Consider the following 266,974-nt stretch of genomic DNA (forward strand, 5'->3'; position numbering starts at 1 on the left):
AGTGCTCTTGCCACTTCTATTCAACATAGTCTGGAAGTACTAGCCAGAGCAATTAGGCAAGAAAAAACAACAAAAATCATTCAAATTGGAAGGAAAGAAGTAAAATTTTCTCTGTTCACAAATACTATGATCTTATATGTAGAAAGCCCTAAAGATTTCACACACAAAAAAATCTGTTAAAACTAAGAATCAGATTCAGCCAAGTCCCAGAATACAAACTCAACACACCAAAATCAGCTTGGTTTCTGTGCACTAATAATGAACAATCCAAAAAGGAAATGAAAACAATCCCATTTACAATAGCATCAAAAGGAACACAGTAATTAGGAATAAACTTAACCAAGGAGGAGAAAGACTTGTATACTGAAAACTACAAAACATCACTGAAAGAAGTTAAAGACAGGATGCCTGAGTGGCTCAGTCAATTAAGTATCTGCCTTCAGCTCAGGTCATGATCCTGGAATCCTGAATCAAGCCCCACATTGGGCTCCTTGCTCAGCGGGGAGCCTGCTTCTCCCTTTGCCTCTACCTGCTACTCCCCCTGCTTGTGCTCTCTCTCTCTATTGGACTAATAAATAAACAAAATCTTATTAAAAAAAGTTAAAGACATAAATAAATTGAAAGATGTCCTGTGTTCATGGTTTGGAAGACTTAATATTGTTAAACTGTTTATACTAGCCAAAGCAATCTATAAGTTCATGCAATTCCTACCAAAACATCAATGGTATTTTTTTTTCAGAACTAGGAAAAACACCCTAAAATTAATACAGAATCTCCAAAGAACAAAAATAGTCAAAACAATGAAAAATAAAGCTGAAGAACTTAAACTTCTTGGTTTCAAAACATATTGAAAAGGTATAGTAATTAAAACAGTATGGTACTGGCATAGAGAGAGACATATAAACTGATTGAACAGAATAGAGAGCCTAGAAACAAACCCTCATGTATATGGTAGAATGATCTTTGACAAGGATTCCAAGACCATACATTAGGGAAAGAATAGTCTCTTCAACAAATGGTGTTGAGAAACTGGATATCCACATGCAAATGAATGAAGCTCAGCCTTTACCTTACACCATATACAAAAAGCAACTCAAAAGAGATTAAAGATCTAAACATAAGACCTGAAACTATAAAACTCCTAGTAGAAAACGCAGATGAAAATCTTCATGACATTGGATTTGGCAATGCTTTCTTGGATATGAAACCAAAGGCACAGGAAACAAAAGCAAAAATAGACAAATGGGACTAAGCAAAGGAAACAATCAACAGAAGGAAAATGCAACCTATGGAATAGGAGAAGATATTTGTGAACCATATATCTGATAAAGGACTACTATTCATAATATATTTAAAAAATTCCCACAACTCAACAACAAAACTCTAAATAATCCGATTTAAAAATGGGCAGAGGAACTGATTAGACATATCTTCAAAGAAGATATACAAGTGTCCAAGCATATGAATAGATGTTCCACATCATTAGTTATCAGAAAAATACAAATCAAAAATGAGACACATGCAACACTTGCTATGATAGCCATCATCAGCAAAACGAAACAAACCCCAGAAAATGATAGGTATTGGTGAAGATGTGGAGACATCCTAACCCTTGTGTACTGTTGGTGGAAATCTGAAATGGTATAGCCACTATGAAAAACTGTGTGGAAATTCCTCAAACAACTCAATTACCATACGAAATAGTAGTCCAACTTCTGTGTATTTATCCAAAATAATTGAAAACAAGATCTCAAAGAGATACTTGCACACTGATTTTTTAAAAGATTTATTTATTTTATTTTAGAGAGAGAGTGAGTGCATGAGTGTGGGGAGGGGCAGAGGCAGAGGGAGACAGTCTTCAAGCAGACTCCTCGCTGAGCATGGAGCCAGACAGGGGGCTCAATCCCATGACCCATGAGATCATGACCTGAGCCAAAACCAAGAGCCAGATGCTTAACTGACTGAGCCACCCAGGCGCCCCTGCACACTGATGTATATTGCAGCATTATTCATAATAAACAAGAGACTGAAGTAACCTAAATGTCCACCAATAGATGAATGGAATGAACAAAAATTCTTGTATGTATTTTGAATGTTTTTGGCACATACATGTATGTTCATATACTTTATACAGTCTCTCTCTCTCTCTCAATATCTAGATTTATATACTGATCTATTTAAGTGTATATCTTCTCTCCTATTTCATTTATCTATCATCTATCTATCCATCATCTATCATCTATCTTAAAAAAATCTTAATGGAATAAATTCATACAGTGGCTTTGTTGAAACCACTCCCACTCCCTAAATAATCTTCTATCAAAAGACTGGACATTTGAATGCAGCAACTCTTTCTGCTTCTCTAGAGAAGCAAATGTTTGTTTTACAAGAATCTGTTAACAGACTAATATTATTGTTAGTAAGAGTGGATCACTTTGGCATCAATAATTTAGCCATTTATGCTTTCAGCATTGCTTGTAGAAAAATGGACTTGACCTTTGTCTGAGGGCTGCTGAATCAGACCTTTTAATGACTTCTCATTTATCCACTCCCAGTGCAGTTCCATATCATGCAGTAACTTCATTATTTTAAGAAAGGGAATCAGCACTCTTACATACAGAGCATTTGAATAAAGGGAATGAAGAGAGCAGCTGAAGCCCTATCCTGGTGGAACATCTGGAAGGCATGGAGATCTTTAATATGCAAACATTTAACCTCCACCAGCCTCACTGTGGGACCTGACCAGAGGCAACTTTGGATGATAGGTGATCTGTGTACTTGTGAAAACTACCTACCTGTCCTAATTTGTTTCTCATATATTTATTTATTTGAAAGTTTCTAATAAAATTGCTGTCTTAAAATGGAATAAAAATGGAAGTATCTTAGACTTACAAAGCCAACAAAGGAAACCGATAAACTGAGCTGTCTTGAGTGTGGAGAAGTGAGCTTAGATAATCCATTTGGATGTCATGAAAAAGAAGGCAAAATGAGAAAAATAAAAATCAGAACTTTGGTTGTATCCATGTGGCTCTCTTTAAAATATTTTTAAAAATCAGTAGTATTTAAATGTATTTAAATGTTGATTGTACACATTAAAGCACTCAATGCTGGGCTCTCCTGGTATCCCAGGGTACTCTCCTCTGCTTTGAACTACAGAGGTGATTAAGAATGAAAATCTAAAGTCAATTTGCTTTAACAAGATAAGAATGTCAGTTTTTCACTTTGCTCACAATATATTAAGATCATAATTACTTTTAACATTTTCTTACTTGTATTTAAAGTAAGTATCATACTTACCCTTTTTGTACCTTTTCTCCCATAATTCTTTCACTCTTAATTTTGAAAAGAAAACTGAGAAAAGCCTTTTTTCCTAAATACTATTTATTTGTTAAAGAGCAGTGAATGAAGTTCTTCAATTACTATAAATCAAGCAGTTTTAGGATGTGAGGGTGGACTGATGTCTAGATAAAAGTTATTAAACTTCAGTCAAAGAAAGAATATAAAACAATGGATTCCAATGAACTTTAATCACTGTTTGAAGCCTAGCTTTGGGTAAGTCAACATACTGATGGTGAGAAATGACAGTGTCACTGATGGATGAAGTACCTAGAAATATGCAAAATCATTATCTATTTCCTTTACTTAGAAAGTAATGTAAGCAGGGCGCCTGGGTGGCTCAGTTGGTTAAGCGACTGCCTTCGGCTCAGGTCATGATCCTGGAGTCCCGGGATCGAGTCCCGGGATCGAGTCCCACGCCGGGCTCCCTGCTTGGCAGGCAATCTGCTTCTCCCTCTCCCACTCCCCCTGCTTGTGTTCCCTCTCTCACTGTGTCTTTCTCTGTCAAATAAATAAATAAAAATCTTAAAAAAAGAAAGAAAGTAATGTAAGCAGAATTATTCCTGGGCCAGGGCAGATTAGGGGAACTAACCTTTACTGGACATCTGCTTTGTGCCAGATATACTACACCTGCCATTTCATTTGATTCTCAAAAGAAATCTTTAAGGTAGGTATATTACACCTTCCCTTTACATATAAGGAAACAAACTCTAAAACTAGTGAAAAGCTTTCGTAGATGAGAAGAATTAAGTCAGGGGAGGAAGAGAGTTTTATTACTACAGAATTAATTATCTTTATAGAATGCTGTCATTTAAAAATCAGAGAAGGGGCACCTGTCTGGCTCAGTCAATAGAGCATGCAACTCTTGATCTCAGGGTTGTGAATTCAAGCCCCATGTTGGGTGTAGAAATTATTTAAGTAAACAAATCTTTAAAACAAATCAGAGAGGAGTGCCTGGGTGGCTCAGTTGATTAAGTGTCTGCCTTCGGCTCAGGTCATGATCTCAGGGTCCTGGGATGGAGCCCTGCATCAGGATCCTCGCTTAGCAGGGAGTTTGCTTCTCCCTCTGCCCCTCCCCCCGCTCATACTCTCAATTTCTCTCTTTCTCTCTCCCTCTCTCAAATAAATAAATAAAACCTTTTAAAAAATCAGAGAAAATATGGGAGTTAAAAAGTATTTGTGAGCACTGTGTATAAACATTTATAATGTATGCTTTGGTCAAGTTTTTTTTTTTAATTTAAAATCAAGTTAGTTAACATGTAGTGTAGCATTGGTTTCAGAAGTAGATTTAGTGATTCATCACTTACATATACCCCCAGTGCTCATCCCAACAAGTGCCCTCCTTGATGCCCATTACCCATTTAGCCCATCCCTCCACCCACCTCCCCTCCAGCAGCCCTCATTTTGTTCTCTATATTTAAGAGTCTCTTATGGTTTGTCTCCATTTTTCCTTCCCTTCCCTTATGTTCATCTGTTTTGTTCCTTAAATCCACATATGAGTGAAATCTTATGATATTTATCTTTCTCTAACTGACTTACTTTACTTAGCATAATACACTCTAGTTCCATCCACATTGTTGCAGATGGCAAGAGTTCATTTTTTTTGATCACCTAGTAATATTCTGTTGTATATATATACCACATCTTCTTTACCCATTCATCAGCCAATGGACATTTGGGCTCTTTCCATAATTTGGCTATTGTTGATAGTATTGCTATAAACTCTGGGGTGCATGTGCCCCTTTGAATCACCATTTTTGTATCCTTTAGATAAATATCTGTAGTACAATTACTGGGTCATAAGGTAGTTCTATTTTTTTTTAAAAGATTTTATTTGTTTATTTGACAGAGAAAGACAAAGCAAGAGAAGGAACACAAGCAGGGCGAGTGAGAGTCGGAGAGGGAGAAGCAGGCTTCCCACCAGGCAGGGAACCTGATATGGGGCTCGATCCCAGGACCCTGGGATCATGACCTGAGCCGAAGGCAGACGCTTAACGACTGAGCCACCCAGGTGCCCCTCCATTTTTAACTTTTTAAGGAACCTCTGTACTGTTTTTCAGAGTGGCTCAGTTTGCATTCCTACCAACAATGAAAAATTGTTCCTCTTTCTCCTCATCCTTGCCCACATCTATTGTTTCATGAGTTGTTAATTTTAGCCATTCTGGCAGGTGTGAGGTGGTATCTCATTATGTTTTTGATTTGTATTTCCCTGATGCCGAGTGATGTTGAGCATCTTTTCAAGTGTCTGTTAGCCATCTGGATGTCTTCTTTGGAAAAGTGTCTATTCATGTCTTCTGCCCATTTCTCAACTGGATTATTTATTTTTTGGATGGTTTAGTCAAATTTTATTGAAATACTAGAATTCTTGACTATTAAATTTTCACTTTCAAACCTTCAAATTTGTGGCTTTTGAAATTGCAGCAAGAGGTTTTTAAAGAACTGCAGAGAACTAAAATGAAGTCTTCTGACTGCACTTCAGGAGAAGCATTTGGTGTGAACTACAAACTGGACAGATTGGTTTTCAGGCGTAGCAGGATGAACTAAAGACTGAGGGTTTAATGACTTGGAAGGGGTTTGTTGTAACTGAGGGAGAAGGAAAGTTTGCCTGAAGTAAACATACAGAGTTGGGGAGGCAGAGATAAAAGTAACCTAGAGACCTAGACCCAGCCTCTCAGAAGTTGTCAACATCAATACTGGGGTAGAGATGGCGCAGCTGTCCTCAAGGGAGTATGAATACCCACCCACCTTCCCACCTGCCATACAGTGCTGTTGACCATCTTCTTAAGTTTCCTACCAATGCCCAGTGCCCTTCCCCACATGGGGAAATCTTGGGGTGGCCAGGTACAGATGCAGGAGCATGCTCAGTGGCAAAGCAGGAACCCATGCCTTCTCTGAGTTGGGCACACATTTTCTGGTCCATGACAGTCATCCAGAGAATTCCTGCAGCCACATATGAAAAGCAGGGAGATGAGAATCATAACACACCCCATAGCTCAATCTCCCAATACCTCAAAACATAGAATGATAGAAGGGTGAGGACACAGAAGAGTTCTTGTTTTTCTCGACCACTCTACCTCCATGCCTAGGGAAATACAATGTGTACCCTGGTAGGGTTGGACCAGAGCTTTTCATCCTTCTCCTCAGAAAGGAGGATGGCTTTGCTTACCCCTTCCTTTCTCAGGGAAAGGAAGAAGGCTGTCACACAGATTTTACATTTCAAATGTGTCACCTTTGTTAATGTGTTTATAAATCACAGGGGAGGATGTAGTCCTCCCACCACCTGGAATTTCAAGTAGAACAAAAGCAGCTGAATGTGGAAAGTACAAAATCAATTTTTAAGGTAAAGTGAATAGATGTGTAGCTAATTTTTTAAATAGTTCTTTAGGGAGACTTTTTTTTCTCCCTACAAAATAATATATACTCATTGCAAAATATTCAGACAATACAAAATATAAAGGGTAAAAAGTAAGAATCCCTTTTGCTAGTGTTCCCAAATGCCACCCCTCTCACCAGAGGAAGCCACTATGAGTAATTGATTGTTTATTTCTAAATTTTCTTCTAAGAAATTATACCCACAGATATCTATATACATGCCTTTAGATACTATTCTTAAGTAAGCTTTTAAATGAAAGTATAACACACACTTATAAAGGTAGGCATATCATAATTTTATAGCATAATGAATTGCTACAAACTGAGCATCCCAATATAACCACCATCCAAATCAAGAAATAAAACATCAGCAGCACCTTAGAGGTCCCCCAAATGTCTCTTCTCAATAATTTTTGTACATAAGTGCAATCATTAGATACACATTTTTTGCTGTTTACTTTTTCCAATTAACAATAATTTTTATGCCAAGAACATACACACTTATTATACCACTGTATAATATTCCTTTGTATGGGCTTAATATAAGTTATTTAACATTACCTTATTAATAGACATTTAGTTTATTTAAATGACCTTGTATAAAATTTTAAGCTCAGAGTTTTTAATTATTTTACTGAAATAAAAACCATTCTTTCTGATCTTTATTTAAAAAAAAAGCTAACTAACAATTTTTCAAACATAAGATTGCAAAAATCCAAGCATTGAAAAGGACCTTCCAGGGGGCATCCAAATCTTCTTCTAAGTAATCTTTTCAAATATTATTTAATGACAGTGCAAGAAAATTATTTTAGTTCCTTGTCCCCTGATCTCTCCCAGGGACAGGTGTGACTGCAGGGCACGGGGAAGACGTTATAGTTTGAATCCTAGAGCCAGCACTTTCTGGGAAAAGACTGATTTCTAGCATTTGCCAGTTTCTGTCAATACTCTCACCTTGACTAATTTCAAGTGACTAAGTTGACCTCACTAAACATAGTGTTGGGAAAAGAGGCAAACATTTAGCTCTTATGAGCTGCTGCAAGGGGGTTCCAACACACCACTACCTGTGATCTGAGGTAAGATAGTACCTACATCACTGCATGAAAAGGAGTCAAAAGAACCATGAATGAATTGTAGTTAAAAAAAAAAAAAGTAGTATGAAAATTTGAAATAACAGCCAAAAGTAAAGAGAAGTAAAGAACTGTCTTGGGTATTGCTTTGAACAGGATTGGAGTGTTCAAGAAAGGCCTTTTTGCTTTAATCAGTCACATAATGCATGGCATATAAGTAGTTGAGCTGTCCACCCAACACATAAATATTAACATTCTATCATTTAACAATCGTTAGTTAACAATCATTAGTAAATATTAACATTCTATCAACATAACAATCATTAGTTAATGTCCACCCAACATGTAAATATTAACATTCTATCAACACAATAATCATTAGTTAATTAGTTAATATGTATATGGTGGAATTTTCCTTCTTGCCTGCAATAGTCAGTGGGGAGAAAAAACATCTCACAAAAGAACCAACAGAAATCGAGACAAGGCAACTAGATAAAGCATCGCTCAAAAGTAACTGCATTTAGTCAAGACAATTTATTTTGTGCCTATCACATACCATGGGCTTTTCTTGGTATTCAGGGAAACTGGTAAACAGGAAAGAGAAAGTTAATAGAGGAGAGCTTTAAAAACAAAACAAGGTTGGGTAGGGGACGAACACCCATTATGCATCCTAACACTGAAAAGCAAATTCTAGAGACAGTAAGGAATGGTGGGTGGAGAGATCCGATGGCCTTTCGAAGACATAAAATCCAGAGCCATAAAAGACTGATACATTTGATCACCTAGATAAGATTTTGAAATTACAAAAATATATTGTCGACTAACTAAATAAACTGACAAACCCAGATATCTCACACTGTAAGGGTCAGTCCCCTCTGGGACCCTCTCGCTAACCACATTAGTTTTCTATTACTTGCCTGCAGGAACGCGCTAGGGCTGCCACAACGGAATACCACAACTGAATCGGGGGCTTAACCACAGAAATGTCTTTTCTCACAGTTCTTGAGGCTAGAAGTCCAAGATCAAGGTGTCTGTTGAGACCTCTCTCCTTGGTTTGCAGATGGCTATTTTCTCTCCTGTCCTCACAAGACCTTTACTCAACGGCAGGGGTGGGATGAGGATCTGGTGTCTCTTCTTCTTCCTATAAAGATTAGGATCCCCCTCTTATGCACACAAATTAACCTTAGTTACTTCCTTAAAGACCCTATTTCCAAACACAGTCACCTTGGGGGTTAGGCCTTCAACATAGGACTTTTGGGGAATACAATTCAGTCCGTAACATTGAAGGAGCAAATTAAACAAATTTAGCAGCTTCAAACAGCACAAATGTATTATCTCACAGTTCTGTGGGTCAGAGGTTTGGGTTGGTTTCTCCTCTATGGGTCTCATGAAGATGGTATCATGGTGTTGTCCTGCTGGGTTCTTATGGAAAGGTCTAGGGAATGTCTGCTTCCCGGCTCATTGTCAGTAGAATCTAGTTCCTTGAAGTTGCAATTCCCTGTCTCCTTGCTGGCTGTTATTTGGGAGCCACTCTTAGCACCTAGAAATCTCTCTCAGGCCCTTGCATATGGGCCCCTCCATCTTAGAACCAGCAGCAGTGTGTCAAATCCTGCTTGCACTTGAAATCTCTGACTTTTTGTTCTGTGTTTTTTAAGAGCTCGTGTGATTAGACTGAGCCCATCTATAATCCAGGATAATCATCCCATTTAAGTTCTGTTACCTTAATCACATCTGTATATTCCCTTTTGCCAATATAACGTCTCCACAGCTTCAAAGAATATCTTTAGGGACCCATTGTCCAATTTGCCACACTCACATATATATTAGAGCTTTAAATCTCTCCAAGAGAGATTTATGGAAATGACATTAAACAATAAGGGTGATAGGAGATCTTGATTTGTTCCTGGTTTATGAGAATAGCTTTAGTATTTCATCATTCAGCATGGTGCTGACTTTCAACCTGAGATTTGTGTGTGTGTGTCTGACTGCCTGATTTTCCTGTTAATATAGGAATATCAAAAAGTATCCTTTTATCTTTATTTTCTAATTTTTAAACATCAACAATGGATGTTCAACATTCTCCAGTGTCTGTTTGGCATCTACTATAATGCTTGTGTGTTTTTCCCCTTTGACCTATTAATATGGTACATGAGGGGCGCCTGGGTGGCTCAGTCGGTTAAGCGACTGCCTTCGGCTCAGGTCATGATCCTGGAGTCCCGGGATCGAGTCCCGCATCGGGCTCCCTGCTTGGCAGGGAGTCTGCTTCTCCCTCTGACCCTCCTCCCTCTCATGCTCTATCTCATTCTCTGTCTCAAATAAATAAATAAAATCTTAAAAAAAAAATTAAAAAAAATATGGTACATGAATATTATTATTGAAATTAATAGTTTTTCTATTATTGAATGATCCTTACATTCTGAAATTGTTTTAATATGTGCCTACAATCATATCATGTGAGATTTCTTGTATACTTTTTAAAATATAATTTTCTATTTTGTCTTCTTTGTTTTCGCATCAGCATTATTGTGATCTCATAATAAAGAATGGGGTGATTCCTGGGCGCCTGGGTGGCTCAGTTGGTTAAGAATGGGGTGATTCCTTTCTCTCTATGCTCTGGAACTATTTAAATATTATGCCAATCATTGCTTCTTTACAAGTTTAAAAGAACTCATCTGAAAACCACTTGGACCTAACACATTTAGAGAAAAAGTCTCTTTAATAACTTTCTTATTTTTTTCCTCTTTTTAGATCAGTGCTTTATTTAAAAAAAAATTAGTCCTGCACCATAGTTTATTTCTCACATCAGATACCTATGCACATACCTTGAATGACCATATATACAAATATTTAAGGTTTTGAATGTGACCAACAGAATTTTTTTTTTGCATATATGTTCTCTAGGTTGGATTGACAATAACCCTACTCACAGAGGGACAAATATATCTAAACTGCTTTATTATTTTTGGCTCTATTTATTTAAGATTGGGTTTTTTTTTTATTATGTTATGTTAGTCACCATACAGTACATCATTGGTTTTTGATGTAGTGTTCCATGATTCATTGTATCTAAACTGTTTTAATAACATTCATAGTAGAGAAACTCATCTCTCAGAAGTATGCTCAAGGGAGTGGCAATGAGAAGTTAAAGAAATGTCATCAAGTTCTCAATATTCATTTATTACTTTTTCTCAAAGTGAAGCTGTATTTTCAAAAACCATCTTCAATTTTCATCTGTATTCAGTTCCAACAGCTTATCCTTAAAGATTATAAATTTGCAGTATCTTCTGTTAAAGAAGTGTATTCAAAACTAGTAAATTTCCTAGAATGGATCTTTTGAAAGAAAATAAAATTCAAAGCATCTTATCAAATCTGGAAAGTTTTCAGTGGTTGCTTTTTGCAAGTGTGCAATATTGAGATGATCACTTACTTCATGGTTAATTATAGTTAAATGATGAAAAAGTTCAGAATGATCTGTAGAAACCAGTTTTGGAAGCTTTTTACTTTCTTTTTTGCTCTTTTAACTGTCATTGCAAAACTTGTTGCATCCTTTTCCTGCATAAAAGTATTACAGTTATTAAAATACAGAAGATATTAGGGAAAAGTAAGTCTGGATGTCCATTCTGCATCATTAAAATGTTGGGACCAAAAGCAAAAAGAGATTTTTCTATAGCTCAAGTATTCTCAATAGAATTTTTCCCCTTGAGAACCCACCCTTGTATGTCACCATGCAATGACACTTATTTATGATCAACTCATATGGTAAATAGAATAAAGAGAATATTCTCAAAACTAATGCATTAGCCTTTATGTAATTCACAATTTTTACAGCATCAGTAAGCACACTGTTTAAGTCAGCTGATTTTTTAAAAAATTTTTTTATTCTTATATTATCCCCATACATTACATCGTTAGTTTTAGATGTAGTGCTCCATGATTCATTGTTTGTGCATAACACTCAGTGCTCCATGCAGAATGTGTCCTCCTCAATACCCATCACCAGGCTAACCCATACTCTTACCCCCCTCCCCTCTAGAACCCTCAGTTTGTTTTTCAGAGTCCATCGTCTCTCATGGTTCGTCTATCCCTCCAATTTCCCCCCCTTCATTCTTCCCCTCCTGCTACCTTCTTCTTCTTCTTTTTTTTTTTCTTAACATATATTGCATTATTTGTTTCAGAGGTACAGATCTGAGATTCAACAGTCTTGCACAATTCACAGCGCTTACCAGAGCACATACCCTCCCCAGTGTCTATCACCCAGTCACCCCATCCCTCCCACCCCACCCCCACTCCAGCAACCCTCAGTTTGTTTCCTGCGATTAAGAATTCCTCATATCAGTGAGGTCATATGATACATGTCTTTCTCTGTTTGACTTATTTCACTCAACATAATACCCTCCAGTTCCATCCATGTCGTTGCAAATGGCAAGATCTCATTCCTTTTGATGGCTGCATAATATTCCATTGTATATATATACCACATCTTCTTTATCCATTCATCTGTCGATGGACATCTTGGCTCTTTCCACAGTTTGGCTATTGTGGACATTGCTGCCATAAACATTGGGGTGCATGTACCCTTTCGGATCCCTACTTTTGTATCTTTGGGATAAATACCCAGTAGTGCAATTGCTGGATCATATGGTAGCTCTATTTTCAACTTTTTGAGGAACCTCCATACTGTTTTCCAGAGTGGCTGCAACAGCTTGCATTTCCACCAACAATGTAGGAGGGTTCCCCTTTCTCCGCATCCCCGCCAACATCTGTCATTTCCTGTAAGTCAGCTGATATTTTTCATAGCAGACTTTGTCAGGGAAGGAGGCAATATGTTGATTTACAAGACAGCACAGCTTCTTAATCTGGGTAACTACTTGAGAATGTTGTCCTCTGCATCATCAGAGCATATTCTTGCAGAAAACTTAATTCCAAACCACATTTGTTGACAAAAAAAATAGATTTGATTAAAAATTAAAATAATTGCAAAAGGTAACAAGCTATAAACAAAATAAATACTTGTATTTTCTCATTATTTATACACATTTGGTTTGCCGTTGACACCTTAAAATATCATAAGCTGTAATGAACATTACCTTTTTGTGTTTTTAGTACACTTCCTTTTTCTGTTATACATTATAATTAATCAATAGTGTTCCAAATGGCTTCCTTGGTTTGACTAGTGCATCATCACATCTTCTACAAAAAAAAAAAAAAAAAAAAGTGTCTTCTTTCCAATATTTATACTTCTTATTTCTTTTTCCTTTGTAATTGTATTTTGAGGACATCCAGAATTATATTAAACTAGTTTTTCAGTTTCAGCACTACTGGCATTTTGGGTTGGATAGTTTTTACTGTTGGGGGAGGAGTGGACTCTCATGTGCATTGCAAAATATTTAGCACATCTCCGGCCTCAAGCTCCTAGATGCCTGTGGAGACATGATGTGTCTCAAAACGTGAGTTAGGAGTATGTAAGTAAGAGAGCAAAGAGAATAGCAGTAGCAATTAGGAACCTGGATATTGAAGGGTGGGATTGAAGGGTGGAGGAGTGTAATCGGTTACTGAGGCCCTCTCAGATGCTTTCTAATTTGTAATTTGTGAATATTTATTTGCATAGAAATCAGTTATACAGTATAATTTCATCTATGAAAAATACAGAGATAAAAGGTATCTAGGAAAAATATTCAAAATTATCAGGGTTGCTATTTCTGAGTGGAGGATTCACTGGAATTTTTTTCAACTTTAAAAATGTATATTTTTATGGGGTGCCTTGGTGGCTCAGTCAGTTAAGCTTCTGACTCTTGGTTTCTGCTGAGGTCATAATCTCAGGGTGCAGAGTCTGCTTGAGATTCTCTCTCCCTCTCCCTCTGCCCCTCTCACTTGTGCTCTCTTTCTCTCAAATAAATAAATAAATCTTTAAATAAAATAAAATAAATTTTGCCATCTTCTGGATTCATTTTTTAAAAATCAAGAATATGTATTTTTATAATAAAATAATACCATTTAAAATATTAATTTACAAAACTTGATAGATGCTGACTAATCATAATTATGTTAAGATCCAGATCATTAAAAAGTCTAGTAAAATATGAAAGCCATTTGTTTATGAATTGTAGAAATGTCTTATTCATACTTTCCAATTTTCTTGCAATAAATATGTGTTATTCTTTTGTTGGAAGCAATTTTGATTTTTTTTTAAAGATTTTTAATTTATTTTTATTTATTTGCTAGAGAGAGCACACATGAGAGAGAGAGAGAGAACATGCGTGAGAGTGCAAGCAGGGGGAGCTGCAAACAGAGGGAGAAGCAGGCTCCCTGCTGAGCAAGAAGCCCGATGTGGGGCTCGATCCCAGCACCCCAGGATCATGACCTAAGCCAAAGGCAGATGCTTAGCCGACTGAGCCCCCCAGGCATCCCACAATTTTGATTTTTTTAAAGGAAATATTTTGCAGATAAATTTTGATGAAAAGCTCTGAAGCATGATTATAGGAATAAGTTGCTAAACATAGTAAACATCTCCGCAAGTATTGTTAAACAAAAAAACCCTGAAAATGTCCTAACTTGTTTTGTAATCCACTTTATCTCCTAGGAAATGACAGCAAATGGGTGATTTTCTATTATGAAAGCAGGAAGAGCTACATAATTTTCAGAACTCCATGCAAAGTGAAAATGTAGGCCTTTTGTTTAAAACTTATTAAGAATTTCAAGATGGTGACAGCAGAGCACTCGAAAAATGTGGGACCTTTCTGAGCATAGGACTCGGTGTAACGACACATAAAGCAGGGCCTACCAATAGGAATAATTTCTTCACTTACCAAAGGAGAAATGGCAGGCCTGGGAGAAAACATTCATTTCATAGTTCATGGTAGCCAATGAAAGGTATGCGCTCGATTTTAGAAAGATGGGCATAAAAAAGAATCAGAGAAAAAGTAGGCATGACTTCATGACATGAATCTATGAAACCATGGAACCTCAATTTCAGAGAGTTGGGAAGTTCTTGACAATTTAATTCTGATGTCATAATTGCAGGTGAGAAAATGAGGAGCGGGTATATGAAAAAGAAAACATGCTGATTCTTCAAGATGGGGTCAAATTTCAAACACTTGTGTACAAGATAAAAACAGGGGCAAATAACCAAAGGAGAATGTCGAGGGTTCTATAGTCCTACAGAAAAGCCTCAGGGTGGCCAAAATTCAGAATGATCTGAATCTTGGGTGGGAGAGTTTACATACACACAAAAAGTGGGTCCTTATACCTTATATTATAAGCAGAAGGAAAGGCTAGCAGTTGAAAGTTAGTGAATATAGGCTGACTGTGAAAACTTCTGGATAATAAAATAACAGGGATGCTTTTGCAACCGATTAATTAGCCAAACTATGAGAGTCCTGAGAAGCAGCTGGGAGTTAACCTGAGGGAAATTTTTTGGTACAGTTTCCAAGATTGTGCCCTGTTCTCAATGTATCAGTGACTTACACTGAGAGACTAATGAATTAGGTGAAACTTGCTAGAAGCTGAGAGATGGCTAATATTTTTGGTGACAGAAAAATTATCTTCAATAATCTTGATAAGTAGAACCATAAGTCAAATTTACTAAGATGAAGAAAAGTAAGTATAAAGTATTGAAGCTCTATTAAAAATCAGCTGCAAAAATACACAATGAGAGAGACATGACTTACCAATAAAAGACTTCAGGGTTTAGAAAAGTCCAAAATTGATGTGATTAGGTTAATCATAGAGGGATACTATTTAATAACAAGTGAGTTAACAGTGCTCTGGTTAGATCACACCTGAAGTATTGGGTACAATTCCAAGGGCCACGATTTAAGATGGGAACATTTGTAAAATACAACCACAAAGAAGAGGTTGAAAACGTGAGCATAACTAAATCATAGTGAATATGTGGAGCAAGAGGAACTCTTACATCCTACCAGGGGTTGATGATGTAAACTGGGGTAACCTCTTTAGAAGGCATTTTGATCTTATCTAGTAAAACTAAGGACATGCATAGCCTACGACATAGCATTGCAGCTCCTTGGTATACACCCTAGAGAAACACATACTGTTCTGTACCAGGGTACATGATCCGGAAGGTTCACAGCACCACTGTGCATAATACTACCCTACTGGGGAGATTTCCAATGTGCCTCAGCATTACCATGACTTTAAGCCTGGTGATGGGTATTAAAGAGGGCACATATTGAATGGAGCACTGGGTGTTATATGCAAACAATGAATCATGGAACACTACATCACAAACTAATGATGTAATGTATGGTGATTAACATAACATAATAAAAAAAAAAGAAGAAAAGTGCCCTATTCTTTCACTGGCACACAATATAAAAAAAAATTATAGTTACACACAACAGTAGCATCAATTTTGTAAATAGCATGTTGAGCAAAGGAATCAAGGCACAAATGGATCTGTATACTGTATAAATCCATTATACAAAGCTCAAAAAAAAAAAAACCAGACAAAAGTAAGCTGTAATGTTTTATATATATAAAATTCACAAATTTAAAAAGATGAGGGCTTCAGAATCATAAGAAGATGTTTTTAAAAATCTCATGGTTTAGGGGCACCTGGGTGACTCATTCGGTTAAGGAGCCAACTCTTGATTTCGGCTCCGGTCACGATCTCAGGGTCCTGGGATGGAGCTCCATGTCGGTCTCCACGCTCAGCAGGGAGTCTGCTTGAGGATTCTTTCTCTCCCTCTCCCTCTGCCCCTATCCCTGCACTCTCGTTCTCACTCTCTCTTCCTCTCTAAAATAAATAAATATGTAAATCTTTAAAAAAAATCTCATGGTATAAAAATTAGGAAGGGGAAGACTCATAGGAAGGCTGATAATTATCTTCAGATATTTTAAAGGTATTATGCTATACTGGAAATTTTGGTTTTATTTATTTCATATTACTTTTGTTCTGGGTTCTGAGACTCTTTTTCCTAGAAATCAACCCTTTCAATTCAACTTCCTCTCCTCACTTCATTTATACGGTTGATGGTGCCCATTTTAAATGTGGTGTGACAGTCCCCCCTCTCCCCACACATAGCCACAGAGGATTAGCCAAAGAATACCTGATTCAAATTAGGTCATAGGAGTCCATTCCCTAGAAAGGTATATTTACAACCCAATAAGGCAACAAGAACTTACTGACTGAAGTTACAGGGTAAACTGATTCTATAGAAGCCATGTATTATTACAGAGTCACTTTCTCCTAAAGAACATACTGCCATGTGCCTGCAGGGGTTTAAGGATGGCCTGAATGATTCAAGAAGTGATGTAAATAGCAGACACAATATAAGAACAGACCAAACATTTCAATTAAAAAAAAAAACCTGCAAAGTTTCTTAAACACATAATATAGATGCATGATCTCTTTTCCCCATACCCTCTCTCTTAACAAGTTGAAATGCCCCTATTTAAGTAGCTTTTCCTTAAATTTAAAACATTTCATTCTTCTCTTCAAACCTCTAACCAACACAGCTAGTATAAAATTCATTTTACTCACATTTAGATTTAAGAATGGTTATAATCTTTATGTTGTCTTTTATTCTTTAACCTCTCCATATTTCACACCTTGACTTTAACTGGGGTGAGCATGTTTATCATTTTGTGCCTTCTATCTTCAAACTTCCAACTCCTTTTTTTTTTTTTTGCTATTGTACCTTTTGTTCCCTTAATAATTGTGATGTAACAACAGGTAGCTAATACAGTTTTACCAACAGTGAGATTTGGGGAAAGGGTATATTTGAAAATATTCTATGCATAATTTTACCTAGAAAATTAAGGCAAAGGGGTTGAAGTAGATAGAAAAGTGTCCCCACCAGGATGTCCATGTTCTAATTCATGGAACCTGTGAATAGGTTTTTTTACTTGGCCAAAGGGATTCTGCAGGTGTAATTAAATTAAGATTCTCAACATGGGGAGATATCCTGGATTATCCAAGTGGGCCCAATGTAATTGTGAGGGTCATTAGGAAGTGGAGGTAAGGGAATCAGAGTCAGAAAAGGAGATGTGACATTGGAAGGAAAGGTTGGAGTGACATGCTTTAAAGATGAAGAGTCAGGAATCAAGAAATGCAGGTGGCCTCCAGAAACTGGAAAAGGTGCCAGAATGGATGCTTCCCTAGAGCCTCCAAAAGGAAATGGTATGTACAGTTTTCCCTCTTGAAATATAGGTAACCCAGGATAAAAATGTTTTTAACATCTCTCACTGTGTGCCCTTAGATTCGGGTCACCAGACACTGTTTTAACCAGATGACTGGGATAGGGTTGTTTTCTCTTCCTTGAAGATTTTGCCTTTTAAAAGATAGAGAGAATTGTGTTTTTCCTCCACCCTCTTCCTTTCTAGGTACATTTAAATGCAAATCAATGCAAATTTAAATATGGTCTCCAGGTGTAAAAGCTCCTGCATTAGGTTAAAGACAGGAAGAACATCCAGTAACTATGCATAGTGTTTCATCTATTTCAATTGTTCAGTGTATCAAATAATCATTTATGGAAAAAGAAAGAGAATAGGACAAAATTTGGGGGAAAAAGTGGTTATCTGCCAAAACTTGGTAGTCGGACTGGAACTTGTCTTGGCATCTTGGCCTCCAGATACGAATCTGAGGATGGATTTTGATCAGCACAAAAGCTGAAAGAAACTACAGAAGAAAAGTCCATACCCTTGGTCTAATGGAGGAGAAAAAGAAAAACAAAAAGTTTTCTAAAGACTGAGAAGCAAAGCACATTTGTGGAAAATCACGAATTAATAATCTGAGAACATTTTTAGAAGATGCTGGCACTTTAATCAAATAGAAGTTGAGATGACTTCTTTGAACCAGAAATAGACAGACATATGAAAAAAACCTACCAAAATAAAAAGGAACAGTTCAAGATGAAGAAAGAGAAGAATAGGGAGTGAAAATTTTTCAAAAAACTAGACACGTCATAAAGGAATTAAAACCCACATGATAGGGAATGAAAAACATGATGTGAAAAGCTGAAATCGACAGCTAGGATGTTCTCCTGAAATGCAAAGAAAGTAAGGAGGACAGACATGGAATGGAGAGAAAGAAAATCTCAGAGAAAGAAAATGACTAATTCATAAGGAAGAACAAAAACTCTGAAACAATGATCAGAAACTTTCCCAGAGCTAAACATATCTACAGGTGCATTTTTAATTTATCCATCCTACAGGCAGAATGCATGAAAAGAAATCTACATCAAAATACATCTAATAAGACTTTTATTTGCAAAGATTAGAAAAATAGTCTGCAGAACCTCTAGACGAAAACATATAGTTATGATTATATCGAAAACTACACGTATCTTGTCTATGTCTGTATCTGTATCTACATCTATATCCATAACCTGTAAGTAGCCAAAATTCAGGTTAAGTCAAGCTTTTTCTTCTGCAGAACCATAGGCAAGAAAATTCTAAGGCAATTTGGGAAACGTGACCAAACATGTTGTCCCAGGCCCAACTGAATATCAATTATAAGGGCAATTAGAACCCACACTCACATTTGGAAGGGCTCATAAAGTATGTCACCCATGTATTCACCATTCTTTAATGGCTAGAAGACATTCATCCAATAATCAACAAATAAAATGAGAGGCACCTGGGTGGCTCAGTCCGTTAAGCGTCTGCCTTCGGCTCAGGTCATGATCCTGGAGTCCTGGGATGGAGACCTGCATCAGGCTCCCTGCTCGGCGGGGAGTCTGCTTCTCCCTCTCCCTCTGCCACTCCCTGTGCTTGTGCTCTCTGTCTCTCTCTCTCAAATAAATAAATAAAGTCTTAAAAAAAAAAAAAGAAAAAGAAATAAAATTAAGTTCATGAAGAATGCCTTTAGAGGAAAGGCATAGAACATGAAAACTAATGTTTAAAACATATTTGAATTATTTTAACGTGAATGCACAGCTCAATGGAAATTACAAAAGTTATTAATGAAGAAGACAGTAATTGCTCCATAAGTAATATGTTCCAAAGACATGAGTATGCACTTGTGCAGATCTATAGCTAAGAGAATGTTAAAGATCTATATATTACATTAAAAAATAAAAATACCTTTATAAATCCACACAGAAAAATAATTAAATCCAATGATCCATATGGCATTATGACGAAATATAGTAAAGATCTTAGGGCAGCATGCTAGAAGACTATCCAATAATATGGGGAAATGGACGTAATATATTATAGTGAAAAAATGCAAGATATAAAACAGTATGTACAAAAGAACCAGTTTTTGTGAAAATAATGCATATGTGTGCGTGGAAGGATACTGGAAGTTTTCATACTAAATCATTAGCAGTGATTTTCTCTGGGTAATTCTCCTCTTTTAAGATTTATGCATTTTCTAAACTTTCTGCCATGAAATATAGATCACTTTTGAACAAACATCATGCACATTCTCTGCTTCAGCAGTAAAACAGAAGATACAGACCTTTCTTTGTTTCATCAGTTGAAACTTCACCCCAGTCACTGTCAGAAAGAGCAGTACAATATCCAATATCTAAAACCCAAACCATTCTTTTGAGGCAGGCAGACATTCTCTAGCATTTAGGTGGACAGTGTTAAATAGCTAAGGTCACTAAGTCATTCAGCCATCCTGGATACATTCTCTGGTTAATGCAGACCGTCGTGCATATTGTGTTAACAGACCATTCAGAATCCAACCTGCTCCAGGCATCAAATTAAAATTCTTTTAAGATTCAATTTGGTCATTGTTAAGACCTAACCTCAAAATCCTCTGGGCTAGGCTGTTTTGTATTCTGTATAGACATGACTAATTGATCGGAGTTGGCATTCAAGGCATTACCTATTTGCCCTCCTAGGGTCATCACACTGAAGCAACATTCATTTATTCATTCAACCACTTGGGTATCAGCTGTTTAGTCCGTCCATCAAAAGCTATTTATTAAGTGCCAGACATTGCTGTACCCATTATATCAAAGCACAGTAATAAATGAGACAGCCAAGAGACCCACTCTCGTGGAGCTTACATCCTATTGTGGAAAGATGATCAGTAAATAAGTAAACAACTAAGTAAGCCATATCACTTTAGTTAGTGCTGAGTGTTCTGAGAAAATTAAAGAGAAAAATCTGATAAAGTGAGACCAGGTAATTTACTTTAGACAGGATGATTAGATAAGCTCTCTGAGGAAGTGACATTTCTACCAAGACTGGAATAGCATGTGAGAGTAAGCCATGAGACCAGTTGAGAGAAGGGCTTTTTATAGAGGGAACAATAGCACAAACCTCCTGGGACAGAAACTCACTGTGTCTAAGGAGAAGAAAGACATCCAGGTGGCTGGTACAGATGAATGAGGATGTACCAGTCACAGTCTAATGAGGAAAGTAATAAACACTTAATGCATTTAAAATAGAGGAAATTAATGTGTAGAACTGGTTGCATGGGTGGTAGGAGAGCTGAGAATCCAGATGGGATGGTGAGGCAACCTGAAGATTAGAAATGGCAAGAAGCCTTTAGCAGCTGCAAGCTGTGAGCACTAAGGGAGTCTGCAGGGGTACCAGGGCCCAGGAAGTACCATGCCGCAGAAGTTGGACTTCCTGACAAGGGCAGGAGCCATGGAGGAGACAGGTCAGAGAAATCAGGGGTGAATATTCCAACACCCCCTTTCCTTCTCTCCCCCCAGTGCCATCCACTGGCAAGATTCAGGTAGAAGCCAGCCAAGGCAAGAGCAGAGCAGGGAATGTGGAAAGAGGGGGTCTGCAGGCAAACAGAATGGACAGGTGCAGGGTGGGGATGAGTGGGGTTGAGGGGAAGTCAGATCAGGTTGAGGGAGGGTTGGGATCATGGTCTAAGTGTGAAGGGAAGCCTTGGAAGATTTCTAGTCCCAGGAGAGAGTGGTGTACAATTCTAAACGTGGGAAGTTTGCTCTTGCCTACAAGCCTTCTGGGTCACATCTCTCTGTGGGGGTTGGTGTACCAGTTGGTTTAATTCCCATCCCAAATGCTGTAGTAATTTATCATAGCAAGAGGCCAACTTCCCAACTACATACTCTTTATCTAAAGTACTCAGAGAAAATACTTGCAGTTCCAGGACTGGTTAGGGACTTCAGTGGCTGGCAGTGTATCATAGTTACAAGAAACAAAGAGAAAATCTGGCCTCAAATCCTAGTTCTGTCATCTGACGACTATTACCGTGGGCAAGTCACTTAACCTCTCTGTGCCTCTGCTCCCCAGTCGGCAAAATGAGGCTAATAATACTACCCTACTTGATGGGATAGTTGTAAGGATTAAGCGCATAACCTAGGCCACTGCTTAACCCCGAGAAAATACTTATGTGTGTTTGCTTAACCCCAGCCTTTGTGAAGTGTCCGTTCAAAGTGAGGCCATCAGCATTTGTGACAAATCTTAAGGGATATGCTAAAAATTCAAGTTCTTAAGTTCCCCAAGTCAATGCTTCTCGAAGTGTGGTCCCAGACCAGCAGAAGCAACAGCATCTGGGAACTTGTCAGAAATGTATATTATTGGGCCCCACCCCAGACCTACTGAATTTGGAGGTGGGGCCTGGCAAGCTGGTTTTACAAGCCTCCCAGGAGATTCTAATGCACAATTGCTGCCCTAGGTGGTAACTTCTCATTAAGCTGGGTAGCCCGAAAAAACATATCTGAACTGCTCTGATTTAATTTATCATACAAAGGCCTCCAGTGAACTACAGTTCAAAATAGGGAATCAGAAACTATTTATTGAAATGTGTTTCTGCATCCTTTAAAAAATTTCTATTACACTATCCATACCCCATGTGAAAGTGATTTTTTAAATGAAAAATGAAATATGAAAGGATATATTTCTTATGGCAATATTCAATGTCTTCTAAAAAAAAATCACTCTGTGTGTGTGTGTGTGTGTGTGTTGAAGCACTAAGCTCCTCCTATGTCAGTGATAGTGTAGGATTGGTTTCCCTTTCATTTTTGTGCTGGGGCTTTTTATCCCACACCATTCCCACCCCCTCGAAAGATCAAGGAGTCTGCCTCGTGTCCCAGGTTGTTGGCAAAGTTGTTGCTCTCACGGGACTAGTTTCCAGCAACACAGGCAGGGGACCTTCTGCTGGATGTACCATAGAAGACATGCAGGCAGCCCAAATCAGAAGGTGGACATGGTTCCTTTGTATAGGAGCAGAGGGAAGTCCCCAGGTTTCACGTGGCTGCATCAGGCAGGACCTTCTCTCTGAGACCCATGACCTCCTCTGTGTTCGTGATGCCCATCCCCCAAAGGCCATTGTGCAGCCACCCAGAGATGCGACCCGATTCTCTTCTCTTTCTGATCATTCCCATAGCGAAATTTCGAAAAAAAGAAGCATTTCCAAGATTAATATCTCAAGAAATCTTCTCACTACATTCAGAAAACAAAAAACAAAAACCCAAAAAAAAAAGGAAAAAAGAAAGTTAATCTGCAAACTCATGTTGATCACTCTTGTGTCTCAGTGGTCAAGACTTAGTTTTGAATCACAGTGGTTTCATTTCAAGTAGGTCTTCTGGCGGGAACTATTCATTCTCCCTTCTGTTAAAGATTCTCATTCTTAGATTGTTTTCCTTTAGCATATATGTGTCTGTTCTTGTAAACCAGCCCAAATTCCTTTGGGAAGCAGACATAGTATAAATAATGTATGCCATAACAAAAATCTGGTCTCATGGCATTATGTCCTTAGGCAAAACTTTGCCAAGTTGCAAATAAACCTGGGCTCTAAAATGCCATTTCTTTTTTTTTTATAAGATTTTTTTTTTATTTGAGCGAGAGAGCGAGCGTGTGTTTGAGGGAGAGGGAGCAGAGGCAGAGGGAGAATGAGGGAGAGAATCCTCAAGCAGACTCCCCACTGAGCCCGGAGCCTGATGAGGGGCTTGATCGCACAACCCTGAGATCAGGACCTGAGCCGAAATCAAGAGTCGGTTGCTCGACTGACTGAGCCACACAGATGCCCCTAAAAGGCCATTTCTTTAAATATAAATGATTTTATTCATTTAATAGAAGCAGTAAAAGTTGAAATCAGATTTCAAGGGATTGACCCAGACCAACCACTTTTCAGTTGCATGACTTAACTTTTGAGAAGCTCCATACTCAGTTTCCTCTTCAGTAAAATGGGAAGAGTAATGATATCCTTCTGATAAGGTAGTTGTGACTTTAGATATATTATATGTAAAGTGCTTGCCATAATGTCTGGAACTTAACAGACGTTCAATTTAACAGATGATGTCAACTGTTGCTAGTATCATTACTAATCTTATCATTGTTAGTTACTGGCAACTCTGCTCTAAAAAAGAATTGAGAGCTTCAAAAATATATGGAATCCATAAAATAGCATGCATAGAAGGAAGTGAAAAAGATTAAGAACATGGGTGGTTATGATATTCTAGACAGATTCATCCTTTGTTATTTTTTCTGTGTCTCTAACAATCTATCTTTGTCACTGGAATCAATTCTCAAATAATTTTAAAGCTCTTGAGTTTTTAGGGGGCTTACTTTTTGCTTCCTTATTTTCACTAACAGTCTAAATCAAGATTTTTCCAACTATCTAGAAATAAATAGGCATTATTACACACACTCTAAAATACGTAGATGTGCTCACACACACACACGCACACACACACAAGGTATAAATATTACCACGTCCAGGCACTAGAAGTCACAAGGTGCAGAATCAAAGTGCCTTTCACTCTTCTAGGGAAAAGGTTCTTATACAACCTGCACGTTGATTTACGTAAATGACTAGAAAACATCATATAAATCAAGTTACTAGAGAGATTTTAAGAAATCCAGATTCCTGAGCCTTATAGCAAAGCTGCTGAATCAAACTCTCCGAACACGGGAAATTGTTGTTACAAGGTTTTTTTCACAATCTGGCCTCCTCTGTTAGGACAAATAATAATGTTGACTCTAATAAAAAGGCGTGCTGATGGTTACAACAGGAGGTTTTTCAATAACTCAGTTACAGGGAAGCAACAAGAAGAATCCCATTAGAAGCTGGCGTCAGGGAAGTGATTGTGGTTGACAAGGAAATTAACAAGGAAATTGAGAAGAGCTGCTAAAGGTAAGGCTGGAATGGGAGTGGGATTGCTGATTCTTACATCAGCAAGGGGCAAATAAAGCTTCCCACAGAGATCCTGTTCTGCAAAACACTGCCATTCACACATAATTTCAGGGGAAAAAACCAGACTTCATGTTGAATGCAACCCCTTTGTATGTAAAGTTGATAAGGAGAGATATTTAGCTGATTTGGTCATTCTGAGTAACTGTTGTGTGCTTCTGGTGAATTCTTCCCCTAAAACTGACTTCCTATATATTCACCAAACTTCACCCACACTCTTCTCCAAAAGCAAATTTACAGTTGATTTGAAATAGATTTGAACCCCTGTCTTTCTCTCAAAATTTTCTTCAACTCTAAATGAAAAATAAAAGAATGGGTAAGAAATCGATTTCACCAGCATGAAATCACCATACACTTCTGCCTGCTGATGAGAACATGCTCCATCCTGGGTTGCTTCACAAATTGATGCCTTAAAGAAGTGACAGAATTCTACAGGATCTTTCTCTACAGTGATAGTATTTCTTATTATCTTAAAAAATGTAATGACTGTGGGCACTAAAAGGGCTGCTTAGACTAACAATCATATCATTTTTTTCCATTTTAATCTAAAATTATGGCTTTTCCTTTAGTCATCCTTTAAGCAATTAAAGTCTACTGGTTTAAAAGCATTTCTGTGATTTGCTTTTGTACTTTTTCTTGGAAACTGATTCTGTATTTGTGTTGCTGTGAGGCAAACGATTGAGGCTGAAGTCCCCATGTGTTCATATTCAGTATCTCTGTCCGTGGCACCTCTTACTTCTGGTGTATTGATCCTATTATTTTATAAAGGTTATTCTGATGTCTTTTCTTCAGACTAAAAGTACTCTACCTTTTTTTTCTGTAATTCAAGAGGAAGTAATTTTAAATATAAAAGAACATAACTGGTGATAATATTGGAAATTTCACAGAGCTTTTCCACCGCTGTTCTTACTAATTTTATCAATAGGTGATATTGAAAGCTTGCTAATTGCAAATCACTTGCTAAATATTTTAAGTGCATTATTTCACTTATTCCTCCCTGAAACCCCTCCATGGAGGTGGTAATATTGGCCCCATCTTACCGATGAGGACAGTGAGGTACAGATCTATGAAATCACCTGCTCAAAGTCACATAGGTGATATCTAGAGAGCAGGACCTTGAACCCAAGTCTGATGATTCTAGACCTAACTTTATGTAACACCACACAATACTACCTTGAGTATTTACCATCATTGTGTAATATTTTTAGTTTTGCAAACTGTAAATATGTAATAGCTGGAATTATGTCCCCCAAGCACCTACTCCCTGGGACTTGTAAATGTGACCTGATTTGGAGAAAGGGTCTTTGCAGATGTAGTTAAGTAAAGGATTTTGAGATCAGATCAGCCAAAGGGCCTTAAATGCAGTTATGTGTATTCTTGTAAGACGGAGGCAGCAGGGAAACAGACAGAAGAGGAGAAAGGATGGTGAACACAGAGGCAGATAATGGAGTGATGTGGCCACAAGCCAAGAAATGCCAGCAGTCATAGCAAACTAATAAATATTCAAGGAACTATGTGTTACTTCACTGATAATTACAGTCTACTGTGAACAGAAGAAAGGAGGTGTCTTGGTGATATCCTTATCTTTTCAATTGACTTATTTTTTCAAGTTGACTCCCTGTTTTCATAGTTCTGTTCATTATTTTGAAACAAAATGAAGGCATACACATTGAAGAGTAAAAATAAAGGACTCTAGAAAGCAGATTGGAGGAAGAATATTAAAGCTTAAGTGTCTCTGTTATTCATTCACAGCTATGTTTCTCTTATTTTAACTCCTGTCTAAAGCACATCTGATCAGCATATGCCTGGAGCTTGTTTTGTTGGATGTACTTAGAGTTGCTGTTCCTTTCCTGGCCACGCCCTGGTGCTTCGGGCTGGCCCCGTGCTTGAGAAGCAGCCCAGCTTTATTGTTCCCCAGGAACTCCCTCCAGCTGTGATGATTTCCCACAGAGTGTCATCCTAGCAGCCTCTAAAAATGTCCTGCTGAGAAATGCATTCCTCAAAGGTTAGCTTCCCACTCTTCTGAATTCTTGCTCTTTCCTTCCCCTTTCCTGCGGGAGAGCCTAGGATAAGACAAGAAGCAGGGTATCCCAATGTTATTGATCCTCTCTTTTTCCTTTTACAGCCTTCTAACCTCACCATCAACTTTTATGCTTCCTTATGTGAGAACAATTCTGCTTCCATTAGCTATTTTTATCTAATTTCAGATTCAGATTACTTTATGAAATAACTTGTATTTATAAAAATCTTGATTTTTTTCCCCAAGTGTTTGTTGTCTATTTCTTCTTAAATACCCCACAGATACCATAAACTCTGGATCTCCCAATTTGAACTTATCAACTCTGCTTGTCCCTTCCATCTCCTGTTGGCCGTTGGTCCATCAGTGGCTACAGCAGTCAACAGGCTAGACACCTTGGGATATTATTTATTTCCTCCTTTTCACTTAACCCCACTTTCATCAATGACCATGTTTTGCTGATTTCATTTCCTAACTGTTCCTTAAATCTCTCTCTCCTTCTTTACTCTTTATGCTATGTTCCCATTTATTCTCCCATTGGTTCAAATCCTCACTGGACAAGTCCTCATTCTGGTCACCTCCCCTTAAATCCATTCTTCTATCTGCAACAGAAGATTTATTTATTAAAATTTAATATAATATTTAATTAAATTTATTTATTTGGACTTCTGACCTCTAGAAGTATACAGTGACCAGGAGCGGTGGGCTTAAACAAGGACTGCTATAAAGGTTATGGAGAAATAGGACTGTTATAAACCTTAACAACAGGAAAATGGTAGAACAGAGCAAACTTTTGATCTAGAGCAAGGAGAAGGGTCAAGGAAGAGGTGCAGACACACACCTTGCCACATATTATATCTGGGGAATCAGAAACCATCTGAAGTTAATGAATCCATTGAAGAGCAATAAATTTATTTTTTAAGTCCCAACATAAGAAAATAAAGACATAAGAAATACACATAACTGATAAACATTAGGCAGATGAGCAGGAAAGTAGAGGTAATATCAATGAGCTAAATTTCTCATGTTGAATGGCAAGAGGTCAATAGATACTATAAAGAAATAGAAATATAATAAGCATAATCCTTTGTGTTATGGAGAAAAGATGAGAAGAATCGAAATAGTCAACTTATCTGAGGAGATGGCTATGGGTGGGGGACAGGGAGAAGACATATTTTGATTTATATCTGTCTGCCCTTTGAATGTTTTATTTCCAAGTACACCTATTACAATAGTAATATGTGAAACATCACCTCTTTATATGTATTAAGCCAGAATATTTTGATGACAAGGAACAGAAGATAAGCCTAGGTGGCTTCTGCAATTTATCTCATATAAAAGGAAGTCTGGAGTATGTTGAGTCTGCCAAAGGTCTGTCCCATTTCCATGTGGTGAATTGGACCTGCCCTCTCCTATGTGTGGGTATCCTCAGACCCACAGCAGGTTTGCCTGTCATATCAGTAGGTAATGCTGCTGATGTCTTGCTCAGATCCCCTTCACACTTGTCCCCAAGCTGCTGTGGGAATTGCATTTGGCCAAATAGAAGGCACCCTGTCTAGGAGGTAATGCCCCTTCATTCCAGGGCAGGGTAAGAGAAAGTGGCAACCAGCAGCTAATGACTGACTCACAAGGGAGAACAAAAGGTCAGCCCTTTGCCTCAAGGTAGAACCAACTTCAGGTGCAATTTTTGTTCCAGGTTTTCCTGTAGGACAATGCTGAAGCCATTCACCCACTGAGAACACATTCTTGCTTAGCTTTTCTTCTACACTTTTTTCTGCTTCTCTCATTACCACTCTCCAGAGAGCTCCCTCTCAGTAAATATCTTTCATAAAGGTCCACATCGAATTCTTTGTCAATTCTTTAGGGAACTCAGACTAAGATAAAATGTCTGGAGCTCATCCCAGAATCACCCCCATCTTCCCCCAGCTTCCCCTCCTGCCTCATTTGCTTCACATACCCATGACTAGACCAACCACTGGTGAGGGAAATACTACCTTAGACTATGTATCTGAGATGGAATGATTTGGGGGAATCAATCATTCAAACCATTACAGATATGAGTGGATGTAATCAGCTTTGTAGGAGGATTTAATTTTTCCCATGGTTTACTTGGCATGGGGCACTGGTAGGTGAATTTCTGTGTCCTACCACCCTGAATCTGAAATTGCAGGGAACTGTGATGAGGACACATTAGCTTATTTAACTGAATAAGCTCTTGATAATTTTAGAGAAACAGTTTTCCAGCTCGTCTAATTCTCAGGCAACTCCAAAGTCCTAAGTCTCTAAAGCAATTTTTTAAAATTTTAATGAAAGAACACTACTTCTTTGGGAGATGACTCTACAAAAGAATAATGCCACATTTCATGATTTCCACTGCACAGTGACACATAGTTAAGTTGACAGAGAAAGCTTCGTTTCTTTGCAAAGCACAAATATACTAGGAAATTCTGTGAGATTTAACAACCAGGCTTGTCCTGAAACCATAAGGTCAAGACAAAACATAAAAATCAAAGAAACTCAAACTATTATAAACAAAACTCATGTGAAATGAATTTTTCCAGACATCTAGGACATCATCAGGAACACTAAAACTTAGCAGCTGCTTCAATTTGTGGAAAAGTTAGAAAATTGGAGCAAATGAAGTGACAACATGGGGTAGTTTCTTTCCTAATGTTCTTTCACCTACCTCTCCCCATAGTCGAAGCTCTACCCTTGGGATATAGTGCCACAATTTCTGGCTCTCTTCTCATTGTACAAAAATACACATAGTGAAATGGAAAAGAAATGAGTTGACCTGAAGACTTAGCATTTATTATGTGAAACAACAAAATATGTAGCCTTTACTTTTTTGCTTTGATTTCCCAGCTCTTAAAATGGAGTGTTTTGTTTTACTACTTCCTCAGGAGAAAACATGAAGATGAATGTAAGCATGTGAAAAGTAAAACAAACTTCTTACAAGGAGAGAGAAATTAAATCAAAAGACTATCTAGTGTTCCATTATTTTAGAAAGTGAGAAAGTAACTCTGTATAAAATTTAGGGCCCATGAAGGTGATGGTGATGAGTAGAGATACTTTCTAACATAGGAGACCTACACAATGAGGCAAAAAAGCATATTGTCTTGCAGGAGTCTAAAAATTTGAGACTCTTTGTTGCTTTACTACTTGCTCACTATGTGACCTTGGGCAAATCACTTAACTTGTCTAGTTTGAACTTTCCTACTCTGAAATATTAGAAGATAATAACAACTCTGTCAGTTATGACAATGGTAAAATTTACCAAGCACATGCAATATGACCAGCACCATGTGAAATACTTATACATACTCCTATTCTTTTCCCCAAATCTCTGATATAGGTGTTCAAATTCCAATTTTATAGAATTGGTCCATCTGGTAAGAGGCTTTGGTATCAAGTTTCATAGGAAAACTAATCCAACTGACTTATACAATAAGAATTTATTATTTCCCATAATAAGAAGTCTCAAGCTCTGTTAATGCACTAACTCAAGGATATCTCCACGGGCTCTTCCTTCTGTTCTTGCCATGTGGACTTTGGTTGTTCTAGCTTGACCCTTTCTGCCCACAAGAGGGTTTAGTGCATTTCTAAAAATCATACCCTTCTACAGTGGTGGGCACTGGCAGGAGTAGCTGTTTCAAGGCCAAGGAAAATGTCCTCCTCGTTCTAGGCTGAACTCCTTTATGTCTTTTTGGCTAGAAATGGGGTAACATGTGCATCTCCAAAACAATCTCCAGCAGAGCCATGCAATTACCAGGATCTCTTTAGACCAAGCCAGAAGCTCAGCTGCTCCTAAAGAACATAGCTTGAAAACAGTTGAACAAAAATAGGAGTAGGGACATGGTTATGTGTGAACATTCCAATTCATGGGAAAACAGGGCTAAATACACAAGTGCTTTGCCCAAATTCAGAGCTAGTGAAGGCAAAGCCAGGACAAAACACGTGGTTTTTGAAATCTTCCCTTGTACACTGTTGTGTCTTGTTGGCAGATAAGAAATTCTACAGAAAGCCTAAATCATTTGCAAGGTACATCCTGGAAGTCTCTCCACACCAGCAATGTAGATGAAGTGAATTGTGTTTGTCCCATCTTCTGAGGCTCTTGGCCTTCTCCCACCCCAAACCCCAGCTTGGCCCTGGAAAGAATGGGCAGCATTATTGTCCATACTTCCCTTCCCCTCAGCCTTTTTGTGGTTGGGGGTACAGGAAACTTCAATGAGCATGATGTTACCACCTCTAATTTGTGACAGGAAACCAGGAGATGTTTAAATCACCTTCACAGCACGCTTTATGTGAATCAAGGCACAGCTGAACAACTTTAGGAACCTAAGAGACAGCCAGCCACATCCACAAATGTGAATGATGCAATTATTGAAAACAAATCCTCCCTGGCTTCAGATTAAGATATTCATTCTTTGAACATGCTAAAGGGAAGATCAAGTCATGGATATACTGAAAAATAGAGAGGTTTGATGAGTAAGCATTGAAAAACAAAAGCCCAAAAAAGACTATTTACAAGGAATTGTTTACAAGTTGACAAGATCAAATGGACAGTTTCATCCTATAAACAGAAGTGGGCCTGTGGACCTGAGAAGATGGGGCAAATATATTGTTTACCCAAAAGTGGAAGAGAATGTGTTATTCTGATTCTGTAGACAGTCTAAGTTATCAACTACTTTGCCCATTTAATGTTTCACATGACACTATTACTTCATCAAATGTCAATGAAGTCCGAGTTGGATATCTCCATAGACAATATAAAATATAATGTTTAGAGATTATTATTTATATTAAGAATATCAGGGAACAAAACAGATTTTGAAAATTGAATCATTTTATTATTCTCTTATATTACCTCTTGCATTTTTCTTCATTTTTGTTTTATGGGCCATTATATTCAAAAACAAGTGAGTTAGCATCTGAACTTAAGGCAAGTGTAAATGGAAAGTTCTTTGCATGTTCAATATACCTGTCACCTATATATTTGAGTTCACTCTTTGTGACTCTGTCTCTGACTCACTGATATGAAGGCAGTGTCTTAATTGAGTAAATCCCTTTTCCCATTTTCAAAAGTGTTACAATTTCCTGGTCATTAGTAATTTGGGAGCATTGCTTTAAGTTATGCTTCTGAGAGTCCCTTCCCCTTCTACCTAGTTCATATCCCTACAGGGAAATAAATACCTTCACCCTTCTCCTACAGGATATGTCTTTTTTATCATAGATGACTGATCATATAAACATGGCTGGTGTCCCTAATGGGATATGATGTTCCATTATTGCCTGATTTGTTCTGTTTTCACTTGTCCTTTCATAATTTTGACTCTTGCAACTGAGAATTATTTAATGTTCGGTTTTGTCACTTTTGCTAATCTGTTACTTTTCCCTTAAATAACTTGCATACTAGTATATAAGATCACGGTAGGATGGGAGACAAAGAGGATTTAGCCTCTTATGACTTTGACAGATGTCTTTGATTTGTTTCAAAATTCTTTCCCCTGTTTTATATATTATAAAACACAGAGCCGGCTTCTTGGCTATCCCTTGTCTGTGTTGCTCTTCATCAAAATAAGAAGTAAAATGCTTATCATTCTAAAATGTTTGTTTAAGAAACATTGTAGTATTTTAAGTAGACCCTTTGTGATAGGTCCAGTGTCAGGATATTGAAAAGATGGCTAAATTTGTCTTTGGTTCTATGTCGTTAGCTCTGACCTACAAATAGGACTACACTGGTCTCAAATTCCACTCAGGGAAATATGATGGAATGCAAAACTTCTTCCCTGATAGTTTAATAATAATCTTATGGTAAAGAATAGCTAGAATATTTTGCAATTAGTGTGCATTTATTTTATTTACTTGTTCATCCATTATACATCTGTTTATTTACTTATCAATTCTGCATCTGCAAAGAATTTGAAGTTGTTTGCGGGGAGAAATCGGAGGGGGAGACGAACCATGAGAGACTATGGACTCTGAGAAACAAACTGAGGGTTCTAGAGGGGAGGGGGGTGGGGGGATGGGTTAGCCTGGTGGTGGGTATTAAAGAGGGCATGGAGCACTGGGTGTTATACACAAACAATGAATCATGGAACACTACATCAAAAACTAATGATGTAATATATGGTGATTAACATAACATAATTTAAAAAAAGAATAAATATTCATAAAAAAAATTAAAAATATAACCAGAAAGACCAGACTCCATACAGGGGTAAGAGGCTTCAGGTTTAGTTAGATGTTGAAGAGATCACATGGCCACTGGGTGAAACTGAATTATTATTAGATGGAATCAACAAACCTAGATCCAAATATTTACATTTTGGTCCATATTTTAATAACAGATGATCCTGTTTTTCCATCTCACTGAGAAAATGGAAGCAATCAGAAGAGAATTTCCCTGTCCTCCCACATGGTTGATTATATCTGAACCCATAATCTCTGTTTTCCTTCCTATTACCATGGGCATTTAGCCCCTGCTCTCCTCTGAGGGTGGCCACTCCACCTGTGCACAAGCTTCCATGTGCTCCTTTTGTCTAATGGAAGGGCTTTGCCCCTGCAATTATCATCTGTTCCCTGTATCTTCTATTATTTGTCCCTTACTATTGGATAATCTTATTACCTACAAATACTCTATAATAATTCCTATTAAACACTCATGCACATACACACACACACACACACACACACTGACCCCATATTTCCCTTCATTCTATTGTCATATTGCTTGTTGCCTGTATAACAAAAGTATTGAGAGTGCCATCTAGCATCTCTATTGGGATTTGAAAAGACTAGTAAACTAGTAAACTTCCTGCTCCAGTTGAGATCCAGTTAAGAAAAAAACAGAGGACTTAGGGAAATTGAGATTGCTGACCAAAAGGATATGGGAGAACATAGCTTAGGTCTTGTGGCCCACAAGTTGGCTAATATTCTCTACCTAATTGGACAGGCTGACATTCCGTCATTGGCACAACAAGTAGGCAAATACACTCCCCCCCAACCCCCCACAGAGACAGGCCCTATTTACCTCAAGAGAGAAGAGCAAAATGTGTGCTCTGCAGGTAGAAAGATCCAGAGAGGGAGGGAGGAAAGGCACTACATTTTCTCAATTCTCTCTCCCCAATTCAGCATTGTTATCAGTTCCTTCTCCTTTCCTGGTGAAAAGTGATGAGGTGGAGAGGGGCCAGGAAAGTGATTCTAGGGGAGGTCTGCTCATGGAGACATGAAGCAGGAAAAGAAGGCCATTTCCCCCTACTGCCTGCACTTCTTTCCTACCTCCCTTGAACCTCAAAGACTCAGCTGCACTAGCCCTTGGCCTGTCCATTCCACAGCCCTACTATAGGGTTCCCTCACCTATACCACTCCAACTATGCTGACTCTTAATTCTGAGTTATTTTCCATATCCTGCCTTACCTCCTTCTCTCTGCCCCACAGAAGGACTTTTTGGATCTGTTTTCTGCCTTGCAGGAACAAGGGGAACCAAGCTCGGGGTTACCTTAGGTCCTCCCCATGCTAAATGCTACCCATTTATTGCTTTACTGCAGTGGCCCCACATTGGCACAGAACTTCCACTGGACCTGGGTTTGACAAACTGGCATTCACTGGTGACCTCGACAAGAGAAGCATCCATGGACAAGCATGGCAAAAACCTGACTGGATTAGATTCAAGACTGATGGGAGGAGGTGGACAAGTGAAAACGTTAGCAGACTGAGGGACTGTGCGGAACATCATATCCCCTTAGCAACACCAGCCATTAATGCTTATGTGGTCAGGATAATTAACCATCTATGAAAAAAATACTCATTTCCTTAAATGTGTACTTTTAAGAACTTTCTTGTTACAATCAAATCGATATTTTAATCAAAGAAACTCCCTCTGAAGCTTAAGTTGTCACAGACGTGAACTCCTCTAACAAAGCGGATTTTCACAGCTGTGCTATCTAGATTTTCTTACCTTCATTTATCAGGTGAAGAGGAGGATCAATATACCAGTTCTGGCTTCACCAGTTTAGGAGGAGGAAAACCTTATCTAATAGGAAGACAACTGGGAAAGCTTCTCTTTCCCCATCTTCTTCTTGTTACTCTGCCATATCTTGCGGGAGGTATGGGGGATAACATGACTGGAGTTACTTACACAGTTGAGCCAAGTTTCCCAGGTGGCCTGGCCACTGTGAATGAACATATGGTGGTAGCTTGTGGCCTTTGGGTTCCAGCTTCTGTGTGCTTAATGAACGTGAGTTGGCATGAACCCAAATCTTACTCTCATTCCTGTTCTACTGTCTTGCATATATGCAGTAAGATTGATAAATTAACGTAAGGGCCTAGTCACCATGCTTCCTCTTTCCTTTTTTTAAACATCATTCAGGTCCTGGGGAGATTGCATTACTCTAGGATTGGCAGCACATTTAGGGGTCCTGTGGGAAAAAAAGAGGGCTGCTTGGGTCTGAAGCCCAAGTTGCACCTTATGGGGGGATTCTTATATTCTGGTAGCAGGCTGTAATCCAGCTAAGAATAAAATGAGGGGGTGCCTGGGTGGCTCAGTCGTTAAGCGTCTGCCTTCGGCTCAGGTCATGATCCCAGGGTCCTGGGATTGAGTCCCACATCGGGCTCCCTCCTCGAGGGGAAGCCTGCTTCTCCCTCTCCCACTCCCGCTGCTTGTGTTCCTGCTCTCGCTATCTCTGTCTCTGTCAAATAAATAAATAAAATCTTTAAAAAAAAAAAAAAGAATAAAATGAGGATCTGATTTCCCTTTTGTCCTTGTCCCACTGAGTATATATCACAGGATCCTCATTGGAGAAAACAAGGCAACAGACCACACAATAGAAATCAGCTATTCTGGATCTTGTGAGCATCATAACGTTTTGAAAGCCCTTCACCTCTCAGCCCTAAAAAGGACACATATCCAGTCCCAGTAGCTGGGATTCCTGTGCCCTATTTGAATGTGCCAAAACATGGCTTGGGTGGGTACCCAAAGAAGAAACAGTTTTAGATTGTAAACTTCTACTATATCTTGTATTTAGAGAGTAGAGGACCCAAATAAAGCCAACTTGCAGGGGTAGGAAAGATACATATAACTCTGGTTAAAAATGGCATAAAGTGATTGAGATCCTTTCTTCTGATAAGTTATGGTTTAAGTCGAGAACTCCAAAAGTAGCCAACAATGTTTTTGCTCTCTCATTCATCAGGTTGTGCTTGCTTCTTAGATACTGCTCTTAGATCGTACCTAGCTTTTTCATGGGCTCAAGTGCCCAGAGCTATTGTCTTCATGTTACAAATCCAGTCCTAGCAACAGCACTCTCTAAATTTATTTTTTGTTATCATGCCACTTAACTGGGTTATTAAGCTTTGAAAAACAAAATGAAATTAGGCGAAGGACATTTTAGTAATCCAAGATCGTCAAGTTATTGATGACCAGACAAAGCTATGGTAAATGTTAGTGCTGAAGAAATAGTCATTGCTATGGGATTTAGAGGGCAAAGGATAGGAAAACACAGTCTCTGTGTTCAGGGATTGTGGGTGTTTCTTGGCGTTTTATCTATTGCTGTAGAAGAAATTACCTAAAAACTTAGCATCTTAAAGCACCCATTTTATTTTGTGGTCAGGAATTTTGTGGTCAGGAATTCAGGAAGCATTCAGGTGGCGATTCTCACTTGTGGCCTCCTACGTTGTGGCAGTCAGACGTTGTCTGGGGCCCCCAAGCATCTGAAGACTTAGCAGCAGTGGATGTCACAGTGACTCTCACAGGGCTGTCTCCAGAGGCGGTCACCCAAGCATTTGCACTTGGCCTGGGCTCCTTGCAGCATGGCTGCGGGGTCCTGAGAGGAGTGTCAAATGTGAAACATCCGAATAGGCTGCATCCCAAGATGCAAGGCAAGGGCTGCCTCCTGACCTTCCGATCTAGCCCTGGACATCACACTGTGTCACTTTCCCTGCATTCTGTCCCTTATGAGGCCACCCCTGGTGCAAAGAGAGGGCCATTAGACCCAACCTCTTGAAAGGAGGAATGTCAAAGAACTTAGGGCCATCTCTATTGACTAAAAGTTGGCTGACTAGCTACCTAAACTTCAGCCTCTTAGAATGCTCAGGAGAATCTCTCTGAGGAAAGATATAACAATAAGTGGAAATATTTGTTTTAGAGACTTTCACCTATCTATTCCTCACAGGTTAAATGAGGAGAGTGATTATTTCGCCCGGGCTCATAGAAAAAACAATAATCCTTTTTTCCCCCTGTTACTCTGTTTACAGGTGTACACATTGTGCAATTCTTGCAAGGATTGAAGAGATGGTCTTATTAACAGTGGTTTTTCAGAAGAAAATTTTCCATCTGCTCTTTTAAACCAGTGATATTATTTTCTACCAGATGTATTGAGTGTAAGTGTCATGTTATTTTTCTGAATTGTTCTAAGACAAATATTCATTTTTTAAAGTGCAATTCTGAAAGAACCCACTTTCATCGAAAATAATCTGTCAGTAGAAAATGTCATTCATAAAACTCTGACGCAGTAACTGTTTATATAAAGGAGTCTATGTTTTTGTTTGATATGACCTGTGGACAAAAAGAAGGAATCTTACCGCTCGAACAATATGTCTAGTTGGGACAATACACTACGCAATTGTTTATGATTTTTTTTTCTCCCTTTGAATTTTCCAGGAAAACTTTATTCTGATTTGTTTGGTTTGAAATCATGCAGTGGCATTTGCCCCCAAAGGAAAAAAAAAAAAATTCACTTCAGGCTGGGCAGAAGAGTGCTATATATAACAGCTGTTTTCACCTTCAAGGTGATGTTTAAATAAAGTTCAACAAATCAAAACCAACAAAAGGGGAAGGTAATTGAAAGTGTTTATTGTCATCACTCCTGGCCCAGTGCCTCCCAAACATTAACGTGTGTAGAAATTAAACGGAGAAATGAATCTGTGGTTTCTAGATCAAGTAAGTCTTGAAAGGGGCTGGAGATTTTTGCATTTGCAAAAACTCCCAGAAGATGTCAATGCCCGCATTTTGAGCAGCAAAGGAGTTCACTAACTTAGCAATGATTAGAACAGGTGGGACACGTTGGGAAAGAGAGCTAGCCTAACTGCCTATCTGTGCAGCTGGGCTTCCAAGAGTAACACATTTAACACATCTTAAAATTGGTGATTTTTAAAACTTTGGCCAATCTTTATCAATGGTGAAATATATGAAAATACATATGGAAACAGTGTCATGTTTTGTTTTATTATGAGTTTTAATGAAAAATTATGGGAAATACAAAGCCTTCACTCATAGTTACAGTTAAGTGCATGACAAAAAATATTCAACACATTAGGATAGCTGAGGAAGGACTTCAATTTTTCCAGAGAATAAAAACAAAGCTGATTCCGATAAATGGTTCTGACTGATACTGCAAAAATCATTTAAAATGCTAATGTTCATTATAGTGGATTTTGCCAAATTTCTGGACCAATGATTATAGTTTTAGAGACATAAAGATTTTATATGCTCTTTTTTTAAAGTATATATTTTACAATATGAAATATAAAATAAAGCATATTGAGAAAAACAAACCAAACAATCTAAAAGTACCCAGAAATCTACCGTTAATATTTTGGTATTTTTCCATAATTTTTTTTAAATCAATGTCTAGTTTTTAAAAATTCAAAAATGTTTTTTTACTTATGTTAGTTGATTTTTTACTTAAAATCTCATTACCATTCCATAGTAAATATTTTACTACAACATTTTTAGGTGATTATAATGCTTCTTTATGCAAGTATTTCATAATTTATTCAATAAATTTATTTTTTAAGTTACTTCTATTTTTTATTATTTTGCAACACCATAATAAACATCCAAAAATGCTTATTTTTGTACGTTTTCCATTTTTTTAACTTTTTAAAATTTTATTTTATTATGTTATGTTAGTCACCATACAATACATCATTAGTTTTTGATGTAGTGATCCACGATTCATTGTTTTCGTATAACACCCAGTGCTCCATGCAGTACGTGTCCTCCTTAATAGCCATCACCAGACTAACCCTTCCCCCCTTCCCCCTCCCCTCTAAAACCCTCAGTTTGTTTCTCGGAGTCCATAGTCTCTCATGGTTCGTATCCCCCTCCGATTTCCTCCCCTTCATTTTTCCCTTCCTTCTCCTAATGTCCTTCATGCTATTCCTTATGTTCCACAAATAAGTGAAACCATATGATAATTGACTTTCTCTGCTTGACTTATTTCACCTCGCATAATCTCTTCCAGTCCCATCCATGTTGATGTAAAAGTTGGGTTTTCATCCTTTCTGATGGCTGAGTAATATTCCATTGTATATATGGACCCCATCATCTTTATCCATTCATCTGTTAAAGGGCATCTCGGCTCTTTCTACAGTTTGGCTATTGTGGACATTACTGCTATGAACGTTGGGGTGCATATGGTCCTTCTTTTCACTACATCTGTGTCTTTGGGGTAAATACCGAGTAGTGCAATTGCTGGGTCATAGGGTAGCTCTATTTTTAATTTTTTGAGACGCCTCCATGCTGTTTTCCAAAGTGGCTGTACCAACTTGCATTCCCACCAACAGTGTAAGAGGGTTCCCCTTTCTCCACAATCTCTCCAACATGTGTTGTTTCTTGCCTTGTCAATTTTTGCCATTCTAACTGGTGTAAGGTGGTATCTCAATGTGGTTTATTTTATTTATTTATTTTTTTAAAGATTTTATTTATTTATTTGAGAGAGAGAGCGAGCACATGAGAGGGGGGGAGGGTCAGAGGGAGAAGCAGACTCCCCGCTGAGCAGGGAGCCCGATGCGGGACTCAATCCCAGGACTCCAGGATCATGACCTGAGCCGAAGGCAGCCGCTTAACCGACTGAGCCACCCAGGCGCCCCTCAATGTGGTTTTGATTTGAATGTCCCTGATGGCTAATGATGATGAACATTTTTTCACGTGTCTGTTAGCCATTTGTATGTCTTCTTTGGAGAAGTGTCTGTTCATGTCTTCTGCCCATTTTTTGACTTGATTATTTGTTTTTTGGGTATTGAGTTTGAGAAGTTCTTTATAGATCTTGGATACCAGCCCTTTATCTGTAGTGTCACTTTCAAATATCTTCTCCCTTTCTGTGCGTTGCCTCTTTGTTTTGTTGACTGTTTCCTTGGCTGTGCAGAAGCTTTTTATCTTGATGAAGTCCCAAAAGTTCATTTTTGCTTTTGTTTCACTAGCCTTTGGAGATGAATCTTGAAAGAAGTTGCTGTGGGCGATGTCAAAGAGGTTACTGCCTATGTTGTCCTCTAGGATTTTGATGGATTCCTGTCTCACATTGAGGTCTTTCATCCATTTTGAGTTTTATCTTTGTATATGGTGTTAGAGAATGGTCGAGTTTCATTCTTCTGTATAGAGCTGTCCAGTTTTCTCAGCATCATTTATTGAAGAGACTGTCTTTTTTCCATTGCGTATTTTTTCCTGCTTTGTCGAAGATTAGTTGACCATAGAGTTGAGGGTCCATATCTGGGCTCTCTATTCTGTTCCATTGGTCTATATGTCTGTTTTTGTGCCAGTACCATGCTGTCTTGGTGATCACTGCTTTGTAATATAGCTTGAAATCAGGCAACGTGATGCCCCCAGCTTTGTTTTTCTTTTTCAACATTTCCTTGGTGATTCGGGGTCTTTTCTGATTCCATACAAATTTTAGGATTGTTTGTTCCAGCACTTTGAAAAATGTCATTGGAATTTTGATTGGGATGGCATTGAAGGTATAGATTGCACTGGGTAGCATAGACATTTTAACAATGTTTAGTCTTCCCATCCATGAGCATGGAAAGTTTTTCCATCTTTTTGCGTCTTCTTCAATTTCTTTCATGAATGTTCTGTAGTTCCTAGAGTATAGATCCTTTACCTCTTTGGTTAGATTTATTCCGAGGTATCTTATGGTTTTTGGTGCTATTGTAAATGGAATCGTTTCTCTAATTTCTCTTTCTACAGTTGCATTGTTAGTGTATAAGAAAGCAACTGATTTCTGTGCATTGATTTTGTATCCTGCCACATTACTGAATTGCTGTATGAGTTCTAGTAATTTGGGGGTGGAGTCTTTTGGATTTTTCACATAAAGTATCATGTCATCTGCAAAGAGAGAGTTTGATTTCTTCTTTGCCAATTTGAATACCTTTCTTTTCTTTTTGTTGTCTGATTGCTGTTGCTAGGGCTTCTAGTACTATGTTGAACGATAGTGGTGAGAGTGGGCATCCTTGTCATGTTCCTGATCTTAAGGGAAATGTTCTCAGCTTTTCCCCATTGAGGATGATATTTGCTGTGGGATTTTCATAGATGGATTTTATGAACTTGAGGAATGTTCCCTCTATCCCTATACTCTGAAGAGTTTTAATCAGGAAAGGATGCTGTATTTTGTCAAATGCTTTTTCTGCATCAATTGAGAGGACCATATGGTTCTTCTCTCTCCTCATATTAATCTATTCTATCACATTGATTGATTTGCAAATGTTGAACCACTCTTGCATCCCAGGCATAAATCCCACTTGGTCGTGGTGGATGGTCCTTTTGATGTATTGTTGGATCCTATTACCTAGGATTTTATTGATGATATTGGAATCCATATTCATCAGGGATATTGGTCTGAAATTCTCTTTTTTGATGGGGTCTTTGCCTGGTTTGGGGATCAAGGTAATGCTGGCCTCATACAATGAGTCTGGAAGCTTTCCTTCTGTTTTTATTTTTGAAACAGCTTCAGGAGAATAGCTATTATTTCTTCTTTGAATGTTTGGTAGAATTCCCCAGGGAATCCATCAGGCCCAGGACTCTTGCTTTTTGGGAGGTTTTTAATCACTGCTTCAATCTCATTACTAGTTATTGGCCTATTCAGGTTGTCAGTTTCTTCCTGTTTCAGTCTTGGGAGTTTATAGGTTTCCAGGAAGGCATCCATTTCATCCAGGTTACTCAGCTTGTTGGCATATAGTTGTTGATAATAATTTCTAATAATTGTTTCTATTTCCTTGGTGTTAAACATGATCTCTCCCCTTTCATTCATAATTTTATTAATTTCGGTCCTTTCTCTTTTCTTTTGGATAAGTCTGGCCAGTGGTTTATTGACTTATTAATTCTTTCAAAGAACCAACTTCTAGTTTTGTTGATCAGATCTACTGTGTTTCTGGTTTCTAATTCATTGATCTCTGCTCTAATCTTAATTATTTCTCTTCTAATGCATGGCTCAGGCATCGTTTGTTGTTTTTTCTCTAGTTCTTTAAGGTGTAAAATTGGTGAATTCAGGATTTTTCTGTTTTTTTGAGTGAGGCTTGGATGGCTATATATTTCCCCCTTAGGACTGCCTTTGCAGTATCCCATAGGTTTTGGACCGATGTGTTTTTGTTCTCATTGGTTTCCGTGAATTGTTTAAGTTCTTCTTTGATTTCCTGGTTGACCCAAACATTCTTGAGCAGAGTGGTCTTTCGTTTCCAAGTGTTTGAATTTCTGCCAAATTTTTTCTTGTGATTGAGTTTCCGTTTTAAAGCATTGTGGTCTGAGAATATGCAGGGAATAATCTCAGTCTTTTGGTATCAGTTGAGACCTGATTTGTGACCCAGTATGTGGTCTATTCTGGAGAAAGTTCCATGTGCGCTCGAGAAGAATGTGTATTTTGTTGTTTTAGGGTGGACTGTTCTGTATATATCTATGAGGTCCATCTGGTCCAGTGTGTCATTCAAAGCTCTTGTTTCTTTGTTAATTTTCTGCTTAGATAATCTGTCCATTGCTGAGAGTGGAGTATTGAGGTCTCCTACAATTAACGTATTGTTATCAATATAACTTTATTTTGGTTAACAGTTGGCTTATGTAGATGGCTGCTCCCATGTTGGGGGTGTAGATGTTTACAATTGTTAGATCTTCTTGTTGGATAGACCTTTTAAGAATGATATAGTGTCCTCCTGTGTCTTTAACTACAGTCTTTAGTTTAAAATCTAATTAGTCTGATATAAGAATTGCTACCCCAGCTTTCTTTTGAGGTCCGTTGGCATGGAAGATGGATCTCCATACCTTCACTTTCAGTCTGGATGTATCTTTAGGTTCAAAATGAGTCTTTTGTAGACAGCATATGGATGGGTCCTGTCTTTTTATCCAATCTGCAACCCTGTACCGTTTTATGGGAGCATTTAGGCCATTTACATTGAGAGTGATTATTGAAAGATATGGATTTATTGTCATCATGTTGCCTGTGAAGACCTTGTTTTTATAGATTGTCCCTGTAAATTTCTGTTCTATATCATTCTTGGGGTCTTTCTCCTTTTATAGAACCCCCCATAATATTTCTTGCAGGGCTGGCTTAATGGTCACATATTCTTTCAGTTTCTGCCAGTCTTGGAAGCTCTGCATCTCTCCATCCATTCTAAATGATGGCCTTGCTGGATAAAGTATTCTTGGCTGCATGTTCTTCTCATTTAGTACCCTGAATATGTCTTGCCAGGCCTTTCTGGCTTGCCAGGTCTCTGTGGATAGGTCTGACGTTATTCTGATGTTCCTCCCTCTGTACATAAGGAATCTCTTCCCCCCAACTGCCCTCAGGATGGTTTCCTTGGTTCTAAGATTTGCGAGTTTTACTATTACATGCCGGGGCGTTGGCCTGTTTTCCTTGATCTTGGGAGGGGTCCTCTTTGCCTCTAGGACTCGAATGTTTGTTTCATTTCCCAGATTAGGGAAGTTCTCAGCTACGATTTGCTCAAATATATCTTCTAGTCCTCTCTCTCTCCACCTCCTCAAGGATCCCAATAATTCTGACATTGAAATGTTTCATGGTGTCTCTTATTTCTCTGATTCTATTTTTGTGGATTCTGAGTTGTTTTTCCCTGACCTCCTCTTTTCCCTTCTTGCCTATTAATTGGTCTTCTAAATCCCCAATTCGTTCTTCTGCCTCACTTACCATAGCTGTTAGATTATCTAGATTGGATTGGATCTCACTGACAGCATTTTTAAGTTCTGCCAATTCAGCTTTCATTTCTGCCCTTAGAGACTCTGTGTTGCCATTAATCGATTTCTCCATTCTAGCTATTGTCTTCACAATTGCTACACTGAATTCCATCTCCAACATCTTGGTTATATCTGAATCCATTTGTAAATCTGTGGCGTAAATCATAGTCTCTAAGTCTTTCCTATTTTGGGGGTTCGTCCTCCTAGTCATTCTGTTGAGGGGTGGTTGAAGGAATGTATAGAGTCCAAATTATTGACCACAACCCAAGCAAGATGCACCTGTTTTCTAGGGACCTTAGGGTTGCTGGCCTCTTTTTCTCCCAGCCTGTCTTCTGGGGAAGAGGCCTGCAATGCTGTTATTCAGGCAACCCTGTTTGGGCAGAGTTGCCCTGCCCCCTGTGGCGGGGGATGGGCTCAGTGAAAACCGATTTTTGGGGGGTTTTGTTCTCTGGCTGCTTTCCATGGTGGCTTTCCGCATCTCTTCTAAGAGTCAGAGCAGAAGAGACCGTTTCCAACCCTCTGTCTCAGAGCAGAGAGATTGCAGTCTGTTCTTCAGTGAGCTCTCCAGGCCACACTATCTCCATTTCTGTCTGTGCTGCTATGAACTGCAGCGTCCTGGGTTGTGCACCCCTCAGCAGCACTCCCAGTCCTTGCCTCCAGGTCAGGCATGTCTGCCCTTTGTGCTTCTGAAACTACCAGCCGCCCCTAGTTCGTAGGTGTGACCTCGCTGCTCCGGGTATCCACCTGGGGGGCTGCTCTAAAGTCCTTTCCCCACCACTACTGGTCTGCACATCGGTGCCCCGTCCCCAGTGCAGGAGGCTATTGCTCACTGGCAGTGTAGAATCCCCATGGCCAGCCTCCCTCCCGCTGCCATTTATCCTTGGATATCTGCCTGCGGAATCATGGCTCCCTGCTTCATACCTCGAAACCAACTGCCTGCAATATTCTGTTTGTAGAGATCCAGATCTATCTTCTTACATCTCAGGCTGATTTCGTGGGTGTTCAGGGTTGTCTGGTAGGTTTTCAGCTCAATTCTGGGGACCGGTTCGAATAGGGTCCCCTACTCCTCTGTCATCTTTTCCCCCTTCACCATTTTTTCTTATGAAAAACTTTTGTTTACTAGTTCAAATGGTGAGTATGTTTCTAATGTCCTTGCATACATTAATGTCAATGAGGAATTGTCTTTCCAAAATGCACAAAACTTGACTCCCTCCAGCTCACTCACTACCTTAATCTCTGCTAGTTTACCATTTGATAAACTGGCAAAGTTACTTGGAAAAATCCACTCTCATGTACAGTGAATGGGAGAGTAAATCAGAGCAAAATTCCCGGAAAACAATTTTTAGCTGAGTAGAATGAGCCTCAATAATGTCTGTACCCTTTGACCTATTTCTGAGAATTTATCCTAAAGCAACAACTCAAAATGTGAATAATTGTACATGAGAGTTTATCCATTTATATTTTTAATAGCAAGATCTTGCAAACATACTAATTGTCTAAAAATTTAAAGAAAGTATGTAAATTATGGCAGATGTATTAAAATTATTGAGCAAGGACTAAAACTATGTTTTCAGAGAGTATAAGACAGGCAAACAGAAATGCTGGGTGGAAGAAAATATACCCAGATCATTGAAGAGGGGCAGCCTGTGGGGTGAAATTTGCATTGCACAACTCAAGGAATTGCTGTTTCCATGTCAACTACAAGCTAACTATCTTCCCCCCAGAGTTGTGCAATAACACTGGTGAGATTATTGAATTTTTCATTCTCCTTCACTAAAAGGCATATGTTCCCTTCTGGCTGGCTAAGGTGAGGGGATACCCCAAAAGGAAATTTCATGAGGAAGACACAAGAAAACTAATAGCCAAACAAGAGATGTGTACTGAATACCCCAAATTGAAGAGCTGACCAGAGGCGTTCTGCCAGATTCTGGGAAAAACATCTGGAATCAGAGAAACAGAGCAATGCTATGGGATGGCTTCCCTGTTTATTAATACTAAAAAAAATTAATACTGTAAAATAAACAAGTTTGATATTTCAGACCACTGTGATGAGCGAGTGAAATCTTAACCTCTATTTAAGATCACATTTCACCTGATAGTGGAAAAACTAGTTTGATCAATTCAGGGTAAGTGGATTTTGTCTCAGTTGTGTCTGGCATGAATTTAGTGAAATCAGGTCTGCTTTGATCCCTCCACCCCTCTTCTCCCTGGGATACCCCTAAGCTCCAGGCCCTGCATTGTCCTACCATCCCTGGGGAGAGGTTTCTGGTGCCAGACTTTTGGCATCCATCCCTGCCCACTTCCTCCACTGGGTCTCAATGCACATACAGGTCTAGCTGCAGCCCTCACTGTTTTCCAGGCTGAGTAAAGTTTGGCTTTGTCGGCTAGTGCCTAAAACAGTACCTGCCATACCATAGGCCCCCTGTAAATACTTGTTAAATAAATGAATTAACACCACTTAAGCAAGGAAGTAGGTGGAAAGGTAGTTAGGGGATAGGAAGGAATGGGAAAGAGGTTCAGGTACTTCCTCAGACTTTACCTTCTAAAAGAATAATTAATCACATATATTGGCTCACTATGTGCCAAGCACTGTGGGAAGATTTATGTGATAATCTGGCTTCATTTCTAACTGAGCTGTGATCTGGGATCACCAGGCTGTTCGATCTTGCCTGTTTGAAATGGGCTGATTGACATGGAAAGTGAAAGACTTACTATGTTCTCAGAGATCTCCTTTTTCAAAGCATCCTTTACAAAAAAATTAACTTTTTCCTCAGGTTTATGTATGCATTAGTAAGCTCTCTATAAACATTTTCCTTTGAAAGAATCAAGGAGCATGTCTATAACCTTTATAATCCTGTTTCATTCCACAGGCTGCCTGAAAATTTATATATACGAAATACTTCACAAGCTCTCCACCTCAGATGTCACATGAAAAGTACGAGTAATCACTTCCAGTTAATCTCTCAACAAAAGCTAATATGTTTATTTAACTTTTACCCATTGTTCTTGAAAAAGAACAGGAGAAAGCAAAGCCACTCGCTAGCTTGGCACCAGTGTTCCCTTATATAATACCACAGAGAAGAGATTTGTTTGGAATTTTTGAAAGGCTATGCTCTCTTACTTTGCTTCCAGAAGAAGAGCACCCATTATAATCATTATCTATACATTTCTAGCATGACTAGCAAGCTAATCATTCCCCAAAAGTTTACTCCTGCAATTCTGAAGTTATATAACAAGTTTAAAGAGGGTGACTTCATCTTGGATTTGGATGGAAAAGCCAATAGGGTACTTTGCATTCAGAGAATCATTCCTCCTCCCTCAATTATCTAAAGCTTCACAGAAACAAAGGAATTTCCACTGCAACTCTGAAGTTTAGCTATTGTAACATATTTAATTATAGATTAAATTGTTTCCAACTTTAAAATATTAAACCTATTCTTTACTTCAGAATACATGACAGTTAAAAGTCCTTGTTATTTAAAATGAATTATACAACCATATGTGCCATAATGTGGATTATACATTTAATATACACAAGGCCTTATTTTTGAACAAGATTAGTAAATAAATAATACATTTAATTAACATTTAACTATTATAAAGTACTTAACAAGGGTGCTTTCAAAAGCATTTGGATTACTTAATGGTATTAGAACAGATTAATAGAAATGCCAGAGTAAGTGAAATTTCCTTTTTTGCAAATCTAATTAAATTAAAAATGTGGTATGACCCTTTTTTTTTTTTTTAATTCTCTGCCTTCCTTGAGTCTCAAATTTCAATTTCAAATACTTTTTTAAGTGCATTAGGATAGCATTTGGAAATGATCCAGCAATGTAAAGTGGCTACATGTTTGTATGTGTGATTTGAATGTACTGCCATCAAGTGGTGGTGATGGAGAGCCAGGGGAGTAGATGCTTGGGTTAGGAGGGTTGTGTCTCCATACCTGAGGAAGTCAGATTTTATGGATAAAGCCTCCATCAAACCTTCAAGACGTTCAGTCTCTGTGAAACATTTCTCCTGAGAGCTTATCTTGACCAACCCCTTCCCCTCTCAGCTTAAAGTCTCTTCTTCTCATCGAGCTTTGATGACTTGATGCAGGGTCTGTCTGTGGATTCAGTCTAATCCCAAAGCTTGGTGTCTGATTTTCCTACCCCACTGTAGACACAAGAAAGAATGGCAGTGAAAAAGGCAAATAATGTTTTCATGTTACTAGGAAAATAATTTGGATGGTACAGACCCCCTGGAAGGGTCTCTGACAACATTTTGGGGACCACTGGTTTAGAGAGAGCAGATAAAGGGAGGAACAGTGGTTCCTCTGGTCCTGTTCCTAGCTATCAGTCATCTTTTTTGCAACGCACCAGAAGGGAAATATCAAGAGTAAGCTAAGAAAGACTTCCCTGTACTGTGGGAAAAAATGCACCATGACCTTTTTCTCCCAACTTTGAAAAAGAAAGGATTTTCTATTTCATTTCTACTTGTAAGTGAAATGAAAGTGCCTGCCTTACTTTTCTTTCAGACCAGAATCTCCTTGAGTAAATGAACATGATATTGATTTAACAAGCTAGGAACTCTTAGCAGCAGCTTGCAACCTCTGTAACATGCCTTAGAAGAGAGTTACAAAATTTCCTGAGAAAAATTATTCTCAAGAGAGAAAAGGGTTTTGGTTTTTGTGTTGGGAATTTAGTCACGACTTAACTGTGACCACCCTAAAAGGAAATAATAGTAGCAAGGGGGTCAACTTTGCTATAAGTTTCGTATTACTAATACTAATCCTACTACTACTAATCATAATAGTTATGCACAATTTAGATGTAACTCACTGTTTCATCTCTTCTAGAATCCCACCCAGGCACTAGTGGTTCATATGGTAACAGCAGTCTACAAGTTGAATTTTATATAAGGCAAATTTTTGCCTCCACTAGGGTCCTGTAAAAGTAGAATCCCAGAGACACGGAACTGGGCATAACTTTTCATCCAAACTTCTCATTTTGCATATTAAGTAACCAAGGTCCGGGGGGGTGATGTGACTCACCACAGGTAACACAATATCTAGTCTTTCAAAGAGAAAAAAAAAGGACTAGAAAACAGATTTCCAGACCCTTAGTAGATGAATGTTTTTATTACCTCCCTGCACTTAATTAACTATAATAATAGCTCACAGTTACAGAGCCCTTCCTCGATGCCATGCACTCTTCTAATTTGGTCTGCTCCATTTTGAAAAATAATTTCTATTCTAACACACTATTTTCTTTTTTGTTTGTTAAAACTCTGCTGCTTATTTCTAATTTCTTGAGAAAGAACTTAGCTCACTGATTTTCAAATTTCTTATTTGCTGACATGTTCATTTTCTGATATATATTTTTTTACTTACACCCCACAAATTATTATATATAGTACTTTAATTGCTGCTTAGTTCCAAATATTTCATAATTTTTGCTGTGATTTTGTCTCCAATGCATTGATTATATAGAAGTACAACGTGTGTGTGTGTGTGTGTGTGTGCGCGTGCGTGCGCACATACTCACCTCTGGTTAATTTTCACATGTTTGTGGGGAAAGGGCTTGTTTATTTTGTTTTTGTTTTTGTTTGTTTCTCAGCTAAAGTCCATATTTTACATGAGAGTTTACTTTTGGTGCTGTACATTCTATGAGTTTGAATAAACATGTAATAATATATATCCTCCATTATGAAGTCACACAGAGCATTTTCACTGCCCCTCAATCCTCTGTGTTTCATCTTCCTTCCCCGCTAATGCCTGGCAACCACTGATCTCTTTACTGTCTCCATAGTTTTGCCTTTTCTAGAATGTCATATATTTAGATCACATCGTATTTAGCCTTTTCAGATTGGCTTTTTTCACTTAGCAATATTCATTTAAGTTTTCTCCATATCTTTTCTGGCTTGACAGCTCATTTCTTTTTAGTACTAAAATAATATTACATTGTTTGGATGTACCACAGTTTATTTATCCATTTACCTACTGAATGACATCTTGGTTGCTTTCAAGGTTTGGTAATAATGAATAAAGTTGCAATAAACATTTGTATGCAGGTTTTTGTTTGGACATAATATCTCAGCTCCTTTGGGTAAATAACAAGGAGCATGATGGTTGGATCATATGGTAAAAGTATATTTAGTTTTGTAAGAAACCACCAAACTATCTTCCAAAGTGACTCTATCATTTTGCATTCTTCCTAGCAATGAATGATAGTTTCTGTAGCTTCACATCTTTGCTAGTGTTTAGTGTTGTCTGTGTTTTGGATTTTGGATGTGTAATGGTACCTCATTGTTTTAAATTAAAATTCCCTAAAGACATATTAATATGGACTGAATGTGTATGACCTACTAACTAGCCCCTACATACCATTAGTTTCCCATATATATGTCTTCTTACAATTTGTCACTCCTGGAAACTCAAAGTCCCTTTTTTTTTGTTTTGTCACTTCCCTATATATTTATCCTCCTCTGTCAAAATGATTTAAAAGCCTCCAAGCTGGGGCACCTGGATGGCTCAGTCGGTTAAGTGGCCGACTCTTGATTTTTTTTTTTTTAAAGATTTTATTTATTTATTTGAGAGAGAGGATGAGAGGAGAGAGAGAGCACACGAGGGGGGGGGAGGGGCAGAGGGAGAAGCAGACTCCCTGCCAAGCAGGGAGCCCGATGCGGGACTTGATCCCGGGACTCCAGGATCATGACCTGAGCCGAAGGCAGTCGCTTAACCGACTGAGCCACCCAGGCGCCCCCGACTCTTGATTTTGGCTCAGGTCATGATCTCAGGGTCCTGGGATAGAGCCCTGCATGGGCTCCATGCTTAGCAAGGAATCCCCTTGAGGATTCTCTCTCTCTCTTCCCCCGCTTATGATTGTAAGCTCTCTCTCTCTCTTTCAAACAAATAAATAAATCTTCAAAAAAAAAAAAAAAAAAGACTCCACACCTAGCAGTTTCTTTGCGGGATTTCTCTTCTCTTTGTAAAGCTCCTCTGTGCCATGTAAAACAACATCAAATAAATTTGTATGATTTTTGCCTTGTTAATCTGTCCATTGTCAGTTTATTTCTCAGAACCACTGGGAGAACCCAAGAAGATAGAGGAGAATTTTCCTTTTCCACATGGTTTCCCTCAAAAACATCGCATTTTAATATTGGGCAACAGCACAACTGCCAAGGTGCTGAAACGCCAATCAATTCTCCATTACTTTCTAATTCCTTCTATTATCAAGCAAGACATTGTCCGCCCTGACCCTGCTCACCTGTGCTAAGTGAGGAGATGCTCCAGTTTCCATCTTTTCTGCCCTTTCTTGAGATTTGTGTTGCTGTTGGTACGATGACCAGCCCTCTGCTTATCTCTGATACCTTCCCCATAACAATCTTCATGAGACCAAAACATTCTCAAGTGGAATCTTGAATTCAATAAAAACTAATGGATTCACAAAGGGATAGAGTTGAAAAAGAGCTTTGAAGTCATCCAGACCAACACAGTCCACATACAGAAAAGGGAATTGAGGTATAGCAAGGTGAGGTCGGCAGTAATAAGGATGGTAACATTTTTAGGAACAGTGGCTAGGTGAGCAAATATGAACTCTGGGATTAGATACCAGGTCTATTTTTATGCAGTTACTGAATTCCTTATTTTTTTTAAATATTCATTAATGCAACCATCTGCATGATCACATTTGACCTGTATCTCTTCAGAATCTGCTTTCCTAGGAAGTCTGTGTCAATCTAGCTTTCAATGCCTCAGCTCTTGGTCCAGATTGTACTGAAATCTTCAACATATTTGGAAAGCCTGTTATTTCTGCTCTCTTATTCCCCTTGAGCTCAAAAGAATTTTCATTTTTCTATAGTGTTTCTATCTTTTGTACACCCATTAACAAATGACCCTCAGCCACAAATCTAGGTACTTACTAGTCATATCAAATCATAATTTTGGAAACAATAAAGTAAAGAGAAATTCAGGCACTTGGCATTTTCTATTGATGATGATTATTGACCGATATTTTAACCAAAGGAAATCACCTGTATTAAATTTCCATCTATGGTCTTTTCCCCCACTCGCTATTTCTATAATATGAGTAAGGCATCTAAGAAAAACACCAAGTCAACATCACATTGTAATTAGGTGATGTTTTAAAAAACAGTTTTTTTTCTCCACCTGGTTCTTGGCTATTAGCTCTTTAGCCGTATTTGTCACTCTTGTATTTGTGGCTATCATGGAGAATGAGGTATATAATATCACTTATTATTAAGGTTTTTTGCCCATTCCTTTTCAGAAAGTTCTTTGGCTTCCTTCCCACTCCATACTCAATAAGTATCAATTCTACAAGTCCTGATATTTTTTTATTCAGAATTTCTTTGATTTTTCCCTTATGTAATGCCTCTTATCCCCAGATGTCATCCTAAAGGTCATGCTTAACTTCATGTAAATTTTGGAAGAAATAAAAGTTTATCCATCCTCTCCCACCTTCCCTTCATCAGTCCGCCTTCCATTTCCAGAATAGTTATTCCTTTTGCTCTGTTCAGATCATCTACAAGTTCCTGCATCCCATTCCTGCTGATCTCTTTCAAGATGTAACAGATGATTATGCTGTAGAATAAGATGCAAGATGTGATCCCTTAAGTCTCCAATGGCCTTTCTGTTAATAGAGGGCTCCTGCCTTCCAAAAAACTTCATGTTAATAAAGAACGTACAATTTCCAAAAGAAGATTCAAAGAATAGCAGCTTTTGGAGTTAAATGATACACACTGGGTTCTTAAAATAAGCTTCTTATGTAATGGTGACCTATTCTGTTTATAAACAACAGTGCTTCCAAATGCTCATGCATTTTCAACCTGTAATAGAAGTAAAGCCAAAGATTTCCTCTTCCTTTTTTGTGCAATTTTTATACACACACATGTAAATGCATATATATGTATATATCTCTATATATGTACATACATATACATGCATATCAGAGAATGTGGTATATAAATTTGTATATAAATAAAGTACATAGGTATATAATAAATATAGGCCTTTCTTTGTATATTCCTTTCTGATACAGAATATTTCTATTATTTGACTGACAAATTATTTAAATTCCCATCCAATAGACTTGTCCTCATGAAACTTCTGTCAGAATAAAAATTCCATTTTGACTGATAAAGGTACTTTCAACATAATAGAGCTTAATATAATTATTGGTCATCATTTCATCACTATTTTAGTATACATTACAATCATTAATTTCCTGGTAGTTGTTAAACTTGCCTTGTCTTTGGAAATGACCTAAGTATCTTTAGTAAGGATTATTTGGTGAGCTTAACAGGAATTTCATATAAAAAGAGATCCACCTAGTAGATATATGAAATTAGTAATATTTGAACATTGAGTTCCACTTTCCAAAAACGTATTAGACATAAGAAATCAAATTTCTTAATAAGTATAGGTGCATTTCTATTATATTTCATCACAGGTTGCCTTGTCACATTTGAGTGGTTTAGAATAAATAAAACTTTGAAGACCTAGTATCAGTGAGGTGAAATACAGTAGGTAATAACTAAGTAAAGACAAACCATAAGAGACTGTTAATCATAGGAAACAAGCTGAGGGTTGTTTGAAGGGAGGTGGGTGGGCAGATGGGGTAACTGGGTGATGGACATTAAGGAGGGCATGTGATGTAATGAGCACTGGGTATTATATAAGACTGATGAATCATAGGCCTGTCCCTCTGAAACCAATAATACATTATATGTTAATTAATTGAATTTAAATTACAAAATGTTTAAAAGTTCAAAAAAAAAGAAAAAGAAAAAAAAGAAACTGACATTGACTTCATGCTTATTGAAGTGTCTCTGGATCTCTTTTTGGTACAGTTTGATCCAGTCTTCTCAAACTTCTTTTTTTTAAAGATTTATTTATTTGAGAGAGAGAGAGTGAGAGAGAGAGAGCACAAGTGGGAGGAGGGGCAGAGGGAGAGGAAGAAGCATACTCCTCATTGAGCAAGGAGCCAGATGTAGGGCTCGATCCCAGGACCCTGAGATCAAGACCTGAGCCAAATGCAGACACTTAACTGACTGAGCCACCCATGTGCCCCAGTCTTCTCAAACTTTTAAAGAATCTGATAACTTAATCACATGCTCAGATCGGGTATATAAGAATGTGGTATGGAAATTGCTAGTAGTTAGAACAAATATAAGCCTTACTTTGGATTTGACTTCCTGATAAAATTGAAAATAGCATGATTTAAAGCATCCAGGATCCAGGTTATTACCTTGAGAATTCAGCCATCTCCTAGGGGTCATGTAATCTGAAGGAAATTTTTTTTTCTTCTAGGGAATTTGACTTATTAAAGACAATTCCCTCCTATACTGTGGAACTCTAGGATGAAAACTGTGCATGTGGATTCCATAGATTCTATAGAAGAAGACCTTCAAATTCTATTAAAGTTTGTAATCTCCATCGAGGCCTTAAAACTATTTCCCCCCAAATATGACTCTATATTCTTTCAGAGGCATAAAAAGATAGATGATACCCTAAAAAATGGCTTAGGCTGAAAATAAGACATCCATAGATACTTTACCCTCAACACACGCACACACACACACACACACACACCTTCAGCTTTCTGACATTCCAGTGTGGAAGGGTTGCAAATACCATGGAAACAGGATTCATAATCAAGTGGGCCTGCCTAGGTGTCAGGTTCTGGGACAGAGCTTGGCAAAATAGGTCCAATCTATAAGGACATTCACAGGCCTATTTAGATACTGTGGGCTTTTCATAAACCCTCTTCTTCAGCTTAAACTATTGTTCTTCATAAATTTTATGCTTCCTATTTCTTTCAGTGTAAGGTGTTCCTTCTTATGTGAAATGATCTCCAGAGAAGATGCAGTATTTGTTTTTATGTTCTTACTTGGAAAAAAAAAAAGAAAATTGGCAACCTTACACTAGCTATCAAATTTGCTTTTGGAAAATTACCACCTGGTAGAATGCGAAAGTCTGGAAATCAGTACCCAGAATGAAGTACACACACTCCCTTCATTCCTGCTGAATGAAAGGGAGTTATCAGTCTGATTTTACCAGCCACTCCATAGACAATTTTACGTTATTGTTCTGGCCATTCAGAGAGGCTCGTTCTCTACTTTATCTACAAAAATAAGCAAACAAACAAGCAAACAAGAGGGAATGTACCTATAGTATAATTATATCTTATTTCATGGAGTACTTAAATGGCTAACATGCTACTAAGATACCATATTTCTTTGTCTAATCCCATGTTCCCTATAAAATTAGTGATTTTCCTTGATATAAAAATATCATATAATTATATAAACTTCTTTAGTAATCTTGGAAAATGGTTATAAAATACAATTTTTATGTAATATATTTGAAAATGTACCAATAAAAAACTTACAATGTGAACAGATAAGTTCAAAAATCAATGAGAGCTTAGCTGAATAGGACCTAATATATCATGATGACAATACAGATTCACGGTAGGAAGAAAAATAAAAAGTAACTTTCTCCATAGGATTTTCGAAGTAACCAAAGAGCCAACTTAATCTTCCACAGTATCTCTAGCTCTTAGCGGTACCACTGCGTAGTTAAATAATCAGGCTTCAGTGCCTGCTTCCTTTTAAAGTGGGCAGTGCATGTATATTTTAGGTATTGTTTTATAAATACCAATTATGCTAATTTGGTTGGCACAGTGTTTTTTAAGTTTTCTATATCCTTAATGAATATCTTATCGACTTTATCAGTTGAGATAAAGTTACTGAGAGTGAGGTGTTAAAATCTCCAATTAAAATTTATGTACTATGTATTTTAATTTTATATCATTATAATGTTTCTTAGTTCTGCCAGGTTCTGTTGTTAGGCATATGAAAAATAAATTTAAGATACTAAAGTAGGACTTGTCTTCTCTGAAAACATCAGGATGGGAAAATAAGAAATTAAAGCAAAGAATTCTGATAAAGGAAATCTGGCTTATCTGTCTCAGAGAACGTATGACTCCCTTTTTCTCATATGGTACCAAGTTCTTTGTTTTATTTTGTTTTGTTTTTAACTTGATTTTGTTTCAAATCTGATTGCTCTCTAAGATCAGAAATTTAAATGTTTGCCTGAGAAAGATGCAATTCATACATAACACAAATCATGTGGGCCTGGAATACAAGACACCATAAAAGAAGAAGTCAGATCTGCTTCAACAGAAAAGACTTCAGATATTTTGCAGTAGAACCAACCTTTTACGGTTGTATTGTTATTTGCCATAAATAACAAGAGCTGAAAAAGCCTAAATCAACACTCATTTGGAAATGTGTTGAGGAAGACATTGGAAGTTCGCAAAATTGAGTTTCTGGCCAAGCTGGGGGTGGCTGGTAAGAGTCCGGAGTCTTGAACAAGAGTTAAAAGGAAACTAGCAATTTCGATCTCTCAGAAGGGAGAAGAGGGTGGAAAGATGGAGGGAGTACGAGGTTTGGGGAAGGTGGTGACTGATGCCCTGGACCGCGAAGGACAGGTAGGATTGGCTGAGACAGGAAGCAGCACCCCCCTTATTTTTTTATTTTTTGCAAAGGAAGGATGTAGAGGTAGGAAAGTTGGGACCTGGTAAAGAAATGTGGGCAAGTTGAGCAAAGGGAATTTGTGGCTTACGGTTAAGGTTGGATTGAGGCTAGACTGTAAAGGACCTTCTATGGGCTCTTCATCCTCTAAGATAGTGGCTCCAGAAATGTTTCCCCAAAGAACCCCACATACTTACCCTTCTTATTAATGCTCCCTGGCGTTTTCTTTTTTGTTTTTTTAAGATTTATTTATTTATTTTAGAGAGAGGGTATGAGCAAGGGGAGGGGCAGAGGGAGAGAATCTCCAAGCCAACTCGCCACTGAGCATGGAGCCTGAGGAGGGGCTCCATCCCAGGACCCCAAGATCATGACCTGAGCCGAAATCAGGAGTGGGACGCTTACCGGACTGAGCCACCCAGCCGCCCCTCTGAGATTTTCTATCCCATTTTAACCTTCATATTTCATTTATAAAGAATTCTGTCATGGCCCACCAATGGAATTACATACATATCCTGTTAAGAGATCAAGACCCACAGTCGGTACACACTGTTTTGGTGAAATTCATGAACGTGTGTAAGCCAAGGAATAGAAGAGGACTTTGGGAAAATGGACTAGACTGTTCGCACAGGGTGACTAGAGGGGAAGAGACAGGAAAATGTAGCTTGAGTAGTTGTTGTGGACACTGGGAAAAACGTTTGTTGAATTAATGAATGTAGAGAGAGTAGGGCCATTGCAAAACGTGCTGAGAGGGAATTAGAGAATGATTTAAGAGTGATGAGAGGGGAAATGAAGAAATGCATGCAAGATGTACATGGAGGACCAAATAAGATTTTTTAAAAATCCATCAGTGTATATGTATTTATGTATAGACATTGAACTAGTCATACATAAAATCAAAGAAGCTATATGAAATAATTGCCTCAAAAATTGTTTGAAGTGTTATAAGCAAATCTAAGCTACTCAAAACTAAGCTCACCGGTAATGCAATGGAAAAATTCATACTACCTCAGGAGAAAAGGAAAGAAACATTTGTTTAGGCATCTACTGAGAGTCAGGTATGCAATTTCTTGTTTGGTCCTCACAACCCTGTCAAACAAATATTGATGTGCTTATCCTACAAATAAGGAAACTGAGGCTCAGAGAAGTTTGTTTTTTAAGAGCTAGTCAGAGCAAAAGCGGACATCTGGACCCAGGTGTTCTGATTCTAAAGCTTGGGTCAATTATGAAAAATGTTACAATTATTTTCTAAAAGAATAAGGTGTATTCCATTTCAATACGCAGCACAACTTTTCAAACCAACTTGTGGGCTCAAAAGAACTCTTAATAATCTGCCCTTGACTATTTACAGAGGAGAAATAAAGAATTATAATTAAATGACAGGTAATGCCTTAAAAATAATTTTTTATTTAGTTTTAAAATTGCTGTAGTAGTTACAATTGGATGCAGGAGCCAAATATTCTAAAAACTTTAATTAAAAAACAATAGGGAAGCCATTTCAGAAACAGATGGGAAACTATTCATGCCTTTAATTATTCCCTCCCCCAACTGATTCCACGTGGGGAACAAACAAGTTATTTATCATATTAACACAAAATACCAACATGGGAGGTGCTAGAAATTTTACCCAGAGCTTGGATTTCAATAGAAAAGAAACAGATTAAATGTTAAACTTGGACTAATAACTAAAGTAGCAATTTCAAGAAAAAAAATGAATAAGTAAAAGGCAAACATTTAAGTAACAGCTCAAATTTTCACTAATATTTTAATGTCAGATCATTTTCAAGTTTGATGCCTTAGGAACTGAGGAAAATATCATGCCCTTTTTGTGAAATGAAGAACTTCACCTTTTATTTTGTAAAGTGTCTATCCCATGTAACTAACTCCTGTATATAAACTTGTTTTCCTAAATATCACGTGGGCAGTTTGTGCTGTTTGTTCTGGGTTCCAAAGACAAACACTACCAATAACCCTTGGAAACAAACAAACAACTGAACAGTTCCTATGGACAGGCACAGAGATATTTTGCCTTGATGTGGGGGTAAACCCCTATCTGTAGGTGGAGCACGAGCTCAGGCATTCTCTTCTGGTGCACCTGTGGAGTTTGATGAACACTCAAAAGCAATTTTCTCAGCAATCCAGAAGACATTGTTTTCTATCTTTTGGGTCCCACAGACTGAAATTAAAGCTTGGAACCTGTTATTAACTGTAGCACTAGTCATCAATTTAAATGGGGTCCCTGGGTGGCTCAGTTGGTTAAGTGTCTGACTCTTGATTTTGGCTCTGGTCATGATCTCAGGGTCGTGAGATGGAGCCCTGCATCATGCTCCATGTTGGGCCTGGAGCCTGCATAAGATTCTCTCCCTTCCTCTACCCCTAGCGACACCCTCCCCCTTGCGTGCTCTCTCTCTCTCTCAAATAAATAAATATACTACCAGGATGACAAAAAACACAAGTGCCTCAGCAGTGATTTCTAGGCACATATGCACCATTAGAAATCTTTATTTTATTTTATTATGTTATGTTAGTCACCATACAATACATCGTTAGTTTTTGATGTAGTGATCCATGATTCATTGTTTTCGTATAACACCCAGTGCTCCATGTAGTACGTGCCCTCCATAATACCCATCACTGGGCTAACCCATCCCCCCACCCCCTCCCCTCTAGAACCCTCGGTTGGTTTCTCAGAGTCCATAGTCTCTGATTCATCTCCCCCTCTGATTTCCCCCCCTTCATTTTTCCCTTCCTTCTCCTAATGTCCTCCATGCTATTCCTTATGTTCCACAAATAAGTGAAACCATATGATAATTGACTTTCTCTGCTTGACTTATTTCACTTAGCATAATCTCCTCCCGTCTCATCCATGTTAATGTAAAAGTTGGATATTCATCCTTTCTGGTGGCCAAGTAATATTCCATTGTATATATGGACAACATCCTCTTTATCCATTCGTCTGTTGAAGGGCATCTAGGCTCTTTCCACAGTTTGGCTATTGCGGACATTACTAGAAATCTTTTCAGAGATGACATGTTTCCAACAGATAAAGCCTTATTAGATATATTCCTCTTGCTATAGAGACTTTTCCAATCATTTGATCTTCCAAATTTGGACAACTCTGAGGTGAGACATATCAAGTGTATCAGGCCCCAGTTCTGTTAGTAATAAATCTCCCTCAGAATTTCCATTGTTCCATCGCAGTCATGTCTGCTGCATTGGGTGTGAGGAAGTTCATGGGATGGGAGATTTAAAAGTTAAGTGAAATGGTATTAAACTTTTAGCCAATCAGGACACATGGATCAATTTCAGATCAATCTTAAGAGTCGTTTATTCTAGTAGGTTATCACTGTTATTGTGCATACAGTTTAAAAGAATCATAATTTGGGGCGCCGGGGTGGCTCAGTTGTTAAGCATCTGCCTTGGCTCAGGTCATGATCCCAGGGTTCTGGGATCGAGCCCAGCATCGGGCTCCCTGCTTGGTGGGGAGCGCACTTCTCCCTCTCCCATTCCCCTTGCTTGTGTTCCCTCTCTCGCTGTGTCTCTGTCAAATAAATAAATAAAATCTTAAAAAAAAAAAAAAAAGAATCATAATTTGATGTATCCAGGCCTTTGAGGGGAAATTCTTTGTGACATACATAAATGCACTACTATGTATTATTTATCATACATATAAGATTAAGTATACATAATACAAATGCATATAATTTTTTCTATAACTCCATCTAAACTTTAGAAATTGCTAAAGGAAAATTTTTCTGACCTTTGTTAAAGACAGTAAGGAAGACTTTATTCAAGGGACCATTGCAAGTGGGTTTTACAACAGGGGCGTGAGTTGGGGCTCCATTCTGAACACAACAAAGAAAAGTGGGGATTTATAGCCAAGGAGCAGGGCTGGGGTCAGTGGATGGAAAATTTCTAAGAGGAAACATCAGGGCCAAGGGGATTCTGGCTAAACTGACTTGAAGGATTCTTGCTGAAGGCAGGCCGGGGGAGCAGATATCAAAGGTGAGGGATGCAGAATTTGATCAATATGGAAGGGGGGGGTCCTTAAACAGACACCGCAGAGCAGGATTCTTGCTAAAATTGAATAAGGGGGCTAAGGACAGAGCTCAAGATTTGAGCCTCCAGAAGATTCCAACAAGCCTGACTCGGGTTCGCTCAAGGTAAGAGTGTTTGTCCAAATACATTTAAAAATAATTATCTGGAAGGAAAAATTGATTAGAAAATCACCTCATTAAGTCTTCACCTCTCAAAACACCGCGGAGATAGGAATTACCCTAATTGTTAGTGCTGCCACTAAGAACAAAAATTATTGAATGCTTCTGGGTGTCAGGCCCTATACCAGGTCTGGGACTAAAACATACTTAAGACACAATCTGTTCTTGCCAGGTTAGCCACACAATACAGCAATTAGAACAGGCAATTTGTAAATCAATTACAAAACGGCTGCCATTAAAGAAGATTTTCTGTAGATTTCCTTAAAGGACAAGCAGGAAGAAAAAGAATCCCCCTTCAATCAAGACTCCTGCCTTCTTTTTCTGCTCGTCCGAGAAGCCCCGCTCAGGCCGTGGCCTCCCGGCCTCGCTCCCTCGGCCCACCCACCATTGCTCGCCCACCTCTCAGCCCCTCTTCCCGCTCCCCGCCGGCACCACCACCGCGGAGGCCCCGGCGCCTGCGCACGTCCCCGGCTCCCCCGCCGGCAGGGGGCAGGCCACGGTTTTCTGTCCTCCGCGCCTGGACTCTGGCGCCCCTCTTGCCCCAGCCTTTCCCCCCAGGCTCCCGCCTGGATACGCTTCCTTAGCAACGGGTTGCCTTTGGCAACAGGAGGACGCGGGGCCCTTGGCTGGGTTTCCCGCGCCTTCCTACACCTGCTTACCGTAGAAGGCGCAGGCCGAACCATGTCGGAGATTCTGTGCCAGTGGCTCAACCAGGAGGTGAAGGTGTCCCAGACCGTGAGTGAGTGACACAGCCCGGGGAGAGCGGCCTAGGGGCGAGCGGGGCGCAGAGCCCCGGAGCGCGGCGTGCGGATGGAAGGTGGCGGGGGAGGCGCGAGCTGTGCAGTCCAGGTGCCCGCGGGGCCCGGCAGCGCCCCAGGCCCGTCTGGTGGCCCCAGTCACCTCAGCCTCTCCCATCCCCATCCTGCCGCTCCCGAGTTATCCATCATCACGGTGGGCCCAAGCCCGCAGTTTCTGATCTACGGTGCGCTTCTAAGCCATCAGAGGGTTTAGGGAGGTATTCTTCGTTCCTATGGAGAGAAGAATTTGCTGGACTCAATAATATGGCCCTGACATTATTCCCTTCACATCCTTAGAAGCATGGTAGGCTGGCAAGCCCATGAAATATGAAGCCCTAAAGCCAACTACTAGGGCGCCTGGGTGGCTCAGTTGGTTAGGCGACTGCCTTCGGCTCAGGTCATGATCCTGGAGTCCCGGGATCGAGTCCCGCATCGGGCTCCCTGCTCGGCGGGGGGTCTGCTTCTCCCTCTGACCCTACTCCCTCTCATGCTCTCTGTCTCAAATAAATAAATAAAATCTAAAAAAAAAAAAAAAAAAAGAAAGCCAACTACTAGATGTGTGCCCCCGGACAAGTTACAATACCTTCTCTGAGTGTGTTTCCTCCAGTATAAAATAGATCCGATCACACTCTCCGTACCTACCGACCTAGCGGGAGAGGGGGCGTGTGTGAAACGGGTTAATGCAGCAGTTTTAGCTCAAAATTTACAAACATTAGCTATTTCCGACCACTCTTCACTCTTGGCTAAAGCTGACCTTATTCACTAATCTGATTATCGCAGCCGTCCAAAGTTTCTAACTCCCACAACCACACAGGCAGTTGTACATGCTGGCGATTTCTGTGACAGCCGAGTAATTCCAGCAGAGCACTATCCTCCCGCTCAGCTTCTTTCTCTTGTTTCTTCAGCACTTCGTTTTCCAGCTGGTCTGGTTTTTGCTCAAGGCAAGAGATTTTCAGCCCCAATCATTTCAGCCTGTTTTCGCAAAAGCACCCTTGCATAACGCCCAGCTGGTACCAGAGGGGCAATAGTGCCTACCCGACCTTAGGTCAACCGTGGAATTTGCTAGACTAGTAGTGTTTCTGAAGCAGCAAGATATTCGTCGTCAGCATTAGGCTCCTTAATGTTGGAGCACCTCCAGTTGCATTTCTTGAGGCATAAACCCTAGTCTTTTTCTTTGCCAAACCACACCGCACGCACTCCCTGGGAACTGCAATATATTCTTTCACAGGATTCTATGATCATCCCATTTTGTCACTGTTTCTCACTTAAAATATGATGCTGATCACAGCACAATGTTTAGCACTTTTTTTAATTCCCTTTTTACCAGTGGAGCCAAAGTGCAATATAATTCCCTTAAGTTACACTCTTCCAAAGAAAAGCAGTTACGGGTTGCTGAGTTTAATTTGGTTCATTTACTTGGTTAGTAAAAAAAAACACACCCTTTGGTCAAGTCCCCAAGACTCTATTGCATATTGAAACACTTTTGAGAAAAGTAAATAAAATTAATAAGAAACATAACAGCAGTACGCCATTGTAATTGTATTAGTTGTAATTATAATTGTAATCAGTTTTGGGGATTTTGGTTTTGAGAGGAAGAGGAAGAATTACTTCTTTCTGTGAAGATTAAAAGACTGGGGACATTTTAAGTAAGAATTTTAACAACATAAGCTATGAATGGAAAATTCCTGATGTCTGCTTCCCTTAGGTTGTTAGCAGAGATGGCTGCGATACTCTGCATCCCATTCATTAGGAATACATACTTATTTCTTGATCCTAACTGCTAACCGGAGTCTAAAGAGACAGTCCCTGATGTAACTAGATTCCATATTGTAAAAGGCATTTCAGATTATAGGAAACACACTCAAATGCGTTTGGAAACAAACAAGATAGAATTTGTGCACCTGAGGAAGCACACTGCCAGTTGTTGATTCTGGTCATTAGATAAGACATTTTATGGTGTACTGTGGAAAGCTCAGAACTGTTCAGAGGAACTATCAGGGAAGGACTATACGTGGCAACAACCTCTGGAGAAAGTAATATAGCAACTTTCTCTATAAGGGCCCTGTTAAGAGGAAGGATTTGGAAACCAGACTGCCTGGGTTGGAATCACTTATCCACCACTTACTCGCTGGTGACCTTGGGCAATTTATTTACCTAAATGTCATGATACTCAAAATAGGAGTAATAATAATAGCTCATCGAGTTGTGTCAAGATTAAATGAGATAATAAATGTAAAGCATTTAGAATGATGCTTGGGACATAATAAATGCTAAATCTCACTTTTCAGAAGCTATCATACTACAATAAAATCACCAGTATGTCAGGATATTTGAACAAGGATGTTTATTGCTACATGGATTGTAGGGATAAAATCAAAAAATGGAAACCAATCTGAATATGCTTCAGTAGTAGCATACTTGGATAAATGATGCTGTACTCATGCTATGGATTGTTATACAATTATTAGAAAGAATGAGTTAGTGCTATAACTTTTGACCTACAGGATAGTCACGTATTTCTGTCAAGTAAAAAATAAAAGTTATAGCTTATTGTGATGAGTATAATTCCATTTTTGTACCAACTAGGAAATACAGATACACAGACACACACACACACACAGACACACACACAAACACACATCTATCTGTTTATATTAGCACAGAGAGATATATGGAGAGACTATATACATGAATCTTCATATTGTCTGTTTTTGTAAGCATGGAGAAAAGTGTGGGAGGATATAAACTAGTGTTTTGATACTGGTTACCCTGGGAAAGGAGAAGATTGCTGGCTTTTCTTTATACATCAGTGTTACTTGGCTTGTTGCTTGCATTGCCTTCATATTTTGAAAGGAAAATTCAACATAGCATTACCAATAGAAAATCAAAAAAGATCAAACTTCATATGACAAATTAGGAGAAAAAGGTGTTTACCATCTTTTAACTGAAATTAGTAACATCTTCTAATAAGGTATTAGGGAGGATTACATAAGAATTATTTTCTTAAATGAATTTTATAAATGCAAAAATAATAAAAAATAATAAACAAAAATATTATTAGACACTTAGGCACTTACACCAGACCCTATGCTAAGCCCTTTACATAGGTTTTTGTTTGTTTGTTTTTGAATTCTAAACGAAGGCCCTAAGAGGCATTGTCCCAGCTGTAAAGATGAGTAAAAGAAGCTAAGATGCTTGGTTATTTGTTCAGGGTCACAAATCTAGTGGATCCTATAGCTGGAATTTGAAGCTAGATCTTTGACTTGTGCTCTTACGCAGTATATTGTATATTGCAATTTACAGTGAGGGAATATATTTTTTTAAAACCTCAACTTTCTCAAGTGTATTCATTTGAGCTCCTTTTAATAAGGATTGCTGTTCAGTTTGAAGTTCTAAGAAGTACACAAATTCAACCACCCAGGCATGTTGTAACTTCACAAGGTATAACCTAATTCCTAGATGGGTAAATGGCTAAGGTGGATTTATTAGTGTTGGTTTAGAAGCGGTTCAGTCCATATGTTGCTTGCTAGGACAAAGAAAACAATGAGAATGGCAAGTGAGTGCATTTACACTGTCTTGGTGAGGCTGGGTAATGGTTCAGTCATTGGCAAGGCAGCTAAGGCTGATTGATTTCTGCATTATTCTGAAAGGTAGAAGTCAGTTTGAATAAAGCATACTATACTGAATTTCCTGTTGCCTGGACTACCCTGAGTGTCAGCAGTAAAGAAAACAAATTCCAATGATCCTCAATTGAGAATCGTCTCCCTCCACTTAATGAGGTTTCTGGGAGTCACCAGAGACTTGATTAGTCTCAACATATGAAGATTCAAAGCTTTGTTACTAAAGCTCAGGATCTCCAGTGAATTTAATTTAACTAGACCATTTCTCCTAGAGAATGGTGCTTAGATGTATATGGTAATAAAATGTCTTGGAATACAAAAAGTTGCTCAACCCAAAATTACATCTGAAATTCAAGCAGTTGTTTTCAAGCAGTTGTTTCTATAATGAAAAAAAAAAAAAAAAGTAATGTAGAGTAATGTTACTAAGAGATTTGCTGTAAAATTCTTTAGGAGCTCCTAATTATTTTCAAGAATAAGCATTGCCTCTGTTTTACAAAACTCTTATGAATTCACTATATGAGGAAACTAGCAATGGAGTGTCGTAACTGAACATTCTCCCAAAATGAGTAGAAACATTTGAATTCTATGTATTGTACAGATCAGGTCTTTTGTAAACATGGGTATATACAAGATAATCCATATTCTTTTGAATTCTGGGTGTGGTTATATTGAAAATTGTAAATACCTTATTATGCATATTTTAATTGTTTCAATAATCTTAAACATTGTTGTCAATAATAACAGGTGTAATAAAGAGAAAATTGGATTTGGGACAGTTAAGTTTCTCTATCAATTTTGTAGCATCTGAAATATAAATAATTGTCTTTAGGTCCCACTTTTATGCCCCGAGAAGTAAGAATAATAGTTGTTCTAGTTCCAATTATGGAATGAATGAGTCATGGGGATGAAAGGTACAACACAGGGAAAATAGTCAATGGTATTTAACAGTGATGTGTGGTGACAGATGGTAGCTACACTTGGGGTGAGTCCGGCATAAGGCATAAAGTAGTCAGATCATTATGTTGTGTGCCTGAAACTAATGTAACATTGTGTGTCAACTATACTTCAATTGAAAAATGGAAAAAATTATCCATGTTTGGAAGGATATGAAATGAGATTGGAAATGGAAAACACCTACCACAGTGCCTAACATCTAAACTAGATCTAGATACTCAATGAATATTATTTCAACTTTTCTTCTGTCTCTTACTTTAGGATAATGCCTACTATCATGCCTGTCCTATAATAGGTATTTAGTAACTAATTGTTTATTACATGAGAGTGTGCCAGTGAGGCAAAGTAAAGTATTATTTTAGGCTGAACTTTATGGATTTGTTCCTCTTGAGAACGTCACCCTGAGTACTTTGATCCCCATCTTTGTGATTTCAGAAGCTCTGTTTTATTACTTTAAGCAATTTTTTAGGAATTGTTTCATACTAACTGAGATTACATTTTGATTTTATAAATCAGGATACCCATTTATCCTGAGGAAAAAAATAGCAAAATAACTTATACTGGCAATTGTACTTGATGTATCATTTTGATGGGCTGATACACCCAGAAGAAGATCATATTTATGTCAGATTTCTCATTGATAATCAGAAATTAGATATTACCAAAAGAACCTTCAAATCAACTAATATTGGATGTGTTTTACTTCTCTGCTCTAGAGATATTTTTATCTATGTAGCTGTGATAGGTTCATAGTTCATAGTTCATAGCTTAAAGCTCACAATAGGTAAATTGTGAGCTTTAAGAAACAATCTATGCTTCATTCTTGCATAGATTATTTCTTAAAGCTCACAATTTACCTATTTAAATTTTTCACACATCAGGTAGCTAATAATCTCGGGATATATTAATTAACCTTATTCAGAATAGAGATTTGCTAACATAATAATAATAATAAAAAGAAATAATCTATGCTCCTTGTTAATTTTGTTTTACAAGTGGGTTTCCATAGGTGGCTAATTTTATCCTTTTATATTAAATCTTAGTAGTTTTTTAGAGAGTCATATTTTCTATTTGTACCAAATTTTAGGGACATCCTTTATTTGGGCCCTCTTGTGCACTAATTATACTTTGTTGATTAGGTCTTATGTCCAGACCTTTCAAAAGCATCAAATTTTATTTTGAGAAACACAACAGAGATGTTAAAGTATCCTACTGAATATTTATTTATATATAATATTTCATAATGTATTATGGTGACCTGTTATTGGCCTGTGACCTTACCATATCCTAGACTCATAACTTTAGATAGGGAAAAGAATCTTAGACATCATTTAATTCTTCTTTGGCATATGAGGTAATTAAATCAGATGTGTTCAGAGATTTGTTTAGGGTTTTACAGCTAGGTAGTGGCAAGTTACCAATAGATTCTGGGCCTGCTCACTTTTACTTCATTCCTCATTTAACCTGGTGTCATTAAACCACACATTTTCCTCCCTCAGAGTCCTTAGGAAATATATTGTTTCTCATAATACAACAGATTTTGGTATTTCCTGGCCAGCTCAGCAGCATTTTCCTTGATGAAAATTTGGCTTCCATTGCCTAAAAATTGAGACACCAAATCTGATACCTGAAGGCTGTTGTGTAAATCAATGTCAAAATTTTTAAAATATCAAGTCCCAAGAAAAGAATGCCACCCAATGTTTTAACCATCAAAGAAAATTAGAATGATATAGAGTTTTTGTTTCACGTAGTACATCTTGAGAATTATGCTAATGTCTTCAAAGGAGAGGATTGATCATCCTGTTGTTATACTGGAGGAAAATAAATTGTCAATGTTGTCCTCCAGCCAGAGACCACAGGACACACACACCCATCGTTGAACAAAGTTGGGTTTATTGACTTGTGGCCAACAAGAGAAAACACATACCATGGAGAGCTGTCGGTCATTCAGTAAGCGGGTGTTAGAAAGGACTTAAAGCACCTTGGCTTGTGTTAGGTGTTTTTTGAGGAGGGTTCAAGGAAGAGTGCTTTGCTCTGAATTGGACCATGCCAAGAAGCATAGGCAACTCTACGACTGTGTATTTCAGTAAGTCTTATCTAGGAAGTGGAGAGAATAGAGCAAGACAAAGCCATGATTAGTAAAAGAGCAGCAAACACTCATATTGGCGACATTTCTGAGTTTTGGACAATACTGTTTTGGTCTGAATACAGACATGATTACAAAGGAACTTTGTTTTTGTCTTGATCTATCAGGGTCACAGAGTGGCCTTGTCTGGTGTTGGTGTGCTATGAAATTGATTATGTTCAGCATGAGAATGCCAAGGCCTAGCTGTGAATGCGGGCCAACTCCTAGGAACACCAAGGCCTGATGGGGCCAGGTCAGTGCCAAGCTATCAGCAGCTGCTTTTCTCTCTCTCAAATGGAAGTAAATTTGTTTGGCTTTTCAAATGTGGTGGATAATGCAGACTAGATCTTTGCTTTTCTAGTAAAGGAAGAGTGAAGACCACTAAGCATAGAATGTATAGGTCTATAGACCTTTATTTACAATTCCATAATTCAAGTATCTCTTTATTCATTTGGTGGCAAAACTTAACCAGAAATGCTGTCATGCTGTTTACTCATTATTTCTCCCATTGAAATGTTTTGCTGTAGGAATCAACTATGTTTGATTACACGTACTTCTGATGGGAGTGATATACCTGGTCTGGACCTAAGGGGGGTGGAGCTTGTACTTGACTTTAAAGACAATGTCAAATATTTGCCCTCTGAGTATTGAATTACTTTTTAAATAAGGATGTTTGTACTGTAGTCATTGAGCTTAGAGATTGTGTAATTAATATGACATGTTATCTTAAATTGGGAAGCATTGATAATAACAATAAAAATTTGTCACTGAGCACTTAACTATATGCCAGGAATTATGCTAAGCATTTACATGCAATATCTCCTTTAATTCTCAAACCAACTCTTATGAGGTAGAACACATCACTCTCCCTCTTTTCAAGACAAGAAACCGAGGCTTTTATAATTGCCCAAAATCCAGCGGCTTGTAAATGAACAAGGAGTCAAACCCAGAGAATCTTTCTCCAGAGACTTTGATTTCCTTCTTACCATAATTTTGGAATACAGAAGGCTCATCTCCTTTATGTGCTTTCTCCAACTGGCTCAGGGTCATTTTGGTGGGAAGCACACGGGCCATTTCATTTGTTGTATCCTTCCTCATACAGACCTTCCAGAAAGGCCCACATCAAAGATTTCAGCAAAAGAAAACCATTGTGATAGGGATCAGGCGTGCAGTGTGGAAAATCGGAGGCAGGGTTGAGTTGTTGCTGAATGACCTGGTCCCAGATGTAAATGACTTTAGAGCTCAGGATGAAGGATATCACTGGGCTCCCATGGTTTATTTATTTCTCAGATTATTCATTGATCTTGTCCTAGAGTCAACCTGCCTCTTCTTTCCCACAGGAAATTCCAGTTGTTAGTGCAAATGAACATATAGAGGTGGCCATCGTGGAATTAATCATGGTAGCCAGGAACATTTACTGGGAAGAAAAAATATAACAAAAATAAACTGTCCTTTGCTTTTTTCTTTTTTTCCTTGTTTCTTTCCCACACCCCTCCCCCTTTCTCTTTTTCTTTCTCTCTCTCTAGCTTCCTCTCTGTCTTCTCGTACTTTTTAATCTGTATATTCCTAGCTAATATATGTTCATCATCTTCTTTCCTGTCTAATTTCTTTCAGGTAGTCATCTTTTCCTCTACTTTTATTTTTTTCTACAGGTTTTCCCATTTGCTCTTATGGGAGAACTCACTGTTCTGTTTTCTGCTTATGCAGCAACAGTAATTCTGAAGTGTCCTATGCATATAAAGCTGCAGACAGACAGATGTTTTTGTACTTGTTTATTGGTAGTAAACTATTTGACAATGAAATAAGAAGTGTTTACTGTTCTTTATTCTTTATACCCACAAATGCCTCTATTTTACTCATATCAGAATTGCCTTATTAATAGGTCATGCATTTCAAAGGCAATGGATTATGATTTTATTTTTCTGTGACCTTTGTCTAGCAAACAGTTTACTAAAGGCCATTTGCCTACTACATTGAGGGTGACAGAACAGGATACAGATATTCCCCGGTTCTTCATGGGCTAGACTTCAGGCATTCAGTCTACGGAACAGCGGACATAGTGCAAAATCCAGAGGGAGGAAGAGAAGGAATGAAAACTACCTGAAGGTGATGGAGCAACAGCTTCTGAATGCAAAGCAAGAGTCTTTGGACTATAAATAGATACCCATAGTCTGACAATGGCTGTATTTCCAATGGCTCCTCAGAAAGCTGAGAGGAAAATAAGGGTGGACTAGGGAAGAGAGAAAGGGGGAAATAAACAACCCAGAAAGAAGGAAGCAATGACGGAAGAGGTGCAGGATGCAGCGAGAGCATCCCAGATGGCACAGTAAGGACAGTGATGGCAGCCAAGACCAGGTGACAGCATTGGTGGCCAACAGCATCAGGTCTTTGAGGAAAGGAGGAAGCAGCAATGACTCAGGAGGAGGAGATAGCACACCTCTGCCCTTTGGACATGGAAGGAGCCATTTGGATTTCATTTGCTTCAAATACTACTACTTTCTGATGCCAGAAGACACAGTCAGTAGATTCTGATGCTGGATGATTCTGGAGTTCACCCTAAGTAGACAGAATCCATGGTCATAGTTGACATCATTTTTAACTACTTTATTATATATTGATTCAACCTGAGAATTGGGGTATTATTAAGAGTATAAAATACTTTGAGAACAAATATTAGGAGAGCTTTGGGCAAAATTGTGGGCTGGTGTCGGATATGCAAGAGTTTTGTTCTTATGAGAACATGTAGTATGCTGAGTAAGGCCTCTGGGCAGTGGCCTTGTGGAGTGACTCATGTCACCACCCCCAGAACCACACACCAAGTTCCATTTCTACAAATCAGGAAAAGATGTTATTTCTTCATAATCAATTGGCCACCTTATTACTGGTCAAAGAGATAAAAGAGAACAATCTGGTATAAATGAGCTTGCCATACCTCAGTGATATTTAGTGCTTGGACTGCTGTTGCCTAAAAGACCCTGATAGAAACAAGTTGAAGGTTTTGGGAGGATTTTGAAATCATTTGAGAAATGATAGCATAATTTATTTTGTGTATCAACTTTGCATATCATCCTTGAATAACATGTAACCTGATATTCTTCACTTTATAAGAAAAATAGAAGTGACCCACCACTAAGGACATTTTGTAAAAAGCAAATTTTATTAACACATTTTTTTCTGCACTGTCATTATGTGCTTCCTCTGTGGCAGGCGTGGTACCAAGCAATTCCCATACATTACCTCTAATCTTGAAAATAGCTCTTCAGGAGAGGTAGAGATATGGTTATCTCGTAGAGATGAGGAGATAGGAACTGAGGGAGGTTAGCAGCTTGCCAGAGGTTGCACAACTAGTAAGGGGCAGAGTCAAGATTCCAATGCAGATGTCCCTGGCTCCAAACTCTATTTTCCTCTGGGCTATCGCTGTCATTGCGCGGGACAACTAGATCAGAGTAACCTCTGGAACTACCAAGGGAAAGCCTGATTATGCTCAGTAGGTTTTTTTTGTTTGTTTGTTTGTTTGTTTTTGAGAAGGTGCAGATAGATGGTTTTTGTAAAATTTCCACTGTAAAAAGGTTAAAATAAAGTCTTAAAGTTTACTAAAGTTAGATTGCACCTCGCTTGGCTAGAATATGCTATCATCATCCATAGATTGTATTGATAACTAAGGTATTAGAGTGTAATTTTGTAAAATAAATTGAAGGCTTGACTTTAGATCTAAGGTTGTTTAGATAAATTTTATTGGTTGTATTTTGTTCAATTTGGTCAAAGTTGTGTTTCTTTCAAAATTTCTTGTATCTTCACGTATCGATTTATATTTATTTAAGGATCTTTATAAGACATCATCTATTAAACTTCAGTCTTTTTGTTTGATTATTAAAGGATGTTTCTAGAAGTATTTTCATGGCATTTTGAGTTCAAGTTATGGTATGGTGTTTTACTCTATGCATATAAAATGAAAATAATTGTGCTCTATATGGAACATTATAATTTACTTCTTCATTTTTATGTTTCAAAATTCAGGTCCCAAGTCATTTGCAAAGTCATTTTCCAGTGGTTATCTAATTGGAGAAATTCTGCACAAGTTTGAACTTCAGGGTGATTTTTCAGAATTTTCAGAAAGCAGGTTAGTGCTTTCCTAAATTCTTTCCTAAATTCTTTCCTAAAAAGGGTCAATTCCTTTGGCATTTGGATGGCTTTAGTTCCCAAAGTTAAAGGATAGTGAGCTATAACTTTGTTAATTGGTTCTTCTTTCTTTTAAGAGAAATGAAGCAACTTACTGTATCCTGGCCAAAAACAAAAACAAAAACAAAAAAAAACAAAAACAAAAACCCTGTAATATTTTTTGTTTATAGCAGCTATGTTGAGATCTAATTCACAGACCATGATTTACCAGTTTAAAGCATACAGTTCAGTGGTTTTAAACATATTTACATATTTAGTATATTCACAACCATCACCACTAACCATCTGGCCCCTGGTACCCACTTATCTATTTTCTGTCTCTATGGATTTGCCTATTTTACACATTTCATATCAGTGGGATTGTACAATATGTGTTATTTTGTGATTAGTTCCTTCCACTTAGGATAATGTTTTCAAGGCTTATCCATATTATAGCATGTATTAGTACTTCTTAATTCCTATTTAGTTGCTGAATACTTTCAATTGGATATATCACATTTCATTTATCAATTCATTAATTGGTGGATACGAGTTATTGGTTATTATGAACAGCACTGCTATGAACATTGTGTTTTTACATGGAAATGTTTTCATTCATCTTGGGTGTACACCTAGGAGTTAAATTGTTGGGTTACATGATCTATGTTTACAATTTTGAGGAACACCCAAATTGCTTTCCAAAGTGCCCATTATCATTTACATTCACGCTAGTAATGTAAGGTTTCATTTTTCCACATCCTCATCAATACTTGTTATGGTCTTTTTGATTATAGTTGTCTAGTCAGCATGAGGCAGTATCTCTTGTGATTTTGATTTGCATGTCCCGAATGAGTAATGATGGTAAGCATCTTTTCGTGTGCTTATTAGTCATTTGTATAGCTTCACTGGGGAAATGTTATGCAATCCTTGCCTATTTTCTTTTAAATTTTATTTTTTAAAGCAGTTTCAGATTGACAGAAAAATTGAGAAGAAAGCACAGAGATTCCCTATTAACCTCCTGCCCTGACACATTCATAGCCTCCTCCAGTATCCACTCCCCAACCAGAGTGGTGCATTTGTTACAGCTGATGAACCTATAATGATACATGTTTACTCAAAGTAAATAGTTTACATTAGGGTTCATTCTTAGGGTTGTACATTCTATGGGTTTGGACAAATGGAGAATGACTTGTATCTACCATTACAGTATCATATATAGTATTTTCACTGTCCTAAATCCTCTATGCTCCATCAGTCATCCTCCCTTACCTCAACCCTGGCAACCACTGATTTTTTTTTTTTTTTTTTTTTTTTACTATCTTCATAGTTTTGCCTCTTCTAGAATGTCATATAGTTGGAACTGCTGGCTTCTTTCACTTAGAAATATGCATTTAAATTTCCTCCATGGCTTCTCATGGCTTGGTAGCTCATTTCTTTTTAGCACTGAGAAGTATTTCATTGTCTGGATGTACCACAGTTTATTTATCCATTCACATGCTGAAGGACATCTTGGTTGCTTCCAAGTTCTGGCAATCATAAATAAAGCTGCTGTAAACATCCATGTGCAGGTTTTGTATGAACATAAAATTTCAGGTCCTTTGGGTAAATAACAGGGGGCACAATTGTTGGATCATATGGTAAAAGTATATTTAGTTTTGTAGGGAAACCACCAAACTGTCTTCCAAAGTGGCTGTGCCATTTTGCATTCCTCCCAGCAATGAATGAGAGTTCTTGTTGCTTCACGTCCTCGCCAGCTTTTAGTGTTGTCAGTATTTTGGATTTTGGCCATTCTAATAGGAGTATAGTGGTATCTCGTTGTTTTAAATTACCGTTCTTGAAAGTTGCGGAGTATGTTTGTGTGTGGATTCCTTGTGCTCCCAGCATTGTCCCTGGCCTATAGCTGACACACAGTTATGTTTCTTTATTGAATAAATGAATGATGTCAGAAAGTATACCTGTTTAGGAAACTTAAAGCACCATTCTGACCAGATGATGTATGTAGAATTTCAGGTATACTAAATTAACTTTTGTCAGCAGGGCCATAGAGACCCTTTGTGTTAAATGGAAAAAGGGACCTCATCTGGATGGACACAGCTGTGAAGACACAGGGCTCAGTAAACAGAGAGGCCTTTGTGCTAAGGAGAGGAACCCCTTTTTGTATGAAACGGCCTCGTATCAGGCATAAGGCGTGGCAAGCTGAGCACAAGGCAGCTTCACACTCTTGCCCCACCTTTGCACAGGGGTGTGCCCTGACTAACATCATGTGCAACAGCCTTGCTTTTCACCCAGTGCAAAGAACTAACTTTCTATCCCACTGAGAGTCACTGCATTCCTTAATGTGAGAAGAGGGACCTACTTGTTCTGACAACCAAATTCCATTCATCTTGAATTCTTGGAACAACACACTATTTTTCCAGGGGCACATGGTCTTTTAAAGAAGGATCAGTAAATCCACGGATATCACCTTTGTAGTAGTGTACTTTGTGGGGAAAAGGATCCTTCTTTGTCAAAGCTATTTTTTAGGCAGATGTCTAATGCTAGGGCTCATGATTTGGGGATTTTGTCTAATAGTTTTAGTTTTTTTAGTCTAAAATATAAACGTTGCTTGTAACTGAAGTTATTTGCCTTAGAGAATAATAGGATAAAAGAATAAAAAGTAAAGGAGCATGGATATTCCTGGGGGGACAGCTTCTACTTACCTTGTAAGATGTGTTCCCTCAGCAGGTGGCAAGGAGGAGAGAAGATAGGTAATCTCTGGGCAAATAAAAACTACAAGTATCAGATACTTAAAATAATTTAAGTACTCCTAAGAATGGGAGCGCCTGGGTGACTCAGTCAGTTAAGTGTCCAACTCTTGATTTTGGCTCAGGTTTTGATCTCGTGATCATGGGATACAGCCCCACACTGTGCTCGGTGGGGAGTCTGCTTGGGATTCTCCCTCTCCCTTTGCCCCTCCCCCCTGTGCACTGCACACGCTCTCTCTCTTTCTCAAATCAATAAATAAATCTTAAAAAAATAAAATAATCCTAAGAATGTTTTATGTCTTAGAAAAATCACAAGAAAATATGATTTTTCCTCTAAGTCCTAGAATAGGAATAAACAAAAAATAAAAACTAATGAGTTAAGAATTGTGGCAACCAAAATGTGAGACACAATGAATACAATGCTAAAAATCATCATGAACAAACATGTCACATCAGTTACCATGAACTTATTAATTTGTTTTTTTATGTTATATACTACAAATAGCATTGCTTGCCCGTGAGAAAAATAATACAGTGGATGGGATTTGCCTCAAATGAGATTTTTTGTTCTTGATTATTTTCCTTCCACCTTTTATGAAAGGGAAAACCTTTCCACGCTCAAATTACCAGTGGCATGTTTTTGGCCAGTCAACAAAGAAAGAAAAAAAAAAAAGACAACCCCCTTCCTCTCCCCTTGCCCACTCACTACCCTCTGTGCAACATACACACAAAATCTGGGAATTTGCTCTAAGAAAAATGAGTCATCAAATGCTAAAAAACAAACAAACACTGCACATAAAGAAGGAGAAGACTTCTCCCAGAATGTATTCCTTATTCCCGCAGAGGTTATTATTTACATCCCGTACTCTGTCTCCAGAGCAAAGATGTCTTCATGGTTTCTCCAGATACAAAAACAACTGTTGATTATCATGCTATACTGATGGGGCACCTGCTATGACAAGAGTGGACTTCCACCAATTTACACACCAGTTACATTCTTACAATTTTGATAGCTTAGAAATCTGGAATATATATTAAAAACCTGCAGAGAGAAGTACTGTTATACCTGGTACGTCAGCCAGTTTGTAACAGCCATTTTAAACCCTAATGTGTGGCTGATCCCTCATACTAACAGGCTCACACTGCATTCTTGGGGCTGTGTAAAAACAAGTAAGAGGAGAGGAAGTGTTCTCCATTTTTATTGGGTGCAGGGCTAGGTTCTGATAACATCTGGAAACGGATAGTGTTTGCTTTTGGATTTTCCCTCCAGCATTTTGACGCCCCTCATCTCTGTAGCCCAAGGTTATGACCCAGGCCAAAGGTCTGACAAGCGGCTCTCTGGCCGTCTGTCCAAATATGTGTAGTGGGCAAGACACGGGACTTTGAGGATAGGGAAGGCGTGAAAGAATACCTGTGATGGAAGAGCAAGACGGGGTGTCAGGTGCCTGTCCAGGGAAGGCAAGCACAAGTCATGGATCTCACTGGTCTTTCAGAGCTGTACTTTTCAAACATGGTCTGCTTTATCCCCCACATTTTAGGCAGATGTGTGTTATGTCAAACTGCAAGGTCACTTGTGGGGGAACAAACTGCAAACCTGGACATAAGAAAACCTAAAAAAATGTTTACTCTTGTTGTGAGATTTTCTGTAGCATTTATTATTTCTTCTCATTCCCCTCTGAGACCTGCTTCTTTTTTTAATTAATTTAAAATATTTTATTCAGAGTTTACTGATGTAGTTTGATATGCCAGGTACACTTTACCAAATATTTCTGTTAAAACAATAACAGTAAACAGAGGAAATAGGAAGTAAATTAAACCACATACCTGGAAGAGGAATTCAAGTTGTTGCATCACTATTTTTGTTGACATTGGCCTTCCCATGATATTGACTCCTCATTCATGTTTAGAAATCATTCATATAGTCCCACAGGCCCACCTCTTTTTGCACCATGGGTTTTAGTTTGTGGTGAATGGGCACTTTTAGGCTAGATTTTAGGAGGTTCACAAACATCTGAAAATGACCTACATATTTTGTGTCTCTGCCCGGGTGTGTGTTTTCTTTCCTGTGGACCAGGTTCCATGGCTCTCATCAGATTTTCAGTGGTATCTGTGGTAACAAAACAAAAAACAAAAACAGCAGCCTCTTGAGAAACAGTATACTAGCAACAGTATATAAAGTTTAAGTGTGAAACAATCTCTATAAACATCTAAAAACTTAACTGAGGTCATGAAGATCATCATGTCTTCCCCAAATAATTTTACAGTTCAAAATGAAGTTACCAAATGAATAACCCTATTATCAGAAATTCTGCCCAATATGGGCCAAACCCCTCTTTTCTAAAGTATGGTTTTTTGGGGGAGGGGCATGTAGTGGGACTTTCACTTATATTCGAGTATATTCAGTATAGTTTTTCCGTGAAAGAATGACACTGAATGTTAGGAAGTTAAAGTAAGGAGGAAATAGGCCAGTGGTTAAAATTGATATTTGCTTCTAGTTGGAACACGGAAAGGCACAAGAATTGAAAATGCATCCAACATTTTCCTTCTGTCACTGGATTCATAAACTTATTAACAGCCCTAGATCATTTGAGACCTGTATTCCAACACTTAACCTCAGTTTACCACTTCTTGTTTACTCATCTGTTTTTCCTGCTGTGAACCCTGCAAGGGCAGGGACTGCATCCTATTCATCTTTGTAAGACTTTAATAAACTTATTAAAATTTCATAGGTGACTCAAAAATAACTTAAAATTAGAAAGTCTTTACTGATTCTTAAAGTAGTAATATCAACTTTAAACTGAAGATTACGGAATTCGTGTGATTGCCTAGCTAATATTATTTAATTAAATATTTCTGACGGTGCCTGAGAGGATCATTGTTAAAGTCGTCAGTGCAACATTTAGGGCTATTTTCAGACTCCAGTAATAATGTCATTTAAAGAAATGGAAATTTAAATTACAGTTTTGCCTTCTGAGTAAAATATTTTTCAAAACCATAGTTGTTTTTCCGTTTAGAAGAAGGCACTTAGTTATCTGTTTTTGTATTGACCTCTTATAAAAATTCTAGCATGTATTTAAGCAGAAAAATGTATAAAATGAGTTTTAGTTTCACCATTCAAGAGAAATAAATGGGTGGAGTTCAGGATAGTAGAAAATCTCAATGTATTTACATGCCTGAGTGGTTTTAGAGAGGAATGGTGTATTGAAAAGAACATGGAATAATTCATAATAGTAAATCATGATAATGCCTCTGATATTTGTTGTTTGTTTTTAATTCAGTGGCGGTGTCTAATTATGGAAACTGTTTTAATGCCTAGAGTTTCAAATGCCAAACTTAATAATTTTTCTCGCCTGGAGCCAACACTTCACCTTCTGGGTGTGCAGTTTGATCAGAATGTGGCCCACAACATCATCACGGAAAAGCCTGGGGCGGCAACAAAACTTTTGTATCAGTTGTACATTGTTCTTCAGAAAAAGAAGAAAAGTGGACTGACTGGAGTGGAAATACAATCCATGCAACCCCCGGCAAACATCAGACAGCAAAGCATGAAAAGTGAGGCTTTTCAAGATGTAAGTACACAAAGAGACAGAAGCGTATCATAGTGTTAAGAAAAATGACAGTGACTTTGCCTTCTCAAAGAAGCCCCATTGGGTAGCTATGGCATCCCTTATGGATGTTCTTGGCCATACTTAGATTTTGTTTTGTATTAATATTTTCAATTCATTTACCCATTTTTGATGTCTCCCTCCATCCTATCCACATTACCAATAGTTTCTCAAATTCTGTTTGTTCCTAATCTGCAGTGTTTTTATGCCTTGCTCCTCTCTTTCCATTTCTGGCCCTGTCCTGTCTGCTGAGATCCCTGCATGAACTACTGCAGCAACCTCCTAACATGTCTCTCGGGCTTCCGGCTTCCTGCCAGAGCTCAATCGACTGCTAGATGAATCTTTCCTAAATTCCACTTGCATGGGGCTCTTTTGCTCAGAAACCTTCCATTTTGCCTATATCCTCTCTCCAACCTGGACTGACATTCAAGATCTTTCACTAAACGGGCTCAATCTGTCTTTCTGTGTTTCTTCATAGTCCTCAGGATAAAGTCTGTTTTTTCTTTCTTTTTTTTTTTTTTAAGATATTATTTATTTATTTGTCAGAGAGAGAGCACAAACAGAGGGAGATGCAGGACTCAATCCCAGGACCCTGAGGATCATGACCTGAGCTGAAGGCAGACACTTAACCGACTGAGCCACCCAGGCGCCCGAGTCTTTGTTTTTTCTACACTGATCCTCAGCCTGTCCTTGAATAGCTCTTGTATATTTCCGCTCTTCCCTCCCTTTCACCCAAGCTCACACTTCTCATCTCTCCTCTTCCCACAAACTTCTCTCCATCCGCTGCTGTGCAACCTTCCCAGCACACATGGATTCTTCCTGTGGAACTCCTAGGGCACAGGTAGTTCTCGCTCTCTGGTGATAGCCTTCTGCTGCTCAGAGTGGCTAACTCTCATGATTTATCTGTCATGTGGCCTCACAAGATTTTTAGTCCCTCCAGTTCAAGGAATATGCCTGGTACAATGCTTTGAACGTTGCAAATACTCATCAAGTGTGTTTTGACTGATTGGTACAACTTTTTAGTTGACAGTTCTCTCCAATTCCTGTTGTTATTTCCTTATGACAAATGAAGTGCATTAACTTTTCCAGGCCTCTAGGATAAAGGGGAGTGCTGCACTGATCCAATGCATTAAATAGAAATGGAAATAATTAAATGTTTAAATTGAACTTCTGAAGACACAATGACATAATAGATGTGAGGGCCATCTCCACTTTCAGATTTGTCTATTCTTAGTGGATGTCCTTACGAGCCTGGTGGCAGAAGGAGCTCAGCACCCACAGAGAGCTGGAAATCAGATTAGGTTTACAGCCAAAGAACTTGGTCTTGCCTTCTGCCTCCTTCACTTGCAAAGCTGAGTAACTTTGGGCCAATCCCTGGAACACTCTCAGCCTCCATTTTCCCAGATGCTGAAACAAGATTGATTATCTCTACCTGCCCCGGGGTTAGGCTTTTTTTTTTAATATATAGTTTTAAGGAAACAATATACGAGAAAATTCTTTGTAAAATGTAAAACAGTCAACAGGAGCAAGTGCAGTAAAGAGCTATGTAGTTGAGGCCAACAAGAAACCGTTGTGTTTAATGTTGGCCATGGTGACCTTCCAGAGTCAATCATTCATTTGTTGAACAAATATTTATTGGGCTCCTATTGTATGTCAGGCATTTGCACAACAATCAACACAAGAAAAGTCTCCATCCCCTTAGAGCTTCCATACTCAGGAGAGAAAAATATTTCAGTGGAGTAGTGTGGAACGTGGTGAGGTGAAGACTAAATTGAGATGAGGCAGCCAGGAGCATAGACTGTTTATTCAAGGAATGTGGAGGTAAGAACGGTGGCTACAAGAGAGAAGTTCATGAGAAATGTGCAGTTATTTGTTTCCTTTATGGACATAGAGACTGGGACAACTGGCTGGTTGAGAAAAAGAACCAGTGGCGGGAGATGACTGGTGTGAGAGCCAAGTGGAACAAGGTCCTTGGGAGAAGAAAGGAGGATGCAGCTGATGGTCCAGGTGGAGGAGGAGGTATCTTAGGAAAGAACTAGGCGTGCCTTTTTCTTTGATACCAGATGGAGGAAAATGCAGGTGTCTTACATAATAATAGTTATGACTCAAATTTATTGGTTGTACGTAGTGAGGTGCAAAGCCCTGTTCCAGGTAGTGTATATATATTATCTCCTTTGATCTTCACAATAGCCTTATAAGCTACCTATCTTTTATTATTCCCATTTTACAGATAATGAAACTGAGGTGCAGAAGAGTTCTGTAACTTGCTCAACTTAATGCAGCTAATAGGTGGTAAAGTTGCAACAAACCTAGGCAGAGTGACTCTGGAGCCACACGCTTAACCGTAGGCTACACCATATCTCAGTGGGTATTTCCTGGGTTGGGGGAGGATAATAATTAAGCCGAAGATATAGATATGTGTTGAAGTAGAGGAGTAGGATGTTCAAAGACCTTACATCTTTTGTTGCCTCTGTGAAGATGGCGGCCAGGCCATTTTTAATGATGAGAAGAGCAGGAAGGTGAGTAAGGGCTCAAAGTCATCTGAAAGGTCCTTAAATGATCTTCTGAGTAAGTGCCTGTATCTGCTGAGGTGGCTTTAGAAGACAAGAACCAAAAATGGTTTGAGCAACAGTTCCATTTGAACAAAAAATTTAGTAAGTCTTTCAGCTTTTAAGGAGATTACTTTTAGATATACAAGTTTTTGTTAAATCCATTAGCCATGTTGCTCTGTGCCCCATTTTATAATCATCTTTGAAGTTCATTTTCTTATACCGTTAGACTCTCATTTCCAGTGGCCTGGAAGTTTTAATGTTTCTTCACTTTTTACTAGGATGTAGCTTAAGTTATAGAAGGAATCTGGCTCTTATATTATCTCTTATATGTTGGATTGGTTTTATAAAATTATTTTTGTGAAAATGTACTTCTCTAAGAATTCAAATACCATTCATTAAAAATTAAACCCAGGAAAAAAATAAAAATTAAACTCAGGGCAAAAAAATGTAAAAGTATATACGAAACTATTTTATAAGAAAGGATTCAGATCATGTTTTTATTGTTTTCATGTAAATTAAAGATATGAGTGACTAGTATGGGGCTTGAATTTATTTTAACCATCAACAACAGTAATTCATAGAAATTTTATTTTGAAGACAAATTTTATGTGTGCTTTTAATGACAATATACATTTTATTTTCTAATAATGAAATATTTTGAACTGCTTTCTCCATTTAGAGACTTACAAACCTGATACCACTGATTTCAAACTGATTTCAATCTGATGCGGGTTACACACAGGTTTCGAGAAAAATATAAACACATGAAAGAAGATCTTGTCCGCATGCATTTTAGAAACTTGAAAAATTTCAAAAACTCAAGGAAGAACAAAGATGTTTTAATATTGAAAAGGTTTTATAGTACGATTTTTCCAGAAACTCATTAGTGCATAGTGTATACAGTTTGCGATTTATGCCTATAGTACACATTACATAAGCATTAATATAGTGCAAGTTGCATGTTCCTTTGCTCAGGCTCCACCCTGCTCTCACCTTTCTCTCCCTCACTCTCCCTCCATTCCCACTCGTGCCATCAGCACTCCTTGTGACCAAGAACAAGAACTGCCATTCTCTGGAGTGGCAGGACGACTTGATTTCTTTTCAAGTTGTCCAGTAGAAATTAATGCTTCAGAGGCATCAGCGATGGGGGGTTGCTACTAACCACTCCAGTGAAGGCTTAGGACGGTTGTCCCCACTAAGGGGTGTACAGTGGGCATTCCCCCTCTGTGTTCCCTCTTTTGCAATCCCTTGGTTTTCCTGTCCTGCCTCATTTTTCTCATCCTGGCAATGTGGGGTCATACCCTGCTTGCTTCCTTTTCCAAACCCCTTAAACATCTCTTGCCTTCTTTCTGGCCCTTCTTGCTTTGACTAACTCCCCACTGCTTCTTAAATTTCTCTGAAAATCTTTAATGATCTCCTATGCCTTTAAGTACATGAGAACGTGATGGTGTGTGGAATCATTAAAGATTTTCAAGAGAATTTCAGGTGACTACATATATGGAATGTGTAAACTCAGGCAAAAGAATTATAGTTCTTCTCCTTGCACTATAAATCACTTTTTAAATTCATATATTTAGAATTATAAGAAATGAACATATCCTGAATGTAGTCAGCCCCCTGTGCAGAGGGAGGGAAAGATGAGAGACAAACTCTGGAAAGATCTCATTACTTGCCAGAGAGTAGATAAAGCACCGGGCTTCCCCTTGCATTGCATGGTAAGGAGACAAGGCACTCTTAAAGTAGTGTTTAAGTCAAGACCAAATGCTGGGACTCTAATTTTGAAGGAACCAGCCTGTCTGACTTTGATGTCCTAAGTGTAATGCAGAAAGTGTCCGAAGAAAGTTGGGAAAAAGGAAATATGAAACCATTAAATCTGAAATAAATTATGTTAAAAATGATAAGAAGCAGGGGCGCCTGGGTGGCTTGGTTAGTTAAACATCCGACTCTTAATTTCAGCCCAGGTCATGATCTCAGGGTGGTGAGATCAAGCCCCATGGCGGGTTCCATGCTGGGTGTGCAACCTGCTTAAGATTCTCTCCCTCTCTCTCTCTGCTCCTTCCCCCACCCCCCCAAACCCCTGCTTGTGCTCTCTCTCTCTCTCACTTAAAAAAAATGGTAGGGGGGCGCCTGGGTGGCTCAGTTGGTTAAGTGACTGCCTTCAGCTCAGGTCATGATCCTGGAGTCCCTGGATCAAGTCCCGCATCAGGCTCCCTGCTCGGCAGGGAGTCTGCTTCTCCCTCTGACCCTAACCCCTCTCATGTGCTCTCTCTCATTCTCTCTTTCAAATAAATAAATAAAATCTTTAAAAAAAAAATGGTAGGGAGCAAATAAGACAAAAGAGAGAGCCTATGTCTTCCTGGTTTTCTTAAGAAAAGATCAACATATTGCAACTACAAAAAAATTCATATTTTAGAAAGTAAAATGAAGAAAAAAATTAAGTTATTTATAATTTTTGACTTTTTAGTGGTTAAAGTTTCTTTGGATATAGGAAGAAATGATCTTATTAGTTCTAATATAATATTTTAGTAGTAAAATCATGATTAGTTTTACATGTTACTTCTTAAATCATCTATTCTTTAAAATATTTTGTCTGATTTTCACTATTTTTTCTTTCACTTCTGCTTATGTTCTACTTAAAATAATTACTCCCGGGTAGAGAAGAGATGGTCTGATAATGGGATCACATAATTCAGCATTTAATTCAATATTTGAAGCAGTCTCTGAGCTCATTGTTTAAGTGTGACTAAATTTTGGGGAAGTTTGTCATGTCTCCTGGGTTCCCCAGAAGTCCTCCTAGAAACCATCTCCTAAATGGAATTTTCTCTTCAGACCATCTTTAGAGACAGCATTTTCTCTTTACATTATGGGGTAGGTCAGAAGGTAGAATTGGGAAAGAATTATATTCTTTGTATCTGAGGCACCTTTATTATTCTTTTAGTGTCATCACCTAGAATGAAGATACACGCATCTGATAGGCATAATTTGAGGATTCCAAAATTGTGGGTTGTTTTTTTTAAAGATTTATTTATTTGTTTATTTGACAGAGAGAGAGTGAGAGAGAGAGCACAAGCAGGGGGGAGTGGCAGGCAGAGGGAGAGGGAGAAGCAGGCTCCCCGCTGAGCAGAGAGCCCCATGTGGGGCTCGATCCCAGGACCCTGAGATCATGACCTGAGCTGAAGGCAGATGCTTAACCGAGTGAGCCACCCAGGTGCCTCCCAAAATTGTGTTTTAATACATACTTTTCAAAATGAGTCATATTGATACCTGCTTTCTAACATTACACAGTTGTGACACCTAGTCCATTGGTAAATTGCTGAGTTCTAAAAAATGTATATATGTGTACCTGTGAGTGTGTAACATGGCCTGTTATTCTGATGAGTGGAATAACTAAACTAACTATGGGATATTCAGCAACGCTTGAGCAGAAGACGACAAAATGAAATAATGGCCAAAATCCAAGCAGCTATCATACAGATTCCTAAACCTGCATCAAATCGTACTTTGAGAGCACTTGAGGCCCAAAAAATGATGAAAAAGAAAAAAGAGGCAGAGGTAAGTGATAATCCTTTAATTTGGTGTTATGTTAGTCTTAATGAAAGAATGATCTTTCTCTAAAACATATAGAGAGAATGCCCCCAACTTCTTAGTTCCTTTTCAGATTATTGGTGGCATTGTTCCTTCTCATTCAAAACCCCTCCACTGTGTGCATATCTAATCCATATCATACTGTTATTTGTTCAGAATGAGAGAATGTAGCTGTAGGTCAGGGATAAGAAACTCCTATTAAATGACAGTACCAGTCTGGACTCCTGTGTTGAGACGGATTCTGTGGTCACCACAAAAATATTCTAGAATGGTGCTGCCGTGATGGGTCATAATCCCCATGGGTACAGAGGTGTCAGTCAAGGTACACATACCATATATATGCCATTCCTACTATATGTTTTACTCAATTCCTTCTCACCATGCTGCTCTATTTTTCTATGAGTACCAGAAATGTTAAGTGGTTTGCTTGCTATCAGTGTATTTAAATTTAAGATACCTACACTAGTGATACTTTATTACACCATACCAGCTGTCAGTCATTCCAGCAGGATACCATCTGCTTATGTTTCATAGGGGTGCAATACTACATTTTGACACTAATTCCTGCAGTCTACATTGCATATTGCTACAGTGATTATTAATGGTATTCTCTCCTGGGACCTAAGGAAAAGAATAATAGCTACCGTTTATTGAGCGTCTGCTATATGTCAGCTGTATTATTTCCCCCAATTTCTTTTTTTTTTTTTTAAGATTTTATTTATTTATTTAAGAGAGAGAATGAGACAGAGAGAGAAAACACGAGATGGGGGAGGATCAGAGGGAGAAGCAGACTCCCTGCTGAGTAGGGAGCCCGATGCGGGACTCGATCCCGGGACTCCAGGATCATGACCTGAGCCGAAGGCAGTCGCTTAACTAACTGAGCCACCCAGGCGCCCTCCCCCAATTTCTAAATAAGGAAACTGAGACCTAGAAAGCCACCATGTTTCACTCTGGTCCACAGGATAGTAAAGTAGAGATTGACAGGTCTCTCTGATATCTAAATCCAATACATTTTATGTTAATCCACATTTCTTTATTTTTTAGTATTTAAAAAATATCCTGTACTTGGATCCTAAAGAATATTACCCATAGAGGTTTTTTCAGATCCAAATTTTAGAGAAGTATTTAATTCTTATATTTCTCTGAGGTGATTAAAGTTTATTAATAAGGATTTGCAGTAGACAAAGGATGAGCTAAACTAATCTTCAGAGAGCAAATTAATAGCATAAATAAGGTTGCACAAGAAATATTTAAAACATGCAAGACAACAGTTTTTGAAGAAGTATTTATACCCCGAAAAAATGCTTATTCTTCTTTAAAAGAATTGCAAATAAAAATCCATGGCCTGAGACTCTTTGAATATCTTCATTCTCATTAAATGTCCTTTGTTAAATACTGTCAGAGCTAGAATTGTGAATGGAATGATTCAGGTAAGGCAGCTTCACACTCTTTTAGGTATATTTAACCTAGTCTCAAAGTAATGAATCAGAATTATAAAAATATTCTAGAATGCAGCTTTTCATATCTTGCCCCCTAATTAGCCTGAATTAGTAGTGCATAACACCTTGGAAACTTGTAAAGTGAATATGGTAAATGAAGATTTTCAATGGCTTTTAGAGGTGGAAAACTGATAATGAATTTTCTTTAAAGGATGTGGCTAATGAGATTAAGAAGTTTGAAGCCTTAATAAAAAAGAATCTCCAAGCCAAAGAAAGGTGAGATGTGAATTACTTCAACAATCACAGAACTACATTCTATTCTACCTGTAACTTTTAAATACTTAGAAAGAGTTTATGGGGAATAGTTGCTCCAAAGATCTTTTTACTTTGTAGAAGCTTCATTAAGAGAGTATATGAAAGAAGGTAAAAGAACTAAAATTCAGATTAATTGTTCATGAACAACTTTTGTAAAGATCAGGAGGGAAAGTGGCTACTATGAGATGGGAAGTTACTTTATTTTTCTATGCTATGCTTGCTATCCTAAGTTCACACACTTTTTATGCATTTATGAAAATTGCTTCAAGTTACCACTAATTTAAATTTGTCATAAAGCCTTTATTAGATGCTTGTTGGTTTCTTTCATGTTGTGTGCTCAGCATTTTACATAGGGAGCAGCAATAAAAAGTTGTCGAATGAGTTTAACTGTCACTGAAATGGTCAGTTCGGTGAGTTTATTGCAAAAAGTGCCTGGTTAATGGGCTTCATTTGCCTAAAGATAAAGATACTCTCCCCTTTTCTTTCCTATTAGGGGTCACTGACTCACAGGAGATAATTGAGTAAGGTCTGCATAGGTGGGAGAAACTTGAGTTCTTCCACATTTTTAAATGGGAACTTTCCAAATTCTACTCACTTACGTTTTGTGGAATATGAACTAAATCTCTGTTAAAGAAGAAAAACGGACACAAACTATATAAATCAGTTCCATATTAATATTTCTGAGGGAAAGAAACAGTCAAATGAGGAGAAATAAGAAAAAGAAGAAGAGGTGGTGAGGAAATCAGGCGTGGAAGGAAAATAAAGCAAAATGAAGAATACATACATTACATTTTCTTCTACCCTCTGCAAAAACTTTTGATGCCCTACTCTGATTCCCACTGCCATTTATCGTTCTGCCCCAGACTAAAGAAAACACAATCCAAGCCTACCCACCCAGTAGCCACCACCCAAACCCCACCACACCCACCCCGGACTGGCCCATGAAACCACTGGATTTCTTCCAGCTCTTTCACTCATCTCACCTGCCATGCACTCTGGAGTGTTAAGCAGATGGTATCCACCAGAGCAACCAACTTAAAATACCAAAATACTTCTGTTACTTGTAGGTGAATGGTATTCCCTGTAGCCCTTTCCTGGGACCCCTCAATTTCCACACAATTTAGCAACCAGAATTCACACCCAACACAGCAGTGGCCTCTAATTCCTGCACCAGCACCCATTTTGATTGATTAGTGTCCTTGCCATGTCAGTTGTTAAATATTTAAAGATCATCCTGTACAATACAGCTGCAAACATGCACTCTGCTTACCGTTACTGCCTTTGCCCCCCATCTTGAACCTAGGTCTTTCTATCAATTAGCTTTAGAAACCCCAAACAAGAGCAGGTTAAAGTTGACCTCTCTCTCATGTAATAGAAATGAGAATGTAAGCAGCTCAGGGCATGTGTTGGAGCTCCAAAGTCATCAAGGACCGAGGGTTTCCTTTAGCTCCACTGTCCTGTTGTGTGGTTTTTGTCCTCAAATTCACATTCATAATACAAGATGGCTCCTGGGGCTCTGGCCATTTGGCCCATGTTCTAGATATAAGGAAGGAAGATAGGCAAAAAGTAGTTATCTGAAATAGCTGAAATAGCTCCTTTTAAGAACCTTCCCTGAAGTCCCAGGTAACATTTGTGCTTACATTTTATTGGCCAGAGTTCAGTCACATGGCCACACTTAGCAGAATGGGAGGCTGGGAAATGTAGTCTTTAGCTGGATACTTTGTTTTCCTGAATAAACCTGGGGCTCTGAGGTTTTTTTGAGGAAAAAGGGAAGGAAATGATGGTGTCTATCACAGGTTCTTTCTCTGCAGAAGCCTCCACTTGGTCTTACCAGAGACTTAGCACTGGGAGGCCATGAAATAGAGACATCCTCATTTTGATTCTCAGAACAGCAGGATAGGGCCTGGGGCAGCCAGACTCCCTGGACCAGTCACCGGTGACTGTGAAGCTTCATCTGGGACTCCAAATCCCTCTCAGTATGCTGCACAAAAGGCATTTTCTCTGGTGGCCCCAAATAAAGGATGTTGGGAAGCATAGGTCTGGAGCAAACTTCTAAGGAAAACAAAAGTTATGGTACAGTATGGCCTTTGTTAAGTCCCTTTATTAATCACTGCATTAGTGCATTCTGAATTTTTAGCTTAGAATCAAGCATCTTCTGGGCTCTTTCAAAAACTTCACACTATTTGATTCCAGAAAGCACTAAAATCTCATAAGTTGAACACAAGGAGCAATTTCTGCAGCTGCCGCTTTCACAGCCTGCTCCGGAAACGGTTCCTCAGGGACGTCACCTCCAAGTCCCATCTTCTTTCTTTTGTGGAAGAACGAAACATTGTCTCGGGGAGAGCAATGCAGGAGCTCCCATGGCTGCTTTCCCCCCACGTGTACAATACAGCTCCTGTATACTTACTGTCTTTATTTTCTAACACAAATAATAAATGCTATCTGCTACTTTTTTTTTTTTTTAGCTGAGGTTGTCCCCTGCTCTAATGTGACACTGGAATCCATAGATTTACTTTAGACTCTTCCTAGCCATTGCTCTTTATACACAAATTTGGCCAAGGTTCCAATTACTAGTAATTCATACACACCCAATTACTAACCCTGTGGAGGCCTGACAAGCAGATATAGAGAAAACATAATAATTGCCCTCAAGAAACCCACATCTAGGAAAACGAATATTTATTCAGGTAAATATCGTGTAGCTTTCTTGAGCCCTTAATTGGAATGAGACAGCAGATGGATGGGTGGGGGACAGAATGATTGATAAAGGAGAAGCAACATGTTAAGTATATTAAGCCATGTACAATCCAAAGCAAATTCTTTTAAACAGCACAGTTGAGGGACGCCTGGGTGGCTCAGTTGGTTAAGTGCTTGCCTTCAGCTCAGGTCATGATCCCAGGGTCCTGGGATCGAGTCCTGCATCAGGCTCCCTGCTCAGCGGGGAGCCTGCTTCTCCCTCTGCTGCTGCCTGCCTCTCCCCCCTGCTTGTGCTTGCTCTCTTTCTGACAAATAAATAAATAAGATCTTTAAAAAATGTTTGAGTAAAAACATAATACAAATTTTAAAGGATGATCTAAGAAGTTATGCCCCCTAATTTTCATAAGTACTTAATTGTACTAATAAATAGGGTTAAATTCTGTATTTTAGCTTACTGAGGCTTTGGTAACTACACAATTTCTGCTCAAAGACTCTTTAGTGACAGAATACAACTGAAGGTTGAGCCCTGGTTGATAAAATAAACAGAATTTCAGGGTGTGATTTTTTTTTAAGAATTACTCTGTATCATACTTCTTAGCATATCATTTGAAGTTGAGCAGACATCAGCTACATGTCAGGAGTATGAGGCACCAGGACAGAGCGGAGTATAATAGGATACTTTTCTTATGAGCTCAGAGTTCATCTGGGAGTAGCAAATGCACAAAAAATGAACTATAACACAATATGATCTATACTATAGACATGCAATTGTTACTTCATTAAACATGAATTAACTGTGCTTTATAAAAATACTTCGCTCTGTATAGGAATTGATGACAATTTAGTTCCTACATACCATATTAATGTGTTCTTGACTTTTGAATAAGATAGTAAGTTGTATTTTAAACTGAATACATTAATAACTTACAACATGAAAAAAATATTTATAATATTAAAACATTTATTGGCAGGTAACAAGATACATCTTGTACCATTGTACTATTGTATTCTGTTTATTTTGTAAGGAGGTATGCAGATGAGAATTGATTATTTGATCCTTATATACATAAAAATGTATCTTTTACTTCTAAAGATAACTTTTTTTTTTAAAGATTTTATTTATTTATTTGACAGAGAGAGACACAGCAAGAGAGGGAACATAAGCAGGGGGAGTGGGAGAGGGAGAAGCAGGCTTCCCGCCTAGCGGGAGCCCAATGCGGGGCTTGATCCCAGGACCCTGGGATCATGACCTGAGCCGAAGGCAGACGCTTAATGACTGAGCCACCCAGGTGCCCCCTAAAGATAACGTTTGAATGAACCTATAAATTCTTGTACTGAGCTACCATTGTCCCACTAAATTGAGTGTATTTGCTTTCTGTTGGTAACACCACCAGGCTCTTCCTGATCCTTTAATTTTGGACATGAGGTAGGACAGGCACCGAACTAGGTCTTCTTGGATTTCCAGGACTTGGGCAAGAGGCTAGGTCAGTCTTGTGTTTGCCAGTGTGGCATGACGAGCAAGTCATTTTTCAGCTGCCGCCCTTCCAGTACGAGCTGGGCCATTGGTCTAAGCATTCAGAAGGTTACTGGGAGTTCATAACGCAGCTTGCATTTGCATGGGGGAGAGGAGGGTTGTAATGGATGGAAGTACTCTCAGTGTCCTGACGTTAGGACTAGAGGTATGCCTTCCCTGACACTTTGGTTATCAATAATGTGTTTACTCTTGACTCAAAACACGGGAGGCAAGAGGCCTAGAGACAGCAGGCAGAAGAGGGAGAGAAACCCAGATCATGAGAAGTGAAAGAACAAGTAGGCAGTAGGCTTAGAAAGAAGGCTAAGCTAATGACCTCCCAAAGTAGAGTCTAGAAATGCGACAAATGGAATCTAATGATAAGCTATGGATGTCACAATGAAGTTCTAATATTTGCTTTAATGCTTGAATTAATAAATTAACAGGGCATTCAAGGGATTTCCCGAGGTCTTCATAGATACAAGTAGTGGCATGTGATTGCATTGTTTTTTTAAAATCTAAATAAAAACTATTATCCTTAGTGCCTCCAAGACTTCTTTAGATACAGCCGGCCAGAAAACTACTGATTTGTTAAACACTTATTCGGATGATGACTATATTAAAAAAATCCAAAAGCGCCTTGAGGAGGATGCTTTTGCACGAGAGCAAAGGGAGAAAAGACGGCGGAGACTGTTAATGGACCAGTTAATAGCCCATGAAGCACAAGAGGTAAAATATTTAGATATTGCTTGAATAATTTAGTACTGGACAGTTTGCAAAATTTAGTCTTTTATACATACATATATGTATCTTCCTTATTTATTATCTGTTACTCTTAATCAAATATCAACAGAACACGTCCGCATCATCACAGCAAATAGACTCAGAAAAATAAATCTACATAAAACATTTACTAAATAATCTAAAATCTGATGATGGTTATACAACATTGTGAATGTACTTAATACCATTGAATTGTACCCTTAAAAATGGTTGAGATGGTAAATTTTACGTCAGGTATATTTTCCCACAATTAAAAAAGAAAATACTGACCAAAAAGGACATACTTTGGATATTAACCAAATGTACATTTGCAAATATTTTCTCCCATTCTATAGGTTGCCCCTTCACTCTGTTGATGGTCTCCTTTACTGTGTAGAAGCTTATTAGTCAGATGCAATCTTACTTGTGTATGTTTGCTTTTGTTGCCTGTGTGGTGGGGGTCATATTAAAAAGAAAAAAATCATTGCTTAGACCAATGTCAAGAAGTTTTTTCTCCCTGTACTTTCTTCTAGTAGTTTTATAGTTTTGGGTCTTATGTGTAAGTCTTTAATACATTTTGAGTTGATTTTTGTATACAGTGTGAGTTAAGGGTACATTTTCATTCTTCTGCCTGTGGACATCTAATTTTTCCAGCACCACTTGTTGAAGAGATTGTCCTTTCCCCATTATGTAGCTTTAGCACTCTTGTTGAAGATCAGTCGACTGTACAAGCATGGATTTATTTCTGGGCTCTCTTTTCTATTCCATTGGTCTATATGTCTGTTTTTATGCCATTACCCTACTGTTTTGAATACTGTGACTTTGTAGTATATATTGAAATTAGGAATGCCTACAGTTCTGTTCCTCTTGCTCAAGATTGCTTTAGCTATTCGGAGTTTTTTGTTGTTCCATATGAATTTTAGTATTTTTTTTTATTTTTGTGAAAAATGCTATTGGAAATTTGATAGTGATTTTATTAAATCTGTAGATTACTTTAGATATTATGGACATTTTAGCATTATTAATTCTTCTAATCCATGAACATGGGATATCTTTCCATCTATTTGTGTATTCTTCAATTCCTTTCATCAATGTTTTATAGTTTTAGTTCACAGATCTTTTACCTCCTTAGTTGAATTTATTCCTAAATATTTTATTATTTTTGATGCTATAATGCAATTATGCTGGATTGTTTTCTCAATTTTTTTCAGATTATTCATTGCATATAGGAACACATTTTTATATGTGTGATTTTTTGTATATTGATTTTGTATCCTGCAACTTTACTGAAATTGTTTCAGTTCGAACAGATTTTTTATGTTGCTGTTGTTGAAGTCTTTAGAGTTTTCTGTATATAAATCATATCATATGCAAACAGAGACTATTTTACTTCATCCTTTCTAATCTGGATGCCTTTTATTCTTTTTCTTGTTAATGGTGCTGGCTAAGACTTCCAGTACTATGCTAAAAAGAAACGGTGAGAATAAGCATCTTGGTCTTATTCCAGATCTTAAAGGAATGCTGGCAAGCTGATAGGTTTTAGCATCATACCATTGATTATGATGTTATCTGTGGGCTTGTCATACATGGCCTTCATTATATTGAGTTACATTCCTTCCCTACCTAATTTGTTAAGAGTTTTGATCTTGAAAGGATACTGAATTTTTTCAGATGCTTTTTCCGCATCTATTGACATTATCAAAAAGGTTAATGAAAACAACATGGAGAAGTTGTTAGTCCTCTCAGTTTGTTTATTGGTTTACTCTAGTGGTTCTTATTGTGATTCCTGGACCAGCAGCATCAGAATCACCTGGAAATTTTCAGTAATGTAAATAATTGGACCTCACCTCAGACCTACTGAATCAAACTCAAATCACAGCTCTGGGGTGAGGCCTGTGCTTATATATGTTACTAAAAAATTCATATTTATTTTCCGTTGAGAAATTTTATTTAATCTACATTTTTATATAATTCCCAGGTTCAAGTTTTGGAGTTTACTATAGAGTGTTGTTATTATTATTTGCCTCCAGATTCTGGAAATATATAGGATATTTTTCCTGTAATCTCATAGTGGCAGAGATCATTTGAAACAATATCATTAATAATGCTAGATTTTCTTCCTAAATAGTTGGATTGTTGAGTGTTAAATGGACAACTCCAATGTTTAAGCATTCTTTTATGTCTTCCCCCTTGAGAACTTTAATTACCTCCTCCTTCCACATGATGTCTCTGTTTAGACAGAATGAGAGCTTGAAGGGGCTTTGAAGATCATCTTCCACCTAAACCCCTCATTTCACCTGTCAAGCAGTAGGCCCTGAAAATCCAAGTTACTTGTCCAAGGCCATACGGCCAATTAATGGTAAGACTGGAGCTGCAGTGGCTTTTGATTCCCAATTTAATGCTTTTTTCCACTGCTCACATACTGACTCCCCTTCTACTCTCTTAAAATAGACGAGAGAGCCAGGAGAATGCATCTGGTTTCTCTTTCAGATTACAACCAATCAGATTTTCTGAGACAAACAGTAGGTCATGACCCCTTAGACTCTGCTCCAGTCTTCCCATTCCATCAGATTGCAGCTTTTTCTCACACAGGTAGTGAGATATCCAAACTGGCAACTAACTAGATCTGCGTCTTCAGCCAAAGTCTGCATTTGTTTTTGTAATTACAACCAGTACTTATTTCAGGAATTTCAAATTTCTGAAAACATGCTTTTAAATTGAGAATCAGATCCTTTGTTTACAAAACCTTGAAAACAGTCACCTAATTTATTTTTCATTGGATTTTAAACAAAGTAATAATTCATTTAAAATCATTGTGACTTGCAAGATCATAGTGCTTCCAGATACCAAAATGGTACAACCTTTGTTGGAAATCTTCATTTTTATAACTTGATTTTTGCCATGTTCAAATTTAAATCAAATGACAGAAGTAGATGCCAAGGACTACTCTGCCTTGTACACATTATTTATACATAGGCTTCTTAACCCAATGGGAAATTTGGACATGGCCTTGACAAATAATTGGCTCCTCCAATGGTGTTTTCAGGAGGCATATCGGGAGGAGCAGTTGATTAATCGGCTGATGCGGCAGTCCCAGCAGGAGCGCAGGATCGCTGTGCAGCTGATGCATGTTCGGCATGAAAAGGAAGTTTTATGGCAGAACAGAATTTTCCGAGAAAAACAATATGAAGAAAGACGACTTAAAGATTTCCAGGATGCTCTTGATCGGGAAGCGGTAAACAATAGCTCCCTTAAAAATCTAAGGTTACTTTTGATCCTTTCTACCAAGTCAAGGTAAACAAAACTGCATTTAGTTGCCCATCACTTAAAAAGAGTTAATTTTTATATGATCTCTCTCTTACCTTCCCATTTTTATTTTTGTGTAACTACACTGACAGCGCATAGAGCTTCTACATATTACACTCTCCCCCTCTAGTCTTGATTCCACCAATATTTGATGTTCACCACCCATCTTTATGTCTATGTCTCTCTGGTAATTTTGTTGCCTGAAACTCATTCTCTAGTAGATTCCTCAAGAAGGGCTCAGGGAACAATATTCCATGTATGTTGTATCGGATATTGTGTATTGTATACTGATAACAGTATAGATTTAACTTTTATACCTGATTGTCAGTTTTGCTGTATATAGAATCCCTAGTTCACATTCTCTTTCCTTGAATATCTTAAATACATTATTCCATTTTCTTTAGGTAAAAGTGCTATTGTCAAAACAATTAATGATAATCTAATTTTCAGTTCCTTGTGTGATTACTCCAATTTTCTAGATGTATACAGAGCTTTAATTTCCTTTAAAATCTGCTAAGTTTACTAGGATGGTATTGGTGTTGGTTATTTTAGGTGAACATTCTCAGGCAGTGAGAGCACTTTTAAGCTGCCTCCTTTTTATAAGATACCATTAGTCTTTAATAAATGACTCCTTGCTTTCTGATAAAACAGGATTTTATCAGGCCCATAGTGTATTATTCCTTCCTCCAGACCCAAATAGGCCACTTATCCAGTGTACGATCTTGTTGATCGTATTTGAGAATGGTACACAGACACCAAGATCCGGATGAGAGGTATGCTCTCGGCTACTGTGGTATCATTGTGTCTAGGTCCTTTTATGGCTCTGAAAATCAAAATATCTAATCTTCCGATTATTTAATACATTAATATTTTTCCTTATCTTTATGTATATATGGATTCTAATCATCAAAATAGATCTAGTTTATCAATGGATTATGTAGATTACTTCTTGCCTATTTCCTACTGGAGATAGAGTTCAAATTTATTCAATCTGTTGGTCCAGATTTGATTGAAGAAATACAAAACTCATGTGAGTGGCATTTTATATAGCCTGTCTTTAGTGCCATAAAATAGTCACAAAGCTAGGCTGAATAAAAGAGAAAACCACATAGAAAATAGGAAGGGAATGCTTTATTTATCAGATTTGTGGTTTACACTGTGATATTCCATGAAAATAAATACAGCTTTTGCCAAAAATATGCAGTTTTTAGAAATATCATTTGAAAGTCAGGAAAATGGTGCTTTTGTCTTTTGTAGAATAGACATAGCTGAAATGTTAGGGGTAGGGGTGAAGAACTATACCTCCATGGCTCCATGAATTTGAGCTGTAGGATCCCTGATCTCAAGTGTTCTCTTTAAGAGCTGAATTATCTGGATAATTGTTTCATCCCTCTTTTTTGACAAGAGTGAACTTGAATGGATTGAATAGCATTTGCTTACATTAGAAATGATGTGTTTAGCTAACCTTTTAAGTGCCTGTTGAAAAATATGTTTGCTTCAAGCCCAGTTGATGAAGTACAGAATAGTAAAGCATTTATATCAGGACTGGGCTCACTGTGATGAGAAGCATTACCTGCTTTTTTCTTTAACTAGGCCTGAACCGACTTCAGAGGACTGGAATATTCAGGCCTGCTAGAGCCTCAGAGACAGAACTGTGAGGTTCTGTAGCATCTGAAAAAATTATATCCCATCCTCTCACAATGAGTGCCTTTCCTTAAAGCTGAGGTATCTGCTTCCTTGGCCCCCCTCTCTGTGAGGTGGCTTGATTTCACGGGTTATCTCCGCAAACACTGAATTTATTACCTCCTACATCAGCAGTGGCTGGTGTGTGAGTAGGAGCCAAAGAAATAAATACTGAATTGAAGTTGCCAAAGGAACACTGTTACCTTTTCTTCCTAGTCTCATGCACTAAATAAACATATTAGATTTTGTTCCCCACAGCAGATAATTCTACTGCTTCACTTTTGTGAAGAGGAGAGTTTTTTAAATTGTTTTTATTACTTTTTACTGTTTTTTTAGTTTTTGTTATCATTTGTGGTGGGAGAAGGAGGAGAATTCTAGAAGTACTTTTAAACCTATTACAAATTTTAAAAGTCTGTTAATGGGGTGCCTGGGTGGCTCAGTTAGTTAAGCATCTGACTCTCGATTTTGGCTCAGGTCATGATCTCAGGGTCCTGGGATAAAGCCCTGCATTGGGCTCCACACTCAGTGGGGAGTCTGCTTGGGATTCTCTCCCTCTTCCTCTGCCCCAACCCCTGCTCTCACGCTCTGTCTCTCAAATAAATAAATAAATATTCAAAAAAATTAAAAAATAAAAAGTCTGTTAATGATGCAGGCTATTAATAATATCTCATGTTATTAATATTAATTATTAATCTGCTATTACATGGTCCCTTTCTGTTGAGTTCTGCTGTGGAAGCACTCCTGGTTTTCTTCCTACTTCATTGGCTGCCCCTTCTTGGCCTTCCTTTGTAGGCTCATTCTCCTCTAATACCAAAACATTTAATGTCAGGGTTCCTTAAAGCTTAATTCTAGGCCTCTTTCTTTGCTCCTTTATGTTATTTCCTTAGACAGTCTCTTAATGCACGACCATGGCATGTAATTGCTGCAATAGACAGACGACTCATGCATATCTTGTCCTTTGCAGTAGAGACCCATATGTTCAACTGCTTTCCGGACATCTGTACTCCTACATCTCAGTGATACCTCAAATTCACCATGTTAAAGCCAAATTTATGACCCTTCTTACTAAACTGGTCTTTTTCAAATTTCCGTATTTCCATAAATGGTGACACTATTTATTCGGTTATGCAAGTGCAAAACTTCGGGATCCACTTGAACCCTACTTCACCCTTTCTAACGTATCCAAAACATCACTAAGTCTTGTCAATTTCATGTACTAAATATCTCTTCAATTTGTCCATTTTTCCCCATGTCTACACCACCAGCCCAGTCTCTACTACTACTCTACTACCACTACTACAGTGGTCTCCTTCGTCCATTTTGAGTGGCTATGAATTAGCAACCACAGTTGGGGTATGCAAGAACATAACATTCTTTATATTCTTTAAATCAGCCTAAGCTCGAACTCCAGCAATCCACCTCTGCCCACAGAAATGCACAGATGCACGGTGCCTCAGGTCACAGACCAAGTCATCAGGGAAACCCTGCAGTCATCAGGCCCAGGCCCAGCCTGTTGCCTTTGAGACCTCAGTTACCCCAGCCCACACATTGCCTCCAGTGGCACATGTCTTCGCAGAGGCCGTTCCAACTTTTGCTGGTCCCTCACATGCTCCCTTCTGAGGCTCTGCTGCTCCCCAGGAAGTGCCAGGGAGTGGGCACACATCTCTTCCTCTTTCTCTTTGCTCTCAAAATCTCCCCTCCTCTCCTCTCCCTTGGAGTGACCTAGATTAATTTGCCTTTGGATAGAGTCCTTTAAAGTGAGGAGGGATTTCCAACAGTTTCTACTTTTCTGTCCTGAAGAAGCTCCCTGAAGCAGGAGTTAAAAAAGACCTGTTAGAAATGAAGGAAGGGGAAATTAGAGATACCTTATACAAATTACCTGCCCTATTATCATCTCCTCCAAATCATCCTCCATTGTGCAGCCAGAGGAATCTTCTTGACTCTCAGATTTGACCATTGCCCTCATACTCAAAAACCCACTCATGGCTTCTCTTCGACGAGATCCCTGCTCATACCTTGCTCCCCTCTGTCTCCCAGACTCTGGCCATCCTGTTCTGCTCTCAGATCTTTGAACAAGTCATTTCTTCTGCTAATCCCCTTCTTCCCTCATGCCTTTCCCCAATTAATCCTCATCTTTCAGAACTCTCTGCACAGGTCACTTCTTATCTAGGTCAAGCCTCCTGTGATGGGCCATACACCATCGTCCTTCCTTGTGACATGTATCATATTGTGCAGGTATACATTTATTGTATGGCTTTTTCACTGCCTCTCCCACTGAATGTAAGCTCTATGAGGAAAGGGATCATGTTTGCTTCTGCTCACTACTGTTTCCCCAGGGCTTAGGCCAATGTCTGGTACATTTCAAGAAAGGCCGGGGGGCGGGGGTAGGAATGATGCAGAAAGGGAGAGAGAGAAGGGAGAGAGAAAAATAGAGAGAGAGAGAAAGAACTTTGTGTTGTCCTTCATCAGTTTTTGTCTGTTTTGGTTTTGTATTTAGATTAAATCTGCTTATCTCATCCTTTAAGGTAATTGGGCATCTATTCTATATTAAGTGTTTCTGATTTCAAATTTCTAATCTGCCTATTATTAGTAGTAGTACTTAATTATAATAATATTTAACATTTTTTGAGCATTTATTGTGAGTCCAGCATTGAGCTATGTTTGTCACATGCACATATAATTCTCGCAACAGCCTTTGGAAGTTGACACTATCCTTGTCTACATTTTACACATAAGGGAAACAAGACTTAGAAAGCTCACCTTCACACAGCCTGTGAGTGGTGTAGGCAGGAGCACAGTCAGCTCTAGCTGACTCCAGAGTCTGGGCTCATAACCACCGAGATTGACTACCTCCCACAGACTTCCTTTTTCCTTTTCCTTCTTTCTTTTTTTAGGGCTTCAACCCAGTTTGCCGTAATGCGACAGGAAATTGTGGGTTTAGCACAGGGAGGCGGGGTGGGGTAAAGGTAGAAGACTAGTAGCTGTAAAGAAGAAAGGCACAGAGGGTGGGAGGGAGGGAGACAGCACCCAAGTGAAAGCTGCTGCCTTTCTGTGGGATCATTCCGCGGGTCCCTGTAAGGCTTGGGTCCGTTCCCGCCCGAAACATTTCCACATGCTTTACAGGCACTCTGCAGTCAAGCAACTTCACACCCCATTTTACTGTCACTCCACAAATTCTCATCTGGCTACTCCTGCTCTTTTAGACTCCTCTTCCTCTGACCTCTTCACAGGTGATGAAGCACGCCATAAAGCTTTGTACTGAAATGGTATGCTTTCCCCAGGAAGACTGGGCCCACAGAACAATACAGCAATAACAAATTCTGGTGTGATTCCGGAACTTGCCAAATGTACTGGACTGACCTCAGGGGTCACCCAGCCCAACCTCTTTCCCAATAAAAAGAAAACAAACAAAATAAAACAACAATAACAAAAACAAATGAACCTTCCATTTAGTTCAGTGGACAAAAGCAGTCCATTGTCAGGCATTTAGTCATCTGTGAGTAGTATCATAAGAAATATTTGCCCTGATTGGATGGCTCAGTGAGTTTTTCTGTGTATGCCAAGTCTTTTTAATACCCCACTTCACCCTGAGGACATGGAGGCTAAGGGAGGCTCGGGCTAGGAGCCTAGGACTTGACTTCGGTATACAGGCTGGGGCTTGACTGACGGCAGCTCCTCCAAGGCCCAAGTTCACCTCCATTTTATACTCATCGGGTTAAGTTACAGGAGGCAAGTCTGGTTTCTGGAGCATGTTAGCACAGGATAGAATTTCTCAAGGAGCTGGGATAGCTATTTGAAAAGCAGCATTTAGTCATGCTGAGTTTGACCTTTGCACTTTGTGTGAAGAAAGAGTTTCTCTAAACAAAATAATAGTGCAAACCAAGCAGAGGGTCATGACAAACTGTAAGTATTTCATTACTTTCTGCAGAAATAAATGTTCTCTCTGAGTGAATTTTACCAATTTATTAAGGCTATAATAGCAGAATGTTTTTGTTGTTGTTGTTGTCTAAATACATTTAACATTTGTTGGCACATGTGTGATATTCTCAAGCCAATAATATCAGGGATCTTCCAAAATACTTTCTAAGTATCAGTCAGTATCCTAGAACTCTCATGAAAAGACGGGGGCACTGGCCGGGCGGAGAAGATATGTCAGGTTAAGGCTCCTAAGATGGGTTCGAAAGGGCCAGCAATGCTTGGGTCTGGCACAAACTTGCCTGTTTCTCTGTGATCCCTGACTCTGACTGTTTGCAAACCATGAACTCAAGGCTTCTTTTTAAACACTTAAGATCCAATTTATCATTAATCTACATTGGGCTTTCCACAGTTAGACCACTGTTCTCTGTATTATATTTTGCTGATAAGATAAGCTAAAGGTGGAATATTTCCAATATCGTCTTTGCCATCATACTCAGTAGTTAATAAGGAGAAAGGCTCTTTCGTGATTAAGTTTTTCTTGGTGTAAAAGTGTGTTTCACTTTTCGCCTATTGAAATGATATTATTTTCACGTAAATCTTCGCACAATTACATTGACTTAAAAACGTCTTTGCCTTTCTTAGGCTTTGGCCAGACAAGCCAAGATTGATTTTGAAGAACAAGCCATCAGAGAGAAGGAAATTCATGAACAGATTGCTGTGGAAAGAGCTCAAGCTCGTTACAAAAAGCATTACACTATATGTGCAGAAATTTTGGATCAAATACTTGATTTGTCCACTAAGGTGGCAGACTACCGAATGTTGACAAATAAGTAAGTGTTGTTTTTTATAATTGTTACAGTAGAGACATCACAGAAAGTGAGAAAGGATAAGATTGTAATGTAGACACTCAGTTGATAATAGAGACAATAATTTTTCTTGAAAAAATACTAAGAAGTGGGGTCCAGGATACCTGGATTACTGACTTAATTCACCCACTGATGAGCCTTATTTAAGGTGTATTTATATGTCTTTTAACATTTAAACTTTATGTCTAAATTATAATTTACAAAGATAACTATGATAATTTATTTGAAACACTTGGAACTTCCTAAAAGACTGGAATTATTTGAAGATTACTGGTCATTAAATCTGTTTATTTTCGTTGCACCTTGTTTCTAAAAGGAATTAATGCATTTATAAGGAAATATTCAACAATACAAAATATATTAATAATATGCCAGAATAAGAACAAAGGAAAATCCAAATTAAAGTAGAAAGTTAAGAACAAGGGATAAACCAGAACACGGTTATATTAGCAGCAGGAGATTTGCCACTTGCTGCAACTGAGCTGCAAATTTTATCTGAGCTTCCTGGTGGTCAAAGTATAAAGGGAAATACAGCCTGTCATGTGTTTTCCATTTTCTGTTCTGGTTCTTTACAAAATACAGAACTTTTCTTGGCACTCAGTTTACAACAATAGTTCACTCATGTGGTACCCTCACCTAAGGTACACTGAGTAGTGCTGTGGATCTAGTGGAGAGTGTCCTCAGCAACATCTTTTGAGCAAATGTATCATCTGGCTTCATAGACTTATTTCTTGTGATACTCTTTGCTGAGACCTAAAGGGGAATGACATCACAGTAGATCTCAGTGAAAGTGATTCCACAAGGACAAAGATAAGGTGACCCATTTAAATGTGTACACATCTCAAAATTACCTAGACTGAGATCTTCTTGAGAACCCACTGTTTCTCACAGTGGCTGCACCAGTTTACATTCCCACCAACAGTACACACGGGTTCCCTTTTCTCCACATCCTTACTTTTTATTTCTTCTTTTTTTGATACCAGCCATTCTGACAGGTGTGAGGTGATATCTCATTGTGGTTTTGATTTGCATTTTCCTGATGATTAGTGATGTTGAGCATCTTTTCATGTACCTGTTGGCCATCTTTATGTCTACTTTGGAAAAATGTCTATTCAGATCCTCTGCCCATTTAAAAAATTGGATTGTGTGCTTTTTTTTTTTTGCTATTGAGTTGTATGAGTTCTTTATATTTTGGATATTATCAGGTATGTGATTTGCAAATGTTTTCCCCCATTCAGTAGATCGCCTTTTCTTTTTGTTGATTGTTTCCTTTACCTTGCAGAATCTTTTAAGTTGGATAAAGTCATGCTTGCTTATTTTTGCTTTTGTTGCCTTTGCTTTTGGTATCAAATCCAAAAAATCATTGTCAAGACCAATATCAGAGCGCTTACTGCCTATGTTTTCTTTTAGGAGTTTTATGATTTCAGGTCTTACATTAGAGTCTTTAATCCATTTTTTGTGTATTGTATAAGTGTCTTTTAATTGCAATTGAACACAACAGTGACACATATATTATATTAGTCTAGACTGCTAAGAGTCAAGATAAACTCATGTTACTTCATTGAACAAGATATTATCAGTATCTATTTTTTTCTAAAGCTCAGGTATATTTTTGGTATCAACCTACTCAGAAGAACTGACTTTTTAGATTGCTTCTTAAAATTATTAATATTCAGATAATAGGATATTAACTAAGCAACTGTAAGATTAAGTTTTGGACAATTTATAAGTTATTAATCACTTCACCATAGAAACCAATGACATTTCAATAATTCTGATGTTATAATATTTCTATGCCTGAGCTTATCAATTTCTAAACTTCCATATCTCTACAAAGTAACCCTTAGCAACTGTAAATATTTTATTAATGGAAAACATAAGGTGATTATATTTGAAATTGTACATTTAATTGAAATACTACTTTTCTTATTGTGGCAAAACATACATAACATAAAATTTACCCTTCTAATCATTTTAGATATACTCTTCAGTGGCATAAGTACATTTACATTATTATGCAACTGTCACCACCATCCATCTCCAGAACTTTTTTATTATTCCAAACTGAAGCTCTGTACACATTTAATAACTCTCCAGCCCCTGATAAACCTCTGTTCTACTTTTGATCTCTGTGAGTTTGTCTATTCTGGGTATCTAATATAAATGAAGTTGTATATGATTTGTTCTTTTAGTGTCTGGCTTATTTCATTTAACCTAATGTCTTCACGTTTCATCCATGTGGCATGTATCAGACTGAAATAAATGAAAAACTGCTTGTTTTGTTGTAATTTCAAGTTCTAGTCCAACTATTTCTAGAGAAATGCATCAGAATCATGTCAGACTCTTTCCTTCCTTGCATTTTGTTCTTCTTGAAGCTATTTTCCCATCAGCCTGTCCTGATTACCTCTTAATCATTCATCAGATTTAAGTAGAAATAGTTACTGAAAAGTAATTTTAAAGGTTATCAAATAGACAATGACAATAAAACCACCATACATTTGATTTTTCTATTACAAATTATTTGCAAATGTGGAAACCAGCTGCCATCCTAAAAGGGCTTTGGAAAATACTCAGTCTGTTCATTTTGCACAGGAAGACACTGATAGTAGAGCATTTAAAGGATTTCCTAAGATTGCACAGCCATTTAATGGCATAGCTGGGAATTGTTTTAGAAGAACCTAAGTTTTAGGATAGTGCTCATTATTTTCAGATATATTGTTCTGTTAGTGCACAGTCAATATGAAAGTTTGAGGAACCAGTGGCTTGAAGTAACGTTGATTCATTCAAACCTACTAAGTCTGAAACGTTCTACTAGCCATTAGTAATATACAGTAATAGTAAGTGGAATTCCTAGCCTCAAACAGCAGACCATGGGGAATGAATATGATAATACAAAGACTAAGGTTTAAGGTGTATATTTGACTAACCATTGATTCATCTCAACCTTTTTTTAAATCTTTTTTGCTATAGTATGATTCCATATAAGTTGATGTATGACTGGAAGGAACTGTTTTTTAATGGAAAGCCCATATATGAGCAAGCCTCCATTAAGCATCTACCAGCTAAGCCCTCTGCAGAACAACTTACAGAACTGGATAAGAGGGACTTGCTCGATAGCAATGATTATGAAGAATATAAGGTACTTACTAGTAGGGAATAATGAGAGAGAATGCAACATAATACATGGTGTTTCTTTAACATTAATTTTATGACATGTTATTTTCATCCCTATTAATAAAAATGGACTTTTTATATTTGGCTTTTCCCTTGGTTTAATTTGTATTTATATACTGAGTTTTAAATGCCTAGCCTATTCATAATCTGTTATCTGTTACTCCCAGTAATAGTAGGAGAGTGGTCTGAAAAAAATAAAACATAATACATCGTTAGGGCTGATAGATTTTAGAATTTTTTAAATATTTTAATTTATTCATTAGCATTTTCTTTGTATGAGCTGTCTACCTTTGCTACAAAAACCCTTGCATAAAGATATTTCTTTAGTAATTTATTTAAATAGTATGTAGTTTTTAGAGGCATGTGGAAGAGTAGAAGGTCTGAGTTTTAGGAGTAGCATAGATTCAAGCAAAACATTATTGAGAGATTTGAAAAAGTGAGGGGTGACACTTGTGCTTAAAGAGCTGCTTAAAAGCCTTTGGGGTCAGGCAGACCAAGGTAAAACCTAGGCAGCCTGGGAGAGACTCAGTTTCCCAAGTTATGAAACGGGGATAAAAACATACCTACTTTATTTTGTTGTTATGAAACTTATTTAAGGTAATACATGTTAAATACTTAGTCAAGTGCGCTGCATGTTGGATACAAATAGTACATATTAATTTCTTTCCTCACCGCCCTGCTCTCCCCACTGAATTTCATCTCACCTTTAGGAAGAAAGATGTAAAATTAATAGCTATCAGATGGCAGTTCTAGGTAAATGCGCATCAATGGAATGAAGAATGAGGCCCATGATTTTATCACTGAATGACATTTAGAAGGGTAGTAAGTGCAACATGAAAAATTGAGAAGGAAGAACGATTTGACCTAATCATTTGCTGATATTTAGCAAATACACAGTAAATGTTTGTCAAAAGGATGCATGAATAAAATGAATGAATGACAATGAACAGGGCAAAGTGTGAAATAGCACTAATATGTAAATATTGAAAAAAGATAGATTTATGGGGGCAGCTGGGTGGCTCAGTTGGTTAAGTATCTGACTTTTGATCTCAGCTCAGGTCTTGATTTGGGGTGGTGGGCTCAAGCCCCACTCTGGGCTCCATGCTGGACATGGAGCCTACTTAAAATAAAAAAATTTTAAAAATTTTTAAAAAGATAAATTTATGATAAAATGATAAAGAAAAAAGTGAGCTTATGACAAATTGAATGTACATCATTGTAATTGGATGAATCTATATTTGTATCATTAAGAGAATTTTTATTTAAGAATTGACTAGAACTTTACAGGATATCCATGCATATTTATGTTGTATGGTTGTGGAATATAGTAGATCTAGTGTGTCAACCTAAAATATCATGCTACATAATAAATGCTCTGACAATAGTAAAATATGTGAAGGTATTTTTTTCTGTTGTAAATTAAAAGTCATTTTATTTGACAGATTTTACTAATGTATAGAATATTTATTTCTAAGCATTTTCTTTAACAGCTCTATCTACTCTATTCTTATTGCTTTCATAAATCAGGAGAACTGGTAGTCTGCAGCTTAGCAAAGATTTGCCTTTCTAACTTTTTTCTTGTTTGGGAAATCATTACCACAGGAGCATGCTTGTCTTACCCACATCCTGAAGCAGCTGGTATGTTTCTTTTGCAGGAAATTATAAACTTTTGTTAGGAGTATGTGACCGTCTAGCAATACAGTTTATTTTGTTTATAGCCTTTGCTGTTTTCCTAGAAATGAAAATTACCCTAGGATTTCTGATATATGTTTGTATGCTCTGTTCCTTTTGACTGCATGATAGAAAATAGACCATACACAGGTATCAGGATATTACTGTAAACTATCCTATTATCATTCCGTTATTAGACCTTTTGTCTCTTTAGAAACTTGTTATATGTTCCTGCATATAAGTAAAAAATAAATGCTTCAACTTGTAAACTGTATTATCTGGCGTAAATAGCCTTTCATAGGAGGAAGAGGGGCAACAATTGGCGGCTTAGCTAAAGGAAACCATTGTCCACATTTATCACTGCTAAATGTACTCAGGATTTTTAATCCTTCAAGTAAATGCATAACTTAGAAATTAGTCTCCGAAGGGTTTACATTCTTAGCATACTCTATTGTTGCACGCAGACCCAGCATCCTGAAAGAACGGATACAGCCGGGCTTCGAGCCCACACTTTTAAAGCTCTGTCAGCGTAAGCTATGTTGCTTAAAATTTTTAAATATTACACCTAGAAATAGGCATAAAAACAAATTTTTGCTCATGTACACATCTTACAGAGGCTAAAATTTGACCCTTATCGCTTAACATCATTTCCTAAATCATCACTTTATAAACTGGGTACACATGAGAGAGGTCTAGTTTAAGAGTGGTCTGGCCAAGGACATCATTTATCTCTCCCAAGAGGAAGCAGGAACAGCCCCATGGAGCAGCCAGGACATCCACTGTTATAGGATAACCATGAGCTATTCAGCCGAGAGTGGGGAGGAGACTGAAGACCCAGTGGACATGGGCAGCAGCCTAAGCCGGGAGCCCAAATGCTTGAGAGCATCAGCTGTTCCAGAACATCCCCACCCAACAGCTAGTGGTTCTCGACTGTGCAGTGGACTCCTCCTAGTAAATCCCAAACTTCCCCAAATGCAGGTCCCTGTCATGATTCTTACTGGCAAATTACCCAGAATTCCATAGCATTTGATTTTTAGAGCAGCTGCTTATTAGCAGCTACCTACTGAATGAGTTTGGGAGTTACTAAAATTGGGTCTTCATAAACTAAAATTTGGCCATGCCTTCTTGAAGACACAGATTTTTCTAAGTCTCCACCACAAAGCACTTGGCAATTTGTGGAGATCTGCTGTGCATGCCCACAAACAAGTTGTAGTTGGAATTACCATTTTGGAGGAAGGATCATCAATGTTGTTGCAAGCTGGTCATGGTTTTTAACTGCTGTGTTTTTTGTTTTTAATGAAAACTTGCTGTTTAAATTCACGATCGGTTGAGGTTACTTGGTTGTTGGGTTAACCCTACAGTGTGTGTTGTAATGCACATTTTTATCAATAACACTTTTGGCTTATGATTTTCCACTAACTGGACTTTGAAGATGTGCTTGTATATGTTATGGTTTAACACCAATACTTCTGTCACTGCAGCAGATGTATACATACTCATCTCCAAATTTGTTTATACAATGGCTTATTACCAGGTCTTTTTCCCCTGGAGAATAGGAATGTGAGACTAAATGGGCTATGGATTGTTTCTTTCCTACATAAGTCTCATCTGATTTGCTTGACCCAAAGACTCCAGATTCTATCTTGTTCTTACTCTTTAACTCCAGGCTTTAGTATTGATCCAATGGCTTTCTAGACTCAGCTTCTGACAGTAGATCTCCAGCTTAGCTCTTGCCTTGTTCCCTGGTTTCCCAGTGAATGACCCAGTCTTCGCAGTGTATTATTTAATCAGTTCCCTTATGAATAGAATACTAACTTGAAGCCTGTATCACTCAAGTGATATGGGTAACTGACTCAAGTACACTGATTAATTTTAGTAGATAGTGTGAATAGGTCATTATTATTTTTATTTACTTAAAAGGTATGTGTTGTATTAGCTCAGGCTGCAATAAGAAAATACTATAGACTGGGTGGCTTAAACAACCGGAATTCATTTCTCACAGTTCCAGAAAGTCCAAGTTCAGGATCCAGCTAATTCAGTTCTTTGGTGAGGACTCTCTTCCTGACTTGCTGATGGCTACCTCGCTGTGTCCTTACATGAACAGAGAGAGAGAGAACTCTGGTCTGCCTTCTTAAAGGACCCTAATCCCATCACGGGGGCCCCAATCTCATAAACTCTTCTAAACCTAATTACTTCCCCAAAGCTCTGCCTCCAAATACCATCACAGTGGGGTTAAGGCCTCAACATATGAATTTTGGAGGCACACAATTCATTTCATAACATACATGTTTATTCAGGACACATAAAATGTCTCAAAGTACAAACTTGCCAGTCAAGTATAGGAACCCTTGATTTCAAATGAAATTGTTTTATTGCTGTTTATCCCCTGCTGAGAAAGAAGTCTTAACACCTTGTCTTTTGACTATGGAGATATGTTTATATCTTTTGTTTCTAGACCTGCAGGAATGTAGCCTTTTAAATAGAGTAAGCAGTTGCTTTCACATTCTTGGTTGAGATGTTCTGTTAGGCATTCTACTTTGAAACTTCTGCCTGCCATTGTACCTGATGCCCCACATTATCACTCATTTGGATTAAGACTTCAGAGGTATCTGTTAAAACACAAACACTTCCCAAGATAAGGAACAAGAATCATGATCAACATCCAAATAGCTAGGAAAGAAGTTTAATACTGAAAGGAATGTTCTCACTATCATTCTAGTTTAGTTTGTATGTCATACATTTCATAGCTTCAGTTTCTTCTGCCCTTTTGCTTAGAGTTTTGCCTCCAACCCCCTAAATTTCTCCCATAATAGTAAGGTTACCTGGCTGGACTTTTCGGACTAAGCCTCATTATGTGGCTGTGTCTTGGTGAAATCACAAGTATGCCCTAGAATAGTGATTCATGTAGTCATCCATAGTGATAATAACTTACAGAACAGAATGTCCATGTATTGGTTTTCAAAAGGAGCCATAGTTGCCCTAGGCCTGTGGTAGCCAAGAAACAAGGCTGTCTTCTAACTGCTGTGGATCAAGGGTTTCAGAGAGCTGGAATAGGTTTGGCAGAAGTCTGGGACTTCTGTCTGTGGGGTGAGGGAATGGAAGGAGACCTTAGGTCACGGGAAGGGTATTTCACTTTAAATGACTAGAACTGGTGACAACCTAACTTCATTAGAGAACCATGGTAGGAATGGTTGAATTAAGGTATCAAGTCCAAGGCATTAGACCAGAATTAAGAAACGGTTTACAAAGCCAAAGGATTGGGGTGAGAATGAGGGGTGAGAAGGATATAGTCAAGGAAGAAGAATTTTGGATGGCTGACATGAATAAAACTAGAGTGAATGTCCACCACCCATTTTTATTTGCTCTTGATCACATAGATTAGGGAGAAGCCAGTCTTCTTCTAGGCTCCCTCTCATCTGGGGTCAGGCAAGACAAAGGATGGTTAAGGCCTCCCTGGGCTTCCTACCACTGATTTACTGGTTCATCCTCTACCTACGTTGCTAACTACAGGAGCTAGTTTCTATGCATCAAGTCCAGCTTATCTTCAATTAGTTACTCAGACTGCCCACCTAATATTTTAGAACAGGCTTTGAAGATCTGAACTCTAAAACTATGTCTTGTCAGCTAAATATAACAAGAACACACGAAGTTGTTAATCTCAAGAAACTTGAATGGACCCAAGAAAGTCTGAATTTTGGTGTGGGGCAGATGTATTGGGTTGAGAACCAGAAACCCTCCCACCTGGAAGACCCTCCCACCCCACCCCTCCTACCCAGTGCCCAGGGCCTGTCAGTTATATTCTTTGGTACACTGGACTTACTGTAGTCTTTCACATATTGAGCAGTCACTTCTAAGCTTTTTTTGGGTGGTCTATACCTCTGTAAGTAACCTTAGCAGTGAAGCAAAGAAAATAGAATGCACTAGTCATTACTATGAGAAGAGGGTATTCTGTGTGGAAAAATTCTACATGAATTTTTGAGTGACAAGATAGGTAGACCATATCATAGTTCTACACACTTTGTGATAGAGAAATTCCAGCCAAGTCTGTCTAACTGTCCCTGACTGGGCAATGGCAGCAGATAGGTGAATTCAGATGTAGAAGCTTCTGGAAAATTTACCTGAGTAGCAAGACCACAGAAATTATTATAGAAGTGATCTTGAGAGAGACTACCACCTCCCTGATGAAGACAACATGGCTTGAGCAACTAAGGAATGAAATTTACTATTTTTTATGAGGACAGCCACCACCACCAGAATTGTTTGGCAGCCCTGGCATAGGGAGGGCTCTGATATAAAGTACAGTATGATGCTATCCCAAGGGCATTTGGGGTCAGGAGAAATGCAAGCCTTAGAGTCTCAATTTGTTCTAACTCCAGGCAATTGTGCTTTGAAAAACATTGGGCTAGACACAGCTGCTGTAATTCCCAGTGTGCCATGTTTAATGCCTTAGAAGGGCCTTGGTGACTTTCCAGAGCAGAGAATGGAGCCAGGAGTAGGAACCTGCCATTTTGGGGTAAATCAGCTACTCTCCCATTGATCCTCTCAGTGAGTCACTGTGAATGTGTCTGAAATCAGAATGCTAAGTAAGTAGAAGCCCCTGCCTATTGTTTGCTCCAGTTTGTCACTGAATTTCAACAGCACTGAAATATAAGTTTTTAAGACAGAGGAGCTCTCAGAATGACTTAGTCTCAGTTACCCCTACTAATCAAACCTACAAGACAAAGTATCAGCCCCATGATTCTGGCTGCCTAATACACAAGTAATCAGTTGCTCAAAAGTTTTAGAAAAAGAAGCCTGCCACTGGTTGCAAGTGCTGAGCATTCTGAACCTCCGGATTTGTTACCAGCCAGAGTGATTGGATTGCAGAATGAGGTGCCAGGCTCCCCCAAGTGTAGGCCTGTAAGCTTTGACAGTGAGCAGCACCACATGCTAGGTAATTGACCATGACCAATTTGAATTCCCCTTTAAAAATAAGTACAAGGTAGATGGACTCTGTTGCCCTAGGTCTTCTTTTGTGCAAAGCTAGAATTAAACACATCTGTTTTCATAGTAATAGATCATAGTAAAAGATCAGTAATAGACCAACTTGAATTCCCCTTTAAAAATAAGTACAAGGTAGATGGACTCTGTTGCCCTAGGTCTTCTTTTGTGCAAAGCTAGAATTAAACACATCTGTTTTCATAGTAATAGATCAGATTGGGGAAGCCTACTGCTGGGACAGAAATGATCAGATTTCTGAGTAAAAGCCATTATTTGATTAGGACCAGTTCTTCAGATTTGCTGATGAATTGGAGTTAACCATGAGATTGATTGATAGACAGGCATTGATGACTCAGTTCTGCTCTGGCCAGAACAGTCTTCAGCTCAGCATGGCAGGGGAAGTAGAGTTAACCTCTTCCTTCCCCTCATTACCATGAGCCACACTTGTACTTCCTAATGGTAGATAATGGCGTAGCCCTGTCTGAGCACTCTAGCACAGAAGGGTGTGGAGGCATACCTTCTCTGGAGGTGCATGTCCCTGGCCAATGTCAGCGTGAGGTGTGCATCCCCACTTCCCTGACTTCTCTGGAATCTGAAGGCCAGGCTGTTTGGCCAGAAGGTATGGTCAGTAAGCTGATAATACTCAGACCTGACTGGAGGTCAGATGACTCAGAAGAGCTGCCAAGCTCACTCAGCAGGGCCAGTTCATCTTTTCAACTTGTTCTGAGACCTTTGATCTGGGCCCATGCACAGAGCCCATTCCATAACAGCTCCTGGACGAGAAGTCAGAATTCAGTTGCACATCAGCCTGCTGCTATGTCTTCTCTTCCTCCTTGTCAAAAGCAGTATAAGGCACTATCAATCCTTTCCATTGGAACCTGGCTATCAAAGGAGTACCATACAGTGGTCAAGAAACCCTCTAGGGCTGCCAGGTTACATGAGCCAAACTCTCCATCAGACAAGACATCCAACTACCCCTTCTGTTTCTCCTGAGAATTCTGGCTGGTTGTCAGGAATTTTTAAATCTAAATTACAGATTTTGGCAATTCCTCCAGATTCCCTCAGGATTTTGGTGTGGTTGGAGGATAGAAAGCTTAGGAAGGAGAGAAAAAGAACACAGCCTCTGAAAGCTACCAAGTTTTGCCCTAGTTCTTCCCTGTGGAGTATGGCTTTTTTCTGAGTGCCAGATTTCCCAAGCACTGTACCTGGAATATGGCCACTTGACTTTCCATGTTGTCACAGTTGTAAATGTGCTTCTATAATATTGGATTCTCTCTGGTAGGAGACAGGACAGATCCAGACTCGAGGTCAGCCAGGAGAGCTGGGGCCAGGGGTTGAATTCTTGGAGCTAGAACCAAGATGGTCAGGATAATTTACCTGAATTAGCTGAAAACAGGAAGAGGCAGAGGTGGGCTTAAGCCCAGGCCTTTGAATACTCCAATGATCAAAGCTGAGATTGGGTGAGAACCAGACTATAAAATGAAAACAAAGGCGGCAGGCTGGAAGTGAGGCAGAACTGGAACAGAACAGGACTCACATTAAGGGCCTGGAAACAAAGTAAGGAAGCCCTAGGCAGTTGCCACAAGTAGAGCTGGAATGCCTGCAGCTTATTTTTTATTGTCTGCCAGTCTGGGGTACACAGTTGGGTCAACCTAGTTTAGCAGACCCAAGATAAATGGCCAGTTAGGAATATGAAATTAACCAGGTCACAAACAGCTTGCCATAGAGTGGCTCTTACTACCCATTCACACAGGCTGCTCTTATCTACTCCAGGACCCTGAGAAATCTCTGGCGGAGCTTCTTACAAAATCCCAAAGTTATAAGTTATTTAAATTTACTGCATTTTCACTGGGATGCTGTGTGCTGCCAAAAAAAAAAAAAAAAAAAAAAAAAAAAAGGATACCTTGATTTAATGGAGAAGCTCCCTCAAAATCATACTGCCAGCCATAACTTCTAGAAATGCTTGCAGGATTAGCTCATTTCATACATGATGTGTGGGTTCTTGTTAACTTCTTTGAGGATGATGTTTTCTGATCTTGTTCCTAGACTTTGGGTTGGGATGTGTCTAAGTCCTCTTTGTACTTAATCAAAATTACTAAAACGTAATATCCATGTATTCACTCATTTATTCAGTTCACATATAGCCTATACCACTGATTGCTTGATTGATTCATTAATTCAGTCAATAAATATTGACTATCTACTATGTGCCAGCACTGTTCTAAGTACTAGGGATATGAAGTTGATTAAGATAGAGATCCTTACCTCCTGGTGCTTACAGTTTAGTGGAGATGAGAAAAAAAAAATCCCAGAGCATGATGTTAAGTGTGGATAAGCACGGGAGGTTATGGGAACGCTGGAAGGGGTGATTTTCAGCTGAGTTGTAAAGTATGAGCAAAATCGTATTTCAGGTATCACAGACTGCATCACTTCCTCACTTCTTGCAGAGTGGTGTGCAAGAGAAAGTCTGCCATAGGAGATGAAAGGTTAAGGCAGCTCGAATATCAGTATGATGGAGTTGTGGTGCATCAGCTGTACTCTGAAAGGAGCATAGCCTCCTTTTGTGGAGTTACTACCTGTGGTGTTTCTCAAAGACAGTTTATTGGAAGCTTCCATCTTAAGTCCTTTGGCTACACTGTACCAAGACAATCTGTCCAATGTTGGTTTTATTATATAGGTTAAAAGATTGCATTTCAGAAAAACCCAAGCAGGTGTCAAAAACACTTTAAGTGTTGTGATCCCTAAGAAGCTCTCTTTTTATTAAATTTTATTTTATTATGTTGTGTTAATCACCATACATTACATCAGTAGTTTTTGATGTAGTGTTCCATGATTCATTGTTTGCGTATAACACCCAGTGCTCCATTCAATACATGCCCTCTTTAAAACCCATCACCAGGCTAACCCTTTCCCCCACCTCCCTCCCCTCTAGAACCCTCAGTTTGTTTCTCAGGGTCCATAGTCTCTCATGGTTTATCTCCCCCTCTGGTTTCTCCCCCCTTAATTTTTCCCTTCTTATTATCTTTTTTTTTTTTTTAACATATAATGTATTACTTGTTTCAGAGGTACAGGTCTGTGATTCATCAATCTTACACAATTCACAGTGTTCACCATAGCACATACCCTCCCCAATGTCTATCACCCAGCCCCCCATCCATCTCACCCCCCACCACTCCAGCAACCCTCATTTTGTTTCCCTAGATTAAGAATTCCTCATATCAGTGACATCATATGATACATGTCTTTCTCTGACTTATTTCGCTCAGCATAATACCCTCCAATTCCATCCACGTTGTTGCAAATGGCAAGATTTTGTTTTATTTTGATGGCTGCATAATATTCCATTGTGTGTATATATATATATATATATATATATATATATATATATATATATACCACATCTTCTTTATCCATTCATCTGTTGATGGACATCTTGGCTCTTTCCATAGTTTGGCTATTGGAGACATTGCTGCTATAAACATTGAGGTGCATGTACCCCTTCGGATCACTACATTTGTATCTTTGGGGTAAATACCCAGTAGTGCAATTGCTGGGTCATAGGGCAGCTCTATTTTCAACTTTTTGAGGAACCCCCATACTGTTTTCCAGAGTGGCTGCACCAGCTTGCATTCCCACCAACAGTGTAGGAGGGTTCCCCTTTCTCCACATCCTCGCCAACATCTGTCATTTCCTGACTTGTTAATTTTAGCCATTCTGACTGGTGTGAGGTGGTATCTCATTGAGGTTTTGATTTGGATTTCCCTGATGCCTAGCAATGTTGAGCACTTTTTCATGTGTCTGTTGGCCTTTTGGATGTCTTCTTTGGAAAAATGTCTGTTCATGTCTTCTGCCCATTTCTTGATTGGATTATTTGTTCTTTGGGTGTTGAGTTTGATAAACTCATCAATTTAATAAACAAATCTTTATAGATTTTGGATACTAACCCTTTATCTGATATGTCAACTGCAAATATCTTCTCCCATTCTGTAGTCTGTCTTTTGGTTTTGTTGACTGTATCCTTTGCTGTGCAAAAGCTTTTTATCTTGATGAAGTCCCAATAGTTCATTTTTGCCCTTGCTTCCCTTGCCTTTGGCGATGTTTCTAGGAAGAAGTTGCTGCGGCTGAGGTCAAAGAGGTTGCTGCCTGTGTTCTCCTCTAGGATTTTGATGGACTCCTGTCTCACATTTAGGTCTTTCATCTATTTTGAGTCTATTTTTGTGTGTGGTGTAAGGAAATGGTCCAGTTTCATTCTTCTACATGTGGCTGTCCAATTTTCCCGACACCATTTGTTGAAATGACTGTCTTTTTTCCATTGAACATTCTTTCCTGCTTTGTCAAAGATTAGTTGACCATAGAGTTGAGGGTCCATTTCTGGGCTCTCTATTTTGCTCCATTGATCTATGTGTCTGTTTTTGTGCCAGCACCATACTGTTTTGATGATGACAGCTTTGTAATAGAGCTGGAAGTCCGGAATTGTGATGCCATCAGCTTTGCTTTTCTTTTTCAACATTCCTCTGGCTATTCAGGGTCTTTTCTGGTTCCATACAAATTTTAGGATTATTTGTTCCATTTCTTTGAAAAAAGTGGATGGTATTTTGATAGGGATTGCATTAAATGTGTAGATTGCTCTAAGTAGCATTGACATCTTCACAATATTTGTTCTTCCAATCCATGAGCATGGAACGTTTTTCCATTTCTTTGTGTCTTCCTCACTTTCTTTCATGAGTATTTTATAGTTTTCTGAGTACAGATTCTTAGCCTCTTTGGTTAGATTTATTCCTAGGTATCTTATGGTTTTGGGTGCAATTGTAAATGGGATCGACTCCTTAATTTCTCTTTCTTCTGTCTTGTTGTTGGTGTATAGGAATGCCACTGATTTCTGTGCATTGATTTTATATCCTGCCACTTTACTGAATTCCTGTACGAGTTCTAGCAGTTTGGGGGTGGAGTCTTTTGGGTTTTCCACATAAAGTATCATATCATATGCAAAGAGTGAGTTTGACTTCTTCTTTGCCAGTTTGGACGCCTTTTATTTCTTTTTGTTGTCTGATTGCTGTGGCTAGGACTTGTAATACTATGTTGAATAGCAGTGGTGATAGTGGACATCCCTGCCGTATTCCTGACCTTAGGGGGAAAGCTCTCAGTTTTTCCCCATTGAGAATGATATTCACTGTGGGTTTTTCATAGCTGGCTTTTATGATATTGAGGTATGTACCCTCTATCTCTACACTCTGAAGAGTTTTAATCAAGAAAGGATGCTGTACTTTGTCAAATGTTAAGAAGCTCTATCTCTTAAGAGAAAAGGCATTTGTCTTGTTTTGTTTGTTTGTTTGTTTTTGTTTTTTTGAAGGCATCTGTAATTGAATTGTAAGACATGTAGAGCCTACCAAACTGGGAATATATGGGGCACTTCAGGCCATGCAGATGTTGGTAAGTTCTAACAATCTATGAGATCAAACACTGGATTGTGTGTGCTTTCAGACTAGTACCACCATTCTACAAAAGCCACATTTGGATGTCACTACTAAATAGCACTGGCATAATACAATGTTTGCTTGTTAGCTGGATGTTGTGTTAGATAGAGGCACTCATATTTTATGGACTGATGAATATCTCCCAAGACTCAGATTCTGGTTATCCAAGTTGATCAAAGTAAACCATGCCTGCCTCTTCTTTAAAAGAGTAGATGAGGAAGCTCTCTTCCTCACTTGGATCCTTGAAAGTGGCAAGAAATGAGAATGAGGTACATCTGCTTGAGTCCAAGGGTAATCATGTACACAGAGTAAACAATTTGTCGAGAAAACTATGCAGCTCCACCAGCAGCATCATCGAACCCCTTGGACAGTGTGACAATCAGGGAGGGAATCTAATGAACGGAACACATGGATGATCTCACGCTTGCCCCTGAAGTGTGCACATCAGCCTACATTCAAGCATACTGTTCCCAAGCAGATGCTGTCTGTAAATGCTCATGTTGCTTTTAGCCATGGTTAATAACAGGGGGATGAAGGGTAATGACACATTAAAGCTTGGGAAACAAAAAGGATATGACAGACTGGAAGTAACCAGAATCAGAAGTCTAGGTAACCATGAGGTACCTACAACACGATATAGAGAACCATGTGAGTGGTGATCCAGGCTGGATATCAGTTTGTTGGATCCATGTAATTTGTGAAGATAGGAAGAATAGGTGGATCCTATGATCCCAGGAATTCAGAATTCAGTTTCCAAAAAGGTCAGTGTAAATCAATTAATGAAAACGGTGCTGGTAAATAGGTTTGACTTTCAACCAAGGGCAGAGGCTGTTTACACTGTTGTAATTTCATGGTCCCTGTGTGTCGGTAGACAAGAATTCACAGGGAGAGGTGGACCCCTAGGTGTTGGTGGATCTTGAGTCTTGTATCTTCTCAAGTATGCATACTGATGGCATTTATGCAGAGACAATAACAATATTAATATTAAGATAAAGACATATTAATAATTATTATATATAGGGGTGCCTGGGTGGCTCAGTCAGTTAAGCGGCTGCCTTCAGCTCGGGTCATGATCCTGGGGTCCTGGGATCGAGCCCCGCATCCGGCTCCCTGCTTGGCAGAGAGCCTTCTTCTCCCTCTCCCTCTGCCTACCACTCTGCCTGCTTGTGCTCTTTCTCTATAAAAAAATAATAATAATAATTATTATTATTATATATATATGACAGTTTCCATTAATCAAGTGCTAGTATCATGGAGCACATCTACACAGATAAAGTATCTCATTAAAGCAATAGTTTGAACCAGGTGATACTTACCTAGTATTGCCTACGCTAAGGCATCAGAGTCTTGAAACTAATAGTCAGATATCTATTTATAACAATACCTGAAGGAGTAAAAATGATACATTTTATTACATGATTTTTCTCTAATAAAATTTTATTATAAAATTAACATAATTATATATAACAAACCATGTAAAATAGGGATCTGATAAAAAAAAATCTAGTTCCTCTTCACTAATGAATCTCTTTAACTTATTGTAGTTAAGCTAGCAACCTTCATTCTGGTCTGAATTTCCCTTTTTCTAGTTCTTCTGACCTCCTTTTCACTCATCATGTTCTTATTCTAACCTGAGATGATTACTTTGACTTACCCTCTCGTGGTCTTTACTAGAAACTTTATCAACTGTATTTTTAAGATGATTCTGCAAAATGTGTTCCACCAAATCCTTGATCCCCTTATCTCCACAGGTTAACCCAACCTAAACATTCAAAGAAAATGTTCTCTGCATAGCCAACATTCTATCCCATTGTGTTTGGCCACATTCTACCACTAATTCAGTGATGGAACAGGGCTTTATTCTGATCCCTTTGAGAAGAAGCATGCCTCTCAGATTGGGGTGCAAGCTGAATGTGGTTTCTCCTATTGGCAACCCTCCTGTGTGACACTATTATGTGCCTCCAACAGTAGCCTGAGAACCGCTTAGTTAAGCATTTAAAGTGCACAGTCACATGGGCTACTCACACAAGCCTTTCATTCAATCTTTGCAGCAGCCCTGTGAGATAGATATTATTATCACACAAAGACGAGGGAATTGACAAGAGTACAAAACAAGTAAGTAGCAGAACTATTATGGGAATCCAGGTCATCTGATTTCAGTCCCAGAATGGTTCCTTTAGAACAGATTAAATGACTACACCACACAAAATCATTAGAACATTGGAAACTTTACACTTAAAATTGGCCTTGGACTTAAAGCCTTTTTAATTATTTTTTTGTTGTCTTTCTTTGTTTTTTCTTTTCTTTTTTTTATTATGGTCAGTTAACCAGCATATAGTACATCATAAGTTTTTGATGCAGTGTTAAAACTTTTTTTTTAAAATAACATAATTTCTCTGGTTTGTTTTTTAATTTGATTCATTTCTGATTGGCCACATTACATAAATCACTTGTCTAATTTAGAAGTATAAACGATTCCAATGAATGAAAGCAGAAGCAAGCAATAAATTCTAATTCAATCAATGATTATGGAAAGCAATTTAGTATTTAGCTAATTTTGAACAATGCACAGAATTGTTAGAAAAACCAAACACATTAAAGTAAAACAAAATAAATTTTACAAAGAAAAGATAGTTTGAATAGAAGTAATAATCAGATACAATTATATTTATTTAGTAATAAATTCCACCAATTTTAAAGGAAAACCTATTATGAATACTTTGGGGGATTTTTGTTTATTTGTTTCAAAAAGCATTTGTTTACCTCAGAATGTTGTCATATCAGAAATTCTGTCACCAAACCAGGCAACTCTTCTATAGCACTTATCAAATTTGTCAGTTTATATTCTGAGCAAACATTTTTTTGTCAGGTAATTGATAGATATTGGAAGAATACTGAGAAAAAGAAATGCAACAACATAGGCATGTATTTATTAATATATGACAGAGCATATATAAAAACATGTATACATTTATATATGACCTAGCATATATGAATATTTATGCTGTGTCACATAGAATATATATTAATATAAGTATACAAATATAAAGATTTATATCCTGATGTGTAGTCAGAAGAGACATTACTTTCCTTCTCAAAAAAATTAAAAAAGAAAAGGAGGTAAGGCAATTCAGATTAGCAGAAGTTGAAAAATTGGCCCATGTTTTGTGAAGAAATACAATGAAGTTTGTCTTTTGTTTTTGTTCTCTTTGGTTTTCGTGAAAGCCTGTGTTGTTGAGGAAACTCATTTTCTCCCCCAGTGGATATTGCTCATGTTTTTCTGTCCCAATTATTTGGACTAAGAAGACTAAATTAAGGTGGTTGGGGGCAAGTTGACTGGGGGCAAGTGATAAAATAAAATTTAAAAAGTGCTAATAAAACGGATCATAAGAATTGGGGAAGACTTAAACATGATTTTTAAAAAAGCTGATATATCTTGAATTCATAATGTTCTGGACCACTGAAACAACATATCAGAGTGTTTTGAAGTTTGAATAGTTAGATAAATAGGTTGCATGTACTAATTCCAAATAATCTTTTTTTTTTAATTTAAATTCAATTGGCCAACATTTAGTACATCATTAATTTCAGATGTAGAGTTCAGTATAATTCAAATAATCTTAAAATAGATCATAAATGACATATATTTCTAGTCTTTGTAGATTGTGGATGGAATATTTATATAATAAAATTGTTCCCTACTTATGTTACTAAATTTTTTTATATGCACCAAAGATAATTTTTTAAGATCTTTAAGTGACTTCAGAAAAATACTATCTTACTTAAGTTTCCAGTGATTTGTATATAAATTAAACCCTAATCTTATCTGTTTTTGTGTCTTTAATTGTTTTTATTATTTTTCATTATTATTACAGTGATGTTATAGCAACTTTGAACACTTTAGAAAATACAATAAAGCAATGTGTTAATTTACTCTCCCACCAGTATTGAATGAGAAGTATGACTAATTTTTTTGTGTTAGGCAAAATATGATGCATCATTGTTTTATTTGGATAACTTTATCTCTGTGAATTTGAACATTGCTTCAAAAACTCATTGACCATTTTATTCTATTTTGGGTACTGACTGTTCATATTCTTTGTGCCTTTTTTTTTCTGTTGGGATATTTTTCTTTATCTGATTGCTTAGAGCTATTTATAAACTAAGACTCTTAACCCTTTGTCAAACATATATATGTTCACAGACACTTTCCTTTTGTTCTTTATTTTTAAGTTGTGTGTAGGTATGTTTATTTGGGGGGGGATGTATAGAACATTTTATTTTTATATAATTAAATTTATCAGCCTTTTCTTTTATGGTTTTCATGCTTAAAAAGACCATCCTGGAACATATAAATATTCATCCAGATTTTGGTGCCTTCATGATTTCTTGGTTCCAGAATCTATTTTCATGAAAACTATAAGGATATCCAAGTTATTTTTTTCAAATATGTGGCCATAAGTTATTCCAGTACCAGTTATGAAATAATCCCCTTCTCTGTGACTGTGAAATATAAACTTTATTATGTACTAAATTCCTACTATACTTAGATCTGTTTATAGAATTTATATTTTTGTGCATTGACTAAACTTCTTTCTTTCTGAAACTCATTTTTTCATTACTGTATCTTTTTTTAAATTAAATTCCATTAGCCAACACATAGTACATTATTAGTTTCAGATGTAGAGTTCAGTAATTCATCAGTTGCATATAACACCCAGTGCTCATCACATCACATGCCCTCCTTAATGCCTGTCACCAAGTGACCCCACCTACCTCCCCTCTCACAACCCTCAGTTTGCTTCCTGTAGTTGTAATCTCTCATGGTTTGCTCCCTTTCTGATTTCTTCCCATTCAATTTTCCCTCCCTTCCCCTGTGATCCTCTGCACTACTTCTTATATTCCACATATTAGTGAAACCATGTGATAATTGTCTTTCTCTGATTGACTTATTTCACTTAGCATAATACACTCTAGTTCCATCCATGTCGTTGCAAATGGCAAGATTTCATTTTTTGATGGCTAAATAATATTCCATTGTATATATTCCATATATATATTGTATATGACTGATATGTCATTTTCAAATGTCTCCTTCTCTACTCTATGGTCAACTAATCTTCAACAAAGCAGGAAAGAATATCCAATGAAAAAAAGACAGTCCCCTCATCAAATGGTGTTGGAAAATTGGACAGCCACATGTAGAAGAATGAAATTGGACCACTTTCTTACACCATACACAAAAATAAACTCAAAATGGATGAAAGACCTAAATGTGAGACAGAAATCCATCAAAATACTGGAGGAGAACATAGACAGCAACCTCTTTGACCTCAGCCTCAGCAACTTCTTGCTAGACAAGTTTCCACAGGCAAGGGAAACAAAAGCAAAAATGAACTATTGGGATTTCATCAAGATAAAAAGCTTTTGCACAGCAAAGGAAACAATTGACAAAACCAAAAGACAACCTACAGAATGGGAGAAGATATTTGCAGTTGACATATCAGATAAAGGGCTAGTATCCAAAATCTATAAAGAACTTACCAAATTCAACACCCCAAAACCAAATTATCCAGTCAAGAAATGGGCAGAAGACATGAACAGACATTTCTCCAAAGAAGACATACAAATGGCCAACAGACACATGAAAAAATGCTCCACATCACCTGACATCAGGGAAATACAAATCAAAACCACAATGAGATACCACCTCACAGCAGTCAGAATGGCTAAAATTAACAAGTCAGGAAACAACAAATGTTGGCAAGGATACAGAGAAAGGGGAACCCTCTTACATGTTGGTGGGAATGCAAGCTGGTGCAACCACTCTGGAAAACAGTATGGAGGTTCCTCAAGAAGTTAAAAATAGAACTACCCTACAACCCAGGAATTGCACTACTAGCTATTTACCCAAACGATACAAATATAGTGATCCAGAGGGGCACCTGCACCCTAATGTTTATAGCAGCAGTGTCCACAATAGCCAAACTATGGAAAGAGCCCAGATGTTCATCAACAGATGAATGGATAAAGAAGATGTGGTACATATATACAATGGAATATTACTCAGCCATCAAAACATGAAGTCTTGCCATTTGCAACAACATGGATGGAACTAGAGGGTATTATGCTAAGTGAAATAAGTCAATCAGAGAAAGACAATTATCATATGATTTCACTCATATATGGAAATTAAGAAACAAAACAGAGGATCATACGGGAAGGGAGGGAAAAAAATAAGATGGGTCAGAGAAGGAGACAAACCATGAGAGACTCTTAACTATAGGAAACAAACTGAGGGTTGTGGGAGGGGTGGTGGGTGAAGGGGTAACTGGGTGATGGGCATTAAGGAGGGCATGTGGGATGTGATGAGCACTGGGTGTTATATGCAACAGATGAATTACTGAACTCTACCTCTGAAACTAATGATGCACTATATGTTAATTAACTGAATTTAAATATAATAAAATTAAAAAAAAAATTTTAAGTATCCTTAAAATCTCTTGTTTCTTTCATAGTATGTTACAAAATTGATACTTGCTATTCTTCACCTTTATTCAGAACTAGTAGCAATTTCTGTATTGTGATTAGTCTGGACAAGTTCTAGAAATATTATCAATAAAAAGTAACTTGATAGTTTTGCTCTCTAAACATTTCCATTTTTATGAGTTCCTTCCTCATTTATTTATTTAAAATTATTTTTTCCTATTTTAATGCTTAGTTTGTTTTCCTTCTTTTTTATTTTAGATCAGGCATTTTATGGGACTATGATTTTTCCTCTGAGTACAGTTGGATCCCATCCCATATTTTTAATCTATTGTTTTAATGTTCTTTTTGTACATTTATATTTTTAACTTCTTCTTTAATCCAAGAATTACTTTACAAGAATGCTTATAATTTTTAAGTATTTATATTTCTCATATCTTTTTTAAAATTGAGTTCTAGATTATTACAGAGAATGTGGTCTGTAATTTGTTTGTAAACCTGTAATTATTTGATCATTTCAGCAAGAAACCTGAAAAAACTGGGAGTCAAATGTAATAGATGTAGAGGGCATCATATCAGGCATGAATATTCTCTTTTATCTTTCTTACATTAAAATATCTTAAAATAAGCTTAGTGTTTACATAAGATAGCAGATAAACTATTATTCTCTTTTATCTGTTTACTGAGGGTAGCTTCAATTTAAGTGTCTTTATGCTCAACCTGAGTTACAATTTGTCTCAACTCAGTATGCCTACTTTCATAAACTGTTAAGGATTTTTACTTTTCCATAGGAAGCTCATTTTTCTGCTCTCTATTATGAACATATTATTTATGTTATTACTCATTTATGTAACATAATTATTTAAAGTATTACTTTTGTTTGCTATAATTTGAGTTTATTTTCAATATTAAAAATTTTTATATGCCTAAATTCCCACTCTTAAGAATATTCTGTTTTGTTTGTTTCATTGTTATTTTGCAGAACATGGTTGGAGAGTGGGCCTTACCAGAAGAAATGGTAGAAAATTTACCACCCTCCAACAATAGCATATTGGGTCACGTGATTCACAGATTAGTTGAAAAATCTCATCCTCCTCAAGTCAAATCAACAGTATCAGAATTACCTTCATTTGCTATTAAAGGGTGCTTACTGGGGAAAACATTTAGTGGAAAAACCACTGCTCTAAAGGCTCTACAAAAAGGTAGAATTTCTTCCCTTTTTTCCACTTATTGGATTCTATTTGCATTGACTGTAGTTGCAAATGACTATGTCTGTAGACAACATACATAAGAATCTACTGATATATTGGGAAACTCTGTCATCAAAAATTTTATAATACAGTGATCATATAATTACTTGTCCAAGGCAGACACTTTTAGGATTTAAGCGTCATAAACTGGCACTGTCCCAAGCAAACCTGGATATATGAATATGCTATATAATGGTGTGCATAGTCTTGAGAAATAACAAGTTATAAACTTTCCTCATAGATTTTATTTACCTACCAATGAAAGGGGAAATTAATAATTTATAACAAATACAAAAGAAATCCACTTAAAATTATGAACGTATTAATTCTTCACATCCATTGAGTTCTGTCTTTTTATGAACCTTTGGCTTTTTCTTTTGAAGCTCATTCACTTAGAAGCCCAGGTTTCCATCTGTTTAATTAGTTTTTATTCAGTTATACTTATTTTTTACTGTTTTCACTGGAAAACACAATTTGTAGAGACTAGTCCATTTTAAACTATTCCAAGACAGACAAGGGTAGATCATTATTGAGATGTTAAAAGGACCTCCTTGAAAAGCAGCTTGACAAAGGCACAATGAGGTACCACTCCACACCCACTAGGATAAGTATAAATAAAAAAAAGGAAAATAACAAGTGTTGGTGAGGAAGTGTTGGTTGGAACCCTCATACATATGTTGCTGGTGGGAATGTAAAATGGTGTCACCACTATGGAAAGCAGTTTGGTGGTTCCTCAGTAAATTAAACAAAGATGGCCCCAACAATTCCATTAGGGGATATATACCCTCAAAGGAGTGAAAACAGGTGTTCAAAAGAAATCTTGTGCAGGAATATTCATAGCAGCACTATTAATAGTAGCCAAAATGTGGGGACAAAATCTAAATGCCTGTCATCTGATGAATGGATAATAAAAGTGGTATTAATCTATATAATGAAATATTACTCAGCCATAAAAAAGGAGTGAGGTACTGATCTGAGCTGCAACATGGATGAACCTTGAAAACACAATGCTGAATGAAAGAAATGAGACACGAAAAGCCACATATTGTATGATTCCATTTATATGAAATGTCCAGAATAGGCAAATCCATAGAAACAGAAGACAACTTAGTGGTTATAGGGACAGGGATAGAGAGATAAGGAGTGAATGCTTAATGGGTACAGGGTTTTCTCTTTTGGTGATGAAAATTTTTTGGAACAAGATAGTGCTGATGGTTGGACAACATGAATGACGTAAATACCACTGAGGTGTATTATTTACAATGGTTAAAATGATTAGATTTATGTTATGTGAATTTTACTACAATAAAAAAAAAAATAAGTGGCTTGATCCAAAAGACAGTTGTAGAAGGCCCTAGAGACAGTGTTATTGGATGAAGCCAGCACAGAAGGATAATTATGTCAATTTCCTAAATGAAAAGATATTAATAAAATTGTCTTTTGCACTTTAGACTTTCCTATTCAGATACTTTCTATTGACACTCTTGTCCAAGAAGCTATCAAAGCATTTCATGACAATGAAAAAATCAGTGAGGCTCTACCAATTGAGAAAGAAGCTGAAGAAAAGACTCCACCAGTTCTGCAAGAGAAGAGCAAAGAAATCCAGGCAAGTGCGACTTTAGTTTTCTTTTCTGCTCCTCATAGTCTAGAAATTTGAAGCTGAATAGAATCTAAGAGATCTTCTAGACCAGAGGTTAGCAACGTTTTCTGTAAAGGCCCAGAGAGAAAATATTTTAGATTTTGTGGACCAAGAGGCAAAATCAAGGTTACTATGTGTGTATTTATAATAACAAGAAAGAAAATTCCTCCCTGCCATCCCCTAGTTTGCCTGGTGGGTCATCCAGGGTGGTTGGCCCACTTCGTGCCCAGTTACCATCAGCTGGAGACAGTCTCCTAAAGAAAGAGCCACAGGCTGGTAGGACTGGTAAGGGGGTGAAGGGGCTGAATTGCAAGGGATTGGAGGAGGGTGGGGTATGAGTGTTGGAGGGGGGACTTCACCAAGTCATTAGCTCCTGGAGTGATATTTCATCACTGAGACCCTGGCAGTGGCCAATGGCAGAGTATCCGTTGCATAGTTAAAGACCAGTGCCGGCTTTGGACAGTGGCTGAGGCAGATGCTGGAGCAGAGCAGAGAAGGGGCAGAGAGGGATGCCAAGCTTGGTCCCCTGGCTCACAGTGCTATTCCGCAGAGGGATGCCCAGGGACCATATAAAAAAACAGTTGGATGGCTGAATGTGATCTGCGAGGAGAGGGGTGGTGGAGAAGGGAGAGGTCTTCCTTGTGGTTTACCTGTGTCACATTCCCATCAATATTGCATCTTGCTACATTATTGCATGAAGATCCTAAGGCAGAAAATATGAAAATGTGGCCCCACCTTGAGAATCATGATGCGGTCCAGCACCATTTTAAAACGGAGACAGTAGAGGTCCTCAGTATGAATTGGTTTGCTCGGGGTCAGAAGGCTTGTTGATGAGTGTTTTGAGTGGAAACCCAGATTCTAAATCCAGCATTCTTTCTCCTGCTTTATGTTGTCTCTGCAATTGAATAAATTAGCAGAGAATCTAATCCAGATGATTTGCATGGGCTGCAAGATAAATACCATTTAACTACAAATTATGAAAATAACTGGGAGAAGGGGCACCTGGGTGGCTCAGTCGCTCAGTTGGTTAAGCATCTTCCTTCGGCTCAGGTCATGATCCCAGGGTCCTGGGATCGAGCCCCACATGGGGCTCCCTGTTCAGTGGAGAGTCTGCTTCTCCCTCTCCCTCTGCTGTTCCCCCTGCTTGTGTGGGCTCTCCCTTTCTCTCTCCTTGTCCAATAAGTAAATAAAATCTTAAAAAAAAAGAATAACTGGGAGAAGTGTGGACTGCCTCTCATTCTGTATTTCAATCAATTGGATGATAGATCATGTACATGTTTTTTTCTTTATTCCCTTATGGCTATGACTGACACCTCCAGGATTGTTCTTTCTAAAATGGTTTTCCATAAAATCTACCTCTTTCTCAGGTTTCACTGTATTTTAAAAATAGCAGTTGCTGTATTTTACATAGAATTAAAGGTCATTTGAAAGACAGAGTACACCATAGGTTACTATTTCTGTAAGAATAGTCATCAAATTTTACTTGTTTTCAGAAATCATTCAGTTCTTCTTAATACCAACGTTATTGATAAGATAGTGTAAACCTTACTTGTAGAAATAAAATGTTAAATATTATTGAAATATAACAATGTTACAATTCCTGTATGTGTGTGTGTGTGTGTGTTTTCTCCCCAAAGGATCTGCAGAATGTGTCTTCACCTTATCCAGCTTCAGAGGAAGCATTGCCAGAAACAGAAGATAAAACTATACTTAGTAAGTGAGATGTCAAAACAAATCACCCATTATTTACATTACATTAGATAGGCGGACAGATAAATAGTTAGTACAGGTGTATGTGAGCACAAACTTGCTTTCAGGGAAAGAAGGGGGAGTTTTACATAGTTGTCTACCTGGCCATTTAACAGAGAGAGCAAGATAAACACAGAAGTCCCTAACCTTTGTCTACGGCTAGGGATAAGAGATGAATATTAAGAAGGAATCTTTCTACACTCCTTCAAGCAGTTGCTCAGTTTTGTTGTGCTTATGGTAACAGTCAGGAGAAATCCTCCCTCTTCCTGGCTTTGCAGGGAGACGGTATTTTATTGTTTCTTCTTGCCTGTGCGGATGTGGGTGAGTGGTACTGTTGGGGCTCCCCGCGTGCTGCTGTGCTGTTCACTGTGTTGAGGGAGGCTGCAGGGTCTGGTCTCTTGCACCCACCTGAAGGGTGGTTCCCTAGATAAAGTTAAGTTTATTCCCAGCCTTGAGCAAGGCACATAAATAGAACCAAATCCTCCAAAGCTAATGAAAAGTTATCTCACTTGGGATCTGGGTTCTAGTCTTTCAGATGCTTTTTAGAAACAGTGAAGGAAAACAATGTTAAATCTTAAATGTCTTTTCTAGCTATGCCAGTGAAGGCTTGCCGTATTTAATAGTGTCCTCATATTCTAGCATAAAGTTCAGATCCCCCTGTGCCAACATCATTATCACCATCACCCCTGAACAGTGTGGTGAGCATGAGGGTCTCCTAGAGCAGCTGAGTTTTCCATCTTGTAAAAGGGCATAATCTGTCCCTTATTTTAGTTATGTGTTTCACACAAGATAATTTTAATTGACTTCTAAACAGTTTTAAGTATTGTATGACATATTTTATTACAGAAGTCCAGTTAATTATAAATGGACTCTGAAAACTTGCTTTTTTCTGAAGATTTTAATGAACAACCCTTCTGATTTCTAGAATTTTCTACTTTTACACATGTTTATTACCTATAACTTGATAATTTAGGAAAATAAAAATTAATGAATTAACATTTCAACAGATTTTCTTGAGAAACTTGGCTAGTTTTCTGAAAAGAAAACCTAAACTGTATTTAAGTACTTCTAATGATACTATTATCGGTGAGCCATAATGGAATGAAGGAAGTAGAAAACGCCAAGCCACATAATGGCTGGATTTTAATGTGGTGGAGGAAAGGTGAAGCCGTGCTGTGGTGATCCTTCCTCTGAGCATCTCAGGCATGGCTGGACCCAATAACCCATCTGTCCAAAGCCATAGGTGATCAAATATTAATATGGTTTTAGTGGTAAATACTGGAGTTTGTTTTTACCACTTTTTCTGTTAATAGGTACCGATACAAATAAAATTATAAACGTTGAAGAAGTCAAATCAAGTGATAGTTTCTCTGAAGTAAGTACTAACCTGATTTTGGCTACTAGTATATTAAAATAGGTCATGATTCATAGTTTCTTGATATGTCTTCAAAAGGAATGAAACAGCAATGTGCCTCTCTTTGTTTTAAAGTAAATGTGATGTTGGGGCACCTGGGTGGCTCAGTCGGTTAAATGTCCAAGTCTTGATCTCAGGGTCATGAGTTCAAGCCCCACGTTGGGCTCCACGCTGGGCTTGGAGCCTACTTAAAGTAAATATGATGGTAAAATATTAGCTAAATCTAAGTTACTTAATTTTCTTTAAATTCTTTATCTCTAAAGTGGTGGAAATTGCTATTCAGTTTTGCCAGAACTTAATTTTCTTTAAATTCTTTATCTCTAAAGTGGTGGAAATTGCTATTCATATAAGGTATATACGTGCTTTTTTAAAATTTTAGTCTTATGTCAAGTTTATATTTATGTATTTTTCTTTACCACTTAATTTATTACTTTTATTTCCTTTCCTACTCTCTTTACCTTTAAATAATTTTTTTTCCAGAATTTCTCCTTAGACTTAGTGGTGACTCTACAGAATTTTGTAGTAACCCCTGAAAGAAATATTTATATTTCACTGACTATTACTTCTAATGGAAGCTAACATTTCTTCATATAGTATTGCTTTTCTGCATATGGAGATATCTTTTTGTCATCAAATAGAATGTCCAGATTAATCAAGTGAGATTTTATTTGCTTTATTTTTATTACATTTAATTACTTTTATTATGCATTTTGCCTTGGAAAAAATTTTATTTTTTTTTTAATTTTTATTTTTTAGGGGGGACAGGGGCAGAGGGAGAAGGAGAAGGAGAATTTTTTTTTCTACTAACATCTTTTTTTAAAATTTTTTATTTAAATTCAATTTAATTAACATATACTGTATTATTAGTTTCAGAGGTAGAATTTAGTGATTCATCAGGTGCATACAGCACCCAGTGCTCATTACTTCAAGTGCATAGTTTGTCTTTCTAGCACTCCCATATAGCTGATGAATCTTTCCAACATCATCCAGTCCCTATACCCTTTCATATTCTAGCATAAAGTTCAGATCCCCCTGTGCCAACATCATTATCACCATCACCCCTGAACAGTGTGGTGAGCATGAGGGTCTCCTAGAGCAGCTGAGTTTTCCATCTTGTAAAAGGGCATAATCTGTCCCTTATTTTAGTTATGTGTTTCACACAAGATAATTGCATCAGATGATCAGTGTCTTTACCAGAGAACATGCCCATTTAATTTTTTCCCCCCAGGTATCAGATTCTGACTTTTAAATTAGCTGCACTCTACCATTCATTGTTTATTTTCACAGCTGACTGTGCGTGCTCGGCTTGGTGCAAAATCAGAAAAGTTGCTGAAGAAAGGAAAGAGTATTTCTGACATGTTGCTAGTTAACATCTTGGTAAATGCTATTAAGTATGTATTTTTTAATCTACTAATATATTCTTTATCAGATAGAAGTATATAAAGAATTATATAGAAATGTTTTTTTAATGTCTAATAAATACTACTTGTCTACATAAGAAAACATACAGCAAGATGAAGATATGTTTCGTGATACACATTCGTATATTTCACTTCCCCCACTTTACCAGCCTTGACTTCACTCATGCAGATGTGAATACAGGTCAGGTTCTATTCCCTGCGGGGAATTCAGGGAAAAGTTAGATTCTTGGAAAAGCCAAGGGACACGTTATAGAGCAGAGACACCCTAACTGTGTGGTCACAGGCCAGTGCCCTTCCTTGTTTTATGTTTCAGGAGGAGGAATCCAAAGGCTGGTCAGTGCTGGATAGGAAGGCAATGAGAAAGGAGAGGTTACACAGGCGAGAAGGAGATTCTATTGTTTAATATGAGTTCTAACAGAAAGAAATTAAGTCATAACTTTTAATCAAAAAATCAGAATCTCAATTTTACACAATTAGGGATTTAGAAGAGCCGAGTTGAAGTTTCTTCCTTTTTCATATTGTTTTTCAATTTAAAGACCTCAAATAATAATTTTGGAGCTCTTATTCTCTATGGAGGATGCTGCCCTGAAAGCAAAACCCCAAGAAATGCTTCTAATGCTCCAGCAACTTATAATCTAATTGAGATAAGGAAGACTCATTTGAATTTTTCTCATTCAGGAACTACAATAATTATTAATTTTATAGCGAAGTGAATGAGAGCCAGAGGAGTTCAGATTAGGCAGTTATGGCTCCAGGCTGGATTGGGGGGAATAAGAGGAACTCTCCAGGTTGGCAATGTGAGTATCTACTGTGTGCTAAGCTTGGTGCTGGGTTTTTAAAATGAATCATTTCAGTTTATCCTTATAACCGCCCTGTGAGGTATGTTATCCCACGATGTGTAGATGAGAAATGGTTCAAAGGAGGAACTGCCTATGAACACAGGCTAGAAAATGCAACACATACTCACCTAACAGTGAGGAGATCAGTTTGTTTGAAGTAAATAGTTCAAGACTGGGAAAGACAAGACATTATAGGGAAGTAAGTTGTGGCCAGTTAGTTTTAAATACCATGTTATGGCCTCTGGAATAGATTTGGAGGGCAGCAGGGACCTACAGAAAGATTTTAAGCAAAGGAGTGATTGTGGTACATTAATAGGCCTAATTTTAGCTGTAGAGTAATAACATTTGTGTGGAAGGAGCTTACTGTGGAGTTAAAGGAAAGGTAAAGGCAAGATTCATTGTATTGTTGCTTCCAAAGTACTTGTATTTATCAAAATGTTCATGGTGTGTCCATTTTCAACTTAGTGAGATACCTGTGGATCAAGGATGGGTCTTGGATGGTTTTCCAATGACGTTAAACCAAGCAAAGCTTTTGGAGGAAGCTCTCACAGGCTGCAGCAGAGAGGTTCTAGAACTGGAGGAAAAGAGAGCACAAATATCCACGTTGGCTATTGATCCTACAACCTCCAAAGAAGTGCCTCCTCTGCCTTCTGCATTTGATTTTGTCATGTTATTAGATATTTCTGATAATTCCTTGCTGGATCGCATGAATGACACAATGAGTAAGCTGGACACTTTTCCCTTTGTTTTGATATTCTTTTTTATAATTCAAAGCTCTTTGTTCATTCCTTCTTTGACTGAATCAGTGAATACTCCCATTTACAATTAGAAGTGGTAATAAGGAATCCATTTCAGATTTCCAAAGAATTATCTAGCAGAGCACATTTGCCTCTTGCTTTAACTGTTGGTGTTCAGCACTGCAGAGAACTAGCAGAGAATTCTATGCTGACTGCATGCATCTCACTGAACCCTTCCCTCAACTTGGCAGCTCCCCTGGCACAGGGGCACCCTTTTTGAGATTTGCATGCATGGAGGAGCTTCTTGGGGCTGTCTAGTACATTGTGGTGGGTCACCATTATGAAGGTCATAAATCACATCTCTTCTGCAAGCAGGGATCTGATAACATCCTTCCCTGAGATTGTGTGTGAAGTCAGAGGAACAAGTATCAGTTGACTGAAGTCCTCACATGGTGGAGTTGAATAGTCCTTCCAACACTCATGGTTTATTTAATTACTTTTTGCCATTGAAATGAAAGTATTACTTTATTCCTCAAATTAAATACTTATGAGAAACTTGAGTTTCACAATCTATAATTGTATTGTTATAGGTATTAAAGTAGAACTTTCTTTACTCATAACACTTCTGACAGCAAATGTGTGTGTTTCCTACCCCACCCAATTCTCCAGTTCTTGGGAGGGACCAACTGGGTGTTCTACAATTTAATTCAGTTCTGGCACTAACTACTGGGAGTTAGGGCAGACTCCATAGGTTAAGGGCTCAGCCCCACAAGACTGCCCCCAACTTTAGATGCCAGTTTCAAGTAGTAGATTCCTACATTACCCACATTTCTGTCTGACTTGGCTACAAATTGGGGGTTTCCATGACCCTTCCTCAGGTTTGAATTTTCTATAATGTCTCATAGAACTCATAGAAAGAACACTTACTATTACTGGTTTGTTATAAAGGCTATCCTAAAGGATTCAAATGAACAGCCAGATGAAGAAAAATACAGTGCTAGGGTCTGGAAGAGTCTCAAGCTTAGGAGCTTTGGTCCCCGTAGAGTTTGGGTTACACTACCCTCCTGGCATATGGATGTGTTCACCATCCCAGAAGTTCTCTAAAGCCTTTGGTTTAGAGCTTTTATGGAGGTTCTAAAAAGCATGATTGATTAAATCATTGGCCACTGGTGATTAACTCAGCCCTCAGCCCCTCACCCCTCCCAAGAAGTCTGGGGTCAAGGCTGAAAGTTCCAGCCTTCTAATCACATGGTTGGTTCCTCTGGCAACCAGGTCTCATCTTCCAAGAGTCATCCCACTAGCATTAACTCAGATAAGGTGAAAGGGGCTTATTATGAATAAGAAAAAATGCTCCTCACACCTATCACTCAGGAAATTATAAGCTCTTTGTCAGGAGCCAGAGAAAAAGACCAAGTATGTATTTCTTATTATATCACAATATCACCAGATATTAAATGAGATTAATGTAAAACACTTAGGATAGAATCTGGCACAGGATAGCAAATACATCAGGAAGAATTATAGAAGACTTTGAAATGAACAAGAGATTATTAGATATCCTTTCAGTAGAATGTTGAGTATAGTCTTTTTGACACTTTGGACTATCTGCATCTATAGAAGTCTGTGCCTTTCATTGGCTTTGACCTTTACTATAACAGTAAATTGTAAGAAACTAATGGCAATTCAAATGATTCTTGTGCATAGACAAGCAGATGAATTTTTAATCAATATATATTAATTTCTAAACTTTTGAAGAGATTTCAAGTATTAGATTGCTCTATACAGAATGACCAGTTTTTCAACTATTAACATCTATTCTAGCATTCCTGACTGTAGATATGACTGTTACTCAGGTTCTCATTTGAACTGGTTGTAACATTTTACTAGTCCCTCATTAACTGGAGAGTTAAATAATGCCATTTTGCCTTTGTTTGAGAGTTTTGATTTTACCTTTTTAAAAAATCAGTCTTTAACAAATGGCAATCCTTATCATTCTTTTATTACTGCTGTTGTTACTAATACAATGAATTCAGAGCTAGGAGAGACCTAGGGAATCATCTATTTCAGCGCTTTTATTTATAGATGGGAATTCAAAGCATGAACACCTGACTTGTCCAAAGTCACACTCATCCTTATTTTGAGTTTCTGTAATTTTGAGGTCTACTGTTTACTTAAATGAAATGACAAAACCATTAGATACTACTTTAGCTGGTGAGCCCAGTAGTGTAAACTGGATGCTGTCTACCAGATCTTAAAAGAGAGAACTTACTTCTAGCCATACAAGGGAGTAGGAGCCATGCTGAGTGCAGTGATGATTCTGCTTCTCTAGCCAACTTGCCCTTCCTGTTCAGGACATAGCTGAGAATTGGCTGAGAACACTGCCAGTCCATGGCCCACTGGTGATAGAACCGGACCCCGAACTCAAGATCAATCTGACTTGAAAAGGGATATGTCAAGTTGTTACAAAGGGCACACAGAGACCTGTGGAGAAGAGGGTTCCTGGAAGCTGATTATAACCCTACAAGGGCCTCAGAAGGTTTGCCTACCCTCTCCGGGCTCGGAGGAAGCTTACTGTTGTATGTTTCAGAAACAGGAGGAAATCAATTGGCAACAATTTTTCAAGAAGTCCAGCTCAATCCACCTTGAGTTCTTTCAATTCCCTATCGAAATTACGTGACAAGTGATTCTGGCAGATTTGTCAAAGCTGATGTTAACATCTAAATTGTTTAATTTCTTAATTCTTGACCTTTGACTTATAATTAGGCTTAAAAATTCCCTTTCTCCACTACTACAGGGTGAACTTCTCCTTTGTCAGATTTTATGCACATATACACTTAATCTTATTTATCCACCCTCAGAAATTAGTATTAAAGCACAATGTGATTTTTCTTTTTACCATATGTTTCTAACATTGCATATTTCTTGGTCTGAAGTGAACTGAGCCAGCTGTTGGATTGGGGCTACCTAAACCATGAAAACTAGGATGACATCATTAATTTTGTAGTTCTTACTTATTTTGATCAGAAGTGAGCATGCTAAATATAGCCACAACTTTGAAAATCAATCTGCAGTTTTCATACTAAAGTATTTTAAATGAAGAAAGAGTGTTATTCTTTCACATCTTAAGATTTTTCTTAAAAAAAGATTTTTCTTTCTTAGAATATTAAGAGGCCCATAAAGCCCATTGAATGGCCTTTGAAATATCATTTTGCCAATTTACTCTCCTCATGTTAAGCAAGACCCCATTTAAACTATTTTAGATAAGACTCTACCCTTCTATAATATTTTGTTCGTTCATATATTCATTTGTTATTTATAGCATGCTTGCAGTGTGCCAGACATTGTGCTATGCACTGCATATAGAGCAATAAAGAAGAAATGGATTCTCTCTTCAAAGAATTTAGTGGAAATTGTAGCTAAGGAACCAAGAGGTTGCAGTATAGAATTGTGTGCCCAACATGGCAGCCACCAGCCACACATGCTTTTTAAACCAATTAAAATTAATAAACTAAAAATTCAGCTCCTCGGTCACACAGGCCACGTTTTATGTTCACACATGGCTAGTAGCTACCGTATCATACAGCCCTGGTGTAGAATGTTGCCATCATCTCAGAAAGTTCTATTGGATAGCCCTGGTCTAGAGTGAAGGGAGCTAAAATGGTGCCACTAGTAAACATTTATCTAAGATTTATAATTTGCCAGGAACTGATAATACACAAATGAAAGGCAAATCCCTATCTACAAGTTGTAGTGTAAGAAGCAAAAGTAAGCTGATTATTATAATATAGTTAGTTGTGTGCTATTATTATAATAGAGTTAGGTGTGCCCAGCATGGGAAGAGGTTAACCAGGCCAAGAAGGAAGAGAGGTAGAGAGAAACACATCACAAACCTTGGCAGGTGAGCATGGTCCATCTAGAGAATATCAAGGACCTAGTAGGGCTGAGAGGCAGCAAGGTATGGAGGAGGGGCAGAAACGAGCCTGGAGAGTAGGCATGGGCCAGCTGGAGTCTTGCCCCAAGCTAAGGTGTTTGAACATCTTCCTGAAGCCATGTGACATCACTGAATGATATTAAAGCTGAGATTTAATGCAATTAGATATGCATTTTATAATGGTCATTCTGGCTCAGGATGGAGGATGCATTGGAAGGGGAGTGAGGTTGGAAGCAATAAAACCAATGAGAAAACTATTCTCCTCTAAAAAACAACAGAAGCATTATGACAGCTGGGAGAGGCAAGGTGAGAATGGTCAGCTTCAAGTGGTATTTACAGGGCAAATCACAGAACCCAGTGATCAGTGAGGATGGGAGATGGAGCACAGGGAGAAAGGGATGAATGCAAGTTTCTGACCTACACAGTTTTTGAATGATGATACCATTTACTTAGAGAATATGGAAAGAAACACGTAGAGATCCTGTAAGGAAATGTCGAATTTGAAGTGCCTGTGGACTTTTAAGCTAAGATGTTGAGAGAACAGTTCTCTAAATGGGGCTAGATGTCAGGAAGGAAGCATGTCCTAAAGTTAAGGATTTGAAGGTGAGAGGTATCACCTAGGAATAAAAATGTGCTTTAAAAAAATATCCAGGATGACCCTCAGAAAACATCAGAATTTATTGGGGAGAGCAAAGGAAGAAGTGTTTAGAAGCAGCAGCTAGAGAGAGGAAGAAAGCCAGGAAAAGCAGTGTCTCATAAGCCAAGAAAGGACAGATTTTCAAAATCAAGTTGTACTATTCCCATCCCAGACCAGTAGGGGCTGGGCTCCTGAGGCCCAGGTTGGGGTGTGAGAGCCCAGTCTCTAGGGTCAGGTGCAGCAAGCTGCCTGCAATGCTTGAGTCTGTGGAGAAGCCTGAAGAACAGCATCACAAGGAAGCAGCTTACAACCAAAGCCCAGTGGGCTCAAAGGCTGTACATCGGGCCAGCCAAGGCTGGGCAGAGAGAAAGGTGCCAGACTCAAACCCAATAGGCAAGAGACCAGGGAGACCTAAGGAGAGGGAACAGGCAGTGTAGGAACATAAGGCTGTGTCAGAATGGGAGACTAGATGGCTGCCTGGGTTTTTAGCCAGTTCTGCAGTTCATCTGCCAGCCTGAGAGGGAGCAGCAGTGTTCATAGTATGGAGAGAGGCATAGAGAGGTTTTGAGTGCAGGCTCTATAAGGGTAACTTCTGTGACTAACAGTAACTGAGAAGAAACGGGAGAGGCTTCCAAGGCTGATAATGTTTGTTCATTGATCTGGGTGCTGTCTTCAGTTTATGAGGTCATTGAGCTAAATATTCATGTATGCATTCTTTTCAGTGGGTATAGTTCAACAAACAGTTTAAGCATTAAAAAGAAGTCCAGAACCTGGAGTCAGATTACTGGAATCAAATCCCTGCTTTGTCATTTATGACCTGTGCAATTTGGGGCCCATTACAGAATCATAATCTTGCTTTTCAAGTTATGTTGTGAAAATAAGATAATATGTGTAAAAGTATTTAAGAATTGTGTGCTAAATTTTACCTATAAATACAACAGAGAAATCAAGTAAGATAAGGATGTCCATTGGCCTTGATGTTTTTGGTGAATGGAATGAGAGCTATTTCAATGGAGTAGGGGGCCATGAAGGATGGTCTGGGGTGGACTGAGGCATGAATGGGAGCTTGAGTGAAGATAACTCTCAAGAAGCTTATCTCAGATTCTTTATCATCTATCTATCTATCTATCTATCTATCTATCTATCTATCTATCTATCATGTATCTATCTACTCAGCTGATTTTTGAGCCAAGGAATTAGTGAGGTTACAAGTCATGAAATTGTGTTTTCCTTCAAGGATGCCTACCTGTTCAAGTGTAGACTTGGAAAGAGAGACAAATATCAGCTAAGGCTGGTGTAGCTCAAGGACACAAATCGAAGTTGTTAGATGAGGGAGAGAAGCTGGAGTGTTCAACCATGCAATTCAGGTTTGCTAGAAAATAAAAAGTCAAGATAATGCAAGTAAATTTGGAAGAAAGGGTATAGGGACTGGATGATGTTGGAAAGATTCATCAGCTATATGGGAGTGCTAGAAAGACAAATAGTAGGAGTGTAGGTCTTTAAGACTTCAGAGATGGAGCCACTCAAGATGATCACAAAATCCAGGATGTGGACATGGTCTTGGAAAGAGAATGTCACAAGTGGAGAGAAGGGGAAGGGAGACCAATGCCAGGGTGGAGTTGGGGAAGAGAGGCATGCTGATAGATGTGCTGAAGTCCTTGACAAAGTGAGAGAGTGACCATGAGATGGTGCAGGATAGCACCTCCTGAGAAGAGTTCCCACAGTCTTCTTCCACCACCCATCACGGACACCAGTAATCTTTGGGTATTATAAATAACCTAAAAGCATTATTCTGTATTCTAAATCACTTCATCTTTTTCTATCCTAAATGTAAATGGAGAAAACTGATTGCTCTATCCGTGAGAGTTCTCCATTTTCCTGAACAAGATTAGGTCACCCTTCAGTGTTCTCTTGCATTGACTGAATTCCTTTTAATCTAGTTCAAGGGTCTCTTCCCTCTTTATGATTTTCTATTTATTCTAAGTTCATGAGTTTTCTGGACTTTATACCATTCAATCCTGTATAGGACTCAGTCAGAGGTGTTGAGGATGTTTTTGTTTTTGTTTTTGGTCTCTTGTGGTCAGTTCCTTTATGTCTACCCTATAAAGAAAGATCACAGTCTAGAAAGAAAGTTAATTTACTTTATGGAATTGTAACATACTGTCAAAAATAATTTTTACATATGTTTGACTTTATGGCCATCCTGTTATTTCATTCTTAATCTTTTTACCATAGTGTTGATTTTCTCATTATTTCCTAGTTTGTTATTCATGATGACCCATCACTTTTCATTCTCACCTTTTCAGAGTCAGTCCTGAGATCCTACACATTGAAACTACAGCTCCTCTTTAATGTTGTATCATATGTCATTTTCCTCAGTTTCCAAGGAAAATTTGAGTCTGATCCCAAAACTATACTCTTTCAACATGTTGTTAAATATTTTAATGAATATTGGATCAATGGCAGGATCATATCATTTTGGCTGTCTTGCATCAGTAAATTTTAGCAGTGCTACTGAAACTTTGGTTTAGCAAATTATCTAATTAAGTAATTTTCATATCATAGCTGAAGCATTTTCAAGTGAAACTCCTCATGAAGACATCACTCAATGTGCAGCTGCTGAAAACCAAGATATGGATGAGGACCAGAATTTAAGAGATCAGATTCAGCATAGGTTAGTCTAAAACTCACTGTCCTGCTTCTTATTTCTTGCCCTTTGAACAGACTGAACATCAGTCACTTTGGAATCATCAGATCTAGAAAAAAAAGATGTATTTTCTAGCATTCAGCCTTTTACAAGTAAAACAAAACTAAATAGTTTTGATGGTGGGTGAAATATTAATGTGCTAGAATCGGAAGAGAAATCCTAGAATGGGAAGAGAAGAATTAAATCAGGCAACACTTCCCTTTATGGTTCATTACATGGACTCCTAATTTAGCCCTCATTCAGCAAATGCCAGTGAAGATCATGATATTTCAAAGAGCTAGGCTTCAGACCAGAGTATAGTTTAAAATGACTTCCATTTTGCTAAAATGATGTTATACAAAAAAAATCCCCCAAAAAACAAAAAACACCCTTCTCTTGGTTGTGCGCAGTTTGCTCATTGGAACAGAAAACTTAGAGTTAGACAATTTTATGAAACCTGGAGAAGTCTAAAAATAGGAGGTGAGCCAGAGAAAAGTAATTGTCTACATTAATTAGCTAATTAGCTACATTAAGTTTATCTATTCTCAAGGAAGACAAGAAAGTTTCAGGAATCGTTCCAAGATTATTTTTGAGTCAAGCAAGTAAGTCTGAGCTATCTACATTTACTCAAAGATTTCTTTAACTTCTGTCTCTAAGAGAAAAACAGATGAGCTCAGGCTGTAGCTACCTTGAGAAGTGTGCTCAGAGTTAATTCTACTGTGAGTACAGCCGATCTTCCTGTAGATTTTTACCATGTGAACCAAACTTACACTGAAGGTTTCCTGAAATGGTGGCCTTTTCAAATCTTCTTTTACTCTCATATATCTCAAAAAAATATGGCTTGATGGTTAAATAATTTCTTCTTCAAAGTAATTAATATTCCATTGCCTGTATATTTTTTAGAGTTGCTTTTTCAGTTTTAACTGTATTGGCAGCTTATTTTTTCCTTATGTGTGCCGGGTAAATCATGATTAATGTTACTCAAATATTTTAATTGGTATATGTTATCATACAATATTTTTGCAGGATTATAGGCTTCTTGGACAACTGGTCTTTATTGGAGCAGTGGTTTACAGAGCCAGAAAATATTTTGATAAAAATCAATGCTGAAGTAGATAAACAGTCTTTATGCCATAAAGTAAAAGAAATGTTTATGACAGAAATAATGAAAAAAGAGAATAAAGGTAATTACATTTCTTTATAATTTTGAACTTACGTAACTGAAATGGGTGGTTTTAATGAGCTTAGGGAAAAATGAAAACACAATTACAAAGTTCTCTGTTTTATTTGAGTTATACTATCTACAAGTACTTCTCTAGCTCTCTGCTGCAGATGTTTCTAAATAAGAGATTTTTCTGTTTGTTTTAATTTAATCAAAATAAGTCATCTCACTGAAAGTACTGTTTTCATGTGGAAAAAAAAAATAGCAGTTAAAATTAACCTCAGGAGTTAACCCTCCTTTTAGGATGGAAACCCTAGACAGTTTATTTTCCCCAAATCTTGATGTGATGTGAATTTACTGATTATAACTACTTATTTTATAAGCCTTCTTCTGGAATACATCTATCACATTAAACCATCCTGACCTCCTTCCTCCTTCATTCGACCAATAATAATTGCCCACTAGCTTTTCATAGTATTATTGAAATTTATTATTGAAAGGGATCTTAGGCTAATACACTGCCAAAGCCAGAATTCAATGGAGAATTTTACCTTTGCAAAATGATTTGAAAAATAAATCTTTCTCTTTTGTTTACCAGTCACTCCTAATTGTATTGACAACAGCATCTTCTTGGTATAATAAAAAAGGTCAAAGTTAATAATACCACAAGGATTCTAAAACTGCCTTGATAGCATGCTGTCTCCTGTCACTACATTCATGACCTAACCACCATAATGTATCAATTAGCTGACCCCAAACTAGCACATAGGTATAAGCCATAAATACTGTGAGGATCCAGGAGCATACGCTTAGGAAGACAAACTCCCACATCCAAATGTCTCCTCCCAATAATCACCCATGTGAAGCTCTCAGACAAAACAAATACCAATCCATATATTATTTAAGTGGCTTAATATGTTATTCGACAGTCAGAAATTAGGTTAGAGGCTGGAGGAAACCACCCACAGCGATCTTAAGAGTCTTGGTTGGGAGGCAGAAACGCCAATTCTAAGCTGTAGCTTCAAACATCTACAGGTTAGAATCAGTTTGTTTTTGCCAGCTATCAGACTCACTTCAACATTTTCCTGAAGATTTTACATTCCAATCACTAAATACATCAACAGCTCAACTGCCACTTAGTTAAGATTTACATTCCTGTCGGTTAATCACTTGAACAGATATTTTATCATTAAAACCATAAACATTGACCTAGCCCAATGCCCTGAATTAAACCTTCTGATTAAGTTAAGTAAATAAATAAATAAAAGGATGTGGTACTTCTGTATATAGTCTGAGGTGAAGAAGTGACCATTATATACTTCTAAATAGGAAAAAGCTGGTTACATATAAAATAGTCCCGGTTTCGTTTTTAAAAGTATGTACTTTTACTAAATATACTAAATACCCTACTAAATATATACGCACAGGGAAGAATCTGGCAGTCTCTACAGTACTGGACGGTGGAGGAAGAGGGAGACAGAAACTTAACAGGCAATTTCCCTTTCCGCTTATTCGTCTAAATTGTTGGACTTTTACAAACAATAATTCGGTATTACTTTTATAATCAGAAAAAAAACCCTTACTTTCCACTCTGAAAAAACATCTAATAGAATAAGCCTCCTTGCTTGCTGAATTGAAAAGAATCTAAAGGCAGAAGGACTATGTATAAAAAAAAAATAGCCACACAAGAGTGAGGGTATTCATGGCCCATGGTACAGTCAGCAGTTGCTGCCATGTCCAACAAGGAGGGCTGGTGAGGCTGGGGAGGCCGGGCAGGGCCAGACAGGAAGGGTGAACCTGAATGGTGAGAGGCAAAGGGCCATACCAGCAAGAAGAGCCTACAAAAGCAAGAACCAGCCATGTCTGCCTCTCCAGTCCCCCAGGCTGACGGGCTCCTCTACCCTGCTCAGCCCTCTATTTAAATAAACTTAAAAAGCTGCCCCCCAGCACTCCTGATCCTCTTTACTCTCTTCTGTTTATTTTCTCCATAGCACTTACCACCACCCACCCCTTCTATAAAGTAACTTACTCATCATGGTTATGGTTTGCCAACCACCGCTAAAATGCAGGCTTCAGAGGGCAGCGATTCTTCTCTTTTGTTTTACTGACCTATCTCTGGCAACCAGAACTGGGCCTACTGTTGTTTTTACTACTTATTAGCAGTAGTGGTGGGAGTTTTACCTCATTGTTAGGACCCTTCCTTTCTTCTGAGGCACAATTCAAATCCAATAAATAGTTTCTGCTTGAGATAAGAATTGTTAAGAAGACTTGAGTACTATGCACTAATCTATGTACTTTGCATGCATTTACTCCCAGAAGTCTGGAAGGCTTTCCCCTTCTGTCTCATTCCCACCCCCAAGGCTTCGGTCACTTTGTTCTTCACCTTCTTTTCATGAGTTCTTTACCTTGGTTTTCCACTGTTAATTTTGAAGTAATCCTTTATTTTCCTATTCCACTACATTAGCTACATTTAGATTGTTACTTTTACATTTGGCATCCCTTGTCAACAAGCCTTTCTACCTGCTACACATGATAAGGAAAATCTGTGTCCTAAGATGGCTGACTGAGTCAGTGAGAGAGTCCCAGTCCTTGCCCCAGGGCTCTTCCGGGTTCTTATCCCTGCTCTGCTTCCCGTACACACCAATCCAGGTTCTTCTCCCTGCCCCACTTCGTGCATGTGCCAAAAGTGCCAAGTATATGGAAGTAGAAGTGTATAAATTGCCCCCTTTGTTTGTGCTTAGGGCTCAGACCTTTGGAGAACACTCTCCTCTGAGCCCACTGGCATTAAATAAACCTCCTACCCTCCAAGATCTCCGAGTGCCGCTTGGTTCTTCTGTCACGCAATCCAGTCCAGGTTCTGTAACATTTGGTTCCCTGACCAAGAAACCCAACCACGCTGGCCCATTGTTGCCACCGGTTTGGGGCAACAGCGGGGCGGTGATGGAACGAGGGATCATAATGGAGAAGGTGCTCCCTGCCTAATTTTTGGCAGTCTCCCACCCTGGTCGCCTCGTGCCGGCCCTGCTCCGCTGTTCCCGCCAGACTCGAGGAGATTTGGCAGGTGAGGACCTGGTCCTGATGTCGGATTCTGGTAAGGCCTGGGGCCCCAGGACCCAGACAGGCCCACCCCCACTGGGGTGGAAGGGGAGTCTGATCACCTCCCAGAGACCTCTTAGAGGTCTCACAGGTAGGGATTCCCAGGGAGGGAATGTAATAACTTCTAGAGTGTGAGTGTGTGAGTGAATGTGCAGTCTGACCTGGCTTGCTCAAGCTGACTGATTCTGTGACTCCACGGGCGGGCACCCTTAAGGTCCCCAGAAGCCTATGGAGTCTGAGTGGGCCCATCTGCGATTCCGTGGTGAATAGCACACAGTCTGTGGTGGCATCGGGATAGTTTCTGATCATAAATCACAACACTGAGACCGCTACGGCTAAGCCTCATCTAAGCTCCTTTGAGACATGGCCAAACAGGCATCTGATTGGTCTCCTCACCTCAGGAGGCACCCCCCTCTTTGTCTGTCTCTGCGCCACTGCACACGGGGACATCACCACGGGGTCAGGGCAGAGTAAACCTACGGTTCTAAAGACCATGATCAAAAACTTCAAGTAGGGGTTTTCGGGAGACTGTGGAGTCAGGATGAACCCTGGCAAGTTGAGAACCCTATGGAGCACGCACCAGCAGGAGTCATCAACCCTGCTGCCTGGGCTAGTATGGATGCACCCAAAGAGCACCCAGCATGGGACTTCACCACAATCGAGGGACAGGCCCACATCTGCTGGTACCAGGAGGCCCTCCTCCAGGGAATCCGGGTAGGAGCTAAGAAACCATGAATATGACTAAGGTATCCTTGGTCACTCAACAACCAGTGGAGTCCCTCAGGGACTCCTACGAAAGACTATGTGAAGCCTACAGGATATACACTCCATTTGACCCCAAGACGCAGGAAAGCCAACAGATGATAAACACCTCCTTCGTGGCTCAGGCTGCCCCAGACATCAGAAAAAACTTCAGAAACTAGAGGGTTTTGCCGGGATGAACATCACCCAACTAATAGAGTTTGCCAGTAAGGTCTACATGAATAGGGAGGTCGCAGCCTAATGGGAAGCCAACAAAAAAGATGAAAAAGAAAGTCAGCCTCCTCACTGCCGCTCTGAAAGAAAAGGACAACACAAAGATGGGGAGATCCCAACCACCGAAAGGGGGGAAGCCCAGAACCCCCTTGGCAAGGGATCAATGTGCCTACTGTAAAGAGAAAGGGCATTGGAGAAATGAATGTCCCAACCAGGGAAAGGCTCAAAAGCCCAGCTGCTACAATTCCCTGTGTGGGAATTGACACAGATTGACGGGGACTGGGCTTTTTCCTCCTTGGCCCCCATGATTCCATGGTCAGAATGAAGGTGGGGGGCCAACCAGTGACTGTTATGGTTGATATTGGGGCTGAGCACTCTGTTGTCACCTCCCCAGTGACCCCTTTCATCAAAAGGACTGCGACAATTCTTAGGGCGACCAGGACGCAGGCGATACAACAGCCCTTTTGCCAGACTCGCCGGTGTGAACTTGGGGGCCACAAGGTCCGACATGAATTCCCTTATCTGCCTGATCACCCCATCCCTCTCCTGGGCTGAGACATGCTCTCCAAGCTTAGGGCTCAGATAACCTTTGAGCCCACTGGACACACTAGCCTCCTATTGAACCCAAGGCAAGAAGAGATGGGGTCTCCAATACTAGCAATTACCATGCCAAGGGAAGAAGAATGGAGGCTATTCTGTGCCCAGGCCCAACTGAGCAGCCCATTGGAGTTTAGACTCGCCTTCCCTTCAGTATGGGCTAAAAACAACCCACCTGGACTAGCCCGGAATCGGGCCCCTATCATTGTTGAACTGATCCCAGGAGCCCAACCTCAAAGGCAAAGGCAATACCCCCTTCCACAGAAGCTAAGATCAGCATCCAAAAATATCTGACCAAACTCAAAGAAGCAGGTATTCTAGTCGAGTGCCAACCAGCCTGGAATACCCCACTCCTGCCAGTCAAGAAGCCAGGAGGGGTATACTGACCAGTTCAAAACCTATGGGCCATCAACAAGGTGACCATCTCTCTGCACCCAGTGGTCCCGAATCCATACACCATCCTCAGCCAAATCCCAGGGTCGGCAGATGGTTCACTTGCCTAGATTTGACGGATGCCTTCTTCTGCCTCCGTTTAGCTCCCCAGAGCCAGCCACTATTTGCCTTTGAATGGTCTGAACCTGATATAGGGTGCTAGATGCAACTGACTTAGACGCGCCTCCTGCAGGGGTTTAAAAACTCACCAACCCTCTTTGGGGAAGTGCTGGCCGTGGGCCTTGCCAGCTTCCCAAGAGAGGCCACGCGATGCACCCTCCTCCAGTATGTGGATGACCTCCTCCTCACCAGTGACACACAAAAAGACTGCACAAAAGGCACAAAGGCCCTCCTACAGCTCCTGTCAGACTTGGGATACTGAGCCTCATGGAAGAAGGCAAAATCTGCCTACAACAGGTCCAATACCTTGGTTTCCTCCTCACCCAAGGGAAAAGAGAACTAGGGCTGGAGAGAAAAAGGGTCATCATCTCCCTGCCACAGCCCCAGACAAAAAGGGGCCTACGAGAATTCCTGGGGGCTGCAGGATTCTGCCCCATTTGGATCCCTGAGTTCTCAGCAATAGCAAGACCTCTTTATGATCTCTTAGGGGGACCAGATCGAGAACCCCCCGCCTGGACTGAGGAAGCAGAAGCTGCTTTCACAGAGATAAAGACCACCCTGGGGCAGGCTCTAGCCCTGGGCTTACCAGATGTAGAAAAACCCTTCAATCTCTTTGTACATGAAAAGGAAAAAATAGCACTCAGGGTACTCACCCAGACTGTTGGGCCCTGGCAATGGCCAGTTGCTTACCTGTCAAAGAAGCTGGACCCCATGGCAGCGGGATGGCCACCATGCCTCAGGGCGCTTGCAGCCACAGTCCTACTCATCAGGAGGCAGACAAACTTACCCTGGGGCAAGAACTTAATGTCAAGGTTGCTCATGCAGTTGTGTCCCTCATGAACGCACAGGGACACCACTTCCTTTCCAACTCTCAGCTAGCACAATACCAAGGGCTCCTCTGTGAAAGAGCTCCTCTGTGAAAACCCATGGGTCACCCTTGAAACAGTAAGGACATTAAATCCAACAACCTTTATCCCCATGGAAGAGGGGGTACCAGACCATGACTGCTCTGAGGTGACTGATGAAGTCTATGTGAGCCATCCAGATCTGCGGGATCAAGTCATAAAGAATCCAGAGCTCACGCTGTTCAGCGATGGCAGCAGTTACCTACAGGAGGGTGCCTGGAAAGCGGGTTATACAGTAACCACAACCACTGAAGTCCTAGAAGCTAAGGCATTACCAGCTGGATGGTCAGCTCAACGGGCTGAATTATATGCCTTAGAGCCCTCACCCTCGGTGAAGGCAAGCAAGTCAATATCTATACTGACTCTCCGTACACCTTTGCTACTCTACATATACATGGAGCCATCTACAAGGAAAGGGGCCTCCTAGAAGAAGCAGGAAATGCTATCAAGAACAAGGAGGAGATACTGAGACTCCTCGAAGCTGTCTGGCTTCCAAAGGAAGTAGCAATCCTGCACTGTAAGGGACACCAGAAAGGAGATGACCCCATAGCTCGGGGAAGTCGTCTAGCAGATGAGGCAGCCAAGGCCACAGCCAGTGAGGACATAGACAGAGCCCCTTCCCTCACCATGGCCCTAACACCCCTGGAAGAAGTCCCTCCACCCAATTACACTAAAAAGGGAAAGGAATGGCCATGGCTGAGGGGGCCACCCTGATTGAAAATGGATGGTGGATGATGCCAGACAGGTGCATCTTTGTTCCAACAGCAACTTGAGGGCATCTAGTCAAGGAACACCACCGACTCACTCATCTGGGAAAAACTGCATTAGAGCCTTCTCAAGAAGCACTACTACATCAGTGAGCTGCCAGCACTGTGCCGAGCAACGAGTGAACGGTGCATAACATGTGCTAAAAATAATGTTCGGTCTGCACCACGTCCCCCACCAGGTGTCCAGAGGATGGGAGCACCCCCTTTGAAGATCTAGAGGTAGACTTCACAGATGTGCAGCCGAGCAGGGGGTTCAGATATCTCCTAGTAATAGTATGCACAAAGCCTTCTGACCAGGACGGAGCAAAGCCGGGAAGTAGCTAAAGTCCTCTTATGGGAGATCGTTCGGCCTGCCATTAACAATCCATAGTGACAATGGACCCGCATTTGTGGCAGACATTGTACAGGTCTTGACCAAATCTCTCAACATCATCTGAAGACTCTACACTGCTTCCCGGCCCCAAAGTTCAGGGAAGGTAGAGCGAATGAATCGCACCCTCAAGAGAACCTTAGCAAAGTTTTGTCAGGAGACTAACCTCCCATGGCCGGATCTGCTACCCCTAGTTCTCCTGCATGCTCGCTGCAAGCCCCAGACATCAGGTTTCTCCCCATTCGAATTAATATATGGATGGCCTCCCCGTGCTTAGGAAGCCTTCCAGGAAATTTACATCAGGTTGGAGATAAAGGGATAAAGGAGCAGCTTCAGGCCCTGGGGGCCACCCTAAATAAATTACAAAAGTACACCACTGAGAGGACCCCAATCTCCTTAGGGTCTCAGGTATACTCCTTCCAGACAGGGGTCTCAGTTTGTGTCAAAGATTGGAAGAAAGACCCCCTCAAACCGCAGTGGGCAGGGCCCCACACTGTTGTTCTAACCACCCCTACTGCCCTCAAGGTCTCAGGTGTCACCCCATGGGTCCACCACTCAAGAGTGAAGAAAGCTCATCATTCGGATGAGGAGCCGCACCAGTGGAGAGTCCAGTCAGACTTCATGAACCCACTCCAGCTTCACCTTTGACAAGACCCCACCGTGGTCCCTGGCTCTCATTGGCATGATTTCCCTCATCTTGGGAGTCAGACTGTATACTGCTACCCCTCCTGATTGGACTTTCCCCCAGAGGCTTCTACCTAAGGTCATAAATCCCACTTTTACTGGCCCTCTGCTGTCTACTCCTGAGCGCATTTCACCATGATTTTCCTGGCCCCAGTCTGTCCTGGTCTTCTGCTACCTGGTGTGCTATTAAGTTTATGATTAAGTCCGTGTTTGCCCCAAGCCTTGCAGTCAACCCTTAGAGTCAAACAGAATGATGCCCTCTATACTAGGTGTTTAATGGGACATCAAAGGGGGGAATGATAAGGAAAATCTATGTCCTAAGATGGCCGACCGAGCCAGTGAGAGAGTCCCAGTCCCTGCCCCGGGGCTCTTCCGGGTTCTTCTCCCTGCCCTGCTTCGCGCACGTGCCAAAAGTGCCAAGTATGTGGAAGTAGAAGTGTATAAATTGCCCCCTTTGTTTGTGCTTGGGGCTCAGACCTTTGGAGACCACTCTCCTCTGAGCCCACTGGCGTTAAATAAGCCTCCTGTCCTCCAATATCTCCGAGTGCTGCTTGGTTCTTCCGTCGGGCGATCCAGTCCAGGTTCCGTAACACACACACGCACACACATCATCATCATCATCATCATTATCCACAAAGTAAACAGTGTTTCTAACCAGGCAGAGAAGGCTTCAAATCCTAGCTTTAAGGACTGGATGATTTAAGGGAGAGCCTTAAAACATGAATTTAAACTTAAATCAGTATGGGCAATTTTATATTAATTTAGGCTTATCTTGGTTCAAGTAAAATAGCGGGTGTCTAGAGTCTCTAATAAAGGTCCATTCTTCTTATCTTTTCGAAGTTAAAAAGAAGTTAGAAGAAAAGGAAGCTGAGAAAAAAGAAGAAGTCCCCCTGGCTGAGCCTCCGTCTCCTCCTCCCCCTCCCCTTCCTTCTCTTGAGCCAGAAAAGGAGAAGGAAACCCATTCACAAACTCCTCCAGCAAAAGGGAAACCACCATCAGGTGATTGAAAGAATAATTTATAATCCTGTTTTCCAGTTTCTTATCTTCGCTTAGAAAAGAATTATAAATCGCAGTACCAATGCCCTTATTTAGATTCAGACTTGGAGCAACTTCAATGGTATGATTAGGTGCTCAGACAGAAGTGGGAAAGTCCTCAGTAGCTAAGAGCGTGGAGGGAAAGTGGAGTCCTCCTACCCAGTTCTTCTGGTTAGAATAAGGCCACAGGTGAGAATAGGAAGGGCACAGGAGAATAACCAGAAGGAACTTAGAGCAGATCAAAAGGACGGACGTCTGTTTGCTGAACTGTAGACTGATGTTTTTTTGTAGAGTGAGAACATCTTCAGAAAATGAGAGTTAGTATAGCTAGTTGTTCATAAGAATAAGGGAACAAATCAACAGCATTCATCAGGGTCTAGAATTCATATGTAACTTCATCATCTGTGGGAGTATATGTGATAATAAAAGGATAGAAATGAGCACCTGGCTTCTCAGGAAATGTATATGTTTGTAATTTATAATATATACGGATAAAGAGTTTGTGTAGGGAGTATTTTTTTAGCTTAAGTTCTTTCTACATCTTTAACCACGAAGGGCCATTAACTTAAGTGGTAGACAATAAATATAATGACCCAAGTGAAGTGCTCAATCGTTGCTGTGCACGATATTGGTAGAATGTTAGTATCAGTTTGGTGCTGTGTATAAGAAACAAATGTGGCTCTCGGGTCTAGTTTTAGCTTTGTAAGTAGTTGGCTGTGCATTACAGAAGTCGACCCAGGAATCTTTGATCTTGTGTCATCATTGTATTTTTAAACTCCAGAATTTTTGTGCTTCGTGGACATTTGAGAAGGATGTGAATTTTTTAATTGAATTTATTTATATTAAACAAATAAATTTAAAGACTTAAGTAACATATATTATGTTCTATTAAAGACCATTGTATTCCAATAAAATGGGGTTTGACTAAAGGCAAAACACGCAAATTCTAAAGAAATGTTTTTTTTATCATATGAAGAATAAAGCACAAAGCCATAAATTAAATATATATGCCCTTTTCCCACTACCTCATTAGGAATTAAAAAAAAATTCAGAGGTCTGGAGGAAAAATAGAAATCTGTTTAGAACTGGGGAGAAGGGGCGCCTGGGTGGCTCAGTTGGTTAAGCGACTGCCTTCGGCTCAGATCATGATCCTGGAGTCCCGGGATCGAGTTCCGCATCGGGCTCCCTGCTCAGCAGGGAGTCTGCTTCTCCCTCTGGCCTTCCTCCCTCTCATGCTCTCTGTCTCTCATTCTCTCTCTCTCAAATAAATAAATAAAATCTTTAAAAAAAAAAAAATAGAACTGGGGAGAACAGTTTTCACAGTGGCTCGAGTAGCCTAGACTTATCCATTGTAGTCCTTTAACCTCTGACCATGGCTGTCCTACCACGACCTCCCCCTTGGTCCGCTCGAAATCTGGGTGACCTGTGTACCTGAGCCATTCCCCGAAACCAATCTCTGGTGTTTCTGGTTATAACACAGTTCAGTCTTTAAGTTTCTGAAGTTTGCGTGCGATTTTAAAATTGTATTCTTGAATACTGTGCATGGGAGGAATAATAAAGCTATTGTTGCTTAAAAGAGTGCTTGCATCTGTCTCTTTTTTTCACCAAGGACAGGCCTACTGCCTGATCTTTAAAAACTTATCCAAGTGTTAATCTCCAGAAGCCTAATTACTGCCTTCGAACAACAATGCCTTAATGGAAAGAGATCTCTGTGCTCGTGGGCATCGAGGGGGCAGTAGAGCGAGGCAGTGAAACGGGTGGCTGCCCTTACAGCTCAGGGAAGCTTAGTGAAGCAATTTTAGAGGGGAAAGTTCCTGGCAGGTTTGTTTATTTTTATATAAATAATTAACAATTTTTTTCAAATGAAATGTTTTTAGAAATGAAAACCTGAGGCTTCTGAACATGTCCATCTCAAACACCCAACTACAGTCTTTAGAAGTTGAGATGAAAAGAGGAATTACTGGGGCACCTGGGTAGCTCAGTCGGTTAAGCTTCTGCCTTCGGCTCAGGTCATGATCCCAGGGTCCTGGGATGGAGCCCCGCGTCAGGCTCCCTGCTCCGTGGGAAGCCTGCTTCTCCGTCTCCCACTCCCCCTGCTTGCGTTCCCTCTCTCGCTGTCTCTCTCAAATAAATAAATAAAATCTTTAAAAAAAAAGAAAAGAAAAGAGGAATTATTTACCAAAAATTAAAAAAAAAAAAATCAGGGTAGAAACAGTAAAGAAGGAGGCATAGGGCACTGAGTACAGTCATTTTGTCCCCATATGGTTCTGCATCGTATATAGTTCTACATTTTATATCTGCTTCAAATGTACTTGGGATTAAATCTGAAGGAGTTCACAGTTAACATTCTATTAAAGGGTCTATTATCAAATCCACTACCAAACTTCAGAATTCAATTTAAAACTTGAGCTGTCAGTGTGACACAATATAATAGTACTATATCCATGCTGCTATTTAAAAATATTTTTTGAGATTTCAGAATCTATTTTAGAACTGATTTTAAAAAAACAGGTAGAGTAGATGTTGCCCCAGCCGAAATTAGACTTGCCCACAATGCTTTATAAATTCAGGGTCCTTTATAAATTCAGATATCTCTATCTGTAACTTCTATTCTCTGTTGCCTTGTTTAGAGCTAGTTTAGAGCTAAATAGTTGGTTACCCAAAGTATTGTTATTAAAGGAAGTAGGAGCTTATCTAAACTTTATTGTTACTATTATTAAGCTTATTTCTAAAAAAAGCAACTAGTTCAAATGTTTGGTTTTTATGTATTTGTTTGTTTGTTTACTTATTTTTGAGTCTGGCAGTCGGCTATTTGGATACTTAAAAGTCTTTTTATAAAGGCTGACCAAGTTTAAGGTTAATCCTTTTCTATGTCTTCTTTCTATGAAGTCTTGGTTGTTGGATCTGAGAAGTTTAAATATGGCATGTGCTATACATTTACACATTCTTATAATTATCACTTCTAAATATAAATAGTAGGTCAGACAGTGTCTCTCCATCATAGGCATTTAAATTGTCCCATATGTCCATCCTTCCAATGAAGAATAAACTATAGCCCAGGGCAAAGAGTAGATAATGATTGAACTTGTTTGGTGAATAATGTGGAATATAGGGATTTTTTTCAAGGAACTAATTTATTATTTGGGATGCCTTATTGACCTTTAGATGATCAGTTTTGCGTTTTCCCCCTTCCAGCATAGTTTTGAACTAGAGTTCAAGGAATCCAAGATAACCATATCCAAACCATCCTTTACATTGCAAGTTATAGTCAATGCAAAACAGAAATGTAGAAATTACAAGGCGTGAGGTCAGGAAAAGCTCAAGGATGCATCATCTCAAAACAATGTGGTTATTCAGCTCTTCCTCAAGGTGTTTTGGCATCATCTTATTACAGATTTAGTTGTCTTATTGTATAAGGATCATTTAGTTGAAATAAATAAAAATAGAGCCATATGCTTCAAATGAACTTGTAACTAACTTTTAAAACTCTGCAGGTTATGTTGCATTGAAGAGTTTACAATCAAGTCCACTACCAAATATTGATACTAAACTTCTCAGTGTGACAAATCAAATAGCACTATCAGGGCTGTCATTCAAAAAGTTTTAATCCAGTCTGTCTTCAGGTTAATTTTAGCTCAAGTGAAGACGTCACAAATATAACTGTTTATCTGTGAGAAATAGCATTGGATTGTGTATGAGTAATATAGCCCAGAATATTAAAGAAAATCATCAATAATGTTTATGTCTTGAATTTTGTTTAGAGTCCTTGCATGGTAAGCAAGAATCTCTTCAGGAAGGAAAAGGGAAGAAAGGTGACACTTCACTCAAAAGAAAAGGTACCGCAGATAAAGATAGATATGGTTCAATGTAATTCTGCATTTCCTAACTGCCTCAGGGAAGAGAGCCAGATTTGTTAGTTGTATACACTGAATACTTCTCTTAGGCCTTGTAAACCATAAGCCCTTGCCAAAGAATATAACCTCAGTCGTTCTGTAGCCTGGATTTTAGCAAAGGTCCTGCTGAGAAAAGTGATGTTTGTGGGGAATAATTTAGAGATATCTAGTATACAGAATATCCATTCATCATAGAAATTATAGGTGTTATCCTTGGGCTAAGCTATGCCATCAGAAAGCTATGCACTGAACCATATTTTCTTGAGCTCTCATCAAATTGCCTTCACTGATATGCACTTCGGTATAAAGTCCTCAACTCCCTTCACAGTATAACATAGCAGTGGAGGTGAAACTTTCATTATACCAATAATAACCTCATATTTTATTTTCTGAGGGGATAGTATGCCCACTACATCATTTAATGGCCCATATATGAAATCCTAGGTGAGAAATTTCATTCAGAATCAAGGGACAGGAAACTCTTCCTCTGAGTGGTTAGATAATTAGCACATCTAAATGATGATACTTCCTTTTCTATTTTGGCTGACCAGAAGTTCAGAACCAAACTAGTGCCCGTATCCATGCAAGGGTACCTAGATCTCAATATCTGCTTTCTAATACCTCTCCCAGTTTTGACCTTCCACTTTAAGTTGTACTTGTCCTCACCCTAATTTCATGTAATTTTTTTCTATTTTATTTTAACTGTTTCTGTGAAATAAAGGGGGTAAAATTTTTAAGTAATTGATAGTTGACAGAAGAAAATCCTAGATTCGTAACAGCATCTTAGTTAGATTTATGGTGAAGCTGCTATAACAACCAATTAAAGATTGAAATGCAGTTATAAATATATACAGTTGGCTTTTTCAGGGTATATTCACATGGGGTTGTCATGAGTGTGTACCTTTTCTTAACTTTTCATTATAAATTGCCAAATGCAGTTGCAAGCCAAGAGTGTGCAAGTTCACATAATGATGGGCTGAAAGGATCTTTATTTTGCCATTTAAAAATACATAACCATGATCCCAAAGAGAATTTCATCCTTCTCTAATTATGTAACATGATATATAACTAGAGCCACCTGATGAGTTAACACTGAGATATAAATTTTAGCCAAAATGTTAAGGGCTATAATTTATGCTCAGCTCTACTGATTTACTAATAGGAGAATAATTTTTGCATTTACAGTATTTATTCCTTGCTTTCTCATTGTGATCAATAAAAGCAAATGAAGGATCATCATAGAATCTTCAAAAATACAAATTAAAAAAAACAAATTAAATATACTATGCATATTAGTTACCAAATCAAGTTAATATAATAATGCACATGCTTTAAGAGCATCCTTATTTAAAAGTATACACACCCCAAACAAATCATAAGCAAATACAAGTTCAACCAGTAAAATATATACATTGGAGTCATGCAGTTAGCTCAATTTAAGTAACTAAGAATTTTCAAACATTTTTTACTTTTATTTTACTGGATTTCTGTTGTGTTAAATAATATTTGAAATAGGTGAATTTGCAATCATGATTTAGAAGTCTTTCTGTTGGGGTGCCTGGGTGGCTCAGTTGGTTAAGCGAATGCCTTCAGCTCAGGTCATGATCCTGGAGTCCCTGGATCGAGTCCCGCATCGGGCTCCCTGCTCAGCAGGGAGTCTGCTTCTCCCTCTGACCCTCCCCCCTCTCATGTGCTCTCTCTCATTCTCTCTCTCTCAAATAAATAAATAAAAAATCTTTAAAAAAAAAAAAGAAGTCTTTCTGTTACATAGAAATGCTGTTTTTCAGCATGTGTCAGGTTTCCTCATTAAAAGGAAGTTACGATTTTAATTCTTAGTATTTAAAATTAACATCACTGGAGGTGAACACAACTGATTGATTATCCATTTATCTCATAGGTCAGTTGATACCATTATAATGAGATCATCTCTTCTGGTTTAAGGAGCTATCTCCTTTTTTCTTTCTTCAAACTTACCTTTATTTCCTGCTGTTGACATCTTTGACTCAGTCCTATTCTTCTCTGCATAATAGATCAGTCTCTACCCTTCTTCTCCCAAATCTTGACACTGAAATGCCTTTTGCCAAGTGTATTTTGGTGTTCTTAAATCATTTCTTATTCTCTTCAACCCATTTGCCATTGTCCCATGTTATTGATTCATAAAACACAGCTTTTCAACCCCATGATCTTACCTACCACTTGTTAATTAGGGGCTGAATGAAGAAAGTTTTCCCTAATCAACTAATTGCAGAAAATACTGAATTAGGCCAAGTTAAAAAGTTTTTAATGCAGGATTTTAAAAAATATATCAATATGCATCTCTAAGGAAGTGGGAAATACAATATGTAATATCCCAAAATATTTTGGCTGCAGAATTCTCTCTTGGAAGAGTATCTATTGGGGCTAGAGTTTTATGGAACAAACATCAGGGAATGATGTTGTCTTTAGTTCCACTGGCCTGCCCACGTGTTGGCACTGGCATCGTCCCAGTGCTTGCTTTCCAACTTGACTTACAGTAATAGGTGCTACCAGGCCACTTAGCAGTAAATGAAATGTCAGTGTTATAAACATCAGTGACATTTAACTGGAAGGGCATGGAAAAAGATAAAAGGCTAATGAAATTGAAATATCTGGCTGCATCCACCAGAACAGTGGCTCTTTAAGTGTGGTCACCTGGGAACTTACTAACAACACAAACACTTGGCCCCACTCCAGACCTACCAAATCTAAAACTCCTGGAGGGGCCCAGCAATTTGTGTTTTAACAAACCCTCTAGGGAATTCTGATGATCGTTAAAATTGGGAAACTATTAAACTGGAGCCCAAGGATTAATCCTGTACTGTAGCCATTGGAATATCAGAAACACTCAATTATTTATAACATATTTTTTATATGTCCCATCCCCCAAAATATTTCATTTGGATTGCAATTTAGGAAAAACATACATATGAACTGTTTCTATTTCAACATTGAACGGCTACACTGGGGACTAAACAATCCAGCTTTCAAGTGAAAGCCGGTCTCTCATTAGAAACTGAAGCTTCCATGTGGTCGGGTGAGTGGTACTGAGGAAGAAACGCCCCCCTGTTACATTTAAGATGCTGGCAGATTATGTTCAAATCCCTATGGCATAGATACATTTTTATTCATTCAAATTTTGTTTTTCCCCTTAGCATTTTCATTGTTAAAAAATAGATATAAGTTAAATGGAATCAAAGCACGATAGTCCAAAAAGACTACCTGGCTCTTAGTTTTCACTGACTGATCATGTTATTTAAGAAAAGAAGAAAGAAGAAACTCATTTCAGTCTCACATTTACAATTGCAAAGTTCTTCCTCTTAGGAATTCTTCTTAGAGAAATTCATCTTAAAGTGCCCATAGTGTTATCATTTTTATTTCACCAGATTCAGGTCAAATAACAGGAAATCACCCTATTGAAATATATATCAAATAATGAACATTGTTGGTTATTGCCTGAACAAAGATTTTCTTAAATTTTTCCTAAATGTAAAAAGAGCTGGATATAACTTTAGACCTATAGATAATGGATACTATTTTTAAATGTGTAAGTAGAGGTCACCTAAACTCTCCATAAGACATAATTGACAATTTCCCCTCTACTTATAATCTATATAATTTAACTAGCATAAAAGTGTAAGATATATTTACTTTTCTAAATAGCATTATCATTAAATAATCCTCATTAAGGAAATATAGCTTGGGAGATAAAGTATTCCCAAATCTATAGGTGTCTATAAACTGCATCTAAAATCTCAGTAATTATTCTGAAGGTAAGTGCAATTTAAACAGAATGATTTTCTAAACCATAATAACCTTGATCCTTTAAGGAAATATTAGGCTTTCTGAGTTCCGCTACTTTGATGAATCACAGGATCTTTCAGACCATAAGAGTGCCATGCCACCCAACTGATCTAGATTCCTTTCTTTATGCTCTCAGGGGGAGTGAAGCATATGCCCTTTGTGGATTCTGAACTGAACATTAGCATTCTTTCTCTTCCTCCTCTTTCTCCTCTTCTACCTCCTCTTCCTCCCTCCTCTCTCTTTCTCTTCTCTCCCCTTCTCTCTTTCTTATGCCTTAATTCAGCCAGGCTTATGGCACAGAAGGTACCTTCATCCATACTCCCTGAGTGTAGCAAGAAATACAGTTTCCCACTCAGAAACCCTGTGTCTCAGTCAGGGAATGTTGGAATATTCAGGAGCTACAATACTCACTGTGTCTCCTTCCCCACATCCTTCACTGACTCCGGCTGACTTACAGTAACCTCCTTCCTTCCTACTCCTCCCCTGAGCTTCAAAACAAAAACAAAAACAAACAAACAAACAAAACCGATCAAGAGCACTGCTCATAGTAGACTTACTCTTTCTCATTCAGGATGGAGAATTTAATTTGCTAGTATTTGCAATAGTAAATGAAATGCAATTTTCAGTGTAAACTTTGTTCATTATGGAAGCAAGGACAGAGACAAAAATAAAATACCAAGCTGCTTTTGATAGCCAACTGGACAAAAAACCTGAGTGGCTTACAAAACAAAACAAAACAAAACAGAACCCCAAACCTGTTCCTGATATTATTGGTTAATTTGGAGGATGTAGAGAATAGGGTGTTTGATTTTTTTGATTTGCTAAGACTCCCCAAAACTGCTTAATGAGTTGCCTGAAGTCCACAGTAATCCTAGATTTATTCATCCACCAGAATCTGGTTCCATTCATCTACTTGTAGTGGAATGATTTATTATGTATATTTAAGGTTCTCCTAAAGGAAAATCACCAGGAGGGAAAGCGCCAGTAAAGAAATCACCTGCCGATTCTACAGATGTGTCACCTGTTCCCATAGTGCCACCACCACCTAAGCCAGGAGCCGAAGAATGGGTCTACGTGAATGAACCAATTCCTGAGGTATGGCAGTTTAGATTGAAGCTAGTAGAAGCTAGCCTTTCTCTTGTTTATAGTAAGATTCACACCATTATTTGCACCATCCAGGCCTTTTATAGCTGGTGATATGTATGCTCATCAGAAAGCCAAGGTGAGGGCACGCATGGTGATGAGCACTGGGTGTTATACTCAACTAATGAATCATTGAACAGTACATCAAAAATTAATGATGGACTATATGTTGGCTAACTGAACATAATAATAAAAAAAGCCGAGGTGAATTTTTGACACTATTCATTGAATCACATTGTATCCTCTCTCTACTCCTTCGAGTTTCTGAGTCATGCTTTGAACCACTATTAAGTGCTGAAAGCAGGAGAACAAATGGGTTCTGTGAGGACCAATTTTCTCCCCAAGGACAAGCAGAGATGCAGTTTCCTGGAAGAATGACTTCCTCAGAACACATATCCAGCAAATTATAGCCCTCCATCCATATTCTCATGTCTGCATTGTAATGCTTTCAAATGAAGTTTAACTTCTGACTTTTTACAAATAGAAGAAACTTTTTGAAGCTAACTAAACTAATAAAAGAACAGGTCACTGTCTGGCCTGAGAACTTTAAATAGGTATGCCAGAATAAGGTGAACTCTGGGAACTCCCTTCAGTTCTTTGTTCTCTGACAACTGCAAAGCCCAGTCTCCACGTAGGCAAAGCTGGTTGCTTCAATAGATAAATCATCTTAAGAAAATCACCAAGAATGGTCTTTCCTTTCACACTTTTTTCAAAGACAAATTGCTCTATAAAAGATGCAGCCCCTTTTTTTTTTCACTGCAATCCTCAGTGAATTCTTACTCTTATGAACTCTGAGCACTGACTGCTTGGGCCAGGCATTTGAGACCAATGATGAATTTCAGTGGTTGTGCTGTTGCTGTTATTATTGATCTTTCCTAGGGAAATGTCTTATATCCCCAATTAGATTATAACCTCTTTGAAAGAGGGTAAGAACATGTGGGATAATTGACTGTATTCAATACAGAATCAAACACAACATAGATTCTTGATGAAGCTCTAATGATTTAATTAATTTACATTGATAAGGAAGCTAGAACAGAAAATGTTTGAAAATGACAACATTAAATGATACAATTGTAGATGAGTGTAATATCACTCAGCCAAACGAAGCTACTTATTGAAATAAATACATTAAAAAAACTTGTCATAGAATCGGGATATAGAAATGGTTGTTGGGAAGTAGATAAAACTAAAATGATATTATTTGGCAGGGTTGGGGAGTAAGAGACAAAAATATTGAAATTTAATCCTTAAATCCAAACCTTGAAGCTCATGAGAGAAATAAATACATAGAGGACAAGAAGGAAATAGAGGGCAGAAGTGAAAAAATAAACGTTAACCCTGAGGTTTGGCACCAGCTCCCATGTAGATCTTCTAGCAGTCAGGATTCTGGCAGAAAACAGATGATAATTTAAGGAGAGTTGAATAAAGGATCAAAAATAAGGGCACATATAAGGATTTGATTATTACCCCCAAACAAGGGGTAGCTGGGAGCCATATGGCCTCTAGGCCTGAAAGGGTGGGGAAAAGGAGCAGATGCTTGGAAGCCAAGAGGACCTCTGTGTGGAGAGGGCCATCTGGCAGGAGCGGAGGCCTTCAGCAGAGGGATGTAGCCACCCACAGTGACACAGCAGAGGGGAGTGGGGAAATACAGGACCAGACCTCATGTTCTTCTTGCTCTCCCATCTCTTGCCCAGAAGATGGAGGGTAAGGTTGTTTCCTGAAGTAGTTCACATAAGTTAGCCTTCCAGGGCACTGAGCAGCCCGAAGAATGAAGGATAGGAACTTGGTCTGTAGGAACAATGGGAAGATATGCAGCACAGACCTCTACCTCTAATAACCTAAGTGAAACCATGTGGAGAACACATTTTGCTACAACTGGAAGTAGTCTAGAGCCTAGAAACAAAGCAGCCACATGATCCTCTCTAGTCCTTTTCCCACCCTAAGGTTCTCACCCTTTGGCAGGTAAGCTGTAGAGCTTACCTGTCGAAGAAGAAAGACAGATGCCCAGTTAAATTTGAATTTTAGATTATCAATGAATTTAAGTGGGCTTCCTATAATTTATCTGGTAACCCCAGTTCCAGGCCATCCAAGGACCCCATATCTACCTCCCTCAGTAGGCATGTGGACAGAGAAAGAGAGGAAGGGGGAGAGGAGAAGAAGAAGGGGAGAAGGGAAGGTAGATTGAGAGAGAGAGAGAGGTTGAAGAGATTGAGAGAGATTGCTTTCAGATCTGGCTCTTCCAGGTGGAAGCAGCAGCCAAGTTCCAGAAGAACCTGGGTCCTACCCCCTTTGTCAGCCAGAAGGAGGGGTGCAGAGAGAACTGAGAAGGCAGTCAGAGTGAGAGATCTTTGTTTTTCAGCTTCTGAAGTTTTGGAGCATATTTGCTTTGGCTACTGATTTCCTATTATACTCAGTCTTACCCAATGAAAAGAAGACTATTTAATTGGAAAGTATAGATCTGAACATCTAGTCATATCACATAAGTTCAAGTGCCCAGACCCAGAAAAAATTATATCCTAGAGACTGGAAGAACCTATAGATTTGAAATTATCAACAACTCATAGAAATCACAGAGGATATGGGAGATTCCAGAAGACCAGATATAGGAAAATACCTAAATGTTTAATAAAATGCTGATGGGATTTAATAACATACAGACCAATACTCCAAACATTAAACCCTGACACAATTTGAGAGAAAATATTAAAAGTCTGACTTCTGAGCATGTATAAACTACAAAAATGATCACCCAGAGCCCACATAGTTTCACTAAGTCCTGCTGAACTGGCCCATTCCTTTTCCTTGACAGCAAGGTTGACTAGATGGATCAGGGAAGTACCATAAACTTTGTATATCTTGAGTTCAAAATAGTATTGGACAACTTCTCATGAAGTTCTTATAAACAAATGAGATCTGTGAGCAGGGTGTTAATTCAATTAGGTCTATTCCTAGGTGGTAACTCTCTATGCACAAAGTGTGAATTAATGGATTAAAGTCATCCAGGAGGGAGGTGGAGTAATGGGGCTTATTTAAAATGGTCTTTAGCACCATTCTGGGTATCATGAAAAAGTAGAAACCAGAGGCAGGAACCAGGGGGGAAAAAAGGTGTCAAAATAATGTCAGAGGAGCATTAAAGGAACCGTAGGTGTTTAAACTAGATAAATGAATACTTCAAATGTGTCTGGACATTAAATTATAGACTTTTAGAACTAGATGGAGCCAGCCAGTCTCCTAAAAATTTAACTAATGATAAAATTGGGTTCAGGTGAGTCTACGTAGTAAAATTTATTGAAGGCCTGTTACGTGCAAATGCTGTACTAGATGCTGAGCCTAACAAAACAAGTTTCATCCTGAATCCCAGCCTACCTCTCCCCATTGTCTTCCAATATCTGAGAGGCTGTCACAGGGAAGACTGTTATGAATGTAGTCTCCCCTTCTCCAAAGGGCACAGCTAGGGCTGGGAAGTGGGAACTACAGGAAGGCAAACTGCTGCTCAACACAAGGGAGACTTTTACAGTAACATAGTTGTGTGACACTGGAGGGCCTGCCCTGAAAGGTATCAGTGAGGTCCACGGAGGGATCATTCATCGCTAGTATTTAGCATATCTGAATTGGAAAGGAGATTAGCCAAATAACCTCTCAGGTCTCCATGTGTAATTCCCTGAGTAAATAAATGCACAGCCAATGAGGGAATATTTAGTACAGAGAATTTATATTGAATATAATATGTATCTTCAATTTTATTTCATTTTGATTATTTCTTAGTTTTGGTTATTTATTTGTATTATCAAAGATAACCTAAAGAAACTTTCTAATTTTCATGGTACACACAGCAAAGATAAAACCACTTGGGCAAATTCAGAGAAATGACTCATCACCACCCTGACATGAACACTAGATATTGTCCATGATAGGCAGTTTTCCAACTTAGACAAAATATGACATCTATTTATTCATTCAATAAATATTTCTTGGACACCTATTATGTCCCAGACGCTGTGGTGATTATAGGAAAAATGGTAGAGTGGTGACTAAAACAACCATTGTTCTCATTGTTCTTTATGAGACTGATATTCTAGAGGTGAATATGGACAAATGAACAAGCAGTTGCCATTAATGTCATCCCTACTATACTAGCAGAAAGTACAGGGGCTGAGATAGAACTCTGGAATGTCAGGAGGTGACCTTCAAGACTTTTTGGATCAGGGAAGAATTTCTGGAAGAAATTTATCTGAACTGAGACATGAAGAAGTATTTGGAATAGAAATTAGTTGGGGGAGAAAAGAAAAGGAGGGGCAAGAAGTTTCACAGAGAATGCATTAGATAGTTCCATCTGCATCTTGTTCTTCTTGCTTAGTATTGCTCTTTTGACTCAATTAGTCAGAATTGTCACTTTGAAATGATTAATTTTATGCTTTACCATTTAACAGGAAATACCTTCCTTTTTAGTACCTTACTGGGAACTAATAGAAAATTCCTATATAAACTCCATCAAAACAGTACTCAGGCATCTGAGAGAAGAACAGCATTCTGTGATTTCTTACTTATATGAAGTTAGGTAAGTAATGTTTCCAAAGTCAGAATTCTGTAGTCTATAGGCATGTCATGTGAGCTCCATCTCATTCTCTTACTGCCTTACAGAACAAATTTCCAGCATTTTCTGCGGCGTCCAGATCACAAACAAGATTTTGTATCTCAATGGCAGGCTGATTTCAATGCTCTTCCTGATGACCTGTGGGATGATGAGGAAACAAAGTCTGAACTACACCAAAGAGTAAATGTAAGGAAATCTGCGACCTGCTGCACCAGGGTCTCCACACGAGAATATTGTACTGCAGAACCCTAACTCATTCCCTTTTTCTTCCATGAGGTGTGAGGGTGAGGAGGGAAATGGTTTGAACACTTAATCTGCCAACTTCCCAGAGCAATGGCTCTTCCAAACTTCAGTTGAGACTCATGTTCTCAAAATGATAACATGGTGGACAACACTTCCAGAAAGAGGAGCCAAGTCCAGCAAAGCAAGAGCATTCTTGGCATCTGTTTTGTAGACCCCTAACCCCTTTGTTTGGCATTGTAACTATCTCCATGCCTGGCATTAAGCACATACCTACCTTGAGTGCGGTCATATGGTTGGATGATGTCAGGGAGAAGGGGAATGAGGGAACTTCATGGAAAACCTAAAGGGCTGCCAATATTGAATCGATCCTTTGAGGGAAGGTACCAAATCTTATACATCTTTGTATGTCCAGCAGGCACAGTGCCTGGCCCTTAATAGGCAGATTTTCATAAATTCATAAGTGGAATATATGACCCTGATGTTTTAGAAAAGGACTTCTGAAGTCCAGGAAGCCTGATTTCAATTAGGAAGTTAAAAACATTGAACTTTTTAGAAATATCAATTCAGTCAATAAAGTAGAGAAGCTTCTAATAAAAATAGTCAAGGAAAGACGAAAAACTTCAGGTAGAAACTTGGATAGATCCCATTGTTTTTGACTTTAGTATTTTCATTATAATTAATTACCAAATAGTGTCTAATTGCCTTATTGATATTGTCACTGACCACATAATTATTTTTAAAATGTTTTGTTTCATTTCCCAGTGACAAATTTTGTTATTGCTTTAAATTTTGTCCCTTGCTTCTAATTTTGTTGCATTGTGATCTGAGAATTAGGTATTTAGAGTTTTGACTTATTTAAGTAATTTCAATAATATTTTAAATTTATCTAAATTTTTCAGTTGCCTTAAACATAGAAAATTTTTGTTGATATTCCATGGGTGCTAGAAAATAGCATATAGTCTCTATTTAGAAGGTTCAATAAGTTTAGGCCAAATCAACCTTGTTAATGTCATTAGAATGCTTTTTAGCAGTGGATTCTCAGCAAGAGTATATTGTAGGGAAACTTAAGTAGTTTTCGAAAATCAACCTGCCTTTGCTTCCAGCCCTATGTCCAAACTCAGGTTTAGGATGGGCCCCATATATCACTTTCATTTTTTTTTAAAGATTTTATTTATTTATTTGAGAGAGAGAGAATGAGAGACAGAGAGCATGAGAGGGAGGAGGGTCAGAGGGAGAAGCAGACTCCCTGCCGAGCAGGGAGCCCGATGCGGGACTCGATCCCGGGACTCCAGGATCATGACCTGAGCCGAAGGCAGTCGCTCAACCAACTGAGCCACCCAGGCGCCCCTATCACTTTCATTTTTTAAAGTGTCATAGAAACAATTACCCTTTTGTTACATTTTTATATCTACATAATCTTGCAAAAACTATTGAAATAATTACCCTTTTGTTACATTTTTATACCTACATAATCTTGCAAAAACTAATGGAAGTAAGTTAAAAATCCCTATGATGGTTACATTTCTATCCATTTGCCTTGCTTTATAGATTTTAATAGATTTAGTAGATTGCTTTACAGACTTAATGTAGCAGCAGTAAAGCTAACCTGAACATGTACGTGCTGGCACTGTCTTCCTGCATCCTCAAGACAGCCCTCTGAGGTGGGAACTAGTAATATTCCCATTTTATGGATGACAAAATATGGTGAAGTAAGTGTCAGATCTGGAATCTGACCCCACACCACCACACTCCCTGGCCCATGCCCGGAACCATTCATTAAGCTGCTTTTCTGAAGCAGCGTTATTTGACATGTGAAGAAACGTGTCAAGCTATTTCTTCATGGTCTCCTATACTCTTTAGAGTATAAAATAACCATCTTTGCACCAAAGTATTTCTTTTGTGTTGAATTCTACTGTATCTGATATTAATACTGTGAACCTTGCTTTATTTCTTATTTGTGTTTGTCTTGTATAAGTTTTGACTTTTGACATTTTTTTGTCATTTTGTTTTATGTGAGACTCTAGTAAACACCATATAAATTGAATTTGGGCTTTTGACCCAACAGAAAACCTTTGAAACTTTTGTAAAAGTGTTCATTTTTAAAGATTTTTGTCTGCACAACCTTCACAATTAATAGCCATGAGTTTTTCTTCAATACAGCCCACTCTTCAATACAACCCACTCAGGAATATATAATAATTCCCTAATTCTTGTCAAATGAAATGTGACAACCAGCCATGCCTCTGGGTAAGCTCAGACCCTCTCTATGCTTGGTCAATGTCCTTTTTCTTGTCTTATTTCATTCCACTTCTGAGAAGTTAATGGAGAGGTTCTGCTATTGCATTGTCCCCACTCTGCCATCAGAAATCTGAACCACAGAGATGCTAGTACTTGCCAAGGCCTCACAGTGAGGCAGAAACAAAAAGAAAACTCTTCGGGCGCCTGGGTGGCTCAGTCGTTAAGTGTCTGCCTTCGGCTCAGGTCATGATCCCCGGGGTCCTGGGATTGAGTCCCACATCGGGCTCCCTGCTCGGCGGGAAGCCTGCTTCTCCCTCTCCCACTCCCCCTGCTTGTGTTCCTGCTCTCACTATCTCTCTCTGTCAAATAAATAAATAAAATCTTTAAAAAAAAAAAAAGAAAACTCTTCTACCTCTCAAAAATGTACAAATGCTTGGTAAGCACAAACCAGTATGCATTGAATATCTGCTAGAGCATTTGTGGAAAGATATCAAGGTCAGCTCTATAATAATGGTGTTTTGTGCTGATACTTAGCATAGGACTATAAAAATGGCTGTGATATTTTCATTTTTACGTGCAGTTCCCTGAAGGTAACAAATCAAAATGCTAAGAGTCCCATTAATACAATATCACAGAAAAAGAACCCACTGTGGGCACTAGAATGAAACTGCTTGCATTAAGATTCCTGGCTCCACCACACTGAAACCACAGCCAAGTGACTTAACCTCTCTGGGCATCAATTTTCTCACCAGAATTTACCTCCTGGTTATTGTGGGGATTAGCGAGGTAATCCATGTAAAGCACTTAGCACAATGCCCAACACATAATAATGTTTGATAAATTATTATTTTGAAACCTGTCACATTTTAATTGACTGTATGCATTTCATTAATGGGATATTTTATTAAACAGATATTTTATTGCATGGATAACACGATATTCTTATAAGATTATAATAGTTTTTATTAATCAAGGAATTACTGTATGCTAAATACTATGCTAAGTGCTTTATATACATAAGCTAATATATTCTATATGGCACATCCAAAAGGTAAGTTACAGATAAAGTAACTGAGACCTGAAATAGTGGTGTAGATTACTCAAGAGCACGGCTCATCTCCTGGATCCACGACCTACTTATTGTGTGCCTTCAGGAAGATAACCTTTCTGTGACTTCTCTGCAAAATGAACATTATAATATATTACCTCAGGTTGTTGTGAGGCATTAAATGAGTTGATAGAAGTACAGTGACTTACGTTCTGATACACTGATGCATGTAGAAAGACCTCAGTACATGGTAGCTATTGTTAGTTTTGTTATATAAATGGCAGAGCTGGGATTTTAAAAGATTTTTCTTACTGCTAGCTCTTTAGTACAAAGCTAATTTTTGGACAATCTTATTAAGCTCAGACAGCACTTCTTGGTGAATGACATGTTCCACTCATGATTAGTGAACAAGCCTATGCCCTTGGATTAAATACAGCTGCATATTTCTTCCACCAACAATACGCCATTTCCCCATAAATTCCCTGAAAGGACTTATTTATTTATTTATTTGTTTGTTTATTTAGAGAGCAGATTGGGATGGGCAGAGAAAGAGTAAGCAGGCTCCACACCCAGTGCAGAGCCCAATGAGGGGTTTGATCTCACAACCTGAGATCATGACCTGAGCTGAAATCAAGAGTCCGATGCTTAACTGACTGAGCCACCCAGGCACTCCAGGAGTTTTTCAACTAAACAAATTTTCTGAGAAAGGATTAGAATACTACATAAAACATAGCCATCCATAAATAAAGTGAACTGCAGTGGATTTGTGCTAGACGTGGGCATATGATTTGGTGAGCTGGTCTTATAAAGTAAAGGCCTGGCATAGAGTAGAAGCAAAATAAATATTTATTGAGTGAAGGAATAAAATGCATGAGTGCATTAGGTCTAATTTTCTTTGGAGACATTTTTAAGACAGGCAAAGGATTCTAGTTTTATTACACTGAGGTAATTTGAGCCACAATTGTAAAGTGTAACAGTGATGTTTCTTTCTGCTCAGGATTTACGAGACCGCCTGTGGGACATCTGTGATGCTCGGAAGGAAGAAGCAGAGCAGGAGCGTCAGGATATCATTAACGAGAGCTGGTTGCAGGACTCAATCGGAATAACGATGAACCATTTCTTCTCATTAATGCAGGTAAGAGAAGCCCATCAACAACACAGGCTCTTGCCTCCACAGCTACATCCCGTCCCTCCCTTTACAACTCCTTTGGGAGCATGAGGGGCCTCTTCAGGCTCATTTTACTCACAGCACTCTGCCTGGCCTGAGCTGCAACTTGCTGAGGAATTTAGCTGAACTAAATAATTTTAGCCCGGGCCAAACAAACACTAGAACTGGTAGCATCCTGGGGCGCCTGGGTGGCTCAGTCGCTTAAGCGTCCAATCTTGACCTCAGCTCAGATCTTGATCTCAGGGTTGTGAGTTCAAACCCCATGAAGCTGGGCATAGAGCCTACTTAAAAAAAGCAAAACCGAAAACAATAACAGAAACTGGCAGCTTCCCAAGCAACCACCAACCAGCTTTGTTTCCAGGTGGCTTAGAACTGTGGAGAGGGACAAGATCTCGAGATGCTGTCTTATACTGGTTGTTACCTCATCATCCTCTCACAATGGACACCCAAAGTGGCCAGCAAAAGCCCAGGAAAGCAGCTCTGCCATAAAGCATGGGCTAGGTCAATGTCAGCAGGCATCTGATTCCAGAAAAAGGCTTATGTCAGGATTGGGAAAAAAAAAAAAAAAAAAAACCATTCACCAGAACAACCTCATTAACTTATATTTGCAGCCTGTTAAATAAAAATTGCACTAGACGAGATAAGAAGATAGCGATTGCTCTTATTCCAAGACTATTGTCAACAATAGGAAAAAGAGCACAGGCCAGGTCTGGATATCCAGCATTGCCAAGAAAAAGAGCTAGAGTTTGAGAGCTGGGGTGTAGTGGGCATCAGAAGCCATCTGTGCTTGCTGATTGGCTTTGCCTGAAGGAAAAATAAACATTCTCCTATCTTCACCTAGTTTTAACACTGGGAGCAAGGTACCCTTGAGGAGCAAGTTAGGCTCCTCCCCTCCCAGAGGAACTGGCAGCTAGAGGTATGATCTTCCTTGATGTTTACTTTTCAAAGGGATGGTGCCCAGATACTTGGGAAAGACAGTTTTGAGTTCTAAAACTGGCAAGAAGCTTTTAAAAAGATTTACATCTCAGGGGTGCCTGGTGGTTCAGTCAGTTAAGTGTCTGCCTTTGGCTCAGGTTGTGATCTCAGGGTCCTGGGATTGAGCCCCATGTTGTCGGGCTCCCTGCTCAGGGGGAGTATGTTTCTCCTTCTCCCTCTGCCCTGCCCATGTTCTCTCTCTCATAAATAAAATCTTTAGGAAAAAAAGATTTACATGTAAATGGACAGAGCAAAGATTTACAATGACAAATTTTGTAAAGTAAATTAGAAAAGGGCAGTCAGGCACCTAGAGTTAGGAAGAAGAGTATCTAAAGTTTAGCCAAGCTGAGGGGAACAGTAAGCTTGTGTTAGCCAAGCTGTGTCTACATGAGTATTTTTTCCTAAGAGCATAGCAGTGAGGGTAGAGAATAGAAAAGGGTACATTTCTAGTCCTCAACCGATTGATTTACATGAGGAGATAATGTGGGAGTGCAGGATATTTAGCTGACAATCCGAGTTAGCGCACGGTAGATGTTCAATAAAGGCTCACTCAACCAACGACCATGAATGCTGATACTTCCAACCTTCAGAGGGACAAGCCCGTGGTACAGGGGCAGGTTGGACCACTGGAGGCCTGAAAAGTGAGCAGAAAGCTGAGACCCAAGAGCAGCCTCACTGACTACCAGCTCTGGGATCCAGGTGTGGGTTGTACAAAGGATTAAAGTGAGCAGCCAAGCAGCCTAAGCCACACCGGGTAGCATTCCTGGGGCACTGGTTTGGGCAAAGAGAGATTGACTGTTGGAACAGGTGTGTCAGAAGCTTCTGGCAGAAATAACTGAAATCCAGTAGTGAAGGCAAAGGGAATAGAGAATTTTTGTGAATCATTTCTCATTAGTCCGAGCAGTACATGCCTCTTTGGGGAATGGTAGAACTCTCACATACTAGATGGAAGGCTCTCGTCCTAAAAAGTGAATCCACATCTAAAATCAACAAGGAGGAAAGAAGAGAAAGGACAGGGCAGCAAATAAGAGCTGCTCTTTGTTAATTCCTTACTCCTTCCTCTGTATGTGCCGGGCACTGCTCGAAGGACTTTCATGTATCTTACATTAGACCTTCACAACAACCCTGTGCTGTGACTTCTGTTATAATCCTTCAGCATTGTTCAAATAGTTGAAGGCCCGCCACGTGAAACAGCAAAGAACCTCATTCTGCACTGATCGATAGGACGTTACAAAAACTGAAGATGGAAATTACAGGAAGCGGATTTCAGTTCAATAAATGCAGAAAGAATCCAATGATTAGAACCATCCAACAAATAACAGACTTTTGAAGCAACTGAGCTGCTTATAAGCAGAACGTTTGCACATGTTTATGGAATGGAGGGCTAGGGGAAAGAATCTTTATGAAAGTCTTCAAGGCCTGCAATACTGGGTCACAGACAACTAGATAAGCATTTCCCAAAGTGGGATCCATGGGACACTAGTTTTACACAGTGGTCCACAGAAAAGGACTCAGTGATCAAGTGAAATTGGGAAGTACTGCATACTCTGTGCTTCCCTTTCCCTGGGAGATTGACAAGTATATTAACATATTAGGACATCAAGATGCCCTGCCATTAAGAAACCTTTTTGATATGTTAATCTAGCATTTCTGAAACTATTTGACATTGCAAAGTTTTTGGGTTTTTTTACCCCCAAGAGGGTACTCATTAACAGCTCACAGGACAAGTTTTCTACCCAATAAATTTTAGAAAATACTATACTTGATGATTTTCTAACGTCCCCTTCAAAACTAGGATTCTGTCTCTAAGCATGACAAGTGAAAACACTTACTGTCACAATGTGAGATTTGTCCATGTAGGAATATCTTAAAACTTAATTTGGTTGCTCTGCAAGAAAAGAAAAATGTTTAGTTTTCCTAATCATTTCAAAATGCTAGTTTGAAAAGTTACTTAAATGTATATTTATGTTTAAAATCCAAATATTTAAAACATGTTTTATAATTTAAAACAATATATGAATGGTCATTTTATTTTATACTATAGATTCAATTTAACCAAGTGAACTTTTTCCTGTTTCAGTCATTTGCCTAGAAAAGTTTAACAATGTACAAGACAGCTTTTCAGGAGCAATGTGGTTTACCCTTTTTTGTATCAAAAACGAACTTATTGAAACTGTTTTTGTCTTCTGTTGTCAACTACAATGCAAAAGCATTTATTTATTCTAGACTGTGAATACGGTAGTACAAGACTATTTCTGGATGTTTTATGAAATAAATAGTAACATTACTTGCCCGATAAATATTGGGATCCCTTCATAAATATCCTTGGGTTAGGGTCAGCGAAGGGCTTTGAACACTAGGTCAGGTTTGTTCTTTTTGGGAAAAAATGCTTTCTATAATTAACTATATATCATGGAATGCTTCTGCAGAAGAGCTTCAGTCTCTAGGCCCTCAGGCACTGGTTTAAGTAGCCCCACTCGCCAAAGCGAAGTCTGGAAGTCATGTTCACACCACCAAAGAGGAGCATGGATGTGCCAACTGATCTGACACCTAATGGGAGAATGGGTTGGCAGACTCATGGTGCATTTGGCACTCACGATGCACACATGTCCTCATTCCTGCAAAGGGGGTAGCCTGGCTGGCAGGGAGTCCCTTGTGAATGACTGATGCTCCACTTATTGCCAGTTCCTCTGTGTCCTCCATTTCCCCCAAGGCACTACTGGCAATGCCAACAGACGGGGTTTGCTGTGAGCATGGAGGAGTGATCTCCCTAGTACGCGTTATTGAGCAAGAGTGGAAACTGTGAAAAGAGAACTGACCATTGCCTTTGCCTTACCTTGTCATTTCTCCACAACTAGGTTAAATAGTCCTAGAGGACCAAAACCTAGTCTTACTTTGTACTTCAGTTTTTTTGTATTTGTATCTGTACCCATATTTGTATTTCGTATTTGTATATATCATATTTTTGGCATCTCCCAAATCGATTAACTTGTTACCTCTGGTAGAAGACATTCACATGTTTGTTAATGTATTAGTTGATTGGATACAGGACACAGGAATTCTTAATGTCCTAATAATGAATAATATGTACTACTTTGGACATCATACTTACTGTAATCTTTTGTCACAAGGTCAAGAGGCATAGAAACTCCACCTTGTTGAGTGGAATCATACTCAATGAGTACAGAAAACACAAAGTCACCAGTTATCTTTCATTGTTATATATGCCTTTAGATATATATATATAAGATATATGCCTTTGGATATATGCCTATAGCCAATTCTTTCTCTTTTTTTTAAGATTTTATTTATTTATTTGACAGAGAGAGACACAGCAAGAGAGGGAACACAAACAGGGGTGGTGGGAGAGGGAGAAGCAGGCTTCCGCGGAGCAGGGAGCCCAATGCGGGGCTCAATCCCAGGACCCTGGGATCACGACCTGATCCGAAGGCAGACACTTAATGACTGAGCCACCCAGGTGCCCCTAGCCAATTCTTTCTTAATTTCCAGAAAATTGATTTCAACTGAAATACTTTAAAATAGTGCTTACAGAACTTATGGGGGAAATTGTAAAGATCAGCTTGTTCTTTCTTGGGTATTAACATTCTTATTTGCTATTAAAGGCAGAACTGAACCGTTTCCAAGATACAAAGAGACTCCTTCAAGATTATTACAGGGGAATGGAAGGCAAAATCCCAGTTGATGACATTAAGAGATTTACTCGAGTCCCATTGGTCCAACTGGATGGTAGAGACATTTTGGAGAGCCAGCTTCGGTAAGAAAGGTTATCATGTTGCACTATAATTGGTTTGAGCATAAAACTTTATGATTTTAAGTTGAATACCTAATAAAAACCAAACTCCTGTATCTGCAAATCCAAAATCCAAAAAAAAGCTCCAAAAAGTGAAAACTTTTCTACGTTCAACTTAAGATGACTGATATGCATTATTATCCAAATGATGATGACTATTTACACACTTGGCTGCAGAGGTATAGTGTGTTTTATTATGAAGAGCTTCCAACAGACTCTGCTGGGGATATTAGGGAATATATAGAGTATATAAATTGTGAATTCTGAAAAACTTTTGGCTCAAGAGTTTTCAGCAAGGAATCATGAATCTCTACCACTTTTATGAAAGGTCCCAAGCACTTGTGTGTGTGTGTGTGTGTGTGTGTGTGACATGTAAATGAAAATGGAAGGAGTTGTGAGTCTTCTTTTATAGGTAAGGAAATTGAAAAACAGTAAAGGTTCAGTCATATGTGATTATGACTTCATGAGGTAAAAGACTTGTCAATAGTCTAACATCAAATTCCCACCAGAGCAAGAAAATAATTAGATTTTCAACCAAACATTTCTGTGCAATACAAAAGTTTGCAAATAATTGCATTTATAGACTCAGTGGTGGGGACAGGGAAAGGGCAAGATCCCAAACCCAGAGAAGCTATGAACAGATAGAAAAATGTCTTTAAGAAATAGGGAGTGGGTGGGGCACCTGGGTGGCTCAGTAAGTTAAGTGTCTGCCTTCGGCTCAGGTTATGGTCCCGGGGTCCTGGAATCTAGCCCCACATTGGGCTCCCTACTCCGCGGGAAGCCTGCTTCTCCCTCTCTACTCCCCCTGCTTGTGTTCCCTCTCTCACTGTGTCTCTCTCTGTCAAATAAATAAATAAAATCTTAAAAAAAAAAAAAAGAAATAGGGAGTGGGAGTGGTGGTGATTCCTGTGATGTGGGTGGGTCCCAACTCTAAAACATTAAGAGAGCAAAAAGTAAGAATAAAGTAACAAAAAGAAAACTCAAAATCCTTGAAATTAAATGAATTAATTAAAAATAAATTAATAAAACAGCATTAAGAATTAAAGTAATATTTTCTCATGACCAGTAAGGAGGTCATGAGAAAACAAGAATCTACAAATATGAAGAGGGGAAAAAGAAAGAAGCTAGCTTTAAAAAAATAATATGCAAGCTGAACATTAAGTTTAAATCTCCAAAGATATGAGATATGTATTGGAGATTGAAAGCAGTATATGTACTTTATTGGACAAGTGTGCTCAAGTCAATGCAGACAGCACAAATGGCAAGAAGTAAATGTGGTATCGTGAATATGTTTTGAAGACAGATCTGGTTTCAATCTTGGGTGTTATTTGCTAGTTGTATGTGAGTAAATTAGAACAATTTATTTTGGGAGGAAAATCACCCCAACTCTCTTAAGCCTTGGTTTTCTTATCTATAAAGTAGGGTGGTTGTGAAGATTACAGAAAATGAAATCCTCAGAGCACTGAGTACCATGTCTGGGGATCAGAAGACTTGAGATCAAGTCTCAATAACTCTCAATATTACACAACCTTTAATGCATATTATGACAGTAACCTACATGCAGTATTTTCTACTCTTATATATTTTAATTTTTTTTTAATTTAAATTCAATTAATTAACATATAATATGTTATTGCTTTCAGAGGTAGACATCAGTGATTCATCAGTCTTATATAATACCCAGTGGTCATTACATCACGTGCCCTTCTTAATGTCCATCACCCAATTACCCCATCCCTCCACCCCCCTCCCCTCCAGCAACCCTCAGTTTGTTTCCTATGATTAAGAGTCTCTTATGGTTTGTCTCCCTCTCTGGGTTCATCTTGTTTTATTTTTTCCTCTCTTCTCCTATGATCCTCTGTTTCTTAAATTCCACAGTATTTTAATTGTGAGTATTGCATGTACTTGCTTTGCTTTATCCTCCCTATACCAAAAAGGATTTGAGATGACCTGAACACAATAGGATATACATGAGATCCGAGACCCACTTTTTCTCTCTCTAGATTTCCTCTATGTAGTCTCACTGTGTCCCCATAATGCCCATGTGTAAGCAAGAAAACACAAGAAGGAAAGTACCGTCTTCTGGATACAAATACAAGAGAAATGTTTAAGTCAGCAAGCTACTGAAAAAGAACTTTGAAACTGAAAACAATAAAAAATTCCAAAGGCAATATGAACCGTCAGAGCCATTAAAAGAGGCCAAATTTCAATGTCTACAGTAGCAGTGCATTCTGTTCTTAGCACAAAATAGCAAGTCAGGCATATTGGGGAAGCTATTAAAGTTGGTTAGCAGAATGAAACAGGGAAAAGAACAGCCAGTTCTTATTGTCTGCAAAACAACTGGGTACCAATCTCAACCTCAAATCACTGCTATGAGTATCTACTGAAACTCTCAATCAATGTACAACCAACCAACTAATCAGCTACAGTCTCTTTAAAATATATAAGGGAAACAAGCATCCTGTTAAGCATTTCCACATAGCTGTCTACTTTATTCCTGTAAAAACAACAACAACGGCAGCAGCATAATAGTAACTAATAATTGGTTGATAATTGGCAATTACTAAGAATTAGTAATAATAGTAAAAGTAGCAGTTGCATATTTGTATTATTTGAGGAAAGGAGCTTCAGAAAGTCAAGTGACATGCCCCAATGCATATCTATTGATAGTGGCAGAGGTAGCTGGACCAGAAATTTTTCCAGGGAAATGAAGTCTAACCCCAAATTTTATTTCTAAATGATATGCCACCACTCCTCTCCTCCAAAGCAAGGTGTTGGGAATGCATGTTGTACTGTATTAAATATTTAGAGATGATCACACAACCTTTACCTTGTTAGACACATGAATCTCAGTGTCTCAGGGACTGACATTGAGCATTACTTGATTATTAAAATGTAAGTTGTCCTTGTGGGTAGATGTGTATGAAGAACCTCAGCGCATTGTCTTTATAGGCACAGTGCGTTGTCAGAATGCCAAGTCCTGGAAGAATCAGAGCCAAATTCAAGAAACCATGTCTAGTGCTTCAAAACAAGACCAAGCTAACTGTTTGCTGGAGTTCACAATCAGCTTTCTGGGTCACCAATCTGTTCCCCAGCAGCTTGAGTCTGCCAGACCAAATGCTTGATCCTACTACGGCTTCTGACTCTCCTCAAGTTTCAGCAAAGGAATCCTTGGACCTTCTCTCTCCTCATTCCATGCCCAACTGAGGACGCTTTGCCCTTTGGATCACTAAAGTGGATCCAAGTCATAATAAACATTCTGCCCTGGGGCTCTCTTCCCGCTTCTCATAGCATTTGAGATTTGAGAGTCCTTCAGGGATAGAATGTTCCCAGGGGCAGCTCTAAAATTTCTACATAAGGGCAACAATATGGCTGAAAGAAGGGAGAGCGAGAGCTTACCTCTGTGTTCCCACACTTTACAAAGCAAAGAGAAAGCTTCATCATCCATACTCTAAACTGGGGAGGGCTGTTGGATTTCTCCCCCACCCACCACAGGATTCCCCCTTGCAGTCCTCACATTTGTCATATCTTGCTTTTTCACTGTCCACTTCGGGAAGCCAAATGATGCTAGTCATCTTAAAGGAGTGGTGCCCAGTTTTATTTGATTTGCTTTTTCATGACTGATTTGTTCCTTGTCAGAAGCTGATGCCCTGGATACATTTCAAAATTGCATTTCTTCAAGATTCCCATTGTTTCATTTCCCTCCTCGTAATCAACAAGAATTAAACCTAAAAATTATGTTTTGTTACTATGTGTCTCTAGTTTACTCTTGTTAATAAGACTGTAAAAATTTGAATACAGTCTTTTTTTTTTTTAAGAGAGGGGGCTGGGGGAGGGGCAGAGGGAGAGAGAGAATCTTAATCAAAGCAGGATCCACTCCCAGCATGGAGCCCAACGTGGGGCTCAATCTCATGACCTGGAGATCATGACCTGAGTCAAAATCAAGAATCAGTCACTTAACTGACTGAGCCACCCAGGTGCCCCCGGATACCATCTTTTATAGTCTTTTCTTCATTTGAAGAGTTCTTCCAGGACAACTTTGAAAATTGAGGTTAAAGCAAGATAACAAAATTCCCAAAGTAACATGTCATAAAAATATAATTCTGTTAAATGAAATACTTATATTTCCTTTTTATTTGTTTGTTTTTTTCAAAGAATTCCTCTAATTTCTCGAATATCCATATCCCCGGATTCAGCTATGTCCAAACCAAAAACAAAGGCCATACTGAAGGGCAAGATCGATTACTCACTGGAAACTGTTGAGGCAAACTTTGAGGCAGATGAGAAGTTGCTAATGGACACCTGGCAGCAGGCTTCTTTAGCAATATCTCACATGGTAAGCAGTGCTTGTTACTACATTTTCACTAAGTACCAACATTGGTAATATGCTATGAGTAGAAAATTTACACAATGTTGTATAAATTTATACCTTCAGGAATTTTTTTGTTTTGTTTTGTTTTCTGAAAGAAATAAGAAATGAAACAATTCAGTCAGCAAGTAGATGAGCTTAAGAATGGAGTAAACCAACATGTAGATTATTTTTTATGCTGGGCCAAGGTTCCAAGTGCAGGGGCCAAAAGGTCCGTCAGGAAAAGTCAATGATGTGGGTCAAGTATAATGCAATAAGGGAGGGATGAGGCTGTGGCCAAGTGGAAATCATACTCCTAAAGAGGTATGTGCTACATCACCCTGACCAAATTTACCATTTAAGAATGAGGCCCAGTATGGCCAGATTTTACAATTTTCCAAGAAAAGCCAGAAATTCAGATTTATATGTGAAACCTACTGATTTTAGCATGTTAGAAATGAAATCAAATTTGTAAAACTTTACAGAGCCAAGAAAAACACGCATCTGGCCTTGTAGGCCTCTAGTTTGCATAAGTCACCTGTGGGGTAAGTACTCTCCTCTTTACCATGGAAAACGAGGATCCAGAAATGTTAAAAATTTTTACCAAGGTCACTTAGCAGGTTAAGTGTCAAAAAGGATATTTGAACCTAGGACTATATGAGTTCAAAGTTCATGTTCTTTTCAGCTTCACTGGGAAGCGAAGGGATGGTGATAGTCTCTGCCTCTAAGGGGCCTGCACCAAATCAAAAGAGAAGGGAAGAGCACACAGATAACTCTAATGTAAGGAGAAACTCCCCCCTGGACAGAAGGTTCACGCAGAGTTTAGCTTGGATGACCACTGTTCCCTCACCTTCCAGTCCTGTGTACCCAAGGTGGTTCTCTGTTCATTCTGTGCCAGGCCTTCTTTGAGTTTCCCCGAAATATCCCATCCAAACAGGAAGCAGTGTCCACCTTCCCAAAGACCTTATGGAAGAGGCAGAAGAGGAGCTTACCGCAGGGTCTTAGAGCGAGGAGGTGACACTTCTGACTGGGTGTTTTCCAAATCCCTTCCTGGCCACTCTGCCTCCAGGGTTCTTTTCTCTGGTTCATCCCACAGCAACCTCAGTGTTCTGTTCTCCCTTTCTGTTCTCCCTCTCTTCCTGTTGCTCTTCCTTCTTTTGTTTCTCCCTCTCAAAAGTGACTGTAGATTTTTTTTTTTAAGATTTTATTTATTTATTTGAGAGAGAGAGAGAAAGCACGTACATAGGGGGAGTGAGAGGGAGAAGTGGACTCCCCACTGAGTGGAGGGCCCAATGCAGAGCTTGATCCCAGGACCCTGAGATCATGACCTGAGCTGAAGGCAAACGCTTAACTGACTGAGCCACCCAGGCGCCCCTCTCAAAAGTGTTTGTAGATGCCTTTCATTGTCTTGCTTCTACTATAAAAAATGTTAGTGTGAATTTTGACACATCTAAGAAAAGTGCATGAAGTATAACTGCAGGGCTCGATGAACACACCTAAAGTTACTGCCGAAACCAGCACATGGGAGAAATGGGAAAGGTCCGGAACCTACCAAGTCCTTGCCCCTTCCCAGTCCCAACCCCTGCATCCCTACAACACGGACCTTCCGCCTGCCTTTTGACTAACCATTGCCTTGATATTCATAAGTTTTATCACCCAAGTCTATAGCTCTAAACAGTATAGTTAACTTTGCTTGCTTTCGAACTTTAAATACATGGACTCATACCTTTTGTTTCTTTGTGTTTTCTTTTGCTCAACATTACATATGAGATTCATTATATGTTGAGTGGAGCTGTAATCTGTCCCTTTTTGTTGTTGTATATTGTTTCATTATGTAAATCTATCACAGTTTATTGAACTAGTCTGCTACTAATACACATTTGGGCTTCCAGTTTGTGCCATTATGGATACCCTCGCTGTGAACATTCTTGTACTTGTCCATGGCTGCACTTCTGCACACACAGCCATTGGATATATGGCTAAGAGTGGTAGCTATCTTCAATGTCAGTTGATGATACTATACATAATACTTCAGTTTGCATAAGTAATACCAGATTCTTCCCCCATTCACTGCAGTATCATCTTTGTCATAAAGTAGGTGACCACATATCATAAATTAAGTCTGTTGCATTCCTCTATTTTTCCATCTTGTACCAAAACTGCATAATGTCATATCACTTATTTGTTATCTAGCTGAGCAAATCTTCCCATCTTGTCATCTGTCCAGAGCATTTTGGCTCTTGGCTCTTTGCCTTTCCATATAAATTTTCAAATCAGCTTGTCAAAATTTACAAAAGTGTTGGCCATAGACTTTTTTTAGATGATATTTATCAGAATATGGAAGTTTCTTTTCATTTCTAGCTTACCATGAGGGTTTTTCATTAATATATTAACAAATGTTTTTCTGCATCTATTGAGATTGTCATATAATTTTTTTTCTGTTTTCTATCAATGTGAAATATCATATTGGTCCATTTTCTAATATTAAACTTACATCACATCCCTGAAATAAGTCCAATATTATAATTAAACATCATCCTTCTTACATATTGCTGGCTTTGTTTTGCTAATAATTTGCTTAGGCTTTTTGAATCTCTGTTCATGAGTGAGAAAATCCTAAAATTTGTTTTTCTCATACTGTCCTTGTCAACTTTTAACATCCACGTAATACTAGACTCATAAATCAAGTCAGGATATGTTTCTTCTCTTTCTATTTAGAAGAGTTTGAGGAAGTTGGAATTATTTCCTCTTGAAATGTTTAGTAGCATTCACCAAGAAGCCATCTGGGCCTGGTGAACTAAACCTTTTCTTACTAGGAGGTAGTCTTCTTTATTTATAATGTTTTTTTGGAAATGATACTTTTGAATATTGTTTACATGTTATATCCTTGTTCATCCTCTTATTTTTTAGCCTTTCTATATCTTTTCTTGCTTGCTTTCTCCCCCCCTACTTACTTTTAGAAGTAGTGCATTCTATTACTGTTCTCTTAGTGGTTACCGTAGGAATTACACCATAAATTGTGAACCTATCAAAGTCTAAATATTATTTAGTCAGTAATTCATGTGTTATTCCTAGAGTAACCACTAAGTGAATTAGTGTGTGTTACTTCCAAACTAATATAGGGAAAATGAATAAATTTAAAATATTAAGTCCAAAATAAGAAAAGAGGACAGAACAAGATTTAGGACAAACAATATAAGTCAAAAGCACATAATAAGACAGTAGATGTATACCCCAAAAATACTGATAGCTACTTTATAAGGGCAAAATGATCCAGATAAAGAAAAGGGATTGATTTATTTTGTTAAAAAAGCATATGATGCCTATAAGAACACAGAAATGACCTTCTGTTATTGACCAGAGAGGAGAATAAGGTAGTGTGATGACCTCCAGTAGCCACCGTGGAATCCTAAACCCTTGGCCCAGAGGCTCAGTGCTCCCCATCGTGCTGGTACCAACTCATCAAACCTTCTCATAAAGCAACTAGATATTGCTTCCTACATATTCCCTCGGCATTAACAATTTCCATGCCTCGGCTAATGTCATCTTTCTCTCCTAAAATACATTCCTCCTTCCTTCTATTTGATTAAACTATATACTTCATATAAGTCTTCAGAGCCAGTTCCTGCTTTGATTCCTGACTACTTGGTGACCTGCTTGAAGCCCTTGCCTTCTCTGATCATGTGCTCTTCCAATCCCTGCAGCAGTATTATCTCCCCAAGCATCCTAGGTGATTGTAATGTTTATCTCATTCTTTTCCTAAACATTTCACTGGATTCTAAGACTTTTTATACACCCTACACCTAGCATCACGCCCACATCTAATATGATGCTAAGCGCTCAGCACAGTCTGACGTGGGACTGCTGCCCGACCAATGATGCTGATGTTACTACTGATGATGATGGCAATGACCATGGTGATCACTGAAAGATTACAACTACCAAGCACCAGAGAGTGGGAAACCAGAGCTAGGAGTTTGGGGGGGGAGAGAAGGGAATTATTATTCTTATTGAGCTACATAAAGTAATTTGCAAGTTTTACAAATCCCATTAGAATTGCCTAGGGGAGATGACATTGTAGAATATTACATTATTAGAAAGAGCAGCGTACAGCACAAAGAGCACTGGCTACCCCTCTTGGTTAAATTGTGTGATTTTATGGAAATGACTTAGCCTCTTCCAGTCTTCAATTCCTTATCTGTAACATGGGAGACATTCCACATACCTTTCCTCTAGTGAACGGTTGAAAGATCCAGTGAAATAATGTATACCAAAGAAATTATAATAGATAATGTAATATATATAATATTATATATAGTTATATATAATATATAATATAATAGATAATGGAAATTGTAACTATAATAGATGATGACATTAAAAAAATTTATTCACAATTGTACTATTTTCCTTGTGGAATTTAAAAACCACATAGAGAGTCACCTGGGTGGCTCAGTCGGTTAAGCATCTGCCTTCGTCTCGGGTCATGATCCCAGGATCCTGGGATCCAGCCCCATATCCAGCCCCTGCTCAGCGGGGAGCCTGCTTCTCCCTCTCTCCCTTGCTTGTTCTCTCTCTCTCTCTCAAATAAATAAATAAAATCTTTAAAAAATAAAATAACATAGGAAGCAAGGGAGAAAAGTTAAGTACTAATCTAATTAGTATTCCTAATAATTATATTTGAGTCCTGCTTTTATGTCTCCAATAGACTTTTATGACCTTGATGTCACATGACCTTAAGGGAATTTTAAGTTTCCAGTGAGACAGACATGCTTGGGCAAACCATTGCAGGGAAAAACAGTGCAAGCGGGGATTAGAGCAACTGAAAGGAGAGTGCTTTAACATGGGCTTTTTTCTACACAGCAGTCTCACCAACAGCTACCCGTTTAGTGTGTGATGTTAATTTTTAGAAAAACTTTCCTCTAATTAGCAGGTATGCAATGATTTCAAAGAAACAAGTCATAGTTAACGCCCACAATGTCAAGACATTATTTCTAGAGTTTCTTCAGGCTTACAGGTAGATCGCTCAATGTATTGCGAATAATGTTAATTTTTGAAAGAGACACAGAGGTCTCTGAGGGAAGTGGACCAAAAATATGCAGATGATGATTATCATCATCACCACCACCACCACCACCACCACTACCACAAAGTTGTTTATAAAGGAGAAAAATCCAATTTTAAAGGAAATTGCTAACTTACGGTGCTTTGCAAAAACAGATTCAAAAGTGAATTGCTTGCAATTTAGGCGGGGTGGGGGGGATGTTAACAAGTCTGTTTTCAGCTTTACCAAGAATTTTAAAGTACAGTAGATAGCATGAAATCCATTTTTATGGCTTAAGGGCATCTGATTAAAACCACATACATACGCTCACACAAAACTGGCTTGTTCTCTGAAACCTTTTCTGTATTTCTCCAAAGTTCCACTGATCTTAAAGAAACTGTGGGTATGTTCCATGGAATATGATTATTTTAAAAGAAATTCCATCTATTAATAATCATTTCCTGGTTCCATAGTTCCATAGTCCCCTGTGAGCATAGAAGGTGCTAAAAGCCGCTCGAAGCCCATTTGGAGGGTGGAACACTAAACATTCATAGAACAGTCGGGGACAGTTACATGCTGAGCCCCGGGGTATGAAGTTTGCAAGAATTTGGGGAGAGCAGGAATTGGCTGGTGTATCCCACCAAGACTAAGCATCTTTCAGGGGAGAGCTTGTGCCTTATTCATCTTTCTGTTCACCTCCATCCAACTTCCTCTTTCTCCTCCCAGCCCCTCACCCAGTCCTCCCCAGAAATAACGTCAGGCTTGGACACAGTAAGCACTTCAATAAATGAATTCTCATGACCCCCATTTCTTTACCAGTTGCTTTATTGAGATTTTAAGGGATTCGACTAGATGTTGCTCCTCCCTCCTCAGGGTGTGCAGGTTTTCTTTCTCCCTTTTGGGAGTCTTTTCTAAGCTCTCATTTCTTGGGGCTACACCCCTAAGTGCTCTTCACCTTTCCTGGGACAGTTGGACTTATTTTGGAAGGTCTGGCCTTTGAAACTGCAGGCATGGCCCCAGTGGCACAAGAACTCAAGACAAGGTTTCCCTGCTGCCTGAAGCACAGAGTCCTGGAGGAGGGATGGAGGGGTCCCAACCACACCCCACCCTCCCGACTCCTCAGCTATGATGGGGTGGCCCCGCAACTCCTCTCTCACACCAGGACATTCCATTTGTGCGAGTGAAAGGAGGGGGTTGATGAGATGGCGGGAAGCTACAAGTCCCCTGAGTAGAGGAAGCTGACAAGATGAGCTTAGTCCGTGGGACAGGTCATCCTCATGAACACTGCACCTTCTGGGATGATGTCTAGTGTTAGAGGAGAATGGAAGCCCAAAATCCAAGTGTCCATGAGCCCAAATAATACAGGGCATGCATTCCCAAAACTTGGTTGGGGGACATGAGAAATTCTTACCCATTTTATGTATAAAACACAGTTATAGGTAAAATACATAGATACACTTTTGCAGTATTAAAATTTCATGGAGCAGACTATTAGAAAAACTGTCTTTAAAACTCTGTAGGGGATGTCAATAATAATAATGATGATGATGATGATGATAAAAGGTGAGAAACATTGGTATAGGGGAATGCCCTGGAAGAATAGTGGGTGTTAAGTCCATAGAATCTGAGATTTAAAAGAAAGCTTTTAAAAAGCATCCTCATGGAGCTGCTGCAGTGTGGAGGTGTCAATGAGCAAATGTAAGGCTGCATTGCATGCAGGGCTGGAGAAAGTGAGCAACCTACATACAGAAGGGGAAGCCACTTCTTGAGGCCCGGGCCAGGTTTCCAAGTCAGTAAAACATTGAAGTATGTTTTCTGTAAAGACTGAGTACATGGCATGGTTGTTTACAGGAGAATGAGGCTTCAGTTGATCTGGGTGATGACTAAATCCACATAGCTATCATATTTCATAAGTGTCGCGTTCATCGAAATCTTGCTCGTATCCAACCAGGTTGCTGCTGAAATTCATCAGAGGCTCATGGAAGAAGAGAAGGAAAACCTGCCAGCAGACACAAAAGAGAAATCTCCTCAGATGGGTACAAATAAAAAAGTCATAAAGGAACCACCCAAGAAGAAAAAGGCAGACAAAAAAGCAAAAGGTATTCATGGTTTTGGCATCCAAAACTGTGGATGCTTCAACTCTCCTTGGTAGAGAACACAAACATCTAAGCAGGCACGTTAAAGCTACTGTTGGTTTGGTTTTGTTCCAAGACCCAGGCTCCGGTGGCGTTAGTGGACTAATCATACTGGGTACCAGTCTCACCTAACTTGTTTATCCAAACGTATCCAAGGTAAAATAAACCTCAACAACAGTTTGGAACATGCTAGAAGAACTCCCAATAGCACTATGTAGTCTGAAAATTGTGCACATAGGGGCCGCAGTAACTGAGAGGAGGTTGGATGAAAAGCAATTATAAGTATGTAAGTTTCAGGTTGAATTCAGGTTTCTGGTTTAATTCAAGCAAATTCCTCTCTCCTGGAGGCCTCCTGCCTAACCTCTGCCTCAGAGACATGAGGGGAAAGCAAGGGCGAGAGAAGACTCAGGCTGGGAGAGACCTCCTTTTAGCCTTGGGGATAAACTCTGGCATAAACATTATCCCCCCCCCTTTGAATGTCTCCACTTGTACATATTTAAGGTGAGTTGAGGCAAGAGAGGAAGAGACAGAAGTCACCTCACTAGTCAGTTGCTCACGACACGTTTGTTAGGCACCTGCTAGAAGGACACCATGATGGGTGCGAGGGACACAATGATGAACTTCAAGAACCAGAACAAAAACACAGTCCCTGCCCTGATGGGAACTCTAGCCTAGCAGCAGAGACTGATGTTTGACCCATCCTTGTTCTTTAGTGGGGGAGGTGCAGGCAACCTTGAGAGCGAGGTCACCTCAGTCCTTCTGAGAGGTAAGGAAACACCTCCCAGCTGGAGTACATTTAAGCAACCCTGAGCAGGAGTAAGAGGGGAAGCTAAGGATGTGGGCAAGTGGGTGGTGATGGGTGGCACTCGAATCAAAGAGAAGAATAGCACCACAAGAAAAAACACACCACTTAGTCCATCTCAGATGGTAAAAATGAAAGAAATAAGCAGCATTTGAAGGACATACTTCAATCTACTTTTAATGGATAAATGGTTGAGTCCATTCCCTTAATTTTACAGATGATAAAACAGAAATCCAACGAGACTAAGCTCCCTTTCAGCTGTAATTCATACATCCACCTACTATTGCAATTACATTTTATTACAGTTTCTTTATTTACAATTATGTCTTCTTCACATGACTTGAACGCCTGCGGTCAGACCTTCAAGACGGCTTTATTGCACTAAGTAGAATTACATGAACAGAGCCTGCAGTTAGAATCACACTGCCATTTCTCAAGGGTAGATTGTCAGAAAAATGCTGACAAATTCTTATTTTCTAAATCTCTTATGGTAATCATTGAAGTACTTGCAGTTAAGTACTACTGAAAAGATTCAGTAGATTGCAGATTCTTGACCCTGAGCCACATTTCAGCCATATCTTCTGGATGTTGGTCCCCTGCTCTTTTCTTCATGAGGATGTGGGATACACTTGGCTAACACTAGGACCTCTGATGGAACAGTTCTTCTGCAGCTGGCTAATGGCATCCGTGGTGTGTTGCAGTTTGCTAATTCCCGTCCCCAAACTCTGCATTGCACCTTCCTTGGAGTCTATAACCAGGTCTGCCCTCGCTGCACACCTCATTTTCCCCTGATGCTACACAAAAGGGGCATTTTTGTATGTGTATAGCCTAGATAACACATGGAGAATTCTCAAGGAAAGATCCATATTTCCCACTCACAGTCAGGACTCAGGTTGGTCCTTTCCAAATCGCAAGAGTTTTGCTATAGACCCGCATGTTTCGCTTGGTCCTCATTTTGTCCAAGGAGCTGTGTGTCCCCTTGCATGCCCACTCGCTCCTCCCCGAGTTCCACTGTGCTTCCAGGCAAATCACCGCCAATGGCAGAGGCCGCGCCTGTGACAGGGACAGCAGAGGAGATTGCCCAAATGGAAAAGAGAAAAGAACTGATGCTCAGAATCAAGGAAGAACACCTTGCTGCCCTGCAATTTGAAGGTAGCATTTGGGAAGAACTGAGATGATTCTTTTCAGTGGAAAACAGTCCAGTAGGCAAACAGCCTGTGACTGCCTCAAGTTGTGTCTAGGAGAACACAAAGCAAAATGATTGAAAAGTACAGCATTTAGTTGGTTGTTTTCATAGGACCACATGAGGGCTAGATTCAGCTGTTCTATAACTGTCTGCCGGGATCTCAAAAAGAGACAAAGAAAATTTGGGAAGGGATTAGGAGAACACCAGCAATAATTAATCTCAGAGAATAGACACAGAAAGAATATGTTAGAGTCTGTGTGATTTTTACAAGTTGAAAGAAGGCTTAAGGCCGTGTACGTAGGTGGTTTTATATGTTTAGAATAATTTAGGCCTCTCATTAGGAAAATAAATCCTAACTGAGGTTAACAGGCCCTGAAAGTGAGTTCTTGGGAACAGAGACCATAGAAGAGGCAGTCATGGATCGATAATGCTCAAGAGCCTCCTTTTCTATAGGTAGCAATGGTTTTATAAGATATATTCTCCTGGCCCTTCCACTTGTCTTATAATGCAACTCAAAATGGACTTTGAAAAAAAATTGGGAAAATGAACAAATTAGGCCAGTGGAATAAGCAAAGAAGAAACATGGAAAAACTATTTCAGAAGTAAAATCCACAGACCTTAGAGTGTGCCATGGGCAGCAATAGGCCCTGGGATACAGAGGATTTACCCTAGTTTTACCAGTGCTAAGAAAATACAATGGCATTGCCATCCCGAGATTCTAAAGTAGGGAGATCATCAAGAGATTTTGTACCTTCCCCTTTTTATTTATTTGTGTTTTCCCACTCCAATTTATCAAAGAATATATTACTATAAAGTGCAGTAAATGTAAAGCTCAGTTTATAATACTTTTGGCTTACATAAATTGCCAAATGACCCTACCATGCATTACACTTTTTTTTTCTCAGTAACATAGATCAGGTATTACCTATACTCGTAAATTAAATGTCCACCTACATCTTCACAAACTGAAGCATGATTGGTTTAAAATTGAATTCAGTAGGTTAGAAAATGCATGTATATATAATCCTTAATTTTCTTCTTAAATAGAGATAGCCACACAGTTCCGGCTTGAACTGATAAAGACAAAAGCATTGGCTTTTCTTGAAGATTTCTTAACAAAGGTGGTCGATGTATATAAACTCTTGGAAAAGTGGCTTGGTGAGAGGTACTTGAATGAAATGGCCAGGTAATGTACAGCATGGCTTTTCCAAAATGTATTTTTTAATTCCTGGTGGCCAAAATTGGCAGATTTTTAGGCATTTACAAATAGAAATTTTGACCTTTTAGGGAATCACAAATGCATTTGTATGGGTTCTTCTCAAACAATAAGTCATGTATCAAACTGTCCTGTTGCAATGTCCAGTTTTGCATATCATTTCTGAGTTTGGTTTTTACCCTGCTCAATGAGGACCTTAGTTTACAAGGTACGATTATAGGTAATTTTTAAATATTTTTCAGAAGATAAAGTTTCATATCTTTCTAATGCCAGACTTTTTAGTCAGGGCTGATTAATGAGAGACTGAGAAGTCAGTCACTGCAATGTTTTACCAGTGAGGCTGATTCCCTTGTAAGGGTAATACCCAGTTCTACTTTGCTCTTGGGTTCCAAAGGTTTTTCAGACTTCTCATCTCTAGTGAGGGGCAGAAAGTCTCATTCTCTTAATTCTCCCCTAAAAAGCAGCTCAGCAAAGCAGAAATAGCCTTCAAGTGAGAGTCAGGAGCCATGATGTTCCAAGAGATGGGGATTCCCTCATTGTGCACAAATGAGCAGCCTGCCTAATCACTTGGGGGCCCCCATGGGCTTCATCTAAAAAAGGAAACAAGGCAACCAGGCTACTTCAGAGGATTCTACTAGATCTAGATTCTGTGAACACTACAGTTTGGAATAAACATTTACTGAAAATTTAGAAGTTGCTACCTACATAGAATACAAATGGCGGGTATTCTCAGAAACAACTGCTATCGGAAAGATAGTTGTTATGGTTTGTTTTCTATAATCCTTGTCTCATAATGAAAGTTCTGTTGTAAAATCTTCAGCCTAGTTTTTTTAATACCTGTTGTGCTATATAATAACACACACACACACACACACACACACACACACACACCCCTCAGCCTGGTAACCTTCCTGCAGTAAGGCTTAACATAATTTTACTGCTGGATAGCAAAGTCTGTTACTCATTACCATCATAGAGCAGTGATGTTCAGTTCTGTTCTCGGCCTGCCCCTTACAAATGAAAACGTATCTTCTTAATTCATAGAATTCACAGCTCCCATGCATGTGGCCATCAAGGGTAAATGCTTCTTATTTTTATCAGATGTACCCCAATTTCTCAGATTTATATTATGTGTATATATCTGACCCCTGAATAACTTTAACAAGAAGTTAAAACTAGGATTGTTCAGCTATGCTTTCTGTTTTAGTTATTGTAAAAGCTCTCTGGTGATAAAAGGAAAATATAGAGAGAGCTATCAGATCCCTTGGAACTTCAAATCTTGCTTTTCATTCCCCTGGCATTTTTTTAATCTCTTTCATTCCTGAGAAGGGTAGGCCTGGTAACCTCCACTAGGTGGAGCACACCCATTTTGAGATCCTGGTTATGGCTCAGTCTTGGTCTGCAGTGGGAGGCCATCCTCACTCAAGGCTGCAAACTTAGTTGCTCTCCAGTGCCTTCTCCTCTGCGCCCAGCACACACACACCAGGAGGCATAAACTAATTAGATAATACACGCTTTGTGGGCACTCACCAGTACAGCATGCTGGAGTTGAATTCTAGGGTTGTCTTTTCAAAGAAAGCAACTAATCCTATTTTTAAAATTTTTCAGTATATATTTTATATTATGTTGCTGGGTTACATAAAAGCAGATTAAAAATGGATTTTTCCATCATGTACAATCTTTATTGCAAACTGTAAACACAATTCTTCCTGTAATACAGTAATATTGCATTTATTTGTGTATAAAACTTCTCTGGCTTTTGAAGTGGCCTTTAATTGGAGCCATAGCTATAATCCCCAGTATAGGTTAAATCCATGCCCTGTGTGATTTCACATTAATAATCAAAAGGTATGGTGTTATGTGTCACTGGCTCCATGCAAAGATAAGGAAATTCAGGGAGCTTAAATAAGTTCCCAAGGACCCACGGCTATGGAGTGTTCTGGAATGAGAGCTCAGCTTCCAGTGTTCTTTCCACTGCACCTATTACTGCTTATACTACATGATTTAACTAGGAATTATTATTTGTAAAAATAGAAAGCAATTTCAATGGGTTTATATTATTAGAGTCCATTCTGACAATTGTGTCTTAAATAACATCAAACTCCTTGATCTAAATTTAGAGAAAAGCCACTCTTCTAGAAATCCATAATCATATTTGATCAACTTAACAATTTTTCCTGATTCCAAATAAATGTGTCATTCTAACAGTTGTATTTTACAGATTTTTCTGCCATATAACTTTCTTCCGGTGCATACTTAGAATGAAATGTATCTCTTGACACAATCTTTTTTTTTTAATTTAATTTAATTTTATTATGTTAGTCACCATACAGTACATCATTAGGTTTTGATGTAGTGTTCCATGATTCATTGTTTTCACATAACACCCAGTGCTCCATGCAATACGTGCCCTCCTTAACACCCATCACCGGGCTAACCCATCCCCCACACCCCTCCCCTCTAAAACCCTGTTTGTTTCTCAGTCATCTTACTTACACAGTAAAATATGTTCTAATATTAATAAAACCATCTTTGAAGTCCCTTTTTGTTCAGCTTCATATAAAGATGTGACCATGAGCTCTATAATGAGCATATATCTTATTTCCAATCTACACTTATTTATTTATACTCTGCCTTTTCACAAAGTGGGTTTGAAGAGAATTGGAAATTGTAAACATGCAGATTGAATTGTCTACCTTAGTTGTACAATGTATAGACTCTGTGTAGTAAGCAAACACTGTTAACCCAGTAGTATTTAGTGGAGATAACCTTATTCGTTTTTCCATTTTCAGTGTGGAAAAATTAACCGAGGTGGCTCGCTATCACATTGAAACATCTACAAAAATTCAGAATGAACTTTATTTAAGCCAAGAAGATTTCTTCATTAATGGCGATATGAAAGTCTTTCCAGACCCCCCTCCCCCAGTACGCCCCCCACCTGTAGAAAAGGAAGAAAATGGCACCCTGACCATTGAACAGCTTGATAGTCTTCGAGATCAGTTCTTAGATACCGCACCTAAAGGTAAGAAAAATAATCATGGTGAAAAAGCACAAAAAAGGTTAAGACTAATCAGGGTAGCAGTCACTTACTCATGAGTAAAATCAGCCCCCTGGGACTGCGGGTCACCAAAACAAGCCCTCACTCTATTCCAGTTTATCACACTTTTGCTTCATACAACATAGATCTGAATGAAACAAACAGGAGGAAAACAGTGACTAATCCTTCGGCAGTGTGGTGATCCTCGTTCCTGGTAACTCTCCTCTTCGGCCTGTCCCTGCCCCTGGTCAGAAAGTTGGTAAACTTGAGTCTGACTCTGTCTGGCATTTGAGAGAGACAGCCTCCACACACACGTCCAGTCTAAGGTTTGAATTGAGATGATGAGTTTGTGTTTCTGTCTCCCCCACTAGTCTGTGGAGGGAGACCAGGGAGTAGAGAATTTCCCTTCAGTGCTTCACAGACTAAGAATAGAACCAGAGAATCTGTCAACAAAATATTTGCTTAACTGATGAATGTGTTCACATGTATGTGTACATCATATTTTATGCACATGAATTCTTTACTTCCTTCACATGTTATCATTATGGCTCTGTAGCATGTGCATAGGCTTTTTTTTTTTTTTTTAATTCAGTCTCTTTCTACTTCCAGATATTCTTCAATGAATTCCATCAATTGATAGCACAAGTAATTCAGACAGGTCATGTAGGACTATCATCTCATCTCCATTTTATTGGTCTGGACTCTGTCACAGAGCAGTTTTTACTATGGTCATAGGTCATCCAGGTCTCTTCAGATTCAAGGCTTTTGCCCCTTCTCACTGAATTAAGTCACCTCTCATAATCAGGTTTATTTTATCTTCCAACTGACTTTAGTCTAGCACTAACACAATTCCACTTTCATAGTGATTATATTCATTTGTTTTTTAAAAGTCAAATATTTCTCAAAACCCCCATCAAATCTCATTAGTCAAAAGGGCATTCTTTTACTCTGAGTCTGAACTCCTCTTTGCTAAGCCCAGCGGATGAAACAGGTGTAACCATGGGCCCCTGGGTGACCCCCTACCCTGGCACATGTCAGCTCATCTAATTAGCATGAGTGGTCTCCATCTCCAGTACCTGACAGCTATAGATGGACACCAACTCTGGTTGGCAGTATTTGGGCAGGAAGGAAACGCGGCCATCAGCAGGTACAAAAAAATGGCAGTTTTATAAAGCCTGCCTGTGAAATCCCTTCCATCTGGCAGTCAGGCAAATTTCAATTCCATTCTCTGCCCCATTGTGTGGGTTTCACAAGACACTCTTATTACATATTTCCTTCTCGAGAGTTGCTTTTGCTCTTCGTTTTATCCACCCTATTTTTTACATATAAAACAAAAAGATACATGAATAAAGATTCTGAATATGAAATATGCTTTGATTTAATTCTACACTAGGGTGATGGGAAGGAAATCATCCAATTAGCAGGTCAAAATTAAAAGCATTTGGGGGCATTTGAGTAGGTGGAAGTGGATTTTGAAAATTATCAAGCACTCATAATCCCTTTGAAAAGGGACTTTTGTATTCATGATGATAACCATAATACGTTCTTGGATCCAAACCAGAGCCTGCATTTCAACTAAAAGTTTTGTTTTTTTTTTTAAGATTTTATTTATTTATTTGAGAGAGAGAATGAGACAGAGAGAGAGCACGAGATGGGGGAGGGTCAGAGGGAGAAGCAGGCTCCCCGCCGAGCAGGGAGCCCGATGTGGGACTCGATCCCGGGACTCCAGGATTATGACCTGAGCTGAAGGCAGTTGCTCAACCAACTGAGCCACCCAGGCGCCCCTCAACTAAAAGTTTAAAAACAACAAATAGCAGCTGTAAGTTGGCATGCGTATGTCTTAGAAGATTAACTCTAGAAACCCTTGGGACTAAAATATGTCAACTGATACATTTATCTGTTTTCTGAATATGGTAGAATGAATGCAACAGCTCTCAAAGTATGGTAGAAAGAGGAAGGAAAGGGGGGAAAGGGGAAGGAGGGAGGGGCAAGGAGGGAGGTAATTGTATATTTTTTTAAAAAGTAGATGTGAAAGGAAAACCACTTGCCTGGTGGACTTAGAGTGTAATTTGAAAAGACAAGCAAGGAAGAAGAAAATATAAACTTCTATTTAGGTTCTTTCTGGACCAGAGTATGAACTTTCTAAAAGTGCTCGGGAATGCAGAGCAAAAGAGGATCAGTGAGCAATGAGGTCAGTCAAGGAGTTTGGTGGGATAGTATCTCAGAGGAAGTATTTGGAAGAAGAGAGATTTGATGGCAGGGATACAGGGGATATTTCAAATTGGAGAACAGCCACTGGCCAAGGTGCAGATAAGAGACATGGGTATGGACGTTCAGGGAAAGGTCGGGAGACAGCTTTGATTCTCCTTCCCCAACTGCACGAACTGCAGGCAAACACATGGGGAGGCCTTCTCTGTCTGAGGAACCACCACCATCCACCCAAGCTGGAGAATTAACTCAGATTCAAGAATAACCATGGTAATTACTGCACAATTTATAAGGCTATACAAAACTGTGGGATTTGGGGGTCTTAATGGTTCAAAATGACTTCTGGTCTATGAGCAACCAGTTTAAATTCTTTATTATTAGCTCAAATATGCTATTTGAATACACACACACACATGTGCATGCACACACACACACACACACATATATATATGTTGCTTTTTAAGTACATGTAAAACCTTAGCACAGTATCAGGTAGTCTATCAATAAAAGTAATGTTCATTGTTATTATTCTTGCCAATGTTATAAAAGGAAGGCAAAATAATGATCATTCCATTTTCTGCATCCCAGAGTCACAGTTCCATGATGACTTCTTTGAAGCCAGGCTGCAAATGTTGACATTGCGTCTCCCTGAGGAAGTCCAGAAATTACCACTCACTCTTTCTCCCTGACTCCCTTAGCCCCGCAAAGATCCTCTGACTTTAGTCTTTCTTCCTCAGCTCCATGATTGTTGTTCCCTGCCTTAAATGATACACAGCCATCCATCTTTTAAGTGAAGTCTTTTGTCATATTCTTCCCAAGAATTGGAAAATAATCTTTTATGGTACCTTCCACTGTATTTATCTTAGAACTGTAGAATTTTAAAAGACAACCTTAGTTGAAGTGATCAGTTTTGAAAGTATGGAGCAACTGGCTGAAAGTGGCACTTTCTAAATGTCTGATCCTACAGAACTTCTTCCTTGAACTTGAAAATTGCTGTTATTTTTAAGCCAAGAAATATGAGCATTACGGTAAACTATTTCATATATCCCAGTGTAACCTATGGTATCTAAGATGCAATTTTCATGCTTGCTAAAATATGGTAAACTATGATAAACAGATGGATTTTTCTCTAGGAAAGAAGCATACATGTTTGCACATAGTCATATGACTAGGTCCACAGGAAGATGTTTTTAGCAAATTTATAAGGAATGATAATATCATGAAGTTCTTTGGTAACTTTTAATTATGCTACATAAATAAAATTATTGAGTGAAACGGATTATCTTTAAGTAAACCTAGTGACTTTAAATACTTGTGAGTAACTAGTATCAGGATGTAAACAGATAAAACTAAAGCTTAAGGAGTTTTCTGCTGAATATTAGCTACCCCGCTTTAAAAATAAAAGTCTACATTAAAATAGTTCTTACTAAAGATAATGGAAAATTGAAAATGCATTATATACCATAATGCTTATATTCAACACTCCTCTCCTGGTCAAAACCTGCCACTTGTAATGATTCTAAATCTCCTTTGGTAAAGGTAGTCATGAGAAATAAAATACCGTTTGTTGATATGGTCATTGCAAATATGCCAGAAAAGAAAAATGACCTTATGCATGATGATCATACAAGATCATGCGAAATGCAATGAAACAATTTATCACGCTAGTATTTTTCTTGCCACCCAGCAAAGATCCATACTTGAGAATCTTAGGAGCAGCCAGTAAATCGGCAAGACATTCTTTCATTGACTGTCCCAGGAATCATTCCCATGACAGTACTCCCAGCACAGAGGGAGATTTAGAGAACATCTTCTGAATTATAACAATAGCCAATATTGGCATGGTGTCTGGCTCCATATGTCAGGCCCCATGCTAGCATTTCCATGTTGATTGACTTCTTACTCATGGCTGGCTGAGTAAGAAGACCCAGCCATGGGTAAGAAGGAATCAGACAGTTCTTTTCAAATCCACCTTTCATCAAATGATTGTAGTATGATCTTGGGAAAGTTACTTAGCCTCTCTCTGTCTCAATTTTCTCATCTGGACAATGGGGTATTTCAATGGAGTTGCTATGAGTATTAAAGTAATTAATTTATGTGAAGTGTTTAGGAAGTGTCTGGCACATAGAATGTGCAATCTAAGTGTAATATAAGCCATTGTCTTTTAATTATATAATTGTAGTAATATCATATTATATAATATGTAACATTATACAATAGTAATACAAACTATTCCAATTATTACCCAAAATGTTAGCTCGGTATGCTGAAGGTCACATACCACAACAGGCATCTACAGCATTACCCTGGAACATTTCTGGAAAAAAAAAAATTATACCACCTGATAGAATTAAACCATAAGGTATGTGGCTCCCCAAGGAACCAAAAACAGTCCAAACAAAAACACTTATTTTGTGTAGTGCATTAAGCTCTTGGTAGGAACATCTTGTCTCTAAACATCAAGTGCCAAGCACATCAGGAAGACAGACTTTTTCCAGTGGAAGCAATTTGGAGTCTGTTGAAACTAGAACACTTTAGCAATGTTCCTCAGTCCCCACTTAAACCAAAAGAACTCCTTTTCTTTGTAAACCCATCAGTATTCCATGTAATGCCTGTAGAGATTTGGTTCATGGCTATTTTGGCTTCAGCTGAGAGGCTATCCAGAGAGAACAGAGTCCAGCAAATTCTGCATCCTCACTCCTTCTTCAAGAGAGGCAGCATTTAGTTGTTCAAGGCTATGAAATTGTTCTAAAAACTCACAAGAGCCCCCTCCTCTGAACCTCTTTTAGAGACCCTTAGGTTCAGTGATTGGTCTCAGAGACAGAAGGCACAAACAGAACTCTTGTCTGTGGTGACTAAGCCAGATCATTCGGCTACATGGTTTTTGCAAGAATTCAAAGGAGGAAGTAGTTATTGCTGCCTATGTGGGTCAGCATAGGGGTTAACCCAGAGGAGAATTTTCAGTGGACCCTTCCAGGAAGAAAAGCAGGGGAAAGCAGACAAAGGGGAAAATAGAGTACCCGTGGAGATTTTGAAGTTGCATGATATATTTATTCAAGGAACAGCAAACAGACCAGCTGGGGCAGGAGGCATGAGATGAGGACCACAAAGACCTTGCGGTCAGATTGTAAAGTCTCAAAGTGGCTTGCAAAGGACACGCAGGAAAGGATTATCAAAGGCCTTTAGAGCCAAATGATGTGATGTGTGGATTACAGGGAGGAAGAGACTGAGAGCTCAGCAGATGCTGCTCTGTGTCTCTGGAGAGTCTCGACCAACTGCTCACAGGGGTGGGGGGAAACCATTGGAAAGTTCTGTGGATCTTTCTAAGCTAGTGTCTCTGAGAAAATTGTAGAAATATGATACTATATATTTGCAGGGAGGTAAGCCCCCTGTTGTAATCTGAAACCTGCTTAAATTAGTCTGACTTTATACAAATCAAAAACATAGAAATATTTCTTAGAAAAGGTACGCTAAAGAAGGATTGATGTTTTTAACAGGAATATGTCTCCATGTGGCAAAATCTAGGGATTACTGCAAAAAGGAGTAAGGCCCCAGTATGTCCTGTGGTTCTCTCAGTGGGTGAACTCCTTCCGCTACATAGATTCAGATCACGGAAATGCAGTAGTAAATCTAGAAGCCTTTGGACCTGTTAAAACTGTGGGCAGAGTTTCAGCTGCTTCTTCAGGAGGAAACACATTCTCATGAAGCCAGAGAATTTACATTAAGCAAATGAAAGTACATGTTCAGAATTCAAGATAACACCTTCTGGAGAATCTGTTCATAAAGCTAAAAACATAAAAGCTAGCTAAATCAGTAGTGAGAGTTAAAGTCCTTCCCTTCCATAACAAGAGACTTCTTTTCTCATATATTCATTCCTGTGCTCACCAGCACTGATGTGTGGCAAGCAGTCACGGGCCTGGTGCCAAAGGCCTAGTGTGGGAGACCGACGACCCCACGTGTAGGGCCCAAAATGAAGGCAGGAGGTATCAGTCACAAGGAGGTTCACTTTAAGCAAAAACAGTAATATTTAGGACTTGGGAGGAAAAAAAACAAAACAGCGCTCTGTTTCAACAGTAACAATGGCAAAAAAAAAAAAAAAAAAAAAAAAACTGATTAAAAGGCAAAATAGAAGTTAGATGCAGGGGCACCTGGGTGGCTCAGTTGTTAAGCGTCTGCCTTCGGCTCAGGTCATGATCCCAGGGTCCTGGGATAGAGCCCCGCATCGGGCTCCCTGCTCCGCGGGAAGCCTGCTTCTCCCTCTCCCACTCCCCCTGCTTGTGTTCCCTCTCTCGGTGTCTCTCTCTCTCTCTGTCAAATAAATAAAATCTTAAAAAAAAAAAAAAAGAAGTTAGATGCAAATCGGGTAAGAAAGGCAGCAGCAGATTGACTAATGTCAAAGGTTTCCAAGTAAAAGATGTTAAGAGATATGAGATCATGAAAATCAGTTGGGAATGTTGATTTTCTTAGACATCTGCCAAGTGCTTAGCACTGCTCACCTAGGCCTTATGGAACACAGAGGAAGTAAGTGTGGTTCTGTCAGAAGAGTTTAAAATCTGGCTGTCAGTCAGCCTAGGACAGGAAAGCAGTGAAACAGAATGAAACGCCAGCTTGTATGTCGACATGAGTTAATTTAGTATAATATCACACAAACACATATTTCACTTTTTCATTAAACTATAAAATAGGACAATATAATCTAATGATCAGTAGGGTCACAGAAGTCGAAGGAGGGAAATAAATATGTGGTCCAGGCTGCCTGCCTTCAGAGAGAAACTGTATTTTAGGACGTTGCTTTGTGTAATTAAAATTTTTCTGTCCTTCTGTCCAGATGAATACATATATATTCCACACTCTGACAAGTAGGTTTCAGAAATTAGATCTTTAGGGAAGAGAAAAAGATGAGGCATGAGGCACAGCTCCTTGAAATCACGTAGGATGGATCTCAAAGCCTCAAGCCCTTTCTGTAAATGAACAGGTTGGCTCTGGTCCTGCCACAGAAGGCGGGCCTGTGGCGGGAAGGAAGAGATGGCCAAGGCAAATCTTCTAGACTGTGCTGTGTGCGTGTCCTGTTACTCTTCCTTCTCACCACAGGAAGCAAATGTCAGCAAAAAGCAATGTCCCTCTTATGCATAAGAACCAGATTCTAGAGTGAAGAAGAACATAGCACCCTTTGCCCTTATGAGAAACCTGTAATAGTGAAGTAGGTAAGCATGGGGGCTGTGGAGTCGGACCACCTGCTAGTGATCCCCAACTCCACCACTTATGAGCACTGTGACATCCAACAAACTAACCTCTCTGTGTCCTAGTTGTTTTTATCCATAAAGTGACAGGTAATTGGTCCATTTTCTCAACTATAAAATAGGGATGATGGATTATGAGGATTCAATGGTATAAGCCACTTAAAACACTAACCAGAATGGCTGACGTACTACTTGTAAGCACTCACTGTAATTTTTTCCAGAAGTAATGAGCATGTATTAGGGGCAGAGAGTAAGCAAAACTGAGGGTAGATGTTGGTGATTACCGAAAATAACAATGTGGAGTTATTTTAAAGGCAGGGATCTTCCAGATGATCTGAACCAAATCACTGAAAAGCAGAAAAGGCCACAGAAGCTTGACCATTACCTTCCAAGGAGAAACAATCAATTTTTGAAAATCTGCCTAAAAAAATACCCTTGGCTTATATATGATGAGATACTAAATCTTATGTTCTGTGGCCTGTGTCGTAAACATGGAGTGAAGTCACGGGGAAATCAAGTGAGTTTTTTTACGGCACTGACAACTTTAGGACAGAATTTCTCAACGCACATCATCTTAGTGAGGCTCACGCCAAGGCTTCATTAAAGGAAGCAACGAGTGGTTCTCCAGTGAACCGCACCACCACAGAGCTCATGGTGACAACCATGAGCAAAATCACCCTTGGGAGAATAGAGAACTTATTCAGATCATGCCATGCTATCGCCAAGACGGGACGTCCCCTCAAAGACTTTATCTGGATGTGCAAGTTGGATGATATGAAGGGGATTGATATTGGCCCAGTATTCAGAACTAACAAATCAGCAAGAACCTTTACGTATTTTATCCCTGAAGTAGAACGGAGGAATCTAAGAGAGAAACTAGAACAAAGTAAATTTTTCTCTGTCCTCAGTGATGGAATCACAGACAGTTCAACCGAGGAAGCTGAACTTGTCTATGTGCAGTTTGCACGTGCAGGAAAAGTGCATTGCTAAATTGTTGGGGTACAGACAGTAGACAAGAAGGATCCTTTGGCAATAAGAAATGCCATTGAGAAAACTCTAGAAAGAAATCTTCAACTTAAGCTATCGAACCAAGACTGGGCAAAGAAACTGGTTGGTTTTCGAAGTGATGGTGTCCCGGGCCCAGAGGGAGAAAACAATGGGGTGGCTCTGCTTTTAAGAGAAATCCAGCCATGTGTGCTGACTGTGTACTGCTTTGCACATCATCTTGAACTATCTTACAAGGCAGTGTTCCAGAGCGTTCCCCTGTACAATGATGTCAGAAACCTTCTTCACAGCGTTTACCACTTCTACCACAGTTCCCCTCTTCTCAGGAGTTCTCTGATGACTGCTTTCAAAAGCCTTCACCTTCGGCCTGTGATGCCTTCTCAAGAAGGGGCAGGAGGTGGCTTCAGGAATTACAGGCAGCCCTCCAGAACTTTCTCAAGGGATATCCTGCAATAGTCCAGCAATTGCTTTCGGTAAGTAATTGTGACATACCATACTGTTCTAGTTTTCCAGAGTGGCAGAGAATATCTTTATGGAGCAATTTGAAATAATAATTTTAAGAACAATAAACTGGTATTTTATTCCCGATCTATGTTACAGGCAGATGAAAACACCAGTCATCAGAAAGCCAAGGAACTCCTAGTGTTCCTTCTCCAAGCAGACATTGTTAAATTCATCCATTTCTTAGTGGATGTCATTAATGTACTTAGCATTCTTTCCCGTGTCAATCAGAACAGAAATTCTTCCATTGCTGACGTATTTGCCGTGTTAGAGTCAACACTGGAAGTGCTCAGAATATATCAAACAAAGTGAGGAATTGGGGAATGTCAAATGTCAAACTTAGATAGTATGACTGGGGACATTATTTGCCAGGTGCCTTTTCATTTAATTGTTTACTTGGGGGATTTTTTTTTTCCTCCCAGACCAGGACCAAAAGAACGTTGGGTGGATTCTGTCACGCACTTTCATGGTAACTGCCTGGAAGGAGAGGGAGACATTTCTGATGTAAGAAACACAGTCTTAACACATCTTATCAAGAGGCTGCAAGGCTGCTTCAGAGATGCCAGCCAGGATGTGGTGAAGGCTACCATGATTGGGAGCTTTAAACTGTGGCCCGCAAAGATAAACCGAGGTACCCTATATGCACTACCTCCAAACCTACTGTTCTTTGATCCTCTGTAGGTTTCTTTCATATCTTGACTTTTTCTCTTGTATATCAATGGCAGAATTTGGAGAAAAAGAGGTATCTATACTGATTGCCCATTATGAACCAGTACTGGAAGCTGCCAATGTGGAGATCGAGGAAGTAGACACTGAATGGAGCATGTTGAAATTAGAGATATATGCTAGGTAAGCAAAGTTGGTATTTATAAATATTTGAATGAAACTTGGGAGTCTCAATCTTTTACATTTTTCATTCTCCTCCCACCCCTTAGATTTCAGAACATCCGCAAATTGACCTGGGATTTTGTGAATTCTGTTTACTTACACAAGTATCCAAATATCCTGACAATAGTGGACCTAGTGCTGACCCTCCCTGCAAGTTCCACAGAGGCAGAACGTGGCTTTAGTCAAATGAAACGCGCCAAGTCACAAATGCATGCCAAGATCAAGGCTGAAAGTATGATGGACCTCCCGATAATCCAGTTGAATTCTCCAGACATTAATAATTTTGACCCTCGGAAAGCTATCCATTTATGGAATACAAGAACACTGTCTTCCACTGGTGACACGAAACCTAATTCTGCTTGTTCATCAAACTCAGAAAGCCCTTATGAAAGTGAATAGTAATATGACAGATGTTGACTTTGTCATTGATCAAAACAAAAACAAAATCTTTTTAATCTGAAATTTAGAAGTAAAATAGTAACCAGTCTTCACATCAAACACAGAAGGCATTTGGCATTTTTCAGACAAAGCAAAAATACCCTGTACTTTTCTTTAAAAAAAAAAAGAAGAAGATTTATTTATTTATTTATTTGAGAGCAAGAGTGCATGCACATGAGGGAGCAAGCCGGGAAGCAGGGTGGGGGGAAGGAGGAGAAGGAGAGTATCCTGACACAGACTCCCCGCTGAATGTGGAATCCAATGCGGGGCTCGATCCCAGGACCCTGAGATCACGACCTGAGCTGAAATCAAGAGTCGACTTGAGCCACCAACTGAGCCACCCAGGCGCCCCTTCCTGTACCTAAGTCTACTTCTACATCCACACATTCTTTCACGTTCTTTAGATGGAGGTGATACTTCTAAGCAATGGTGTTATTTTGATGTCATCTCTTGCAGAGTTACTGCTAAAGGTGACTAGACTATGATTATGGTCTGAGTTTCCTTGGGCCTGGCATACAATTAACATCTTTCCTGGATAATTGTAAATGACACCTGCATTAAATAACTAACTTAGGGCCAAACTGAAAGAGAGGTATTTGGGGGGGGGGGGGGAATCCATGAATAAGATTTCTAAGTTTCTCTGTTTATGTTATCATATTTTATGTGAAGGTCATATTGCCATATGCCTTGGCCACGTAGGTGACCAGGTCAAATATTAAAAAGTTTTCACATTTCACATTAAGGTCACCAGATAATTGCTACGTAAGCTGGAAGTATTGTCTTACAACACTTTGCTTGCACCATAGCTATTAAAGACAGTAGAAACATATTGCATCTCTACCAGAATTTTTAAATACTTTGAGCTTCTTCATGGATTCATAAAATAGATTTTATTTATGGCTTCATCTTGAGGAACATGAGTGATTATTTCTAACTTGTCTAAAATCCAATGTGGTTTTTACTGAAAATAAAGCTCATCTTACTGAACATTCCACTCCCTGGGAAAATGTTTCTCATCTCTATAAAATTGGATACTCAGCTTTGATCAAAAAGGATAGAGAATTTATTTCTGAATGACCTGTTGGATGGTCAGGCATATCAAAGGAAGAAAGATTCTGCACTTGCCACCCAAAAAATTAACTTCCAGATCTCAAAATTGTGTATTTGGTTTGTGTATTTTATCAAGAGGCTGAGTTTGAACCACTGACATTTTAAAAGGATTCGTGCATTTTCTTAAAGGTTATAAGAAATGTTAAGGTTCACATTGGACTTTTATAAATGCCAAAAATTCATATGTAAAAAGAAAAATTTGAGATGCTACATCTGTTTCTATTTCTACTCTTTTTATTTCTAAACAAGGAAGATAGCTCTATACTCTGGACCTGAAAGACCCAAATACATGTAGGAGTCTCTCCTGACTCTAGAAGGTACTTCTGTCAGAAGGGTTAGACAGACATTTTTTAAGCAGATTCATTTATTTTGTTTTCCTATTTCTTTTTTTAATGCATGCGCATGCAATTTGAAATGAGAGACAGACAAAACAGACTTCTCTTTTGGACAGGGTAAAAATAGATTAATGTATAAAAGCAAAGCACTTAAAAGGTTAGTGATCTTTTATGAAATACTTTGGAATATTGAGCCAATTGGATAATTAAATTATCACTTCCAGTCCAGTAACTTAACAATTCAAGTCTCCCTGCATTTACAAAAACAAAACAAAAAAATAATCTCTTCTGAGCCAAGTACAAAATGAGGATAAATGTGTTACCTTGATAACAGTGGTGATTTGTGTGCATTTGAAACACCTTTATCCCATACTCACCAAAATATTTTACTGTTGTCCTCTACTGCATATAGGAAAACTTACAGTTGTTTTTTTTTTTTTAATTCTACTAATTCTACTCTGAGCAAAAAGTCAAAGGAAGATTCCAAATTAAAGTATAAATTCTCAGTATTTTGCCCAATCTGAAATGATTTATTACCTGGCCAAAAAAGACATTTTAACTTAGCTGAGACACAATAATGAGAGTGCCTCAGGAAACTTGATTATGATTCTTATGTTTTCAAATGTCTTCTGTTCTCTAAAGGCTACAGTTTTAAATAATATGAATAAAGTGATTATACAAATATCCATTTTTTGTTCTCTTTTAGCAAAAGAAACAAAGTCCCTGTTACATAACATAATTGGAAAAATATTTTTGATTTTACCGTAGGCATAATAGGACATAAAGCATTTACTGACATCCTGCTGGATCTGGTAACCCTAAACCTTGGAACAAACAACTTACCTGGTAGTTGGATGCACCTCACTCAACCCGAAGTAAGCTTCCATTTTGTTTGGGTGTCAAAACTCTGAGAATTCTTCTTATTTGATTAAGTCAATAGTTTTAAATCATCAGTACTTGCCATGTCTGACATTCAGGGGGCAATCAATAAAAGCTGAATGAAGAACAAATGAGCTTGAATGTAAAATACCCTTTGTGTGTGTCCAGCATTGAAAGAATGAATGATGATGCTGACAGTGAATGAAAATTATAGAGCCCAGGAGGCTCAGCCTGTGAGTTTGTATCTGTTACTTCTGGAGGGAGTGATCCTGACTAGTAACAGGAGATGATTCTGGCAGTTCTTGCTTTTCAATGTAATCTGTCCCTTAAGAATGTACCAGAAAACCAAATGGTTATAGTATATCCCTACAGGCTGCAGAGCCCTTGCACAGCCATTTCTAGAATCTTTATCCTCACTCTGTTGAAAAGGTAAAGTGACCAGAGTCACATGTGTAAATTTGTTGTGTAACAGTAAACAAAAAACCCAAATGTGAAGGAAGCAAAAAGTGAAACAGTGTCTAAGTTCTGTCTGATGTGGATTGGTTGGTAGAACCAGAGGGAACAAACCTGAGAACTGACTCTCTTCGCCAATATAAACCTGTCCTTCCTTCATCTGAATGTCTCATGAAGAAACATGAACTGAGAGAGTTTCAAGGTAGAGTCATATGAACATTCCAATGGCATTTCCTGTTTTCTTCTAGTTGCAGGAGTTAACATCTTTATTAATAGTAAACTTGGAGTTTGTGGACTGGCGGAAATTCCTATTAGTAATCTCGATGCCTTGGATCATACCCATGGAGGAAGAGCTCCTCAAGACCCTGCAAAGGTTCAAGGCCGTGGATGAAGAGCAGCTGGGCACCATCACTTTCGAGCAGTATATGCAGGTTGCTACCAGGGCCTGGTGGCACTAACACTACTGAAGTACTTTTGACCTAAGAAATGTATTATTCACTGGTCTTGGGCCAGCATTCTGCCCCTCAGGTGTCCATGTCTGGGCACCCAGAGGCAGTGCAGACACTGTCCAAGTCCCAGGTGGAAGTCTAGCTTCCCTAGGGAAAGGGTCTGGAGAAAGAGCTGCTAGGAGAACTAAGAGCTCTGAAAGAAGTCACAACAACTTCATTGTCCTTCTCCTAGCTCCTACACAGTGGTCCTTAACCTTGGCTATAAACTAGAATCACTTGCAGAGCTTTTAATACATCTAATGCCCAATACCCAATACTCTGGGAGTAGTAACAACAGTACTACCCAGGGAAATGAACACAGGGAGAGGGGAAGGGCTTTTTCTCCATTTGGTCATGAGCATGGTGAATGATGAGATAGTTTGTGACAAGTTAAGTTTGAAATGTCTGTGAAAAATGCAGACCGAAGCGTCCAATCTGATGCCGCAGATGCAGAACAGATTGCAAGTCACTATCATGTAGGCAGTGATTAAATTTATGAGTGGACAAGATACCCAAAGGAAGTGTGGAAAGTGATGAATAACTCAATAACATGATACCTGGCCATTGGCCTGGGCAGGTAGGCCATATAACACGTGACCTTTTCCAGAGCAATTTTGGTAGAGTACAGAATCCAGATTGCAGAGGATTGATTATGTGAATAGGTCTCTAGGAAGTGAAGATAAAAGTCAATTCATTTTTTAGAAGTTTGAGTAAAGAAGGAGAATGAAACCCCATAACTAAGAGGGCCTGAATTACTTATTTTGTGTCTACTAATTGAAATCATCTTATTGCTCATCTTTTCACATTGCTGGTAGACACAAAAGATGAAAGTGATTATAAGGTTCTAATTTTGAAATAGGGTAATACTCTTTAGGTGCCTGTATCTTGTGTATATTTCAATATTGAAAGAGCACATCCCTTCCTGCTTCTCTTTTTGTCCTTAATTAATGGATGGCATGTGTATAGACAGCCCCCGGTGTTCCCATGCTTGTGCTGTTGAGCCAGAGGAAATAATACTTGAATATGAGGAGGTTCCTTCAAGGCTGGTCAAGACAGGTGCTTTGGCTGATTGGGCTTTGATAAATTTTCTTCCCAAGTAGAGCAATTTATAGATACTACCACTGACCTCGACTTAAAACTTGTGAAAATGATTTTGTCTAAAAATAAAAACAGCAGAGCAAAATTTACTCTATTTTCATCATGGGCTTAAGTTTTTAATAACTGAGCACTTGCGAAATTACCAACCTTCGCTACAGTATGTGCCAATTCCCACAGGATAGCAATTTAAACATCCTTTTGTACAAACATGAGACGAACAAAGGATGTTGGCAACTTTTACCAAAATGCTGAGCCAAAACCAGAAAGCTCCTTTACCAAAAGTATAAATTTCTTAGAGAAAGTTGGTGGCTGCATTTAAAAGAAAGAAGTACTTATTTGAACACCTCCTGTGTTTGGGGAGCAGTCCATTTCCCAGCTCAGCACTCTCCCCCACCCACCCAATTCCCAGTCCAAGGAGCCCCAGGATAAGAAGGCCATTTGGAAAGGCCCACTTGGTCATCCCACATGCCTTTCAGAGATTTCCAACACTTGCTAGCTCTCTCACACACACACACCAAAAACAAAACCAAAACCAAAAAAAGAAAAAAAAGTTATATGGCAAATGTCAAAACCACTTCTAGAGCAAAATTTTATGAGATTTGTAAAAATGCTACATTAGAACAGTAAGGTAGAATAACATGCATCGCTGAAATGGAGTTCTCTGGCAGAGGAGGGCTCTCTACACTGCTTTTTATTTTGTTTGTCTTTTTCTTTTCTTTTGACTAATTGCAAGTTCACCACAACAGCCACTTAAGAGTGTGCTGATTTCCCCAACTTCTAAAATGGAATGAGATAGCTGGTGAAGTCAGCTGGGCTGTGTACCTGGGCTGAGCTCTGCGAACACAAAAGCCTGTTTGCCCTCTACCCCCAGCCCTCCTGCAGCTGTCACATGCTTGCCTCTATGGTGTGAGGAGGCTGAGCCACTTCAGGTAGGATTCTGTGACAATGAACTCTCAGCTCACCTTCTGTCCATGAGAATGCATGTGATTACAGGGTTAATGAGTCAGATGTTCTGGGATCCAAACAACACAGTGCTCATTCTTTAAGGAAAAGTAAAAAACAAAACAAAACAAAACAAAACAAAAAGACTTCAGCCATGATATGGGAAACAAAGGCAGAAGAAAAATTATTAAATTTCCTTACTACCTACAGCCCATTGACTAGTCCTTGAAACAGGCAGAGTGACAGTCTTCTAGGGACACAACTGCCTTAATATTGATACTTTGCTGAGGGCAAAAGCCAATCTTAGCCCAAGCCCCAGGACCCTCTAAGTTTACTTTAACATATAAAAATTCCTTTGGAAACTTCCTTTATCTCTACTCCCCAAGATACACATTGGCAATCATCCCCCAAGTATATGACACACCCGTATACATCTGAAGGGTCTCATGACTGAGTTTTTACTAAACAGTAATAAATGACCTTTCCTAACAATAGCTAGCCCCCTCAGGATCCTGAAAACCTTGTTTCCAAAACACCTGGGAGGCTTACACTATCCTTAACCTCCTCCCAACTTGAAATTATATGAATGGCCACTCCTCATGACCCCTGAACAGCTCTTTCTGCCCACAGGTTCTGTCCCAGAGCTTTAATAAAACCACCTTTTTGCACCAAAGACGTCTCAAGAATTCTTTCTTGGCCTTTAGCCTTGAACCCTAATGTCTTTCCTGTGTCAGGCCATGTTTTAGCAAGAGAGCACAAGGGACATTTCCATCTTTTAAGGAGAAGTCACCTAATAATCCAGTGACTCATGATATGGTTGACAGAACCTTGCTTTATCAATTTAAACCCTACTATCCAGGCTCACATTTAACATTTCACATTGCTACAATTTTCACGGATGACTTCTTAAAAATCAGAACTTGTTTTCCAGTCAGGTTATTTTTTTTCCTTTCTAATGTGCCCTTCTTTTGTGAGAAACACACAATGTTCTCATTTATGCAATATCTTATATTTTTAGTAAACTAATATGAATGAATCCTTGGGTTTAAGGATCAGGGAAAATTCCTGTGCATCGAAACAATTAAACATGGAATTGAGAGTTGGTTGAAAAATGGTAGGAGGAATTGGGATCCAATCTCTATTTCTTTTTTCCCTTCTAGCTTCTTTTACCATTTCCTCTTTGTCCCCAGTTTCCAGCAATTTGATTATTGTGTTCCTTGGTGTGGTTTTCTTCATGTTCTGCTTGGTTCACTGAGCTCTCAAATCTCCATGGGTTTTGTAGTTGTTGTCAAATTGGAAATTTTTCAGGATTTTTTTTTTTCCTAAATATTTTTTCTGCACACCCACCCCATCTCAAAATCCAATCACATGCTTATTGTCCCACGGGTCACTGATGCTTGGTTCATTTTTTTTCCAGTCTTATTTCTCTGTGCTTTACTTTGTATTCATTTCTATTCCTATGTCTTCAAGTTCACTGATCATTTCCTCTGCAGAGCTGAATCTGTTATTAATACCATGCAGTGTTATTTTTCATTTCAGATATTAAATTTTTTGTCTCTAGTAGTTCAAGTTGGTTCTTTTTTATATCTTTCATTTTTCCCTTCATTATGTGCTTGTTTTTTCTCTATCTCCTTTAACAAATGAAATATATTTAGAATAGCTGAAGGAACATCCTTCTCTGTTCATTCTATCATCTGTGTCATTTTTGTGTTTGTTGTTATTGATTGGTGTTTATTCTGACTATAGGTCATATGTTATGGCTTTTTTTGCATACCTAGTAACTTTATATTGGGTGCCAGATGTTGTGTATCTTATATTGTTGGGTGCCCAATTTTATGGGCACCTTTAAATATTGTTGGGCCTGCAGTGGTGTTACTTGGAATCACTTCTATCATTTCGAGGTTACAATAAGATTTATAAGGGTGGGTCCAGAGTGGCCATTAGGTGAGGGTTAATCTGGTCCCACTGCTAAAGCAATTATTTCTGGGGGCTCTCTCCAGTGCCTGTGTTTGAGGAGATCCTTCCACTCTGCTTGGTGGTAATATAGACTCTTCCTTTCAGCTCCATGTGAGGCTCAGTAATTGTTCAGCTTACTCCTTTCCTATGGTTCTTTCTCCAGCTTCTGGTATCTTCCACAAACACACATCCACAGATTGGCAAGTCAAGACTTATAGAGATCCCTCTGTGAATCCTTAGAGCTTGCTTTCCCACTCAGTGCATTGCTAGTATTCTGCCCTGAAAGTTCTAGCCATCTTGGCCTGCCTCAACACAAAATCTGTCTTCTCAACTCAGAAAGACAACCAGACTCTATTTGGATGCCTCCCCTGGTGCTGCAGCCTGGGAACTCCCTCCAGCCTAGAACACTAGTAGGACTCCTTGGTTGCTTCCCTTAGTTCAAGAATTACTATCCTGTGTTGCCTATCATCTAATGTCTGGAAAATCAACTTTCAGATATGTTGTTCATTTTTCTTGTTGTTTAAGTAATTCTGAACTTTGGTGCTCCATCATATCCCTTACCTATGTTCCTCATCAGTCTATTCTCCCATTGAGTGGTACTTACCCTCCACAGATTAGCTATTGGGCAAGGGTCTCCTCCTGGTCAGTGCAAAAGCATATTCAAAGCCCAAGCCCATGCTGGAACTTACACTTCTTCTGAGTCTTCTCTCACAGGGTACACATGGCCAGCGTCTCCTTTGTCCCAAATGAAAAGAAACCTTTGGGGGCTTCATCCCCTTACAAGTTATCCAATGCCATTCCAGCCTTCTCTCAAAGCACAGGTGATCCTTGGAAGGAAAGAAAGCATACAGCATAGGCCAGAGTCAGGTTAGACAAGCTAGTGGCTCTTGGCAATAGAGTGATGAGAGTAGGTGTCACTCTGGAAGATGGTAAGAGAGCTGGACTTGGGAACAAAATGCATATGTATATGAAGTGCTTACCATGTACAAAAATTAAGGTTGGAATGACATATTCTTTAAACCCAGCGAATTTATACCTGATGTTCAACAGCAGACATGAATGGCAACACCTAAAGGAATGGACTAAATGTCCATTGTGTGGTATAAACAAGTCAAATTGGAGTTCAGAAGCAAGATCAAGGAGGGCATCTATAAGGATGTGTGATCAGAACAGAGCCTAGAGAGAGGTGCAGGTTTACATGGATGGACAGGAAGTCGAACCTGGTAGGAGGGATGATGTGAACAAAAGAGCAAGAGTAGGAAATGGTTCCAAGCAGAGAATATGACAGATTAAAGTTTTGAGGAAATTGATACAGTTGCATGGTACAGGCTGAAAAAAATGAGACTGGAAACAAAAATGACTCAGAGCTTACTAGGATGGCCTATGACAGAAGTAAAGAGGCTCTACCCCAAGGTAGCAGGAGTAGGGATGGAAAGAAGGAAGAGAAGGGAGAGACATTGTGAAATAGGAATCAGAGGATTTGATAATTGGTATCACATATGGGCTGAGAAAAAGGGATGTCATTACAAAGTAGGCCATTGAGTCAGTCACTCACTCAATGAAGATTCTTCCAACAATGTGCTCCAGCACCACACTAGGCTCTGAGAATAGAGAGCCACACAAAGGGGACATGTGGAATGTGAGCTAGTGTTATGAGTGAAGACCCCTCCAGAAGGTTGCCATGCAGGCAAAATCTAGGGCAATGACCTCCAAACTTCATCACATGTCTAACAGATAAAATATAGCTAGCATCCCCAATATGTGGATTTTCATTTATAAATTGTACATGTGTACTACTGTACTAATACATTACTTATATTATCAAATTTTTAAGAATAAAGATTATATAAGAATCATATCAAAATATGTGTAAATGGAAGTTCTAGGATTTTTTCCTGCATCCCCCTGGTTTTTGAACCCTATTTTGGAGACCACTGCTCTAGACAGTTGAACAAGATGGATTCAATCCCTGTGGCTTTGAGAGGAATGATACTTGAATAATTTTCATTTTTATTTTTTGTATAGGCTGGTCTGTGGTTTACAAAAGATGAAGATATAAAAATTCCAGACAATCCTCTTGAACCCTTGCCATTCAATAGGCAAGAGCATCTTATAGAGGTAATTACTGAGATCCTTTAAAAAATTTACTACTATGACACTGGTAAGTTTCTTTGTCTTTTCTTCCACTTGTGTAATTTGTTTTGGATTTTACCCCTGGCCCCCAGTTCCTTTACTGTATCCCCAGAATGTAGACTTTAATGTTCATAAGGTGGCAGCACAGAGAAGTTCTGGGGGAGGAGACAGGGACCAAAATCTTAGACAGAGTCCCACTGTTAACTCAGTGTGATCTTGAACAAATTTCATAACCCTTCAGGTCTCACTTTCCTCATCTGTCAAAGTAAGCTGCTGCTCAGCATATTTGTCTCTGAGGGTCCTTCCAATTCTAAAAGCTTAGGGTAAGAACTGTCATTTTACCAACACAGTAATCGCCCCCTGCCTTGGGATACATCTCAAGACCCCAAATGTGTGCCTGAAATTGCGGGTAGTACCAAACCCTATATATACTGTTTTTATGAGTCAAACTTATAAATTAGGCACAGTAAGAGACTAGCAGTAATAGCTAACAATCAAATAAAACAACTGTAACAATGTTCTGTAATGAAAGTTTTGTGACTATGGCCTCTCTCTCTCTCGCTCAAAATTTGTTATTGTGCTATACTCACCCTCTTCTTGGGATGACGTGAGATGATAAAATGCTTGTGAGGAGATGAAGAGAAGTGAATGACATAGGAGTTGTGGTGTAGTGTTAGGCTACTAGTGACCCTCTGATGACTGATCAGAAGGAGGATCGTGTTTCCAGACTGAGGTGGACCACAGTGGACCGTGGGTAACTGAAACCACAGAAAGCAAAACCACAGATAATGGGGACTACTATATATGTTTTTGTCCATTTCTCTTTGATTTTGATTAACTTGAACAACATACCAAGGGTTGCATAAGTATTGCCCATGACCCATCATATTATTATTATCAATACTATTATTGCCAATAATGGTATTATTAGCCTCTATCCCTGAGCCCACAATAGAGAGCAGGACCTTAATAAATGTAAAGTACTCTGGCTTCAGTGTAAATGTTTAAAATATAAAAATATATGTAACACAACCAAATTCAGTAGGATATGAGAAAAGTTGAGTGGTGGATTTAGACAGCTCAGCAAACTAGGTGTATCGATAGTCCAATTTTCCAGCCAGCCATTAGTTTAAAACTGCAATACAAAATTGAACATGACTCCAGTTATAGCCTTAAAGTGAGCAGTTCCCTTCAATTGGATGCATAGTGTCAGAGCACCTCTCCCATGATAGCAGAAGAGCATATAAGAGAAAGGGGTCAAGGAGTCAACAGAGTCCAAGACCTGAGACTGGCAGGTGTGGGAGCAATTTTTTGTCTTTGTTGTGGTGGGAGTTTTCAATGTAAAACTGGAGGACTGAGACCAACCCTGTAAAGCCTTTGGAAGGCCATTCTCCATATGATTTGTGAACAGCAGTAAACAGGTTCTCTGACGACTGCTAAGCAGTAAAGCAGGAAAGGGCCTTTGGGTGCCAAGGGAGGGAGTGGCTCCCACCTACTGGTGCCCAGACTGCTGGAAAATGCCTTGGAGGAACAGAACAAAGTTGGCAGCAGAGGCAGGACCATGAAGCCTGAGAAAGAAGTGGAACAAAGAATGGCTGACGTGTGTGTGTGTGTGTATACGTAGGTGCGCATGAGTGTGCACCCATGAGTGTCTGTCCAGAGGACAGAAAGGAGTGGTGTTTTCCACCCCTCAATGCCTCATAGACTGGATGTTCAGGATTACATAAGTCTCAGTGCTGTTAAACTGGGATTCAAAGCACAGATTCCAATGCTTGCAAGCTTCAAGGTCTTGATGAAGTTACCTAACCTCTCTGTGCCTTGGTTTATTTTACTCCCTCTCTGGCAGGGTTGTTGTGCAGAGTGAGTGATTGGCACATAGTGAGCCCTATGTAAGTGTTAGCTAAACAGAAGCTAGTCATGCTAACTATAGTTGGCTGAAGGTTGGTTAATGGTTAACATGCTAAAGAAAGGTGTACAAAGAAGAAAGATAAAACAACAAAATAACTTTACCCCTTTGGCTATAATTAGAATAAGAAAGACCAAATGGGGGGGAGGTTGGGGAATGCCCCACAGAGAGGGAATTCTGAGGGTTGGGAGCCCTGGGCTCTGTCACCAGTTCTGTCATGACTCACTGTAGGACTCTGTACCCTCTTAAGAAGAGGGCTTGAACTACAGTCTCAGGTCCCACCCAATTTCTCTGCTTTGTCACTTGTGCTCTCTGTGACCCAGGGCCCACCTCTGAGCCACACTGGCAGGGACTCCTGGAGACAGGCCATTAGCACTATCCATGGGCTTGAATGACCCCAGAGTCCCAGGCACTGAATGGAAGGCCCTGTTGCATCCAAGAAAGGAACCTTGAGACGAGTCTGTGTTGCAATCACAGTGTTGTCCCCTGACAGTGATGGTGTACTTCATGATGACTGACAAGGTTCCACAGGTCATGTCCTGGCTTCCCAGCTTCCCACACACTCAGTGCCAAGAGCAGCTATTCCAGTATTTTAAAATCCTTAAAGATTTCCCAAGAAAAGGCGATTTAATTTTGCCATAATCAAATTCACAGATGTCTTAATCTCTCCACAGCTTCTATTCATATGAAATCCTTCTATTACTTTGGGTTGGTAATATTTGTTGAAGCCAGGTTTGAAATACTAGGTGTTTGTTAACAGATCTCAAATGCCTATTTCCATCGCAAACCTCCCTTGCAAACCTCCTACATGCAACTGCCCATTTGACATCTCCACTAGAATATTCTAGTAGATATTTTGAACTCTCCGTGTCCAAACCTGGTACCTGAAGTCCCATCCCGACCACCCCACCATTCCCATCTTCACCCAAAGCCCCGATATCCAGTGGTTAGCACACTCTTTCCACCAGTGTGAATCCACAGTGGAAAAAGTCACTTACTGTCAATAGATTAAGTGTGGAGTTCAGAGCAGTGTTGGCAAGTTGAAAGATTTTAAGGGCTAGACCCCCAGTGGCTTTAGGTGTCACTTCCCCCTCTTTCCACTCACCGCAGGGAGATCTATTGGAAGCATTACATTTAGGAGTCAGAGCCCAGTTTGTCAGAGTGATGATAAGGATAGACAGAGAGGTCCTTGTTCTGTGGCTCCCTTTTCCTGCTTAAAATGTAATCCCCACCACCTTTATTGGCATATTCTTTCCTAAATATGTTGATACCATTGATTAGCACATAATTTTCTTTAACATTAGGATTTTGAGCCTTACTCTTCTGTTTTTTAACTTAGCATATTCTCCAGTTAATACTATTCATTACCTATTATGTTTACTGATTCAATCCTCAGAAAGCAACCTTATTCCAAAGCTCCTGGAAGGATCCTTCATTGTCTGTTCATCTATTGCCTACCCATTTTAAGTCTTTTATCTTGGATTGAAATTCTTTTTGTGTGACAGTTTTTCTTTAGGCTATTTGCTGACCATGAGAAGGATCCACCTCAACTTGACTACACACAGATGCTGCTTTATTTTGCTTGTCATCCAGATGCTGTGGAAGGTGTCTATAGGGCCCTCAGTGTGGTCATCGGGACTCATGTCTTCCAGCCAATCGAAACTCTTCCTGTTATTGCAGAAAAGGTAATTGTGTTCCAGAAATGGACTAGCTTTGGGGTCCGGAGGGGGATGCCAGAAGATCCTAAACTTCTAACAACAGAGACTCTGTTTGTTTCATCTCTGTATTTTTCTGGGTACCTAACACAGCACTTTACACATAGGAGGTCTTCAATAAACCTTTACTCAATTGGATTAAGAACTAGAGACCCACTATCCAAAAAAAACAACAACAACAACACACCTTTGTAGTAAAAATCAAAATTGGCTCAAAGTTTCTTGGTGGAATCCAAGTTTGTTCTGTAAAGGATAGCCTTTATTTTACATGAAGTGCTGATCCTTACAAATGAAAAAGAAGTGGGCATCAATCCAATCTATCTGTCATCCTATATGGAAATTCTATGTGAAACAGGTTCAGGCCTCAGATATCCCACATATATGTGACACTTGATAGTGTTTCAGGCCAAAGCCCAGCCACCTGAAATCCACAGGTACCTTGTATCTCCTGCATCCAAGGACAAAGAAGCTTAATAGCTAATAAAAAAACTCACATTCCCTTTTAGATTTCTAAAGGATTGGCATTCCCTAGCTTTTTTGGGATGGAAAAGCCTCAGAACAGGAGGCTAACTAATGCATTTATTAGGTGCCCATTTGCATGACTTGTAGTATTCCCCTGATATTTTGGGGACAGAGCTATGGTCCTTGTAATGGAGGACCTCATAATGTCCTTCTTTTATGGACAGAGGAGAAAGAGGTACTGCCCGGTCCAAACTCTGTAGATGTCATAGCCACACTTGTTTGCCTCTCATACATGTCTGTCAAAACAAAGTATGCTGCGTTCCCTTAAAAAAAAAAGTGGAGGAAGTTTCTGTGACAGCTTTCACATATGTGAAGAAATAGACCCTCTTAGATGTAACCCTGAATTTTGGCCCTGAGCAAATGGACAAAAGATGTCCTTCCCCTCCCATCAGGGCCAGAGTGAGGCCAGACAGGTACCCAGGAAGCTGACCACTCAGGGCTGTTTGACCCGATGTGCTGTAGATGTTACTTCAACACTTAACACAGTGGCAGAAAGGACAGCAAGAAATACTTGTTTCACTCAAGAATTCTGTCTTCTTAGACAGTGGAAAGTCAGTTTCAGCTTTCCCAAGTAAATAAGGAGTTAGATTCCAACCACCTCTGTTGGGCCTGCATTTGCCACTTCCCCAGGGATGTTCCTGTCTCCCCGTATAGGTTGGGCCTCCCTGAGCTAACTCTGGCATGGATCATGGCCTGCCAGGAGGTCTCAGTCAAATATCTATCTTCCAGGAGAGCTTCCCTGACCTCAGATGATGTCAGGCACCTCCTGTCATATGTTTCCAGAACATTCTGTGCTTCTTTCATGGTACTCGTCACAGTAACTACTTCTTCAGGTCAGCTTCTTTTCTAGACTTTAAGCATCCTAGGGCAGGGAGGGGCCGTCTGTCTTATTCTGAACCGGCCACAACCCTGAACCTGAATTACTGGCACAGAGGTCAGCAAAAATTTCATTGAGTGAGTCAGTTAATTAATTAATTAGCTTTGTAAATCAGGCTCTCTGCATAGCCCGGTGATCCACAAGGGATACAGAAGAGCCAAATTTTCTCCCCCGAAGGGACTGTGTATAATTGCCCCCATCTGTGCAGAAAAGAATGGAAGAACAATGTCCCAAATGTGGAAGGAACACAGTATAAAGGACAGATTAACACAGGGTCTTACTGATCAAAAACAGTTTTTATACCTTCTTCTTTCCCACTTCCCTATCTCTGTTTTTGCTATTGCTTCCACCTGAAATACCCTTCCTCTCATCCTGAAGGATCCAAGGCCTTCCCATTAGCCAAGGCCTTTTTCAACTACCAGATGATTCATGAAACCTCCCCTGATACTCAAGAGCAACACTGAGCATCCTCAACTGGGCCCCCTTATATTCAGATTCTCCCTGACAGGGCTGAGTACCACTGCATGCATACATGCATTTATTCAACACATATTTATCCAGCTTTTCTGTGTACTGGAAACCACCCTTGACCTGGGGATAAAGTAAGTAACATAAAGACTACATCATATGCTAATAAATGCTACAGGAAAAAAAGAATCTAGGGAAAAAGACAGGAGTTGGGGTAGGTTGCAATGCTGGGAAGAGCAGCAAGGTAATTGCAATTCTAAGTAAAGACAGCAGTAGATGCCAAAGCCCTAATTCCAAAGACCAGCCATTGCAGTTGGAGAGGAGTGAGCTGGAGGAGAGTAGTAAGAACAAAAAGTGACGGGGAGAGGGCCCTGAGGGCCACTGTAGGGACCTTGGCTTTCACTCTGCCAAGAGATGAGATGAGAATTATTGGAACACGGCCATCTGATTTAAAATGTATGGAGATCTCTCTGGCTGCAGTGTTGAGAGCAGACTGTAGGGGGATGAAGGGGGGAAGTAAGAACTAGTAATTCAGGCAGCAGTTTGTCTGTTGAATACTACTGCTAAGTTATTTCTACCTTGAGTTGGGGACAACATGTTAGCTCCAACATAGCAAGTGTTCAGTCAGTGTTTGTAAACATGGCATAAAAGAAGGGAGGAAGAGAGAGAGGAGAGGAATGGAATCCTGTTTCCAAGGTAGAGAGGAGGTGAGCAGACATTCCCAGGAGAGGCAATAATGGATCCAGGAGGCTGCAATGAGCTGGAAAGTCCAGGAAAAAGGAAGCATGTGCTAGAATTGTTGCTATAGCAACAGACAGCTGCCTGGGTGAGTAGCAGCCAAGCTAGCTAGCACAGGAAGGCTGCATCCCCTGTCCCGAAACCACTCATTCACAGAAGTTAGTGCCCCACGGGGAAAGCAAGCCCCTGGAGAGCTTCTCTCCAGAGCTCTTCTAAAGTCCAAGGACACTGCACAGGAACCTCCCTACAACCACTGCACCACACAGATGGAACCATCCTGAGGGGCAGGGGGGCAAAGAGCCTGCCTATGACACACCACACGCAGAAGCCTGTTCCTGGCTCAGGGAGAACCCTAGGAGCTTGAGCTTTTGAAATACAGGATCCGCCCACCGCCCTCATTCTTGCTCACCCCTTGTTCTTACTATCCTGCCTCAAAATTATGCTACTCTGTTACTGTGCCCTTTCCAGCTCTGTTCTAGTTTCCTGGGCAACCTCTTCCCAGGGAGCCAGACTGAGCCTGCTCAGAAATAACACCTCCAACGGATCCACATTCACTCCCAAGACATTAAATCAGATCTCTGTTGTGCTTTCCGCATAAACAACTGGAAATCTCCCCAATAGTTTATTCTTCCTTACTCCACTCTGTGACTCATGCTGTTATATTCAATGTGTCACAGACCTTCTGTTCAAATCCATGGCTCCTTGAGTAATTTAAAAGAAGCTCAAGAGCGAAGCATTCATGAGTATGCACTGGTCCTAGTGAAGCTCTAAATAAGTTGACATTTGGGAAAATGGTTCATTCTGGCCTGCGGGGTTATGGTGTAGGAATTCAGTAAATTGTAAGCTTGAAACTCCCACATTTTGAAGATCTTGTTAAAGCATTTAACAGATGTTAAAGCAGAGCATTTGAGATGCTGGGGTTTGAAACATATAAGTTTTCATTCCATCTTACTCTTTTGACGCTTTGCCCATATTGGTCCCAAGGTCTGACCTTTTGTTCTGCCTCTGAGATGTGGGAATGAACTGATTGAATGATAGAAATGCATGGCCAGGGGCGCCTGGGTGGCTCAGTCGGTTGAGCGACTGCCTTCGGCTCAGGTCATGATCCTGGAGTCCCGGGATCGAGTCCCACATCGGGCTCCCTGCTCGGCGGGGGGTCTGCTTCTCCCTCTGACCCTCTCCCTCTCATGTGCTCTCTCTCATTCTCTCTCTCTCAAATAAATAAATAAAATCTTTAAAAAAAAAAAAAAAGAAATGCATGGCCAGGCACCATTCTGGGGACACGTTTGTTGGGACATCTCGAGCCTCTGAGAGGTAACTGAGTGTGACATCGGGTTTGCTAGCACCACAGTCTGTCCTGCTGCTCAGATGCTAATGTGACTCACACAGAGTTTTGATGCCGCTAGTAATTGCTCGTTCAGAAGCACTGGCTTTTCTTCAAACTGGCATCGCTGGTTTTGTTCACACAGCCACATCCAAAATTGTGATCTTTCAGAGATGTCTGTTAGAGGCCTCTTCTCTTGCACCCTCCACGATCTCACCAGGATGCTGATCTGGCTCCTTTGGTTCCCATCCCAGCTTCCCCTCTCTTCCTGCCCTCTCACTGAACCACTAAGTCTATTCTCTCTCAACCGTATGGAGAGCAAAAATAGCAAAAGCATCCTCTGACATTAATAAGGATTCTTCATTAAAATTTCAAATGTTTAAATTGTTGTGTTTGGTAATAATTCATTTGTCCCAGGATGATTATATTGGGCCTCTGAAAAGTTAGTCCCTCTCTAATTATGGAAATAGTGGAGAGAGACAATGCTCTTTCCCTGTTTAATTTAGGTATCACCTGTCATCTAATCTGACTAGTCATTTGCTCACCCACAGGTTCTGTCTTTATCATGTCCATGCAGCATTTATACGGCAGTCTCAATAGAAATCCATTCATCCTACACCACTCAGCAAGATGTTTTCATCTTGACTGTGTTCATTTCATTATACTAAATGTTCTATTGCCCTGGAAAACTATTGATAGGTAGCCAGTGTGATGATCCTCAAGCTTCCTAGGTGGACACGAAAAGACCAGTTTTACATTTCTGCAATGTAACATTTCAATCGTTTAAAATAAAGAAGTTGAGGGCGCCTCGGTGGCTCAGTTGGTTAAGCGACTGCCTTCGGCTCAGGTCATGATCCTGGAGTCCCGGGATCGAGTCCCGCATCGGGCTCCCTGCTCGGCAGGGAGTCTGCTTCTCCCTCTGACCCTCTTCCCTCTCGTGCTCTCTGTCTCTCATTCTCTCTCTCTCAAATAAATAAATAAATAAATAAAATCTTTAAAAATAAAAAAAAAATAAAGAAGAAGTTGAATAAATAGATGATAAATAGGTAGATAGATAATAAATAGATGATAGATACATAGATGATAGATAGATAGATAGATAGATAGATAGATGATAGATAGATAGATGATAGATAGAGAATAGATAGATAGATTTATACTTAATTCCAAATTCTTCACCTGATAAAGCATTCTCTTTCTCCCTCTCTCTTAGATTAGATTAAATTCCCAATTTACCAAAGGATATAGAAACCCAACCCATACAGAGCTAAAGCAAATGCAACCTGTCTTCATTACACTGCTCACAGCCCCTACAAATCTCCTAAAGGGACTGACAACTATCAGAGGCTTAATTTGCTGCTGTATCATAATCCTTTTTATACCTGGGACTCTATTTGGAAAGAATTTGCATGATTAATTAACTTGCACGTAATACTTCTACTGAAGTGAATATTTATAGACATTGGATCCATCCTTTTATTTAAAGCCTAAATTTAACATTTTTCCTTTCTTTGGATAAAGGAGAATCAATATTCAGGTGTTTTCTGACATCTGACCCATCAACATTCTAAAAATGCCCATTTTTCTATGGCAAATCATCAAATATCAATTATCTCATCGTGAAACACACACACACACATAGACACTTTTATTACAGTAAATACAAGAAATACAAATATGTAGAGTATTTGGAAAGTACAAAACTAAGTGAAAAAGAAATCACCTGTTCCACTATCCGGAGGTAACCATTGTTTTCTCTTTACTGTGTCTTCTTTTCACTAATAAGCATAGATATATAAGAAAATGAGGATCCTAGTGTATTTATTATTTTCTTTTGTTTTCTTTTTGCACTTATTCTGTGAGTGTTTTCTCGTGTCACTAGGTATTCTTCTAAACCGTACTTTCCGTGGTAGTATAGTATTCCATCACAGAAATACGCTATAATTTATGTCATCACTCCCCATTTTTGGAATTGCAGATTTTCTGTGTTTGTTGTAAGTAACACTGAACAAACATCCATATACAAAAGTCTTTGTGCACACTGATATTTCTTTACAGTCAATTCCTAGATCTGTAGTTACAGCAACAGGCAGGACTATTTTTCAGGCTTTTGATAAATACGAAATTACACCAGAAACAATGTACTCTTTCCCATACTCACAGGGCCAGGGCCTGACTTCATGGCTCTTGGACACGTTTCAAGGAGCGGCCATAGCAATCCCACCTCACTTTCCACATTCAATTTGTTTTCTACCTTGCCTTCCAATGTTTAGTTGGATTTAACCTCCAGTATAAAAACAAACGTTTCGGAAGCTCTTAGAATCTATCAAGCTTAAATAATTAACTTGCCATACCCTCTCAACTATAGTCAATTTCCAAAGCAAATCCTTTAAAAATTGACGTTCATGTACAGAAGCCTGACACCAGTTACACGAATTCACTCCAGTATCCATTTATGGAGGAATCTGAGGTGCCTGGCATCCGAAGCATGTATGGTGAGTAAGAAACGCCCCACACAAGGCATCTGTAATCTCCAGGCAGAATTGGTCTAGATTTTTGATGTGATCTCCAGTGCAACTAGCACGTTCTCCTCTATATTTGTTTGGCTAGGTTGTGGGAGGCACCATCATTTCCTTGCATGAAAAGTATGTGGCAACATTGGCGTGTTCTAAATGTCTCCATTACTGGAAAGACTTCAGTCCGGCTTCATATTCTCTTTATTTAATCATGCAGATCTCCTCCTTGACTGACATGAGTCCAGTTGAGGAATATCCTGAACTCGAGGGAAACTTTGTGAGTGAGGAAAGGGAACTAAGAGAAGACGGGGAGCGAAAGGAAGAAATCCCTGAGTATGTGAACACTGAAAAGATTTCCATGGAAAAACTACTCAAAGTGTTCCAAGGAGGAAAAGAAGTACAGGATGCTAACAGATTTGCCAGCCACGTACAGATAGAGAACGCTTACTCAGAGGTTGGTTAGATTCTTTCATAAAAGGGGCAACTTGTACATAAAAAAAGTCACCCTCAAGTTTTAACATAGTTTCATGGAAGTGCTTTCAAATGTATCATGGTATAGATACATTAAGTAAAATAAGTTTTTAACATCTGCAGGACTGTAAAGTTAATTAACTTCATTTTCTTCTTCTTTAAAGAACTTCGTAAAAGTATTTCAAGACCTAGGTGCCAAGAATCTGGAGCCAGTTGAAGTTGCTGTTCTTCTGAAGCATCCTTTTATTCAAGATCTGATTTCAAATTATTCAGACTATAAAATCCCTGTGAGTATTACCCAAAGGTGTCCTAATTCAGTTGAGCTTAGGATCAGGACATGGTGGGACATCTCCAGTGTGGACTACAGAGACGGGGGAGAAGCTGGAGTTGGCGAAACCAGGGTCAGGAGAAGCTAAGCTGGTAACAGCATCAGCCCAGACAGGCCAGCCCATGATACCCAGAGGGTATCAAGGTCAGGGACAGTAGAGGTAGCTGGCAGTACTGTGGATGATACTGTCAGCATTATGGAACTGCCTCATTAGGCATGGGGCTACTTTGGACCTAAGACAGAAGGTTAAAGTTGATGAGATTAAAGCTGGGTGAGTGGCCATGTTAGTGTTCCGGATCATCCCAGCTGCCTAATGACTGGCCTATGACTGAAGGGTATGGGGAATAGAATCCCCCTTTGCCAAAGAGAACTAAGGAGACCATGATCCCAACCAAGTGCCAACGTAGTCATTGCATTCTAATCATGGTCCACATGGTCTGTGTTGTGCATATGGTGACAGTGCGCATGAAAGCCTGGGTGCCAGTTCCGTCAGGGACGGAACCATTCAAGATGGAGAAACTGAGGACAAAACCCAGCAGACCGGACCAACTCAGAAGGAGGCAAGGAAGAAAAGAAGAGCCGTACTCCAGAGCTCACAGTAACCCAGCCATTCTGTACCACATATGCTGAATGTGCATCCACCATGGCAGTGCCTGGTCTCCAACAGCAAGGGCTAAGGCCAGCAGAGGCAGACCCCTGTTCACAGTGGGGCAAGCGTACAACCTCCTCACATACCAGTTCAGCCGCATGAAACCTCCTTATTTGGCTCCTGCTAGGTGTTTATTGGACTATACAGGGTTTGCTCAGTTTCAGATAAAAGCACTTTCACTTTGATAAAATGAAGCTGATCTAAGATGCATTACTCCTGACTTCTCAGTGATAAACCTCTATGCCCAGAAATGAGACTATTCCAACTTGAATCTCTACAGACCTAAATTGGTTTGTTCTAAATTGCTGATCTTTTTACATAGAAATTGTATTACGTATGTTGGTAATCATTGAAATTGATTCTAACAAGCTAGCAGACTCTCATCCAGTAGTGAAGTGTGATTAGAGCCTTTTAGAACACAGGCTCAGGAATCAGAAAGTCATGGGACTGAATCTCAGGTATACTACTTACTAGATACCTGACTTTAACTTTCTGTTCATCCCAGCTTTCTCATCTGTTAAATGGGAATAACAGCCATTCCTATTCAAAGGATTGTGGTGAGGATGAAATGAGACTGTGCATAGGAAGCACACAGCATGGTTCCTGACACTCGGCAAATACTTCAGAAATGATGGCTGTTAACAATCACTCTTCACGACTGAGCACTTATTACTGAGGCTAGTAATGTAAGTTTCCAGGAGAGACAAAATGAGTACAAAACTCAGTTTCTGTTCTCAAACAAATTCCACTTCTGTTTGCAAGAGAATTTTTACATGCAAGAATTACCAGAGAATGATATAAGGTACGCCACCCAAGCAAAACATTATAGGAACTCAAGACATAGGACACTTTTTTTGTTCCAGAAGCTGAATCTTCAAAGATGACCAGGATTGTTGAAAGTGGAGAGACAGGAGAGGACGTGTACACAGATTTGCTGTTGGGATGGACAGAGGACAGCATCACAGGGAAAAGGAGAGACCTGTGCCAAAGGCATGAGCAGAGGATTGTGTGGGAGGAAGGGGAGGCCAGGAGGGCTTCTGAGTAGGGGCGTGATGTGACATCATCTTCATCCCAAAGTGTTTCTTTGTCACCATATCATATCATTATGTCTCTACCTTTAATAGGGCTCTTAAAAAAAGAGTTGTGCCTCTTTATAGAAATAGGCCAAAATAGTTGGAAACATGGTTAGCATTCCACAAACATTTACTGTTTGCATACAAACTGGTACATTACATGTCCCTTTCCGGTTTCTTATATCACATATTTTCATTAAATATGAAATTAGGAGGAGGAGGGCATAGGTCAGTGTGACCCTAGAGTTAGTGGGGACGGAGAACACCAGAACTAGACAAAGGGGTGGAGAGAGAGTCGCCAATTGTGGGGATCTACCCCCACTTTGGCTTTCCTCTGGGCTAGCGTCATTCTGTATAAGGTAGGTTCCAGAGCTGTATGTTAGAATTTATCTTATATTAATTGCCAAGAACCAGTAGGAACATAAAAATGATGCCACAATTTTTTCCTCCCCTAATGGGAGGAAAACTCCGTACAAAGTCAGGCAATTTGGGAACGTCTTTACTCTGGCCAGACTAAATATGATTAACTTGCAGAGAAGATTCTCTTCAGCATTTTCCTGAGGAAAGAAAACAGCCAATGGATGACTGCCTCCGAAAGGCAGCCCCTTGAAAAAAGCTTTCCTAGGGAGAGCTGGAGTCCATGGGGCTCTTTTTCATTTATGCATTGCCCTCATTTTGGAAGGAATCTGATCAACTTGCCATACACCTCACTGCTGACACTTTGGACAGTGCAGTCCCTCCCCTCTGCGCAGGACTGTCTCCAGCATGGCAGGATTCTGGGCCGCCGCCCAGTCTACCCCAGGAGCACCTGCACAGACGGACTACCAACACCATCTCTGCACATTCCCCAAATCTCCCTGGGGTGCAGCTTCCCTCTCTGGCTGGATCCAGCTAGCGCGCGGTGTCTGACCGCCAGGGAGTCAGCCTCCCCGGACCAGCAGAAAGAGAGTTAGACTGTCTGTCACCAGTCGGTCTGTCCATTCACTCCTTCACTGCCAGAGCGCCTCGGCAGAGTCGGCTGCTTCAGCGCCTCCCTCCTCGCCATCACCTCTCCTCCCGGACCCTCCCCCTCAAATCCATGAGAGGACGGAGGACTACGTAAGTGGGACTCATTCGTATGACTGGGAATCTGAGAGTTGAGACTGTAACCTAAAAACCTAAGCCCTGATATTCTAAAATGAAAGAGCTTCCCTTTCCAGTAAGAAGTTCTACTCTCCTTTTCACAAAGCAAAAAAAAAAAAAAAAGAAAAGAAAGATAAAAATAAAGGAAAAAAAAAATCTCTGAAGATTCAGTTTCTGTCAAAGCCATCCTGTCACCATTTCTGCTCCAGATATCCATGTGCAAGTAAACAGATCACATTTTAAAATGAACTTTAACCACAGTGATGTTATTTGAAGATCTTTCAAGATAAGTAGAGCAAAAGCTAGAATGTGGTTTTTCAGGTTAAAATGTTGTTTGCTGTTATAAACAGTGGGAAGTGAAGGTTGTTTGCCTGATACCTTGTGTTTACAAGGTTTGTGTTTGGAAGCAGCAACATTTTAAAATATATATTTGAAATATCTGAGTATTTGTAATTATTTTGGTATGTTTTATTTTTGCTCTTATTGGGAGGCGGCCTGGCTTTGTGGTTGAGAGAGTGGGCCCAGGAGCCACGCTGATTGGGTTCACACCTACAAACTGTGTGACCTTGGGCAAGTGACCTCATGGTGCCTTGGTTTCCCCATCTGTAAAATAGGGTTACCATACCCTCATAGGGCTCTTGTATGGATTAGATGACTTAGTACGTATAAAGTGCTTAGCTCAGTGCTTGGCAGGTAGAAAGCACCCGATAATAAACGTTAGACATTATGGATTATTATTACTCTTACTGTTACTGGTTTGCTGGTAGTTGCAGTGCCCAGGAAATATTTCTGAGCCATGTGAAATTATATGTGGATAAATAAATAAGCTAGGGCATTTCATCTCCTGAATTCAGTGTCTGCTCTTTGAAAAGAAAGAAAAAGGCTTTCAGTGTCTCAGTGCCATGATGACAAAGAGTCCAAACTGGTGTCCCAGAAATCCCCATGTGGCCACTACCTATGGGGAAAATCCAGATTTTGTGTTGGATTTTATAGTCATTCAATCAAAGTCATTTATTTAATTTCTACTTTCATAGATCTTATACAAAGAGGTCATTTCAAGTAATGTTCCTAAATTATTAAGAAAATGCTTTGGTTAAATAAATGTAACAAGATCAATGAGGACACTGTAATTGGGTTGTTAGTGAGCAAAATCAATTAATTTCCCATGACCAATATATTTAAAATGTAAGTGAACACAAGATTTCCCACACCAACCTAAATAAGTGTAGTCTCTTCTAATGAACACATGCTGACTAAATGTAGATTATTTTTAGCAAACCTGTAAATCCAGCATATATCCTTGAAATTAAGGTTTCCATTCAATAGGAGATAATAATAAATCTTTTAGTGTTAAAATCCAAATACCACAGGAGAATTTCTTATAAGTACATGAGTTGGGACCCCATTAATTATGTGAGGACAAAATGATTTATTAAGGATGACTTGAAGGAACTCTCATCCCACTGTAACTTCAGGGTATCTGACTTTAAAATATTCTCCAACCTTCTCCTTTATCTCCCTAACAAAATATGATGGCTGCTTCAGCACTTCGTGTTTTCAAAGCACCCAGGTCAAACATTTCCAGACTCTCTTGGCTTTTCTCCAATAACTGCTACTGAAAATTATGGCCTCTGACTTCAACAGCAAACTTACCCAGGGCTGGCTTATACATCTGGAGCTTATGATTTGGTCTGCACTGCGGAGTGTCAGGTGATTCCAGGTCAGCTCACTCCTTCATCCCCAAGTGAGCATTCAGTAGTCAGCATTAGTTACCTTAAGTACACTATTCAAAGGAGACGTGTTATTAACAACTGTGGTGGATAGGACCAGAAAGGTCAATGGTGAGCAGCTGTTCTTTTTCACATGGTTCACTCAAGTTTGACCTCTGGCTGCAGGAAATCTGTATTTTCAAAGAACAAGGTCTCACAAGAAAATGATTCACTATGATTCCTGGTAGTGACTGATAATAAGCAGTGTGTGTCACTTGGCAGGGGTCAGCTCAGATAGTGAACTAAGTCATGTCTTCTTGCGTAAAATGACCTCAGTCAAATTGAAACCTTTGGAACTCAGCTTTGAAGAAAAGAAACTTACATTCTTAAAGCATTTCCCTAAATTTGTGGGGGGAAAAAAAACTGCATATATATAATTCTACAGTTTCCACATGTGTTTGTACCCCTTCTATATTTTGATGCTGTTTTAAATTTATGTTTTCAATGTCTGTGATGTAAAATGTAAGATGCTGGTATTTTAAATGGATGAAAAACAAATCTTCTATTCCTAATATTAAAAAATAAAATAAAAACATGGAGAAATGAGACAATCTCCCCTCCAAATAATCTGCTGGTCTAAAATTCTACAAATCTGTAGACATGATGGATTTGGCATTAGAATTTTTCTTTAATACAAAATAAATACAGTTGCTCATTCATTAATAGGGAAGTAACACTTTGGCTTGTTCATTATGTGCCAAACTATGTGTAATTGCTTTTTACAAATGTTATTTAATCTAATAAAACAATTCCATTCATTATTAGATTAGAAAACAAAGGCTCCAAGATCTTTGATATCTTCCCAAGGGTACAGGCAGTAAGTTGCAGGGTGACATTTAAACTAAATAGAGCACCATTTTCTTAAAGAAAAAATAAAAACAATTTACTGTTTCATCACTCCCATATTATGATCATTAATTCTAAATCACTAATTCTAAATCACTTATTAATATTTGTTATTTCTCTTTATATCTCTTCCTTTAGGATATTAAAATAATTCTCCAAAGGAGTGAGCATGTACAAGGAAGTGATGGAGAGAGATCTCCTTCGAGACTTACAGAAGAAAAGAAATGAAGACAAGAGTGTGATTTTTATAATTTGACAACGAATCTTGCAAACATCAATGTAAACAAGGTGTTGGTCATATATGTTGTCATTGTAGGTATAGAAATGACCCCTACCAGGTTATGAGGAGCAATGAAAAGGGGGCCTTCCTTAACTCAGAGAATATTCTATAATAAACCTTAATTACAGAGCAAAAATCCAAATAAAGAAGGAATGCATTTTGAAGTGATTCTGAAAATAGAAGGCATCAGACAATATGTTCAAAAATAAACACACCCATAAGTCATGAAAAGTCCCTCTGAGAAGTAAGGAAACATTAAGCAAACATGGTGAAAATCCCCCGAAGCTCCACATCAGGGAAGTACTGATATGTACATTTTGTCGTTCTTGCTCCACATGCAGTAGAATTCTAAGGTCCATCCCACTAGCCAAAGAGAAGGATGCATCATCAACTGCTGGTACAGCCACCTCCTATCATCTATTCCTAACCCTTCCCTAATATAATACAATGTTTCCCAAATAGATGGATGTATTTGCACAATTATATCTGTTTACTTATATAAATTAGTAACTTAAATTCAGTGATACTTATCTCAAGAAAATGTTTTCTTTTTAAGTGAGTGATAAATGTATTCTCAGTGGTGAGCCTTCTGTGAAATCTCTGCTTGGTCTCCATCCCCTCCCTGGCTGCTCCTTCTGAGGCTCCCTGGCGCCTGGATCCTCCTCTCTTTTCCTCAACCTCCAAATGTTGGAGGGCCTCAGAACTCAGCCTCCTCCCTCTACAGTCAATCCCTGGATGACTCGTCATTTCCATTACTTTGTGGGTATTATAGAGGCTAACGCTGAAATTTCTAGTCCCATCATTCCCTGGAATCCAAACTTCGCTCATACTACCCATTTGATTACCATACTGATGGCTCATAGTCATCGCAAACTCAACCTGTCCAAGCCAACAGGGGGAACCTTTCATAATACAAGTGAGGTCATGTCACCCCTCTGCTCCAACCCTCTATCAGCATTCCATCTCATGCAGCATCCAGCCCACGTTCTCGCCTTAAACTTATCCCTTGCTACCTTTCTGATCTCATCTCCTGCTGTTTTGCCTCTTGCCCACTCTACTTACATTACAAATCCACCTTGTTGAACCTAGAACATACCTGCACACTTCTGTCTCAGGTCCTTTGCAGGTACTTTTTTCTCTGCCTACAATGATTTTCTCCCAAATATCTGCATGACTTGTCCCCTCACTTTGTTTAGGTGCCTGTTTATATGACACTTTGTCAGGAAGGCCTTCCCTGAACACATTACAAAATAGAAATAACCCACAGCCCAACACAACATAATTTTTTTCCATTGTACTTATCAACATCTGACAAACTACATGTTTACTCTTTTGTTTGCCTGTCGCTCCACTAGTCTGTAAGTTCCATGAAGTCAGAGATTCTCTTGTATTTCCTTTATTACTCTGCTCCAGAACCTAAGACTAAAATCATTGCCAGCTTTACATTTTATTGATACATTTGTGCAAAATATGTGGAAATATCACACTTAGACTGATCACTAAAACAAGAAGCAATCCAAAGACAATTTCTATTGTTAGAGTTATATTCTCTTTCTGGAGAGTGACACATTTCCTTAATTTGCATCTTGTGGGCTCCATTACCATAACTCTTAAGTTCAAAATGATGGAGGATGGTGACCCAGAAGCACAGTGATGGAAAAGAAACTCTGCCAGAGATTTCAAAATTCAACTTAGCTGGTTTGCATGCAATTCTAGTTATTACCAGATAATTCTAGTTATTCTAGAGAAGGGAGGAGGGAAATATCTGAAAATCGAGTTCAAATAAATAAAATATCATGATGAGGACACAGGCAATAAACTAATCCACATTTCGTCAAGGACTGAACAAGACAAGGCAAAATTACTTTACAATAGAAAAAAATTAAAAGCAGAGCTAACAGTATCCCTTGCTCTCATAATGTTCTTGTACAACATTGTTAAATAAGGACATTGCAGAATCTCCCTCCTGAGGCCCATTGACTCATCTAAGCCGTAGGAGAGCAACCACCACATGAAAGATCTCCCTGGTGGGTATTTGCTACCATGTCACAATCTCTTAATCATCAAGACTAAGCAGATGTTGTGACTGGGCGTTACCCAGAGCTATAAAAGGAGCTCTCCCGCACAGGTCCTGGGGCAGGCAAGGTGTGGAACTTCACCTCTGAAACTAGAGGCTGCATGGGATTCTCCCAGACAAAAGAAGAATGTGCTAGAACAAGTCTTATAATTCTAGGAAATGCCCAACCATCTTCAAATCATTCTGATGCTGTTTTGCACTAAATATTACTATGTCCTCCAGCTGCTGCCTTTGAGATGGAAGTCTCTTATCTTGGTGGATATCTCCTTGGTGGATATCTCCTTGCACTAGAAGCCCTACTCTCTTCTGGATATCACTGTGGCCTTTACGGGATTGTTCATAATATCCTTGCGAACAAAGTCAACAAATATGGACTGAGTGCAAGGACAAGTGAGCTCAGACCCAGTGGAGGGGCACAAAAGATTCATCACACAAATTATTCATTATCTCCCTTCCTCAGTGGACTGTTAGCTACAGAAACTACTACCCTGGTCTATCTTACTGATCTCTGTGATACAAAACATCCACAAAGACATTCAAAAAGGGATATAGGATCCAGGCAAACTATAATTATGGTTGACACAGTGTTGAAAGAGATTTGAATTAAATTATGTTTAATAAGAGAAAGAGGACCCAATAACAAGGTTAAGGGACTAATAATTGGTGACTATAGTTAATAATAGCTGCTAGTTTTGAGGGTTTACTATGAGGCAGGCACTCCACCGAGAGCTTTACAAGCATTGTCTCACAACTCTGTGAGGTAGGTACTCTTAGGATTGCCATTTACATAGAATGAAAAGGACATTCAGAGAGATGATTAACTTGCCCCAAGTCACACAGCTGGTAAATAATACAGACTAGGAACTCGATATTAACACCAAAAGCCACCCTCTTGCCTGGTTTGCTCAACTTATGTACAAATAACCAATCGCACAAGCACAGGATGGAGGAAGTATGGCTTAGCTGTGTTTAAAAATAAAAACAAAGGGTTTTGTTCAAAGCAATTTGACTAATTAGCTGTGTGATGTGGCCCCTAAAGAATCCAATGCCCTCAGAGCATTAGTGGCTGTAAGGGAGATGCTGATTTTCCTCTGATCTGCGGTGGTCAGACCTCAGCTGCAATTCTGTGTGCAGTTCATGGTAACACGCTTTAATATATGCAGAGTCTATATATGCAGAGGAACTCATTTTTTTTATTCAGAAGTGAGGAAATTCAAACCCCTCAGCCTTAGGCTTGAGTAGAGAGGCTTCTAACTTAAGGGACAGAGAAGTACTCTCTGCGGTCCCCAGGGATAAACCAACACTCATGGTGAATGTTGCAGCATGACAGATTTCAGCAGCTGCTAGCTCCCTGTTGCTAGAAGAACTCTGACAGAGGCAGAGTACCATGTGGCAGAAGCGTTGGGTGCCATGACAGGAGTGCAGAACTTTACCCCTTGTCTTACTCCTACTGCATTTCTGTCTCTATTGAATCAGCTTCTCGGCTCTGCTACCTCAACTTCCATCTATCTCTATCTCCTCAAAGGGGCTTTTCTGCTTGGTCTTCATTATGTATGGATCACACCTTTCTTTAAAGCATTTTGACTATGCTTATCCCACTGTATGAGCAGCCCCTATTTCCTTGCACTAGAAGCCCTACCCATAGAGCCCAATACCATACAGCAGCCACTTAGCCGTTACCCTGTCTGAGTCAGCTGAAGACTCCCTAAGGGAGGATTACAATGGAAGCAGATGAGATACAGATTTTGGATGGGGCATTTGGCAGGATGCCCCATCCATCTCTGAGGTTCTTTGAGAAGAGCTCCTCCTCCTTACTTCTGATTCTCCATTAATGGCAACACCTGCTGTTCTCCTGGTCTTTGACACTCAGAACCTGGGCCAAGTCCTTGCCTCCTGGTTGTCTCTCCCCCTTCACACCAGAGTCTTATTACTCCATATAAATATCTCTTACATCTGTCCTCCCCTTTCAGTTCCCACAGTCCCCAGCCTGTTTCAAAAGCCCTCAGAATCTTTCTTCTAGGCTCTTGAATAGCTCTCCATTGTTCCCCTACTTTCTGTATCTTCTACATCTTCCCTTTTTCTACCCAAATCCAGCCTCTGCACTACTTCCAAAATAATCTTCCTGAAACTCTGCTTAAGCATGTCACACTTTTGCTTAAAAAAAGTTCCCTCTACCCCTTGCTATCAAACAAATTCCACATCTCTTAGAATATTATTTATAATCTGACTCTTTCTATATTCATCATCTTTTTCTCGCACTCACCTTCATACAGCTTCATTCAACATAGCCTCCGATACTTACTAGATAATAAATATGGAATGAAGTAATGAAGAGGGATGTCTCCTTTTACCAGAAATTCTAAAAGGTGAGAACATCTTTTAGAGTAAAGATGTTCCTGTAATCTTTTTCACCCCTTACGCTAGATCTGTTGAGAGAATTGATTTTATTTTCTGAGGATTATGTGTGTGTGTGTGTGTGTGTGTGTGTGTGTGTGTGTGTGTGTGTGTGAGTGTATGGAGGTGGTAAGAAGATCACTTTCCTCCTCCCCAAATGGCTCCCTGCAGTTCTGGAGAAGACGGGCTGAGTGACATCAGGGTACATCCCCTGGAGGCTGACTGACTCATGGAAGCTAAGGAGAACCAAGAATTCTATTGTAATCAGCTCCTTTGAGGATCTGTAGACTAATCTAACCCTGAACAGGTCTGCCCAGCAGACCTCACCGTCTGGGTGCCGTCTAAGCCCCTCCACCACACCTTACCCATCTTATCTAAACAAAGGGCCCTAACTGTGCCCCAATACCTTTGCAACTTAGTCTGCCTCCTCTCCTATTTTACTGGTATATTTGACTTAATAATGAATTTATGTTGCCTGTTGGAGTAGCTCCTTCAGCCTGCAATAGTTCTCATGTTCTCTGACACAGACTTAGGAGGGCAACCTCCGTTACTAGAGGCGTCACCAAAGATGCTGTTGATCTAGGGGTAAACAAATCGATGAGCACATTCACTCTCAGATTCTTAGCATAAGAACGGAGTGAAATTTTGTTTTTAAGCCTGTGTCAAAACAAATCTGGAAAGAGATGTCACTAGAGTCTCGTGGTTGCAGTTTAAAGCCCCCAAAGGGCCACCTTGGGCTCGAAGCAGTGCCTTGAGCGCTTGAGCTCCAAGCAAATGCTGTTGTGTCTTTGCTCACTTCACGTTAACCACAAGGAGACAGCGACACTGAGCACTGTCTGAAACAGCCTCACCTTGCTGTGCCCCCACAAACCAGGCTGAAACCACAACATCCTTCTCGCACGCGGCAGACCTCACTATGCGCTCAAAGGCTGAGGGCTTACTCCTCTCCCACTAGTTTTACTGTTTTAGCCCATCTCATGGTATAGTCCCTGTAAATCAAGGAGAGCCTTTGCCACCAGGCTCCTTGCAAGAGTGTCTATAGGAAGAGTGCATTGGAAGACATCACTTAGCTTTCTCATGCTACAGGAGACTATAGACAGTTACAATTTTTTTCCTGAATTTAGCTGCCCTTCACTAAGTTTACCCATCCTGCCAGTAGGATTCTTTGGAAAGTTCTCGTATGATGCTAAGGTGTCAATTGTAAAACTACGCTGCTGTTATTTCTTGCAGAGAGCAATTTCCTCCAAGCTGATAACCATGTTTCTAAACATGGCATTTTCCTAAGGTAGCAAGCAGGTAGTAAGAAATACTTCTTGGGTATTTGACCTGTGCCAGCCACTATTCTAAGCACTTTCTAAGAATTAACTCATATAATTCTCATCTAGAGACAACTCATAATGTAGGTATGTTGTTATTCTCATTGCTGAGGTGTAAAAGGTTAAGGAGCTCACCTAACCCACATGGCTGCTAAGGGGCCAGGATTCCTACCAGGGAGGGAAGGGATTTGCCTCCAGAGTCTTTACCCTTAACCCTCCAACTGTGGGTCAGGTAGAGGCATCATAAGGTAGAGCCATGTGTTTAAGTCCCCAGGAGCTCCCCTCAGCTAAGGATTGGTCTCTTGAAGCCTTTGCCCCTGGAGCATTGCCTCCCTACTGACAGAATTTTGCCATCAGCAATCTTGGCTTATGAAAGATGACTCCACTGACCTACATACCTGACTTTTTGTGGCATCCTGACTTGCCTTGCCTGTGTTGCTAATTTCACTGTCCTTCCTCCCCCTTATTCAGATTTTCATAAATCTGATCACAACATCTCTCTATTTGACGCTTGACCCAACGCATGTGGTCCACTCACTATCTAGCCCCCCTCTGCTCAGTGGGAAGGGACTAAACCCTTTCTCTTGACAAATACTTTAGCAGAGGACAGTGAGACAGATGAGCCTCCAGAACACTCTTCCCCTGCTAAGCCCTCTCCTACAGAGGCATCATGATAAATCAAGTTTCTTCTGTCAGTCAGAGCTTAATTTAATGGACAAACGAAGGAGCATGTGCTCTAACTGAACTTCTACAGTTTCCTTGACTGCGTGATTCTGGGACAATCTGACATGAGAACACAGGCTGCAAACACAATGTTCGATGGACTTGACAGACATTTGAAAAATGTGGTAGCAGGTCAGATTTCTTAAAAACATGGCTTCTCAGTCTATCTTTAATTTTCACACTTAAAAAGGCACAGGGTAGATTTCACTTTTAATTCTACTATAAAAAAACAGAACACATATGCGGCGACAAACACAATTAACTTTCACTGTCAATGGCAGTGAGGCCACAGGGCATGCACGGTGAGGACTGTCACACACTAACTGGCTGCTACCAAGTGTTACCCAGCAGGACTGTAGGAAGCCTGAAACTCAGATCTGTAGGCAAAATCCCTTCAATTGGAAATATTGACAACTCATTCGGGTATCTGAAAACATTGGGTGAGCCAGCTCTGCGTAAACCAAATGATTATATTTGTGGGCCTTATATGTGGCCCAATGCCTCTCCTCTTTCCATTGTCAGGTTTCCCAAAGTGGGTCATTCCAAGCAAGTCACGGTGGTTGCGGCAGCAAGAGTAAGGCCACCAAACCCAATGCTTCACAGTTTAAGCCATGTGTACAGAGCCACAACTAGCTCATACAGCACCCTTGTGTGACTCCCCACGAGACACCCTCTGGGAGACATCCCTTCCTTCAGACTCACACAGTACATGGCAGAGCACAGCAGATCAGGGAATAGAGTTCAGTCGCCATTCTCCTCTCAACTGGTTGCATTTTTGCAGTGCACAAACCCCCCAATCATCTACAGCAGACTTGGTGTGGCTTCATTCAGCATACTTGGACACTCAAACCATGTGAATGAAAAAAAAACTGAAGAAGGAAGGCAATCTGTGGCCAAAGTTCTCCAGCTGTCATGCAACTCCTGGGCTTCCAAGCATTTGAGCACGCGACCAGGAGGCCAGGGGTGCATAGCTCAACCAAGACCAGGGCACAACCCCCTCTACAACCTGTTGTCTTATTGCTTGCATCTCCCACCCATGCTAGACATGGATGGGTAGAAGAGAGATATGACACACATACATGGGATGAGGCTAAGCCTTGAAGAAGCCTGGAAGTGGTAGCCTAGGACGGGTCTAAGAATAAGCACACGAACATAGCGCACACATGTTCCTTTGCATTAGGTGGTTGTCTAGCAATGCAACTTCTATCTAACTCTCAATTTTACCTGCAAGGCTAAGTTGAAATGGAAAAGTCAGCACAACTTCCTGTAGTCATCCTTCCCCCTGTGACTATGACTAAGGCAAGGCCACTGAAGTTGTGATTACTAGCAGCTCACATATCAGTTGTGATCAAACTATTGTTCTGGAAACCATAGCTGGTGGATCTATTTCCAAATCGGCTGTGGACTCACTTTATAAGGTTTTCCCTTCTCACAGAAATTCCCAGAGACAGAAGAACATGGTAAGAAGATGTATTTCCCATGCCCAACCTGTCCCCTTTTATTGCTACCATCACATCTCCCTTACTCTTTGGGGAAATAATACTTACAAAAATAAATATATCTCTTGAAAACCTTGTTACTGATTCTTTTTTTTTTTTAAAGATTTTATTTATTTATTTGAGAGAGAGAATGAGAGAGAGAGAGCATGAGAGGGGGGAGGGTCAGAGGGAGAAGCAGACTCCCTGCCGAGCAGGGAGCCCGATGCGGGACTCGATCCTGGGACTCCAGGATCATGACCTGAGCCGAAGGCAGTCGCTTAACCAACTGAGCCACCCAGGCGCCCCTTGTTACTGATTCTAAGGGTGCTCTGGGTGAAGGCACTCCCCTTGTTCTCCTCCCATCCTCTGGTTCCCCATCTCCGTCCCCACACCCACCCACCAGCACCGAACAACCTCACAGCTGAGCTGCACATGGGCAGCAGTTCTGGAGCATCATGGGATTTGTGAAAGGAGAACAATCTCCTCCCCTTCAACTTTCCTGTGAGGCAATGTGTGTTGCTATTTCCTGCACAGGATACAACACATCTCCTTTCCCACACTTGAGACAGCAAATGTTAAAAGAGCTGTTTCACTAAAACCCTGACACGGAGCCTCTAAAAGAGAATGACACTAAAGGAAGACAAAGTTTTTTCCTCCTGTCCAGAATGCCATGCGGCATCAATCCCCTCCCCCACTCTCCACACATACCCTAGGACTCCAGTGTCCCGGATGCAGCTGGAGACAGATGTCCCTTAGAAGAAAGATACTCTGCAGAGGAAAAAAATTCCTGGCAGGAGTGGTGATGCCCAGAGGAAAGAGGCAAAGCAGTTGAAAAGTAAGAAATGGCAGATTCTTTGCTGGGCAGCCTCATATATTTGTGAGCACATGTAAGAACCATCCCAATCTTCCCAAAGACTTCCCCAAATACTTGGGCAACATTTTTCAGGAGGCTGATCCTGAGAGAGTGGGTAGGTTCAGGGGCCAGAGAAGTTTAAATTGTTGTTCTTAATGTAAAATCATTTAGACCCATAAGGTAGTAACACCTGGAGAAACCAGATTTAAAATATTTCTGTATTTTAACCTTCAGAGCCTGTGTAGAACTTCCATATATTTTAAATTTTTCCTGTGTGAAATGTTTTCTGTCAGTTGTATATACAATGGATCACTGAGGTAGAAGGGGATTCTTGTCCCAGGAAGATTTCCAGGAACCATCAGGTGGTGGGGATGTTCCATGCCCAACCTTAAGAAGTGGAGCTGCCTACCCATCTTCAAACTCTCCCCTCTTGGTGTCAGCAGATCCAGTGTAGACCCTGAAACTTTTATTTTCCACACCTGCTTGTCAGCTCTCTGATTCACAAGAAACCTGAAAACTCTAGTATCTCAAGAAGTTGAATCAGTTGTAACATTTTTAATGCAGTGTTCTGGTATAGGGAAATCAGATATTATTGCAAACTTAACACTGGGATGATGACCACAGTTCTAACTGTGGGGATTTGCAGGAAAAGCGTGAAGGTCCTTTAAGACAGTGACTCACTCTCCCTGCTCTGTCAAATGCTCCCTTAGCAGATAAACCCCCAGTGACATCATTACATTCTCATATCCTCAAAAAGCAAGCCATGTGGCTTGGAGAATTTTCCTTTCCCACCACACTTCTTAAACCAGAGTACTCTGGTTTAACTAGCATAACGAAGTCAGCTGTAGTGTGTGCAGAGTGCCCACGGAGCCCACAGAGCTGCCATCTCCCTAGAGATTTGAGGGTGGAAAGGAATTGTTATATTTGCAAGAAGTTGCTCTTAAAATTTGTCCAAATAGATAATACATGCACATAGAGAAGTTCAAAGGTTACACAAATATATGCTGAAAAGCAAGTTTCCATCCCAGTCCTATCTGCCAGTCCCACAGGGCTACACCCAGAGTCAACTACTATTACTAATTTCTTCCAGAGAAGATATTTGTAAATATACCCCCTTCCAATTTAACACAGATTGCAAATGATTTGAAACTGTGATTTTCAGGTAGTAAAGTATGTATGAATCATCTGGGGATATTATTAAGATGTGGATTCTGATTCAGTAAATCTTGAGTAGGACTAAGATGCTACATTTCTAACAAACTCCCAGGTGATGATGCCAAGGCTGTTGGTCCATCATGGGTCACACACTGAATAGCAAGGATTTAGAACCTTGTATTTACTCGAATGTGAACTAATGAGGTAAAAATGTGACTTAAAACATGGTTTTTGGAAAGCAATCTTATAACACTTACTAAAATTAAAAATATTTGAAGACTCCAAACCAGCAATCACATCCTAGCCCAGAAGAAAACATTATTTATCATTATACACATGAATCTATACATTTATCATTATATATATGAGATCATTATATCATTAAATATATATATACACATATATATAAATTCGTTCATTTATTGCCATGGAAATACATGGGGAAAAAGCCCATTATAGGGAATTATTGAGTTAACTGTGGTATATCCATATCATGAAACATTGTGCAGTCATTTAAAAAAAAAAAAGGACAGAGAGAAAGACTTCAGAAGGTAACTAGTTGATTTAAAGAAATTTCCACAAGGAATGTTGAGTGAGTAAAGCCAGATTCAGTGAAGTATGTATTAAATGATACTATTTTTGCAAAATAAAAGACAAAAACTAAAGGCGTATGTGTGTGTTTGCTTTTACATGTATGTAATATACATATATATAATGTATTCACATATGTGTGTGTAGTGTGTATATACATTGATGTGTGTATGTTATATATGATTCTAAGAGCAGATAAAAAATATGAGAAGACACACAATAAGTTATCAACCTGGATTTAGGGGGTAGGAGGTGATTGTGGGTGAAAGGGATAAATGAAAAAGAAAACGAGAGGAAAATAGTATTAAAATAGCATGTATAAATTATGATGTATGGACCTATGTATGCCATCAAGAACAAACTATACATACATTTGAAGATAAAATGTGAGACTTCAGTATTCTCAGAATATGGTCCCCCTCTCTAAACTTCCTTAAAAAGACTTTAGTATGAATATTTGAAAGTCCTTGCTTAGCTCTTTGGTGCCTACATGGTACCTCCTCATTTGGTTGCTTTCAGCAGAAAAAAAGAAAAAAATGACAGTGAAGATTGATGTGTCAATAATGGCCAGGGAAGGCATAATTTGGGATTCCCAAAATCAATTGCTCATAAGGGTAGCCACCATAACTGTGATTAAATCTTTTTGAGGTCTTCATTGAGAGTTATCACCAATTTCTCTTCGCATAGCTCAGAAATTGCCACCTATCTGTAAGAGCATTCTCTTCAAGGCTTGTTTTCCCCCAAAGAAATAAACGCGAAATTAGCAATATCTAGCCCACATCATGGTGCAGAATGTGGGGCAGATTACCAAAGTATGTGAGATGCACGTAATTTGAAGTCTTTTTATCCACAGAGTAAAGAAACATTATTTTTTCCTCCCCGCTGCTTACCCACATCTGAGCGCAATCAGACAGACACCTAAAATACATGTACGGCAAATCAGCTAAAAAAAAATATGGCCACACTTGCATTTTGTTTTGAAGATTTTCAGATAATATCTGAAAGATTGTTTCCAAGCCACAGTTCTGGTTTTATGGTCCAGGGCAATGCTTTAACCATTTCAGAAATAGATCAGAATATAGGTTTTTAACTCTTTCCCTTTGTAAAATACAGAATGGATTTTAATTTGACTTCAATGGCAAAGCTATTAGACCTACACAAATATGTAATCTAACATGTTCAGTTACTATCACCCAAACGGTTTATTTTTATGGTAAATTGAAAAGTACTGAGACATCTAGTCATACAGACATCCAAAACATCTGCTATCTGCTTCCTTCCTTTCTAAGAAGTTTCCTTCCTGAAGTAAAATCTTGGAATAGGACAAAGACAGTCTTACTTGTCTCATCTTTCTTGTTCACCTAAAAAGTGCTGTTTACTTAAGGTTTGTTAAGATGAGTCTGCAAAGTTGGTGTTCTAAGGGCTTCAGATGTCAACCAGGTATAAACATTTAGCCTTCCTTGGCAAATAACTCTGTGTCCTTCTCACCTCCATCTGTGGGAATGACGTTCCATCCACCCAGTAGACAAGGAGTCCCCAAGACTGTATGAATAAAATGGTGGAGGCCATCGCCAAAGCAATTAGGAGAACCAGAGCCTCTGGTCCTCTATAATTTCCCATTCCAGCCAAATACTGAACAGCCACTGGGCAGTAAGTGTCCTGGTCCCCTTCCCTGACAAGGCATTAGCCTCTATGGGTTAAGAAGGCACCATGGAGACAGTCCCACTTGTTCTCCTCCCCAACACCTTAAGAATATGAAAGTCAATTGGAAATTCAGGGCTCTATATCTGTTACTGGTTCCCGGAAATGTAGCTAATAAGTACTGCAGAAGGATACAGGGTGATCCATGGACTGGGAGGGACACCCCCTGCTGACACATAAGACTAGGCACACAAGACATTTAGGGTTAAGATGGTGGAGGAGTAGGGTGACCCTAAGCTTGCCTCCTCCCTCAAACACAGCTAGATAAACATCAAATCATTATGAACACCCAAGAAATCAATCATAGGTCTTAGAGAACAAAGCTGCATGTCTACAAACAGAAAAAAAAAAAAAGAACTGTGGAAGGTAAGAACTGTGGAGAGTTGATTTGTGGGAGATAGGAGCCATGGGCACTGTGGAGGGGAGGGAGCCCTGATCACAAAGAGTGTAGGGAGAGAGACAGAGAGAAAGAGTGGGGGGGGGGGAGGGAAAATACGTGCAGGGGACTGCACAAGAAAACTATTCCCCAAAACCATTGATTGGGAAAAAAGAGAGGGTTTCAATACCACCACTTTTTTATAAACAGCAGAGCACAGAGTCTGAAGTTTCAGAGGTCAGCGCTATAGCCAGGGTTGCACCTGATGGAGCTCTGACGGGGAAGCAAGGTGGAGCCTCAGGAAGAGGCAACACAGTCTAAGGATCCACTGGGTTGCTCGGGGAGAAGCAGCTCCCCTGTTGGGAGAGCATTTGATAGAGGAGAGTTGGCCTTTCCATGGACAAAAGACTCTGTGGGTGACCTTGAGCTGCCCCATTCACTAGCATAGGAACAAAGACTCCCAGTGAGGGCAGCAAACCCTGGTGCTGGCTGTGTGTTGCAATTCCCATAAACTCTGAACCACTGCACAGTTGCACAACTATTTTCTGGGACAAGCCAACATGGCCACAGCACTGCAAGACCCTCCCCCAGAGGATCAGCACAGGTCCACGCCATGGGGGTCTCTGAAGTGTGGGGTATCAAAACCCAGCCATGCCTGAGATAAAACACAGGAGTTCTGTGCTACCTGGCAGGTGGGCAATTCATATAAGGACAGGGTGAAGGAAGGGATCTGGAAGCTGGGGACACAGGAGTGATTGTTTGCACATCTGTGAAGGCTTCTTGAAGAGTGGAGGGCATGAACTTCCCATTCTTGAGACAAGAAAGCAGGGCAAGCCATTTTCACCCCTTGCCCACCAGTACTGATCCACCTCAGTGAGGTAACCTGTGCCACCAAGTGGGGAATGGAGCCGCTACACCAAGCCACACCCTCTGCATCCTTAGACACATCTCCACTAGGGCAAGTCCACCTGGGAATCAGAGCAGCAGGCCCCTCTCCTAGAAAACCAGCACAAACCCATTGTACACACTAAATCTACTCATCATGGAGTGCTACAAAACTTCAGCTCTAAGGGAAACAGGATCTAGCTTCCTTTGGGTTTTTTTGTTTGGTTGGTCTTTTGTTGTTTTTGGTTCTATTTTGTATACAAAAAGAGCAATTTTTAAATTTTATTATTTTATTTTATTTTTTTAAATTTTTATCCTTCTTTTTCTTTTTTTCTATCAAGCTTCTCTTAACAAGCAGACCAAAACACATCAAGGATCTAGCTTCCTTTATTCATTTATTTTTTTCCTTATTTTTTTAATTTTAATTTTACTTTGCTTTATTAATTTATTTGATCTCCAAAATGACAAGACAGAGGAATTTACCCCAAAAGAAAGAACAGGAAGAAATGAAGGCCAATATCAATACAGATATAAGTAAGATGTCTGAACTAGAATTTAAAACATCAATTATAAGGATACCACCTGGGCTTGGAGAAAACTGCAAACAAGGTATAAAGAATCCCTTACTGCAGAAATGAAAGAGCTAAAATACAGTCAAGTCAAAATTAAAAATGCTACAAATGATGCATATCTGAATGGATTTCATAACAACAAGGATGGATGTATCAGAGGAATGAATCAGTGATATAGAAGATAAAATTATGGCAAATAATGAAGCTGAAAAGAAGAGGGAAACAAAGGTAATGCATCATGAAGGTAGACTTAGTGAACTTAGGAACTCAGTGACTCATTAAAATGGAATAACATTCATATCATAGGAGTCCCAGAAGATGAAGACAGAGAAAAAGTTGTAGAAGGTTTACTGAAACAAATTATAGCTGAAAACTTCCCTAATCTGGGGAAGGACACAGACATCAAAATCCAGGAAGCACAGAGAACTTGCATTAAATTCAACAAAGCCAGCCATCGCCAAGGCATACCATAGTCAAATTCACAAAATCCACAGACAAGGAAAGAATCCTGAAAGCAGCAAGAGAAAAAATGCCTTAACCTACAAAGGAAGACATATCAGGTTTGCAGCAGTTTGGTCCACAGAAACTTGGCAGGCCAGAAGAGAGCAGTAGGATATATTCAACATGCTGTATGGGAAAAATATGCAGCCAAGAATACTTTATCCAATAAGATTGTTTTTCAGAATAGAAGGAGAGATAAAGAGTTTCCCCAGACAAAAACTAAAGGATTTTGTGACCACTAAGCCAGCCCTGCAAGAAATATTAAGGGGTCTCTTTGAGTGGTAAAGAAAGACCAAAAGCAACAAAGACTATAAAGGAACAGAAAACATCACCAGAAACACCAACTTTACAGGTAACACAATGGCACTGAATTCATATCCTTCAATAATCACTCTGAATGTAAATGGACTAAATGCTCCAATCAAAAGATATAGGGTATCTGAATGTATTAAAAAAAAAAAAAACAAGATCCATCTATATGCTGCCTACAAGAGACTCATTTTAGACCTAAAGAGACCTCCAGATTGAAAGTGATGGGATGGAGGAGCATCTGGGTGGCTCAGTTGGTTAAGTATCTGACTTTGGCTCAGGTCATGATCTCCAGGTCCTGGAATCCAGCCCTGCATCAGGCTCCCTGTTCAGTGGGGAGTCTGCTTCTTCTTCACCCCCCTTATTCTCTCCCTCTGCCCGTCCCCCCCCCATACTCTCTCTCTCTCAAATAAATAAATCTTTAGAAAAAAAAAGAAAGAAAGTGAGAGGATAGACATAAAAATGGACATCAAAAGAAAGCCAGAATAACCATACTTATATCAGACAAACCAGATTTTAAAACAAAGACTGTAACAAGAGATGAAGAAGGGCATTATATCATAACTAAGGGGTCTATCCATCAAGAAGATCTAGCAATCATAAATATTTATGCCCCCAACTTGGGAGCACCCAAATATATAAATCATTTAATAACAAACATAAAGAAACTCATGATAATAATATAATAATAGTAAGGGACTTTAACAACCCACTTATAGCAATGGACAGATCATCTAAGCAGAATCAACATGGAAACAATGGCTTTCAATGACACACTGGACTGGACGGATTTAACAGATATATTCAGAACATTCCATCCTAAAGCAGCAGAATACACATTCTCTTTGAGTGCACATGGAACATTCTCTAGAATAGATTATATACTGGGTCACAAATCAGCCCTCAACAAGTACAAAAAGATTGAGATCATACTATGCATATTTTCAGATGCCAACACTATGAAACTTAAAGTCAACCACAAGAAAAAATTTGGAGGGGCACCTGGGTGGCTCAGTCGTTAAGCGTCTGCCTTCAGCTCAGGGTCCTGGGATCGAGCCCCGCATCGGGCTCCCTGCTCGGTGGGAAGCCTGCTTCTCCCTCTCCCACTCCCCATGCTTGTGTTCCTCTCTCGCTGTCTCTCTCTCTCTGTTGAATAATAAAATCTTTAAAAAAAAAAAAAAAGAAAAGAAAAAATTTGGAAAGACCACAAATACATGGAGGTTAAGGACATCTTACTAAAAAGAAGGAATGGTTTAACCAGGAAATTAAAGAAGAAATAAAAAGTACAGAGAAGCAAATACAAATGAAAACATAAGAGTCTAAAACCTTCGGGATGCAGCAAAGGCAGAGGGAAGTACATTACAATACAAGCCTACCTCAAGAAGCAAGAAAAGTCTCAAATGCATAACCTAACCTTACATCTAAAGGATGTAGAAAAGGAATAGCAAATAAAGCCTAAAGCCAACAGAAGGGGGAAAATAACAAATATTAGAGCAGAAATAAACATAGAAACAACAACAACAAAAAGAGTAGAACAGATCAACAAAACTAAGAGCTGGTTCTTTGGAAGAATTAATAAAATTGATAATCTCCTAGCCACACTTATCAAAAAGAAAGAGAGAGAGACCCAAATAGATAAAATCACAAATGAAAAGGGAGAGATCACAACCAACACCACATAAATACAAAAATTATAAGGGACTATTACAAAAAGTTATATGCCAACAGACTGGGCAATCTGGAAGAAACCAACAAATTCCTAGAAACTTACAAACTACCTAAGTTGAAACAGTAAGAAATGGAAAATTTGAACAGACCCATAACAAGCAAAGAAATTAAAACAGTAATCAAAAATCACTCCAAAAAACAAACAAAACAAAACATTCTAGGGCCAGATGGTTTCCAGGGGAATTCTACCAGACATTTAAAGAAGGGTTAATACCTAATTCCTCTCAAACTGTTCCAAAAAATAGAAATGGAAGGAAAATTTACAAACTCATTCAATGAGGTCAGCATTACCTTGATTCTAAAGCCAGACAAAGACCCCACTTAATAGGAGGAAAACAGGCCAATATCCTTAGTGAACACGGATGCAAAAATTCTCAACAAGATATTAGCAAATCAGATTCAACAGTACATTAAAAGAATTATTCACTGTGATCAAGTGGGATTTATTCCTGGGCTGCAGGGCTGGTTCAATATTTGCAAATCAATCAGTGTAATACACCACATTAATAAAGTAAAGGATAAGAACCATATGATCCTCTCAATAGATGCAGAAAAAGCATTTGAAAAAATACAGCATCCATTCTTGATAAAAACTCAACAAAGTAGGAATAGATGGAACATACCTCAACATCATAAAGGCCATATATGAAAGATCCACAGCTAATATCATTCTCAAGGGGAAAAACTGAAAGCCTTTCCTCTATGGTCAGGAAAAAAACAAGGATGTACATTCTCACCATTACCATTTAACATAGTACTGGAAATCATAGCCTCAACAATCAGACAACAAAAAGAAATAAAAGGCATACAACTTGGAAAGGAAGAAATCAAACTTTCACTATTTGCAGATGACATGATACTCTATGTAGAAAACCCAAAGACTCCAAAAATTGCTAGAACCAATACATGAACTCAGCAAAGTCGCAGGATATAAAATCAATGTACAGAAATCTGTTGCATTTCTATACACCAATAATGAAATAGCAGAAAAAGAAATCTAGGACTCGAACCCATTTGCAATTGCACCAAAAGCCGCAAGATATCTAGGAATAAACCTAACCAAAGAGGTAAAAGATCTATACTCAGAAAACTATAGAATACTTACAAAAGAAATTGAAGAGGACACAAAGAAATGGAAAAGCATCCATGCTCATGGATTGGAAAAACAAACATTATGAAAATGTCTATACTACCCAAAGCAATCTATACATTTAATGCAATCCCTATCAAAATACCACCAGCATTTTTCATAGAGCTAGAACAAACAATCCTAAGATTTTTATGGAACCACAAAAGACCCCAAATAGCCAAAGTAATCCTGGGAAAAAAAAAAAAAAACTGGAGGCATCATAATTCCAGATTTTAAGCTATATTACAAAGCTGTAGTCATCAAGACAGTATGGTACTGGTGCAAAAACCAACACACAGTTCAATGGAAAGAATAGAAAACCCAGAAATGGACCCACAACTATTTGGTCAACTGATCTTTGACAAAGCTGAAAAGAATATCCAATGGAAAAAAAGACGTCTCTTCAACAAATGAATTTGTTGTCAGGAAAACTGGATGTCAACATGCAGAAGAATGAAACTGGACCACTTTCTTATACCATACACAAAAATAAATTCAAAATGGATGAAGGACCTAAATGTGAGAAAGGAGGCCATCAAAATCCTATAGAACAGTCAGAAACCTCTTTGACCTCGGCGGTAGCAACTTCTTACTAGACACATCACCAGAGGCAAGGGAAACAAAAGCAAAAATGAACTATTGGGACTTTATCAAGATAAAAACTTCTGCACAGTGAAGGAAACAACCAATAAAACTAAAAGGCAGCTTATGGAATGGGAGAAGATATTTGCAAATGACATATCTGATAAAGAGTTAGTATCCAAAATCTATAAAGAACTTATCAAACTCAACACCCAAAAAACAAAAAATCCAGTTAAGAAATGAGCAGAAGACATGAATAGACACTTTTCTAAAGAAGACATCCAGATGGCTAACAGACAAATGAAAAGGTGCTCAACATCACTCAACATCAGGGAAATACAAATCAAAATCATGATGAGATACCACCTCACACCTGTCAGAATGCCTAAATTAACAACAGAAGAAACAAGTTTTGGAGAGGATATGGAGGAAGTGGAAGATTCTTGCACTGTTGGTAGGAATGCAAACTGGTGCAGCCACTCTGGAGAACAGTATGGAGGTTCCTCAAAAAAGTTAAAAACAGAACTACCCTACAACCCAGCAATTGCACTACTAAGTATTTACCCAAAGGATCCAAAAACACAGATTCAAAGGGGTACATGCATCCAGATATTTATAACAGCATTATTAACAACAGCCAAACTATGGAAAGAGCCCAAATTTCCATCAGCTGATGAATGGATAAAGAGGTGATATATTTACACAATAGAATATTACTCAGCCATCAAGAAGAATGAAATACTTGCCATTTGCAATGACATGGATGGAGCTAGAGCGTATTATGCTAAGTGAAAAAAGTCAGTCAGAGCAAGACAAATACCAGCTGACTTCATTCATATATGGAATTTAAGAAACAAAACAGATGAACATATGGGAGGGGGAAAAGAAAAGAGAGAGAGGGAAACAAACCATAAGAGACTCTTAAAGATAAAGAACAAACTGAGGGTTGATGGAGGGAGGTGGATGGGGGATGGGCTACATGGGTGATGCACATTAAGGAGGGCACTTGTGTTGATCACTGGGTGTGTATGTAAGTGATGAATCACTGAATTCTACTCCTGAAACCAAGATTGCACTGCATGTTAACTAACAAGAATTTAAATAAAAATTTGAAGGAAAAAAAAAGATTTGGAAGACTTGGTACACAAATCATGTGTTTTGCAACTTGTGAGTGCCCCCAACTCAGCTTCATGGCATGATAAATACTCATTTGTATGATTTAATAAGGAATCTTTTCTGAATTAAGGACAAGAATAAGCAATATAACATTCTTCAAGCAGTATAATTCTATTGTTTACAATATCAAAGACATGTGTTTACAGGGCCTAGGATGACAAAAGTGCTTCCTGATCAAAGGACATTTTTCATAAGATGGACTTTTTTTCCCATGAGCTAACATCTTTAAAATTGGAAGGAACCTTACAACTAATGTCACCTAGATTTGGTGAATTGCAGTAAATAAAAACATCAAATTCAATCAATGTTGTTGGTTCTAAAGCAATTGTAAGTACTCATCAAGTAAGTTGTGCTCATAATAATACCCTCTCAACTTTTTTTGTGTTTTTTTAACCATGTGTTGCCCTAAGGAGTGTTTTATTTATTGATAGCACCTAATTAAACATCCCTCTGGGTTATCTATCTAGTCTAATTTGCTAGACTTCTAAAGTATTTGATGCCACAGTAATGATATTTTGCTTAAAAGGCAATTTTTAACAGATAGTTATTGTCCATCTGTTTCTATCCCGGCCTGAAGCCTGACTGGCTAGTCTCGTAATTCTACCCAATTCCACTGAATGGATTGCAACTCATATTTCATTGTTTTGGGAAGAGGGCTATGGAACCCCAATTTTTTTCTTCCTTGTTTTCAAATGGTACATAGATGTGTATTGTTAGAGCTGAACTCCTTACACAAGTAGAATTGTGCTTATCAGGACACTGACCTGACCTACTTTGATGAAAATGTGTTGCACAATTGTAAATCACTTACTGACACTGGTTGACCTATTTTCAATTATATAAGGCTTCTTCGAAACACTTATTGAGAGGGAACATGAATTAAAATCATTATGGAATTGCCTCTTCAATCAGAGCAGAGCAAATTACAGAAAATACTACTACAAAATCCTATTCTACTCTGCTGTTCAGAGAGCAACATCTTTTTCTGTGTTCTTTTTAATCCTTGAGTGTTCTTAATTCATTAAGAATCATCCTTAAGAACCAAATTGCTCTTTTAGTCAATTCTTACCTTCTTTTAAGTGACCAGTTTAATTCATCTTACTAGAATAATGACTCATATCTGAATAAAATTTTTTAAATCTCTGAAATAAAAAGCTGTTTGCAGGACTTGATCAAATTATCTGGCAAGTTTTTCTTTTTCTTTTTTTGAGTATCAGGTAAGACATTACCTGGATATCACATTTTTGATACTGAATACTGCTGCACATAAAATATTCTTTACTGAGGACACATGGAAATACAACTCAAAATGGCACTAGATGAGCTTTTGGTGGGTCTAGGGTTTATAAGTTCCAGAATTATCCAGAAGAGAAAACATCCATCCATTCATTTTTATTATATAATTACCGAAGTGCTAATTACATGTATTTTGGGTGTTCCCTTATTGGGGAAAATGTTTTTAACACCTATAAACCACAAGCAGAGTGTCAGATTAAACAAAGCCCTTTGTTCCCACAATTTGTTCAAGAACAATTTGTATGTGTAAGCAAAATTTGATATCAACACGGTTCTGGCCTAAAATGCTGACTGAGACCATAAGTTGGCTAACAGCTTAAAAGGTAACAGGTTGATAGATATAAAAGGATTTAGGATGAACTGGGCTTTAGAAACCAAGCAGAAGAGGGGTGTGGGGGATCCTTTTACCTTCAATTCAAAATAGGATCAAAATTTTTATTGTGTTTCTATTGTCTGGAAAAAAAATCAATTCCTACTCGTTTGAACTGTCTCATGGCACACCATTACTACTAAGTGACTAAATCAAAATCAACTTCTGATGCATCACAAAAATAAAAGCCAATGTGTCAAGATAGAACTATTGCCTAAACTATGTAAACAGGAAAACCTAATCTCTCTAAAATTTCCTACCTGAACGCCTTTTTTTGTTGTTCAGCAAGCATGTTGGTAATCACTGGGAAACATCAAGATGTTTGCCTGCAATTGTTAAGCTATTGCTTAACATAGTAACTCACTACAAGATAACAAGGACAGGAATAGCTGTAGCCAACCAGAATGAGGCCAATTGTTATCTGCAAGAAAAAGAGGAAAGGGACCACAGAGAAAGAAAGGTGGGCAAAAACATGCTTAAGACTACAGCTTGCTTTTGGGGCACCTGGATGGCTCAGTCGGGTAAGCGGCCAACTCTTGATTTTGCTCAGGTCATGATCTCAGGGTTGTGGGATCGAGCCCCGCCTCCAGCTCTGTGTGGGGCTCTGTGCTCAGCGAGGAGCCTGCTTGAGATTTTCCCTCTTCCTCTCCCTCTGCCCCTTCCCCCCACTCTCTCTCTCTCTCTCTCAAATAAATAAATCTTTTTTAAAAAAGACTACAGCTTGCTTTCATTGAGAATTGATCTTAAATAAACAGGAGCAGAAAAATATGGAGAGACATTGTAGAACCATTTTAGATAGCTAAAGGGCTGGAAGGTGGTGCAGGAATAAAAACATGGAGGATTTGAGACTTGCATATATTTTAGTGATGTTCTCCATGTATGTGAAGGCTTTTCTGAAAACCCACGAGTAGAAATTCTTGATGTCTACTGACCTCAGCAAAAGAAAATGAGCCTAGGGTCACCTGGGTGACTCAGTTGGTTAAATGCCCAACTCCTGGTTTCAGTTCAGGTCCTGATCTCATGGCTAGTGAGATCGAGCTCTGTGTCAGTCTCCACGCTCAGCAGAAATCTGCTTGGATATTCTCTCCCTCTGCCCCTTCTCAATCTCTCTCTTTCAATTAATTAATTAATTTAAAAAAGAAAATGAGCCTAAACCACTACATGAATTAACTTAATTTTCAAGCTTTCCTTATTCAGCAAACTTAGAGAGGTACAGATCACATCAGAGAGAAGTTATAGGATGGTGGAGAGAACCTGGCTGTGCAAGCCACTCCTGTGAGTTTCAGGTTTCTAATTTTAAAAATGCATATAACAATGTTTTTGCAAAGATATGAGCCTTAAGGCATTTAGCACGAACCAGGCATATAACAGATATTCAGCAAATGGTGGCTATTACTGCTGTCTGGGTCCTCAGATCTGCTTTTTCTGTTGTCTTCTGCACCAAAAGTTGATTCTGCTGCTTGGCTTCCTCTGATTCCATGCAAACCTGGACTCATTCTATTAAATCCCTAGAGTCAGGTGATTTAAAATAAAAGCAGGCAAATTAATCTTTGGAGGTCACACAATGCACTGAGACTTTCCCCTTGCAGCCTCGTTATATTGCTGCATAGATGCAGCCCTTGAGCGTTATCTCCCAAGTTAATCCGTTCCTAGGAGGATGGGGAAGAGATATGTAGCCAGGGAAGAAGAAACAAAGTTGCCCACTCCCTAGAATGATTTTAAAAACTCACCTTACTGTTGGAAGGAGGTTGTAAAGTAAGTAGTCTTCACTACAGTCTGCATTTATTTTAACGGTTTATGGTAGACAAATATGGCCTACATTTATCTTTCCTTCTTACTTCAAGTGAGTTTTTATATGCCCCTCACTTGGCAAAAATAATAATAATGATAATAAATGTTTTTCATGGTCAGTTTTCTTGTACATAGATATAGGTCGTGTTTCTCTCCCCCACCCCTTTTGTGTTCCCATCGATTTTGGTTCATTGCGGTATAGCACTTTTTTTTCCTTTTTGATCAACAAAATGATAATTCATCACCGTGTTTCACATTTCCAAATGAACTGAAAAGTGAGATCCAAAAGCATATTTTGCAGTATTTAAAGTTATTGTTATTTGGAAATTTTTAATTTCATCACTTGGAAAATGAAATTTTAAAGTTTCAAGATAATGAAAAAGGATGTTAGAAGTATATACTAAATGCTAACCACCAACTCCAGACAAAGACTTCATCAACATGAATCGTCTCATTTCTTCAAAAGTTAGTCATAAGGCATCACTTTCAGTCTTTCTCTGATTAACCCTGAGAAAAGAAACCACCCCTTTCCCTCAACTTTCTAGGTAGATGTTTTATAATTACAAGAAATGTTTGTTTATGAAGCAACTGAGGGAATGAATGATGCAAAGTAAGAATCCTTTATGAATGCCAGAAGGTAATTAGGAATTGATACAATCATAATTGGGGGTGGGGGGAGGAAAGAAGGAATTATGAGTACTTTTATCAAAATAAAAGTCTGAAAGTTCTGAATGGTGAGTGGAAAAAGCCCAGGTAGGAGAGAAAAATACAGCTCATAGTAGGAAAGCTACCAGTGAAAAGCAGTCCAATGAAGAGCTGCATTGCAGCGAGGGAAGGGCAAGTCTGAATAGGCTTGAAATTGGCATTATCTCCAAAAAGAGCCAAGTGAGTAAATTCATATTCATGGGGCTCACTGCCCTTCATCATTGTTGTCATCATCATCATCACCACTACCATCATCACTAATACATGGTGAACATCTTGTTTTATCTCATTTGATAATGACAACAGCATTATTTAATAAGGAACTCAGACTTTGAGATGTTGAATAACCTCTCCACAGTCACACTGCTATTTTAAGAATACAGATCTATATGATTCCAAACCCATTGTATTAACTGCTGTACCAATCTGCCCCAAAGAATACAATTTAAAGATGATATACCTTGAAGGAGCCAAACTCTGAACATCTAACCACCATTCATTCATTCAGCCACACATTAATCTTGTCCAATCTCTCAGACCCAAAAAGAACACCTCGTGTCCTATTAGTCAAATATGCTTTCCACCACACTTGTAGCTACTATGAAATAAAATGCAGTTTCAAAGAAAGAGATTTCTGTGCTCTGTACATATCTGTGAGCTTATCACATAATGTGAAAAATGAGATTTTCAATCAGTCTCATTGGAATCCCACTAACAGCATATAATTCTTTAAATCACATCATCTGAACTATGATTCATCTTTTCCTGTATTTGTGCTATCATTCTAGCTAATCATACTATAATATTAAAATATGACTCTTCTGTTAGTAATATTTTCCCTAATCAGATATGGGGCTTAAGGGATAGTCTCACAAAGTATTGACCTCCCCTCTTCTCTTCTCTCCATGATTTTCTTAAAAATATATACCTTGATAAATTAGACATTTGAAGAGATCAACAAAATTTACAAAAACCTTTAACTAGACTAAGAAAGAAAAAGATTCAAACTGCTAAATTCAGGAATGAAAGAGGAGACATCACTATATATCCTACAATAATAAAAAGGATTATAAGGGAATACTATAAACAACTGTATGACAACAAATTGGATAAATTCCAAGGAAGACACAAACTACCAAAACTGACTCAAGAAGAAGTAGAAAATCTGAATAACCCTAAGCAAATAAAGAGATTGAATTAGTAATTTTAAAACTTCCCACAATGAAAAGGCCTATGTAGCTTCACTGATAAATCCTATCAAACATTTAGAGAAGATCCAATGCTAATCCTTCACAAATTCTTCCAAAATATAAAAGAGCTTGGGAGACTTCCCAATTTATTCTAAGATGCCAGTATTACCCTATACCAAAACCAAACAAAGACATCACAAGAAAAAACTACAGACTAATGTCCTGTAGGAATATAGATGCAAAAATCCTCAACTAGCAAAATTGAATCCAGTAACATAACAAGGTCATGACCAAGGAATAGAAGATTGGCTTAACATCTGAAAATTAATACAAGTCATGTACCCTACTGGTAAAATAAAAGACAAAACACACATAATCACCTCAATAGATGCAAAAAGCATTTGACAAAATATAATGCCTTTTCATGATTAAAATACTGGACAAAGTAGGAAGGAAATTCTTTAACCTGATGAGAGACAACTAACAAAAACCCATAGCTGATATCATGTTCAATGATGAATGGCTGAATGCTTTCCCCCTACAGTCAGAAACAATACAAGAGTGTCCACTCTCACCAGTTCTATTTAGCACTGTACTGGAAACTCTAACCAGGGGAATTAGTTAACTAAAAGAATTAAACGTGTTACAGATCAGAAAGAAAGAAGGAAAACTACCCCTCTTCAAAAATGACATGATTTGTATATAGAAATCAATCCATAAGGAAAAAAAAAACTATTAGAATAAATGAGTTGAGAAAGATTATAGGATATAAGATCCATATTCTAGAAGCAACTGTTTTATTATACCAGAGCAAATAATATGAAAAGGAAATTAAGAAGACAAGACCATTTACAGGAGCATCAAAGGGATTAAAATACCTAGGAATGAATGTAACAAAAAAGAATGTGAGATATGAAAACGGAAATCCACAAAACATTGTTGAAGAAATTCGTGAAAACCTTAGAAATGGAAAAATACCCTGTATTAGTGAATTGGAAGACTTAATATTGTTTATATATCAATACCCCCAAAACCCTTTTTCAGATTTCATGTAACCCTATCAAATTCCAGCTGCCTTATATGCAGAAATTGGCAACCTGATCCTAAAATTCACAGAAATGCAAGGTACCCAAAATATCCTAAAATAGGCACCCAAATAGCCTAAAGAACACTGAAAAGAGCCTAAAAGAACAAAGTTGGAGGACTCATACTTCCTGATTTCAAAACTTAACCTGGGTGGCTCAATCGGTTAAGCGGCTGACTCTTGATTTCAGCTCGGGTCATGATCTCGGGGTCCTGGGATTGACCCTGCGTCAGGCTCTGTGCTCAGGAGGGAGTCTGCTTGGGATTCTCTCTCTCTTTCTCCCTCTCCCCTTTCCCCCTCCTGCTCTCTCTCTCTCTCAAATAAATAAATAAATCTTAAAAAAAAAACTGAACTACAAAGCTATAGTAATAAAGCCAGTGCAGTACCGTAGTACAATCTCTATTCTACTCTCCAGTGCCCTAGAGGTTTAGGGAAACCTGTGGGATGGCCCTCTCCCAGCATGCTGGTGAGAAGTGAAGCACAGGTCCCTTCTACTCTTGCATCCCCCAAACCTATCTTAGGACATTCTCCCTCACCTTGGATTTATATCCTAGTGCAGCGAGGTGTTAGAATGCTGGGCTCCACATCATGAGTGCTCACCAGCACTCAACTCTCTCTTTTCTACTCTGACTCTTGTTTTCCCTCCCCTTCCTCAGTTGGAAGCTCTTTATCTAGTTATGAGAGAAAGAGAGGGAGAGAGGGGCATGTGTAGGAGTGGGTGTATGTATTGGACTGACTTCGGATGAGGTAGGGAGAACAGGTCTTGCCCGAAAAACAATTGTTCTAAATTTCCCCTACCTTTTAGAGTGTGACTTTGAAACTGAAAGCCAGAAATTTGAAGTCTCTTTTTTCTAGTATCACAATTTTCACTTGGGGCAATAGAGACCTCCTGGGGGAGGGTTTTTGGATAAAAGCTAATGACTTGGGAGACACATGGTTTAACATTGTACATCATCTGCCACTTTTTTTTACCCTCTTGATGAAAGCAGATGGTGGAGAAAGTTTGCCCGCACTAAATACCTATGTGACAGGCACTGAAGCATGTACTTCAACCAGAGAGTGACCCTCAGAATTAAATATGATTCCCCCATTTTGCTGATGAGAGGCACTTGCTGAAGTAGAATTGCAGCCCAGGTGTGATTCCAAATCCATGCCCTATTCCCTTGAATCTAGAGATTTCTAATTTTTATGCAGTAGACCTCATTTATTTTCCAAACAAAATCCTACACAGAAAACTACATTACAAAACAGATTTTAAGCAGAAGGAAGCTTACTATTCTCCTGGTTCAGAGTATGCTCTCGTTGGTTCCTTCAGCCCCTCCCTCAAGTACAGTCTGTCCATGATGGGAATAAGAAGAGAGAGGGATTTTCTTTTCCCTATTTCTAGCCCCTTCTGAATGGCCATTCTCCTCCAGGACTTAGCAATTATATGACACTTTGCTGGGGGGAAAGCCAGATCCTGTTTGAGCATTGTCCTCATTGGGAAATTGGTTGGGAAATTGATGACTGTGGTGTAGCGAAGTCCTCACCATTTCTGGTGGGAAGGATGGCTGGCAAAGCTCTGAATTATGGCATTGTGTAGGGTCCCCCAGAGTGGAGAGAAGGGGCTCTGACTCACCTTGCAAAGAGATCCCAGGTATTGGCATATGGTTTGTCACTGTGGGCTCCACTCCTTCCCACCTGAGCTCTCCCGGATGTTCCCTATCACCCTGGGAATATGCCCTCTTTCCCCCACCCCATCTCTCCATTCTCCTCTCCCTCAATGTGGATACCTATTTATGCCACTCTTCTCTTTTACTACCTCTGTGGCTCAGACTTTTGAATTCAAAAGCCAAGAAAAGACTCTCTTCTTAAATGTTTTCAACTGGCACCTTTCTTCCCTGAGTGAAGAGTTCAGAATGTCTGTCTCTTGTATGAGGAGTGGGCGGTGGGAAGAGCCAAAAAGGGAAGGAAAGCCCATGGGTAGGAGCAGGGAGGGAGCAGTGGTTAATATTTCTAAAACATCACCATGCTGGAGCTAGACCCACAGCACACCGGCTCAGCTTCCTCCTCTTTCTTCCTACATCCTCTTGTGGCCCTGAAGGCCTTTATGAAAGACACGGTAAAAATCTGGGCACAAAACACTGCCCAGAATGACCAAGATTTTACTTAAAGTAGGATTTTGCCTTTCTGAAAGACCTTGTAAAGTAACCAGCGCAGGCAAAATTCAGCTTCTCATAATAAACTGGAAAAAAATGAGTCCTTTCAGTGAAAACACAAGTACAAGATGTACACTGGTACAAAGTCTAAAGTTCCCTGCCTGCCCCTGTCACCTTTACTATTCTGCATTTACCCAAAATAAATCCCCTCCTTTCTGCTTCTAGTAGTGGAAGAGAGTTTAGCTAAGAAAGCACACAGCTCTGTCTGAAGTTAGGGAATAGACTATGCTGTTTGTACAGAAGAAGAGAGTTGCTTTGGAAAGTGCACATGCAGTGCCTAGACAGAAGAAAATGGTGGAGCTTCCCCAGGAGTAAGGCCAAACCCCTTCCAGTCAATGGGGGTAGAATAAGAAAGGACAGCCTTATCTGCTCCAGAGTAGGGAAGGTAGAAGCCAGCACAAATATTCAATATTGTACTGTCAGACTTTCCTCCCCTCCGCTGCCAAGACTGATGTGAGAGAAATAGCCAGGAAACTCAAATCAAGAGTCTCAGACACAGCTGCCTGGGTCTCTAATGGTCCATGGTCCCCCTGAGGACAGCTTACCTACTTTGTCATGGCGTTCCCCACCCCCACCCCCAGTCAATGTATTGGATTTAAAAATTTTGTGTCACTGTCCCTTCTGAGGTTCTAATAAAAGAAAAAACCTTTGATCCCCATATACTGCTTAGAGTTTCAAGAGATGCTTGGAGTACCCAAATTTGGAACCCTAGCTTTAGAGTTTTAATTTTCTTTAAAGCTCTTTGGGAACAGAGACCTGAGATCAGAGAAAATGGGCCTAGTGTGAATATTAAAAGTCTTACTTCCCCAGTGGGCGAAGCAAGCCCTGTTCTGCCCGGATCTAGGTCCACTCACCTGATAAGTCATTTTGCATTCTTTAATCCTGAGATCAAATGCCTGCTCTCTCCCCCTCAGATGGAAGTGGTTACTACTGCCTGTGTTCTTCATGATATGTACTTTTGCATAACTACTGAGTATACAACCCTTGCAGAGGCTACTTGCTCTCTCCAACATTCATTCTTCCCTTCTCCCTTTTACTACTAGATTCTCCAATTTTAGCTGTAAACATAGTTCCTGCTTTTTAGACTACGGTTTCCTTTCTCACTTGCAGCTAAAGTGGCCATAGTGACCATTTTCTAGCCAATAAAACACGAATAGAAGTGATATATGCAATTTTCAGATCATGTTCTTAAAAAGGACACTGATTCCTTTTCACTTTCTTGTTGAATCTGCTTCCCAAAGGCTGGAATAAGATCATGGTGCTGGTCAGCTGACCTTAAATACACAGACAAGAGCAATATCCTAGGAAATGAAAGAGTAGGCTGGGTCCCTAATTGAATGAACCCATGGAGCTGCCTCACTGCTGTGGATCACCTTCTATGAGAGAGCAGTAAGTCTGCATCTTTGTTAGAGACACTGTTTCCAAGTCCCCTTGTTTCAGCAGAATAGCCCAACTAGTACATACAAAAACAAACAAAAGTCCTATAAAAAATTCCAAAGTCTCCTGAGACTGATAAATAAAAGCATAAAAGTTTGCACATCCATAAGCAAAAGCAGGCAGTACGTACCTATTTTCTTGGAAAGTATCTGAAACTGAGGGTTGTAGCTTAAAAAATTTAGTGCAGTCTCGGGGGCGGAGCAAGATGGCAGAGGAGTAGGAGACCTGGATTTCGTCTGGTCTCAGGAATTCAGCTGGATAGGGATCAAACCATTCTGAACACCTACGAACTCAACAGGAGATCGAAGAAAATAGCAACAACTCTCTGAACAGAAAAGCGACCACTTTCTGGAAGGTAGGACGTGCGGAGAAGTGAATCCGAGGCGATATTCGGGAGGATAGACGGCGGGGGAGGGGCCTCCGTCGGCCGCTTCTGGCAAGTGATAGAGCCGCGGAGCACAGAATCGGAACTTTTAGAAGTCGGCTCCGCTGAGGGACGTCGCTCCAGTGGCTAAGCGGGGGGTGGAACCCTCCGGGACAGTGTGGTCTCAGGACCCTCGGGGTCACAGAAAGACCAGGGGTGCCTGAGGGCAGCAGAGCTCCCAGGTATCAGATTGGGGAAGCCGGCTGCAGAGACGGAGCCAAGGAGTGGGCTCTCAGCTCGGGGTAGCCATAAACTGTGATCCGTGGCACAGTCGGGCCCCTTCTCCTCCAGCAGGGACCCAACAAGCGGCAGATCCGGGGAGACTCCCCTTCCTCCCCTGGGAGGAGAGGTGCGGGAGTGCACCGCAGGGATCTGCTGGGTTTGGAGACTTCACATGGGTCGGGTGCCAGAGATAGAAATGCTCGGTCACAGGCCGGGTGAGCATGGAGTGCGGCCGGAGACCAGGGAGACGGAAGTGATTGACGGCTTTTCTCTGGGGGCTCACTGAGGAGCGGGACCCCGAGTTCTTGGCTCCTCCAGGGCAGAGATTGGGAGGCCACCATTTTCAGTCTCAGCCTCCAAAGCTGTACCTAAAGCTTGCAGGGAACAAAAGCTCCCGAGAGCAAACCCGAGCAGATTACTTAGCCCTGACCGGGCAAGGGCAGGGCAATTCCACCTCTGGCAAGGACATTTGGGACCACGGCAACAGACCCCACCCACCCCCAGAAGGTCAGTGAGAACAGCCAGCCAAGACCAAGTTTACTGATCAATGAGAACGGCAGAACTCCAGCGCTAGGGGAATAATGCACATAGAATCCATGGCTTTTTTACCATGATTCTTTAGTCCTTCAAAGTTAATTTTTTTTTTTAATTTTTCTTTTTCCCTTTTTCAACCAACATCTTATCAATCCCTTTTTTAAAAAAAAAAATTTTATTTTTCATCTTTAGAGTCATATTCTATCCCTTCATAGTAGTTACCCTTATTTTTGGCATATATATATATATAAGTTGTTCTCTCTTTAAAATTTTGAAATAGTTTCTTCTAACAGATCAAAATATACCCTAAATCTCTAGTGTATGGTTTTGTTCTACTCTCCTGCCTGATCACATTCTCTCCCTTTTTTTTTCTTTTTTTTTTAAATCCTCTTCTTTCTTTTTTCAAACAACTTCTTATCAAGTCCTTTTATAAAATTTTTTATAATTTTCATCTTTACAGTCATATTCCATCCCTTCATCATACCAACCCTTATTTTTGTACATATATAAGTTTTTCTTTCTTTAAAATTTTGGGAGGCACTTTCTTCTAACACACCAAAATACACCCAAAATCTAGTGTGTGGCACTGATCTATGCACCAGCCTGATCATATTTGATCATATTCTGGTTTTTTTTGTTTTGTTCTGTTTTTGTTTGTTTTTATCTTTTTCTTTCTCTTTTTTTTTTCCTTTTTCTTTTTTCTTTCTTTCCCTTTCTTTTCTCCCAGGTTCAGGTCTTTGCTGATCTGTTTAGAGTATATTTTCTGGGGACGTTGTTACCCTGTTAGCATTTTGTTCTCTCATTCATCTATTCTCTTCTGGACAAAATGGCAAAACAGAAAAAATCACCTCAACAAAAAGAACAAGAGGTAGTACCAACTGCCAGGGACCTACTCAATACGGACATTAGTATGATGTCCGATCTAGAGTTCAGCATTATCACTTTAAAGTTACTAGCTGGGCTTGAAAAAAGCATGGGAGTTATTAGAGAAACCCTTTCTGGAGAAATAAAAGAACTAAAATCTAACCAAGTCGAAATCAAAAAGGCTATTAATGAGGTGCAATAAAAAATGGGGGTGCTAACTGCTAGGATAAATGAGGCAGAAGAGAGAATCAGTGATATAGGAGACCAAATGATGGAAAATAAAGAAGCTGAGAAAAAGAGAGATAAACAACTACTGGATCACGAGGGCAGAATTCAAAAGATACGCAATACCATAAGACGAAACAACATTAGAATAATTGGGATCCCAGAAGAAGAAGAAAGAGAGGGGCTGAAGGTATATTGGAGCAAATTATAGCAAAGAACTTCCCTAATTTGGGGAAGGAAACAGGCATCAAAATCCAGGAAGCACAGAGAACCCCTCTCAAAATCAATAAAAATAGGTCAACACCCCGACATCTAATAGTAAAACTTACGAGTCTCAGAGACAAAGAGAAAATCCTGAAAGCAGCTCGGGAGAAGAGATATGTAACCTACAATGGTAGAAACATTAGATTGGCAACAGACCTATCCACAGAGACCTGGCAGGCCAGAAAGGACTGGCATGATATATTCAGAGCACTAAATGAGAAAAATATGAAGCCAAGAATACTATATCCAGCTAGGCTGTCATTGAAAATAGAAGGAGAGATAAAAAGCTTCCAGGACAAACAAAAACTAAAGGAATTTGCAAACACGAAACCAGCCCTACAAGAAATCTTGAAAGGGGTCTTCTAAGCAAAAAGAGAGCCTAAAAGCAACATAGACCAAAAAGGAACACAGACAATATACAGTAACAGTCACCTTACAGGCAATACAATGGCACTAAATTCATATCTTTCAATAGTTACCCTAAATGTAAATGGGCTAAGTGCCCCAATCAAAAAACACAGGCTATCAGATTGGATTAAAAAACAAGACCCATCGATATGCTGTCTACAAGAGACTCATTTTAGACCCAAAGACACCCCCAGATTGAAAGTGAGGGGGTGGAAAACGATTTACCATGCTAATGGACACCAAAAGAAAGCTGGGGTGGCAATCCTTATACCAGACAAATTCGATTTTAAACCAAAGACTGTAACAAGAGATGAGGAAGGACACTATATCCTACTTAAAGGATCTATCCAACAAGAAGATCTAACAATTGTAAATATCTATGCCCCTAACATGGGCGCAGCCAATTATATAAGGCAATTAATAACAAAAACAAAGAAACACATTGACAACAATACAATAATAGTGGGGGACTTTAACACCCCCCTCACTGAAATGGACAGATCATCTAAGCAAAAAATCAACAAGGAAATAAAGACTTTAAATGACACACTGGACCAAATGGACTTCACAGACATATTCAGAACATTCCATCCCAAAGCAATGGAATACACATTCTTCTCTAGTGCCCATGGAACATTCTCCAGAACTGATCACATCCTAGGTCATAAATCAGGTCTCAACTGGTACCAAAAGACTGGGATCATTCCCTGCCTATTTTTAGATCACAATGCTTTGAAACTAGAATTCAATCACAAGAGGAAAGTCAGAAAGAACTCAAATACATGGAGGCTAAAGAGCATCCTACTAAAGAATGAATGGGTCAACCAGGAAATTAAAGAAGAATTTTAAAAATTCATGGAAACCAATGAAAATGAAAACACAACTGTTCAAAATCTTTGGGATGCAGCAAAGGCAGTCCTAAGAGGAAAGTATATAGCAATACAAGCCTTTCTCAAGAAACAAGAAAGGTCTCAAGTATACAACCTAGCCCTACACCTAAAGGAGCTGGAGAAAGAACAGCAAATAAAGCCTAAACCCAGCAGGAGAAGAGAAATAATAAAGATCAGAGCAGAAATCAATGAAATAGAAACTAAAAGAACAGTAGAACAGATCAACAAAACTAGGAGCTGGTTCTTTGAAAGAATTAACAAGATTGATAAACCCCTGGCCAGGCTTATCAAAAAGAAAAGAGAAATTACTCAAATCAACAAAATCATGAATGAAAGAGGAGAGATTACAACCAACACCAAAGAAATACAAACAATTATAAGAACATATTATGAGCAACTCTATGCCAGCAAATTAGATAACCTATTGGTTATGGATGCATTCCTAGAGATGTATCAACTACCAAAACTGAACCAGGAAGAAATAGAAAACCCGAACAGACCTATAACCACAAAAGAAATTGAAGCAGTAATCAACAATCTCCTAACAAACAAAAGCCCAGGGCCAGATGGCTTCCCAGGGGAATTCTACCAAACATTTAAAGAAGAATTAATACCTATTCTTGTGAAACACTTCCAAAAAATAGAAATGGAAGGAAAACTTCCAAACTCGTTTTACGAGGCCACCATTACCTTGATCCCAAAACCTGACAAAGACCCCATCAAAAAGGAGAATTACAGACCAATATCCTTGATGAACATGGATGCAAAAATTCTCACCAAAATACTAGGCAATTCTCCACGACCAAGTGGGATTTATCCCTGTGCTGCAAGGTTGGTTCAACATCTGCAAATCAATCAACGTGATACAATACATTAACAAAAGAAAGAACAAGAATCATATGATCCTCTCAATAGATGCAGAAAAAGCATTTGACAAAGTACAGCATCCTTTCTTGATCAAAACTCTTCAGAGTATAGGGATAAAGGGTACATACCTCAATATCATAAAAGCCATCTATGAAAAACCTACAGCGAATATCATTCTCAATGGGGAAAAACTGAGAGCTTTCCCCCTAAGGTCAGGAACATGGCAGGGATGTCCACTGTCACCACTGCTATTCAACCTAGTACTAGAAGTCCTAACCACAGCAATCAGAAAACAAAAAGAAATAAAAGGCATTCAAATCAGCAAAGAAGAAGTCAAACTCTCACTCTTTGCAGATGATATGATACTTTATGTGGAAAATCCCAAAGACTCCACCCCAAAACTGCTAGAACTCATACAGGAATTCAGTAAAGTGGCAGGATATAAAATCAATGCACAGAAATCAGTGGCATTCCTATACACCAACAACAAGACAGAAGAAAGAGAAATTAAGGAGTCAATCCCATTAACAATTGCACCCAAAACCATCAGATACCTAGGAATAAATCTAACCAAAGAGGCAAAGGATCTGTACTCAGAAAACTATAAAATACTCATGAAAGAAATTGAGGAAGACACAAAGAAATGGAAAAATGTTCCATGCTCATGGATTGGAAGAACAAATATTGTGAAGATGTCAATGTTACCTAGAGCAATCTATACATTTAATGCAATCCCTATCAAAATACCATCCACTTTTTTCAAAGAAATGGAACAAATAATCCTAAAATTTGTATGGAACCAGAAAAGACCCCGAATAGCCAGAGGAATGTTGAAAAAGAAAAGCAAAGCTGGGGGCATCACAATTCCGGACTTGCAGCTCTATTACAAAGCTGTCATCATCAAGACAGTATGGTGCTGGCACAAAAACAGACACATAGATCAATGGAGCAAAATAGAGAGCCCAGAAATGGACCCTCAACTCTATGGTCAACTAATCTTTGACAAAGCAGGAAAGAATGTCCAATGGAAAAAAGACAGTCTCTTCAACAAATGGTGTCAGGAAAATTGGACAGCCACATGCAGAAGAATGAAACTGGACCATTTCCTTACACCACACACAAAAATAGACTCAAAATGGTTGAAAAACCTAAATGTGAGACAGGAGTCCATCAAAATCCTAGAGGAGAACACAGGCAGCAACCTCTTCGACCTCAGCCGCAGCAACTTCTTCCTAGAAATATCACCAAAGGCAAGGGAAGCAAGGGCAAAAATGAACTATTGGGACTTCATCAAGATAAAAAGCTTTTGCACAGCAAAAGAAACAGTCAACAAAACCAAAAGACAACTGATAGAATGGGAGAAGATATTTGCAAATGACATATCAGATAAAGGGCTAGTATCCAAAATCTATAAAGAACTCATCAAACTCAACACCCAAAGAACAAAGAATCCAATCAAGAAATGGGCAGAAGACATGAACAGACATTTTTCCAAAGACATCCAAATGGCCAACAGACACATGAAAAAGTGCTCAACATCGCTCGGCATCAGGGAAATCCAAATCAAAACCTCAATGAGATACCATCTCACACCAGTCAGAATGGGTGTTATGCACAAACAATGAATCATGGAACACTACATCAAAAACTAATGATGTAATGTATGGTGATTAACATAACAATAAAATTTTAAAAAATTTAGTGCAGTCTCATATAATCTTCCAACAGACAGACCCCTTGCTCCTTATTTTCCATGAACATCTGCCAATTCTATGTGGCAATTCCATGAACAGTATCACTCAGGGTTACTTTTAATGTTGACTTTGCTTATGTTGATATTAGGTTAGGAAATTATCAGACACCAAGGCTGTTCTTGGGGACTTAATTTGCACAGGTGCTGGGTTCTAAGAGGGCAGCGAAGCATAAGAAGTAGAATTGAGGGTTCTTACCAATTTTCCCAGTTGTCTGGATTGGGATACCAGTGTGGCAGTCAGCACCACAGGCCCCTGGAAAGTGTTCTGCAGGCATTTGGGAGCTACCTTGCCAGGACATCTGCACAGAGTCACAGGCCAGGGCCCAGGATGGTGTCGCTTAATCTGGACTTTTCTCCAAAACACTACAAGGCACTGACCCTAGAGCTGTGAGCAGGAGCCTTCTGTGAACTCTCTGTTGGGAAGGGCCTGAAGGGAGAGACAGACCCACCCGTTCCCCAGCTGCCCCCCAAAGTGCCAGGATCTGCCGCCATTGCCAGCAGACAGACCACTTTCCCCAAGGATCGATACTCTGGTTCACGTTTTTTTCAAAATTTGAGCATGTATTGACATCAAAACACTCTCTTTCTGGCAGAAATGTCTTCAGCAAAGAGTGAAAAACGGGCACTCAGAGACTCCATTTTTGTTGTATCCGAAGACAGACTAAAATCTTGTCAGGGCAAAATAGCTCTGACATTTCAAACTCTGCCCAGAAAGAACTCATTGCATGACATGACAGCAAGGTATGGGGCTGAAGACACAGGGTAAGGAGGAAAGGGAAATGAAAGAAGAGCCACAACAAGGAAAACGCTGTGCTCCTGGAAATGAAACTTCACGATGTTGGGACTCCCCCTTAGAGCCCTAGGGACTGACTCAGCACACACTGATAAAATGCTAAAACAATTCATTTTGGACTAGAGCATGATTAGGGCTCCCTACAGTCATCCTCACCAACTTGACACCCTGGGGGGTTTTCCTCTTTTTTTTTTTTTTCATAGTTCTTGGGGGTCCCCATTCACTCCACTGAGCTGGCCTGGATTTCCTTCTTACAGCAGAAGGCAGGTGCCCAAGACTGTTTCCCATCTTATGGATAATATCTTACTGTTAATTAAAGAAGGTAAGTTACAATGGGAGGAGGGCACATTCAAAGATTTCATAGAACATGTTTTGGAACTCTCTGAATATTTTTTAAACATCAGATTTTGCCCAGGATATTCCTATAGCAACATATACTGCTTATTATTACTATTGTTGTAGCTGCTGTTTCATTTTATTGTCCTTCAATGTCCAATCACAAGGTGAGTAACTTTTAAATCTTTCTCATTTGGGACAAATTACTAAATGTTAATGGCTCTTTTATAAGCTTCGTACAAAAGCTGACTCTGAGAAGTGCTTTTGCTCTTGAAACAGTTTGTTTCCCAAGGGTGCTGAAAGAGATAACACATTGGTGCCTGACCCACTAAATTTATAATTTCTGTCAAGGATGGAAATGAAATTTCTGGTCCTAAGAGATGAGTTCAGAGAGTAAGGATTAGTAATAAGATTCTCAGCCTGAATTTGCCCAGGAAAATCTTTGTCCTTACAGATTGGGACAAAGAGTCAAAACCTGGGGCTTCCTGGAGTGGATTTTTACCAAGAAAACAAACAACAAACAGTCAAGTAAAGGGTGCACCACATTCTTCCACTCCACTATCCAGTAATCTCAAATCTGGCTAAAAGGTGAGCTTTCTGAGCTCTTCAGGACTCTACTTGTTATACACAAAGTTATAGACATTACTTATTACAGTAGGAAAATAAAAGAAAATCATTCTTGCTTTCTCTGTTTAATAAACAGTCTGAATGATCACACACGCACACATACACACACAAAGGAAGAAAGGAAAGTTGTGACCAGTTGACACTAGGAGTCTTACAAGGTCACTGTGTTCTGCTTGTATATGAGAAACAATAAAATACCTTTCCTTTTCTATGATTCACCACATCATAGGAACTCATGAGACTAAAGGAAGACAACATATAAGAGAGGGAAAAGAGAAGGTAGTGATGAAAGAAAATGATGGGAGAAGAGAAAGGGGGATGTGTGCAGCAATCAGGCTGCAGCGTCCGAGGATCTGCTTTGTCCTCAGTCCACTGCTGGGATCCTGACTTTGCAGGTGGAGACTCAGGTGCCCTGGGCATCTTTTCTGATCTGCTTTTCTTAGCTCTCCACTTCTCTTACGGAGTAATGACAAAGCAACATAGTGAATGTCTCTCAACTGCGGGAGTAGGTGAAGCAACTTCTTCCTAAGTTTCCAAAGGCCTAGCAAGACCTGGGTGAAGAAAGTAGGGAAGGCACCATTGCTCCCCCAGAATCTCTAGAAGGACTAGTGAGGCTTCTCTTTTCTTTGAGCTCCCCACACTATATCTAGGTTTCTCTCTAGGTCCTTCGGCATCTCCTGCCCCACCCAAAAAGAGTAAGTACACCAGTGGAAATCCCCTGAGCAAACTAGCACATGCTGTACGAAAATATTGTGTCTTGGCTTTGTTCTTTTACATCTTCACAACTAAAGGAAAGAGATACAATCAAAATGATAGTCCACTAAAATGATAAACAAGAGAATTTAAAGAGACACAACCCAATTACTCACCCATGGAGTGACAATCTGAGAAATTCATGAGACCTGTGTTGGTGGATAGATATAATTCGTGATTCCTTCTCTAACACTTATTTAGTTTATGGGAATTTATAATTATATCTTTCTTGAAAGGATATTCAGCTCAATGCAAAAACATATCAACTTTCACGAATCAGATTCATGCTTTTCTAACCAAGCTTTCAAGACAAGATTAGAAATGAGGGCACAAATTATTATCTGATGCACAAAATTGTCACTCTTTGAAATACGTTTCAAAATGCCAAAAGAAAACCTCGGCAGATGGAGGAGATAGATTACGTGCATGCAGTTGGCTTCTTGTTCTGAAATATCCCTTGAGCTTGCAGTCCAGAGTGTAATCTTATGAACAGGGTACCCCATCTCTGTCACTGGATCTGCCTCAACAGTCAAGACAGGCTTCCAGAGACTCTACAGGTGCCCCACTTCTTTTCTCATTTTATGAGATTGTCACAATCACTGTAATGATGACATAAGCGAACTCACGCAGCTTTCCAAGACTCTCTCTGTTTTACACTTTGGGGGTGCTGTTCATCTTTGGTAATTCAGCCATTTTCACAGCCCAATAGGCCAATATCTACCCAATGTCTGTGAATCAAACGGAAGTTCACTACTCACTGTCCACTCGGCATCTCAGTACTCATCACCTTATAATTTCAGTCTTGTGGCTTTTTTCTAAAAGAGAGCTGACGGGTGTTTTATAGCTCCAATCCAGGTGATTAGCCAGCCAGTGGAAGACCTGAGCAGACCTCGGAGTTTCAGGAGTCATTGTCTGTTGATAACAGGATTGCTATCAACCTGCACCTTCATTTGAATACTAATAGCGGTTTAAAGAAAAAGATATAACAATTACCAGGAAGTTGGTTAGACTTAACAAATATGACTACTTTAACCCAGGGGCCATGTTGGGAGAAGTTTTGATTGGCAGATGAGTTTAGGGAGAGTCTGAATTATCTTCGTCATTGTCCCAAGCTTTTGCCCCATGAGCACGTATAGGCAGGTACCAATGTGGTTCGCAAACACTGTATGTTCCTGAAATGTTGTGTGGCAATCACATTTTCACAAATATAATCCTATTAAAACCACACTGATGGGTGCCTGGGTGGCTCAGTTGGTTAAGCGACTGCCTTCAGCTCAGGTCCTGATCCTGGAGTCCCAGGATCCAGTCCCGCATCAGGCTCCCTGCTCATCAGGGAGTCTGCTTCTCCCTCTCACCCTCCCCCCTCTCACGCTCTTGCTCTCTCTCATTCTCTCTCTCTCACATAAGTAAATAAAATCTTTAAAAAAAAAATTGGTGTTTGTTGTGTTAAAAAAAAAAAAAAAAACCCACCCTGAGAAAATAACTGTGTTATCCAAGAAATAAGGGATCAACAGCTTTTATTTTTTTCTGTGAAGGACCAGAGTGAAGATTTTACATTTTGTGTGCCGTACGGTTTCTGCCGCAGGTCCTCAGCTCCACTGTGTAGCACAACAGTAACTGTGTTCCAATAAAACCTTATTTGCAAGAATAGCTGGTGGGCCAAATTTTGCCCCTTGGCCGTAGTTAGCCAACTCCTGAACTAAATAAATAATTCTTGAATGCCTACTTTGATGAGCAAGGTATAAGTCAGTACTGGGGATACACAGAAAACCAAACAAAATTGCTGTTCTTGTGAAGCTCACTGGTGTGTATGTTCAGAGATTGGAGGTGAACTATTTAAAATAACCTACAGTACATTACTTCATAAAGTGCAGAATCTTTCCTTAAAGAGACACGCACCCCAGACAATCAACTGATTAGCTTTCTAAGTTTAGTTTTGTCTTGTGATTTTTTTTTTTTTAACTGAAAC

At 39.2% G+C, this 266,974-nt stretch overlaps 1 protein-coding gene and 1 long non-coding RNA gene across 2 annotated transcripts; one reads left to right on the forward strand and one right to left on the reverse strand.

Moving 5' to 3' along the window:
• Nucleotides 1-60,979: 60,979 nt before the first annotated feature.
• On the forward strand, nucleotides 60,980-226,961 carry LOC118006482 (sperm flagellar protein 2-like). The gene is made up of 36 exons (XM_034999156.1): nucleotides 60,980-61,319; nucleotides 72,094-72,196; nucleotides 78,295-78,547; nucleotides 84,547-84,687; nucleotides 86,371-86,435; nucleotides 91,224-91,410; nucleotides 94,490-94,678; nucleotides 100,993-101,180; nucleotides 104,187-104,355; nucleotides 123,984-124,203; nucleotides 125,703-125,857; nucleotides 127,528-127,603; nucleotides 128,953-129,014; nucleotides 130,341-130,444; nucleotides 131,779-132,035; nucleotides 139,184-139,292; nucleotides 140,331-140,488; nucleotides 149,253-149,411; nucleotides 153,209-153,283; nucleotides 158,106-158,254; nucleotides 162,736-162,863; nucleotides 162,947-163,085; nucleotides 167,426-167,563; nucleotides 172,195-172,346; nucleotides 176,538-176,718; nucleotides 183,726-183,873; nucleotides 185,735-185,863; nucleotides 186,945-187,083; nucleotides 189,906-190,135; nucleotides 202,644-202,750; nucleotides 203,456-203,638; nucleotides 209,717-209,809; nucleotides 213,236-213,415; nucleotides 220,108-220,344; nucleotides 220,526-220,648; nucleotides 226,287-226,961. The coding sequence occupies exons 1-36, from the start codon at nucleotides 61,262-61,264 to the stop codon at nucleotides 226,374-226,376; spliced, it is 5,274 nt and encodes a 1,757-aa protein (XP_034855047.1). The 5' UTR covers nucleotides 60,980-61,261; the 3' UTR covers nucleotides 226,377-226,961.
• LOC118006483 lies at nucleotides 203,455-225,355 on the reverse strand. Its single transcript, XR_004678091.1, has 3 exons — nucleotides 225,187-225,355; nucleotides 208,381-208,518; nucleotides 203,455-203,572 (listed from the first exon to the last, which is right to left on the reverse strand). It is a non-coding gene; the product is annotated as an uncharacterized LOC118006483 (long non-coding RNA).
• Nucleotides 226,962-266,974: the final 40,013 nt, after the last annotated feature.

Source organism: Mirounga leonina, unplaced genomic scaffold, assembly GCF_011800145.1.
Source record: "Mirounga leonina isolate KUSES-001 unplaced genomic scaffold, KU_Mleo_1.0 Mir_97, whole genome shotgun sequence".
Classification (NCBI taxonomy): Eukaryota; Metazoa; Chordata; class Mammalia; order Carnivora; family Phocidae; genus Mirounga; species Mirounga leonina.

What these genes read in the sequence shown, in the direction of transcription:
- LOC118006482 (XM_034999156.1), top strand. Translation starts at nt 61,262, where the DNA reads ATGTCGGAGATTCTGTGCCAGTGGCTCAACCAGGAGGTGAAGGTGTCC. An exon ending in CAAGTGATAGTTTCTCTGAA is followed by an intron (nt 129,015 to 130,340) that starts GTAAGTACTAAC and finishes TTATTTTCACAG; the next exon opens with CTGACTGTGCGTGCTCGGCT. An exon ending in ATCTTGGTAAATGCTATTAA is followed by an intron (nt 130,445 to 131,778) that starts GTATGTATTTTT and finishes TTTTCAACTTAG; the next exon opens with TGAGATACCTGTGGATCAAG.